The 248,939-nt window shown below is 43.3% G+C and overlaps 1 protein-coding gene, 1 long non-coding RNA gene and 1 pseudogene across 2 annotated transcripts; 1 reads left to right on the top strand and 2 right to left on the bottom strand.

The window, feature by feature from the left end:
• Positions 1-72,888: 72,888 nt before the first annotated feature.
• Positions 72,889-141,336, bottom strand: LOC106573112 (protein O-mannosyl-transferase TMTC3). Its single transcript, XR_006759660.1, has 13 exons — positions 141,144-141,336; positions 131,461-131,560; positions 120,174-120,289; positions 118,139-118,313; positions 115,717-115,938; positions 100,418-100,601; positions 99,193-99,278; positions 91,904-91,943; positions 90,008-90,031; positions 85,894-86,090; positions 80,317-80,472; positions 76,783-77,009; positions 72,889-74,112 (listed from the first exon to the last, which is right to left on the bottom strand). It is a non-coding gene; the product is annotated as a protein O-mannosyl-transferase TMTC3 (long non-coding RNA).
• A 470-nt stretch (positions 141,337-141,806) lies between these two features.
• Positions 141,807-191,268, top strand: LOC106573142 (centrosomal protein of 290 kDa-like; annotated as a pseudogene).
• A 30,035-nt stretch (positions 191,269-221,303) lies between these two features.
• Positions 221,304-246,157, bottom strand: LOC106573141 (eukaryotic translation initiation factor 4 gamma 2; the record flags this gene model as incomplete). Its single annotated transcript, XM_014147856.2, has 21 exons — positions 221,304-222,777; positions 223,052-223,173; positions 223,407-223,633; positions 224,356-224,560; positions 224,825-225,083; positions 225,206-225,421; positions 225,553-225,657; positions 225,899-226,027; positions 231,073-231,186; positions 231,406-231,581; positions 231,831-231,966; positions 232,506-232,688; positions 232,791-232,901; positions 233,090-233,241; positions 233,354-233,420; positions 233,608-233,739; positions 233,886-233,988; positions 234,247-234,372; positions 234,654-234,719; positions 244,752-244,861; positions 246,053-246,157. Coding segments are annotated over 21 exons (2,910 nt in total), but the record flags the coding sequence as incomplete, so codon positions are not given.
• Between the last annotated feature and the right edge of the window lie 2,782 nt (positions 246,158-248,939).

The following is a 248,939-nucleotide window of genomic DNA, read 5'->3' as shown; positions in this document are numbered from 1 at the left end:
CGATCGGGTTCAAGTCCGGGTTCCGGCTGGGCCACTCAAGGTCATTCAGAGACTTGTCCCGAATCCACTCCTGTGTTGTCTTGGCTGTGCGCTTAGGGTCATTGTCCTGTTGGAAGGTGAACTTTCGTGAGCAATCTGGAGCAGGTTTTCCTGACTAGGCTCCCAGTCCCTGCCGCTGAAAAACATCCCCACAGCATGATGCTGCCAACACCATGCCTCACTGTAGAGATGGTGCCAGGCTTCTTCCAGACGTGACCCTTGGCATTAAGGCCAAAGAGTTCAATCTTGCTTTCATCAGACCAGATAATCTTGTTTCTCATGGTCAGAGTCCTTTAGGTACCTTTCAGAAAACTCCAAGCGGCCTGTCATGTGCCTTTAACTGAGAAGTGGCTTCCATCTGGCCACTCTACCATAAAGGCCTGATTGGTGGAGTGCTGTAGAGATGGTTGTCCTTCTGGAAGGTTCACCCATCTACACAGATGAACTCTGGAGCTCTGTCAGAGTGACCATCGGGTTCTTGGTCACCTCCCTGACCAAGGCCTTTCTCCCCCGATTGCTCAGTTTGGCTCTAGGAAGAGTCTTGGTGGTTCCAAGCTTCTTCCATTTAAAAATGATGGAGGCCACTGTGTTCTTGGGGACCTTCAAGCTGCAGAAATGTTTTGATACCCTTCCCCAGATCTGGACACAATCCTATCTCGGAGCTCTACGGACAATTCCTTCGACCCGATTGCTTTTCTTTTGCTCTGACATGCTGTGAGACCTTATATAGACAAGTGTGTGCCTTTCCAAATCATGTCCAATCAATTGAATTTACCACAGGTGGACTCCCATCAAGTTGTAGAAACATCTCATGGATGGTCAATGGAAACAGGATTCACCTGAACTCAATTTCAAGTCTCTTGGCAAATATAAAAGAAAATGTTTATACATTTGCTAACATTTCTTAAATGCTGTTTTCACTTTGTCATTATGGGGTATTGTGTGTAGATTGTTGGTGGGAGAAAAAAATCAGCCATTTTAGAGTAAGACTGTAATGTAACAAAATGTCAAAGTCAAGGGGTCTGAATACACTGTAGTTCACTATATAGGGAATAGGGTGCTATTTTGGATGTCTTTCCATGGAGCCTCAACAGCCCTGCAGTCCATAGAGAATAGAGCAAGAGTGAGCAGCATACCTCCATGCATCCCACTGCTGGCTTGCCTCTTAAACTAAGCAGAGTTGATCCTGGGTGTGAGACCAGATGCTGCTGGAAGTGGTGGTGGAGAGGCTAGTAGGAGATCAAATCAAAGTTTATTTGTCACTTGCGCTGAATACAACAGGTGTAGACCTTAGAGTGACATGCTTACTTACAGGCTCTAACCAATAGTGCAAAAAAGGTGTTAGGTGAGGAAAGGGACTCTTTCCTCTGGTCTAAAAAAATATCTCAATGCCCCAGTGGGGCAGTGATTGGCGACATTGCCCTGTGTAGGGTGCCGTCTTTCGGATGGGATGTTAAATGAGTGTCCTGACTCTCTGTGGTCACTAAAGATCCCATGGCACTTATCGTAAGAGTAGAGGTGTTAATCCCGGTGTCCTGGCTAAATTCCCAATCTGGTCCTCATACCATCATCCCCAGCTTCCAATTGGCTCATTCCTCTCCCTTGTAACCATTCTCCAGGTCGTTGCTCTAAATGAGAATGTGTTCTCTAAAATAACGGTTAAATAAAAGAGCCCTAAATATGTTATGGTATCAGTTCTGATATGTTCTTTAGCTTATTTTGGTTGAAAGTAGCTGTGCCCTGAACAGTGGTGTTTAGCTTAGTCTCCCAACATCGAAATAGAATTCCATATTTCTAATGTTAGAATTTGAATTGGTGAATTCTGTGTTTATGTGTTCCAGGAAGTAAGTCTGGGTGCCAAAAGAAAACGGAATTGTGACCCAGGCAAAAGCTGGGCAACACTCTGTTTACTGTATTATTGTATAAATGAAAACAGACATATATATGATGATATGAATAAAGTACACTTATCCAAATATGCAGTGTTGCTGAGTTGTATTTGCTGATCATTATATAAAAGTTGATAGAAAGAAATACAGTATACCTTGTAGAGCAAAGGAAATATATATATAGTACCAGTCAAAAGTTTGGACACACCTACTCATTCAAGGGTTTTTCTTTATTTTTACTATTTTCTACATTGTAGAATAATAGTCAAGACATCAAAACTATGAAATAACACATCTCCCCTGACTTCACTCCTTCTAAAGATGTGTTCAAATAAACAACTACTCATTTTAGGGGTGGCGCCATCATCTAAATAATAGCATCTGATCTCATATCATTGTTTTCGTCATGAGTAAATAAAGAGCCAAAAAACATATCAGATGAATATTTTGTGTAGATCGTTGACAAAAAAATGAAAATGAAATCCATTTGAATCTCACTTTGTAACACAAAAAAGTGGGAAACGTCAAGGGTTGTGAATACTTTCTGAAAGCACTGTAGTTATTTATTAGCCCATGTCAGTCCATGCTACGAAACGGCTACGACCACAACCAACATTGTGTTAGGCCTTTTGTGTACCTTGTAGATATAAGCAGGATATGTACAGTACATCCTTGTAGCTTTAGCTACTGCTATGAAGCATATGTGACTCAGGCATGTGTGGGTAACAGGGCCGTGCACAGACCTTTCAGGGGGTAGGCGTTCAAAATATAATTAATTTCTCAAAATTCATTACATACCAAATACTTTTGTAGCTATTTATTTTTTCATTTTGAGCATAGGCATATTTATTTATATACACACACACACAACATTGTGGATAGTTAGTATTTGGACATCTATAGTGTTTTCAGTAATAACTAGTACCGATCATGAACTTTTTAAACCCAACAGTCTGCTACGCTCGGCCCATCCCCACCTATCTCCGTATACACCCTTTGATTTTCACGTGCCATACATTTTTCAACTGTGCTGTGATGTCTCACATGAACTTTGAACTTCTCTAATCGCAGACTAGCCACCGATTGTACGTTAAAGATACAAGATAATTATTATATTGTTGATTGATGGCTTTCCAAATCGCCCAACATTGCTATTTGAAGGGTTCATTTTAAATGAATGTTGTGATTTTTTTGCCATTCCTGAACCTGTGACCAAAAACAAGCTATTTATCAGAATAAATGATCTAATGCTCTAAGGCTGTAATGTCTTGTCTGTGGTGTGGCGGAAAGAAGCGCAGGAAGCAGCGAACACTGTGTGGTAATTTTAATCAAGAACCACCCGTACAAAATAAGAGGTCTCCCAACAACAGGGAAAAATACACTGGACAAGCACAGTCAACAAACGCAGTTGACATACAGAAAAACAATCCCGCACAATAGGGTGCGGGCCAGCTGAACTAAATAGCCCTCTTAATTACCTAACTCAGGGCAGGTGAGAAAACATAAAAAAAAGGGAAAAACAAAAAGGGAATCGGTGGTAGCTAATAGGCCGGTGACGACGACCGCCGAGCGCCACCCGAGCAGGAGGGGGCGCCACCGTCGGTAGGAATCGTGACAGTACCCCCCCTCCTGACGCGCGGCCCCTGCAGCGCGCCGACACCGGCCTCGAGGCCGACCCGGAGGACGAGGCGCAGGGCGATCCGGACGGAGGCGGTGGAACTCCTTCAACATGGATGGGTCCAAGACGTCCTCCGCCGGCACCCAGCACCTCTCCTCCGGACCGTACCCCTCCCAGTCCACAAGGTACTGCAGGCCCCCCGCCCGGCGTCTCGAGTCCAGAATGGCCCTTACGCTGTACGCCGGGGACCCCCCGATGTCCAGGGGGGTGGAGGGACCTCCGGCACCTCATCTTCTTGTAGGGGACCAGCCACCACCGGCCTGAGGAGAGACACATGAAACGAGGGGTTAATACGGTAATAGGAAGGGAGTTGCAACCGATAACACACCTCGTTTATCCTCCTCAGGACTTTGAAGGGCCCCACACACTGCGGCCCCAGCTTCCGGCAGGGCACGCGGAGAGACAGGTTCCGGGTCGAGAGCCAGACCCTGTCACCCGGTGCGAACACCGGCGCCTCACTGCGGTGGCGGTCAGCACTCCTTTTCTGCCTAGCACTGGCCTCCTTCAGTGAGTCCTGTACTGCTTTCCAGGTCTCCTTGGAGTGCTGAACCCAGTCCTCCACCGCAGGAGCCTCGGTCTGGCTCTGGTGCCATGGGGCCAGGACCGGCTGGTACCCTAGCACACACTGGAAGGGTGACATGTTAGTAGAGGAGTGGCGAAGTGAGTTCTGGGCTAACTCTGCCCAAGGAATATACCTCGCCCACTCCCCTGGCCGGTCCCGGCAATACGACCTCAGGAACCTGCCCACCTCCTGGTTCACCCTCTCCGCCTGCCCATTGCTCTCGGGGTGATAACCGGAGGTTAAACTGACCGAGACCCCCAGCCGCTCCATAAACGCCTTCCAGACCCTGGATGTGAACTGGGAACCCCGATCAGAGACAATATCCTCCGGCACCCCGTAGTGCCGGAAGACGTGGGTAAATAGGGCCTCCGCAGTCTGCAGGGCCGTAGGGAGACCGGGCAAGGGGAGGAGACGGCAGGACTTAGAAAACCGATCCACAACCACCAGAATCGCAGTGTTCCCCTGAGAGGGGGGAAGATCTGTCAGGAAGTCAATAGACAGGTGCGACCATGGCCGTTGCGGAACGGGGAGGGGCTGTAACTTCCCTCTCGGTAAATGCCTAGGAGCCTTACTCTGGGCACAGACCGAACAGGAAGAGACATATGACCTCACGTCCTTAGCCAAGGTGGGCCACCAATACTTCCCCCTTAGACTCCGCCCTGTCCTCTCTACACCAGGATGACCCGCCGCAGGTAGCGTGTGCGCCCACCGAATCAACCGATCGCGAACATCGAGCGGCACATACATGCGCCCCACGGGCACCTGCGCAGGCGCAGGATCCAACACCAGTGCCCGCTCGATGTCCGCGTCCACCTCCCACACCACTGGTGCCACCAGCCTAGACGCTGGAATGATGGGAGTTGGATCGATGGGGCGGTCATCCGTGTCATACAGACGGGACAGCGCGTCGGCTTTAGTATTAAGGGAACCCGGTCTATATGAGATGGTAAACCTAAACCGGGCGAAGAACATGGCCCACCTTGCCTGACGTGGATTCAGTCTCCTCGCTGCCCGGATGTACTCCAGGTTTCGGTGGTCGGTCCAGATGAGAAAGGGGTGCTTAGCCCCCTCAAGCCAGTGTCGCCACACCCTCAAGGCTTTGACTACCGCTAGCAACTCCCTGTCCCCCACATCGTAGTTACGCTCCGCCGAACTGAGCTTCCCTGAGAAGAAAGCGCAGGGGCGGAGTTTCGGTGGCGCACCCGAGCGCTGTGATAGCACAGCACCCACCCCAGCCTCGGATGCGTCCACCTCTACCACGAACGCTAAAGATGGGTCCGGGTGCGCCAACACGGGCGCGTCGGTGAACAGGGTCTTCAACTTCTTGAAGGCTCCGTCCGCCTCCGTCGACCATCTCAAACGCGCCGGCCCCCCTTCAGCAGTGAGGTAATGGGAGCCGCTACCTGGCCAAACCCCGGATAAACCTCCGGTAGTAGTTGGCAAAGCCCAAGAACCGCTGCACCTCCTTCACCGTGGTTGGAGTCGGCCAATTACGCACGGCCTTAACGCGGTCACACTCCATCACCACCCCCGTGGTGGAAATGCGATAACCCAGAAAGGAGACGGCTCGTTTGAAAAACTCACACTTCTCAGCCTTAACGTATAGGTCATGCTCCAGCAGTCTACCAAGCACCCTGCGCACCAGGGACACATGCGCGGAGCGGGTGGCGGAATATATCAGAATGTCATCGATATAGACAATCACGCCCTGCCCGTGCAGGTCCCTGAGAATCTCGTCAACAAAGGATTGAAAGACGGCTGGAGCATTTTTCAACCCATACGGCATGACGAGGTACTCATAATGGCCTGATGTGGTACTAAAGGCGGTTTTCCACTCGTCTCCCTTCTTGATACGCACCAGGTTATACGCGCTCCTGAGATCCAATTTTGTGAAGAACTGTGCTCCGTGAAATGATTCCACCGCCGTAGCGATAAGAGGTAGTGGGTAACTAAACCCCACCGTGATCGCGTTTAGACCTCTATAATCAATGCACGGACACAGACCTCCCTCCTTTTTCTTCACAAAAAAGAAACTCGAGGAAGCGGGTGAGATGGAGGGCCAAATGTACCCCTGTCCCAAGGATTCCGTGACGTATGTCTCCATAGCCGCCGTCTCCTCTTGTGACAAGGGGTACACGTGACTCCTGGGAAGCGCAGCGTTAACCTGGAGATCTATCGCACAATCCCCCTGTCGATGAGGTGGTAATTTAGTCGCTCTCTTTTTACAAAAAGCGATCGCCAAATCGGCGTATTCAGGGGGAATGCGCACGGTGGACACCTGGTCTGGACTCTCCACCGACGTGGCACCTATGGAAACTCCTAGACATTTCCCTGAACACTCCTCCGACCACCCCTGGAGAACCCCCTGTTTCCATGAAATGAGGGGATTGTGACCAGCCAGCCAGGGGACCCCCAGCACCACTGGAAACGCAGGTGAATCAATAAGGAAAAAGTTAATGCTTTCCCTATGATTCCCCAGCGTTACCATGTCCAGCGGCACCGTAGACTCCCTGACTAGCCCTGACCCTAATGGTCGGCTATCTAAGGAGTGCACGGGGAAGGGGGAATCTATCGGCACCCGTGGAATGCCCAGCTTAATGGCAAGTCCACGGTCCATAAAGTTCCCAGCTGCGCCTGAATCGACTAGCGCCCTATGCTGGGAAGAGGGAAAAAATTTAGAAAATGAAACAGGCAAAAACACATGACCAACAGGGGGTTCTGGGCGAATCTGGTGCTGACTCACCTGAGGTGACCGAGAAGTGTTCTGCCTGCCTTCTCGACTCCCAGACTGGCTCCTCCAGCACCGGTCGGCCGTGTGTCCTCTCCGACCACAGCTGGTGCAGGAGGAGCCACCTCCTCCGGTGCCCCTTGGCACGGCCCCCCCTACCTCCATAGGGGTAGGGGCGGGGTGCACGGGGGTGGAACGGGCAGGACCCTCTCCGAACGCCCGCGGGCAGCCAGCAAATTGTCCAACCGTATGGACATGTCAATGAGTTCGTCCAGGGATAGATTGGTGTCCCTACAGGCCAGCTCCCTGCGGACGTCCGCCCGGAGACTACACCGGTAGTGGTCTATGAGGGCCCTGTCATTCCACCCCGCTCCAGCAGCCAAGGTCCTAAACTCCAGCGTGAAGTCTTGAGCGCTCCTCGTCTCCTGCCTGAGGTGGAACAGCCGTTCACCCGCCGCTTTACCTTCGGGGGGGTGGTCGAAAACAGCCCGAAAGCGGCGGGTGAACTCTGGGTAGTGGTCCCTCGCCGAGTCTGGAGCGTTCCAGACCGCATTAGCCCACTCCAGAGCTCGGCCCGTCAGGCAGGAAATGAGGGCACTTACGCTCTCCTCTCCTGTAGGAGCAGGTCTGACGGTGGCCAGGTACAACTCTAGCTGGAGAAGAAACCCCTTGCACCCAGCCGCCGTCCCATCGTACTCCCTCGGGAGTGCCAGGCGAAGCGCGCCAGAGCCAGACGTCGTAGGAGGAGGAGATGGTTGTATCGGGGGGGGGTGTAGGTGGAGAGAGGATACCACTCCTCTCCCATCGTTCCATCCTCTCCATCATCTGGTCCATGGCGGATCCGATGCGATGCAGGACCGATGTATTGTGCTGGACACGTTCCTCCATTGAGGGTAGTGGAGTGCCCGCTGCTCCCGCTGATTCCATGCTCCTTCTGGTGGTGCGGGATTCTGTAATGTCTTGTCTGTGGTGTGGCGGAAAGAAGCGCAGGAAGCAGCGAACACTGTGTGGTAATTTTAATCAAGAACCACCCGTACAAAATAAGAGGTCTCCCAACAACAGGGAAAAATACACTGGACAAGCACAGTCAACAAACGCAGTTGACATACAGAAAAACAATCCCGCACAATAGGGTGCGGGCCAGCTGAACTAAATAGCCCTCTTAATTACCTAACTCAGGGCAGGTGAGAAAACATAAAAAAAAGGGAAAAACAAAAAGGGAATCGGTGGTAGCTAATAGGCCGGTGACGACGACCGCCGAGCGCCACCCGAGCAGGAGGGGGCGCCACCGTCGGTAGGAATCGTGACAAAGGCTGAGATTGTTGTATGCCCCATATAATATTATGTTGGTGGTAAGAATTTTGTTTAATAATTTAAATTGAAAACTCAGTGTTGAATCAAGCGCTGTTTTTTATGTATCAGTTCATACACCATGTGCCATGGAATTTGAATTTGTACATCAAACATTTCTTCCAAGCTATTTTACAACCTGCATGGCACAGCTGCAAACATTTTTGTCCTCAAATGAAACTGGTAAATTTGTCTAGTAATGCCAATCTTTTTCAGGCAATTTTGGTCTTTATTATATAGCAGACAAACAAGTTTCCTACCTTCACCCCCTTCCACTTGCCTACTCCATTTTCACAGTAATGCTGCAGTCAGTTGGTTATAACTTGGATTCAGCAAACATTGTCACACTCGGATCTGTTGTGCTTGTCTCCACCCCCTCCAGGTGTCACCCATTTTCCCCATTATCCCCTGTGCATTTATACCTGTGTTTTCTGTTTGTCTGTTGCCAGTTCGTCTTGTCTCATCAAGCCTACCGGCATGTTTTTCCCCATACTCCTGTTCTGTCCAGTGCCTGTTTTCTAGTTCGTCTAGTTTTGACCATTCTGCATGCCCTGAGCCTGCCTGCCATTCGCTAACTTTCTGACTCTGCCCTGGATTACTAACCTCTGCCTGCCCTGACCCTGCCTGCTGTTCTGTACCTTACTGACTCTGCTCTGCATTACTGACCTCTGCCTGCCCCTAACCTGTCGTTTGCCTGCCTCCTGTTTTGTCAATAAACATCTGTGATTCGAACTGTCTGCATCTGGGTCTTATCCTAAGTCGTGATATTACAAACTGGCCATGACTGACCCAGCAGACTCGAACCAGCTCCTCAACGCCGTCTCCTCCCAAGGAGCCACCATTGGGAGATGCCAGGAGTTACTTTTAGGTCTTTTGGAAGGATTCCAGACCTTGGCAGAACGCCACGACCGTGCTTTCCATACATTGCTGGAGCAAGTCCGTGGATTGTGTATTAGACAGCCAGCCACTACCGTAACCTCCCAGCCTCTCAGTAACCCCACTGTCAGCAACACGTCCCCCCCAGGCCTCCTGGCTTCCCGAGAACCCAGCTTACCTCATCCAGAACGCTTCGCTGGAGATTCAGGGACCTTCCGGGCGTTTCTCGCCCAGTGCTCCCTCATCTTTGAGCTATAGCCCTCTTCTTTTCCAACGGACTGCTCGATGGTAGCGTGTCTTATAACACTAATGTCCAGGAGGGCTCTTGCCAGGGCTACAGTCTAGACGAGTTCATGGTATAGGTGAAGAAAGGTTTTGATTCTCTGTTGTCAGAGATGAGCTGCTCAGAAGCTATGCCAAGACTCCCGTAGTGTGGCAGACTATGCAATCGATTTCCACACGTTGGCCGCCGAGAGTGCCAGGAACCGAGAAGCCCTGTTCGACACATTCCTTCACAGAGGAGGTGAAAGATGAACTCGCAGCCCAGAAGCTGCCCATCGATCTCCTCCCTCTCATTGCCTTAACCATCTGGATCGATGGCCGACTACGGGAACGTAGGAGGGAGTGGAGGTCTGTTAGCACTCCCCCTCGCTCGTCCATAGATTCCACTTCGCCTCCGAGGAATCCCGGAAGTCTTCGACATCTACATAGCCGAGAGAATCCGAGGTTACACGAGTTCCCTCGGGAATCACTGATGTATGGCAGCTCGCCTCCTCCGGAATCTATGCAACTTGGCAGAGCTAGATTGTCTCCTGCCGAACGGTTACACAGACTGAACACCAAGAGCTGTCTGTATTGTGGGACTACAGGACATTACATTTCTACCTGTCCTGTAAAAAGACACGGCTCATCAGGAGGTAAGTATGTTGGTGGGCATTACGGAGAATGTCCAGTCTCCCCTTACTCACACTCCTCTCCATGCCATCCTGCTGTGGGGTAACCGGTCCAAATCTCTCCGGGTACTCATTGACTCTGGGGCCGACAAGAGTTTTTTGGACTCTGAGCTGGGAATCCCCACTCAACCCCACTACGCGGTTCCTATCAACCTGCGAGTGTCAGGCAACCATATCGAGTCAATCCAGTTTCTACTTCAAATCCTCTCAGGTATCCATGGTGTTGGGGTTTTCATGGCTCCAGAGACACAATCCCCTTTGTGGGTTTGATCAAGGGTTGAAGCCCGTTCTGCCATGCTCATTGCTTGAAGTCGGCGCAGCCTGCCCTGGGACGTCTTCCTGTGGGCTTGGGAAAAGCCCCGGACCGTTCCAGCGGACTACCAGGACCTCTGGGAGGTTTTCAGCCAAGGCCCGTGCCACCTCGCTTCCTCTACATCGGCCCTATGGCTACGCCATCAACCTTCTCCCGGGCGCTACACCGCCTCAGGGGCAGCTTTATTCCCTGTCAGGTCCGGAGACCAAGGTGATGGAGACGTAAATTGAGGACTCCCTGGCTGCAGGGGGTATCCACCCTACTGCCTCCCCTGCCGGTGCAGGGTTCTTCTTTGTGGAGAAGAAGGACAAAACCCTGCGGCCGTGTATTGACTACCAGGGCCTGAATGACATCACAACAGGTTAAAACCTGTTGGAGATAGGGGGCAGTATTTGCACGGCCGGATAAAAAAACGTACCCAATTTAATCTGGTTATTACACCTGCCCAGAAACTAGAATATGCATATAATTAGTAGCTTTGGATAGAAAACACTCCAAAGTTTCTAAAACTGTTTGAATGGTGTCTGTGAGTATAACAGAACTCAAATGGCAGGCCAAAACCTGAGAAGATTCCAAACAGGAAGTACCCTGTCTGACCATTTCTTGGCCTTCTTTGTCATCTCTATCCAAAACAAAGGATCTCTGCTGTAACGTGACATTTTCTAAGGCTCCCATAGGCTCTCAGAAGGCGCCAGAATGTTGAATGATGACTTTGCAGCCCATGGCTGAAAAACAGTAGCGCATTTGGATAGTGGTGGATCTGAGAACAATGAGACTGGTGCGCGCGTGAAGAGTCCATTTTAGATTATCAGTCTTTGAACGAAAACAACGACTCCCGGTCGGAATATTATCGCTATTTTACGGGAAAAATCGCATAAAGCGAAAGCGGTTGACATGCTTCGAAGTACGGTAATGGAATATTTTTTATTTTTTGGTCACGATACGCGTCTGCGCGTCACCCTTCGTTAACATTCGGATAGTGTCTTGAACGCACGAACAAAACGCCGCTATTTGGATATAACTATGGATTATTTGGAACCAAACCAACATTTGTTGTTGAAGTAGAAGTCCTGGGAGTGCATTCTGACGAAGAACAGCAAAGGTAATCCAATTTTTCTCATAGTAAATCTGAGTTTGGTGAGTACCAAACTTGGTGGGCGTCAAAATAGCTAGCCCATGATGGCGAGCCATCTACTCAGAATATTGCAAAATGTGCTTTCACCGAAAAGCTATTTTAAAATCGGACACCGCGATTGCATAAAGGAGTTCTGTATCTATAATTCTTAAAATAATTATGTTTTTTGTTAACGTTTATCGTGAGTAATTTAGTAAATTCACCGGAAGTGTTCGGTGGGAATGCTAGTGACATGCTAGTCACATGCTAATGTAAAAAGCTGGTTTTTGATATAAATATGAACTTCATTGAACAAAACATGTATGTATTGTATAACATAATGTCCTAGGAGTGTCATCTGATGAAGATCATCAAAGGTTAGTGCTGCATTTAGCTGTGGTTTTGTTTTTTGTGACATTATATGCTAGCTTGAAAAATGGGTGTCTGATTATTTCTGGCTGGGTACTCTCCTGACATAATCTAATGTTTTGCTTTCGTTGTAAAGCCTTTTTGAAATCGGACAGTGTGGTTAGATAAAGGAGAGTCTTGTCTTTAAAATGCTGTAAAATTGTTATAAGTTTGAAAAATGGAAGTTTTCGGATTTTCGAGGAGTTTGTATTTCGCGCCACGCCCAATCATTGGATATTGGAGCGGTGTTCCGCTAGCGGAACGTCTGGATGTAAGAGGTTAATCGTTTAGCACTTCCTAAGGCTTCCACTAGATGTCGACAGTCTTTACAAAGTGGTTTGAGTCTTCTATGGTACAAACTGACCCAAATTGAGGCTGTGGAACTTGGTCACAGGGAGAGGGCCATTTACTACTATGACGCGGCCGCCCATGGCTACCCTCCCCTTTCGAAATGTTTAGTAAGACAATGCAATCGTCCGTCTTGAATATTATTGAAGCTCTGGTTGAAAAAGGCCCTAAAGATTTATGTTATACAACGTTTGACATGTTTGAACGAACTTAAATATATATTTTTTGCACATTCGTGATGAGAATTCCCGCGCACTACGGTACATTTTGAGTAGCCTTCGGAACGCGCTAACAAGAAGGAACTATTGGGACATAAATTATTAACTTTTTCGATCAAAACTACATTTGTTGTGGACCTGGGATTCCTGGCAGTGACATCTGATGAAGATAATCAAAGGTAAGGGAATATTTACAATAGTATTTTTGATGGCTGATGGTTCCAAGATGGCGCTAACATGAATCGCCTAGCCTTTTTTTCTGAGCATACCACGTCGTTTATTGCAAAGTGTGATTTCCTAGTAAAGTTATTTTTAAATCTGGCAAAGCGGTGGCATTCACGAGATGTTAATCTATAATTCTTTGAATGACAATATTACATTTTAACAATGTTTTCGAATAGTAATTTTGTAAATTGTAGCGCTGATTCACCGGAAGTATTTGAGGGAAAAGATTTTCTGAACGTCATGCGCCGATGTAAAATGCTGTTTTTATATATAAATATGAACTTTATCGAACAAAAAATGCATGTCTTGTGTAACATGATGTCCTAGGAGTGTCATCTGATGAAGATTGTCAAAGGTTAGTGCTGCATTTAGCTGTGTTTTGGGTATTTGTGATGCATCTAGTTGCTTTGAAAATGGCTGTGTGATTATTTCTGGCTGGTTACTCTCCTAATCTGTTAGGGCTAGGGGGCAGTATTGACACGGCCGGATAAAAAACGTACCCGATTTAACCTGTTAGGGCTAGGGGGCAGCATTTGCACGTCTGGATAAAAAAAATGTACCCGATTTAATCTGATTACCACTCCTACCCAGTAACTAGAATATGCATATACTTATTATATATGGATAGAAAACACTCTAAAGTTTCTAAAACTGTTTGAATGGTGTCTGTGAGTATAACAGAACTCATTTGGCAGGCAAAACCCTGAGACATTTTCTGACAGGAAGTGGATACCTGATGTGTTGTATTACCTTTAAACCTATCCCATTGAAAAACACAGGGGCTGAGGAATATTTTGGCACTTCCTATTGCTTCCACTAGATGTCACCAGCCTTTACAAAGTGTTTTGAGTCTTCTGGAGGGAGATCTGACCGAACAAGAGCCATGGAACGATGATGTCCCATTAGACACCTGGCGCGCGAGTTCATGTTGGGTACCCTCGTTCCAATACGTTATAAAAGAGTATGCATTCGTCCACCTTGAATATTATTCATGTTCTGGTTAAAAAAGGCCCTAATGATTTATGCTATACAACGTTTGACATGTTTGAACGAACGGAAATATATTTTTTCCCCTCGTTCATGACGAGAAGTCCGGCTGGCTTAGATCATGTGCTAACAAGACGGAGATTTTTGGACATAAATGATGAGCTTTTTTGAACAAAACTACATTCGTTATGGACCTGTGATACCTGGAAGTGACATCTGATGAAGAGAATCAAAGGTAATGGATTATTTACATAGTATTTTCGATTTTAGATCTCCCCAACATGCCGTCTAGTCTGTATCGCAACGCGTATTTTTCTGGGCGCAGTGCTCAGATTATTGCAAAGTGTGATTTCCCAGTAAGGTTATTTTTAAATCTGGCAAGTTGATTGCGTTCAAGAGATGTAAATCTATAATTCTTTAAATGACAATATAATATTTTACCAATGTTTTCTAATTTTAATTATTTAATTTGTGACGCTGACTTGACTGCCGGTTATTGGAGGGAAACGATTTCCTCAACATCAATGCCATAGTAAAACGCTGTTTTTGGATATAAATATGAACTTGATAGAACTAAAAATGCATGCATTGTCTAACATAATGTCCTAGGAGTGTCATCTGATGGAGATTGTAAAAGGTTAGTGCATCATTTTAGCTGGTTTTATGGTTTTGGTGACCCGGTCATTGAATTGACAAAACATTACACACAACTCTTGTAAATGTACTGTCCTAACATACTCTAAATTTATGCTTTCGCCGTAAAACCTTTTTGAAATCGTAAAACGTGGTTAGATTAAGGAGATGTTTATCTTTCAAAGGGTGTAAAATAGTTGTATGTTTGAAAAATGTGAATTTTGACATTTATTTGGATTCAAATTTGCCGCTCTTGAAATGCACCTGCTGTTGATGGAGTGCACCACGGGTGGCACGCTAGCGTCCCACCTAGCCCATAGAGGTTAATCTGGTTACTACTCCTGCCCAGTAACCAAAATATGGATATAATTATTGGCTTTGGATAGAAAACACCCTAAAGTTTCTAAAACTGTTTGAATGGTGTCTGTGAGTATAACAGAACACATATGGCAGGCCAAAACCTGAGAAGATTCCATGCAGGAAGTGGCCTGTCTGACAGGTTATGTTTCATCTTGGCTCTTTTTATTGAAGACTGAGGATCTTTGCTATAATGTGACACTTCCTACGGCTCCCATAGGCTCTCAGAGCCCGGGAAAAAGCTGAACGATATCGAGGCAGCCACTGGCTGAAACACTTTATTGCGTTTGGCAAGTGGCCGATCAGAGTACTATGGGCTTAGGCGCGTGCCCGAGTCGACCCCATGCTTTATTTTCTTTCGTCTGTTTACCTAAACGCAGATTCCCGGTCGGAATATTATCGTTTTTTTATGAGAAAAATGGCATAAAAATTGATTTTAAACAGCGGTTGACATGCTTCGAAGTACGGTAATGGAATATTTACAATTTTTTTGTCATGAATTGCGCCATGCTCGTCACCCTTATTTACCCTTTCGGATAGTGTCTTGAACGCACAAACAAAACGCCGCTATTTGGATATAACTATGGATTATTTGGGACCAAACCAACATTTGTTATTGAAGTAGAAGTCCTGGGAGTGCATTCTGACGAAGACAGCAAAGGTAATAACATTTTTCTTATAGTAAATCTGACTTTGGTGAGTGCTAAACTTGCTGGGTGTCTAAATAGCTAGCCCTGTGATGCCGGGCTATCTACTGAGAATATTGCAAAATGTGCTTTCACCGAAAAGCTATTTTAAAATCGGACATATCGAGTGCATAGAGGAGTTCTGTATCTATAATTCTTAAAATAATTATGCTTTTTGTGAACGTTTATCGTGAGTAATTTAGTAAATTCTCCGGCAGTGTTCGGTGGGAATGCTAGTCACATGCTAATGTAAAAAGCTGGTTTTTGATATAAATATGAACTTGATTGAACAAAACATGCATGTATTGTATAACATAATGTCCTAGGGTTGTCATCTGATGAAGATCATCAAAGGTTAGTGCTACATTTAGCTGTGGTTTGGGTTTATGTGACATTATATGCTAGCTTGAAAAATGGGTGTCTGATTATTTCTGGCTGGGTACTCTGCTGACATAATCTAATGTTTTGCTTTCGTTGTAATGCCTTTTTGAAATCGGACAGTGTGGTTAGATTAACGAGAGTCTTGTCTTTAAAATGGTGTAAAATAGTCATATGTTTGAAAAATTGAAGTTTTTGCATTTTTGAGGAATTTGAATAACGCGCCACGGGATTACACTGGCTGTTGAGTTGAAGCGTCCCACATAGCCCATAGAGGTTAACATAATCTAATGTTTTGCTTTTGTTGTAAAGCCTTGTTGAAATCGGACAACGTGGTTCGATTCAGGGGAGGTGCATCTATAAAACGGTCATATGTTTGAGAAATTTAAGTTATAGCATTTATGAGGTTTTGTATTTCGCGCGACGCGATTCCACTGGCTGTTGACTAGGGTGGGACGGAAGCGTCCCACCTTGCCTAGAGAGGTTAAAAAACGTTACCCGCTTCCAGTCATCACCTCGGCTTTCGAGCCTCACCATGGGGCTACCATCTTCTCCAAGTTGGACCTCCGGAATGCCTATTATCGGAAGGGGACGAGTGGAAGACCGCCTTTAACACGACTAGTGGGCACTACAAATACCTGGTGATGCCATTTGGACTAACCAACGCTCCTGCTGTGTTCCAGGCCCTGGTTAACGACATTCTCAATGACATGTTGAACCGGTTCGTGTTCGTTTACCTTGATGACATCCTAGTTTTTTCCCGCTCAGCTCAAGAACATGTCCGGCAAGTCCTCCAGTGTCTTCTGGAGAACCAGATGTTCGTCAAAGCAGAAAAATTCTGATTCCATCACGCCACCATCTCCTTCCTTGGATACATCGTAGCTGCAGGCAAGTGGATCCTGGAAAGGTGAGATCGGTGTTGGACTGGCCACAACCTACCTCCAGAGTGCAGCTGCAATGGTTCCTGGGGTTCGCCAATTTTTACCGCCGGGTTCATCTGTGGTTACAGCACCCTGGCTTCCCCCTTTTCAGCACTCACCTCTCCAAGGTCCTGTTCACGTCTCCAGCTGCAGACCGGGCGTTCTTGGACCTCAAGCATCAGTTCACTACCGCCCCCATCCTAATCAATCCGGATCTGACCCGGCAGTTCATGGTGGAGGTCGACGCTTCGGACGTCGGAGTGGGATCTGTACTGTCCCGGCGTCCGGCCCAAGACCAAAAGCTGCATCCCTGCATTTTCCTCTCCCAACGTGTCCAAAAAAATCTGGAAGGACTTACGACATGGATAACTGAGAACTACTCGTGGTGAAGATGATGTTGGAGAAGTGGAGGCACTGGTTAGAGGGGGCGGAACACCCATTCATAGTATGGACAGATCACAAGAACCTGGAATATATCCGCACCGCCAAGCGCCTCAACTCCAAGCAAGCTCAATGGGCTCTGCTATTCACTCGATTCAACTTCACCATCTCTTACCACCGGGTCCAAGAATGTGAAGCCGGATGTGCCGTCATGCCTCTATAGCACCTCTGCTACACCATCGGACCCCAAGACCCTCCTTCCTAGACGGGGGCTCGGCTAACCGGATGTTTGTCCCAGACTCTGCCAGTTCCCTGGCTCTGGAAGGGGCTCATTCCTCTGGAAGGGGCTCATTCCTCTCGACTGGCCTGCCATCCTGGCTTCCATCGGACCCTGGCCTTTGTACGACAACATTTTTGGTGGCCCACCTTGTTTCCTGACATGTCCACGTTCGTCGCCACCTGCACTGTGTTTACCCAGAATAAAACTCCTCAGCAAGCTCTGGCTGGCCTCCTTCAACCACTTCCTGTCCCTCACCGTCCCTGGTCACATATATCCCTGGACTTCGTCACTGGTCTCCCAACACCACTATCCTTACGGTGGTGGACAGGTTTTCCAAAGCCGCCCATTTCATTCCCCTCCCCAAGCTACTCTCAGCCAAGCAGATGGCCCAGCTCATGCTGCAGCACATCTTCCAGATCCATGGACTTCCAGTGGACATGGTCTCCGACCTTGGTCCTCAGTTTTCATCCCCATTATGGAAGGTGTTCTGTACGCTCATTGGGTCGTCGGCCAGCCTGTCATCCGGGTTTCACCCCAAGTCTAACAGCCAGTCAGAGCGAGCCAATCAGGACCTGAGACAACTCTTCATTGCCTCGTCTCCACCAACCCCACCACCTGGAGCCAGCAACTTGTGTGGGTGGAATGTGCCTGCAACACCCTCCCCTGCTCAGCCAATGGTCTCGCGCCTTTTGCGTGTTCGATGGGTTATCAGCCCCCGCTCTTTCCTGAGCAAGAGGTCAGCATTGGGCTGGCCATGACAGGGTCTTGATCTGGTGGTCCTTCATTCACATCTTGTTTGACCTGGCTGTATGGCATGGGACATTGTCCTGCTGGAAAAACCAATCCTCAGAGTTGGGGAACATTGTCAGAGCAGAAGTAAGCAAGTTTTCTACCAGGACAACCTTGTAAGTGGCTTGATTCATACGTCCTTCGCAAAGACAAATCTGCCTGAATCCAGCCTTGTTGAAGCACCCCCAGATCATCACCAATCTTCCACCAAAACATGTGAACTTTCATGTGCCTTAATAACAGAATTGTATGCCATCTGTAAATACGATTAAAATGGTTAAATTACGAGCCTTGTTGGTTAATCCACAGACAAAAAGCTAGCAAACCTTCCCACTAGCCATGATTTGCTGAGATAATGAGTGGGCTGGACATGCTGAGAGAGGAGTTCGGATTGGTCTGCCATAGAAGCTCATTAGTCTGTGTTGGTAATCCTGTCAAACGCAGATAAAAAAAAAAAAATGTATTGTGTAGTGGAGCTGCATAAGTGTGGCTCTCCACTTTCTGGAGGATCAAGTTTTGAAATCTGTGGAATTAGAGTATGATAGCTAAAGAGATGGATGAAACAACTGTCTCCGGATTATATCTTCAAACTAAGGGACACCATGGCATGGCATTCCTGACAGGGAGACACGTCCGTGCACGATGATGTATACAGGTGAGATAGTCTAGCATTAGCTAGTTACATTTTCAGATAATACACGTCTAATTTTGACAGAAAGTGGTTTCATTTCAAGCTAAAGTGTACTGTTAGCTGTCTGGCTCCCAAGCTGATGTTATTTGTTTCCCAGAGCCATTTGCTGTTCCAGTTAGAGCCTAATGTTAGCTAGCTAACATTGAACATGGTTGGTTAGCTCCCAGCACTGTGGCATTGTTGGCACTGTTCATTGTTGTTTAAGTAGCTAACGTGACGTGTGTGAACTTACACTTTGTTTACCTAGTGTTAGCAGTTTATGTTATTCTTTAATAACACAAACCCCGTAGCAAATCAGGGGGAGAAAAATATATTTATCTGAACAGGACAAATCATAGATGTTATGCTGGGAGGTAGATGTTCAGTCTCCCCTGTCCTCAACTTTTCTCCACATAACAAAGAAACAGGATGTCATTTATAACCCCCCACCCTAGCCTGGGGTTGAGCAATCAGAAGTCCTTGCAGTACAACTGGGCCAATGACCAAAGAACAAGTATCCTGCTCCAGACTCAATATACACAACATAGCACACGAAGTTCATGCTGACATTCCACAGATTCTAAACAGCTGTTGAACTGAAAACCAACTCCTATTTACATTGACCATTAATACTCTATTTAGTATTCTCATCCTCTGTGTTGTGTATTTATCTTCAAAATATTCTTATACTCCTCCCTAGACCCTTTAAATATACTTAAAATAAATGTTTAGAAAACATGAAAAAAATAGACAGAATAAAAAACATTAGCAGTAAGCATAAAATCATTCACATTAAACACCTTGCATTTCTATAACACAAACAGCATATTTTACTTGCCGTTGCAATAAGAAATAGATTTCACACAAAGTTATAGAAAAGGTGTCTTAACAGGTGATACAACACACCTGAGAAAGCATGGTTCGTTACAGCCCCAAAGACAGTTACCACGGGCACATTGACCACAATCATGAGGCTTGGTGTGATGATGAAGACCCTTATGATCCCAACCACATTCTGTGAACACCACTGACACCCATCTCAAAAAGGACACGGTTGATGAGTCTTATATCCCCTATCACGTAACAGTTGGATTTTAGCAGACGAACATCGGGCAATAGCACACTTGATAACCTGGATGAGGATAAGAAAAATAACCACAACTCCCACTATTGGAAGTATCATGCCCTCCAAAACTCTTCCCCATGTACCAAATGTGGAAGACAACCACATGACTAAACCTAAATCATCTGGATATCATAATCTTGATATTTAGCGCCCTCAGTCCTGATCTTTTGGATTAGGTCAGTTATTTCATCAGAATTATCAGGAATGTAAGTACAGCATTCAGCACCAATAACAGCACATGTAACCCCTCTTGCGGACAGAAGATAGTCAAGGGCCAAACGATTTTGCATCGCCACAGTCCGAATGGCAACCATCTCAGCGTTAATTAACTCAAGACTCTCAGCTGTACTATTAGCTAGGATTTCCAAAGAGTTAGCCTTATTAATAAGTTCCCATGCTATTTTAGAAATACCATAAGATGGAAAAGCAATCGCAAAGAATCTGTTTCCTTAATCACATGTTTATCACGGTGTGAAAAAGGAGAATTCACAGAATATCTACAACATATCCCAAATAACACGACCCTTGTCACAACTTTGGTAACCAGGAATAGGCATAGGATCCACATATAAAGTAAGTCTGAGTGTCCCTCATTCTTCTCTGTGTTAGAAATGGAAACACAATCCACATCCTGTATTAGGAGGAAACTCACAAGGAAAATAATTTCAAACATCTTTCACTTGTCTGCAAGACAATAATATTCAATCGACCTATTGTCAATGTAATCATTCACCAAGTCCTTTAAAAGTGACCAGCTCTTCCACACTGGTATCAGTCCCACATAGGTAACTATTCTGACAGTCTGACGGTATTGAGGAATTCTTCTTCTGTTCCACTGGTTGCACTTCACCGGTGATCTTGTCTCGTTTCAGGTACAGTCAAGGGATATTGCTGCAACCTCAGACGATTGATTCTCATAACCTGTAACGAAGTAAACAAACATGTCCTGGTTTCAAGAGATATTGATATTTCACATAGATTTCCCTAAGTAAGCATCTCCCAATTTTCAGGAAAAAGGTGTACATTTCACCTGCAGTTGAAGTCGGAAGTTTACATACACTTAGGTTAGAGTCATTAAAACTTGTTTTTCAACCACTCCACAAATGTAATGCTAACAAACTATAGTTTTGACAATCGGATAGGACATCTACTTTGTGCATGACACAGGTAATTGTTTACAGACAGATTATTTCACTTTTAATTCACTGTATCACAATTCCAGTGGGTCAGAAGTTTGCTTCATCCTTGGGAGCAATTTACAAACGCCTGAAGGTACCACGTTCATCTGTACAAACAATAGTACGCAAGTATAAACACCATGGGACCACACAGCTGTCATACCGCTCAAGAAGGAGACGCGTTCTGTCTCCTAGAGATGAACGTACTTTGGTGCGTCTTTTAGTTTACCTCCACAGAATCCAGCAAAATCTGAGGCTGAGCCGGAGAGAGCTTCTTAAATTTCTGCATCAGCATTGTGTCGTTGGGGCTGTCGTCTTGATTCCATTTCCCCCCTGCTTCTCCTGGCCACTTCTCATTAAATAAGTTTTCTTTTCCGACATTCTCGTTGCCAATGACCAGAAATCCCGCAATAATGACATACACATGGTTTCTTTTTTGATGAATGAATAATGTTGTTGGTTTCACTCAGAACCTGCTCAACTCTGATACCCACGTCTCGTGGATGCTTAAAAGTTTTTGATCATTTATCCAACTGTTTTGGAGATGCTGATTTGTGTGATTACTGTCACTAGAAGTTTATCTTCACTTCCTTTTACAGCCTGTGTTCTGTTTGGCCTAAGACATGTTTGTGACTGCTGTCAGAATCTGTTGACTCAAGGCCAGGCAGTACTGACCAGATGCTTGAAACCTGATCTGCCTTGCACAATTCAGTGTGAGGATAGATAGAGGGAACAGAGAGGTGGAGGTCATGTCTGACTTTTTCACCCGTGTCTCCTCCTCTACTTTGAAGTGGTTCTTTATATCAATAAACAGTGAATTTAAAATCTCTTTCATTCTCACATCCGGAAGAGCTGTTCCGCCCTTTTCCAGAGTGGTTTTCTCACTTAACAATGACATTACATTAACGTCAAAAGTTGTATATTTATTTAACTCAGCCAAGAAATAAACATCTTCTCAATGTCAACTGAGTTTATTTTCAGCAAACTTAACATGTGTTAATATTTGTATGAACATAAGATTCAACAACTGAGACATAAACTGAACAAGTTCCACAGACATGTGACTTAAAGAAATGTAATAATGTTTCCCTGAACAAAAGTAAAAGTCAGTATCTGGTGTGGCCACCAGCTGCATTAAGTACTGCAGTGCATCCCCTCCTCAAAGACTGCACCAGATTTGGCAGTTCTTGCTGTGAGATGTTGCCCCACTCTTCCACCAAGGCACCTGCAAGTTCCCGGACATTTCTGGGGGGAATGGCCCTAGCCCTCAAACTCCGATCCAACAGGTCCCAGACATGCTCAATGGGATAGAGATCCGGTCACTTCGCTGGCCATGGCAGAACGCTGATATTCCTGTCTTGCAGGAAATCACAAACAGAACGAGCAGTATGGCTGGTGGCATTGTCATGCTGGAGGGTCATGTCAGGATGATCCTGCAGGAAGAGTACCACATGAGGAAGGAGGATGTCTTCCCTGTAACACACAGCACTGAGATTGCCTGCAATGACAACAAGCTCAGTCCGATGATGCTGTGACACACCACCCCAGACCATGACGGACCCTCCAAATCGATCCCGCTCCAGAGTACAGGCCTCGGTGTAACGCTCATTCCGTCGATGATAAACGCGAATCCGACCATCACCCCTGGTGAGACAAAACCGCGACTCATCAGTGAAGAGCTCTATTTGCCAGTCCTGTCTGGTCCAGTGACAGTGTGTTTGTGCCCATAGGCGACATTGTTGCCGGTGATGTCTGGTGAGGACCTGCCTTACAACAGGCCTACAAGCCCTCAGTCCAGCCTCTCTCAGCCTATTGCAGACAGTCTGAGCACTGATGGAGGGATTATGCGTTCCTGGTGTAACTCGGGCAGTTGTTGTTGCCATGCTGTACCTGTCCCGCACGTGTGATGCTCGGATGTACCGATCCTGTGCAGGTGTTGTTACACGTGGTCTGCCACTGCGAGGACGATCAGCTGTCCATCCTGTCTCCCTGTAGCGCTGTCTTAGGCGTCTCACAGTACGGACATTGCAATTTATTGCCCTGGCCTCATCTTCAGTCCTCATGCCTCCTTGCAGCATGCCTAAGGCACGTTCACACAGATGAGCAGGGACCCTGGGCATCGTTCTTTTGATGTTTTTCAGAGTCAGTGGAAAGGCCTCTTTAGGGTCCTGAGTTTTCACAACTGTGACCTTAATTGCCTACCTTCTGTAAGCGTCTTAACGACTCTTCCACAGGTGCATGTTCATTAATCATTGAACAAGCATGGGAATAGTGACGCTTGCGTCCCACCCTAGTCAACAGCCAGTGCAATCACGTGGCGCGAAATACAAATACCTCAAAAATGCTATAACTTAAATTTCTCAAACATATGACTATTTTACACCATTTTAAAGACAAGACTCTCGTTAATCTAACCACATTGTCCGATTTCAAAAAGGCTTAACCTCTCTAGGGTCGGCGGGACGAAATCGTCCCACCTACGTAACAGCCAGTGGAATCCTGTGGCGCGTTATTCAAATACCTTAGAAATGCTATTACTTCAATTTCTCAAACATATGACTATTTTACACCATTTTAAAGACAAGACTCTCGTTAATCTAACCACACTGTCCGATTTCAAAAAGGCTTTACAACGAAAGCAAAACATTAGATTATGTCAGCAGAGTACCCAGCCAGAAATAATCAGACACCCATTTTTCAAGCTAGCATATAATGTCACAAAAACCCAGAAGACAGCTAAATGCAGCACTAACCTTTGATGATCTTCATCAGATGACACACCTAGGACATTATGTTATACAATACATGCATGTTTTGTTCAATCAAGTTCATATTTATATCAAAAACCAGCTTTTTACATTAGCATGTGACGTTCAGAACTAGCATACCCCCCGCAAACTTCCGGTGAATTTACAAAAAAATGTACTAAATTACTCACGATAAACGTTCACAAAAAGCATAATTTTGCATTTTGCAATATTCTAAGTAGATAGCCCGGCATCACAGGGCTAGCTATTTAGACACCCAGCAAGTTTAGCACTCACCAAACTCAGATTTACTATAAGAGAAATGTTATTACCTTTGGTGTTCTTCGTCAGAATGCACTCCCAGGACTTCTACTTCAATAACAAATGTTGGTTTGGTCCCAAATAATCCATAGTTATATCCAAACAGCGGCGTTTTGTTCGTGCGTTCAAGACACTATCCGAAAGGGTAAAGAAGGGTGACGAGCACGACGCATTTCGTGACAAAAAAATTCTAAATATTCCATTACCATACTTCGAAGCATGTCAACTGCTGTTTAAAATCAATTTTTATGCTATTTTTCTCGTAAAAAAAGCGATAATATTCCGACCGGGAATCTGCGTTTAGGTAAAAAGACGAAAGAAAATAAAGCATGGGGTCGACTCGTGCACGCGCCTAAGCCCATTGTCCTCTGATCGGCCACTTGCCAAAAGCGCAAATGTGTTTCAGCCTGGGGCTGCCTCGATATCATTCAGCTTTTTCCCGGGCTCTGAGAGCCTATGGGAGCCGTAGGAAGTGTCACGTTACAGCAAAGATCCTCAGTCTTCAATAAACAGAGACAAGAAGAACAAGATCTTGTCAGAGAGGGCACTTCCTGTAAGGAATCTTCTCAGGTTTTGGCCTGCCATATGAGTTCTGTTATACTCACAGACACCATTCAAACAGTTTTAGAAACTTTAGGGTGTTTTCTATCCAAAGCCAATAATTATATGCATATTCTAGTTACTGGGCAGGAGTAGTAACCAGATTAAATCGGGTACGTTTTTTATCCGGCCGTGCAAATACTGCCCCCTATCCCCAACAGGTTAATCTTCAATAACACAAACCCCAATGCAAATCAGGGGGAGAAAAATGTATTTATTTGAAAACGACCAATCATAGGTGTTATGCTGGGAGGTAGATGTTCAGTCTCCCCTCTCCACAGAATAAAGGAACAGGATGTCATTTATAACCCCCCCACCCCACCCTAGCCTGGGGTTGACCAATCAGAAGTCCTTGCAGTACAACTGGGCCAATGGCCAAATAAGAAGTATCCTGCTCCAGACTCAATGTACAGAAAGTAGCACACGTAGTTCAGGACTGATATTCCACAGATTCTAAACAGCTGTTGAACTGAAAACCAACTTCTATTTACATTGACAATTCCCTATTGACCATTAGTACTCTATTTAGTTTTTAGTACTCTCGTCCTCTCATACTCTACATTGTGTCTTTATCTTCAAAATATTCTTATACTAGCTAGGTACATTGTTTACCTAGCTAGCTATATGTCTTAAGCTAAAGTGTACTGTTAGCTAGCTAGCTAAAGTTAGCTGGCTGGCTCCCATGCAGACTTTATTATTTGTTTCCCAGAGCCGTATGCTGTTCTAGTTAGAGCCTAATGTAAGCTAGCTAACATTGACCATGGTTGGTTAGCTCCCACCACTGTGGCATTGTTGTTTAACTAGAGAACGTTGGCTGTCTGGCTCGTTAGCTAACGTTACGTGACGTGTGTCAGTAAACGTCTGCAAAAAAGCGTAATGAAATTGTTGCCAGCAGAACTGGTTAGGTTGTTTTCATGTTATCCAGGGGTAAACAAATCATCAGCCAGAGCGCGTCAAGTGTGCACAAAAGTGAGTTTACAAGTTGATCAACTTTCAAAGCAGAATTACTTTCTCATTGTTCCTCAAATGCAGTGGATGATATACCATTTTGTAGCTCTCTACTTTTATCTAATGTAAAAAAACACAATTTCTAATTTTGCTACAGAATCTAGGTGGTGAGTCACATATTTGAGAAGCGTTTGACTGTTTTTAAGAAATGTATCTTAATTAATTTGAGTGTTTCTATTACAAAGAAAAACACAAAATTATACATCTGACAGACAGCGCCTGATTCAGTAACACTAAACAAGGATTAGATGGAGGCAAAAAAAGTAGGTTATAAAAATCCATGCCTTCTGGGAATGTTTAAAAGTCCAAAAGTTCTGTCATTAGTATTAAAATCAACCAATGTCAGCTTTTAAATGCTTTATTATCCAAATGTTTAAAGTGTGTGGGTGACGTAGAGAATGCATTTAACTGTTTTTAATATTAGGGCTTTCAGGAGGAACGGTAAAATTGCGTGTCAATTCATAAACCATGTGCCATGGAATCGGTACATCAAAAATCTCTTCCCAACTAGTTTGCAATCTATATGGCACAGCTCTCAATTTGTTGGTCCTTAAAGAGCAACTGCCTTTAAAAAGCACCGAATCCCTTTGAAAACAGCCTGTGGCATCGATATGAGTCAGGAACAGTTATTCTAGTGTCAAAATTGACTACAAAGTGTAAATAGGATAATTTAGTCATTAAATCTTTCTCCTCTAAACATTCCCAGAAGGCATGGATTTGTATAACCTACTACAGGCCAAAAACCTATAGGTGTAAACAACTCTTCAACCGTTACAAAATGATATTTCGGGCCATGTGTGGAAAAAAAACCTCTGGGGGGCAAACATCATTAACCAAATGCGGATTTGGTCAGGAAACACCTCCAAGACTAAAATCTAGTTTTTTTTAATGAGCAACAGAAAAACAAACGTGCCAATCGGCATTTTCAGTGGTTCTTTAAATACTTTTTTGGTTAAGCTTAACCAGATTTGTTTATATTTTTTGCTTGGTGCAGGGAATCCGAACGTATCCACTTGTCATCCAGGCCAATCGAGATAAACTGCAGGAATCACTTTCATTAATCCCTAAATGAGGGGTCTGCTTGCAGCCCATTTTTATAGGCATTCATAATTAATTGCAGATTCTGTTGAGCTCATTAAAGATTATTAAAAGATGAGTTTCTCGATTTGTATTTATAACGCAGAACACTGTGGGTAAAAAGAGACACACAAGGACAGCGGAGTCCCACAAGACCCACTTCAGAGAGGAAGAGCCATGCATGGGGATGTTATTTATTTTTTTAATCTGTGAAAAAGGGAAAAATAAGGATGTGCTGATAAATGCATTTGCTGAACTAATTTGAATCAATCTTCATGTGATGTTATTTAAAAAGTAACAGTCCAGTGTTTCCAGATTTCTATGAAATATGACCTATAATTAATTACAATACCAGTGAAATAGTTATTTCCCAAAAAGGATAATTAAGTATGTTAAAAAGCAGCTTTTCTGTGTTGGAATGGTGTGGGTGTACCCCAACAACAGAATGGTGTGGGCGTATACCAGTCATAAAAAATATGAATGCGAGTAGACAGCTGATTGGCCATCTCATCATCCTCTGAGGAAATAGCAAGCATTTTTTAAATGGTCTGTTTCAGATACAAGTTTGATTTTAAGTGTTTTTTAGAAACAAATACTACAGTATATAGGATGAGTCAATAACATTATTTGTTTATGATTTAACAGAATATAGTCTTTTAAAAGTGAGATATTCACTGGACAGTTAATCTAACGCAACCTTGAATTCTGAAATTGAATCATAGTTACAAATAATTCCACATCAACTTGTAGCATGTGATAAGTGCTACAGTTTTAACAGCTTCTCCTTGTAAAAATGTGCACTCTTCATACTTTATCTTATCCTCTCTAGGGGGTGTGGGACGGTAGCTTCCCACTTGGCCAACATTCAGTGAAATTGCAGAGCGCCAAATTCAAAAACAGAAATACTCATTATAAAAATTCATAAAACATACAAGTGTTACACATCGGTTTATAGATTAACTTCTTGTTAATCCAACCACGGCGTCAGATTTCAAAAAGGCTTTACGGTGAAAGCATACCATGCAATTATCTGAGAACAGTGCCCAGCAGACAAATCATTACAAACAGTTACCAGCCAAGTAAAGGAGTTACAAAAGTCAGAAATAGCAATAAAATTAATCACTTACCTTTGATGATCTTCATACGGTTGCACTCACAAGACTCCCATTTACTCAATAAATGTTCATTTTGTTTGATAAAGTCCCTCTTTATATCCAAAAACCTCCATTTTGTTTGCGCGATTTGTTCAGTAATCCACAGGCTCAAAGGCAGTCACAACAGGCAGACAAAAAATCCGAAAAGTATCAGTAAATTTCATAGAAACATGTCAAATGATGCTTATAATCAATCCTCAGGTTGTTTTTAGTCATAATAATCAATAATATTTCAACCGGACAAAAGCATTGTCAATATAAAAGGAAAACAAGAAAGGCGCACTCTTGGTCGTGCGCATGGAAAACCTCTGGGACACTGCAGTGTCCACTCATTCAGAGTGGTCTTACTCCCTCATTTTTCAGAATACTAGCCTGAAACAATTTCTAAAGACTGTTGACATCTAGTGGAAGCCATAGGAAGTGCAATTTGAGTCCTAAATCAATGGATACTGTAATGGCATTCAATAGAAAACTACAAACATAAAAAAATCCCACTTCCTGGATGGATTTTTCTCAGGTTTTTGCCTGCCATATCAGTACTGTTATGCTCAGACATTATTTTAACAGTTTTGGAAACTTTAGAGTGTTTTCTATCCAAATCTACTGTCACGGTTGTCGTTGGTAATGGAGGACCAAAACGCAGCAGGTATGTGTAAGCTCATCTTGACGTTTATTAACTTCCAAAATGAACACCAAAATAACAAAACAAGAGAACGAACGAACAACAAACAGTCTGGCAAGGCACAAGGCTAAACACAGAACAATCTCCCACAATTAAACAGACAAACACACCCAACTAATATAGGACTTCCAATCAAAGGCAACACCACACAGCTGCCTTCAATTGGAAGTCCACCCCAATTAACCAAACATAGACATACAACTAACTACATCAACATAGAAATACGTAAACAAGGAACAGTGCCCAAAAACCCCGGAATAATAAATCAAACGCCCTCCTAACTAACACACCACCCTGAACCACATAAAACAAATACCCTCTGCCACGTCCTGACCAAACTAAAATGACAGTTAACCCTTATACTGGCCAGGACGTGACATCTACCTATCTATTATATGCATATCCTAGCTTCTGGGCCTGAGTAGCAGGCAGTTTACTTTGGGCGCGCTTTTCATCCGGAGGTGAAAATAGTGCCCCCTACCCTAGTGAAGTTAACGGAGAACCAAATTACCTTTTTTCATATCTTTTTTGATTTTTAAAGAGGTACAAGGTCTATTGAGACAGATCTTGCATGCTTTATACAGTGCTTTCAGAAAGTATTCAGACCCCTTGACTTTAACCATATTTTGTTTTACATTGCAGCCTTACTCTAAAATGTATTAAACATAATTTTTTTCTCAGGAATCTACACACAATAATGACAAAGCGAAAACAGGTCTTTATACATTTTTACAAATAAAAACTGAAATACCTTATTTACATAAGTATTCAGACTCCAAATTGAGCTCAGGTGCATCCTGTTTCCATTGATCATCCTTGAGATGTTTCTGCAACTTGGAGTTCAACTATGATAAATTCAATTGATTGGACATGATTTGGGAAAACACAAACTTGTCTATATAAGGTCCCACAGTTGAAAGTGCATGTCAGAGCAAAAACCAAGCCATGAGGTCAAAGGAGTTGTCCACAGAGTTCCGGGACAAGATTGTGTCAAGGCACAGATCTGGAGAAGGGTACTAAAACATTTCTGCAGCATTGAAGATCGCCAAGAACACAGTGACCTCCATCATTCTTTAATGGAAGAAGTTTGGAACCACCAAGACTCTTTCTAGAGCTGGCCGCCCGGCCAAACTGAGCAATCGGGGAAGAAGGACCTTGGTTAGGGAGGTGACCAAGTACCCAATGGTCACTCTGACAGAGCTCCTCTGTGGAGATGGAAGAACCTTCCAAAAGGCCAACCATATCTGCAGCACTCCACCAATCAGGCCTTTATGGTACTAGTGGCCAGACAGAAGGCATTCCTCAGTAAAGGGCACATGACAGCCTGCGTGGAGTTTGCCAAAAGCCACCTAAAGGACACAGACCATGAGAAACAAGATTCTCTGGTCTGATGAAACCAAGATTGAACTCTTTGGCCTGAATGCCAAACGTCATATCTGGAGGAAACCTGGCACCATCCCTAAATTGAAGCATGGTGGTGGCAGCATCATGCTGTGGGGATGTTTTTCAGCGGCAGGGACTGGGAGACTAGTCAGGATCAAGGGAAAGATGAACGGAGCAAAGTACAGAGAGATCCTTGATGAAAACCTGCTACAGAGCGCTCAGGACCTCAGACTGGGGTGAAGCTTCACCTTCCAACAGGACAACAACCCTAAGCACACAGCCAAGACAACGCAGGAGTGGCTCCAGGACAAGTCTCTGAATGTCCTTGATTGGCCCAGCTAGAGCCCGGACTTGAAACCGATCGAACAACAGACCTGAAAATTGCTGTGCAGCAACACTGCCCATCTAACCTGACAGAACTTGAGAGGATCTGCAGAGAAGAATGGGAGAAACTTTCCAAATACAGGTGTGCCAAGCTTGAAGTGTCATACCCAAGAAGACTCGATGCTGTAATCGCTGCGAAAGGTGCTTCAACAAAGTACTGAGTAAAGGGTCTGGATACTTATGTAAATGTGTTATTTTTTTTGGTTTGTTTTTTCATAAATTAGCAAAACAAATCGAAAAACCTGTTTTTGCTTTGTCATTGTGGGTTATTGTGTGTAGATTGATGAGGAAAATTTTTATTTAGACAGATGAGAGGGACGAATTGTTAGAAGTGGCGGATACTCTTTATACAGATTTAGATTACATTTCTCCCACCCTCTCTCAAATCTGCATGCAGCTCTTACTGTACTGTATATACCAGACTGCTTATCTATCTAACATGAGCACAACGCTCAAATACATTTCCCAGTTTCCTTCCTTGACTGTAGACTCCCACTTGGGTGGCTTATTGCTGCACAATGCATACATGCATACATCAACAATGAATATACATAAAACAGGTTAAAAGTACTCAATTGTCAAGTAAAGATACCTTAACAGAAAATGACTCAAGTAAAAGTGAAAGTTACCCAGTAAAATACTACTTAAGAAAAAGTCTAAAAGTATCTGGTTTTAAATGTACTTAAGTACAGTGGTAGAAAAAGTACTAAATTGTCATACTTTACTCAAGTATTATTATTAATTACGGACAGAAAGGGGGCACACGCCAACACTCAGACATAATTTACAAACACAGTAGTTGTGTTTTGTGAGTCCACCAGATCAGAGGCATTAGGGATGACAAAGGGTTATATTGATAGGTGCCATAATTCTGTCCTGCTTAAGCATTCTAAATGTAACGAGTACTTTTGTTCGTCAGGGAAAATGTAAAGAGTAAAAAGTAGATTATTTTCTTCAGGAATGTAGTGGAGTAAAAATACAAGTTGTCAAAAATATAAATAGTAAAGTAAAGTACAGATACTTTTAAGTAGTTTTTTGGGGTATTTTTACTTAAGTACTTTACTTTAGTCAAATAGTATTGTATTTTCCTGTAGAACTGTAATTTCAGGAAAGATACTGAGCTAATGTATGTACCGTATGCAAAGACGTAGTCGTAAGATCTATGCACTGCAGTGTCATGGGAGATAGCTGAATGTTGTCCAGTCCACCATCCTTCTCTTTGCCTCCACACTCTTTTGGTCTTGGCCGCACATACAAATGGCTGTTAATAGTCATGAAGAAGCTATAAACGTCAATCAGTAAACACCTTTGACTACTTGGTGTCTGATTGGTGATCTGGCCGAGATGAGAGGGTCCCTGTGGATGGTAATTGAAGGAATTATCTGCGGACTGTTACATTCCCCAGCAAGAAAACCAAATATTGTTGCTCAAACAAAAGGGGTAACTAACAACGAGTCACCGAAAAGAACCAAAATAGGTGGGGTTTTAGGAGGGGTTCTGAAAGACCCTCATGGGGGTGCCCACTGAAAGTTGACTACCAACAACAACTGGAACATAAAAAAACACCCACCATGAGCACCAACTAAATTTGCCCAAGAAGAGGCAAACAAAAGTAAAACCCACACAAAACTTAAAGACAGGAAGAAAACCAAAAAGGTGGAGCAAAACAAAAACAGGGAAGATTAGATAAAGAACTGTTTGTCTGGAAATCAAAATAGGGAGAGCTAACTAAAGGTGTTAACCCTCCACATCTCAAGGGCCAGATGGATTAGCAGGACGTGTACTCCGAGCATGTGCTGACCAACTGGCGAGTGTCTTCAATTACCTTTTCAACCTTTCCCTGGCCAAGTCTGTAAAACCTACATGTTTCAAGGAGACCACCTGTGCCCAAGAACAGCAAGTCAACCTGCCTAAATGACTACTGACCCATAGCACTCACATCTGTAGCCATGAAGTGCTTTGAAAGGCTGGTCATGGCTCACATCAACATCATCCCAGAAACCCTAGACCTAATCCAATTTGCATTCCGCCCCAACAGATCCACAGATGACTATCTCTATTGCACTTAACACTGCCCTTTCCCACCTGGACAAAAAGAGCATCTAGTTGAGAATGCTGTTCATTGACTACAGCTCAGCGTTCAACACCATAGGGCTCTCCAAGCTCAAATCAAATCACATTTTATTAGTCACATACACATCGTTAGCAGAGGTTAATGCGAGAGTAGCAAAATGATTTTGCTTCTAGTTCCGACAGTGCAGTAATATCTAACAAGCAATCTAACAGTTCCACAACAACTACCTTACACACAAATGTAAAGGGATGGAATAGGAATATGTAAATATAAATATATGGATGAGTGATGGCCGAGCGGCATAAGCAAGATGCAACAAATGATATAAAATATATTATATACATATGAGATGAGTAAAGTAAGATATGTAAACATTATTAAGTGGCATTATTTAAAGTGACTAGTGAACCATTTATTAAAGTGGCCAATGATTTGAGTCTGTATGTAGGCAGCAGCCTCAGTGTGTTAGTGATGGCTGTTTAACAGTCTGACGGCATTGAGATAGAAGCTGTTTTTCCAGTCTCTTGGACCCGGCTTTGATGCACCTGTACTGACCTCACCTTCTGGATGGTAGCGGGGTGAACAGGCAGTGGCTCGGGTGGTTGTTGTCCTTGATGATCTTTTTGGACTTCCTGTGACATCGGGTGGTGTAGGTGTCCTGGAGGGCAGGTAGTTTGCCCCCGGTGATGCGTTGTGCAGACCGCACCACCCTCTGGAGAGCCTTGTGTTTGAGGGCGGTGGAGTTGCCGTACCAGGCGATGATACAGCCGACAGGATGCTCTCAATGGTGCATCTGTAAAAGTTTGTGAGGGTTTTAGGTGACAAGCCAAATTTCTTCAGCCTCCTGAGGTTGAAAAGGCGCTGTTGCACCTTTTTCACTAGACTGTCTGTGTGGGTGGACCATTTCAGTTTGTCTGTGATGTGTATGCCGAGGAACTTAAAACTTTCCACCTTCTCCACTACTGTCCCGTCAATGTGGATAGGTGGGTGCTCCCTCTGCTGTTTCCTGAAGTCCACAATCATCTCCTTTGTTTTGTTGACATTGTGCGAGAGGTTGTTTTCCTGACACCACACTCAGAGTGCCCTCACCTCCTCCCTGTAGGCTGTCTCGTTGTTGTTCGTAATCATGCCCACTACCGTTGTGTCGTCTGCAAACTTGATGATTGAGCTAAGGACCCTGGGACTTAACACCTCCCTCTGCAACTGGATCCTGGACAGCTACAGATGGTAGTGAGTACAGCCCAATACATCACTGGGGCCAAGCTTCCTGCCATCCAGGACCTCTATACCAGACACTCCCGCCACCCTAGTCATAGACTGTTCTCTCTGCTACCGCATGGCAAGCGGAGCGCCAAGTCTATGTCCAAAAGGCTTCTTAACAGCTTCTACTCCCAAGCCATAAGACTGCTGAACAGCTCATCAAATGGCTCCCCGGACTATTTGCATTGACTCCCCCCCTTTTTTTATGCTGCTGCTACTCACTGTTTTATCTATGCATAGTCACTTTACCCCTACCTACATATTACCTCAATTACCTTGACTAACCTGTACCCCTGCACATTGACTCGGTACCGGTGCCCCCATATATAGCCTTGTTATTGTTATTTTATTGTTTACTTTAGTTGATTTAGTAAATATTTTTATTAAAACTGCAATGTTGGTGAAGGGCTTGTAAGTAAGCATTTCACGGTATGGTCTACATCTGTTGTATTCGTTGCATGTGACAAATCACATTTGATTTGATGACAACTGGAGTAATGGGCCAGCCACTCTAAAATAACACCTGGGCCAGCACATGTGAAACACCTTCCCACTAATGAGATGGCAACCAGCACAGGTGTAACACAAATTGACTAACAGGGTGACACCAATCAGTGCGCACAACATGCTAATGAGCTATACGTGCTAAAGTCCAACCTCAAAACATAAATAGAAAAACCAAAGCCTGTCACACCTTCCCCCTTAAGACAACAATATCTTATATTTTTGATGGACAAGTTTGCTCACCTGCAACAGAAAACTTGAATTTTACAACTTAATCAACTTAAATGTGTCGCTACTTATGTGTCGACTTCTCCAATATAAACATGGCGTCTATTGGCTGTCAACAATTAAATATAAGACAATATACAAACTTTTTTCCCTTCTTTTCTATAGTTGCCAAAAAACTCACAAGTTTCGAAAAACTCTTGTCCCCTTGGAATGAGCGCAAACAAAACAAAACTCATCACCAATAGGAAAAACATTAAGTCAGAGCAACACACTGGCTAAATGCAAAACAAAAGGTATTGATTGCCCACCCGAGAGACAATGAGCAACCAAGTTGTCCTTACCACAGACATGTCAGATTTCAAGAGGAAACTCTTGCAATATACATAGTAACTTTCCTCTCATGAGTCCCAAACGTCAATGTCACGCTCTAGTACATTTGTCTAAGTTGGCACATCTGAGAAGAAGCTCTGATATTCTAAAAGCAATGCAATAATCTCGCTTTTTTCCTACAGAGACAAGTGTGCCAAAAAGACATCAAGGTTTTCTAGAATCTCGGAGTTACTCAAACGTCTAACCAGCACAGGGTGTATTGGGTTTTCCTCGTACTCTTGAGGAAGACTATAGTCAGCAGAGACAGCAGTGGCCACAAGCACAACATCACTACCGGTTTCCACTGATTTCGTCGCACCCGATCCTAGCAGGTGAAGTATGATTTCAACATGTTGACATGATATAGCCAGGTTTTTTTCCCCTGTGCTCCGGTCTGGCGATGATATAATCCAGATTACCATTTTTTTTTCATTATGATGTAAGGGCCTGAACTGCGAGCCTGCAACGGTGACCCCAGTGCAACGGTGACCCCAGTGCAACGGTAACCCCAGTGCGGTTTCGGGCCTTCCTATCGTACCAAACTTTCATTTTCGTTTGCACCCTCTTCAGATTCTCACTGGCAAACTCACAGGCGTGGGGCAATGTGTATCGAAAAAGACTAACGTTCTTCAACAGACTTGGTCCTGATTTTAAGATATCGCCCTGCAGCAACCTCTCTCTCAGCAAACTCAAAGGACCTCTGACATGATGTCCAAACACAAGTTCATTTGGACTAAAAGTGAGAGATTTCTGAACAACCGTCCGTGCAGCATACAGCACAAGAGGGACCCCTTCATCCCAGTTTTTCTCAAACTCAAAGCAGTAAGCTCTCAACAGACTTCAAAGTCTGATGAAATCTCTCAAGGCACCTTGAGACACTGGGTGGTTGATGCTAGAGGGGCAATGGGTTATACTGACTGCACCTGCGGAAGTCCAAACGTTGAAAATAATTTCACCAGGGCCTTAACAATAGTCGGAGCTGTGATTTTCCTCCGTGGAATGGCCTCAGGGAAGCAAATGGCAACACACATGATGGTTAAGAGAAACTGGTTACCACTCTTGGCTTTGGACAAACACAGTCCACCAGAACCCTGCTGAAAGGTTTGTCAAAAGCAGGAATATGCTGCAAAGGTGCAACCGATACAGCTTGATTCACTTTCATGGCAAACGCGACAGGATTTACAGTAAGCCACATCATCCTGTTTCAGACCAGGCCAGAAGAAGTTACGCAAAATACGGTCATACGTTTTGTTGACTCCAAGATCGCCTGCCATACTACCATTGTGAGCCAACCTCAATATCTCTTTTCGAAGTGTAACTGGAATGACAATTTAAGATACACTGGACCAATAGTCTTGCCCAGAAGGGAGCGAGAACGCCATTTCCTCATTAGAACACTATCTCTTATAAAACCCACACAAACTTCATAAACTCCTCTGGATGTATCTCAGCAAAAAGAGGGGAGGGGGAATCATCTTTACACTTTTCAGCAATTAGCTGCTTCCTAGACATCGCTCACCTTTGGGGTTTTCAAAGGAGAGGTCATCTCAGGAGGTTTAGCGAAATCAGGATCGCCCACAAACATCTCGGACAGATCGACCATGGTGGGATCACTCTCATCCTCCTCAACACAAGACTTGCTCCCAGCACCTTTCTTAGACATAGCACGTGTAACGGCACACACTGGGAACGCTCTAGGGTACTTTTCTGATGACCCATCAGGTTCCTCTACTCTGGGTTCCTAGCCAAATTTTTCCCCAAAATGAATGAGACCCCCTTTACCTGTAGACTTGGCCTCACTCCAACAACAACGGTACCAGAAATAAGACCAGACTCTAGTTCCACATTATGCAAAGGAACTTCCATGCACCCATCTCCACACCTTGTTCGGACACACTGTAACCAGTTGCTGAAGTGTCAGACAAAATAAATCCTCCAAAATGAAGGACTTGGCTGCCCCAGTGTCTCGCAGTATGTTCACCGGCTGTTTAACAACATCGCCACTCTGCAGAGACATTAATCTGTCTGACACAAAGGGTTCATACACATCTGATCCAAAATCTTGTTTAGGAAATACCTCAATCTCAACCGCAGACTTGACAGGCTGGAGTGCTCCCACAAGAAGAAACCGATCTCTAATTTTTTTGTTTCAATTTAGGACACAGAGATAACGTGTCCTTTCTCACAGCAGTAATAATAATCTGGTAGATATGAAAAAACAGTTTTCTGCAGATCTCTTTGGGCACTTTAGAAATTGACTTAAATCTTGCAGGAGGAGGTGATTTCTCTGGATTGTTTTTTGCATATGGATAACTACTGGGTGCTTGTTCTCTTGCGAACTCAACATGGCTTTGTGATTCGGGTCTTTCGTAATTTAAGGAACTGTTGTCTGTATGCCTCTGGGACCAACTCATAAGCCTGAAGGATAGAAGCTTAACAGTATCATAATCTGAACTCTGGTCAAGCGAAAGTGGTGCACACTTTCTGAGCGTTTCCCACAATAACACTTTGGAGGAACACTGACCAAATACACTAATTTGGTCAAAAGTATGTGGACATCCCTTCAAATTAGTGGATTCTGCTATTTCAGCAACATAAAATCGAGTACACAGGCATGCAATCTCCATAGACAAACATTGGCAGTAGAATGGCCTGTACTGGGGTGGCAGGTAGCCTAGTGGTTAGAGCGTTGGACTAGTAACCGAAAGGTTGTAAGATTGAATCCCTGAGCTGACAAGGTAAAAATCAGTCGTTCTGCCCCTGAACAAGGCAGTTAATCCACAAGGTAAAAATCTAGGCCATCATTGAAATAAGAATTTGTTCTTAACTGACTTGCCTAGTTAAATAAAGGTAAAATAAAAAAATAAAAATAAATAAACTGAAGAGCTTTCAATGTGGCACCGTCATAGGATGCCACCTTTCCAACAAGTCAGTTTGTCAAATTTCTGCTCTGCTAGAGCTGTCCCAGTCAACTGTAAGTGCTGTTATTGTGAAGTGGAAATGTCTAGGAAGCAGCAACGGCTCAGCCACGAAGTGGTAGGCCACACAAGCTCACCGAAAGGGACCTGCAAGTGCTGAAGCACGTAGCTCGCTAAAATCGTCTGTCCTCGGTTGCAACACTCACTACCGAAATGCTCGTGGCTGAAAAGAAGCAAGTCCCTGCAGCAATGTTCCAACGTCTAGCAGAAAGCCTTCTCAGAAGAGTTGAGGCTTTTACAGCAGCTAAGGGGGAACCAATTCCATATTAATGCTCATGATTTTGGAGTGAGATATTCGATGAGCAGGTGTCCACATACACTACATGACCAAAAGTATCTCGCGGCCATTTTAGGGATGTGGCAATCCGCTCAAACAGAGTAAAATATACATCCACCTCCTTTTCGTTGAAAGGCGGTACAAGTCAGCTTCGACCAAGATCCAGTGTGCAGGATGCCCTGACTGGATTCGGAGTGCTTAAAGATGTCCCTTTGTAGCGCTTCCAGCTCCATATTTTTTAATTGAATGGCATGCGCAAGTTCTTGTTGTTTGGCTGCACGCTCATGTTATCTTTCCCTGTGCTCCAACTCTAATTTATGTTGTCCGCATCTCTCCTTGCGATCTCTTTCCTTGTGCTTGAGCCCTAATTTCTGTTGTTCAAGCACACATTTTTGTTGCTCCAACTTTGCCCTTAGTTGCACGTTTACGAGATGTACTCTACTACCCGTATCACCCTTTTCACAAACCTCCCACTCCGGGAAGGATTTCCTCCTCCACCAAAGCAGTACCGATGAACTCTGACTACTGCTTTTGCATCACCAGATGTCACCTTGATGTCATAATGCTTTGAAATGACGAGCAGATTCGCCTTTCTACATTTATACAACGTCTCCCATGTAGGGTTTTCCACAAATGCTTCCAACAAGTACATGGCTTTATTTTATTAGCCTGTGTGCATATACAACTTTCAAAACGATTCCACCAATCTTATAACCCCTCAAGGTGGATGTCAGTGACAAACTACTGAAACGTGTATTTATATCTAGGCACAACAAAGCTTCAGAGTAGATTACTAGAGCGACTACCATACGCATGGGAAACAATATCCCAGATGAGCCCCAGTTTTGTTATGGTCTCCAGCAAGAAAACCAAATAATGTCGCTCAAACAGAAGGTGGAACTAACAAAGAGTCACTAACAACAACCAAAACAGGTGGGGTTTAAGGATGGATTCTGAAAGACAGTCATGGGGGTGTCCACTAAAAGTTGACGAGCAACTTTGCTCAAGAAAAGAAAACACAAGAAAAACCAACACCAAACTTAGACAGGAAGCAAACCGAAAAGGCAGAGCGAAGCAAAAACAGGGAAAATCAAATAAAGGATTGTTTGTCTAGAACTCAAAATAGGGAGCATCAACTAAAGACGTTAACCCGCCAGATCTCTCAAAAAAACTGGAGCACTGGGCCAGCCACTCTTAAAAAGCTATTGGGCCAGCACAGGTGAAACACCTTCCCACTAAAGAGACGGTAACCAGCACAGGTGTAACACATACTGATTAACGAGGGGACACCAATCTGTGCGCCCCCACATGCTAACGAGCTAAAGTCCACCCTCAAAACATAAATGGAAAAACCAAACCCTGTAACAGGACATCTTGTAAATTCTGAGGTGTATTGAACACGAACAATAAAATAAATTGTATGACCACTGAAATCATATGTTCAAGTTACTGAAAATGAGACTTACTACAGTGTACCCACAATTTCTTTTTTTTTAAGCACAGTCTAAGATTTCCTGCTGTTCAATGGTCAGTCAATTCATAAAATTGATAAGTTAAAAAAATAATAATAAATACATTCCTTATGAACAAGGAACAATTTACCCCTCTCGTCACCACAGATCTATTTTGAGAAGTTTCTGACTAGTCAGGTTTAGATTTTGAGCCATGCTTTTGTGCACCCACCACTTTTTTAAGTTAAGAATGTGAGAAATCACATTTTGTTTTACATTTTGTTTCCTATTCAATGACTTTTGGGTCTTGATGCCCTAGTCAAGAAAACAAGCAGCTCAATATAAATCTACGATTAAAGGGATAATAAAATCCACAATTTGGGTTAAATTATTCTTACCTTGAGTTGTGTCTGTAGGCCAGTAGTGACAGTATCCACAATAATCTGTTGTTTACTTTTGCCACAGCCAAGAGTTAGCATGATTAGCATTGTCCCCAAAAAATCTGTAATCCATGGTTCCAGTGTTAGCATAGCTGCACTGCAAGCCTAAAGACACAACTCAAGATAAGAGGAATTTGACCCAAACATCAATTTTGGCTGAACTATCCCTTTAACTTGCTGGAAAAATATTTTTGTATAAATCCCCTATGCATTCCAAAACAGTGTCTGTATCCTCATGGTGTGTGCACAGCAGGGTTGTGCTCAAAGATTATTTTGAAATTCAAATTTAATTGGCCACATCACACAGAACATGAAGTTTCATTGAATCTGACAGGTCACACTTCCAGATACCAATGAATATTGCTTTTCTCTGGATTTTTTTTTTAATATACTCTTTTTAAGCTTAGTCATTGGAATAGCAATTTATTTCAACCAACCATTTCATTTGTTTGGCTTCTTTGTGAAGGCTTTAGGGCCAAATTGAGGGTTAAACTAATGCATTCTGCAAAATGTACTATTTCCCCATATTGAACCAAATTTATTGTGTAACTGACAGCATTTAATCAACATGAAATCTTAATAAAATCTGTTTATATACACCCCCAGGAAGAACATGACCCTTTTTGTAACATTTTCTGACAAGCGAGCACATAGATATGGTCATTTTCGCATTTTCATACAGTTTTTGAATGTTTGGGAATTACGTATACTAAGGCATTTGTGAAAATTCTACAGCAATATAGTGGGAAACAGCCGTGCATTATGACGATTAATAGACAACCTAATAAAAACATATGTCTTGTTATTTTTTATTAATTTATTTTATTTCACCTTTATTTAACCAGGTAGGCAAGTTGAGAACAAGTTCTCATTTACAATTGTGACCTGGCCAAGATAAAGCAAGCAGTTTGACACATACAACAACACAAAGTTACACATGGAGTAAAACAAACATACAGTCAATAATATAGTAGAAAAATAAGTCTATATACAAAGTGGGCAAATGAGGTGAGAGAAGGGGGGTAAAGGCAAAAAAGGCCATGGTGGCGAAGTAAATACAATATGGACCGGAGTCTACGCAGACCGGTGAGCCATAGCCAATCAGAGCTACAGTAGGCATATATGCAAACCAGCCATTTGCCATTAATCACTTTGAACTGGACTGTGTGTTTACAGGCAGTTGCAACAACGCGACTTTAGATCATTAGAACACATTCGGCAAAAGCCACAAAATACACTTTAATGGATTTCTGAAAATGTGTAGCTAAATACCACAGGAGTCCTATTACATTTGGGAACTTTCCAGTCCTATTGATCAAACAACTAAAATAAGGTAGACTATATTTCCCTATATGCACATCAACAACAAAAAGATCAACAACTAATGCGATCCAGGGCAAGATGAGCTAAAATCTAACATTAGATAAACCCTCTCTAACTTTTTCAGCTAGTCAAAATTGCACTGAAAGCCTGCTCGCCCTTCTGCAGCTTGCTGCCAATGTCCCAACCAAGCACCCAAGCTAACTTTCCAGACACAAATGAGAGAACACCTCACTGACCATTTTACTCGCCCTAGCAAAGCTGGTTAGGTTGTTTACATGTCACTATATCACCAAAGCCCCATATACTACCCACCACCCCATATACTACCCACCACTACCCACTTATTGCCTACCTCCCTACTCTTCTACATTTGCACACACTGTATGTAGATCTTTCTATTTTTATTTTCTTTTGTGTTATTGACTGTACGTTTGTTTATGTGTAACTATGTGTTGTTGTTTTTGTCGCACTGCTATGCTTTATCTTGGCCAGGTCGCAGCTGTAAATGAGAACTTGTTCTCAACTGGCCTACCTGGTTAAATAAAGGTGAAATAAAATCAACAAAAAATACTATATATTGAGCATTCGTGACTAACTCTGACTTTTTTTGCCTACGTTTACTGACATCTGTCATATTCAGTGGGTGTTGGGTATTCATAAATTCATCAGTAATTCTGTGCTCTGGCACATTCAGACAGGACTGTGCTCTGAAATTGGAGTAGATAACCAGAGTGAATTTGTGAACGCAAGAGATATGCTATCTAGATAACAATCGTTCATCATATTTAGCTAGCAAAGCGATTCACATTTGTTGCTAGCTAACCAAATGACATCTGCATCGCTAGCTGTGTAGCCACCAAACAACAATACAAGGTGAAAATTTCAGTCACATCCACTTCTCCAATGACATGACATCTTCCTAGCAGCTAGTTTTTAGCTTGCTACATCAATATATACACTAGCATATTAGCGAAGTTATGACTGACTTGTGATCATTGCCCTTGCTAGTTTGATTGTATTGACATTCCCAGCCTAAGTTACATTTGTCTGTTTTTGCCCAAAATATTTAGTCATTATAAGTGAATGAATGGAGGCAGCAAACATTGTACCAGGCAAGCTGTGATTAACAACCTGATAGGAATATGTTTTGGACCGCCAAGAATGCCTTAGTGTATGTCATGGAATTTTGAGGCAAATAAAACTTCTTATAAGGTTTTGTAGCATAAACTTGAATTTTATATTTTGTACTGATATTATGATTGTTTGTTTGTTTCATATCTGCAAAGTCGTTAGAATGCTGTCACCCTTTAGTAAGGGATAATCAACAAGGGGCTATGACGTGGAAGATGTGAATTGGCCTTCCACAGAGTTGCATTATTTTCCAGAGAATTCATAGAGCCCCTCATTGATTATCCCTTTTATACCATTTCTATAATTTAACACGTGTTCATTTGTGTTCATTTGCAGGAAGAAATGTGTTCAACATCCACTGAAGTAGCTAGCAAGTTTACTATACTGAACAAAAATATAAACGCAACATGCAACAATTTCAACGATATCGTATAAGGAAATCATTTAATTGAAATAAATTAATTAGGCCCTAATCTATGGAGTTCACATGATTGGGCAGGGGTGCAGCCATGGGTGGGCCTTGGAGGGCATAGGCCCACCCACTTGGCAGCCAGGCCCACCCACTGGAGAGCCAGGCCCAGCCAATCAGATTGAGTTTTTCCCCACCAAATGGCTTTATTACAGTCAGAAATACTCCTCAGCGCCCCCTTTGTTCAGTGTAGATAGCTACAGTACTGACATTAGTTGCCTTGGTAACTAAACAAACAGATTTGTTTGTTTAGCTAACCAAACAATCAGTCCTAGCTTGCTGTTGTGAAAATCAAATTCAATAATGCCACTGTTTTCAATTCGACTTTTGCTTTCAAAAGCAGCTCAAACATAGAACATGCAAGAATTAAGTATAGCTATTGAATTCTGTCGTGCTGATATACCATGCGTTATAGGAAAATAATGTATGCTCTAGAATGCTCTTCAAGCCAATCAGAAACGAGTATTCAACAATTCCATGGTATAATTAATCAATAAGGCCTGAGGGGGTGTGGTATATGGACAATATACCACAGCTAAGAGCTGTTCTTATGCACAATGCAACACGGAGTGCCTGGACACAGCCGTTAGCTGTGGTATATTGTCCATATATCACAAGCCCCCAAGGTGCCTTAATGAACTTATAAACTGGTTACGAACGTAATTAGAGCAGTAAAAATAAATGTTTTGACATACTCGTGGTATACGTCCGATATATCACGGCTATCAGACAATCAGCATTCAGGGCTCGAAACACCCAGTTTATAATCAAATAATAACTTAGAATATTTGCATAAAGATTATGTTTTCCTTGATCATTCATTATAAGTTTGTCCAGAGAATCTATTGTTGCAACAATATTTTAGATGTATATATATTTGATGTTTTATGTACAAGATGCATATTTGAATAGATTACTCTTAATATAGAATATCAGAGTATTCTTCGGAAGATGGCGCCGGAGGGAATGGCTGCCGATTTATTGTCTCTTAACCAACCGTGATATTTTGTTTGTGTCACAGGGGTCATTGAAAGGAGACCAAGGTGCAGTGTGTGTAGTGCTAATTATTTTCCTTTAATGAATACACTTTGACAAAAAACAACAAATGACCGTAAACTGTCCCGTCAGGTCCACTCGACTAAACGGAAACAACTACCCACAAACCCCAAAGGAAAACAGGTTGCCTAAGTATGGCTTCCAATCAGAGACAACGAAAGACACCTGCCTCTGATTGGAAACCATACCTGGCCAAACATGGAAAAACAACACATAGAAATAGAAAACTAGAACACTCCCACATAGAAACAGAAAACCCAAATACCCACACAAAACAACCCCCTGCCACGCCCTGACCATTTTACTATGGCAAATGACCTCTTTACCTGGTCAGGACATGACAGTTTGTAACTTATTTTGTACATAATGTTGCTGCTACTGTCTCTTATGACCGAAAAGAGCTTCATCAGAACAGTGATTACTCACCTCGAATTGGACAAATCATTCTTCTTTAATGAATTGGACAGAAAGGATATACCCCAAACACACAAACAGGCCCTCATCCCCGTCATTCACTGGAGAAAGAAACAGAGATTTTGCGGAAAGAGATCGGGATGCCTTGTGAGGATCATGTGACGAGTGGCTAAGAGCCGATTGCCTGGTCAGGACCCGGAAAAGGCAAGTGGGAAAGCTGCCGTTACCGTCAGTACTACTCGCCAATGTGCAATCATTGGACAATAAACTAGACAAGGTACGATCACAAATATCCTACCAACAGGACATCAAAAACTGTATGTTTCACGGAATCGTGGCTGAATGACGACATGGATATTCTGCTAGCGGGATACACGCTGCACCGGCAAGATAGAACAGCACACTCCGGTAAGACGAGGGGGGGGCGGTCTGTGCATATTTGTAAACAACAGCTGGTGCACGAAATCTAAGGAAGTCTCTAGATTTTGCTCGCCTGAAGCAGAGTATATTGCGATAAATTGCAGGACACACTACTTGTCTAGAGAGTTTTCAGCTATACTTTTCGTGGCTGTTTACTTACCACCACAGACAGATGCTGGCACTAAGACCGCACTCAGTCAGCTGTATAAGGAAATAAGCAAACAGGAAACCAGTCATCCAGAGGTAGTGCTCCTAGTGGCCGGAGACTTCAATGCAGGGAAACTTAAATCAGTTCTACCAAATTTCCATCAACATGTTAAATGTGCAACCAGAGGGAAAAGAATTCTACATCACCTGTACTCCACACACAGAGACGCGTACAAAGCTCTCCCTCGCCCTCCATTTGGTAAATCCGACCACAACTCTATCCTCCTGATTCCTGCTTACAAGCAAAAATGAAAGCAGGAAGCATCAGTGACTCGGTCTATAAAAAAGTGGTCATATGAAGCAGATGCTAAACTACAGGACTGTTTTGCTATAACAGACTGGAATATGTTCCAGGATTCTTCCGATGGCATTGAGGAGTGCACCACATCAGTCACTGGCTTTATCAATAAGTGCATTGAGGACGTCGTCCCCACAGTGACTGTACGTAATACCCCAACCAGAAGCCATGGATTAAAGGCAACATTCGCACTGAGCTAAAGGGTAGAGCTGCTACTTTCAAGGTGTGGGACTCTAACCCGGAAGCTTACAAGAAATTCTGCTATGCCCTAAGACGAACCATCAAACAGGCAAAGCGTCAATACAGGGCTAAGATTGAATCGTACTACATAGGCTCCGATGCTCGTCTTCTGTGGCAGGGCTTACAAAGGGAAGCACAGCCGCAAGCTGCCCAGTGACACGAGCCTACCAGACGAGCTAAATCACTTCTATGTTTGCTTCGAGGCAAGCAACACTGAGGCATGCATGAGAGCATCAGCTGTTCCGGACGACTGTGTGATCATGCTCCCCGTAGCCGACGTGTAAGAACTTTAAACAGGTCAACATACACAAGGCTGCGGGGCCAGACGGATTACCAGGATGTGTGCTCCGGGCATGTGCTGACCAACTGGCAGGTGTCGTCACTGACATTTTCAACATGTCCCTGTCAACACCATTATCTGTATATAGCCCCACTATTGTTATTACAATAGAGACTGCATCATCTGTGGATCTGTTGGGGTGGTATGCAAATTGGAGTGGGTCTAGGGTTTCTGGGATGATGGTGTTTGGTGCAGTATTTCTCAAGTAGAAAAATGTGCATTGAGTTGTCTTGTGTAAGCAAATGTGTTGTGTGAACAAAGTTGGAGCTGCTGGGCAGGTCTGTTTCAACCTTCAATTACCCATTGCGACGCACGGATGTTCCAAACTCTGTTTTAGACGAGACTGACCAAAATTATCCTATTTACACTTCGTGGTGAATTTTGACACTATGCCATCTGGGGAAGCAAGTCAAAATAATCACACACACACACAGTCACACACACCGGTGTGGAAGGCCCTCCGAGAATGTCATTTTCATTCTCTCTCTTATTCTGTCCTCTCCCTTGACATTCTCCATCCCATCCCATCCCATCCTTCAATACTCCACATCTTTTAAGACTTAAGTCTCCCATCAACTCAAGGTAAATGCAGTTCCATCCATGTATTGTAATATATCATAGAACATGTACCATTAACTTATCCTGTCAGCTATGTAGTGAGAGTGCTCAGGATGAAGTTTGGGAAACCCTGGGTTACATATTGAACTGGCATCTGACTTTATACTTTTTTTTGTTAAGGGAAAACGTTGAAATTAGGTTTCATCTGAAGTAATTTGTTGGTCCCACACCGTCTGATCCTAACTGATCTAACTGCTCTATTTCTACACTGATACAAGGCTGTAAAAAATATGATTTGTTGGTATTTCTTTTTTATCTTTGAGGACTTTTAGAGGGTAAGATTCCTACTCTCTAACTTTAGAATTTATTTATTTTTTAACCTTTATTTAACTAGGTAAGTCAGTTAAGAACAAATTCTTATTTTCAATGACAGCCTAGGAACAGGCTGTCAGGGGCAGAAACAATAGAAACAACAGATTTTGACCTTGTCAGCTCGGGGATTCAATCTAGCAACCTTTCGGTTACTAGTCCAGCGCTCTAACCACTAGGCTACCTGCCACCCTGAATTTAGGCATACTGATGTCACAGATGTATTAGGAATAAATCCTGCTGAGTATCCAATCTGCTCTGAGCTGGAGATGTCTGAGTAATACACCACGATTTTGTTTTTCACTTTGATTACAGTCCAAAATGCACCATGCAGCAATACAAAATCCGCAATTTTCTGTTAATTCCACAAATCATTTAATTTGCAATGATATCCAGCTAAACAGATTTATAAACTTACTGTAACCCTATATCTAACATATGGAAACATAAGCATTTTCAGACTGTTTTTATCCTGATTGGTGCAGCTGTAAAATTTGTAATGAGAAGAAAGAAGCAGCATAGCGTACATTTGCCTCCAAACCATCAGCTTGCCAGTTAGTGCAGTAATAATTACATTATAACAGATGTAAAAAAAATGGCAACTAAGTGCCCTGGGTGGGAGAGATTAACAAACACATTCAAAACTGTTAGGAGACTTAAACTTTATTAAACCATAAAAATGGGAAGACTTTAACACAATTTACACAAGCAAGCATAAAGCATATTAATGTTACGACTGATTCAGTAAGGTTATAAAATGCATAGTATTGATTTTTTATATACTCTACCAGTACCATTGTCTTGTTATGGACAGCACATATTTTACATCTTGTTGCATGTAATTATACAGATTATCATCCCGTGATATCAGAATTACCATATCCCACATTAGAGTTGAGGTGTGTTCTAAAGTTACAGTAGCCTACACAAGTGTGTAGTCTGGAAAGTTAGAGTCCAGAGTCTACACACTGGCTAAAAGTGTGAGTGTGTAACGTTAAGTACACAAAAGGCTTGTAGTGTGTAAAGTTAAGAGTGCATAAAGACCACATACACAACAGAGAACTCTTATGTGGGATCAGCACTATTCCCTATAGCGGGACACTTGGGACCAGGGATGTGTATTTTGTGATGAACCACATTGTGTGGTTATTTACTTTGTCACAGTGCTTCAAGAGTAAGTTGAGTGTAACATTTTCAGCTCAATTAAGAGTTTGAATAATCATCTTTGTTATTACATTGCAAATCCCCTCCTTTACACGATTCTTCCTTTTAGCCACAGATCTTTATCAAGAATGGATCTGCTTATAATTGTATTCCCTTGTGGGAATGTTTCATTATATTTCTTTCACATAATTACCGCTACTCAGAACCTAGTTTTTTAGTTTGGCCTTAATAAGTCTAGAATATTCAGAGAGTGTGGTTCGGTGCGGTTGATCTGAGGGGTTTGCGTTTTCTGACATGTTGAAATCTTCTTAGTGGATAGAGGGGCAACAGATTGGGAGAGGGTGCTCTTGATGTGAGGGAAGACAGTAATTTGGCTTGCAGGGGTTACAGGATAGAGATGGACATAACCCCCTCTTTTAATAATGCAGTGGTGCCGTGCCAATCTCTCTTAAAGCAGATAAATCCCATGGGGGTTAGATTAGATCTGTATCTCCACAAAAACTGGTGGTCTGTGTGTGGAAATCAGGTCAAAGATAATGGACCTTGCAGCTGATAGCTGTCAATAACATAGACTAGTGTACTGTCACTTTTTGCAAAGAAATATCCAAGCTCATATCTGCCCATAACATAGACCAGTGTACCGTTATATGTTTATATAGAAGCATGGTGAAAATATGACTAGGTGGAAAAGGTCAACTTTGGAATTGTCTGTAAATTGGTATATGGTAAGCAAGAAACAATCTATGACCTAAATAACTTATAGAGTTCTCTAGCTAACTGTGTCCATCAGGTGTCAATTAGAATGCAATCTACACAACAATGCAAAACCTACAGCCAGGCTGGAAGTGTGGTGAGGTCTTTTCCTCCCACCCACCTAGGTTGAAGATACCCAGGTCAGGACAACCAAATAATTCCATGCGCAAGCTTTTGAAAATAAACAGATTCATGGGACCAGCTCCGTTGCTTAGTAGCATAGCTGGTCCCTTGGTTTAGAATTCCTCCTTACTTATGCAACGAGTTATGGTATATTATAATCGTCTTGTCTTAGCATTTTATCTTCAACTTAGCCACGCACCGAACCTTTGGAACTCCCTTCCTGACAATATCAGGGCAGCTCAAACTGTTGTGTCTTTTATAGCAGGCATTAAGACTTATCTCTATCAGCTGAGCTACTTTTTCTCCTAGACTTTGCTTGTTGTTGTTTATGATAGTCTTTTACTTGCTTGAACAGCCTTAGGCCAATATAACTTCAGACAAATTATTTCTGTAGCCATCACTAGGCTTGCTGCACCTTTTTACTAGCAACTTGGCCCACTCTTCAGCAGAAGGACAACGACTCCAAACACACATAAAAAACACCCAGGAATGGTTCAAGAAGAGATGCTGGCTGTTCTGGAGTGGCCAGCAATGTACAGATCTGAATCCGATCAAAAACCTATGGCAAGATTTGAAAACAGCAGTTGGTCAAAGGCACCCCTCAAACATTGAAGAATTGGAGCAGTTTGCAGCTGAAGAGTGGGCCGACTTGCCAGTAGAAAGGTGTAGTATGCCCATTGATGGCTAAAGCTTCTATCTCAAGGCCATGAGACTGTTAACCAGCCATCACTAACATAGAGAGGCTGCTGCCAACATACAGACTCAAATCTCTGGCCACTTAAATAAATGGACTTAATAAAGGTATCACTAGTCACTTTAAATAACTCCACTTTAATAATGTTTACATATCCTACATTACTCATCTCATATGTACAGTCGTGGCCAAAGGTTTTGAGAATGACACAAATATTAATTTTCACAAAGTCTGCTGCCTCAGTTTGTATGATGGTAATTTGCATATACTCCAGAATGTTATGAAGAGTGATCAGATGAATTGTAATTAATTGCAAAGTCCCTCTTTGTCATGCAAATGAACTGAATCCCCCAAAAACATTTCCATTGCATTTCTGCCCTGCCACAAAAGGACCAGCTGACATCATGTCAGTGACTCTCTCGTTAACACAGGTGTGAGTGTTGATGAGGACAAGGCTGGAGATCACTCTGTCATGCTGATTGAGTTAAATTATCAGACTGGAAGCTTCAAAATGAGGGTGGTGCTTGGAATCATTGTTCTTCCTCTGTCAACCACGGTTACCTGCAAGGAAACACGTGCGGTCATCATTGCTTTGCACAAAAAGGGCTTCACAGGCAAGGATATTGCTGCCAGTAAGATTACACCTAAATCAACCATTTATCGGATCATCAAGAACTTCAAGGAGAGCGGTTCAATTGTTGTGAAGAAGGCTTCAGGGCGCCCAAGAAAGTCAAGCAAGCGCCAGGACCGTCTCCTAAAGTTGATTCAGCTGCAGGATCGGGGCACCACCAGTACAGAGCTTGCTCTGGCAGCAGGCAGGTGTGAGTGCATCTGCACGCACAGTGAGGCGAAGACTTTTGGAGGATGGCCTGGTGTCAAGAAGGGCAGCAAAGAAGCCACATCTCTCCAGTAAAATCATCAGGGACAGACTGATATTCTGCAAAAGGTACAGAGATGGGACTGCTGAGGACTGGGGTAAAGTCATTTTCTCTGATGAATCCCCTTTCCGATTGTTTGGGGCATCCAGAAAAAAGCTTGTCCGGAGAAGACAAGGTGAGCGCCACCATCAGTCCTGTGTCGTGCCAACAGTAAAGCATCATGAGGCCATTCATGTGTGCGGTTGCTTCTCAGCCAAGGGAGTGGGCTCACTCACAATTTTGCCTAAGAACACAGCCATGAATAAAGAATGGTCCCAACACATCCTCCGAGTGCAACTTCTCCCAACCATCCAGGAATAGTTTGGTGACGAACAATGCCTTTTCCAGCATGATGGAGCACCTTGCCATAAGGCAAAAGTGATACCTAAGTGGCTCGGGGAACAAAACATCGATATTTTGGGTCCATGGCCAGGAAACTCCCCAGACCTTAATCCCATTGAGAACTTGTGGTCAATCCTCAAGAGGCGGATGGACAAACAAAACCCCACAAATTATGACAAACTCCAATCATTGATAATGCAAGAATGGGCTGCCATCAGTCAGGATGTGGCCCAGAAGTTAATTAACAGCATGCCAGGGCGGATTGCACAGGTCTTGAAAAAGAAGAGTCAACACTGCAAATATTGACTCTGCATCAACTTCATGTAATTGTCAATAAAAGCCTTTGACACTTCTGAAATGCTTGTAATTATACTTCAGTATTCCATAGTAACATCTGACAAAAATATCTAAAGACACTGAGGCAGCAGACTTTGTGAAAATTTATATTTGTGTAATTCTCAAAACTTTTGGCCACGACTGTATGTACTGTATTCTATACCATCTACTGCATCTTGCCTATTCTGCATGCCATCGCTCATCCATATATTTATATGTACATATTCTATTCATCCCTTTACATTTGTGTGTATTTGTGTGTATAAGGTAGTTGTTGTGAATTTGTTAGATTACTTGTTAGATAGTACTGCATAGTCGGAACTAGAAGCACAAGCATTTCTCTACACTCGCATTAACATCTGCTAACCATGTGTATGTGACCAATACAATTTGATTTGAAGAAGCATTGGTCTGCAGCAATCTTGACCTTAGATTGTACTAAGTACTAGCTCTGTGTTGCCAATAATTTTGCTTTTAAGTTTCGCCAATAACAATTGGTTCTGCAATGTTGAAAATCCAATAACAAGAGAAATAGGGAATTATTTAAGAAAAGTGCAAGGGTGCTAATATATTTGGCTGTATATTAAACACATTTTCTTGTTTATCTTTTATTTTATGCACTTTGAGATTATTCTTTTAAAATTAAAAGCACTTTACAAATGTAAAAAAAATATATATTATTAGTGTCCTCACAAACTTCCTGTCCTCAACTCAATGTCCTAAAAAAACAGCCACCAATATTTTCAACTCACTGACTCTCCTCAAAAACAGCAGCCACCCATATGATCACTGGAACTCCTCACAGAACTAAGTGCTCAGGGCAGGCCCACGTCATTCCCAAGAGCTTCAATGTTTGAAACCATTGTTCGTGAAAAAGATATCAAAGTGGAAGAGGAATTTTCTAGGTCATGGCCGATCAGACAAACAGCAGCCCAGTTAAGGGTCGTCCTCAATTGAGATTTGAGCAAAATCATAGATTTGATCACAACAAGTGGTGGGTTGCTTCCTATTGACGTTCACATGCAGCATCACTGTGGGGTTCCACTTGACCGAGGAAGCAAACCAACCTTGTGTTTGATCCATGCAAGAGGGAAAGGGTGTGGAAGGAGAGGGAGGGAGTGGCAGAGTTTGAGAGGGAGAGGTTGAAATGGGAGGAGGGAAAAGGGATTTGTGAGGACATGTATACAGTGTGCAAGCATGAGAGAAAAAGAGAGACTGAGCACAAGAGAGAGAAAGGGAGAGAGGGAAAATGAGAGAGAGCGTGAGAGCACAAACGAGAGAGAGGGAGAGAGAGAGACACCCTGGGGGATTACTACAGTACACTCTAATTTCTCTTCCAGATGTTAGTAGCCTATGAGAAACATTCCAGTGTCAAGTGAGGGTCTCAGTACTGCACATTTGACCAAGCCAAGCATAAATCTTGTTTCTAACCATAACGTTTGGGCTGAATATTGCCCTAGCCTAGAGCAGTGGTTGTCACACATACAAAGACTTATGGCAGTTCTAAATGGGGCATTTCAACCAGTAGCCTTTGAGATAACTTGCCTGCCCCAGTTGGCACCCTATTCCCTATGTAGTGCACTACCTTTGACCACGACCCATAGGGGGACTATATAGACAATAGGGGGGCATTTGGGACACAGCATTTATTCGGTGTCCTAAACACTTGAACCAAGGGCAGGCCTCTGACTTCAAGAACCGCGAATTCCCACAATTGTTCTGCTGCCAAGGACTTTTATTTTTCTGTTTACTGAACAAGGCCAGAGACCACTTGGCTAAATATACCCTTTCCCATGCAACACGGGGGAATTAGTGCCCATGGCCAGCACACAGTGCTCTAATTCAAGAACACAGCAACATTAAGCTTCCTCCACACCTCTTTTGTTATTGTTTTGATATTTCCAAAAGGACTCTGTTTACGAGTCATGGGTTTTGTGAGCCAAACGATCCATACAAAATAAAATCAAATAGGCTAATAAAAATGCAATAGGCTTGAGTTCTAAGGCTTGAGTTTTTTCTATTCTAATTGAAGAACTCCAGAAAAAAAAAGTTTAAAAAAAGTTGCCTATTAGCATTAAGTTGGTTAAATAGGTGATAAATAATCATTATAACTGTGAGACTGAGAGACCGGTTGAACCTGCAGACTCATGCCAAGCCCGACTAAGCACGTTTACAGACATGAAATGGGTGGCTGTTTTGATAGATGGGACCCAATGGAAACTCATTATAATGAACTCTGTTACTGAAAATAAAATGTCATGATAAAGCTCAACATCAAAGTTGTTTCCAAACATATTCAGTTTTCAATACAAAACATCTACATCCAAAACCAAAACGTACATTCAAAATAAATTGTTAAAATGGTGGGAAAAGATTGTTCAATATCTTGCACTCATTCAAGACAAAACCATCGTCTATTATATCCTGAGACATTGATGAAAACATCATGTGATAAATGATGTTTAAACATCTACATTAATTTTCTGTGACCCAGGGGTCAAAACATATATCTGTGATTCCAAAGAAACATCAAAAACTAAAGCAGAAAATTTGAAATTCAAGTCAATGAACATAACTTGAAATTAAATAGATCATCCTTTATTGTGATGCCTGAAATAAAAAAAAATCCAAATGTATTTCATTCTCTATGTTTATGACCTCAATGCAGCAAAGTAAGTAATGTTTTGACAAATAAACGCAGCAAAAAAAGAAACGTCCCTTTTTCAGGACTCTGTCTTTCAAAGATAATTTGCAAAAATCCAAAAAACTTCACAGATCTTCATTGAACCATAAACAATTAATGAACATGCACCTGGGGAACGGTCGTTAAGACACTAACAGCTTACAGATGGTAGGCAATTAAGGTCACAGTTAAGAAAACTCAGGACAGGTATAGGATGGCAACAACAACTGTCCGAGTTACACCAGGAACGCATAATCCCTCCATCAGTGCTCAGACTGTCTGCAATAGGCTGAGAGAGGTTGGACTGAGGGCTTGTAGGCCTGTTGTAAGGCAGGTCGTCACCAGACATCACCGGCAACAACGTCGCCTATGGGCACAAACCCACTGTCGCTGGACCAGACAGGACTGGCAAAAAGTGCTCATCACTGGCGAGTCACGGTTTTGTCTCACCAGGGGTGATGGCCGGATTTGCGTTTATCGTCGAAGGAATGATCATTACACCGAGGCCTGTACTCTGGAGCGGGATCGATTTTGAGATGGAGGGTCCGTCATGGTCTGGGGCGGTGTGTCACAGCATCATCGGACTGAGCTTGTTGTCATTACAGGCAATCTCAACTCTGTGCGTTACAGGGAAGTCATCCTCCTCCCTCATGTGGTACTCTTCCTGCAGGCTCATCCTGACTGTGTTCTGCCATGGCCAGCGGAGAGTCCGGATCTCAATCCCATTGCACACGTCTGGGACCTGTTGGATCGGAAGGTGAGGGCTAGGGCCATTCCCCTCAGACAGTTCTGGAAACTTGCAGGTGCCTTGGTGGAAGAGTGGGGTAACATCTCACAGCAAGAACTGGCAAATCTGGTGCAGTCCATGAGGAGGAGATGCACTGCAGTACTTAATACAGCTGGTGGCCACACCAGATACTGACTGTTACTTTTGATTTTGACCCCCCCTTTGTTCATCGACACATTATTCCATTTCTGGAATAATGTCTGTGGAACTTGTTCAGTTTTTGAATCTTGTTATGTTCATACAAATATTTACACATGTTAAGTTTGCTGAAAATAAACGCAGTTGATAGTGAGAGGACGTTTCTTTTTTTGCTGAGTTTATTTTGGAATTTCTTCATTATTTGAATCTACAGCAAGTATGAAACCATTCTATTATTTACCATCGGGATAGCAAAAGAGCAAAGGCTATTTTTAGTTAAATAGATTTTAGTTTGAACTGAAATGCACCGGAGATGAAATCAAGCGTTGCTTATGTTTATCTTTGCAAAAGAAGTTGTGTGCTTTTCAAAAGTTCAGATTCTACTCACAGTGAACTATAATGTGTTTTTGATTTTCCCAAGAGGCTTACAACAAGCACACATGAAACAGTACAATGTAGAGAGATTGATTTTCTCCTATCATTTCACTTGAGTTGTACCGTGATGCTATCAGGTAGCTGGTCATGTATATACTTATACCAGCTGCATTCAAATATATTCATTTACTTGTGCATCACTGGGGAGCAAGTGAAATTAATCAGAACTATGCTTGGGATTTGCAACCACTCACTGCGGGTTGCCACAAACCTGGTGTATCCCAAGTGGCACTCTATGCCCTACATAGTGCACTACATTTGACCAGAGCACTTATGGGCCCTGGTTGAATGTGGTGCCATATGAAACTCACCAACTAACTTATGTATTTCTGTACAATATCCGGGCTTATAAAGGAAGAGTTCACAGCAAGGGCAGAGGCAAAGGCAGCGTCATTCTGTCTCATAGTGAGCCAAACAAATTGGATCAATTTGTCTCTAATAACTCTAAAAAGTCAGGTTGAAATATTACGTCTTAAAGGAGGAAGTACAGTATGTAAGAAAGAGCCACAGCAGACAGTACAGTCTTCCATTATATGTATTATCATAGGTCTGTATCTTATCATGGACTGGCTCAAGAATGTGCAGACGGGCATTTAAAAGCTAATAAGGTAGGATGACAACAAGAGACTCATTGAGCCTATAATTCAATAATAATATAGATGGTCCGCTCACATGAATGTAATCACATTATAGTGCTGTGATCAAATGTCAGAACGATGACAATCTCTCCTCGGCATCTTAGCATTATTTTAGGCCATCCAGACTGTTGCTCCTTTGGCAGTCAGCTATACACACGCACACTTAGGCTACGTACGGCTGTAAACACACTATTGGTGACACACACACACAGACGTAAACATAGATACACACACTCAGGAAAGCACACACATGCACAAGGGAGAACGCACATGCACAAGGAAGCACACGCATGCATGCACACACATGCACACAAACACTAATGATACATCATCCCATTGCATGCTGGGCTCATTTCCTTTAAAATTCTGATCAGAATGTCTGACATTCATACAAATCTGGTCTACTTGAAATAACAGTAGAACATAAGTAAGAGAAAATTCAACAAAGAACCATTACCCATGACATCACAGTTGAGCACAAGTAAATAGAATGAAATCGTAGAGACCATTAGCCATCTATGAAATCAGAACAGTCTTTTAACCACGTCCTTCAAGCATGCAAACAACTTCCTTCACACGAGGAGAGAAAAGAAAATGTTGAAACGGTTACAGGGTGTTTGACTTTCAAAGAAAATCTAATGTTATTTGCGACATGCTTTGTAAATAAGAGGTTTGGACTAACAGTGAAAGGCTTACTTATGTGCCCTTCCCAACAATGCAGAGAGACATTTTTTGCTAAAATAAAAAAATATAGAAAATAATAACAAGGAATAAATACATAATGAGTAACGATAACATGGCTATATACACGGGGTACGAGTACTGGGTCTATGTGCAGGGCTACGAGATAATTGAGTTAGATATGTACAGTACATATATTGTAGGTAGGGATAAAGTGACTATAGGCAACAGGATAGATAATAAACAGCAGCAGCAGCGTACAGTATGTGATAAGTCAAAATAGTTAGTGCAAACAGGGTCAATGCAGCTATTCCGGGTAGCTATTTGGTTAACTATTTAACAATCTTATGGTTTGGGGGTAGAAGCTGTTCGGGGTCCTGTTGATTCAAGATTTACCCCAGAAACCAGAACCTGTATTTATAAAAGGTTTCAAAGTATGAGTGCTGATCTAAGATCAGGTCCTCCCTGTCAGTACAGTGTTATTCACTGTGATCTGTGTTCTGCAGATCACAGTGATCAGAACAACCTCAATTCCTCGGGTCATGGGCAAGGTGTCGAATGCGTTCCACAGGGATGCTGTCCCATTTTTGATTCCAATGCTTCCCATGCTTGTGTCAAGTTGGCTGGTTGGTGGAAACAAACCAGTTCTTGACACAAAAACATTTCCCCTGCACCCAAAAGTACTCGTTCCATTTTGAATGGCTATCAGGACAGGAAAATGGTCCAATTCACACATGTTCTCAAGAGAACATCTCGGGTCATCCTTATCTGATCTGGTGGACTCACTAAACACAAATGCTTCGTTTGTAAATTATGTCTGAGTGTTGGAGTGTGCTCCTGGCTCTCCGACAATAAAAAACAAGAAAATGGCCCCGTCTGGTTTTCTTAATATAGAGAATTTGAAATGATTTATACATTTACTTTCGATAAATTCAGTATATTTAAAACCAAATACTTTTAGACTTTTACTCAAGTAGCATTTTAATGGGTGACTCACTTTTAAATTAGTAATTTTCTATTAAGGTATCTTTACTTTTACTCAAGTATGACAATTGGGTACTCTTTCCACCACTGCAAACTGGTGAACCCAGCACCTACTACCATACCCCGTTAAAAGGCACTGAAAAATGTTGTCTTGCCCATTCACCCTCTGAATGGCACACATACACAATCAATGTCTCAATTGTCTCAAGGCTTACAAATCCTTCTTTAATCTGTCTCCCCCTTCATCTACACTGACTGAAGTGGATTGAACAAGTGACATCAATAAGGGATCATAGCTTTCACCTGGATTCACCTGGTCAGTCTATGTCATGGAAAGAGCAGGTCTTCATAATGGTTTGCAAACTCAGTGTATATGTATATATATACTGCTCAAAAAATAAAGGGAACACTTAAACAACACATCCTAGATCTGAATGAAAGAAATATTCTTATTAAATACTTTTTTCTTTACATAGTTGAATGTGCTGACAACAAAATCACACAAAAATAATCAATGGAAATCCAATTTATCAACCCATGGAGGTCTGGATTTGGAGTCACACTCAAAATTAAAGTGGAAAATCACACTACAGGCTGATCCAACTTTGATGTAATGTCCTTAAAACAAGTCAAAATGAGGCTCAGTAGTGTGTGTGGCCTCCACGTGCCTGTATGACCTCCCTACAACGCCTGGGCATGCTCCTGATGAGGTGGCGGATGGTCTCCTGAGGGATCTCCTCCCAGACCTGGACTAAAGCATCCGCCAACTCCTGGACAGTCTGTGGTGCAACGTGGCGTTGGTGGATGGAGCGAGACATGATGTCCCAGATGTGCTCAATTGGATTCAGGTCTGGGGAACGGGCGGGCCAGTCCATAGCATCAATGCCTTCCTCTTGCAGGAACTGCTGACACACTCCAGCCACATGAGGTCTAGCATTGTCTTGCATTAGGAGGAACCCAGGGCCAACCGCACCAGCATATGGTCTCACAAGGGGTCTGAGGATCTCATCTCGGTACCTAATGGCAGTCAGGCTACCTCTGGCGAGCACATGGAGGGCTGTGTGGCCCCCCAAAGAAATGCCACCCCACACCATGACTGACCCACCGCCGAACCGGTCATGCTGGAGGATGTTGCAGGCAGCAGAACGTTTTCCACGGCGTCTCCAGACTCTGTCACATCTGTCACGTGCTCAGTGTGAACCTGCTTTCATCTGTGAAGAGCACAGGGCGCCAGTGGCGAAATTGCCAATCTTAGTGTTCTCTGGCAAATGCCAAACGTCCTGCACGGTGTTGGGCTGTAAGCACAACCCCCACCTGTGGACGTCGGGCCCTCATACCACCCTCATGGAGTCTGTTTCTGACCGTTTGAGCAGACACATTTGTGGCCTGCTGGAGGTCATTTTGCAGGGCTCTGGCAGTGCTTCTCCTGCTCCTCCTTGCACAAAGAAGGAGGTAGCGGTCCTGCTGCTGGGTTGTTGCCCTCCTACGGCCTCCTCCACGTCTCCTGATGTACTGGCCTGTCTCCTGGTAGCGCCTCCATGCTCTGGACACTACGCTGACAGACACAGCAAACCTTCTTGCCACAGCTCGCATTGATGTGCCATCATGGATGAGCTGCACTACCTGAGCCACTTGTGTGGGTTGTAGACTCCGTCTCATGCTACCACTAGAGTGAAAGCACCGCCAGCATTCAAAAGTGACCAAAACATCAGCCAGGAAGCATAGGAACTGAGAAGTGGTCTGTGGTCCCCACCTGCAGAACCACTCCTTTATTGGGGGTGTCTTGCTAATTGCCTATAATTTCCACCTGTTGTCTATTCCATTTGCACAACAGCAGTTGGATTTTATTGTCAATCAGTGTTGCTTCCTAAGTGGACAGTTTGATTTCACAGAAGTGTGATTGACTTGGAGTTACATTGTGTTGTTTAAGTGTTCCCTTTATTTTTTTGAGCAGTGTATATTCTGAGAACACAATATACAAAGAGAAAACGACAGCCAAACAGTTCTGTCAGGTCTACAAAACACTAAACAAAAATTAACCACCCACAAAACCCAAAGGAAAACAGGCTACCTAACTATGGCTCCCAATCAGCGACAACAATGTACAGCTGTCCCTGATTGAGAGCCATACCAGGCCAAAACAAAGATATACAAACACATAGAAAAAAGGACATAGAATGCCCAAAACCCCAAAACACACAGAAAAACACCCCCTGCCATGCCCTGACCAAACTACAATAACAAATAACCCCTTATACTGGTCAGGTCGTGACAGTACCCCCCCCCCAAAGGTGCAGACCCCGAATGCACCTGAAACAAAAACAATAACCCCAAACTAAAGGGAGGGAAGGGAGGGAGGGTGGCCACCGTCCCTTCTTGTGCTACACCACCCCCTTCCCAATCCTCCCCCCTACGGAGGTGGCTAAGGAGCGGGACGCAGACCGCGCTCCACCACTGGCTCACCCCACTTAAGTGGCGCCTCTAGAGCGGGTGACTTTGGCTGCGAGGCTGCGCAGGACAGGCAGTCGGCTCTGGCTGCGCCGGACAGGCGGGCGGCTCTGGCTGCGCCGGACAGGCGGGCGGCTCTGGCAGCGCCGGACTGGCGGGCGGCTCTGGCGCAGGATGCACCAGGCTGGGGAGACTTGCAGGAGACCTGGCTCTGGGAGCAGGCACAGGACTCACCAGGCTGGGGAGACTTGCAGGAGATCCTGGCTCTGGGAGCAGGCACAGGACTCACCAGGCTGGGGAGACATGCAGGAGCCCTGGCTCTGGGCGCCGGCACAGGATTCACCAGGCTGGGGAAACATGCAGGAGGCCTGGCTCTAGGAGCAGGCACAGGACTCACCAGGCTGGGGAGACATGCAGGAGGCCTGGCTCTGGGCGCACGCACAGGATTCACCAGGCTGGGGAGACATGCAGGAGGCCTGGCTCTGGGAGCAGGCACAGGACTCACCAGGCTGGGAAGACATGCAGGAGGTCTGGCTCTGGGAGCAGGCACAAGACGTGCAGGGCTGGGGAGGCGCACAGGAGGCCTGGTGCGTGGGGCTGGCACAGTCTTCACCAGACGGTTAGCACGCACCTCAGGACGAGTATGGAGAGCTTACTCAGGTGACATCAATTCGAGGACACGCTCCATAGGGCGAATGTCGTGCCTCATGCACCAACACAGCAGCTCTCTCATATCTCTCTCCTCCAATCTCCCCATCAACTCCTTCACTGTCTTTGCTTCGCTCCCGTCGCTCACCGCCATCTTCACCCTGACTGGCTCTGGTTCCATCCTCGGCACCGCCGACCATCTTGGGGATGCCTCTCCTCCTCTTGCCATGCCAGCCGATCCTCCCAGAAATGGCGTTCTGCCTTCGCTGCCTCTATCTCCTCCGGCGGGCGGCAGTATTCTCCAGCCTGTCCCCAGAGTCCCTTTCCGTCCAGTATCTCTTCCCAAGTCAAGGAGTCCTGAACCCTCTGCTCCTCCATACCACTCTGCTTGGTCAGTTGAAGGTGGGTAGTTCTGTAATGGTTGTCTTTGGAAGAAGAGGACCAAGGCGCAGCGTGGTGAGTGCTCATCATTTAATAAATATTCTGAGAACACAATATACAAAGAGAAAACGACAGCCAAACAGTTCTGTCAGGTCTACAAAACACTAAACAGAAATTAACCACCCACAAAACCCAAAAGAAAACAGGCTACCTAAGTATGGCTCCCAATCAGCGACAACGATGTACAGCTGTCCCTGATTGAGAGCCATACCAGGCCAAAACAAAGAAATACAAACACATAGAAAAAAGGACATAGAATGCCCAAAACCCCAAAGCACACAGAAAAACACCCCCTTCCACGCCCTGACCAAACTACAGTAACAAATAACCCCTTATACTGGTCAGGATGCGACAGGGTTTCAGGTGTCTCCGGAAGGTGGTGATTGACTCCGCTGTCCTGGCATCGTGAGGGAGCTTGTTCCACCATTGGGGTGCCAGAACAGCGAACAGTTTTGACTGGGCTGAGCGGGAACTGTGCTTCCACAGAGGTAGGGGGGGGCCAGAGGTGGATGAACGCAGTGCCCTTGTTTGGGTGTAGGGACTGATCAGAGCCTGAAGGTACGGAGGTGCCGTTCCCCTCACAGCTCTGTAGGCAAGCACCATGGTCTTGTAGAAGATGCGAGCTTCAACTGGAAGCCAGTGGAGTGTGCGGAGGAGCGGGGTGACGTGAGAGAACTTGGGAAGGTTGAACACCAGATGGGCTGCGGCATTCTGGATGAGTTGTAGGGGTTTAATGGCACAGGCAGGGAGCCCAGCCAACAGCGAGTTGCAGTAATCCAGACAGGAGATGACAAGTGCCTGGATTAGGACCTGTGCCGCTTCCTGTGTAAGGCAGGGTCGTACTCTGCGAATGTTGTAGAGCATGAACCTACAGGATCGGGTCACCGTCTTGATGTTAGCGGAGAACGACAGGGTGTTGTCCAGGGTCACGCCAAGGCTCTTAGCACTCTGGGAGGAGGACACAATGGAGTTGTCAACCGTGATGGCGAGATCATGGAACGGGCAGTCCTTCCCCGGGAGGAAGAGCAGCTCCATCTTGCCGAGGTTCAGCTTGAGGTGGTGATCTGTCATCCACACTGATATGTCTGCCAGACATGCAGAGATGCGATTCACCACCTGGTTATCAGAAGGGGGAAAGGAGAAGATTAATTGTGTGTCGTCTGCGTAGCAATGATAGGAGAGACCATGTGAGGATATGACAGAGCCAAGTGACTTGGTGTATAGCGAGAATAGGAGAGGGCCTACAACTGAGCCCCGGGGGACACCAGTGGTGAGAGCACGTGGTGCGGAGACAGATTGTCACCACACCACCTGGTAGGAGCGACCTGTCAGGTAGGACTTAATCCAAGAGTGAGCCGTGCCGGAGATGCCCAACTCGGAGAGGGTGGAGAGGAGGATCTGATGGTTCACAGTATCAAAGGCAGCAGATAGGTCTAGAAGGATGAGAGCAGAGGCGAGAGAGTTAGCTTTAGCAGTTTGGAGGGCCTCCGTGACACAGAGAAGAGCAGTCTCAGTTGAATGACCAGTCTTGAAACGTGACTGATTTGGATCAAGAAGGTCATTTTGAGAGAGATAGCAAGAGAGCTGGCCAAGGACGGCACGCTCAAGAGTTTGAGAGAAAAGAAAGAAGGGATACTGGTCTGTAGTTGTTGACATCGGAGGGATCGAGTGTAGGTTTTTTGAGAAGGGGTGCAACTCTCGCTCTCTTGAAGATGGAAGGGACGTAGCCAGCGGTCAAGGATGAGTTGATTAGCGAGGTGAGGTAAGGGAGAAGGTCTCCGGAAATGGTCTGGAGAAGAGAGGAGGGGATAGGGTCAAGCGGGCAGGTTGTTGGGCGGCTGGCCGTCACAAGTCGCAAGATTTCATCTGCAGAGAGAGGGGAGAAAGAGGCCAAAGCATAGGGTAGGGCAATGTGAGCAGGACCAGCGGTGTCATTTGACTTAACAAACGAGGATCGGATTTACATTTTACATTTACATTTAAGTCATTTAGCAGACGCTCTTATCCAGAGCGACTTACAAATTGGTGCATTCACCTTATAATATCCAGTGGAACAACCACTTACAATAGTGCATCTAAATCTTTTAAGGGGGGGGGGTTAGAAGGATAACTTTATCCTATCCCAGGTATTCCTTGAAGAGGTGGGGTTTCAGGTGTCTCCGGAAGGTGGTGATTGACTCCGCTGTCCTGGCGTCGTGAGGGAGCTTGTTCCACCATTGGGGTCAACCTTCTTTTTAAAATGGTTGACGAAGTTATCCGCAGAGAGGGAGAAGGGGGGGAGGGGGAGGAGGATTCAGGAGGGAGGAGAAGGTAGCAAAGAGCTTCCTAGGGTTAGAGGCAGATGCTTGGAATTTAGAGTGGTAGAAAGTGGCTTTAGCAGCAGAAGCAGAGGAAGAAAATGTAGAGAGGAGGGAGTGAAAAGATGCCAGGTCCGCAGGGAGGCTAGTTTTCCTCCATTTCCGCTTGGTTGCCCGGAGCCCTGTTCTGTGAGCTCGCAATGAGTAGTCAAGCCATGGAGCAGGAGGGGAGGACCGAGCCGGCCGGGAGGATAGGGGACATAGAGAGTCAAAGGATGCAGAAAGGGAGGAGAGGAGGGTTGAGGAGGCAGAATCAGGAGATTTGTTGGAGAAGGATTGAGCAGAGGGAAGAGATGATAGGATGGAATAGGAGAGAGTAGCGGGAGAGAGAGAGCGAAGGTTGCGACGGCGCAATACCATCTGAGTAGGGGCAGAGTGAGTAGTGTTGGAGGAGAGCGAGAGGGAAAAGGATACAAGGTAGTGGTCGGAGACTTGGAGGGGAGTTGCAGTGAGATTAGTAGAAGAACAGCATCTAGTAAATATGAGGTCAAGCGTATTGCCTGCCTTGTGAGTAGGGGGGGACGGTGAGAGGGTGAGGTCAAAAGAAGGAGGCAGAGAGAAATTAGTCAAAGGTAGATGTAGGGAGGTTGAAGTCACCCAGAACTGTGAGGGGTGAGCCATCCTCAGGAAAGGAACTTATCAAGGCATCAAGCTCATTGATGAACTCTCCAAGGGAACCTGGAGGGCGATAAATGATAAGGATGTTAAGCCTGAATGGGCTAGTGACTGCGACAGCATGGAATTCAAAGGAGGAGATAGACAGATGGGTCAGGGGAGAAAGAGAGAATGTCCACTTGGGAGAGATGAGGATTCCAGTGCCACCACCCCGCTGACCAGATGCTCTCGGGGTATGCGAGAACACGTGGTCAGACGAGGAGAGAGCAGTAGGAGTAGCAGTGTTTTCTGTGGTAATCCATGTTTCCGTCAGCGCCAAGAAGTCGAGGGACTGGAGGGTAGCATAGGCTGAGATGAACTCTGCCGTGTTGGCCGCAGACCGGCAGTTCTAGAGGCTGCCGGAGACCTGGAACTCCACGTGGGTCGTGCGCGCCGGGACCAATTTATTGCCCTGGCCTCATCTGCAGTCCTCATGCCTCCTTGCAGCATAACTAAGGCACGTTCACGCAGATGAGCAGGGATCCTGGGCATCTCTCTTTCAGTGTTTTTCAGAGTCAGTAGAAAGGCCTCTTTAGCCTGTTGGGGCTCGGGGGCAGTATTGAGACATTTTGAAAAAAATATGTGCCCATTTTTAACTGCCTCCTACACCAACTCAGAAGCTAGGATATGCATATTATTAACACATTCGGATAGAAAACACTCTGAATTTTCTAAAACAGTTTGAATGGTGTCTGTAAATATAACAAAACTCATATTGCAGGCAAAAACCTGTGAAAAATAGATCAAAAAAAATGTGGATTTTGTGACTGTACTATTTAGTGTCATTGTTTTATAGATACCATAGTGAGAAAGGATTCATTTCGCAACACCTACGGCTTCCACTAGATGTCAACGATCTTTATAAAGTTGTTTGAAGCGTCTATGATAAACAGAGAGCAAATTAGAATCCAAGGAAGTTGACATGTCATCACTTCATTTTTTTGCGCCTGCGCATAAATCTGAGAGACGTGAGTTTGTCATAATTTTTTATCTAGACATAGGATAGGTTGTGTGAAAATATTACTGATGTTTAACATTAAAAATGGACCAAAAGATTAATGCTAAACAACATTTGACATGTTTGAACGAACATAAATAGATTATTTACTAGGTTTTTTTTACCTTTTCGGCGTGATTTTACCAGCCCCACACCACGTTTTATGGGAGCATAATGAACGCTAAGTACTTGGTGTTATTTGGACATAAATTATGAACTTTGTCAAAAGAAACCACATTTGTTCCGGACCTGGAATGCTTTCCGGACCTGGGATCCTGCCTTCTGATGGAGATAATCAAAGGTAAGGGGGTATTTACAATGTTATTATCGATTTTAGATGATGCTAACTGTATAGCATAGCCTGTTGTTCTTAGCATAGCACCCCGTTTATTGCAAAATGTGATTTCCCAGTAAAGTTATTTTGAGATCTGGCCATTCGGTAGCAATTACGAGATGATAATATATTATTCTTTGAATGACAATATTATAATTTACCAATGTTTTCGAATAGTAATTTTGTTATGTTCACCGGAAGCATTTCAGAGAAGAAAAAATCTGAATTTCACGCTACTGTAAAATGCTGTTTTTGGATATAAATATGAACTTGATGGAACAAAAAATGCATGTATTGTATAACATAATGTCCTAGGAGTGTCATCTGATGGAGATTGACAAAAGTTAGTGCATAATTCAAGCTGGTTTCTGCTTTTGGTGATGCCTGACCTTGAATTGAAAATGGATGTTTGTACTTTTGTGGCTATGTACTGTCCTAACATAATCTAACTTTATGCTTTTGCCGTAAAGCCTCTTTGAAAATCGAACAATGTGGTTAGATTAAGGAGATGTTTATCATTTAAATTGTGTAAAATAGTTGATTGTTTGAGAAATTGAAATTATTAGATTTTTGATGTTTTGAATTTCCAGCCTTGTTAGCAATCCCGGCTCGGGGTTCATTGCTAACCTGTAGCCCCAACAGGTTAGTGTCCTAAGTTTTCATAACTGTGACCTTAATTGCCCACGCTGTTAGTGTCTTAACGACCGTTTCACAGGTGCATGTTCATTAATTGTTTATGGTTCATTGAACAATCATGGGAAACAGTGTTTAAACCCTTTACAATGAAGATCTGTGAAGTTATTTAGATTTTTATGAATTATCTTTGAAAGACAGGGTCCTGAAAAAGCTGAGTTTATATACAGTACCAGTCAAAAGTTTTGACACACCTACTCATTCCAGGGTTTTTCTTAATTGTGTCAGTGTCACCAGCAAAGCATCCCCACACCATCACACCTCCTCCTCAATGCTTTACGGTGGGAAATACACATGCAGAGATCATCTGTTCACCTACTCTGTCTCACAAAGATACAGTGGATTGAACCAAAAATCTCCAATTTGTACTCATCAGACCAAAGGACAGATTTCCACCAGTCTAATGTCCATTGATCATGTTTCTTGGCCCAAGCAAGTCTCTTATTATTATTGGTGTCCTTAGAAGTGGTTTCTTTGCAGCAATTTGACCATGAAGGCCTGATTCACACAGTCTCCTCTGAACAGTTGATGTTGAGATGTGTCTGTTACTTGAACTGAGGCTGGTAACTTGTCCTCTGCAGCAGAGGTAACTCTTGGTCTTCCTTTTCTGTGGTGGTCCTCATGAGAGCCAGTTTCATTAAAGTGCTTGATGGTTTTTGCGACTGAATTTGAAGAAACTTTCAAAGTTCTTGACATTTTCCGCATTGACTGACCTTCATATCTTTAAGTAATGATGGATTGTCATTACTCTTTGCTTATTTGAGCTGTTCTCGCCAATAATATGGACTTGGTCTTTTACCAAATAGGGCTATCTTCTGTATACCACCCCTACCTTGTCACAACACAATTGATTGGCTCAAATGCATTAAGATGGAAACAAATTCCACAAATTAACTTTAACAAGGCACACCTGTTAATTGAAATGAATTCCAGGTGACTACAACGTTTTGGTTACTACATGATACCATGTGTTATTTCATAGTTTTAATGTCTTCTACAATGTAGAACCCTTGAATGAGTAGGTGTGTCCAAACTTTTGACTGGTTCTGTATATACACACACAGTGAGCTCCAAAAGTATTGGGACAGTGACATTTTTTGTTGTTTTGACTTTGTGTCATTTCAAATCCAAAGTACTGGAGTACAATGACTATGTGTTTAAAGTGCAGACTGTTACCTATTAATTTTATTTTGCAATATTTATTATTCGTTAATAATGATGTGTGAGAAAGTTGCAGACGCATAAATATCATACCCCCGAAAAATGCTAACTGCCCCTTTTATTGTAATGGTGAGAGGTTACCATGTCTGGTGGGGTATGATATTTGTGAGTCTAACTTTTTCATTATCCGTAATCATGGCAGCATCCACATTAATGTAGAAGTGTTTAGAAACATATTCTATTCTTATTTACAACAAAAGCTACTCCAAAATAACCCTATTTACTATTCAATTCTATCAGGCAGAAAATAATCTGAAACACAACCATGTATTCAGTTACAAGTAATCTGACTACAAAAAAAAAAAACGTATCAGTTACATTACCAGCAAGGTTAGATACTTTTGAAAAACTAGATGAATACTTCTTGGATTACTTTTAAATTAAGAAAGGGTGTTTGCGGAAAAAATACATTGACACCTATGTTTTCTCAATGACATTGAAAAAAGGCACACCACAAGTCCGAGACCACTATGATGACACACCAAATGCATTTGATGGATCCTTTTTTGTCTTCTTCTTATGCTCTTAAGGGGAAAGTAATCAAAAAGTAACTGAAAGTAATCAGATTAAGCTAAAAGTTACGTAATTGATTACAATTTGACAGGTAACTAGTAACTAATGGATTACATTTAGAAAGTAACCTACCCAACCCTGCCAGGAATGCATCTTATGGAGTGAGTAGGGGTGACTAGACTCAAGAGAAAGTGGGTTTGAAACTGAGCCAAACAGTAAGGATCAAGAGTACAGCAATGTGCTGTGTTACCTCACTGCTGCCATCCTAATCAAGTCGGAGCCAGAGCATGTAATCAAGTTTTATCTAACCTTCCTTAATATCTTACAAAATATTGATTTAATTTGATCTTTAATCCTAGTAATCTTTTTGTGTACTTTCCCCTTAAAGAATATCAGTTTATACCAAAACTTCTGTTAATAATTAGGTAGCATTGTGTGGTTGTTGTTAGATGACAGATGTAGCAAGTCTGAATTCACTGTATCAGATTGCTATCACTTTTTCATAGTCAGTTTTTCCCCTTATGAAAGCAGTGCTTAGATCAGAGGGCAACGTTGAGCTGATACCATATCACTTATACCTATTCAATTCTTTCAGATCTACATTAAGTACCTAAGGGCTTGTGCTAGGAGTGAGGGCTAGGAGTAGTTTCTGGACCAGGCCTGTGTAATGCATGGGCGACTTCAGAGAGACTTGCTAGGTGCTGAAGCTCCATCAAGAATGTTTAGCACACCCAAGAAATAATGTATTAATAGATGCATGCTTAATACACCATAGATTGCAACCACCCCTACTCAACGACCAAGCCACCCCTTAGCTAGCCCAGTGAAAATTCCCTGGTGTTACCACTGGTGTAATGTGGCCATCAAAACAAACACCTACCATTTATAGGACCTCTGACCATACAGTTGAAGTCAGAAGTTGACACACACTCAGGTTGGGGTCATTAAAATGTGTTTTTCAACCACTCCACAAATTTCTTGTTATGAAACTTTGTGCATGACACAATAATTTTTCCAACAATTGTTAACAGACAGATTATATCACAATTCCAGTGGGTCAGAAGATTAAATAGACTGAGTTGACTGTGCCTTTAAACATCATGGAAAATTACAGAAAATTATGTCATGGCTTTAGAAGCTTCTGATAGGCTAATTGACATCATTTGAGTCAATTGGAGGTGTACCTGTGGATGTATTTCAAGGCCTACCTTCAAACTCAGTGCCTCTTTGCTTGACATAATGGGAAAATCAAAAAGAAATCTGAAAAAACATTGTAGACGTCCACAAGTCTGGTTCATCCTTGGGAGCAATTTCCAAACGCCTGAAGGTACCACGTTCATCTGTACAAACAATAGTACGCAAGTATAAACACAATGGGACCACACAGCCGTCATACTGCTCAAGAAGGAGACGCGTTCTGTCTCCTAGAGATGAACGTACTTTGGTGTGAAAAGTGCAAATCAATCCCAGAACAAAGGCAAAGTACCTTGTTTCCTCCAGCATCTTCACAGGTACAAAAGTATCTATATCCACAGTTAAACGAGTCCAATATCGACATAACCTGAAAGGCCGCTTGGCAAGGAAGAACCCACTGCTGCAAAACCGCCATAAAAAAGCCAAACTCCGGTTTGCAACTGCACATGGGGACAAAGATCGTACTTTTTGGAGAAGTGTCCTCTGGTCTGATTAAACAAAAATAGAACTGTTTGGCCATAATGACCATCGTTATATTTGGAGGAAAAAGGGGGACGCTTGCAAGCCGAAGAACACCCTCCCAACCGTGAAGCACGGGGGTGGCAGCATCATGTTGTGGGGGTGCTTTGCTGCAGGAGGGACTGGTGCATTTCACAAAATAGATGGCATCATGAGGTGGGAAAATTATGTGTATATATTGAAGCAACATCTCAAGACATCAGTCAGGAAGTTAAAGCTTGGTCACAAATGTGTCTTCCAAATGAACAATCACCCCAAGCATACTTCCAAAGTTGTGGCAAAATGGCTTAATTTTAATAAGGACAACGAACTCAAGGTGTTGGAGTGGCCATCACAAAGCCCTGACTTCAATCCCATAGAAAATTTGTGGGCAGAACTGAAAAAGTGTGTGCGAGCAAGGTGGCCTACAAACCTGACAGTTACACCAGCTCTGTCACGTGGAATGAGCCACAATTCACCCAACTTATTGTGGGAAGCTTGTGGAAGGCTACCTGAAATGTTTGACCGAAGTTAAACAATTTAAAGGCAATGCTACCAAATACTAATTGACTGTATGTAAACTTCTCACCCACTGGGAATGTGATGGAAGAAATATAAGCTGAAATAAATCATTCTCTCTACTATTATTCTGACATTTCACATTCTTAAAATAAAGTGTTGATCCTAACTGACCTAAGGCAGGGAATTTTTACTAGGATTAAAAGTCAGGAATTGTGAAAAACTGAGTTTAAATGTATTTGGCTAAGGTGTATGTAAACTTCTGACTTCAAATGTATATCGCCCCTACTGTTGGGAGCTAGTCTCAGAAATCCCAGACCTAGGGAGACTAGATGTTAGCTGTAAGACATACAGAAAAATAACATGTACAAGTGAAAAGCAGTCATAAAGTAAACAGACTTTATTTGGAAACCACAACCCGGAATCCCCACCACCATCAAGCACCCAGGAGCAGAGTCAATACCAGGGCTCATATTAGAAAAAAGGGATATCGTTTTAAAAATACATTAAAAAAACTGTGTTTTTTGGTCACCAAACAAAAGCGATTAAAATAAAATAATTTATCAATTACATTGCAGTTGAACATATTTGCCTATGACAAAAGTGATAGATATAGTCTTGAATAGAATTTAAATATTAATTTCAATATTCTTGATTGATTACAATTGTAAGACTTTCAGAGCACTCGTCTTGCATGATAAAAGATAGCTATGCTAAACAACGTACCATATATTTTAAGTGGCAAACAATGACAGTACTGAGAGCTCACAGTGCAAGTAATAAATAAACAAATAAATAAGCATCTGTACATGCACAATATGTAGTGTTTTAGGAGCTCAATGATAAAGTAATGCATGATCATGTTGAGACTGCTAGGAGAGTCATGTTTCATATGAGGCCTCAGGCCAACCATCATATCACACTGACAATGTTTTTTAATTTAATATCAGCAGATTTTCCATTAGCGTAATCATGACTGACAGTGAGTGCGAACAGATGGACACACCAACTTTCAGTGAGTGCAAAGAGGAAAAGGGAACAGACTGACACTGCACAGTAGTGGTCTACAACTAATCACCAGGATACAAAACAATCATGGAACACTGAGGGGTTAAATAAGGGGTTAAAGAGAGGCAAAACAATGACAGGCGAGTTTTTGTTTCACTTAGCTAATCAGGTTTCTGACAAGTCATATTATCTCTTTCATCACGCATCATCAAACAAAAACAGTTCCATTCCAGATAACTCGAACTCAACGACAACATTAGTGTTTTAAGAGAATGACAGTTGAAAAAAATCAAGATAGCATCAAACAGCATGTTAATTACATAAAGAGAGAGAGAGAGAAGGAAGACAGACAGAGAAACGCCGATAGAGAGAAAGAAAGAAAGAAAAAGAGAACAAGGTCAATGAGCTGAGCTGCAGTGGGAGAAAAAAAAAAAAAAGAGGAACTGTTCTGCCAAATAACTGTGCTGTGAAATCCTCCCTCAAGAGAGAGGAAGCATCTTGTGTAAATGATAAAAAAACACATGGCACAGCCTGAGGGAGAACATGGGAGGGAGAGGGGTGAGGAGCATGTGTCACAATCCTCACGCCAAAACTGCCTGGTATTGTTGCAATCAAAGATGTTATGATACGTGAAGAGTGAAGACTAACAGCAGAAAACAATATATCTGTCTGGTGGTGGGTCAGGTTGTATGTGCGTGCGTGTGTGTGTGTGTGTGTGGGGGGGGGTTGGACAGACATGAACTGAATATGAGACAAACAGCTCCATGGAAGCACTATGAGACAAGGGCTGTGCTATGAGGAGAGTAACACTGACGACGTGGCAAACAGGAAGTAAAGGGTGAGATCAATAAGTGAAAATAGGGGTGAAATGTAGTGTAATATGCTGGTGCAGCAACTGTAGTAATGGGTTATTTGGAGATGCATACAACATACAGAGATCCTGTCTGCCTGAAGTGGGCCTTGTAGTGTCCATTACATCATTTCCTTTCATTGTTCGTGATACAATCATTCCTTTTTTAAAAACAATACCTGGCTACGCACAGAGTGAGTCACACACAAAAAAAATCCAGTGATCAACAACTTATCTAGTAAACATATCAAAATCAAAACAAACCAGCATAAATTAGGATATGATAAAATGACATTCAGAAGAAGCAACACAAAGGGTTATGCATCTGTAGTGGAGATTAAATAGACTATGACTAATCGCGTTGTGCTTTTCCTCTCTCGTGCTGTTCAGAGAACAAACAAACCACAATTTCCCTTTTTTAATTCTCACAATGGTGTTAAAATTATGGGACACAGTAGGTAGGGTAGCCCCTAAACATGATAAAAAAATCGAAAAGGAGTTAAGCCATGCATGATGAAGTGGGGAGGGGTTTTATTTCTTAAAACCAACCGAGTTTGTGGCAGTGTCCGAAATGCCACCCTATTGACTATGCACTACTATGGGCTTCTAACCTATGGGTCCTGGTCAAAAGTAGTGCACTATATACACTGAGTGTACAAAACATTATTAATTTTATTTTACCTTTATTTAACTAGGCAAGTCAGTTAAGAACAAATTCTTATTTTCAATGATGGCGTAGGAACAGTGGGTTAACTGCCTTGTTCAGGGGCAGAACAACAGATTTTTACCTTGCCAGCTCAGGGATTCGATCGTGCAACCTTTCGGTTACGGTCCCAACACTCTAACCACTAGGCTACCCGCCGCCCGATTAAGGACAACTTCCTAATATTGAGATCCACCCCTCCTTTAGTCCTTTCGGTGGTGGACCATTCTTAATACACACGGGAAACTGTTGAGCATGAAAAACCCAGCAGCGTTGCAGTTCTTGACACAAACCAGTGTGCCTGGCACCTACTACCATACCCTGTTCAAAGGCACTTAAATATTTTGTCTTGCCCATTCACCCTCAATTGGCTCAAGGCTTAAAAAATATTTTCACCTCTCTCCTCCCATTCATTTAGACTGACTGAAGTGGATTTAATAAGTGCCATCAATAAGGGCGCATAGCTTTCAACTGGATTCACCTGGCCAGTCTATGTCATGGAAAGAGCAGGTGTTCTTAATGTTTTGTATATGTTATTATAGGGTGCAATTTAGGACGCATCACACCTGTGATTCAGGAGCTGTTAATAGCTCTACAAAAATGTGTCCTGCACTGCGGTAAATAACAACAAGGTTAATCACCGCATAATATGAAGTCAATCTCCTCCAGTTTCTTCAAGGCGGTTGCCCGTTTCTTCTCTATATCTTTAATCTCTTTTGTGGATTTGCTCTTAGTCCTCAGCTGTTTGTCAGCCTGGCTGCCGTTCAGATGCTCTGATTGGCTGTCGCCGCCACCTCGAAAGCTTTCTGCCGAGGAGGATTTCCGTGCATTCTTCTTATTCCCGGCACCCTCCCCAACCCTATCGCTGTCGGTGGCTCCACTCCCTTCCTCCTCCTTACCCAGCTTATTTACCTCCGCCTTCGCTAGCGTAGCAGCGCCCTCTGCTGAAGCTGGGCTCAGCGGCTGCCCCGCTGCAGACATGGCTGCCGCCATCTTGCCGCGCACGATGCCCGGGTGGCGGCATACGTACTCCTCGTTGGGTGCCATGGCAAGCATTTCCTCCAGGCAGCGCTTCGCTCTCGGCAGGTCTTGCTCCTCGAAGTAGACCACACACAGGTTGTGTTTCCCTTGCATGTTGGTGGGGTCCATACGGAGGATCCTCTAGAAGCAGATCTTGGCACCCTCGATGTCCTTCTTGTGGTTCATCAGGATATCCCCCATGAGAATCAAACCTTTAACATGCTCTGGGTGGTGGTGCAGTAGCTCGTCTTATACAGGCTGGGCATCCACCTCCTGTTGAGACTGCGAGTAGAGCAGGGCCAGGTTGAAGAGGGCGCTGCGGAAGCCCGTCTGTAGACGGATGGCCTCCCTCATCTAGCGCTCGGTTGCAGCATTCTCGTTGGCGTCCATGGCAAGCATCCCCAGGTTGAAGTAGCCGTTGGCATTATCTGGCTCCTCCTGGATGTAGGTCAGGAAATGACAGTTGGCCTCCTGAAAGAACCTGGGCTCACCTGGAAAACACACACAGACAGAGAAAAATGCACACACACATGCACACACACACATAATGGTTAGGGCATAACAACAACAAGTCATTGTTTATTTAGTTGGAGATGAGTGTGATTTGTTAAAAAACATGTTCTCATGGCACAATCACTATACTGGTTAGTGGGTAAAGGTGGGGCACGCACACTCAGAAAGTCACAGGGGCAGATTGTATAGCAGGAACTGTATGATAAGATAGGAATGGCATTCAGTAAAATCTACACACAATTTATACTGCCCAATGTTTCACCATGACGTTTTATTACATCTATCGGTGCTTGCATCTAAAGAGTGTGCCAAGAGTTTTCAATTTTTTTATTAACTTATTGTATGTGCACTGTGCCTGTAAACTATGCTGGGTGTACGTGCAGCCGCGCACTGCCTCTGACCGACAACCCCGTAGGGTGCCAGCAAGAGTCCCTGGGCACTAAGTCAAAAACCCACACCTACAATTGAATCAACAGTTGGGCCTCTGTGAACAGAACGAGAGTAATACCAAAAGAGAGAAAGAACACAAAGAATACAGGGAGTCGGAACAAAAACATTGGTGGTGACAGCATTATTAGAACACCGATATTAACAATAACACCTAGAGCCTAAATTAATCTGTCATTTTACAGCTGCAGCGAACCGTGAGTGATCCGGGCAGAGCCAGGGGAGTGCTGACACACACACATACACCACGCCACACACACACACCTAGTGGGTAGGGTGAAGGTGCATTTATAATAATTGTAATAATATTTTTTGGGTCCAATTCCCAAATCTGAAATCTTTGTCGACCCAACCTGCTATCATGGTACATTTGCTTGCACCATGGGGGACCATTAATCACACTGGTATAACTTGTGAGTCTGCAAATGTGAGGAAAATGTTGATGTGTCGCGTGCTGGGACTTTTGTTTAAATTCAACTTCAGGGTTAGGGAGCACTGCTCAGGTTCTTAAAAAGAGGATAAGTTACGCTGAAAACGAGCGTGGGTAAAGTGAGTGGCCCAGGAGGGGGGGAAGGGGGTGCAGGAAAAGTCAGCACCAGGAAGAGGAGGAGGAGAGGGAGGGGGAGGGAGGGAGGAGGTACCAAGGCAGCACCAGGACTGTGAACTTGGCCTTGAACTCACATGGCTGTCTGGGTAAACAATCTAGTCAACAGAGCTACAGATGGCACACATTCCAATGAAACCAAGTCTCTTCAGTAGAATAATTAAAGACGTTAGGTTTGTTAAAATAGAGCCCTAGTACTCTAACGCAATGGTAAATCTTACGCTATAGGTTCGGGGGTGTCAGGAATATTTTTGCTATTTTCACAGCAATTATTATGAGCAAAATAGCTGCCGGTGGCATGAAAGGCTTGGGTTTAAATGAATAAATAAGTTGTAGGTGTGACGAAGGCTTGGGCACTCACTGGTCCAACAAGGCGTTCCATAGCTTAATACCGCATGCGTTTGTCTCAAGTTCTGTAGGTTATTGACGGTCTTTGCGTTGTCATCAACTCCAATTCGGCTGGGGGCACGAAATATTCTCCACCTAGTCCATTGTGGAATAATACTACAGTTTATTAAATAGCATAGGCTACTGCGTGATAGCAACAGTAAAAAAGAAAAATTAATCAGTTATTGCTCAATATGTTTGGAGTCAACATTGTTGTAATTGGCTTCAATGAGTATAGGCCTTTACACATTGCACTTCTCCTCAAATAAAAAATACAAGGCTCCTGTAAACTGTATTGTATGTGTGAGGCATGTTCTCAATAAGCTAGATATAGCCTAGGCCTATCTTTGATATGGCGTTATAGACTGAATAGCCTACGTTTGGAGGACTGTGTCTTTGGTAACAGGACAAGAGGCGCTCTTTGGAAATAGGGATGGATACAAGCCTAATGGAGTATGCACTGCAGGTAGGCCTATGTGAATTGTGAATAATGCAAAAGCATGTCGGCAAAAGCCTCACGAGTAGACCATTTAGAAACCTTTTATGCATAGGCTACTTGGCTAATGCATGCCCAGGATAAGAAAGACACCAGATACATTGTTGTGGAACCAAGGGTAGCCTATTAAGGACTTTGTTTTTTTAATCAAACAAAAAAGGAACAGAATTTAAATGTTTCTAAATAGGAGTGTCACTGGATTATCTCATCTCTCATTCTATGATGGGCAAATAGCCGACATGGAGTTTTTTTTATGCACAACCAAAATAATACCCCTCCCGCCTCAACGCAAGCGAGCTCATATAAGAAAGGTAAACTACCAATCCTGACACTAGAGTTTGAAAATAGAAGAGAGACGGCTTTAACAGGTCGAAATTGCAACCAAGCGTGCGTTTGACCAATGCGCTGGCTTGATGCCAGCCAAAAATAGACCCCCTAATCTCTTATCTGTTAATGTTTATTAATGACAAGATGAGTGATTCATTGTTGATTGATAATCTACATTTCAAATGGGACAAAAGGTTAACTAAACAAAACAACTGCTACGTGCTCTGGTTGAGCCTGAGTTGTATTCAGTAGGAGCGAAACGGAAGCAAATGGGCCGATACAGGAAGTGTCCTAACAAATGCTTATTTTCGTTTTCCATTGCAAAACGTTTTGCTACGATGTGCACTAATGAATACAACCCTGGGTTGCTCAGCCTCAGTCAAATACTGGATTCCTTTATGAGCAGGGCAGAGTTGAAGAGGGACAGTTTGTGGTGTGGTTTGAGCTCCTGGGCGTAGTTGAAGTTCTTCAGGGCCCCTGAAGGCTCCTTTATCTCAATGTTGACGATGGCCAGGTTGTACCAGAGGTCAGCGTTGGTTCTGTCCAGCTCCAGGGCCCGCAGGTAGGCACCCCGGGCCTCGGATGGCTTGTTCATCTTCAGCAGCAGCTCCCCTCTGGGTTTGTACAGAAAGAAAAGTGAAATCAAGCCAAATCTAAAGCTCACCTTCACAACTGGCTATGAAAAAATGATCATAACTCTCATCTTATCTACATCAATTCTCTATTGTTGTTTGTTAAAGGTCCAATGCGGCCATTTTGATCTAAGATATCAAATAATTTCTGGGAAACAATTGTGATTGTTTTCAAAAAGAAACAAAAATAGCCTCATAGAAAAGAGCAATTTCTCATGCAAGAATTTAGCTAGGACGTGGGGAGGGGGGAAATCGAAAACTAGCTGTTATTGGCAGAGAGGTTTAGAACTCTCTTTCTTATTGGTCTAACTCATTTCTTAAACTAAAATGGCATCATCATAATTTTCAGAATATCACAGTAGTATTACAACCTCAGTGTGGAAATATATATAAAACACAGGGAAATCATGTTTTTGACCCCACTGGGCCTTTAATGATAATCTGTTTCTCGCTTCCTTTCTCCTTTACGTACATGCTATGATGTAGAGCAGACTGTATAGTGAATCATTTTAATTTTATTTAACATTTATTTAACTAGGCAAGTCAGTCAAGAACAAATTCTTATTTACAATGACGGCCTACACCGGCCAAACCCGGACGATGCTGGGCCAATTGTGCGCCGCCATAAGGGACTCCCAATCACGGCCAGGTGTCTAACAGACTGGATTCAAACCAGGGTGTCTGTAGTGATGCCTCTTGCACTGAGATGCAGTGTCTTAGACCGCTGTGACACTCGGGAGCCCAAGCAGTCTGCTTGGTCAGCTGTGTTAGAGCAGAGTCAATAACTGGCTTTTGATGAACACACTGTCACTGTGATATAGTAGACTGTACAGTTGACAGGTAGTCTGACCAGACAAGTAGTCTGACCAGCCAACTGTGTTACAGAGCCAATTAATGGCTTTGATGAAGGATGTAAACAAAATACCTTATGTTGGTGTAGAATTAGGGCTGTTGCGGTGACCATATATATTACCATGACTGCAGTCAAATTCCATGTTAGTCGTCACAGTAATCTCCTTTTATGCACTCTGGACATGTATTGGTAGTACCTAACTTGCTAACGACGTCAGGTCGCTACTGCCCTGACACTCAATGCTCTATTGTCCCTCTAATCACTCTGACATCAACGCAAATGCAATCGAAACGTACATCAGACACGTATCATTAAAACAGTATTATGCCTTTAAAACTCAGCGTTAGGCAAAAATGTTTGACCTCAATGTGATGATCAATACGAAGAAAGAAGTTCAACAACAGGTTGAAACTGAGTGGAAAACTTGGTCATTGTGGATGTTGTTTGAAAGCCAAACAAGAAAATGGACAGAGTTTTCTAAGGTGATGATTTATTCAAAGCATTTAAGACGTTGCATGTAGAACAACCCTATGCATATTAGAGCGTATGTATACGTATAGGCGTATATATGAGCCCAAGCCCCCCAAAACCTGAATTCAAATAATGATTGTTCCATTATACAATACATAGCCTAATAGCCTACCGCACGGAAGGCTATTACGCACGGCATTAAAAAAAAGAAAAGATTTAAGTAATTGCCTTTGAGTGTGGACTGTTATGTATTGTTACTTTCTATCCACGAGTCTGGGAGAGAACGTATAGGCTTAGGCAATACAGGGAGGCTTACAGAGTTCACCTACAATTATAGTGAATTTGTATTTGATTTGGAATAGCATAGAATTAGGGCATTTAAAAAAAAAACATAATTAATAAGCTTTATAATAACATTACATTACATTTAGCTACATAATATCGCACCACTGTGCGTTTCCATCTCCTCCTCTCTCTCCTTCATCCCTTTCTCAAGCGCGCAGAGATAGGGGCTGTCAACAGTTTAATTAAATAGGTTTTGTCGTGAAAACATGATACTATCGATGTTCCCGAAAAGATTTCACTTGGTTTCCCAAATTAAGCACTGGGTAGCTGCAGGAACAGGGTTGAAGAGCCCATAGCATACAGAGTTTGGGCGGAAAATCACCTGTCGCGAAGCGAGTGGCAGCATACTCCTCTAACAGTGGTTGATGCGTGAAGTGGAAGTATTCTTATAAGCCCAGACATTTCTATATGTAAACGCTATAAAACCGGAGTAGCCTAGCCGGCATGATTTAAACTGTGGGAAAGCGGTCTCCATTCACTATTTGAGTGCATAGGGATGATTCCCCTGCTCCTTTTCCTACCCGTTTGATAATTTTTTTTGACATATTAGTAAAGATTAAATTGGGAATAGTCTGATGGTTGAAAATATGATCACTTGATTAGAGAACAGTGTGTGTCGCCTGAGGCAAGTAACAGAATGCAAGCTTTTGTTTGGCTACTTTTCAAATAGTCAATAGCCTATAGTCGCATCATGCAGCCCATAAATGTTTTGATTTTGAAGACATTCTAGGGTTTGTATCATTCACAACAAAATTTGCCAAATAACTCTAAATCTAGCGTATAGGACCTGTTTCAAATTATCACTTTTACACTCAACATAGCCACTTCATATTCACACGCTCCGGAATGGGAAAAAGATCCTTTCCATTTTAGTTCAATAATATAATTCTTTACAATAAAATCATATAATATAATATAAAATAATGGCATGGGACTCATAAGCATATCTTGTCTGATAAATGAAGTAGCCTTAAGTCTATGGCTCCTATTCGGTTCTTCTGAAATACATTTTCTTCATATCATAATGTTTGTTCGGACCTGCCTAAAATAAATTGATTTATTGTGATGGTGTATATTAAATGGATTTATTATACTTTTTTAAATGTAGATGTTCCAAAGGCACGCATCAGCGGCTTGTAAGTGTGGAGGCCTGGAGATGCTAACCATGTTTATGTTCATCAATGGTCAATTACCATGAGACCGGCAGTCAATTGCATAACAATAACTGGCTGACAAAATGTCATGACCTCCGAAGTCCAACATAGAATCTAGAATGACTGCTTTGTAATTGATTCATTTAAGTCTAATTAGTTATTTACAACCTACGTAAGCAGTCAATTGACCCTTCGCTAAGCTGAATTAATGTAATTGACTGCTTACGTATGTTGTAAATTCATTCATTCAGCTTCTGATGAAGGAGTGCCTACTGACGTATATGGTATCCATTCAAATATCAGTATGCTCAAGGTTGTTAGTAAACAGTTATGGTGTAGATTGTACATCAACCTGATGGAGGTAGTAAATACACTAAATAGACTTCTGATGAAGGATGTTAAGAGAAAGTCAACAGCCTTGTTCAACATCATTATTCTGATATTTGGTGTAAACTAACCACCTTGCCTGCTGATGTAGGCTTGCTTGAAGTCAGGCCTCATGCTGATGGCCTGTCTGTAGAGTTGGTCAGCCTCCTCCAGGCGTGAGTCATTGGTACGAATCAGGTTCGCCAGGTTAATGTACACGTTCAGGTGGTTGGGCCACTCGGGTGGCGTACTTCTTCTCTGGAAGGGCAACATAATAAACTAGTCCTTATCTCTAATTTGTTGACGATTGATCAGTAACTGATCCATGACGCTTATTCCACATGAAAGATATTAGATCACACTATATTATATGCTTGCAGTTGTTTTGGTTTGTTATTAACTTCGTTCTGACAGGTTAGGGGTACTGGACACTAGTTTGCTATTCCAGGTGAACTATAACTACCGGAGAACGTAGAGCAGGACTTCTCAAAGTGGGGTCCGCAGACCTCTGGGTCTGTGGCCAGACCTAAAATGTATTTATTTTCTTACATTGCATTTTTTTTAACGAACATTACTAACAGATTAAACACATTTTGGCTGAGGGATCCATGGAATACATTTAGAGGGTGTTAAATAATACAATGTAATAAATTAATAAATATATGTAATTCATTCATTAAAGCGATCATTCAGAATTTTGGCAATGAGGTAATTTATCTTCCTTCATGCTGGACACGGATATACAAATGGTATTGACGTGTTCATCTGACTCTGGGGAAATAGATAAAGGGCCTCATTGCCAAAATCCCGAAGTATCCCTTTAAAGGAGCTATATGTCATATTTTTGCATTGTAATTTCAGACAATGTCCTTAATATATCTGCAGTAATAGTGTAATGACGTTTCACAATATGTTATCCCACCCAAAGAATATTGGGCACACACAAAAATGCACTTGAATGGTGCGGCCTTCTTATATTGTCAACAAAAGGCATCTCTTGTTGTCAAATTGACTGGGGCCAGCAAGGGGCAAGCGTCAAACATATATAAATTGCCCCAGTCAGTTTGACAACAGAAGATGTTCCTTCCCAGTGCCCAATACTTGGTTTGTCTGGCCATGCACTGCCAGTCATAGTAAAACTCATTGTATGCTATTTCTATCTCACTCAAGTTGTGGGGTCCTTGATTAACTTGCCATCACAAAAGGGGGTCCCCGGGCCCCAAAAGGTTTGAGAACCCATGACGTAGAGAATGTAGTGAGCTTATGGTACGTTCTTAACTCTGTAACACTCGCCCCCTTTAAACTCACTACACAGAGATCCAAGCCGTCAAGCTGAGCACAACTGCGCATCCGGGTCATGGCACCACTGTTACCCGGGTCAGTGTGCTGCTAACAGCTTAGCTTCCTCCACTGTCCCGACTGCGCAATCCTGGGCTCGAACCAGTGATCCTCTGCTTCGCAATGCATGTGACCTCCCTCGTTGATAACAGTCTAACTTGTTGAGCCAAATGGTACTAATTGGATGGCTCCATCCTTGACTTTTCAAGCTAGCTGTGGAGTGAGCTTACGGTACGTTCTTAACTGTTACACTAACATCCCTTTTCATGAGAGTTAGGATCTTAATTTGAGAGCTAGCATAGCAGGAAATGCAAACTTGTAGTGTATTCAAGGCTTAAAAAGGTTTATAAAGTTTGTAATTTCCACTTTAAAATGTCAGACTTGATTTGCCCTAACGAAAAATGTCCATTAATTATAATCCACATAATTATTCACATTTCCTGTTGCTGCAGAATTATTTTCCTGCTGTAGCAAACTGGCTCAAATTAAGATCCTACATCTGTACCGACGTTTCGGCATGGCCTTAAAATTACAAAGCAATCAACAGAAGAGACAACAAGTCACTTTCTTGGAGGCCTAATAATGACTGAGCAGGAAAACTAGCATATCAATATAATTTCAAAGCCACCGACAGCCTCTGATGTGGGCAATATGCTTCTGCCATGGCCAACATGAGAGTGGGATTTTTTCACAGTGGGATTTTCTTGAAAGAAAAAGCGCAAATTTGTATATATAATCCCACAGTCATACATTTCTATACTAGCCACACATACAGCCAGAGGGAGAGAAGATCTGTTTCTTTTATGTTTTCTAAACTGATTTATCGAATCAGAGTTTACGCAGTTTTTCAAATAAATTATGAGAACATGAGACTGAGGCAGGGACTTCCTCCATCGACAGCCTCACAGAACCGTATAAAACACGTACTAAAGCACCATGTAGTCCGTTTCATGTCATGGGGTTGTCAGTCGTTGGATTCCTGGACATAAGCGGAAATCTGGATATAGAGAGTTAACTCGTTTGGAAAACCAATGAATAAAAGAGGCATGATCAAAATAAGTGTAGTGTATCAAAGCGATTATCATTGGGCCCCACGCGGAAATCCTGTTCAGTCCTTTCAGCATCGGTCGTCGATACATGATGGCCATAGCCGCTTGCATGCTTCAGCTGAAAAATCTCTTTAAAGCTCAGACAAGGCCTCGCCTGTTCCATTTCGTGATGATAAAATTGAAGAAATCAGCCCCGCTGCTTATTCACAAAATCGTCATTTGTTTCAAAGCTGACCCCTCGCATGGGAAGTACAGTCAGGCCCTTCAAATTATTATTATCAAATAGGCCATAGTCCAGAAGTTGTTTTTCTTGGAAGTTTGGGGTGGATGAATTGAGTGAACTGTCACTCATGAATGACAAAGAAACACCACATCAACGCTTACCTACAATAATGACCAAAGGGCTTTCACATGCCAGTCATGTTTGTAGGGATTTCAAATGCTATTTCATTATGTTTTTAACAAGGAGATTGGATCCCAGAACTCGGTTTGTATTTTATGAACAATAGAATAGTGAGAACTGGGCAGTTACAGAGAGACCGACAGTGGAGATGTAGAGTCTGCAGTGCAACCACCAGGCCAGGCTGAGGCACTACCATTTCCTTGATTCCTGAGATAAACCAACTTTGAGGGAATGGGGTAGGAAATCAGGCCGGCCTCCCATTGGCTTCTAAAAACATAACCTCATCAGAACTGAGGCGACGCAGCTGTATTTCTAAGCATTAGACAGCTGAGCATCACCTCAGACTATTAAACTGACTATTAAATGATCAATTAATGCCAAAGGTTTTTACAAAGACAAGTCTTCAGGAGACCTTTAACATTTAAATGATGATCAATGATCTGTCAAGCGTGAAGAAGTGCCCCTTTAGTTGACGTAATTCCTGAGAGATTATAGGTAATTGAAGCTGCACTTAACGTTGTAGAAAATTGGCCTGTTGGAAACTACAACTCCCTACTTACATTGCACAGTTTGGGCATGATCTGATTTATCTCAAGAGAAACTGTGCATCTAGCCCATGCTATTTTGTGGGTTTTCTTTCATTCACTAATCTTAACTTTTTTTGTACATAATGTTTCCACCATCGTTTCCTACCAAAAAGAGCTTCTGGACATCAGAACTGCGATCACTAACCTTAATTAGAAATGTTCTGATAAAGCGGATGCTAAGCTACAGGAATGTTTCGCTAGCACTGACTGGGATATGTTCTGGGATTCATCAGATGGCATTGAGGAGTTCACCACATCAGTCACTGGCTTCATTAATAAGTGCAGACAACGACAACGCCCCCACAGTGACTGTATGTACATATCCTAACTAGAAGCCATGGATTACAAGCAACATGCGCACTGAGCTCAAGGCTAGAGCTGCTGCTTTCATGGAGCTGGCACTAACCCGGACGCTGATGAGAAATCGCTCCATGCCCTCCAACAAACCAACAAACAGGCAAAACGTCAATACAGGACTAAGAAGGAATTCTACTACGCCCTGTAGCACTCACATCTGTAGCCATGAAATACTTTAAACGGCTGTTCATGGCTCACTCACATCAACACCATCATCCCAGATCCCGCTCCAACAGATCCACAGATGACGCAGTCTCTATTGCAATCCACACTGCCCTTTCCCACTTGGACAAAACTAACATCTATGTGAGAATACTGTTCATTGACCACAGCTCAGCATTCAACACCATAGTGCCCTCCAAGCTCATCACTAAGCTAAAGACCCTGGCACTGAACACCTCCCTCTGCAACTGGATCATGGACTTCCTGATGCTACGCCCCCAGGTGGTGAGGGTAGGCAACAACACATCCACCGCGCTGACCCTCAACATGGGGGCCCCTCAGGGGTGTGTGATTAGTCCCCTCCTGTACTCCCTGTTCACGAATCCAACACCATCAATACATTTCCCGACGACACAATAGTGGTAGGCCTGATCACCAACAACAATGAGATAGCCTATAGGGAGGAGGTCAAAGACCTGGCAGTGTGGTGCCAGGACAACAACTTGTCCCTCAATGTCAGTAAGACAAAGGAGCTGATCATGGACTACAGGAAATGGAGGACCGAGCAGGCCCCCATTTACATCGAAGGGGCTGTAGCGGAGAAGGTCGAGAGTTTCAAGTTCCTTGGTGTCCGCATCACTAAGGATCTATCATGGTCCAAACACACCAACACAGTCATGAAGAGGGCAGGACAGTGCCTCTTCCCCCTCAGGAGGCTGAAATGATTCGGTATGGGCCCTCAGATCCTCAAAAAGTTCAACAGCTGCACCACTGAGAGCATCTTGACTGTCTGCATCACGGCTTGATTTGGCAAGTACTTGGCATCTGACCGCAAGCCCCTACAGATGGTCGTGCGGACGGCATACTACATCACTGGGGCCAAGCTCCCTACCATCCAGGACCTCTATACCAGGCGATGTCAGAGGAAGGCCCTAAAAATTGTCAAAGACTTCAGTGCCCCAAGTCATAGACTGCTCTCTCTGCTACCACACGGCAAGTGGTGCCGATGCACCAAGTCTGGAACCAACAGGATCCTGAACAGCTTCTACCCCCAAGCCATAAGACCGCTAAATAGTTAAATACTGTAGTTAACCAAATAGCTACCCAGACTATCGGCATTGACCCTTTTTGCACTAACTTTTTTGACTCATCACATATGCTGCTGCTACTGTTTACTATCTGTCACTTTATTCATAGTTATATGTACATATCTACCTAATTACCTCATACCCCTGCACATCGACTCGGTATTGGTACCCCTTGTATATTGTGTATCTATTATTACGTGTTTTACTTTTCTATTATTTCTCTATTTACTTTCTCTCTGCATTGTTGGGAAAGTCCCGTAAGTAACCAATTCACTGTTAGTTCACACCTGTTGTTTACGAAGCATGTGACCAATTATTTTTAATTACAGTTGATTTCAAAAGGCAGGGGACCTCCTTTAAATTGTCTTGTTGATCCATGATCTGTCATGTGTAGAGATTAAACCAGGTGCCAGGACATCATTGTAAAAAATACCTTGTTCATACTTGACTGCCTGGATAAATAAAAGGTTAAAAAAAATGTGTGAATGCAGCTGACAACACATAGAAAACACAACTTAACACGTAGAGGGATTTTGTCTAAAAGCCTGGTACAATGAACAATGAGACACTATTCTTCCCACTCGCTGCTGTTACCTCCCAGCTACTGAGTCCTCTCGTTGTCATGTCCCTCAAAGGATGATGAAGGTGAAACATTGTGAAAAACAAACAACTGATGTTTTCCCTCTTAAATACACCTGGGCGCTGAGGCGTTGTTGGCCTTGTGACATACAGTACCTGTGGCATGAGGGATTTGGCAACCAGGTTGGCTTCCTCAGCCTCCTTGGACTTGTTCAGGTTTTTGTAGGTTCTTCCCACATTCATATGGGCTCCGATGTCATCTGCAGGGACATGCCACATGAGAATGCACATGGGTAAGCACATGGGTTTAGCTATGACAACAACTTGCCAGGGATATCAAGACTGAATGGGGTTAGGGATTAGTAGTACTGTACATGCCCATGCAGTCAGGTCAGGTGGCGGTTTTTCAGTATATATGAACTGGGCTAATCTGAAGGAGTTTAGAGGAACATTGTATGTGTGCCAATTGCCACCCTATTTCCAATATAGGGCACTACTTTTGGGACGCACCATTTCAATAGGACCACACAATACATAGCTCTACAACGGTGTAGTGATGGAGAAACAAATCTATACAGTTAAGTATCACAACATCATTCTTAGACATTATTTTGATATTTGACTCCAAATATATATATATATATATATATATATATATATATATATATATATATATATACACACACAGTTGAAGTCGGAAGTTTACATACACCTTAGCCAAATACATTTAGACTCAGTTTTTCACAATTCCTGACATGTATTCCTAGTAAAACCTCCCTGTCTTAGGTAAGTTAGGATCACCAAGAATGTGAAATGTCAGAATAATAGTGGAAAGAATTATTTATTTATATTGTTTTAGGGTTAGGGTTATTTTATTTTTTACTTTTATTTCTTTCATCACATTCCCAGTGGGTCAGAAGCTTACATACACTCAATTAGTATTTGGTAGCATTGCCTTTAAAATGTTTAACTTGCGTCAAACGTTTCGGGTAGCCTTCCACAAGCTTGGATATAGACTGTGGATGTAGATACTTTGTACCCGTTTACTCCAGCATCTTCACAAGGTCCTTTGCTATTGTTCTGGGATCAATTTGTACAGAACGCGTCTCCTTCCTGAGCGGTATGACGGCTGCGTGGTCCCATGGTGTTTATACTTGTGTACTATTGTTTGTACAGATGAATGTGGTACCTTCAGGCATTTGGAAATTGCTCCCAAGGAGGAACCAGACTTGTGGAGGTCTACAGTTTTTTATCTGAGATCTTGGCTGATTTCTTTTGATTTTCCAATGATGTCAAGCAAAGAGGCACTGAGTTTGAAGGTAGGCCGTGAAATACATTGTCACAGGCGTCGATGAAAGGTGACCAAAATGCAGCGGGTATAGTGCTCATCTTTCTTCTTTATTTAGAAAGAACACTCAAAACAAAATAAACAGACGACGAAACAGTTCCATAAGGCACACAGACTATACAGAAAACAACCACCCACAAACCCAAAGGAAAAAACAGGCTGCCTAAGTATGGCTTCCAATCAGAGACAACGAAAAACACCTGCCTCTGATTGGAAACCATACTCGGCCAAACAAGCTGGTTGAGAGAATGCCAAGAGTGTGCAAAGCTGTCATCAAGGCAAAGGGTGGCTGAAGAAAATCTAATATATATTTTGATTTGTTAAACACTTGTTTGGTTACTACATGATTCTCTATGTGTAATTTCATAGTTTGATGTCTTCACTACTGTACTAAAATGTAGAAAAAAATAGATGTACTATTGTAAAGTGGTGTTTTGCAAGCACAGACCGTAATATGTTCAGGAATTCATCCGATGGCATTGAGGAGTACACCACAGCAGTCATTGGCTTCATCAATAAGTGCATCAATGACGTCATCCCCACAGTGACCGTACGTACATACCCCAACCAGAAGCAATGGATTACAGGCAACATCCGCATTGAGCTAAAGGCTAGAGCAGCCGCTTTCAAGGAGCGGGACTCTAACCCGGACGCTTATAAAAAAAATCCTGCTATGCCCTCCGACGAACCATCAAACAGGCAAAGCATCAATACTGGACTAAGATCGAATCATACTACACCGGCTAACGCTCGTCGGATGTCAAAGGGCTTGCAAACCATTACAGAGGGAAACACAGCCGAGAGCTGCCCAGTGACACGAGCCTACCAGACGAGCTAAACTACTTCTATGCTCGCTTTGAGGAAAATAACACTGAAACATGCATGAGAGCACCAGCTGTTCCGGACGACTGTGTGATCACGCACTCCGCAGCCGATGTAAGACCTTTAAACAGGTCAACATTCACAAGGCCGCAGTGCCAGACGGATTACCAGGATGTGTACTGCGAGCATGCGCTGACCAACTGGCAAGTGTCTACACTGACATTTTCAACCTCTCCCTGTCCGACTCTGTAATACCAACATGTTTAAAGCAGACCACCATAGTCCCTGTGCCCAAGAACACTAAGGTAACCTGCCTAATTGACTACCGACCCGTAGCACTCACGTCTGTAGCGACGTTTGAAAGGCTGGTCATGGCTCACATCAACACCATTATCCCAGAAACTCTAGACCCACTGCAATTTGCATACCGCTTTAACAGAACCACAGATGATGCAATCTCTATTGCACTCCACACTGCCCTTTCCCACCTTGACAAAAGGAACACCTATGTGAGAATGCTATTCATTGGCTACAGCTCAGCGTTCAACACCATAGTGCCCTCAAAGCTCATCAATAAGCTAAGGACCCTGGGACTAAACATCTCCCTCTGCAATTGGATCCTGGACTTCCTGACAGGCTGCCCCCAGGTGGTACGGGTAGGTAACATCCGGCATGTTGATCCTCAACGTAGGGGCCCCTCAGGGGTGCGTGCTTAGTCCCGTCCTGTACTCCCTGTTCAGTCATGAAGGTGTAGTGGAGCAGGTTGAGAGCTTCATGTTCCTTGGTGTCCACATCACCAACAAACGAACACACCAAGACAGTCGTGAAGAGGGCACGACAAAACCTATTCTACAGCTGCACCATCGAGAGCATCCTTACTGGTTGCATCATTGCCTGGTATGGCAACTGCTCGGCCTTCGACCGCAAGGCACTGCAGAGGGTAGTGCGTACGGCCCAGTACATCACCGGGGCCAAGCTTCCTGCCATCCAGGACCTTTATACCAGTGTCAGAGGAAGGCCCTAAAAATTGTCAAAGACTCCAGCCACACTAGTCATACACTGTTCTCTCTGCTACCGCACGACAAGAGGTACCAGTGCCAAGTCTAGGTCCAAGAGGCTTCTAAACAGCTTCTACCCCCAAGCCATAAGACTCCTGAACATCTAATCAAATGGCTACCTAGACTATTTGCATTGCCCCCCCCCCCCCATCTTTTACACTGATGCTACTCTCTGTTGTTATCTACAGTATGCATCGTCACATTAATAACTCAACCTACATGTACATATTACCTCAACTAACCGGTGCCCCCGCACATTGACTCTGTACCAGTACCCCACTGTGTATAGTCTCGCTGTTGTTATTTTACTGCTGCTCTTTAATTACTTGTTACTTTTATTTCTTATTCTTACTCATACTTTTAACTGCATTGTTGATTAGGGGCTTGTAAGTAAGTATTTCACTGTAAGGTCTACACCTGTTGTATTCGGCGCATGTGACTAATACAATTTGATTTGATTCATGCTTGAAAACCCACAAACGTTGCTGAGTTAAAGCAGTTCTGCATGGAAGAGTGGGCCAAAATTTCTCCACAGTGACGTGAGAGACTTATCAACAACTACAGTAAGTGTTTGGTTGGAGTCATTGCTGCTAAATGTGACACAACCAGCTGAGTGTAAGGTGGCAATTACTTTTTTCACCAAGGGACATTGGGTGTTGCATAACTTTGTTAATTAAATAAGTATGTAATTGATGTGTTATTTGTTCACTCAGGTTCCCTTAATCTAATATTAGGTTTTGGTTGAAAATCTGGTAACATTCAGTAGAAAACAATACGCAAAAGTAGAAAAAATTTGAAAAGGTACAAAAACACAATCAAGGCATCTTTATTACTATTAATTTTTTTATTGTTTGAAAATGTATTTAATTTTTCTTTCACTTTAAAAATGTGGAGTATGTTGTGTAGATCAGTAGGGGAAAAATCTAATTTAATCCAATTTCAAGGCAAGTAAATGTGAAGACTGTGCAAGGGGTGTGTATACTTTCACTAGCGACTGTACATGTTTCCTTCTCCATGACATGACCTGTATGCACAAGCCATGTTGGTAGAGGACAGGCATATCTGGAGGGTTACATAGTACTATACTTTAGATTAGCCTACCAGTATATTAATTTGCTTCCCCTGCCTGCAGTCACAAAATTTCTATGAGGACAGGCAGAAATGTTAAGTTCTACAAGTCAACCATGTCACACGCTAACTTGTATGAGTCAGCTCCGTTACCCTGTATGTCCTATACATAGTCACACGTGTTGAGTTCCATGAAAGGCATTGTCACTAAATGCTGAGTTCTATGAGAGTCAGCCCAGTCACACATGTTAACTTGCATGACACACATGTTAACTTGCATGACAGTTAATCCCCACTTTAAATTAGATTGTATGACATTCAGCCCTAATTTGAGTTTTATAAATTGGTTGAGATAAGGTCAATCACACATGTTAAGGTTGAACCTTTCCCTGTGAACATTTAAGCATTGTGTTTTTGTTGTGTAGATACACCAACAGCTCTCTCCACACTCCAACTGACCGGAGGAGTCTGGAATATCTTTACTCAGCCAGCAATAATATCTGGGAGACATGGATTTATTTGAATGGCTTTACTGAACAATAATTCTTGGGTCCGTCCCAAGAGCCCTGGACTATATCAAAAGTAGTGCACGATATAGGGAATAGGGTGCCATATGGGACACAGCCCTCATTTCCATGGTCAATGCAACTTCTGTCTGTAGCAGTATAATCGATTAGTAAAGTTTTACGTGATTCAATTGAAAACAGACAGTTTGAGAAGGAGCTCAGCCAATAGGGCCTGTTTCACACAATATCAAATCAAATTTCAAATCAAATCAAATGTATTTATATAGCCCTTCTTACATCAGCTGATATCTCAAAGTGCTGTACAGAAACCCAGCCTAAAACCCCAAACAGCAAGCAATGCAGGTGTAGAAGCACGGTGGCTAGGAAAAACTCCCTAGAAAGGCCAAAACCTAGGAAGAAACCTAGAGAGGAACCAGGCTATGAGGGGTGGCCAGTCCTCTTCTGGCTGTGCCGGGAGGAGATTATAACAGAACATGGCCAAGATGTTCCATGTTCATAAATGACCAGCATGGTCAAATAATAATAATCATAGTAGTTGTCGAGGGTGCAACAAGTCAGCACCTCAAGAGTAAATGTCAGTTGGCTTTTCATAGCCGATCATTGAGAGTATCTCTACCGCTCCTGCTGTCTCTAGAGAGTTGAAAACAGCAGGTCTGGGACAGGTAGCACGTCCGGTGAACAGGTCAGGGTTCCATAGCCGCAGGCAGAACAGGGGACAGCAAGGAGTCATCATGTCAGGTAGTCCTGAGGCATTGTCCTAGGGCTCAGGTCCTCCGAGAGAAAGAAAGAAAGAGAGAATTAGAGAGAGCATACTTAAATTCACACAGGACACCGGATAAGACAGGAGAAATACTCCAGATATAACAGACTGACCCTAGCCCCTTGACACATAAACTACTGCAGCATAAATACTGGAGGCTGAGACAGGAGGGGTCATGAGACACTGTGGCCCCATCCGATGATACCCCCGGACAGGGCCAAACAGGAAGGATATAACCCGACCCACTTTGCCAAAGCACAGCCCCCACACCACTAGAGGGATATCTTCAACCACCAACTTACCATCAATGTATACTGTATACTGTGTATTTATGTTGTAATTATATTGTATTACAAAGAAGATTGATGAACTCTAGTCTAGGGCTGTGGCGGTCATTACATTTTGTCAGCCAGTTATTGTCATGCAAAACACTGATGGTCTCAAATAATGTCTCTGTACTCTAGCATGGGTAGGATGGTCATCTGAATCATGGTTAGTTTGGCAGTTGGGGTGAAAGAGGAGCGATTACGATAGAGGAAACCAAGTCTAGATTTAACTTTAGCCTGCAGCTTTGATACGTGCTGAGAGAAGGACAGTGCTCCCAAGTACTAAACCCTCAGAGGTAGTAATAACACCTGTGGGAAGAGGGGCATTCTTCTTACCAAACTACATGACCTTTGTTTTGGAGGTGTTCAGAACAAGGTTAAGGGTAGAGAAAGCTTGTTGGACACTAAGAAAGCTTTGTTGTAGAGCATTTAACACAAAATTCAGGGAGGGGCCAGCTGAGTATAAGACTGTATCATCTGCATATAAATAGATGAGAGAGCTTCCTACTGCCTGAGCTATGTTGTTGATGTAAATTGAGAAGAGCATGGGGCCTAGGATTGAGCCTTGGGGTACTCTCTTGGTGACAGGCAGTGGCTGAGACAGCAGATTTTCTGACTTTATACACTGCAATCTTTGAGAGAGGTAGTTAGCAAACCAGGCCGAAGACCCCTCAGAGACACCAATACTCCTTAGCCGGCCCACAAGAATGGAATTGTCTACCGTATCAAAAGCTTTGAACAAGTCAATCAAATTAGTAGCACAATATTGCTTAGAATCAAGGACAATGGTGACATCATTGAGGACCTTTAAGGTTGCAGTGACACATCCATAACCTGAGCGGAAACCAGATTGCATACCAGGGAGTATACTATAGACACCAAGAAAGCCAGTCAGTTGATTATTGACAAGTTTTTCCAACATTTTTCATAAAAAGGGCAAAATAGAAATATAACATTTAGGATCAGCTTGATCTCCCCCTTTAAATAAAGGATGAACAGTGGCTGCCTTCCAAGCAATGGGAACCTCCCCAGAAAGGAGAGACAGGTTAAAACGTTTGGAGATAGGCTTGGCGATGATAGGGGCAGCAACCTTAAACAAGAAAGGGTCTAAACATCTGACCCAGATGTTTTTTGGGGGTCAAGTTTAAGGAGCTCCTTTAGCACCTCGGACTCAGTGACTGCCTGGAGGGAGAAACTTTGTAGCGGGGCAAGAGGGAAAAAAGGGAGAAGCATCGGGGATAGTCGCATTAGAAGGGGTGGGAGATGAGGAAATGTTGGGCGGGCAGGGAGGCATGGCTGAGTCAAATAGGAATCCTGATTTAATGAAGTGGTGATTAAAGAGCTCAGCCATGTGCTTCTTACATTTACATTTAAGTCATTTAGCAGACGCTCTTATCCAGAGCGACTTACAAATCGGTGCATTCACCTTATGATATCCAGTGGAACAACCACTTTACAATAGTACATCTATATTTTTTTGGGGGGGGTAGGGGGGAGGGTTAGAAGGATTACTTTATCCTATCCCAGGTATTCCATAAAGAGGTGGGGTTTCAGGTGTCTCCGGAAGGTGGTGATTGACTCCGCTGTCCTGGCGTCGTGAGGGAGCTTGTTCCACCATTGGGGTGCCAGAGCAGCGAACAGTTTTGACTGGGGTGAGCGGGAACTGTGCTTCCGCAGAGGTAGGGAGGCGAGCAGGCCAGAGGTGGATGAACGCAGTGCCCTTCTTTGGGTGTAGGGACTGATCAGAGCCTGAAGGTACGGCGGTGCCATTCCCCTCACAGCTCCGTAGGCAAGCACCATGGTCTTGTAGTAATAACCATATCATCAACATTAAGGGACATGGGCAGCTGTGAGGAGGAGGGTTTATTCTCCAGGTCTTTAACCGTTTTCCAGAACATCCTGGGGTTAGACCCACAGAGAGAGAACGGCTCCTTAAAGTAACTAACTTTGGCCTTCCGGATAGCCTGAGTGCACTTATTTATAATTTGCCTGAACGAGAGCCAGTCAGCCTGAGTATGCGTGTGCCGAGCCTTTCGCCAAATGCAATTCTTGAGGGGAAGTAACTCTGCAAGATCACGGTCGAACCAGAGGCTGAACTTGTTTTTAATTCTCATTTTCTTTATGGGGGCATGTTTGTTAACAATACCATTGAAAATATAAAAAAAGAAGGTCCAAGCGTCTTTGACAGAGGGATAAAGCTGATTCTATACCATTTTACAGATTAAAATATTACGATTAAAGATGACAGATTAACAGAACATGAGTTGGCCTATTACTCTGTTATCTGGCATGCCATAGGCTGTAGGCTTGTTCATTTAGCAGACAAGATATGCTTATAAGTCCCGTGTCATTATTTTATATTATATGATTTTATATTAAGAAGAATATAATTGAATTTATCTGAATAAAAAAGAAAGGATATTTATCCCACTCCGGACCAAATGAGCATGTGAATTCTATGTTGAGCGTAAAAGTGATCATTTGAAACAGGTCCTATATACTACGCTAGTGTTACTTACGGCCGTCGTTGAAGAGAGAAGACCAAGGCGCAGCGTGGTTAGTGCTCATCATGAATTTATTAAAGACAGAACACTTTAAACAAAAAAACAAGAAACCGACAGCCAAACAGTTCTGTCAGGTGCAAAACACTAAACAGAAATTAACTACCCACAAACCCCAAAGGAAAACAGGCTACCTAAGTATGACTCCCAATCAGCGACAATGATGTGCAGCTGTCCCTGATTGAGAGCCATACCAGGCCAAAACAAAGAAATACAAAGCATAGAAAAAAGGACATAGAATGCCCACCCAAATCACACCTTGACCAAACCTAAATAGAGACATAAAAAAGGCTCTCTCAGGTCAGGGCGTGACAGTCCCCCCCCCCAAAGGTGCGGACTCCGGCCGCAAAACCTGAACCTATAGGGGAGGGTCTGGGTGGGCATTTCTCCGCAGTGGCGGCTCTGGAGCGGGACGCAGACCACGCTCCACCACTGGCTCACCCCACTTTGGTGGCGCCTCTAGAGCGGGGTCCCTCGCCGCGGGCCCCGGACTGGAGGGCGACTCTGGCTGTGCCAGAGGACAGGCGGGCGACTCTGGCTACGCCGGAGGACAGGCGGGCGACTCTGGCTACGCCGGAGGACAGGCGGGCGACTCTGGCTACGCCGGAGGACAGGCGGGCGACTCTGGCTACGCCGGAGGACAGGCGGGCGACTCTGGCTACGCCGGAGGACAGGCGGGCGACTCTGCCTGCCCTGGAGGACGAACCAGGCTGGGGAGACATGCAGAAGGCCCAGCTCTGGGCGCCGGCACAGGACTCACCAGGCTGGGGAGACATGCAGGAAGCCTGGCTCTGGGCGCAGGCACAGGACTCACCAGGCTGGGGAGACATGCAGGAGGCCTGGCTTTGGGAGCAGGCACAGGACGTGCAGGGCCGGGGAGGCGCACAGGAGGCCTGGTGCGTGGGGCTGGCACAGTCTTCACCAGACGGCTAGCACGCACCTCAGGACGAGTATGGAGAGCTGACTCAGGTGACATCAATTCGAGGACATGCTCCGTAGGGCGAATGTCGTGCCTCATGCACCAACAGAGCAGCTCTCTCATATCTCTCTCCTCCAATCTCCCCATCAATTCCTTCACTGTCTCTGCTTCGCTCCCTTCGCTCACCTCCAACTTCACCCCGACTGGCTCTGGTTCCATCCTCGGCACCGCCGACCGTCCCGTGTGCCCCCCCCCCAAAAAAAACTTGGGGCTGCCTCTCCTCCTCTTGCCGTGCCAGCCGATCCTCCCAGAAACGCCGTTCTGCCTTCGCTGCCTCTATCTCCTCCGGCGGGCGGCGGTGTTCTCCAGCCTGTCTCCAGGGTCCCTTTCCATCCAGTATCTCTTCCCAAGTCCAGGAGTCCTGAACCCTCTGCTCCTCCTTACCACGCTGCTTGGTCCATTGTAGGTGGGTAGTTCTGTAACGGCCGTCGTTGAAGAGAGTAGACCAAGGCGCAGCGTGGTTAGTGCTCATCATGAATTTATTAAAGATAGAACACTTTAAACAAAAAAACAAGAAACCGACAGCCAAACAGTTCTGTCAGGCGCAAAACACCTGGCCGTGCTGCTGCTCCAGTTTCAACTGTTCTGCCTGCGGCTATGGAACCCTGACCTGTTCACCGGACGTGCTTGTTGCACCCTCGACAACTACTATGATTATTATTATTTGACCATGCTGGTCATTTATGAACATTTTAACATCTTGATCATGTTCTGTTATAATATCCACCCGGCACAGCCAGAAGAGGACTGGCCACCCCCCATAGCCTGGTTCCTCTCTAGGTTTCTTCCTAGGTTTTGGCCTTTCTAGGGAGGTTTTCCTAGGGAGTTTTTCCTAGCCACCGTGCTTCTTTCACATGCATTGCTTGCTGTTTGGGGTTTTAGGCTGGGTTTGTGTACAGCACTTTGAGATATCAGCTGATGTACGAAGGGCTATATAAATAAATTTGATTTGATTTAAACAGAAATTAACTACCCACAAACCCCAAAGGAAAAGAGGCTGCCTAAGTATGACTCCCAATCAGCGACAACGATGTACAGCTGTCCCTGATTGAGAGCCATACCAGGCCAAAACAAAGAAATACAAAGCATAGAAAAAAGGACATAGAATGCCCACCCAAATCACACCCGGACCAAACCTACATAGAGACATAAAAAAGGCTCTCTCAGGTCATGTAACGCCCTGGCCATAGAGAGGTTTTTTTTGTTCTCTATTTTGGTTAGGCCAGGGTGTTACATGGGTGGGCGTTCTATGTTTGTTTGTTTCTTTGGTTTGATCGTGTGTGGCTCTCAATCAGGAACAGCTGTAGATCGTTGTTGCTGATTGAGAGTCATACATAGGCAGCCTGTTTTTCCTTTGGGGTTTGTGGGTGATTGTTTTCTGTTTAGTGTGTTCCTGACAGAACTGTTGCTAGTCGTTTTTTTGGTTTATTTTGTATAGTGTTCATTCAATCATTAAATCCTTTCATGATGAACACACCCTCCGCTGCACCTTGGTCTCATTTAGATGACGGCCGTTACAGAATCACCCACCAGAAAAGGACCAAGCAGCGGAGGAAGGAGCAGCACCAGGAGAAGAGCATTCAGGATTCCTGGAAGTGGGAGGAATTACTGGACGGAAAAGGACTATGGGCTCAAGCTGGGGAGTATCGCCGCCCGCAGTGGGAGATCGAGGCAGCGAAAGCTGAGAGGCGCTGGTATGAGGCAAGGGAGCGCAACAGGCACGAGAGGCAGCCCCCAAAAAATGTTGGGGGGGGCACACGGGGAGTGTGACAGAGTCAGGTTGGAGACCTGAGCCAACTCCCCGTGCTTACCGGAAGCAGTGTGGTACTGGTCAGGCACTGTGTTATGCTATGAAGCGCACAGTGTCTCCAGTGCGCACTCATAGCCCGGTGCGCTATAAGCCAGCCCCCCGCAAGTGCCATGCGAGTGTGGGCATCGAGCCAGGGCGGATTGTGCCAGCTCAGCGCGTCTGGTCTCCAGTGCACTGTTTCGGTCCAGGTTATCCTGCGCTGGCTCTGCGCACTGTGTCTCCGGGGCGCTGGGAGGGCTCAGTTCGCCCTATGCCTGCGCGCCGCCTGTGCCGGGCAAGAGTGGGCATTCAGCCTGGAGAATGGGTGGCAAGCCTACGCACCAGAACTCCAGTGCTCCCCCACAACCCGGTTTCTCCTGTGCCTCCTCCTCGGACCAGGCCTCCAGTGGGTCTCTCCAGCCTGGCCTATCCTGTGCCTCCTCCCAGGACCAGGCCTCCAGGGGGTCTCTCCAGCCTGGTCTATCCTGTGCCTCCTCCCAGGACCAGGCCTCCTGTGGGTCTCCCCAGCCTGGTGAATCCTGGGCCAGAGCCGCCAGAGCCGCCCGCCTGTCCGGTGCCGCCAGAGCCACCCTCCTGTCCGGAGCCGCCAGAGCCGCCCGCCTGTCCGGAGCCGCCAGGGTCGCCCGCCAGCCGGGCGCAGCCAGGCGCAGCCAGGGTCGCCCGCCAGCCGGGCGCAGCCAGGGTCGCCCGCCGCCAGGGTCGCCCGCCAGTCCTCCGGCGCAGCCAGGGGCGCCACCTAAGTGGGCCAAGCTGAGGGTGGAGTGGGGTCCACGTCCCGCACCAGAGCCGCCGTAGGAAGGCCCACCCGGACCCTCCCCTTTAGAGTCAGGTTTTGCGGCCGGAGTCCGCACCTTTGGGAGGGGGGTACTGTAACGCCCTGGCCATAGAGAGGGTTTTTTTGTTCTCTATTTTGGTTAGGCCAGGGTGTTACATGGGTTGGCGTTCTATGTTTATTTTTCTATGTTGGTTTGTTTCTTTGGTTTGGCCGTATGTGGCTCTCAATCAGGAACAGCTGTAGATCGTTGTTGCTGATTGAGAGTCATACATAGGCAGCCTGTTTTTCCTTTGGGGTTTGTGAGTGATTGTTTTCTGCTTAGTGTGTTCCTGACAGAACTGTTGCTAGTCGTTTTTTTGGTTTCTTTTGTATAGTGTTCATTCGATCATTAAATCCTTTCATGATGAACACACCCTCCGCTGCACCTTGGTCTCATTTAGACGACAGCCGTTACAGGTCAGGGCGTGACAGCTAGATTTATAGTTATTTGGCAACTTCAGTTGTTAATGATACAAACCTTAGAATGTCTTCGAAATTAAAACATATATGGGCTGCATGATGCGACTATGGGCTATTGATGATTTGAGAAAGTCGTAAATAAAAAGCTTGGCTCCGTTCCTTCCCTCAGGCGACACAGAGTTCTCTCATCAAGTGATCGTATTATCACCCATCAGACTATTCTCAATGTAAAATTATCTTTACTAATATGTTAAAAAGAGATGGTCTGCCTATGCACTTCAATAGCGAATGGAAGCCGCTTTCCCGCATGTTGTTTTTTCAGGTAGGCTACTCCGGTTATTTCACTCCATGCTCAACCACTGTTTGAGGAGCATGCAGCCTCTCGCTGATCGACAGGTGATATACCGCCCAAACTGTATCCTATGGGCTTCCCAACGCTGTTCCTGCAGCTACCCACTGCTTAATTTAGGAAACCAAGTGAAATCTGTTCGTGAACATTGAAAGTAACATGTTTTCACTACAATACCTTTCATTCAACTGCATGCTTAAGAAAGGGGAAGAGATGGAAATACACAGTGGTGAGATATTATGCAACTAAATGTAGCCTAATGTGTCACCTTATTAATTATGCAATTATTTTAAAAAAATCCCTATTACTAGGCTATTCAAAATCAAATACAAATTCACTATAGTAGTCTAACTCTGTAAGCTGTCCTGCACAATCAATGAACCAACAGCATCGCCTAGGACTATTCGTTCTCTCCCAGACTCATGAATATAAAGAAAGAAAAAAAACTGAATGGGTTTAGCTTAAAATAAATTATTAAAATATTTATTTGGGAGGAACAACGGATGAAAATAACAATCGTGGAGAGTTTATTGTAAATTAGGCCAAGAATGAGGAGATCTAGATGGCATACTTTCAGGGCAGAGGTGAAAAGCGTGTATTCAGATTCCCAGTCCCAGTTTCTGTTGAAGGTCTTGACTGCGTGTGTGGTGAGGAGCACTCCGATCATCAAAAGGATATTTTCTTCATGTGTCTGGTCAATAAAAGGGAAAAAGTAAAAAGACTATATATCACCCAAATAATACCCCCCAAATTGATAATGATGTCTAGTTCGTACAATTTGGTTTGAAATTGTGGCTGAAGAGAGACACTGAGGGCTCGTTTCCTGGACACAGAATAAAAGGTCAGTTTTTCGTGTGTTTTGTATCATATTGTACAACAGCTGATGAAACTAACACTGTAAACATGTGACAAAATTTGACAGGGGTCGCGTGAGTTTCAAAAACCTGCCGAGCAGAAATTACAATAAGAAGCATTTTAGAGCTGTGTTTACAAAACGCAGCAAGATATTTCATATGAATTAGATTTTATTCGGTGTGAAAAATGCAAAATTCTGCATTATCGCGGCCACCGTTTGATCAGTGTTATTTCCTGATAGTTGCTGGAATCTACAAAGGACCTTATAATCAGCCTGTTTGCATGGGTGGGAGTTTCGGCTTGCCTGGTGTAATCACCAGGCAGAAAATTGGTTAATACACTGAAAATACCTTCTTTAACTTGTCTCCTTCCCTTCATCTACACTGATTAAAGTGGATTTAACAAATAACATCAATTAGGTATCATAGCTTTCACCTGATTCACCTGGTCAGTCTATGTCATGGAAAGAGCAGGGGTTCTTAATGTTTTGTATACTCAGTGTAGACGAATAACAAAGTAAGGTTCCAAACATTTCTGCCAATTCAGACCACTCCCAGACAGTTGCAGCTAAATTCTTGGTTGAGACTTTCTTTTTTTGCTAAAAAGTTATTTTTGTCCATTTTGATGGACAACTATTACAGTAACTTCATTGTTACCCAGAAATGATTTGATATTGATATAAAAACGTCTGCATTGGGAGTTTAAGCCTAGTCTTGGATAATTGAAAGTGCTTCTTAGTCCAAGACTAGGTTTATTATCAGAGTCCGGTATACCGCCCCTGAGAGTGGTCCATTGTTAAAGTGCATATTTTATGCTTTGGAGACATTTAATACCCCATTACACCCCATCAGAGTTTGTGTTGGAAGGGTACTACTCACTCCAAATGGTCCCCGATCTGTTTGTGTTGTCTTGCCAACTCCTTTGGTCATTGTTGTAAAGACAACACAAACAGATCTGGGACCAAGCTAACTACTGTACTACTCACCCTTTGTGGGAGACAATCCTATAGCCGTGTGCCACGAGAACACAGAATCCCATACTGGGGACCCTCTCTGCCACCACGAAGCCCACGGGGAAGAAGAGGTTGGAGGCTGGGATGAAGGGGAGCACGATCAAAGAGAGAGACTGGAGAAAAAGGGGAAGGAAGAGGGGGGGAGGAGTAGGGAACAAAATACAAATAAGAACATAATGAAAGGCATGATGAACATAAGCCTCCTTGAATACACTTATCCTGTGAATTAATGAAATGCTCATTTTGAATGGCAGAGTGCATTGGCACAGAGGCATGGGTTCACATACACAATGTACAAAACATTAGGAACACCATCCTAATATTGAGTTGCACCCCCCTGTGACCTGAGAACAATTCATCATGGGATGGACTCTACAAGGTGTCAAAAGTGTTCCACAGGGATGCTGGACCATGTTGACTCCAATGCTTCCCACACTTGTGTCAAGATTGCTGGATGTCCTTTGGTTGGTGGACCATTCTTGATACACACGGGAAACTGTTGAGCGTGAAAAACCCAGCAGCGTTGCAGTTCTTGACACACTCAGACCGGTGCGCCTGACACCTACTACCATAGCCCGTTCAAAGGCACTTAAATATTTTGTCTTGCCCATTCACCCTCTGAATGACACATGTTACAATTGTCTCATGTCTTAAAAATAATTATTTAACCTGCTTCCTTCATCTACACTGATTGAAGTGGATTTAACAGGTGGCATAGCATAAGGGATCATAGCTTTCACCTGGATTCACCTGGTCAGTCTATGTTATGGAAAGAGTTTTGAACACTCAGGATAGATTTAGCTGTTTGGACTCTCATATACTCAGTACACACACACAATATCAGTTGAACACTTTACATTTCATGTAAGCATATCGACATCATAGATAAGGCAAGATAGAGTTTTCCCAACTATATGTTATAGTTCGTTATAAGTGACCATTTCAGGTTGATCAGAGGACACCAAGACAAGCATGTTAGAGGAGTTACTTATCAGTTTGCACACCATATCAGTAGAGCACTCTCCCTTGCATTACCAGTAAGCATATCTACATGATAGATTAAAGAGATCCTCCGGGATCTCTTTCGTATACTTTTTAGACAGTCATTCTGAAAGTAGCGCTCCCAAGCCAAAAGTGGTCTCTGAAAATTGAGTACCATGTTACATATGTGCAGATACAGTATGTGCACCACGGCATTGCTCTCTCTCGCTCTGCTGTGTGTGCCTCTTGCTAGATATCACTCAAATGGTGAGGGGCTGAAGCTCATTGGTACAACTCGAATTGATATGGGGCTGGCACACACGGAGGAAAATTAAGGAGAAATGGCGCAGCACGGCTTCCAGAAAAACAGTCGCCTTCAAACTAGGGATTTCGTGGCTAATTGAGGTAAGACTAATTCTGCTTATAGATGATGCATGTATGAACTTCATTGACACATTCAGCCCAAAGCAGAAGGATTAACAAATCATTAGTAGTCACCAAAGTTCCCGGAGTATGTCTTTAAGCAAGGTAAAATTTGCCTGGCATGCATGTCACTCTCACTTCCTTATCTCTTATTTGTTACGAGTACAGAATCATTTTCATTGGAAACCTAGGAGGAGATGTTTTAAAGCTTTTTACTGGTTGTGAACTCGAGGGGCAAACAAGGGCACGGAGAAACACTTGGCAGGGAATGCAATGCATGTTATATTACTTTAATTGCCTCACACCCTCAAGAAAGGAATAGAAAATGTGGTCCTCTGTAACTCAGTTGGTAGAGCATGGTGCTTGCAATGCCAGGATAGGGGGTTCGGTTCCCGGGACCACCCATACGTAAAATGTATGCACGCATGAATGTAAGTTGTTTTGGATAAAAGCGTCTGCAAAATGGCATATATAAGAAATGCAAATCAGACATAACATAATGAGTTGTTAGCTGTAGCATTTACTACAAATGCCTAAGCCTAGAGGTACCGGGGGAATAGGTGTGCAATATGGAATTCAATGACTGACTGTCAAGTTTGAATGTCACTTGCATAAGTACATGCCTTTCTTGCAAGGTCTTAACCCAACAATGCAGTAATCCAATGACTGAATGTCATATTGAGTTCAGCAGTTTAAAAGTGAGATTGTGTGACTGTGAAATTTAGCAGTGAGCTATATTAAATGCTTAGCTAACCACAAAATATCCAGGGGTGTCAAACATAATGTCCGCAGGCAGTTCGCCTGCCTGCTTTCTGATTTAACGTGGCCCCCACTTGAGCTCTCAATAACTAGCTTGACAGAGTAACTAGCTTGACAGACCAAGCAGCGGGGTAAGGAGCTGCAGAGGAGTTAATTCGAGTCATGGACTTGGGAGGAGATTGTGGACAGACAGGGACCCTGGAGACAAGCTGGGCGATATGAGGCAAGGCTACAAAGCAGGCACGAGAGGCAGCCCCCCCAAAAAATGTGTGGGGGGCACACGGGGAGATTGGCGGAGTCAGGCGCTGGACCTGAGCCAACTCCCTGTGCTTACCGGAGGCAGCGTGGTACTGGTCAGGCACCATGTTATGCGGTAAAGCGCACAGGGTCTCCAGTACGCGCTCATAGCCTGGTACGTTACATCCCAGCCCCCTGCAAGTGCCATGCGAGAGTGGGCATCCAGTCAGGGCGGAGTGTGCCAGCCCAGCGCGTATGATCTCCAGCACGCAATTTCGGCCCAGGGTATCCTGCGCCGGCTCTGCGTGCTGTGTCTTCGGGGCGCTGGGAGGGCTCAGTTCGTCCTATGCCTGCGCTCCGCTCATGCCGGGCGAAAGTGGGCATTCAGCCTGGAAGAGTGGTGGCAAGCCTACGCACCAGATCTCCAGTGCTCCCCCACAGCCCGGTCTATCCTGTGCCTCCTCCACGGACCAGCCCTCCAGTACGTCCTGTTCCTGCTCTCCGCACTAGCCTGGGGGTGCGTGTTACTAGTCTGGCGCCTCCAAAGCCAGTCCCACGCATCAGGCCTCCAGTGCGCCTGTCCAGTCCAGTACGTCCTGTTCCTGCTCCTCGCACTAGCCCTGTGGTGTGTGTTACTAGTCTGGCGCCTCCAAAGCCAGCCCCACGCATCAGGCTTCCAGTGCGCATTCCCCGTCCAGAACTTCCGGTGACAGTTCCCCGTCCAGAGCTTCTGGCGACAGTTCCCTGTCCAAAGCTTCCGGCGACAGTTCCCCGTCCAGAGCTTCTGGTGACAGTTCCCCGTCCGGAGCGTTCCGGCGACAGTTTACAGTCCGGAGCCTGCTGAGATGCCCTCCAGTCCGGAACCGACAGAGACGCCCTCCAGTCCGGAACCGACAGAGACGCCCTCCAGTCCGGAGCCCCCAGAGTCGCCCTCCGGTCCGGAGCCCCCAGAGTCGCCCTCCGGTCCGGAGCCCCCAGAGTCGCCCTCCGGTCCGGAGCCCCCAGAGTCGCCCTCCGGTCCGGAGCCCCCAGAGTCGCCCTCCGGTCCGGAGCCCCCAGAGTCGCCCTCCGGTCCGGAGCTCCCAGAGTCGCCCTCCGGTCCGGAGCTCCCAGAGTCGCCCTCCGGTCCGGAGCTCCCAGAGTCGCCCTCCGGTCCGGAGCTCCCAGAGTCGCCCTCCGGTCCGGAGCTTCCAGAGTCGCCCTCCGGTCCGGAGCCCCCAGAGTCGCCCTCCGGTCCGGAGCCCCCAGAGTCGCCCTCCGGTCCGGAGCTTCCAGAGTCGCCCTCCGGTCCGGAGCTTCCCAGAGTCGCCCTCCGGTCCGGAGCTTCCAGAGTCGCCCTCCGGTCCGGAGCTTCCAGAGTCGCCCTCCGGTCCGGGGCCCGCTGAGAGGGTCCCCAGTCTGGGATCGGCGGCGAGGGACCCCGCTCTAGAGGCGCCACCAAAGTGGGGTGAGCCAGTGGTGGAGCAGGGTCTGCGTCCCGCCCCTGAGCCGCCACCGGATAGATGCCCACCCGGACCCTCCCCTATAGGTTTAGGTTTTGCGGCCGGAGTCCACACCTTTGTGGGGGGGGTACTGTCACGCCCTGACCTTAGAGTTCCTTTTTATGTCTCTATTTTAGTTTGGTCAGGGCGTGAGTTGGGGTGGGCATTCTATGTTCCTTATCTATGTTTTGTATTTCTTTGGTTTTTGGCCTGGTATGGTTCTCAATCAGGGACAGCTGTCTATCGTTGTCTCTGATTGGGAGCCATACTTAGGTAGCCCTTTTTCCACCTGTCTTTTGTGGGAAGTTGTCTTTGCGTTGCATGTGTTTGCACGCATAGCTTTTCATTCGTTGTATTGTTTTTTGTTTTGCTGGTTCACGTTTAAAATAAAGTAAGATGAACCCAACTCACGCTGCGCCTTGGTCTACCTTTAACGACGGACGTTACAGCGTCTTTAGTGTGTCTGTCTACCAAAACATTCAACTGCCATACATCACTATCCCATCAAAACCCCTTTGACCTAATGGAGAAAAAACCTAAACACTTTTGTAATTTCAATAAAAACCTTAAACCCACCGGTTTAGCAGTACTTTCAGACAAAAACTTTGAGCATTTCATCCTCAAAAGCGTCATGACGGTCAAAACTACCATATGCATGTTTAACAGTAGAATAGCCAGGCCTTGAGGAGTATCAATTGGCACCAGTCTAATAAATCCATTTAACTAGAAAAGCCTGGCCTCATTGCCAATGTCATTTGGTTGTGTTTATGAAGTTGTTAGGTAACATTACCAAATGTAAGTATTTGGAAGAACATAACATTTTCATTAGTTTGTTACTGTGGGCTATATGTAAAAATGAAAAACCAACTATGAAACAAAAAGCATGTGTATTGAAACACAGTAAAAGCTTATGTTTATAATGACAAAACGAATGAAAATACCCAAACCGCAAGACACGCGGTCAATGAGGAAAATATCAGTAGACTAAATATCAGTATAGCGTGCTTGTGAACGGTGAAAATCAGCACAAAAGCAATAATGGTATTATAATGAATATAAGTGTCTATGACAGCGGTCAAAAATAGTCTTATTGTCAGTTATTAGACACATTATTTGTGGCCTCGCTCCTGCTTACAGTATTGTGTGCATCTTCGCGAAATAGTTGGATCTCATTTAGTTGTTATCCTTTAACTTACTTAAATGCAACACTTCCCACAAACAAGTCACTTGCAGCTGAATTAGGTGTCCGGTTCTGTTCCAAGTGCATCTGCCTACCTTGCAGCTTCTCCCCGAGAGCAGTGCACAATTTGGCACGCAAGGAATCTTTGCTTGGACCACATGTGTCTCTCACGCTGCCTGTGTGCCAGACTCATGATGAAGTCTCTTCTGGTCTCATGGGTGTTGTTCATGCGCTGCTTGAACAACACGTGTGCGATGATAGCAGCAAAGTCAGGCATGTTGTAAAACACAGCAGCAGGCCAGCGGCAAGTTCCTCCTTTCAGCTAGTACAGCTGTGCCATCTGATCCGAAACATTACCCGAAACCTGCTCACCCACTGCCCGATATGGCTCCTTTCCCAGATATGGAAAGCCGTTCAGTATGAATCAGAATAATAATCATCATAGATGTCATGATGTATTTCTTCCCCGCCATCTGAGTCGTTGTTATTCAGATCTTGTAGCAACGCTAACACAGCATGTGCATCCATTCGTCTTGGTCCCATTGTAAATTATGCACGCTCTCACTGTGTATCTTACTCCAAGTAGGCCTAGAGTAGACTAATGAAACTGCTTGGATTTGTTGGACTGGTATAGGGTACAACGTTTTGAGATTATAATTAGAATAGATTAATACATTAGCCCTGAATACAATGGCCGCCCTGTTCTTCATTCACAATTGGTGATTACATAATTATGCATCGTCCATTTCCCCTCATCGTTCATTTCAACTATCGGAGAAAGAGCGGAGCAGGCTGGGGAAGATCATTCAAAAAATGACATGCCCTCCTAAAATTGGTTATAACTCCAGTTCTGTTTGCGATATTAAGATTCTAACAATGACAATGTGTTGTATAGACTTATTTAGGAAAACTGACGGACAAGGGGGACATTACTTTAAAAATGGCAGAGTAATTAAACATTTAAATTCGTTTTGAGACATGATACACTCTGCCTTTCTAGTGTTAGTATACACAATCACAAATAAACCCATTCATATTTCGTTCAGGAAGGTCATATAAAAAAAACATAATACATGGCAATTTATTTAAAGCCAACAGATTGGCATATTGTGAGTTGTATTTATCTGAGCTTAGTAGCTGCGCCATGCCAATGAAATCAACTTGTTCGTTTAGCAGACATCAGTCCTACCACAGTCAACACACATATTTTACAGTAAGAACATAATGAAATATCCCAAATGGCTATTGCTGATAGTCACCAGAAGCCTACTCCCATGAGGAATACATGGAGCCATGGTTATTCAAGGAAAAAGTAATATTTTGAAACAGAGACCATCCACACAATTTGTACAGTTTTTTTGGCCAAAAATAGGTTTATTCAAAATGTTGGAATCTGCTCTTTCTGATAGGGTATAGCAATCAAAACATCTGGAATGCACGCTGCACAGGCCATCAGTCTCGTCATTTTCTATTTGACAATTGATAATATTGTCACCCATCAGACTATGATCAATTTAATCTAGTCTTTAAGCCATATCTACAGTATTATTATTATTATTATTATTATTACTACGTGAAATTAGTTTTAATATAGTTTAGGTGTTGTTTGGATGGGCCAGCTGGGTAGGCAACTGTTGTCTCACAGTCAGAAAATACACTATCACCTTATTTTAGTATTTACAGTCTATGTGCTTCTGGATCAATCGATATGCATTTGGTGTCCTGAGGTTTCTTATTACCTATTTAAACATAATAAATGCATTAATTTAGTATTTATTATTTATTATGGAATATTTATACAATTGAAATATCAACGGTCAGAATGAATGTCATGGCAATTCTAGTAGTTATTGAATTCCAGCGCTCTGAGTGTTAAGGGAGAAAAGTGTAAACCCTCTCATCAGCTATCAAACTAAATCACTCACTCTACGCTATAGGTGGTCCTTGTCGTGAATTATCCAGAGTTATCCCCCCTCCCTATGTATTAACACCATAATATGATATTTACAATGAACAGCATGATTGCGTTTGGCAGTCGCTTCAGAGGGCCCGGTGACGGGCGAATAGTGCTTTTTGATGTCGATTTTAGTTTGATTATTGAAAAAATAATCACGGAATTCGACTTTTAAACATTAAATGCAATATGAAATAATGATATACCAATGATTTTAGAGCTTTGCAATGAAAATTCCACAGCCAAAAATGGTAAACATTCAATTGCCAAAAATATTCCACTGTCTCTTTCATGTCACATTGGGTAGGTAGCCTAGACATCAATAGAAAAATAGGAAATTACTATGAAATAACAAAATATTTCAGATGTGTATATTGCCTAGTTTTTTGTTGTTGATTCGTTTATCATCATCTCTGCTCAGGCAGTAGCAGCCAGCCAGCCAGCCATAACTTTAACTCTGTAACTCTCCCCATAATGTACATTTACGTAATTTAGCAGACGCTCTTATCCAGAGTGACTTACTGTGTTTGTTCATCCTATTTAGCTAGGCTAGCCTGCCTAAAGATGCTGAAAGCTGTCTGACGAAATAATTGACTAGTTCTTCAACGTAGATAAGGCATATTTTCACAAACTGTCTCTATCCCTCTCATCATTGTGTTGTGTACATTCCTCTCTCATGCAGTCTATGTGGTCTGTGTGTATCTAACCTAACATTGCAGGCGTAAAAGTGTATCCGACCCGGAAAAACACTCTTTTCACTGTCCGAGCCGGAAAGAACAGGCGCAATGGATTATGGTCATTGTAGTTAATTAAAACAGACAGTTGTCACATCCCAAAATATACAGGCCCCGGTGCACACCTGAGCAAGAGAACAAGTACATTAGAGTGTCTAGTTTGAGAAACAGGCACTTCACAAGTCCTCAACTGGCAGCTTCATTAAATAGCACCCTTCAAAACACCAGTCTCAGCGTCAACAGTGAAGAGGCGACTCTGGGATGTTTGCCTTCTAGGCAGAGTTCCTCTGTCCAGGAGGACTTGTGAGGCGTCTGTTTCTCAAACTAGACACTCTAATGTACTTGTCCTCTTGCTCAGTTGTGCACCAGGGCCTCCCACTGCTCTTTCTATTCTGGTTAGAGCCAGTTTTCGCGGTTCTGCGAAGGGAGTAGTACACAGCGTTGTACGAGATCTTCAGCTTCTTGCCAATTTCTCGCATGGAATAGCCCTCATTTCTCAGAACAACAATAGAATGATGAGTTTCAGAAGAAAGTTATTTGTTTCTAGCCATTTTGATCCTGTAATGAAACCCACAAATGCTGATGCTCCAGATACTCAACTAGTCTAAAGAAGGACAGTTTTATTGCTTCTTTAATCAGAACAACAGTTTTCAGCTGTGCTAACATAATTGCAAAGGGTTTTCTAATGATCAATTAGCCTTTTAAAATGATAAACTTGGATTAGCTAACACAACGTGCCATTGGAACACAGAAGTGATGGTTGCTGATAATGGGTCTCTGTATGCCTATGTCGATATTCCATAAAACAAATCTGCCGTTTCCAGCTACAATGGTCATTTATAACATTAACAATGTCTACACTGTATTTATGATCAATTTGTGTTATTTTAAATGGACAAAAAAAAGTGCTTTTCTTTCAAAAAACAAGGACATTTCTAAGTGACCCCAAACTTTTGAACAGTAGTGTACGTACAGTGGGGGGAAAAAGTATTTGATCCCCTGCTGATTTTGTACGTTTGCCCACTGATAAAGAAAGGCTCAGTCTATAATTGTAATGGTAGGTTTATTTGAACAGTGAGAGACAGAATAACAACAAAAATATCCAGAAAAACGCATGTCAAAAATGTTAAAAATTGATTTGCATTTTAATGAGGGAAATAAGTATTTGACCCCTCTGCAAAACATGACTTAGTGGTAAAACCAATTGGTAACAAAATTATAGACTGATCATTTCTTTGTAAGTGGGCAAACGTACAAAATCAGCAGGGGATCAAATACTTTTTTCCCCTCACTGTATCTACACACACACACACAAATATATATATATATATATATATATATATATATATATATATATATATACACACACATTTTTTTATTTAACCTTCATTTTACTAGGCGAGTCAGTTAAGAACACATTCTTATTTACAATGACGACCTACACCGGCCAAAACTGGACGATGCTGGGCCAATAGTGCGCCGCCCTATAGTCCCAATCATGAACTGTAACTCAGTAAAATCTTTGAAATTGTTGCATGTTGAGTTTATATATTTGTACAGTGTATATGATTTGTCTAGCCAAAACACTAGACCTGATGCATGTTAAATAAAGAATACAATTCACCAATTTACACACAATTAAAAACATTCAATATAATTTTGGTAAACAACTCCAGCATATATTTGGCCTTGTGTTTTAGGTTATTTTCCTTTTGAAAGGTGAATTTGTATCCCAGTATATGTTGGAAAGCAGACTGAACAAGATTTTCCTCTAGGATTTTGCCTGTGCTTAGCTCTATTCGGTTTATTTTTATATAAAAAAGTGAGTCCTTGCTGATGACAAGCATACCCATAACATGATGCAGCCACAACCATGCTTGAAAATATGAAGAGTGGTACTCCGTGATGTGTTGTGTTGGATTTTTCCCAAACATAACGCTTTGTGTTAAGGACATTTCTTTTTTCAGTTTTACTTTAGTGCCTTATTGCAAACAGGATGCATGCTTTGGAATATTTTTTATTTTGTACAGGCTTCCTTCTTTTCACTCTGTCAATTAGGTTAGTATTGTGGAGAAACTACAATGTTGTTAATCCATCCTCTGTTTCTCCTATCAAAGCCATTCAACTCTGTAACTGTTTTAAAGTCACCATTGGCCTCATGGTGAAATCCCGGAGCGGTTTCCTTCCTCTCCGGCAATGGAGTTAGGAAGGATGCCTGTATCTTTGTAGTGACTTGGTGTACTGATACACCATCCAAAGTGTAATTAATAACTTCACCATACTCAAAGGGATATTCAACGTATGTGTTTTACCCATGCACCAATAGGGGCCCTTCTTTGAAAGGCATTGGAAAACCTCCCTGATCTTTGTGGTAGACTCTGTGTTTGAAATTCACTACTCGACTGAGAAACCTTACAGATCATTTTTATGGACATTTCTAGTCCTGAACTTATTTAGGCCTACCATAAGAAAGGGGTTGAATACTTATTGACTAAAGACATTTCAGCTTTTAATTTTTAATTAATTTGTAAACTTTTCAAAAAACATAATTCCACTTGAGAAGATTGCCATCCTCCTGCATCTCACAACTACCTTCTGGACCCATGGGTTAAGGCAAACTCTTTCATATCCAGGATGAAGTGTCATGCACTCCACCCCTCCTGCCACTTGACAGCCACTTTCCATAACCTGTAATACATTATATATATGGAAGGGACTTCATCACCCACTGGAGGCTTGAAGACAGAACCTTACCCAGAGAGCTGTGCATGTCAGCGTGGTTAGACAGCCAAATCCTTAGATTTGACCAAACAGACAGCCATTCTAGTTCTGGTTAGACAGCTAAAGTTGTACTGTTAATTGTATTTGCTAGGTAAGAGTAGGCATACTGTCTTTATAAGCACATCAATATATTTACAGCATTAAATGTTTTGTCTTTGTAGCACCAATAGACTCATCAATCTTTTTGTTGATAAATGTATGCATCTACACTCAAGCTGGGTGACGTTTGTGCAATGTCCACATGTAGCCTACACCTGTTGTAGGGATATTAGTACACTGAACAAAAAAAATAAAACGCAATATGCAACAATTTCAAAGATTTTACTGAGTAACAGTTCATATAAGAAAATCAGTCAATTGAAATAAATTCATTAGGCCCTAATCTATTGATTTCACATGACTGGGCATGGGTGAAGCCACGGGTGGGCCTTGGAGGGCATAGACCACCCACTTGGCAGCCAGACCCATCCACTGTGTAGCCAGGCCCAGTCAAATCAGAATGAGTTTTTCATAAAACAAACTGTAGTAAAGCCCACAAAAGGGCTTTACTACAGAGAGAAATACCCCCCCAAGACAATCCTGCAGGTGAAGCCGCCAGATGTGGATGTCAAGGGCTGGCGTGGTTATACATGGTTGTTTGACAAAACTGCACATGTTAGAGTGGCCTTTTATTGTCCCCAGCACAAGGTGCACCTGTGTAATAACCATGCTGTCTAATCAGCTTCTTGATATGCCACAGCTGTCAGGTGGATGGATTATCTTGGCAAAGGAGAAATGCTCACTAACAGGGATGTAAACAAATATGTGAACTACATTTTAGAGAAATAAGCTTTTTGTGCATATGAAACATTTCTGATATGTTTTATTTCAACTCGTGAAACAAGGGACCAACACTTTACATGTTACGTTCATATTTTTGTACAATATACAGTGGCTTGCGAAAGTACTCACCCCCTTCTGAATTTTTGCTATTTTATTGCCTTACAACCTGGAATTAAAATAGATTTTTGGGGGGGTTGTATCATTTGATTTACACAACATGCCTACCACTTTGAAGATGCAAAATATTTTTTATTGTGAAGCAAACAAGAAATAAGACACAAAAAAAAACTTCAGCGTGCATAACTATTCACCTCCCCAAAGTCAATACTTTGTAGAGCCACCTTCTGCAGCAATTACAGCTACAAGTCTCTTGAGGTATGTCTCTATAAGCTTGGCACATCTAGCCATTGGGAATTTTTGCCCATTCTTCAAGACAAAATTGCACAAGCTCCTTCAAGTTGGATGGCTTCCGCTGGTGTACAGCAATCTTTAAGTCATACCACAGATTCTTTATTGGATTGAGTTCTGGGCTTTGACTAGGCCATTCCAAGACATGTAAATGGTTCCCCTTAAACCACTCGAGTATTGCTTTAGCAGTATACTTAGGGTCATTGTCCTGCTGGAAGGTGAACCTCCGTCCCAGTCTCAAATCTCTGGAAGACTGAAACAGGTTTCCCTCATGAATTTCCCTGTATTTAGCACCATCCATCATTCCTTCAATTCTTACTAGTTTCCCAGTCCCTGCCGATGAAAAACTTCCCCACAGCATGATGCTGCCACCATCATGCTTCACTGTGGGGATGGTTGTCTCGGGGTGATGAGAAGTGTTGGGTTTGCGCCAGACATAGCGTTTTCCTTGAAGACCAAAAAGCTACATTTTTGTCACAAATTTCTAGGAGTGGTGGTAGGAGTCAGGCGCAGAGAGCAAAGCTAAGGAAAAAATGAATTTATTTTTCCCGGTACAGAAAACGGTCAACGCCAACACAACAGGCGCGTGAACAAAATGACCAACCCAGAAACAACGGGCACACAGTCCGGAAAGATAAATTACGGCGAATAGCCAGCACATCCAAAACAAGCACACTGACAGAAAATAATCCCGCACAAACCTGGGCGGGCTAAGCAGGTTTAAATAAACACAAATCAAGACACTCAATAAGGAACAGGTGCAACCAATTAGACATTACAAACAGAAAAGGAAAAAGGGATTAGCGGCGGCTAGTAGGCCGGCGACAACGACCGCCGAGCACCGCCCGAGCAGGCAGGGGAGCCACCTTCGGTGGGATTCGTGACAATTTTAGTCTCATCTGACCAGAGTACCTTCTTCCATATGTTTGGGGAGTCTCCCACATGCCTTTTGGCGAACACCAAACGTGTTTGCTTATTCTTTTCTTTAAGCAATGGCTTTTTTTCTGGCCACTCTTCCGTAAAGCCCAGCTCTGTGGAGTGGACGGCTTAAAGTGGCCCTATGGACAGATTCTCTGATCTCTGCTGTGGAGCTTTGCAGTTCCTTCAGGGTTGTCTTTGGTCTCTTTGATGCCTCTCTGATTAATACCCTCCTTGCCTAGTCCATGAGTTTTGGTGGGCAGCCCTCTCTTGGCAGGTTTGTTATGGTGCCATATTCTTTCCATTTTTTAATAATGGATTTAATGGTGCTCCGTGGGATGTTCAACGTTTCTGATATTTTTTTATAACCCAAGCCTGATATGTACTTCTCCGCAACTTTGTCCCTGACCTGTTTGGAGAGCTCCTTTGTCTTCATGGTGCCACTTGCTTGGTGGTGCGCCTTGCTTAGTGGTGTTGCAGACTCTGGGGCCTTTCAGAACTGGTGTATATATACTGAGATCATGTGACAGATCATTTGACAGATTGCAGACAGGTGGACTTTATTTAACAAATTGTGACTTCTGAAGGCAATTGGTTGCACCAGATCAGATCCTTTTCTGTTAGTTCTTTTTTTTTTTTTTTTAACAAGTAATTTTTTTCATTTCACTTCACCAATTTTTACTATTTTGTGTATGTCCATTACATGAAATCCAAATAAAAATCCATTTAAACTACAGGTTGTAATGCAACAAAATAGGGAAAATTCCAAGGTGGATAAAGTTCTGGGATTTGTCCCCTGGGAAAGATCGAACAGCGGACATATGGAGAGAGGAGGCGAAACAGAATATTGTGTTGTAGGACAGCTGAGCTGACTCAAGAGCGGGCATTCAACTCGCAGTTGATACCGTTTCCACAGTAACATGACATGACGTGATGAAACGTTGAAACTAAGTTGCAAGCTACTTTCGTAGCAAGGTGTTGTTGAACAAGTTTCTTATGAAACACATTCCAGACACTGGAATCTTGCTATCTTGACATAACTGATATGACAGAGAAATATCAGCTAGATAGGATAGCCAACTGCAGCTATCATCAAGTTATGCTAGCTTGCTGTTGTCAGCTTGGCTAAGTACAAGGTCAGTGCAGGAATCATCAAGAAAATGATGAGCACGCTTCAATGGAGCGTTTTGACTGATGTCACGTCTATGCTAATATGGCAAAACATTTCCTACCTAGCAAACCAACAACTGTAACAATGTATTTGAGAGAAAGGAGCTCATTGTGCAAATGTATTTATGTTTTTAAATAAAAATTGGAGACGAAATGTAGTTTATATGTGGTCAACAATCTAAGTTAACCCTGTCTGTTTGCCAGATAGTTGCGCACACGTCAATTTTGTTGCTAAACAGTCAACCAATCTAAAGAACTGAATTAGCTGACCATCCTGAGATGGCAAGTCAATCAGGAGGGGAGAAAGTCATCAACTTCAAAACTTTGTTCTCTCCATAGCAAAACTAGCTTAGCTTACCTCACTGTACTCATTTCTGGCCTTGTTTGTCGTGATTGAATGGCAAAGACAAACCCAAGAAACACCAACATCAAACCACACCCCCAAGACAATTGTAGTTTGCCTTCAGTCATAGCCGCTAGCATTTCTTAATGATCATTGATGAAAAATAAGGCCAAATCAGGAAGTGCAGTCGACCCCTTTAACATTATAAATGATCATTTGTGGTGGTCTTTGTCTCATAGGGAGGGTAAAAGCAACATTGTGAGGAAGTTCACTGACCCATATTGAGTCACAGAGAGAAAACAGTGAGGAGAAAGAAGTCATGGGTCTGTTACTCTGTTACACAATATACACTCCTCCCATCCATTTCTCTTCCTCTATCTATGGGCAGGCAGAGGATACAGTAGTAGATTCAGGGCAGGCATCCACACTGCTGAACTTTCCAATGCACAAAATCTGCCAAACAGGGTCATTCAGAAGAGAACATTAGTTGTGCTGAGCCAGGCTGAGGATACGGAGAAAAGCTATCTGTTTGGGACAAAAGATTAAAACAACATCCCAGGTTTCTAGTTGTATGTTGGACAGAATTTGAATCGTCTTGAAACAGGGCCATATCTTGACTTTATAAACACAGCAGGGTTGTGTGTTAAGCAGAGGCGAGTGAAACCCAACAGCAAGAGGTCATCATTCAACTTACAAGCAGAGTTAGTCAAACGTTTGGCTTCAATATGGGAATTCCACACTGATGGTTTGATGTCTTTGGCGTGCCTATAGTTATGAGGTTTACAAACAATTAAGGTCACAACTGGCAAACTTCAGGTCAGACACAACAAACCATACTAGTGCAGACAAAACAAACAACACACACAGAAATTCCACAACTTTCCGCACCACATAAGAATATCCATGAAATGTGGATAAGTAATATAAAAATACATGTAATCTGATCTGGCAAAACCACAACAACTAATCAAAAAGGCAGCCAGATCCACTAAAGCACTGACACGTTTTTACAAACCACAAACTCCCACTACACTCACCATGAGGACGGTCTTGGCGGAGGAGTTTGAGTGGCGCAGGCTGTGATAGGCCAGCAGGCCAGGTTCCTCAGGTCAGAGGGCTCTCCACCAGAGGAATGGTCCCCATTGTCCAGTCACAGCACAGCTCTGATGGGTTGAGAAGGAGCCAGGTGTTCACTGGCAACAGGTAGTTGAAAGTCAGTTGCCTGGCCAAAGTGGGGTTGAGAGAGAGAGAGAGAGAGAGAGAGAGAGAGAGAGAGAGAGAGAGAGAGAGAGAGAGTATTTGACAAGTTTGGTTAATAAAACTTGGATAGTAAATGGAAGAGAGCAAAAGAGGGGAAGAGAGAAAGACAAATGGCAGGTGAATAGAAATGAGAGTTCCTGCCTGGAAAGGGAGTAGAGTGAAACAGGCACAAAGAGGGTGAGTGGAGGCATACGCTTGACTAGACCAGGAGGGTGTGGACAAGAGGAGTAACTGAGAAGATATCCTTTTTTTATCCTGAGAACCAATTTGTGCCAATTTAGCACTCAAGAAACATCCTTGCACAAATACTGTATGCTACTGTCATCTTTGTGGAGCCTCCACTACCTCCTGTTTATCCTTTTCCCTTATAACTTTGTGAATGGACTGGCATTCATGACTCACATTCTTCGGAAGCCATGAGCGTTATAGGGTGTGTCACAAATGGCTCCCTATTCCCAATGTAGTGCACTACTTTTCACCAGGGCCCATAGGGTGCCATTTGTGCCATTTGTGATGGGGCCTTAGTGTCCATGGCTCTGAGGAGCACCATTCAGACGTAATCTGTAAGGGTTAAACCAATTACTGCTAGCTCCCACACATAAATATAGTGATTATCCAAATATGCACCATTGTTATGTCTGGGAACTGGTTATTTTTCTGATAACACTAATTATGCGATACAATCTGGAGACTGCCAGTGGATTAATTGATGAAGAATTTTAATATAAACTAATCTTTAGGAATGTTATCTGCATGATGCCATCAGGTTGTTTATGTCTGTGATTGGAGATTAATAAAAAATGTAATGTTAAAATCTTCCCGAGCTCTTCTGACTCCCTGACCTTGTTTAGGTTAACACCTGGAACCCAAAACAATATTTCACATTCTATTGGGGAATTATAGAATATGATCATGGACTTAATTTCTAGTCCTGGATTTCCAAAATATGTCTGCAACATATCCATCAATGCGGGTTCTATTTCCCAATACTTTTAACAACCGCTGCGCCTCCCTACAAATACCCCAGTCACAGGGCCACAGTGACTGCCTCTCAAGAACCTCTCAAGCTGTGAAATACAAGACATATTTCACTGCATAGATGACCAATTAGATAGGATAGGTCCCCAACCCCATACCTGGTTTAATGTACACTGGACGGCTGTAACCTTTACATTATGCAAGACATGTTTCATGTACAGTCGACCACTGACATAGGGTAAGGTCCAATCCCCACGCATATTAACATTAAATACTGCAAGGATACAATTTATGTCTCTGCATTTGAAGTTTGAAGATAATTGACATCAGGTTATTGTTAGCTTAGTGCAATTGCTTGGAGTTTCCAGGTACAGTAGCTAGCTCCTCTCAAATACAGGGAAATAGACCTAACTACTCAAAAGCTGGGTGGTTAGCACTTCGTACTCAGTATCCTTTTAAAATACACTGGACAGTTGTAAATCGCTTGTAACCAATACATGGGAAAAGTGAAAACCAGGCCAGGCCTGTTCTATGGTAATGGTGTTCTGGAATGGGGTCCTGGTAACTTTTCCAGATGTGGAGAACAATGTTTTAGCTAATGTCGTCACATTGGCGCCATGACATAGGAATGTTTTCCACCACCACAAAGCAGAGCTCAAACCTGTTAGGTCTGGTGTAATTAATATAATCACCAAAAAGATGCGGGTGAAATTATGTTCACACTGCAATGCAATTTATTTTGTTTTTAAAACAAATTGCGCAATCAAATGATGGATAATAGATCTGATATAAATGAGTTTATGTCCTCTAGCCATGTGTGAATTATGCCTTTGTTCGTGTTCCATTTCCACTTGATTTGTGGCTGTTGGTTTCACCACTTTGAAGCTGTGATCCGAAGAGCCTGTATGTCTGCTTCATGCTATCACGGGAACTGCAACAACAGCCCTTCAAACCCCAAAGAAAACATTTCGCTGCCTTGAAAATGCAGGTCCAATATGTATTTGGTTTCTCAATCGGTCTTGTAAACGAGATCTGTTTCTCACTGTATCTAGGCCTACACTTTTAAGGTCGAACAATGTTCATTGATTGGGTAACAGACAATGTACTGTTCCAAGTGGCAGGGCTATCATGAGCAGAACAGACAATCTAGATTTCCCGGGTCATGGCTTCAATAGAAAAAATATTTTATGTTGCCACGGAAACACATCCACGGCTCCACCTACCTGGTAAAGACGGGAAGCTGTGATTGGATGACCTGTACCCTGATGATGACCAGCAGCAAGGTGCTGATGATGAGGATTACGAGCTTGAGGAGTGTCTGCAGGACGACGTAGGGGAAACCATCTTTACCCCTCAGCACCTGGAGGAGGGTGTCCAGCAGCATGGGTAGTGTGAACTGAGAAAGAGGAGAGGGAGGGGGGAGAGAGGAGAGAAAGAGAGAGAGAAATAATTAACTGACTGATCTGTAAAATGGGAATCATGATGGGGTGAGGCCAGTTTTGTGTACTTTAGCTTTCATTCCAGTCTAGTTGACCTCCAGTTGAGAAACACTGATCATTTACAGTGCATTCAGAAAGTATTCAGACCCCTTGACTTTTTCCACATTTTGATACGTTACAGCCTTATTCTCAAATGGATTAGATAGTTTTTGTTCCTATCAATCTACACACAACACCCCATTACGACAAAGCAAAAACAGGATTTTAGAAATACTGAAATATCACATTTACATAAGTAATCATACCCTTTACTCAGTACTTTGTTGAAGCACCTTTGACAGCAATTACAGCCTCTAATCTTCTTGGGTATGGCGCTACAAGCTTGGCACACCTGTATTTGGGGAGTTTCTCACATTATTCTCTGCAGATCCTCTCAAGCTCTGTCAGGTTGGATGAGGGAGCGTCGCAGCACAGGTATTTTAAGGTCTCTCCAGAGTTGTTAGATCGGGTTCTAGTCCGGGCTCTGGCTGGACCACTCAAGGACATTCAGAGACTTGTCCCAAAGCCACTCCTGCGTTGTCTTGGCTGTGTGCTTAGGGTCATTGTCCTGTTGGAAGGTGAACCTTCGCCCAAGTCTGGGGTCCTGAGCTCTCTGGAGCAGGTTTTCATCAAGGATCTCTCTCTGTACTTTGCTCCGTTCAGCTTTCAGCATGACGCTGCCACCACCATGCTTCACTGTAGGGATGGTGCCAGGTTTTCGCCACACGTGACGCTTGGCATTCAGGCCAAATATTTCAATCCTGGTTTCATCAGACCAGAGAATATTGTTTCTCATGATCAGAGTCCTTCAGGTGCCTTTTTGGTCACCTCCCTGACCAAGGCCCTTCTCCCCAGATTGCTCAGTTTGGCCGGGCAGCCAGCTCTAGGAAGAGTCTTGGTGGTTCCAAACTCCTTCTATTTAAGAATGATGGAGGCCACTGTGTTCTTGGGGACCTTCAATGCTGCAGACATTTTTTGGGACCCTTTCCCAGATCTGTGCCTCGACACAACTCTGTGTCGGAGGTCTACGGACAATTCTTTCGAACTCATGGCTTGGTTTTTGCTCTGACATGCACTGTTGGATCTTATATAGACAGGTGTGTGCCTTTCCAAATCATGTCCAATCAATTGAATTTACAACAGGTGGACTCCAATCAAGTTGTAGAAACATCTCAAGGATGATCAATGAAAACAGGACGCACCTGAGCTCAATTTTGAGTCTCATAGCAAAGGGTCAGAATAATTATGTAAAGAAGTTATCCGTTTAGTTTTTTTATACATTTGTAAAAAATAAAAATAAAACTGTTTTGCTGTGTCAATCAATTGTGTGTAGATTGATGAAGAAAAACATTAATTTAATTAATTTCAGAATAAGGCTGTAACGTAACAAAATGTGGAAAAGGTCATGGGTCTGAATACTTTCCGAATGCACTGTATACCCAGATGAATCAAGAATCTTTAATATTTAGGACACTTTATCAAAATGAAGGCCTCTGGCTTTGGCTCTCTGACGATTTTGTGTCATGTAACTAATTTGTCTATTTTTAAACTAGGGGAAAGATAGCCGACAAAACAGCTGCTCACCATCATTCCATCTCAAGTACCCCTTTTGTGGTAAAAATGGGAGCTAGCCAGTTCAACAACAAAAAATGGTCTCATAACTCAAATCTATTACTGGGGTTTTGTCAGGGAGGGCGTGACCGTGCAGTGTGTTGGTTGGAGCAACAGCATGTTGCAGTGTGGAGTGAGGTTACCGGCGCTGGCCTGCGGTGTCTTACCCCTTGTGAAACAAACACCTCATGGACACAGCAGATGCCAATGACTGTGATCCCCTGCTCTTTGCATAATGTGGCTGCAGCCACCAAAACCACGGTCACAGCAATGGGCGTCCACACTAGAGAGAAAGTCAAAAAAGGAGAAACAAAGAATGGGATGTTGCCAGAGGTCATAGTCATACGCACAATCATATCCTAATAAAACTTAGGTGCTGTGTTAATGAGTACCCACGAACAGGACAGAAAGACCCGGTATACAGTCTGCAGGACATTCTGTCCTTTTCATGTGGCCAGAACCTCCACTCAAGAACAAAACTAAAGAGCCTTGGAAACCATTCTAAATCGGTCAGTTGGATTTATAGTGGACTTTATAGTGAAATTAGCCACAGTGTGTTCATCTAAAGGCCCCTGGAATTAATCCCCATCAAAACCCATCAAAATATTAAGTATTAAATGGTTGAGATGATACTCTAGGTCAGGGGGAGACAACCCTGTTCCTGGAAAGTAGCAGGTACTGCAGGATTTTGTTCCAACTAGGCACCACACCTGACAAACTGAGCTCATTGATCAGTTCAGTGTGCCTAAATTCAACACACCTGGTCTTCCTGCTCTGTTAAATCAAAAACATGGAGTGCCGCAGGAGCAGGTTTGCCTACCTTTGCTCTAGGTCGAGGCCCTCAGGAGCCGCACGAAGGGAAGGTTGTTTCACACATTCATCTGGTAACCATACATACCAGTTACAAGATTCAGAGTGGAAAAGGCACTTCGAAGTGAATGTACTAAATGAAACATATACAGTTGAAGTCGGAAGTTTACATAAACTGAGTTTAAATGTATTTGACTGAGGTGTTTCACAATTCCTGACATTTAATCCTACAAAAAATTCCCTGTCTTTGGTCAGTTAGGATCAACACTTTATTTTAAGAATGTGAAATGTCAGAATAATAGTAGAGAATGCCATTATTTCAGCTTTTATTTATTTCGTCACATTCCCAGTGGTTCAGAAGTTTACATACACTCAATTAGTATTTGGTAGCATTGCCTTTAAATTGTTTAACTTGGGTCTAACGTTTCGGGTAGCCTTCCACAAGCTTCCCACAATAAATTGGGTGAATTTTGGCCCATTCCTCCTGACAGAGCTGGTGTAACGGAGTCAGGTTTGTAGGCCTCCTTGTTCGCACACGCTTCTCAGTTCTGCCCCCAAAAATTCTATGGGATTGAGGTCAGGGCTTTGTGACGGCCACTCCAATACCTTGACTTTGTTGTCCTTAAGCCATTTTGCCACAGCTTTGGAAGTATGCTTGGGGTCATTGTCCATTTGGAAGACCCATTTGCGACCAAGCTTTAACTTCCTGACTGATGTCTTGAGATGTTGCTTCAATCTATCCACATAATTTTACTTCCTCATGATGCCATCTATTTTGTGAAGTGCACCAGTCCCTCCTGCAGCAAAGCACCCCCACAACATGATGCTGCCACTCCCGTGCTTCACGGTTGGGATGGTGTTCTTCGGCTTGCAAGCCTCCCCCTTTTTCCTCCAAACATAACGATGGTCATTAAGGCCAAACAGTTATATTTTTGTTTCATCAGACCAGAGAACATTTCTCCAAAAAGTATGATCTTTGTCCCCATGTGCAGTTGCAAACCACCGTCTGGCATTTTTATGGCGGTTTTGGAGCAGTGGCTTCTTTCTTGCTGAGCGGCCTTTCAGGTTATGTCGATATAGGACTCGTTTTACTGTGGATATAGATACTTTTGAACCTGTATCATTTCTGGAATTTTCCAAGCTGTTTAAAGGCACAGTCAACTTAGTGTAAACTTCTGACCCACTGGAATTGTGATACAGTGAATTATAAGTGAAATAATCTGTCTGTAAACAATTGTTGGAAAAATTACTTGTCATGCACAAAGTAGATGTCCTAACCGACTTGCCAAAACTATAGTTTGTTAACAATAAATTTGTGGAGTGGTTGAAAAACGAGTTTTAATGACTACAACCTAAGTGTATGTAAACTTCCGACTTCAAATGTATTGCATTATTTGATGGCCGGTTATGCACCTATATGAACCTGTCAAAACCCACAAACCCTACTACATGGCAAAACATTTCATTACACCATAAACATACTGTTGACATGTAGGCTATGTTGTATAAATATATTTTTTTAATTGACCATATTTAATGATCATTGCAATTGCGCACACATTGATGTCGGACATGCACCTACCCAAATGCTCTGTTTCTGATGACTGGGATGAATGCAGGAGCAGATTTCAGGAGCAGGACAAGACACCCTCTTTTTGACTGATAAGGCCATGTATGTGACAGGCCTACCTGACTTATATAACTATGATGGTCATAATGCTTCTTGACAGTGTCTTAAAGTGTATCTTCGTAGTCCAAGTAACACAGGACGCCCATAACACTTCATGACAGTGTCATAAAGCATATTTTCTACAAGTTATTTAAAATATGATGAAAAAAACATGACTGTAAAGAATTCATTACAACAACAAGAAGAAAGATTTAAGAAACACACTTTCAAACGAAAGGAAACTTGTCAGGGGGAGAATTTTTTTTGTGAATAATTGTGGGTTGAAACTTATGTAGGTGTCATAACCAGCCATAAAATAACACAATATATGTCAAATAGGTGTAAATATATGGGTCATGACAGGTTATGTCAGCTGTAACGTTTTATGACAATGCGTGTCAAGTAAAGTGTTACCCAATATTACTAAATTTGCCCAAGTTTGTCATAAGACACGAACAGAATGCATCAGTGATTCGTATTTCCTGCTACTTTCTGAGGAAACAACAAGAATGCCCGTCTGTGTGTGTGCGTGGGTCTAACACCTTGTCTAGCCGTTAGCAATGTTGCTAATGAAAACAGTTTTCTGGTAGAAGGCAAGGCTTTCCCAAATACCTTCTCAATTAAATGTTAACTACAAAGTAGCCTATGCTTATCTGTTTTAATAAAATACATTATTTGAAGGACAAACATTAGTGGCAATTCATATCTTGCAGTAAAACTGTAAGACCTTAATCCAGAAAAGACCGGTTAAATCTTAAAAAGGGTTTAATGTTCTATTACTTCCCCTAATAGTCCTGATCATAAAGACCTAGACAATATTCAAAACTACTAACAATACACTGAATTCATACATTTTCAGTAATTCAAATTGTAAAGTCATGTCACAATACCACAACAAAAAAAAATCTAATCTGGGAGGTAAACTCGATAAAGTATTCAATAATTTTGCTGTCTGTTTCAGACGTAATCAAGGCAGTAGATGTACCAGAGGCCACCAAAACAGAGCTAATTTGGCAAAAGCCCCCCGAACAGCTACTTTTTCTATTTGGCTGGCTACTCTATGTACTTGTGGAAAACACTGGTAATTACTTACATTTTCATTCCTTGCATGCAAATTCACTTGACAGATTGACTGTTTGACATACACTTCTGCAATTATTTGCATTTATTATGTTCCAGACTGTTTGAAGAGCCAAGGGACACAACAGACACAATGAGAGCTTGATGGAAGGTAAAACCTAAGAACTAGTTTGTCTGGTATAAGAATAACAACATCTAGGTCATCTAGGTAAAGTCCCCCCTTATCTCCGCTCACTGGTCACCATAGCAGCACCCACCTGTAGCACGCGCTCCAGCAGGTATATCTCTCTGGTCACCCCCAAAGCCAATTCCTCCTTTGGCCGTCTCTCCTTCCAGTTCTCTGCTGCCAATGACTGGAACGAACTACAAAAATCTCTGAAACTGGAGACACTTACCTCCCTCACTAGCATTAGGCACCAGCTGTCAGAGCAGCTCACAGATCACTGCACCTGTACATAGCCCATCTATAATTTAGCCCAAACAACTACCTCTTCCCCTACTGTATTTATTTACGTAAGATTTTGCGCTACACGTGCAACACAGCATTCCTAACCTAGCCCACAATGTCTGCTGTGTGGATCGAGCAGTCAACAAGTCGAGCAGTCATTTGAAAGAGTAAGGACATTTCAGCAAGACAAATCAAAGGCAAAATCCATTAATGCCAAGATAATGGAATTCATTGCCCTTGACAATCAACCGTTCTCTGTTGTGGGTGATGTTGGCTTTCGCCAACTGGTCGAGCACCAGCACACTTTTACGTTTAATTTTTTTAACTATTTTTTCAGATGTTGCCCTACCGGAGTTACACAGTAATAGCGTCACTGTTATTAGCTTAACGACTGACATTTGGACCAGCGATATCTCCCCATGAGCATGCTGAGTCTGACAGCACAGTGGGTCATCGAGGATTTCGTACTGAGGAAAGTTGTATTGCATGCTCATGAATATGCTGGTTGTCATACCGCTGCTGCCAATTCAATGGCATTTGAGAACGTTTGAAACTTGGAAACATGAACACACTAGCTAGCGCCATTCGAACAAATGACTTGAGAAATAAGCTCGTCAGCAGACGTGATACCCCCCGTCATGGCACTGAAACGCCTGCTCAACAAAACTGGCAGGGATGTAAACAAATGTGCACAAAATTTGAAATAAGGTTCATGCATATGGAACATTTTGTGCGTATGGAACATTTCTGGGATTTTTTTTTCAGCTCATGAAACATGGGACAAACACTTTACATATTGCGTTTACATTTTTGTTCAGTGTAGTATTTTTATTCTAATTCCTAATTCTAACACCACTCAAATCAAAATCAAATCAAATTTATTTATATAGCCCTTCGTACATCAGCTGATATCTCAAAGTGCTGTACAGAAACCCAGCCTAAAACCCCAAACAGCAAGCAATGCATGTGAAAGAAGCACGGTGGCTAGGAAAAACTCCCTAGGAAAAACTCCCTAGAAAGGCCAAAAACCTAGGAAGAAACCTAGAGAGGAACCAGGCTATGAGGGGTGGCCAGTCCTCTTCTGGCTGTGCAGGGTGGATATTATAACAGAACATGGTCAAGATGTTAAAATGTTCATAAATGACCAGCATGGTCAAATAATAATAATCATAGTAGTTGTCGAGGGTGCAACAAGCACGTCCGGTGAACAGGTCAGGGTTCCATAGCCGCAGGCAGAACAGTTGAAACTGGAGCAGCATCACGGCCAGGTGGACTGGGGACAGCAAGGAGTCATCATACCAGGTAGTACTGAGGCATGGTCCTAGGGCTCAGGTCCTCCGAGAGAAAGAGAGAAAGAGAGAATTAGAGAGAGCATATTCAAATTCACACAGGACACCGGATAAGACAAGAGAAATACTCCAGATGTAACAGACTGACCCTAGCCCCCCGACACATAAACTACTGCAGCATAAATACTGGAGGCTGAGACAGGAGGGATCAGAAGACACTGTGGCCCCATCCGATGATACCCCCGGACAGGGCCAAACAGGCAGGATTTAACCCCACCCACTTTGCCAAAGCACAGCCCCCACACCACTAGAGGGATGTCTCCAACCACCAACTTACCGTCCTAAGACAAGGCCGAGTATAGCCCACAACGATCTCTGCCATGGCACAACCCAAGGGGGGGCGCCAACCCAGACAGGAAGACCACGTCAGTGACTCAACCCACTCAAGTGACGCACCCCTCCCATGGACGGCATGGAAGAACACCAGTAAGCCAGTGACTCAGCCCCTGTAATAGGGTTAGAGGCAGAGAATCCCAGTGGAAAGAGTGGAACCGGCAAGGCAGAGACAGCAAGGGTTATTCGTTGCTCCAGCCTTTCCGTTCACCTTCACACTCCTGGGCCAGACTATACTTAATCATAGGACCTACTGAAGAGATAAGTCTTCAGTAAAGACTTAAAGGTTGAGACTGAGTCTGCGTCTCTCACATTGGTAGGCAGACCATTCCATAAAAATTGAGCTCTATAGGATAAAGCCCTACCTCCAGCCGTTTGCTTAGAAATTCTAGGGACAATTAGGAGGCCTGCGTCTTGTGACCGTAGCGTACGTGTAGGTATGTACGGCAGGACCAAATCGGAAAGATAGGTAGGAGCAAGCCCATGTAATGCTTTGTAGGTTAGCAGTAAAACCTTGAAATCAGCCCTTGCCTTAACGGGAAGCCAGTGTAGGGAGGCTAGCACTGGAGTAATATGATCAAATTTTTTGGTTCTAGTCAGGATTCTAGCAGCCGTATTTAGCACTAACTGAAGTTTGTTTAGTGCTTTAGCCGGAAAGTAGAGCATTGCAGTAGTCCAGCCTAGAAGTAACAAAAGCATGGATTAATTTTTCTGCGTCATTTTTGGACAGAACGTTTCTGATTTTTGCAATGTTACGTAGATGGGAAAAAGCTGTCCTTGAAACAGTCTTGATATGTTCTTCAAAAGAGAGATCAGGGTCCTTCACAGTTTTATTTGAGACGACTGTACAACCATCCAGATTAATTGTCAGATTCAACAGAAGATCTCTATGTTTCTTGGGACCTAGAACAAGCATCTCTGTTTTGTCCGAGTTTAAAAGTAGAAAGTTTGCAGCCATCCACTTCTTTATGTCTGAAACACAGGCTTCTAGCGAGGGCAATTTTGGGGCTTCACCATGTTTCATTGAAATGTACAGCTGTGTGTCGTCCGCATAGCAGTGAAATTTAACATTATGTTTTCGAATGACATCCCCAAGAGGTAAAATATATAGTGAAAACAATAGTGGTCCTAAAACGGAACCTTGAGGAACACCGAAATTTACAATTGATTTGTCAGAGGACAAACCATTCACAGAGACAAACTGATATCTTTCCGACAGATAAGATCTAAACCAGGCCAGAACTTGTCCATGTAGACCAATTTGGGTTTCCAATCTCTCCAAAAGAATGTGGTGATCGATGGTATCAAAAGCGGCACTAAGATCTAGGAGCACGAGGACAGATGCAGAGCCTCGGTCTGACGTCATTAACCTCTATGGGCTAGGTGGAAAAGCAAAACATTAGATTATGTTAACCTTTCTGGGCTAGGCGGGACGAATTCGTCCCACCTACGTAACAGCCAGTTGAATCCTGTGGCGCGATTTTCAAAACCTTTGAAATGCTATTACTTCAATTTCTCAAACATATGACTATTTTACAGCTATTTAAAGACAAGACTCTCGTTAATCTAACCACACTGTCCGATTTCAAAAATGCTTTACAACGAAAGCAAAACATTAGATTATGTCAGCAGAGTACCAAGCCAGAAATAATCAGACACCCATTTTTCAAGCTAGCATATAATGTCACAAAAACCCAGAAGACAGCTAAATGCAGCACTAACCTTTGATGATCTTCATCAGATGACAACCCTAGGACATTATGTTATACAATACATGCATGTTTTGTTCAATCAAGTTCATATTTATATCAAAAACCAGCTTTTTACATTAGCATGTGACGTTCAGAACTAGCATACCCCCCGCAAACTTCCGGGGAATTTGCTAACATTTTACTAAATTACTCACGATAAACGTTCACAAAAAGCATAACAATTATTTTAAGAATTATAGATACAGACCTCCTCTATGCACTCGATATGTCCGATTTTAAAATAGCTTTTTGGTGAAAGCACATTTTGCAATATTCTAAGTACATAGCCCAGGCATCACGGGCTCGTTATTTAGACACCCGGCAAGTTTAGCACTCACCATAATCATATTTACTATTATAAAAGTTTGATTACCTTTTGTTGTCTTCGTCAGAATGCACTCCCAGGACGTCTACTTCAATAACAAATGTTGGTTTGGTCCAAAATAATCCATCGTTATATCCGAATAGCGGCGTTTTGTTCGTGCGTTCCAGACACTATCCGAAATGGTAAAGAAGTGTCGCGCGCATGGCGCAATTCGTGACAATAAAATTCTAAATATTCCATTACCGTACTTTCGAAGCATGTCAACCGCTGTTTAAAATCAATTTTTACGCCATTTTTCTCGTAGAAAAGCGATAATATTCCAACAGGGAATCTCCTTTTCGGCAAACAGAGGAAAAAAATCACAAAGGCGGGGGCGGTCGGGTCACGCGCATAAGCCCAGAGTCCCTTGATCGGCCACTTGAGAAAGGCGATAATGTGTTTCAGCCTGGGGCTGGAATGACGACATTCTGTTTTTTCCCGGGCTCTGAGAGCCTATGGAAGACGTGGGAAGTGTCACGTTAGAGCAAAGATCCTTAGTAAAAGATAGAGATGGAAAAGAAGTTCAAGAAATGGTCAGACAGGCCACTTCCTGTAAAGGAATCTCTCAGGTTTTGACCTGCCATTTGAGTTCTGTTATACTCACAGACACCATTCAAACAGTTTTAGAAACTTTAGGGTGTTTTCTATCCATATGTAATAAGTATATGCATATTCTAGTTACTGGGTAGGAGTGGTAACCAGATTAAATCGGGTATGTTTTTTATCCAGCCGTGTCAATACTGCCCCCTAGCCCTAACAGGTTAAAAGGTCATTTACCACCTTCACAAGTGCAGTCTCAGTGCTATGATGGGGTCTAAAACCAGACTGAAGCGTTTCGTATACATTGTTTGTCTTCAGGAAGGCAGTGAGTTGCTGTGCAACAGCTTTTTCAATTTTTTTTGAGAGGAATGGAAGATTCGATATAGGCCGATAGTTTTTAATATTTTCTGGATCAAGATTCGGCTTTTTCAAGAGAGGCTTTATTACTGCCACTTTTAGTGAGCTTGGTACACATCCGGTGGATAGAGAACCGTTTATTATGTTCAACATAGGAGGGCCAAGCACAGGAAGCAGCTCTTTCAGTAGTTATTTTGGAATAGGGTCCAGTATGCAGCTTGAGGGTTTGGAGGCCATGATTATTTTCATCATTGTGTCAAGAGATATAGTACTAAAACACTTTAGTATCTCCCTTGATCCTAGGTCCTGGCAGAGTTGTGTAGACTCAGGACAATGGAGCTTTGGAGGAATACCCAGATTTAAAGAGGAGTCTGTAATTTGCTTTCTAATGATCATGATCTTTTCCTCAAAGAAGTTCATAAATGTATTACTGCTGAAGTGAAAGCCATCCTCCATTTGCGAAGGCTGCTTTTTAGTTAGCTTTGCGACAGTATCAAAAAGACATTTTGGATTGTTCTTATTTTCCTCAATTAAGTTGGAAAAATAGGATGATCAAGCAGCAGTGAGGGCTCTTCGATACTGCACGGTACTGTCTTTCCAAGCTAGTCGGAAGACTTCCAGTTTGGTGTGGCGCCATTTCCGTTCCAAATCTTTTCAGTCTCCTGAGGGGGAAAAGGTTTTGTCGTGCCCTCTTCACAACTGTCTTGGTATGTTTAGACCATGATAGTTCGTTGGTGATGTGGACACCAAGGAACTTCAAACTCTTGACCCGCTCCACTACCGCTCCGTTAATGTCAATGGGGGCCTGTTTGCCCGCCTTTTCCTGTAGTCCATGATCAGCTCCTTTGTGTTGCTCACATTGAGGGAGAGGTTGTTGTCCTGGCACCACACTTCCAGATATCTGACCTCCTCCCTATAGACCGTCTCATCATTGTCGGTGATCAGGCCTACCACTGTTGTGTCGTCAGCAAACTCAATGATGGTGTTAGAGTCGTGTTGGCCACGCAGTCGTGGGTGAACAGGGAATACAGGAGGGGACTAAATACACACCCCTGAGGGGCCCCAGTGTTAAGGATCAGCGTGGCAGACGTGTTGTTGCCTACCCTTACCAACTGGGGGCGGCCCGTCAGGAAGTCCAGGATCCAGTTGCAGAGGGAGATGTTTAGTCCAAGAGTCCTTAGCTTAGTGATGAGCTTCGTGGGCACTATGGTGTTGAACGCTGAGCTGTAGTCAATGAACAGCATTCTCACATAGGTGTTCCTTTCGTCCAGGTGAGAAAGGGCAGTGTGGAGTGTGATTGAGATTGCGTCATCTCTGGATCTGTTGGGGCGGTATGCGAATTGGAGTACGTCTAGGGTGTCCGGAAGGATGCTGTTGATGTGAGCCATGACCAGCCTTTCAAAGCACTTCATGGCTACCGACGTGAGTGCCACGGGGCGGTAATCATTTAGGCAGGTTACCTTTACTTCATTGGGCACAGGGACTATGGTGGTCTGCTTGAAACATGTAGGTATTACAGACTCGGTCAGGGACAGGTTGAAAATGTCAGTGAAGACACTTGACAGTTGGTCCGCGCATTCTTTTGAGTACAAGTCCTGGTAGTCCATCTGGCCCAGCGGCTTTGTGAATGTTGACCTGTTTGAAGGTTTTGTTCATGTCGGCTACTGAGAGCGTTACAATACAGTCATCCAGAACAGCTGGTGCTCTTGTGCATGCTTCAGTGTTGCTTGCCTTGAAGCGAGCATAAAAGGCATTTAGGTCGTCTGGTACGCTAGCGTCACTAGGCAGCTCGCGTCTGGGTTTCCATTTGTAATCCGTAATAGTTTTCAGGCCCTGCCACATCCGACGAGCGTCAGAGCCGGTGTAGTAGGATTCAATCTTAATCCTGTATTGACACTTTGCTTGTTTGATGGTTCGTCTGAGGGCATAGCGGATGTCTTGTAAGCATCTGGATTAGTCTCCCGCTCCTTGAAAGTGGCAGCTCTAGCCTTTAGCTCGAAGCGGATGTTGCCTGTTATCAATGGCTTCTGGTTGGGATATGTACATACAGTCACTGTGGGGATGACGTCATTCATGCACTTACTGATGAAGCCGATGACTGAGGTTGTGTACTCCTCAAAGCCATTCGATGAATCCCGGAACATATTCCAGTCTGTGCTAGCAAAACAGTCCTGTAGTATAGCATCCGTCATCTGACCACTTCCGTATTGAGCGAGTCACTGGCACTTCCTGCTTTAGTTTTTGCTTGTAAGCAGGAATCAGGAAAATATAATTATGGTCAGATTTGCTAAACGGTAGGGTGGGGGAGAGCTTTGTATGCATCTCTGTGTGTGGAGTAAAGGTGGCCTAGGATTTTTTTTTCTCTTGTTGCACATGTGCCATGATGGTAAAAATTTGGTAAAACTGTAACTAGTAAGATAAGATAGTGACAATGAGTTGTTACATGTTCATTTCCTTGAAATCAGGAGGGGGAAAACACTTCCCCATTCATCCCTCTCTCGTGATAACCATCATCGCTCAGAAATCAAACCCCTGAGTCATTATCTTCCTTCTGACTTTCCTTAGAATCAGGCATCAACTGTTATTTTCCTCAGCGCAATGCATCCATTTCTCAACATGACCGCCCGCAGACTTTAACAAGCTTCTCTTTCCAGTGAATTGATGGAGCTGACCGGACACTCAGAATGCTCAAACCTGTGTATGTACACAACAAACAGGGGGACAATATTGGTGGAGGGCTACAGTAGACTCACCGATGGAGTGGTCGGCTCCTTTAGATCTGGTGTAGGCCAGGAACGCTGCCAGGAGAAAGATGGAGGACAGGAGCTCCGCTCTTCCTACAACACCAGTCACCTACCAGAGGAACCAAAAATAAAAATAAATAAAAGTCAACATTTCTGGCACAAATATGTTCTTCTTTCATAAATTAAATGAAGAGTTCCACTTTCCCCATGACAGCCATTACCTGTCATAGGCACAAAGTTGAAAGTAAACGGTCAAAGTTAACGTTTCTGGCACAAAGATGTTCCCTCGTCAATCAATCATCCTTTAAACACTTCCTGCTCAGTCTCTCTGGAGTTCACGCTTCTCAACATGTCTCCCAGGCATGCCTGAAATCAGCTGAAACCTGATTCTCCATGACAAAGGCTAACCTAAACCAACAATATGCAATACCCAACCGAAAGCAACAAGACCGTAAATGAAAAGTATACCCGTCACATAGCGTAGAACTAAATCATGGAGGCAGACAACAGAGGTAACCCACACTGGCTCCTGCCGGCCAGGGTATTTTATAGAAATATATGGAGGATGATTGCCACCTTATGGAACTACTTGGAACTGCACATGTCCTGTTTTCACAAATGCAGCTGGGGCTGGTAAATCCTGGACTAAGAGGAGAGCAAGTCTGTATCATGTTCAGTAGGGAGAAAATGTTTTGAAACACAGTGAGGTATTAACTGAACTTGACCAGTAAGAATAAGAACCTTACTGAACATGACCCAGGTGAGGTTGACTCACCTAACCTCTACCGCATAGATGTCCTAAGAACAACACATAGACTGATACACAATTGCTAAACACTAGACTGTGACAGTCTTGCCTGACGACTCAAACTTAATTCTTCCGCTGCGCTATCGTTCACTACATACAGTACTTCAGTCTGAGACTGCAAGTGTTTCGTGGTGACGTCAAAATGAGGGTGTTGTACAAAACAAAGTCATCAGCAATTGGATCATCTCTAACCAATCTGAGTATAAAAGCCAATGACGAATTTTCAAAATGTTGCTTTACCCGTGTGTTTTGGCTCTGGCCCAACCCATCGATTTCTGGGACCAATCAGACGCACTAGAACGTAATTCTAATCTAGAAAGCGTAGGGCATTTACTCAGATCCAGACTCATTGCGGAGAATAAACTAACGTCTGTGGGTGTGGTGTAGCATTTGGCCAAAGCAAGGAGTTTGTGTAGCCAGGCAGGTGACAGTCAGCCTCTTAACAACATAGGTTGACAGACAAACACTGTTATGCAGCATTTTCATCTCTCAACCACTTGCAACTATTGAATCGAATGAAACTACTCAAAGCATGCATCTTTCAGTTCCATCTTTAGGATTATCAATGTCATACAAACAAAGTTCTAGTTGAATATGTTCACTATGAATATGTTCAGATACCAGACACAGATGCACACAAACTCTGAACTACACATTCAGAAAGAAAGCCATTCTAAGATGCTAACAAAGACAGAGGCATGCACAATGGTCTCTTTGTCCATGTTTATCATGAAGGGGAGCTTCATTGCTCAGTGTATCAAATGAAAAACAAATGATCTGTTGGGAGAGAGATTCCAGACCAAGATAATGTGAAGGCCATTGGCCGGGCCAAGGGCTACTTTGTGAATTGTGAAATGGGTCCTTTCAAGCGATTGAGAGGCTGCACTCAGCTGAAGGAGAACGACATGAGGAAGATGAGAGGGAGTGAGGGAGCACTAGAGCTGTGTAACATTACAACTCCCTTTCCCAGAGTGGCAGAATGTTGTCTTTGTTTTACTATTCTGTTTTAGTTTTCAATTCTTCTATTCAGTTTTTCTAAGGCCTGTCTGGTTGCCGGTGCAACTCGGTTGAATGTGGTGAAATACAAGTACAACTTGTGAGTAAGGGGGTTAGCAAATAGGCAAGATGAGAGACGTTGTTGAGGTAGACAGTAATGACTGAGATTAGTTCAATTTAGTTAATTTCCAAACAATTCAGGCATTGAAAGGGACATTAACCAACTCAATGTCCAACTTGTATTGAATTCCATTCTTTCCATGTCACCAATGCATGCAGGTCCGTATAACTATTTTAGCAGCAATGTTGAACGTTCAAGCTGCTGTACAGACACTATGGGATCGCTAGTCTAGAGCACTCGGTTAAATTGTGTTTGAAAGCATTGTTTAACTCTAAACAGTTAAATGAGTGAGAAATAGATGTAATTGTTGCAATAACTTGTAAGTGGGCAACAGGGTTGCGGAAATTTACCCCAAAATGTCCATGGGAAGTTAAGGGAATTTTGCTTAAATTTGTCCAAAAAGTTAGCTTATAACAGTGAACCTTTTTTGGGGGATACACATAAGGCAATTCTTGGTCTTGTGGCATATTGAGCGTCTCGTCCCGTATGCGGGATCAAAATCCAGCGAAAACTCCTAGCGACATTAGCATAACGAAATTTAATAAAAAAATGTTTTTCAAATATAGGACTGTCTCATATCGTTTTATAGATACACCTCTCCTGAATCGACCCACGTCGTCCGATTTCAAAAAGGTTTTACAGGAAAAGCAAAACATTAGATTATGTTAACCTTTCTGGGCTAGGCGGGACGAATTTGTCCCACCTACGTAACAGCCAGTTGAATCCTGTGGCGCGATTTTCAAAACCTTTGAAATGCTATTACTTCAATTTCTCAAACATATGACTATTTTACAGCTATTTAAAGACAAGACTCTCGTTAATCTAACCACACTGTCCGATTTCAAAAAGGCTTTACAACGAAAGCAAAACATTAGATTATGTCAGCAGAGTACCAAGCCAGAAATAATCAGACACCCATTTTTCAAGCTAGCATATAATGTCACAAAAACCCAGAAGACAGCTAAATGCAGCACTAACCTTTGATGATCTTCATCAGATGACAACCCTAGGACATTATGTTATACAATACATGCATGTTTTGTTCAATCAAGTTCATATTTATATCAAAAACCAGCTTTTTACATTAGCATGTGACGTTCAGAACTAGCATACCCCCCGCAAACTTCCGGCGAATTCACTAACATTTTACTAAATTACTCACGATAAACGTTCACAAAAAGCATAAGAATTATTTTAAGAATTATAGATACAGAACTCCTCTATGCACTCGATATGTCCGATTTTAAAATAGCTTTTTGGTGAAAGCACATTTTGCAATATTCTAAGTACATAGCCCAGGCATCACGGGCTAGCTATTTAGACACCCGGCAAGTTTAGCACTCACCAATATCAGGTTTACTATTATAAAAGTTTGATTACCTTTTGTTGTCTTCGTCAGAATGCACTCCCAGGACTGCTACTTCAATAACAAATGTTGGTTTGGTCCAAAATAATCCATCGTTATATCCGAATAGCGGCGTTTTGTTCGTGCGTCCCAGACACTATCTGAAATGGTAAATCAGGGTCGCGCGCATGGCGCAATTCGTGACAAAAAAAATCTAAATATTCTATTACCGTACTTCGAAGCATGTCAACCGCTGTTTAAAGGAGTCCATCGTAAAAGCAGCAACATAGCCATTTTCCGACCAACCACATGCATCACAAATAACCAAAAAACAGCTAAATGCAGCACTAACCTTTTACAAACTTCATCAGATGACACACCTAGGACATCATGTTACACAATGCATGCATTCTTTTGTTCAATAAAGTTCATATTTATATATGAAAACAGCATTTTACATCGGCGTCTGACGTTGACTAACTATTTTCCCGTCAAATGCATCCCGGGAAACAGTGCTACAATTTACTGAATTACTATTCGAAAACATTTTTCAAATGTAATATTGTCATTCTAAGATTTATAGATGAATATCTCTTGAAAGCACCTGTCATACCAGATTTAAAAATAACTTTACTGGGTAATCACACTTAGCGATAAAAGGGGATGCGATACTCAGAAAATGAGCTAGTAAACCTAGCTCGGCGCCATCTTGGAACAATCGCATATCACATCTAATCTTGTATAATATTGTCAATAATCGCTTACCTTTAGTTGTCTTCATCAGAAAGCACTTCCAGGAATCCCAGGTCCACAACAGATGTATTTTCGGTCTGAAAAGTCCATCCTTTATGTTCCATTAGCTTGCTGTTGTTAGCGCGCCTGAAGGCTGTATCCAAATGCTCTGCCGTGCGCGGGACAGCCGTTTCGAAAAAAACAACATTTTTCTCCCATTTAGGTTCGTTCAAACATGTCAAACGTTGTATAACATAAATCTTCAGGGCCTGTTTCAACAAGAGAGCCAATAAGATTCGAGGGGGACGATTGTATTGTGTTTCAAAACGTTTCGAAAGGAGGGGGTAGTCAGGGGCGCCGGCGTCATAATGGTGATGGCCCTCCCCCTGTGACCAATTTCCAATGAGTCTCATTCACTGAGTTTCGACAGTAGAAGGCTCAAAACACTTTGTAAAGACTGGGGACATCTTGTGGAAGCAATAGGAAGTGCTCAATGAACGATAGCTCACGGTGTGAATAATAGGCAACGACGTGAAGTTGAGTCCACAATTCAGAATTCCACTTCCTGTTTCAATCGGTCTCGGGGTTTTGACTGCCATATGAGTTCTGTTATACTCACAGACACCATTCAAACAGTTTTAGAAACTTTAGGGTGTTTTCTATCCACAGGTATTAATTATATGCATATCCTAGCTTCTGAGTTTGATTAGTAGGCCGTTGAAAATGGGCACGAATTTTTTTCAAAATGCGCTGTGGCGCCCCCTATCCTAGGGTAACGTCAAGAGGTTAAACTATCCCCAATTCAATGGAATTGCAACCCTCCGCATGCACAGTGCATTCTTCCACCACATACAGTGGGGGAAAAAAGTATTTGATCCCCTGCTGATTTTGTACGTTTGCCCACTTACAAAGAAATTATCAGTCTATAATTTTAATAGTAGGTTTATTTGAACAGTGAGAGACAGAATAACAACAAAAAAATCCAGAAAAACGCATGTCAAAAATGTTATAAAATGATTTGCATTTTAATGAGGGAAATAAGTATTTGACCCCTCTGCAAAACATGACTTAGTACTTGGTGGCAAAACCCTTGTTGGCAATCACAGAGGTCAGACGTTTCTTGTAGTTGGCCACCAGGTTTGCACACATCTCAGGAGGGATTTTGTCCCACTCCTCTTTGCAGATCTTCTCCAAGTCATTAAGGTTTCGAGGCTGACGTTTGGCAACTCGAACCTTCAGCTCCCTCCACAGATTTTCTATGGGATTAAGGTCTGGAGACTGGCTAGGCCACTCCAGGACCTTAATGTGCGTCTTCTTGAGCCACTCCTTTGTTGCCTTGGGTCATTGTCATGCTGGAATACCCATCCACGACCCATTTTCAATGCCCTGGCTGAGGGAAGGAGGTTCTCACCCATGATTTGACGGTACATGGCCCCGTCCATCTTCCCTTTGATGCGGTGAAATTTTCCTGTCCCCTTAGCAGAAAAACACCCCCAAAGCATAATGTTTCCACCTCCATGTTTGACGGTGGAGATGGTGTTCTTGGAGTCATAGGCAGCATTCCTCCTCCTCCAAACACGGAAAGTTGAGTTGATGTCAAAGAGCTCCATTTTGGTCTCATCTGACCACAACACTTTCACCAGTTGTCCTCTGAGTCATTCAGATGTTCATTGGCAAACTTCAGATGGGCATGTATATGTATTCTTGAGCAGGGTGACCTTGCGGGCGCTGCAGGACTTCAGTCCTTCATGGCGTAGTGTGTTACCAATTGTTTTCTTGGTGACTATGGTCCCAGCTGTCTTGAGACCATTGACAAGATCCTCCCGTGTAGTTCTGGGCTGATTCCTCACCGTTTTCATGATCATTGCAACTCCACGAGGTGAGATCTTGCATGGAGCCCCAGGCCGAGGGATATTGACAGTTATTTTGTTTCTTCCATTTGCGAATAATCGCACCAAATGTTGTCACCTTCTCACCAAGCTGCTTGGCGATGGTCTTGTAGCCCATTCCAGCCTTGTGTAGGTCTACAATCTTGTCCCTGACATCCTTGGAGAGCTCTTTGGTCTTGGCCATGGTGGAGAGTTTGGAATCTGATTGATTGATTGCTTCTGTGGACAGGTGTCTTTTTTACAGGTAACAAGCTGCGGTTAGGAGCACTCCCTTTAAGAGTGTGCTCCTAATCTCAGCTCGTTACCTGTATAAAAGACACCTGGGAGCCAGAAATCTTTCTGATTGAGAGGGGGTCAAATACTTATTTCCCTCATTAAAATGCAAATAATTTATAACATTTCTGACATGAGTTTTTCTGGATATTGTTGTTGTTATTCTGTCTCTCACTGTGCAAATAAACCTACCATTAAAATTATAGACTGATCCTTTCTTTGTCGGTGGGCAAACGTACAAAATCAGCAGGGGATCAAATACCTTTTTCCCCCACTGCATGCAGTGCACTCTTCCATCACATGTACAGCTGATTCTCAAGATCTTGCACACTAATGTGATGCTATTGAGCCCACACTACTACACTGTCTGAGCCAAGGACTACATGCTTTCTGTTAAGTTTTGATTACAATACTGTGTGTGCTGAATATATTTTATATGAGATACATGATTGTTTGTTAACTAGTAAATAGTAGCCTACAGCAAAGTGTGTTTTAAATAATCTCTAACTTAACAATTTCTGCTTGTTTGTTTTTGCTACCATGTGGGTTTTAGCTTGCTTGAACTTGCTAACTGAGGAGTGTTAATTCACCTGTTTCCATACATGTTTCATTTTAAAACATTTATCCTACAAAGGAGTTGTTTAATCTAACTGCTTAACTATTTATCTGTACATGGAATTGTATTATTTATTTATTTTACTCATGTTTTTCTAATCTTTACAGGAAAATGCCACGGGCACTATCTGATGTGTAGAGACATTTCACTGCAGCTAATGTAGAAGGAAAAGCTGTGTACATTTGCAAATTCTGTGCCAAATCATATGTGAAGAATGCAACAAAGATGCAGAATCGTCTGGCCAAGTGCATAAAGTTCCCTCAGCGCTCACAACAAGCAACCTCTGACAAAAGTCCCTCTACTTCTATTCGAGGTGAAAATGATGAATCAGACACCTTATCGATAGCAACAGCTCATGGTCCTCCTGGAATCAGAAGTCGTTTGACTCAATGGAGGAATGTTGTCAGAAATGCTGGTGAATGTCTTGCTCAAGCTGTGTATGCAACTGATTCACCTCTGATGCTCACAGGCAATGTGTATTGGAAGAGATTTCTGAATGTTCTTCGCCCAGCATACACCCCTCCAACCAGACATGCTTTATCTACTAATTTATTGGAATCAGAGTTCAACAGAGTTCAAGTGAAGGTCAAGCAAATCATAGAGAAAGCAGACTGTATTGCAGTCATCTCTGATAGGTGGTTGAATGTTCGTGGGCAAGGAATAATTAACTACATCATCTCCACCCCTCAACCAGTATTCTACAAGAGCACAGACACAAGGGACAACAGACACACCGGTCTCTAAATTGCAGATGAGCTGAAGGCAGTCATCAATGACCTTGGACCACAGAAGGTATTTGCATTGGTGAAAGACAATGCTGCAAACATGAAGGTTGCTTGGTCTAAAGTGGAGAAGTCCTACCCTCACATCACACCCAAGGCTGTGCTGCTCATGCATTGAATCTGCTCCTCAAGGACATCATGACACTGAAAACAATGGATACACTCTACAAGAGAGCCAAGGAAATTGTTAGGTATGTGAAGGGTCATCAAGTTATAGCAGCAATCTACCTCACCAAGCAAAGTGAGAAGAATAAGAGCAGCACATTGAAGCTGCCCAGCAACACCCGTTGGGGTGGTGTTGTCATCATGTTTGACAGTCTCCTGGAGGGGAAGGAGTCTCTCCAAGAAATGGCCATATCACAGTCTGCCGATATAGACAGCCCCATCAAGAGGATCCTCCTGGATCATGTATTCTGGGAGAGAGTGGTAAGCAGCCTGAAACTCCTGAAACCTGTAGCAGTAGCCATTGCACCGATTGAGGGAGACAATGCCATCATTTCTGATGTTCAGATTCTTCTTACAGATGTAAGAGAAGAAATCCGTACTGCCCTGCCCACTTCACTGTTGCTCCAAGCAGAGGAAACTGCAGTTCTGAAATACATCAAAGAGCGTGAAGACTTCTGCCTGAAGCCCATACACACCGCAGCGTACATGTTGGACCCCAAGTATGCTGGCAAGAGCATCCTGTCTGGTGCAGAGATCAACAAGGCCTATGGTCCATCACCCTACAAATCCAGCCGCCTCAGAGCGCAACTGGTCCTTGTTTGGGAAAACACACACCAAAGCACGCAACAGGCTGACCAATACAAGGGTTGAAAAATTGGTGGCCATCCAGGGAAATGTTTGGCTTTTAGAGCCTGACAACAAGCTATCCTCAACAAGGTTGGAAAGTGACAGTGAATATGAGGCCTCAGAGTCTGATGTTCAAGAGGTGGACATTGAGGAGGTCCAGGGAGAAGACATGGAAGCCTGAGAGGAAGACAACCAAAGCTTTAGTTTCTAGACTATCATTTTACAGATGTATGTTGAACACATTTTTGAGAGATGCGATGGATCATTGGGGATCATTCAATTTTCCCTTTCTTTTGTTGTTCAGTGAAATCATCCCATGTGAAGAGTCAACTCATTTAATTAAAGTTCAATACATAATTAAATTGTTTTCTTTATAATGGAAGGATTTAATCATTTGCAATTATGTCTACTTATGATAAGGTAAAAGGTAAATGTTTGTCTCCATATGATATGGTAAATATATACAATGCAAAAAACATCTACATTTAAATGGTATTAAAATTAATTTGCATATATTTCCGTTAATTCCCATATATTACCGTTAATTCTCACAGAATGTTTCCAACTCCAAATATTCCCCAAAATGTGCAACCCTAGTGGGCAACATATACAATCATCCTAAAATGACATTTAAACATTTAGATATAAACTCAGCAAAAAAGGAAACATCCTCTCACTGTCAACTGTGTTTATTTTCAGCAAACTTAACATGTGTAAATATTTGTATGAACATAACAAGATTCAACAACTGAGACATAAACTGTGACTAACAGAAATGGAATAACGTGTCCCTGAACAAAGGGGGGGTCATAATCAAAAGTAACAGTTATGGTGTGGCCACCAGCTGCATTAAGTACGGCAGTGCATCTCCTTCTCATGGACTGCACCAGATTTGCCAGTTCTTAATGTGAGATGTTACCCCACTCTTCCACCAAGGCACCTGCAAGTTCCCGGAAACGGCACATTATAGTGGCCTTTTGTCCCTAGTACAAGGTGCACCTGTGTAATGGTCCTGCTGTTTAATCAGCTTCTTGATATGCCACACCTGTCAGGTGGATGGATTATCTTGGCAAAGGAGAAATTCTCACAAACAGGGATGTAAACACATTTGTGCAAAATATTTTAAAGAAATAAGCTTTTAGTGCATATGAAACATTTCTGGGATCTTTTATTTCAGCTCATGAAACCAACACTGTACCCTTTTCACTTGATCATCTGCATGTTTTGCAAGGGGAGCATAAACAAAGTAAGACATGGTGCATGACATGTCATATGTAATCTCGTGCACCAAACACTTCCCTCCCCAAGCTCGAGGATATTTCATGATAGATTCATCACCTAAGACATGGGCATGCCCCAGAAGTCATTGAAGAACAGGTTGCAGAGTGGGGTGGCGGGCCACAGGTCCTTGTTGTCCAGAATGGCTGAGACATTATCAAACACAAAGCCACAGGATAGGCTGTTCCAGTAGCATCCCAACACCAGTCTGGTCAAAATCTCCTTCCACAACACAACAGCCATCGCTGACCAAAGGCTTCATTGATCATTGTGATGGATGAAGTAACAGCAGGACAGGAGAAATTAGAGTAGAGAGGTTATCTTTATTCATTATCATATCATGGTTCACACAATACAATGTGCCCAGCCCAGATTTGCTAGGATGCCACTGACACAGCTTGGTGCTGCCGGTGACAAGACTGGCATCATAACAATGTATGCCTTCAGGTACACTGAGTAGGTCTATGATCAATTCCCATACAATGCAGAAATATTATATTAGCAAAACAAACTATGACAATGACATTGAGGATGTCGTATTAAAACTTGAAAGGCACCAATGTAGCTAGCTAGCTAGGTAATCTATATCAACCGAGAACAAGATCCTGTAGTTGCAGTCACGCTAGCTAGTCACTGTAACTTTAAAAACATAGCCATCCAGCTAGGCGGCATTGGGGATACGTCAGGATTTTTACTTTATCTACTTCCCCAGAATCAGATGAACTTGTGGATACCATTTGCAAATCTCTGCGTGCAGTAAGAAGGAAGCTGCTAACTAGCGTTAGCGCAATGACTGGAAGTCTATGGGTCTCTGCTAGGTAACAAATACCCATACTCTTACTTCTAGACATTGTGTTAACGCTAGTTAGCATTGGCTAGCGACACTGCCTATAACGTCCTTCTAACTTGACACAGATGCATACAAATGGTATCCAAGAGTTCACCCGACTCTGGGGAAGTAGATAAAATCCCGAAGTATGCCTTTTACAAACACACGAACGTTAACTTAGTTAGCTAACTGTTGTTGAAGATAACCTAATCGCCGCTGCATTTCCACTTGATTGTTCACGATTCATGGTCTGGTTTATCCACTGCTGATGAAAATAGTTTACAGTAACATGTCCTAACATATATAACATTGTTAGAAGAAATTAGAACATTTAGAAACATACGTTAAAGTATTCGGCGATTGACATTCCAATTTGAACGCTAGCAAGCCAATAAATCCCCAAACTTCCGGAGCAAAGTTTAAGCTAAAAAGGGGCACTGAGTTCAGAAACAGCGGTGGCTGTAACGTGTTGTCCCATGTGTACTGACACTATCAAGAAGAGAACACACTTAGCTTGGTAGAAATCATGAACATTTTTTTGTTGAAAATCTCTCTAACTAGCTATGTATCTGGCTAAATGACTGGCTAGCCTTTTGCGACGGTGAAACGACTTTATCAGCCATAGTAGCATGTTGCGCAAATCAATTTACGATTGTTGTCAGTGGTAACCTAGCAACTGGAGTAGCTGTTTGGTCAAATACGTTCTCATTGTTCCAGCTGTGGTATGCTTAGCTAAAATACCAAGTAAGCTCGCCAAATACGTTGTGGCAGGTATATGAAAAAAGGTAAGATACACACGAATATTGATTTAAATGAAAATAACCCAGGTGTATGCATACGTCATTTCTATACATTTACATTTACGTCATTTAGCAGACGCTCTCATCCAGAGCGACTTACAGTAGTGAATGCATACATTTCATACATTTTTTATCTGTGCTGGCCCCCCGTGGGAATCGAACCCACAACCCTGGTGTTGCAAACACCATGCAAACACCATGCTCTACCAACTGAGCTACATGTAGAATGCAATGTTTAGCATGTCTGGAAGCAAGTAGCTAGCAGCAGCTAACAAGCTAAACATGTTGTTAGGTGCAGTAGTCAGCTAACTTAGTTAACTAGCTAGTTACAACTAAAATGCATCTTGCAAGGATAATAGCTACAGCTCTGTGTTGTCCCTTTACAGCATTACCCAAGCTTACAATGTGTGTCTGTCCTGTCCATCTATTTGTTCCCCAGTTCCTGTTAGCTAGCTGTAACTATACAATTGTTAAGATGCCTCCTCATCTTGACTGGAGTAGGGTAATTGATTCTGACCTAGAACAAATGCAGGAAAGTGGAGATGCATATATAATTAACCAAATGTTTCTACAGGTAACATTACAGTACTGTTCCAAAATGCACATACCTGCACCCCAAATCCTCTTCTAATCTAATACTGTATCAATCAAATAGTCCAATCTAGTTTTTCGTGTTGATATGGATGTATGACCATTGAAATGAGTGGTTCTGCTACTGATTTGTCTGTAAACAAACAAAGGACTACCCTGCCTTCCGCCAAAGCACATACTGCCTGTGTCTGCAAAATGCCTAAACAGACTAATCCTCTTCTGTGCACCTCATTTTCATCCCCCTACCATTTCCCCTGGCCATGATCAAGCACCTGGCTTGTAGACTAAACAAACGTGTAAGCAATGTTGTTCTCTGCTACTACCAATGAGACAGGAACATATATAAAAGACCAAGCAGTACAAGTTACTTGATCTCTAGACACTGCTGGTCACAGGGTTTCACTTCATTTTGCACCAAGCATTACTGTTGATGTGTTTCTGCCTGATGTCAAATTCACTGTGTGTTTCACTGAACAGCTGTGGTGCCCTATTTCTCTGCAGGTCAAACAATGGGAGTGGGAGCTGAAAGATGGAAGCCCAGAGAAAATAGTTCAGCTCTTGCGAGTCACTCAGGGCCTTCTAAAGGTGTCCCATGCTATTATTACCCATTCATATCCAGAGCTGCGTTATTCAAACTCACTACAACTCTTTGATCTATTCACATTGCTGTGCTGAAATGCATTCCTAATATTATTAGATCCAGTGTTATTATCAGTAGAATACATTACATAGTTGCTTTGAAGGATAAGCTCTACACAGTGTGGTTTAAGTAATGTAGTAGAGTTTGATTATATTTGCATCACATAGTGTACATGACCTGCTTGTGTGTGGATTTACAACATGCATGTGTTCAAATCAAGTAACAGCATAGATAATAAACAGTGAGTAGCAACAGTGTACAAAAGGGGGGGTGTCAATGTAAATAGTCCGGTGGCGATTTTATTAATTGTTCAGTCTGTTATAGTCGGTTTCATGTTATTTATTACTGGTGGTACTGATACGGACCCAAAATCTTTATATTTTTCTGTAGTGGAAGAAAGTGGAGGTTACCATGGCATTTGAACTCATTGATAATGTTGGCACAGAAGCATTGTTGTTAATTAAGCGTTGTTAAGTGTATTGTTAGAAATGAATTGCCCACAGTAGATACTTTAACACTATCTCTTTTGTATCTTACAGAAAATAGGTGGAAGGCCAAGGAGTTAAAGTGGGAACAAGAGTTTGAGGTAAGGCTTGGTGTGAATGTGGTCATTAAATGAAATGGTGAAGCATTAGAGTCCATATTCAATTGAAACTGCCGGTTCTGGGTAGCAGTTTTGTTTGAATTGGACCACAGGTTATTTTACCTCATGCTGCTCAGTTTCCTTCAACTGGCTTAGTATACCTCTCAGCCAATTGTAAAGTCACTCATAGCACTTAACGAGATTAGAGTGCGCTAGCTAATTCTTCTCTGCTACGCTGCTGTATGTTGTGGTTTTATCTCTCTGTGTTTTCTGAACAACAAATTTGCCCCGGTCTGTGATTTCTTAAGCACTTTCACATAAGCAAATGGAGACATAATATTGTGTTAGGATCCTGGTAGTTCAAGTGGGTAGATTTATAAATGTTCTAAATAGATGGAGTCTTAGAGTTGGTTGTCCGCGTGGTTTCCTGTCCAGATGGCTAAGAAGTCGGGCAGTGGCAGGGGGCAGGACACGTGCTTCATGCGGGATGAGATCCGCACACTGGAGGCTCAACTGGACCGCAGAGAGGACATCTAACAGTTAAAGAAAGAGATGAGCAATGAGAAGAAAATCAACAAAAGTATATATATCCACAGTAAAACGAGTCCAATATCGACATAACCTGAAAGGCCGCTCAGCAAGGAAGAAGCCACCGCTCCAAAACCGCCATAAAAAGCCAGACTACGGTTTGCAACTGCACATGGGGACACAGATCGTACTTTTTGGAGAAATGTCCTCTGGTCTGATGAAACTGAAATAGAACTGTTTGGCCATAAAAACCATCGTTATGTTTGGAGGAAAATGGAGACGCTTGCAAGCCGAAGAACATCCCAACCGTGAAGCACGGGGGTGGCAGCATCATGTTGTGGGGTTGCTTTGCTGCCGGAGGGACTGGTGCACTTCACAAAATAGATGGCATCATAACGAAGGAAATGTATGTGGATATATTGAAGCAATATCTCAAGACATCAGTCAGGAAGTTAAAGCTTGGTCGCAAATGGGTCTTCCAAATGGACAATGACCCCAAGCATACTTCCAAAGTTGTGGCAAAATGGCTTAAGGACAACAAAGTCAAGGTATTGGAGTGGCCATCACAAAGCCCTTACCTCAATCCTATAGAAAATGCGTGAGTGAGCAAGGAGGCCTACAAACCTGACTCAGTTACACCTGCTCTGTCAGGAGGAATGGGCCAAAATTCACCCAACTTATTGTGGGAAGCTTGTGGAAGGCTACTGGAAACGTTTGACCCAAGTTAAACAATTTAAAGGCAATGCTACCAAATACAAATTGACTGTATGTAAACTTCTGACCTACTGGGAATGTGATGAAATAAATAAAATCTGAAATAAATCATTCTCTCTACTATTATTCTGACATTTCACATTCTTAAAATAAAGTGGTGATCCTAACTGACCAAAGACAGGGAATTTTTACTCTGATTAAATGTCAGGAATTGTGAAAAACTGTGTTTAAATGTATTTGGCTAAGGTGTATGTAAACTTCCAACTTCAACTATTTCACACTTTTTTTCAAACAATGTGGTTTTTGTTTAAAGGAAGATAATCTTTGAAATGTGTGTTGAATTACTGTATTTACACCACCTCCATCTGTGATTTCCACTGCAGATTCTCTTCTTCCTTTGTTACTGTTCAATCTGTTCTTTTCTCCTGTCCTTACTTGAACTTCTCTTCCATCACCGACTTGTGGCCAGGTCATATATGAGCTATGTGTTGTAAGTTACTCAGTCCTCCATATTTCTTGCCTATTTTGCATACCTCTCCCTGCTTTCTTTTAATCTCCTTTCACAATATCTCATGTATTTTATTACACAATATTGTTCACAAATCAGAACCTGCTGTGATCTTCTGTGGTTGTCCTTGTATTAACGTTGGCTCTGCTCTGCCTGTTCATCCTACTCGATCCAAACAAATAAAATGTTTTTGAATGTCTTCAAGGCTGTGCAAGAGTGGGACAATCAAATCAAGATGCTGACAGAGCAAGTGGAGTAGTATACAGGGGAGATGGAGAGAAATGCCCTGCTCATAGAGGAACTCAAGAATCCACTGAAGAAAGACAGAGGTGCTTGTCAAATTCTCTTGTTGTAAAAGCACAGCCATTTAGCACATTAGCTCTTTAGTATAAGTATAGCCATAGACTCTGATGTAGCATTGTTAGCAATAGCTCATAGGTTAAAAAAAATTCCCCCAGGCTTGCCATCCAGCAGAGGAAGCTGGACAAGCTAAATGCTAAGCTGCAGGCCACAGAGACAAGAGCACAGACGCCAGGGATACCCTAAACCACATGAGAATCAACGAGTCTGTAAATCTGCCCAGCATGCCCAGTTTCACACACGCCCAGTCGCTTAAGGGTTCTCCAACAAACCCAAGTTCCTATAAACTAATCAAAAACCAATTCTCCCGACCCCTGTGGATATTCTCATGACTCATGCAACAGACTTTGTTTTCGAGATGTCTGGTCTGTCAAAGCTTGTATCCTAGATTAAACAAAGTTCGAAAGCCATGGCTGATCTTTCTAGGCTCTCTTTACTGTCCTGCAGGGCTCTGATGGTCTGCAGGTGGCCATCGCTGAGATCAAAGAATGTAAGAATCAGATGAGTGTGAGAGACCGCGAGACAGAGGCCATAACTACAGATATCAACCAGCTGGAAATGAGAATCAACGAAGATCTTAAGGAAAGTCTCGGTAAGTCACAAAACGAATTAAATTAACAAACGTTAAGTCACATTTAAAGGTAATTTCACATTATCTCAACACACTTTACAGACAGAATTTTGTTATGTAAAATAAGAACAAGAAACAACAAAAAATCAAAAACAGAGAGAGAGCAGATATTTCATAAAGTTAGTTAATGACCTTAGTAGCTAGACAGTTCAGTTTCTGTTTTTCATCCATCATCCTCTTTCATAAGGTCTGGAGCCCCAAGAGGAAGTAGATCTGACGGAATTCAGAAGAACCAAATCCCTGAAACAGCGGCAGTTCAAAGCAGAGAACCAGGTTCTCACCAAAGAGGTAAATTGGGACGGGAGGGATCCTCATGATGTCAATTTGACTGTGTCCCAATTGGCACCCTATTCCCTACATAGTGCACTACCTTTGACCCGAGCCCTATGGACACTGGTCAAAAGTAGTGCACTATACTATGGGCACTGGTCAAAAGTTGTACACTGTCTAGGGAAAAGGGTGACATTTGGAACAAAACCTTTAGCTCTGCCAGTGGCCCTGTTTCCTTCATGACCCCATTTGACCCCACAGATCGAACGACTGGAAGAGGAGATACTTGAACTGAAGAAACAAATCAGAGGAATGGTAAAGGACAAAGGTAAATACCAGAGGTGGGACCAAGTCACTATCATTCGAGTCACAAGCAAGACTCAAGTCACAAGGTCCGAGTTTCAAGTCAAGTCCCAAGTAGAACTTGTCAAGACTCGAGTAAAGTCCAAGTTGTGCATTCTAAGAGCAAGTAGAATCGAGTTACAAGTTTAAGTCAAGTCTCAAGTCAAGTAAAAAAAAAACATCTATACATGCAATGACTTGTTCAACTACAAATCAATCAAACAAATGTATTTATAAAGCCCTTTTTACATCAGCAAATGTCACAAAGTGCTAAATCTTTGTCTATTTATCGAGTCTACCAGACAGCCCTTTTCATTAATTTGTCTACAACACATTTTGATTAGCCTATGTAATTGTAAAATAGGGACCTTGTAGCAGTCGTAAGGGCATGAAATCAGCAGAAGGCAGGTTGATGTGCTCAAGAGTGTAGATTTATCTACAGGTTTAGTTGATACAATGGTGAAAGTGCCATGTCATACAAAATACACAAGTAGATTTACCAAAGATATATGGGCAATAGCCCAAAAGGAATAGCCTATATCAGGCTTAACCTGCCCTATCTGACCGGACACAGGTGAGAGGGCAAGGCTGTAAAGCGGCCCCTTGAGAAACCAAATTGAATCTGTTTAACAGCTCAAACAGGTAGACCTACATAATATAAACACTTGGCCCCCAGAACCATACAATTACCCAATTGGCAAATACAATCAATAAACTGGTTCTACAATGTAAAAGGTAATTTCCACATCCTTTGTTACATTGGTACATTCGTCTTAATCAGACTTAATACATCTTAATGATATTTCAGCACCATGCATACATGGAAACAGAATGAAAAAGACATAGGACACAGAACTCCGACATAACCCGGGACATATGAACAACGAAACCATACATTTAATTAAATAAACAGAACTTACACCTCAGTCTTGTTAACATTCATGTGCACAATAAACATCGCGCCCACTCAGAGGGTAAGAAATGGTTGGCTAAATGAACATGTATCGTAGGCCTATGAAACAGAAATGTTTACATGTTGCAATAAACGCTACGGGGATGGATTGATGAAACGGAAGCAATTATTGTAGTATTAGATGGAATATAGATTTACCACATAGGACCTATGCATTTAAACGTGTGAACACAAGAGCAAACATTTCAGCAAGATAAAAAAAAAAACACTCTCCACTGGCGGGTGTTTGGAGAGCGCAACTGTAGAGCCCCGCGTTTGGTGCGTCTTTGCCACAGTAATAATTAATTTTAAACAAATTCAAAATGCAAGCTTCATGAGTAAATTCTACATTTGAAGCAGTTGTTATATATTCAAATACCAGTAGGCCTATGCTAGTAAGTGTTGCCCCATTGGTGATGAGCTTGCAAAGTAAACTGTTAATATTAATGATCACCAAACAATTTTGGAGCTACATATTTATTTATTATGCCAATCCTCTTCCTATAATTTGACGTTTGCGCTATCCTATCTGAAGCTATACAGCAAATCAGCAATCTGTTCGCCAGTTTACCACCCGACCTGTTTTGATTGCTGGTCCAGTCAGAGTGCTGAGAATGCGTTTATACTAGCCAATCTGCTGCAGGTTTGCAAGAGCAATGCTGTGGCTACTGCGTGTAGAGTAATCCACAAAGACTCTGTGCCACAAAATGATTGACAAAACATTACAAAACCTGGCCAGATAAGTTCAAGACGAGTCTTGAGGCTCCAAGTAAAGTCTCACGTTATATTATTTGATATATAGAGTCGAGTCCCGACTCATCAAATGTGTGACTGGAGTCAGACTCGAGTCCAAGTCATGTGACTCGAGTCCACAACTCTGGTAAATACCCTCTACCCGCTCCCTGCTACAAAACTATAGGAGGGAGATATGAGTTGGTTAGCAAGCATGCCTTGCAAGTATTGATAACAAGTACTAGTTGTTAGTAGTTATTTGTTTTTTTTATCCCCCATTTAACTAAGTCTATCTGTGTTTTTGTGCTGATAAAACCACTTTTCTCTATCATAGGGATCCCAATGATCAGCTTATTGCTAGAGGAAGATGCCAAGCCCGCCAGATCCATCAAACCGATACCAACACCAACCTTAAGTTCTGCAGATGAGGAGGAGGATGACAGAAGGAGACATCAGAATTCTGGTCCCTAACCCTTAAAACACGGGTTCCCAAACCTTTTGGGGCCGGGGACCCCTTTTGTGACAGCAAATTCATCAGGGACGCCTTCAAAATCCGAACACAACTCTGACTTTAGAGTGCGTTAAATAAAGAAAGAACAGTTTGCCGTTTTAAAGCAAATTTCCTACAATTATACACATTTCCCATTGGGCGGAGAGACATTTTTGCAGTTTTAAATTACATTCGAAACAACATTTTTAGGGAATACAAGAAGTATTGAGTTGAAAATTGGATCATTGATGGAGTACTGTGGATCCCTGTGAGCTTCACAGGCACTGTTGTAGCCTATATTGGAGATGAATACTATTACATTGTATTGTAAAGAACCCTCTACACTTGTTCCACAGACCCCTTGGCCAAATCTGTTTAATCTGTTGTTGCTAGCAATATATATATATATATATGATAAAAATAATGTTTATTTTTTGGGGGCCGCAGGCTACAGTGCATTAGGAAAGTATTCAGACCCCTTGACGTTTTCCACATTTGGTTACGTTACAGCCTTATTCTAAAATTGATTAAAATGTTATTTTTTCCCCTATCAATCTACACACAATACCCCTAATGACATCTTAAAGTTTTTTTTTTGGTTGAAATGTTTGCTAATTTATAAAAAATGTAAACTGAAATATCACATTTACATAAGTATTCAGACACTTTACTCAGTACTTTGTTGAAGCAGCTTTGACAGCAATTACAGTCTTGAGTCTTCTTGGGTTTGATACTCAAGCTTGGCACACCTGTATTTGGAGAGTTTCTCCCATTCTTCTCTGCAGCACCTCTCGAGCTGTGACAGGTTGGATGGGGAACGTCGCTGCACAGCTATTTTCAGGTCTCTCCAGAGATGTTCGATCGGGTTCAAGTGAGTGGGCCACTCAAGGACATTCAGAGACTTGTCCCAAAGCTATCCTGCGTTGTCTTGGCTGTGTGCTTAGGGTTGTTGTCCGGTTGGAAGATGAACATTCGCCCCAGTCTGAGGTCCTGAGCGCTCTGAAGCAAGTTTTCATTAATCTCTCTGTACTTTGCTCCATTAAACTTTCCCAGGATCCTGACTGGTCTTCCAGTCCCTGCTGCTGAAAAACATCCCCACAGCATGATGCTGCCACCACCACGCTTCACCTTAGGGATGGTGCTAGGATTCCTCCAGACGTGACACTTGGCATTCAGGCCAAAGAGTTCAATTTTGGTTTTATCAGACCAGCGAATCTTGTTTCTCATGGTCTGAGAGTCCTTTAGGTGCCTTTTGGCAAACTTCAAGTGGGCTGTCATGTGCCTTTTTACTGAGGAGTGGCTTCCGTCTGGCCACTCTACCATAAATGCCTGATTGGTTGTGCTGCAGAGATGGTTGTCCTTCTGGAAGGTTCTCCCATCTCCACAGAGGAACTCTAGAGCACTGTCAGAGTGACCATCGGGTTCTTAGTTCCTCTCTGATCAAGGCCCTTTTCCCCCCGACTGCTCCGTCTTGGTGGTTCCAAACTTCTTTCATTCAAGAATGATGGAGGCCACTGTGTTCTTGGGGACCTTCAATGCTGCAGACATTTTATGGTACCCTTCCCCAGATCTGTGCATCAACACAATCCTGTCTAGGAGCTCTACGGACATTTCCTTCGACCTCATTGCTTTGTTTTTGCTCTGACGTGCACTGTCAACTGTGGGACCTTATATAGACAGGTGTGTGCCTTTCCAAATCATGTCCAATCAATGGAAAATACCACAGGTGGACTCCAATGAAGTTGTAGAAACATTTCAAGGATGATCAATGGAAACAGGATGCCGCAGAGCTCAATTTTGAGTCGCATAGCAAAGGGTCAGAATACTTACAGTTGAAGTCGGAAGTTTACATACACCTTAGCCAAATACGTTTAAACTCAGTATTTCACAATTCCTGACATTTAATCAGAGTAAACATTCAAAATAATAGTAAAAATGTCAGAATAATAGTAGAGAGAATGATTTATTTCAGCTTTTATTTCTTTCATCACATTCCCAGTGGGTCAGACGTTTACATACAGTCAATTAGTATTTGGTAGCATTGCCTTTAAATTGTTTAACTTTGGTCAAACGTTTTGTGTAGCCTTCCACAAGCTTCCCACAATAAGTTGGGTGAATTTGTAGGCCTCTTTGCTCGCACACGCTTTTTCAGTTCTGCCCACAAATTTTCTATGGGATTGAGGTCAGTGCTTTGTGATGGCCACTCCAATACCTTGACTTTGTTGTCCTTTAGCCATTGTGCCACAACTTTGGGGTCATTGTCCATTTGGAAGACCCATTTGTGACCAAGCTTTAACTTCCTGACTGATGTCTTGAGATGTTGCTTCAATATATGCACATAAGTTTCCTTCCTCATGACGCCATCTATTTTGTGAAGTGCACCAGTCCCTGTTGCAGCAAAGCACCCCCACAACATGATGCTGCCACCCCCGTGCTTCACGGCTGGGATGGTGTTCTTCGGCTTGCGAGCTTCCCCCTTTTTCCTCCAAACATAACGATGGTCATTGTGGCCAAACAGTTCTATTTTAGTTTCATCAGACCAGGGGACATTTCTCCAAAAGTACAATCTTTGTCCCCATGTGCAACCCATGTGCGGTTCTGGAGCAGTGACTTCTTCCTTGCTGAGCGGCCTTTCAGGTTATGTCGATATAGGACTCGTTTTACTGTGGATATAGATACTTTTGTACCCGTTTCCTCCAGCATCTTCACAAGGTCCTTTGCTGTTGTTCTGGGATTGATTTGCACTTTTCGCACCAAAGTACGTTCATCTCTATGAGACAGAACGCATCTCCATCCTGAGTGGTATGACGGCTGCGTGGTCCCATGGTATTTATACTTGCGTACTATTGGTTGTACAGATGAACGTGGTACCTTCAGGCATTTGGAAATTGCTCCCAAGGATGAACCAGACTTGTGGAGGTCTACAATTTTATTTCTTAGGTCTTGGCTGATTTCTTTTGATTTTCCCATGATGTCAAGGAAAGAGGCACTGAGTTTGAAGTTTGGCCTTGAAATACATCCACAGGTACACCTCCAATTGACTCAAATGATGTCAATTAGCCTATCAGAAGCTTCTAAAACCATCAAATCATTTTCTGGAATTTTCCAAGCTGTTTAAAGGCACAGTCAACTTAGTGTATGTAAACCTCTGACCAACTGAAATTGTGATTAAGTGAAATGATCTGTCTGTAAACAATTGTTGGACAACTTACTTGTGTCAACCACGAAGTAGATGTCCTAACCGACTTGCCAAAACTATAATTTGTTAACAAGAAATTTGTGTAGTGGTAGAAAAACGAGTTTTAATGACTCCAACATAAGTGTATGTAATCTTCTGACTTCAACTGTAAATAAGGTATGTGTTTTTTTTAATACATATGCTAAAATGTCTAAAAACCAGTTTTCCCTTTGTCATTATGGGGTATTGTGTTTAGATTGGTGAGGAATAAAATCTATTTAATCCAATAAGGCTGTAACGTAACAAAATGTGGAAAAAGTTAAGGGGTCTGAATACTTTCCAAATGCACTGTACATAATTTCCTACATGTTTTATAGTACGAGCATCTGAGGAGAGAGCTCAACCATAAGGAGAGAGAGCGAGAGATGGAGCATCAAAGGACCCAGTCGTCTCAGTTTAAATCCAAATGTAGGTACAAACTGGGGTATATTGTACAGTAGGATAGGTTGAAGTACGCGGATAGTTCTATGGCTACTCTGCATTTCACAGTATACACTGTCAGAATTGTACACTATATCTTCCTCTATACTATTTCATAGTAAAGGACTAGGTTCTGTCAATGCATTGAGCGAGAAACAGATTCTGTGGGTGTCCAAAGGAATCCCTGAACACAGTTAGATAAGCTCTGCTGTCTTCTCCCATGTGTCCCTTAGTGGAATTATTGTTTATGGAGAACAAGCAGCTGGAACAAGTTATGACGGAGATCCTTCAGGCAATCCAGGACGCTCAACAGAAAACCCCCTCTTCACATGTTGCTGTCACTATCTTCAGTCAGGAGAGGCTGGTTCATTTAAGTGTAGCCAGTCGCACCATCACTGCTGTCGATATTTGATATGTTCTCACTTTATTATTCACATTTTTGTCAATGAGGAGAATTGGAATTTCAGTTTACGCCTGCCTTCACCTGAAGGCCCAGGTAGACCAGCTGATAGGAAGCAATGATGAGATCAGATAGGAAATGAGGTCGGCTCGGGAGGAAGCTGCCAGCGACATAAGTCAACTGGTCAAAGCCCCCGAAAAGGTATCCTGCTGGCTGGTTGCACTTGCTGTACAGTATGTAGGGCTTGTAATAAGAAAGCCACATAATTTTCTTTCACTGATTCATGAGTGTAGATCAGTGGTCACCAAACGGTCGATCTCAATCGACTGGTCAATCTCCTAAGCATTCCTAGTCGATCGCAAAACAACATTTATAGTAAACAGCCAACGATAAAGCCTTGCATTCCTACTGTTTTCTGTCTCGTGCTGTTGGAGGTAAGTGTACTTGTTTCAGCTACCCTGTGCACCGGGTAAGTGAAGTATTTCCATTTTGAACCATTTCATGTGTCTGAAGATACAAACTCCTCCTTGGAAGAGTTAAAAAATTAAACCAGCTTCCCTTTTACTTCTGTTGTTCAGGTGACCCGACTGGAGGGCAAGGTGGTTGCGCTGAGAAAGTCTGGAGAGGGTGGGGTGGTCTTTAGGACCCTGAATCTCCCCGACGACATGGCCCCATCCAGCACTGAGGTCATCAGCTCTCTGAATGGGTTTGCCGTTTGACTGTTACAGGTAAATCTCACCCAACTCACCCGCCTACCGCTGTTTGCCTAATTGGTTGTGTTTGAGATTGACAAGCTTGCAGTGGGCGACTCCAATGTAGTCGATCTCAATCACGCACAATTTGTTTTTCTCTCAGTAACATTTCTCCCAAATGATCTGAGAGACATTTTCACACACAATGTTATTTTATAGGAGATTAAAAACAAGGAGGAGTCAAGCCAGAAGCTGGTGGCAGCCTTTGAGGAGTACAAGGAGAAGTTTGCTGTGATTCGCCATCAGCAGGGACTCCTGCTGGAGCACCAAAGGTATGTAGAGCAGTTGGTTGAGATGGTCTGCAGATAAAGGACCAAACTTACTATCAATCAATCAATCAATCAAATGTATTTAAAGCCCTTTTTACATCAGCATATGTCACAAAGTGCTATACAGAAACCCAGCCTAAAACCCCAAACAGCAAGCAATGCAGATGTAGAAGCACTGTAAATGTATTACAGTGGTGCTGGGCACCTAACTAATCAGAACACAACCATAAGCTTAAACAGATCAACATGGACATCCCCCATTATCGTTCAGAATAATAGCGTTGGGCCAGCCCCCTATTTTTAGGGCACCAGAAAAGTCAATGTGTTATTTGAACGTGGTCCTCATGACACACCTACTACGTACACCAAAACTGATACCCACAAAACTGAAAAGAACACAACACTTTATCTCTGTGTATTATGATGATTGTAGTGAGAAGGAGGCCTGGCAGAAGGAGAGACAGACTTTCACAGAGATGAAGAACAAGGTAGAGGAGCAGAAGGAGGTGGATGCAGTGAAAATCAAAGAGTTCAATGTGAGTGACAGAGCCAAACATTATGCATTCACACAAGTGGCTCAAACACTGTATTTCTAAACTTTAGGCATTATGTATTTCTAATCCCCTCTGTGTCCAGTAGCACTGGCTGGAGGCACTGCAGAAGGATCCAGAGGAGCTGTGGGGGCAGATGGCGGATGACGGTGCTGCATGTGAACGAAAAGTCCCTGACACGTCATTACACCACCCTGCTGGAGCAGGAGCAGCACCTCCGCAAGAACAACAAGCTGAAGGATGACTTCAGCACCATGCAGGCCTACGTCATACAGAGAATGATACAAGGTACACATGCCCTCTGATTGGCTGAAATGTCGCCATATTGCATACACCTATCCAGGAACTATAAAAGTAGGGTCAAGCGTAGATGGTTTCACTTGACTGACATATATATGCCAATAAATAACTGTGTAGTGTATATTTTTTATGACTGGTATAGAATATCAATTTAAACCGTTTTAAAGCTGCAAGATGTCATTTTTTGGGCAACCTGACAAAATTCACTTAAATGTGACTTACAGATCTGTAATTTTCATTGAAAGTGAATCTAAGAAGCAATATATCTGTTCTGTATGCGTTATTTCTATGCTTCCCATTCTTAAGTTTAGGTTTTGCATTTTTTGCTTTTGGTTTTGTACACCAGCTTCAAACAGCTAAAAATACAATATTTTTGGTTATGGAAAATATATTTCACATTAGTTTAGATGGTACAATGATTCTCTACACTATGCTTGCTTGTTTTGTCACATAAACTGAAATTAGGCAAATTATTAGAATTTTTGCAACCAGGAAATGGTGGAGAGATTTCTGCATTGTGTACCTTTTAAGGAGGAATCAATAGTTTTCTTTACAAGACTTGATATAGCATTTTCTTACTTTCCACTTTTGTAGGAAATGGCTGCTTATAAGATGTCAGGGCTGCAGATAGCGTTGGATGACTGCGTCACCTCTTTAGAGCTGGAGAGGGCCAACAAACAGTACACAGAGCTGGGGACAAGGGTGATGAGGTGTCAAATTAATGCTATTAGTGGGTAATTATTGTTACTAACAGTACATTCTGGTTACCTTTTTTAACCACATCACTCAGGTGAAGATAGCCAGCTAATTAGCTAGCATCCATGTTAGCTCTACTTTCACTACACCGAAAGTATAAAGACTGCATTTAGTTCACACCACCCTGGTAAATAAAGCTTTCTGTTTCTGATTATCTGGCTCAAGCTCACGTTACCCGTGTCTCTCCCGACTTCACGTCATAGTAGCAGCGCGTGGAGTAGCTAGCTAGCTAGCCCCCCGGTAATTCCATTTGCTTTCATCTGAGATGTTGACAGGCTTACCGGCCAAGTCATCAGGGAAGGGGGAGAAAAAGCAGTGCAAGTCTAGCAAAGCTTGCCCTGTGCAATTGCGGACAATACATGTCCAGGACGGATTTCAATCTGCTCTTTACTACTTTCCTCAGTGTTGAACACTGGAGGCTCTCGTCGACCCCGCTAGTTGTGTGCATTGCGCTCAGCTGGGCTCTGGTGTCCCTTGGCAGTATCCAGAGAAGGGAGAAGCTACTCAGGCATCCCCTCGCCTGCGCTTCAGGCTGATTCGGAGAACCCCCATCTTTCCTGGGGGGCGGACCTTCATTCCAATAAATACGGAAGTGAGGATGACAGCATGTCTCTTGCCGCATCAGGCAGCACACTCTCTGACCAGGAGATGGATTACACCCTGAAGAAGAATTTCTCCCTTCTGCTCAGTTTGTGCTACCCAGCCAGACTGAAGAGGTAGGGCAGGAGTCAATAACTGACCTCCCCTTTTTTGAGGCAATCAGACGCGCTGCCACCAAACTTGATGTTGAGCATCTCACACCTCCCCCACCTTCCAAGAAGACTAGGATGGATGGAATCTCTTCCCAGACTGTCTTGAGTTGTTGGCGTCTTCCTGGGTTGAGCCACTCAAGTCACCTTCTCCTGTGACTGGCTACCCCCACGTGGATATTCATGGTATGGAGTCGTCGGGATGACTCAGCCCGCTTCCCGTGGTGCCTTCCCTGGCTGAGCACCTCGACACGAAGACTTGAGCTCCTGTTACTCTGCCCCCAAGCTCATTCATCCCAATGATCGCTTCACTGCGTCCGTATGTGAGAGGATCTACTGATCTGCAGCTCAGGCGGGGCACGGTCAGCATGTCAAGTGTACCGCTGAAGCTTCTGGGAGGGTCATGGTGCATGCGACTGTCAGCCAGAGAGCCCTCGGGCTGAACAACGCAAGGGTGTCTGAGAGGGAGAAGGGAAAGATCCTGAATGGACAGATCGATACCCCCAGACTGTTTGGACCAGCCATATCGGAGATACAGGCCAGGTTCGAGTCTAAGAAAAAGGAGACTGCTCCAGCAGGGAAACTCCTTCCCCTCCCAGTGCCTCAGCGGACTTGGTCCCATCTGTCCATAGATTTTGTTACTGATCTTCCCCTGTCTGATTCTCCAAATCCTGCCGTTTTATCCCCCTCTCTGGTGTCCCTACCGCTCTCCAGGTCTCTGAAGCACTGTTCCAGCAGGTCTTCCGACACGATGGCCTTCCAGGAAGACATCATCTCTGACTGTGGTCCCCAATTCACGTCGCGGGTATGGAGAGCCTTCATAGAGAAGCTGGGGGTCACGGTCAGCCTCACATCCGGGTACCGTCCTCAGTCCAACGGGCAAGTGGAGAGGACCAACCAGGAGCTGGGGAGGTTCCTGAGGAGTCACTGTCAGAACCAGCAGGGGTAGAGATGGCCCGGTTCCTTCCCTGGGCGGAGTACGCCCAGAACTCACTTTGTCACTCCTCCACTGGCCTGTCTCCGTTTCAGTGTGTCCTGGGGTACCAGCCGGCCTTGGCCCCGTGGACCTATTTCACGTTTCCCACCTCAGGCAGTGGTTCCTGATCCACTGCCTGGACATTGAGGGAAGCCCTGCCTATGCCGTCAGATCCCTCACGTCGTGGGGGTTGGCTACAGTACCTGGTGGACTAGGAGGGGTATGGTCCAGAGGAGCGGTGTTGGGTTCCGGTACATGACATTCTAGATCCCAACATCATCCGATATTTCCACCTTTGCCGTCCGGACCGGCCCACTCTTTGCCCTCAGCTGGTGTGGTGTAGCGAGGGGGGGGGGTACTGTCACATGTACTCCCGCTCTCCCTCGCTGGGCTACTAACCACCGGTCCTGGCAACTCATCATTATGCACATCTGGCAACCTTCATTATGCACACCTGCGCCTCATCATTAGGCACCACCCCCTTTCTCTAGGACTCCGTTGTTATCACCTATAATTGTTTATGTTCAGATGCTACTCTTATTCGTGTAGTCACTATGTTCGTTCTTATTAAACTCACCGACAGCACCTATTTCCTAACTTCCTGCTTCTTTGTTACAAGTGCAACACATTCCGCAGAAAAGCTTCCTTTTCATCAGATGACAACAGAAATGCAACACTACTTGGATGGCAGCCACACAAGTAAATGAGCTTACAATAAAAAAGCAAGGTATTTTTTGCAAAAATGATGCATGGCCATCATATTTCTAATGTTTAGGCCTATCATGGAAAGAATGTAGCCAGAATGTAGCCAGCTAATGTTTTGCTTTAAGTTCATCTTTTATTTTACTGGAGAAAAATAGGCTGGCTTACACCAAGAAAAGTATCTAGACATCAGACAGAGCGCTGTCTGCTGATAGAATGCGCGTTCATGAATTGTCATCTGAGTTTAGAACAGCAACTGAGCACAAAATGTGTCTGATGCCGAGCAGAACAAGCATTTTAGATCTGCTTTTACAAAACGCAGGAAGATATTTCTTATGCATTGTCTATTTTTTTTTCTTAATGAAAAACACAAAATTCTGCGTTAACACAACACTTAAGTTTAACTTGCTATGGTTCCTCCTTTAAAAGTTGCGAGCTTACACTGAGGGACTTAAAGCTTCCCAGTGTCACGGCTTCATTGCTCCAGACCACCACAAGGGGGAGTTAAAGCACTCATGCATTGGTGTCACAAGGTTTTTATATGACCAATCATATCGAGTGGTTCAAATGACGAATTTGATGCGAGCCACCCGTCCCTGGTGACTTTCTTCAGCAAAGATGGCTGACAAAACAGTACGGGGGAAGCAAATGTAAGTAGTTATAACGTCATAACGAGTCAAGCTAAAAATGTACAATTGAGAGGAATGTGTTAGTTAATGTAGAGACAAACAATTGTGCATATTTTTTGGTCATAAAGTTAATTTACGAAAATCGCTTTTTAGCAAGTTAGCTGATTAGCTAACATTAGCCAGCTAGCTAGCTTATGTAATGATATGAGTATGACATTGTAATTCGTGTTTAATGTTTTAGGGATTCCTGAGAAAACCAGGCAGTCATCTTGGGAAACAGTGTATGTAAAGAATCTAGCTAGCTAAAGCATTTACTGCAAATTGAATATTCAATTGTGTAAGCTTGCCGTGCAATGCAGCTGAAGTAACATAGCTAGCTAACTATTTACTTGCTTATTGTGTAGTGGAGGATAAAAATAACTGTATGCCTATGGATGTGTAGCTAGCTACAGTATGTAGCCGATCTGTGTATGGATCCTAAAATGTTAGGTTCTGAACAAAAATTCATACCAATCTATGAACCTCCGCTATCATAGTTGTTGAATCAACTTCAAGTCTGAATGGCATTAATGAAGCCTATGGATTGAGTAGAATATACTAACTTTATTGTGCCAAGTCCTGTATGCATGTACTGTAGTTATTACCACGCATGAGATCCCCACATTGTAGCCTGTACATTGAATATATTCACTGATCATGTACTCTTCCTTGGCAAATAAAGGTGCGGTTCAGGGATGAATCTCTGTGAGACATTCTTTTTCAGTCATATCCAATACCAGGTGTATCAAACTCCATTCTTTGAATGATGCTGTGTCTGCATGTATGTATTACAATTATACACTTCAACAGTGTTTACCACTCCTGCTCCTGGGACATCAATGATTACACATTGTAACTATGCAATAGACTAGAAACATGATTTAAGTAAAGGCTGATTTGTAATTCATATATATACAGAAGAAAAAAACGATGCATATCTAACTCCCTTCATCTGCATTAATCTGAGGACACAGGATAGTATTTCAATGAGATACTTAATTTCAACCAGTGGAGAATGTGAAATGCTTTATTGAAATAAGTTCATTATCCAGGTGTTATTAATACATGTATTATAATTGTCATAATTGTAGAAGTTCAATCTGTACTTCAATGCACATATGGTGTGTATTATAAGACAAGGTGGGGAGTGAGGTGTAGAAGACAGAAAGGGAAAGCGTAAGAACAGAGGCAGACAGCATATGATTAATGAATTACAGTGCTACCCTAATATTCTCTCAGTTCATCAAAATTACAGTGTCTCTAGCGGTGTCTCCTAACCAGCCTTGGGCCCCCAGTTGGCCCGAAGGTTAAGGTGGCGATGACAGGACTGGCTTCCTCTTTCACATCAAAACATACCTGCAGACGAGAGACAGATGGATAGAGAGCATGATTAAGCCTTGTTTTTTTTAAATTCTAACACGCTCAGTTATCATAATCATCAGGGGGTGAAATGCAAAACTGACCTTGGATCATTAACTCTGGGACTACTACATCTCTATCTGTATTTCAATGATAAAGCATCTCTTTAATAACACTTCCTGTTGACCCGACCAAGTGACCTCTCACCTATGATCATGCTGTGCCCTCTGTGTCAGCCAGTTCAGATGAGGGAGGTGTTCACCAACAGAGCTGATATAACCTAGAGGATTTAGGGAGAAGGGGGAGAGGGATGAAGTGAAGGAGAGAGACTGTTATTGTGTGTGTGTGTGTAGTCTCACCTGGTGTCCACACTGTGGCTACAGAGTACTTTATGCTGAAAAACAGACACGAGGACAAACAATGTCATTATTAGAGATAAATACCACTTGAAGCTTGATGATGACTTGATCATTTGAATCAGCTGGGTAGTGCTAAGGCAAAAACAAAAATGTGCACTGGTGTTTGAGCATTCCGATATGCCACAGCTGGTGAGGTGTCAGGTTTGCCTCTGTACTTAAAGAGTGATTATTCCAACTCTCTGTGAAATGTTGCTGATCTGCCCGCAGACGAGGTAGGAACACATATCCCACACAGAATATGTGGATAGAATTCGACAGGTCAAGGTAGCTTTCTTCCTACAAACTGTGCATGTGAGACAGGTTCCATGTACAACAAGACAGGCAGAGAAGAAGAGAGAAAAGAACACAGAACAGTTTAATTACCTCTGGTTGGACACTTTTGCCAGCAATAAAGCTTCCACGGCCTGTTCCTCGGACAGTGAATATCTGGCAATATCTACATTTGACCCCTTGATCAGCTCGCACTCTGAAAGTAAAGAAAATAGCTTATTTTTTGTAGATATGAAAACAATAACTGAGATATGACCATTCGATCTAAAACTGCTGTAGTGTCTTGTCTGTGGTGTGGCGGAAAGAAGCGCAGGAAGCAGCGAACACTGTGTGGTAATTTTAATCAAGAACCACCCGTACAAAAATAAGAGGTCTCCCAACAACAGGGAAAAATACAATGAACAAGCACAGTCAACAAACGCAGTTGACATACAGAAAAACAATCCCGCACAATAGGGTGCGGGCCAGCTGAACTAAATAGCCCTCTTAATTACCTAACTCAGGGCAGGTGAGAAAACATTAAAAAAAGGGAAAAACAAAAAGGGAATCGGTGGTAGCTAATAGGCCGGTGACGACGACCGCCGAGCGCCACCCGAGCAGGAGGGGGCGCCACCGTCGGTAGGAATCGTGACAGTACCCCCCTCCTGACGCGCGGCCCCTGCAGCGCGCCGACACCGGCCTCGAGGCCGACCCGGAGGACGAGGCGCAGAGCGATCCGGACGGAGGCGGTGGAACTCCTTCAACATGGATGGGTCCAAGACGTCCTCCGCCGGCACCCAGCACCTCTCCTCCGGACCGTACCCCTCCCAGTCCACAAGGTACTGCAGGCCCCCCGCCCGGCGTCTCGAGTCCAGAATGGCCCCTTACGCTGTACGCCGGGGACCCCCCGATGTCCAGGGGGGTGGAGGGACCTCCGGCACCTCATCTTCTTGTAGGGGACCAGCCACCACCGGCCTGAGGAGAGACACATGAAACGAGGGGTTAATACGGTAATAGGAAGGGAGTTGCAACCGATAACACACCTCGTTTATCCTCCTCAGGACTTTGAAGGGCCCCACACACTGCGGCCCCAGCTTCCGGCAGGGCACGCGGAGAGACAGGTTCCGGGTCGAGAGCCAGACCCTGTCACCCGGTGCGAACACGGGCGCCTCACTGCGGTGGCGGTCAGCACTCCTTTTCTGCCTAGCACTGGCCTCCTTCAGTGAGTCCTGTACTGCTTTCCAGGTCTCCTTGGAGTGCTGAACCCAGTCCTCCACCGCAGGAGCCTTGGTCTGGCTCTGGTGCCATGGGGCCAGGACCGGCTGGTACCCTAGCACACACTGGAAGGGTGACATGTTAGTAGAGGAGTGGCGAAGTGAGTTCTGGGCTAACTCTGCCCAAGGAATATACCTCGCCCACTCCCCTGGCCGGTCCCGGCAATACGACCTCAGGAACCTGCCCACCTCCTGGTTCACCCTCTCCGCCTGCCCATTGCTCTCGGGGTGATAACCGGAGGTTAAACTGACCGAGACCCCCAGCCGCTCCATAAACGCCTTCCAGACCCTGGATGTGAACTGGGAACCCCGATCAGAGACAATATCCTCCGGCACCCCGTAGTGCCGGAAGACGTGGGTAAATAGGGCCTCCGCAGTCTGCAGGGCCGTAGGGAGACCGGGCAAGGGGAGGAGACGGCAGGACTTAGAAAACCGATCCACAACCACCAGAATCGCAGTGTTCCCCTGAGAGGGGGAAGATCTGTCAGGAAGTCGATAGACAGGTGCGACCATGGCCGTTGCGGAACGGGGAGGGGCTGTAACTTCCCTCTCGGTAAATGCCTAGGAGCCTTACTCTGGGCACAGACCGAACAGGAAGAGACATATGACCTCACGTCCTTAGCCAAGGTGGGCCACCAATACTTCCCCCTTAGACTCCGCCCTGTCCTCTCTACACCAGGATGACCCGCCGCAGGTAGCGTGTGCGCCCACCGAATCAACCGATCGCGAACATCGAGCGGCACATACATGCGCCCCACGGGCACCTGCGCAGGCGCAGGATCCAACACCAGTGCCCGCTCGATGTCCGCGTCCACCTCCCACACCACTGGTGCCACCAGCCTAGACGCTGGAATGATGGGAGTTGGATCGATGGGGCGGTCATCCGTGTCATACAGACGGGACAGCGCGTCGGCTTTAGTATTAAGGGAACCCGGTCTATATGAGATGGTAAACCTAAACCGGGCGAAGAACATGGCCCACCTTGCCTGACGTGGATTCAGTCTCCTCGCTGCCCGGATGTACTCCAGGTTTCTGTGGTCGGTCCAGATGAGAAAGGGGTGCTTAGCCCCCTCAAGCCAGTGTCGCCACACCCTCAAGGCTTTGACTACCGCTAGCAACTCCCTGTCCCCCACATCGTAGTTACGCTCCGCCGAACTGAGCTTCCCTGAGAAGAAAGCGCAGGGGCGGAGTTTCAGTGGCGCACCCAAGCGCTGTGATAGCACGGCACCCACCCCAGCCTCGGATGCGTCCACCTCTACCACGAACGCTAAAGATGGGTCCGGGTGCGCCAACACGGGCGCGTCGGTGAACAGGGTCTTCAACTTCTTGAAGGCTCCGTCCGCCTCCGTCGACCATCTCAAACGCGCCGGCCCCCCTTCAGCAGTGAGGTAATGGGAGCCGCTACCTGGCCAAACCCCGGATAAACCTCCGGTAGTAGTTGGCAAAGCCCAAGAACCGCTGCACCTCCTTCACCGTGGTTGGAGTCGGCCAATTACGCACGGCCTTAACGCGGTCACACTCCATCACCACCCCCGTGGTGGAAATGCGATAACCCAGAAAGGAGACGGCTCGTTTGAAAAACTCACACTTCTCAGCCTTAACGTATAGGTCATGCTCCAGCAGTCTACCAAGCACCCTGCGCACCAGGGACACATGCGCGGAGCGGGTGGCGGAATATATCAGAATGTCATCGATATAGACAATCACGCCCTGCCCGTGCAGGTCCCTGAGAATCTCGTCAACAAAGGATTGAAAGACGGCTGGAGCATTTTTTCAACCCATACGGCATGACGAGGTACTCATAATGGCCTGATGTGGTACTAAAGGCGGTTTTCCACTCGTCTCCCTTCTTGATACGCACCAGGTTATACGCGCTCCTGAGATCCAATTTTGTGAAGAACTGTGCTCCGTGAAATGATTCCACCGCCGTAGCGATAAGAGGTAGTGGGTAACTAAACCCCACCGTGATCGCGTTTAGACCTCTATAATCAATGCACGGACGCAGACCTCCCTCCTTTTTCTTCACAAAAAGAAACTCGAGGAAGCGGGTGAGATGGAGGGCCGAATGTACCCCTGTCCCAAGGATTCCGTGACGTATGTCTCCATAGCCGCCGTCTCCTCTTGTGACAAGGGGTACACGTGACTCCTGGGAAGCGCAGCGTTAACCTGGAGATCTATCGCACAATCCCCCTGTCGATGAGGTGGTAATTTAGTCGCTCTCTTTTTTACAAAAAGCGATCGCCAAATCGGCGTATTCAGGGGGAATGCGCACGGTGGACACCTGGTCTGGACTCTCCACCGACGTGGCACCTATGGAAACTCCTAGACATCTCCCTGAACACTCCTCCGACCACCCCTGGAGAACCCCCTGTTTCCATGAAATGAGGGGATTGTGACCAGCCAGCCAGGGGACCCCCAGCACCACTGGAAACGCAGGTGAATCAATAAGGAAAAAGTTAATGCTTTCCCTATGATTCCCCAGCGTTACCATGTCCAGCGGCACCGTAGACTCCCTGACTAGCCCTGACCCTAATGGTCGGCTATCTAAGGAGTGCACGGGGAAGGGGGAATCTATCGGCACCCGTGGAATGCCCAGCTTAATGGCAAGTCCACGGTCCATAAAGTTCCCAGCTGCGCCTGAATCGACTAGCGCCCTATGCTGGGAAGAGGGAAAAATTTTTGAAAATGAAACAGGCAAAAACACATGACCAACAGGGGGTTCTGGGCGAATCTGGTGCTGACTCACCTGAGGTGACCGAGAAGTGTTCTGCCTGCCTTCTCGACTCCCAGACTGGCTCCTCCAGCACCGGTCGGCCGTGTGTCCTCTCCGACCACAGCTGGTGCAGGAGGAGCCACCTCCTCCGGTGCCCCTTGGCACGGCCCCCCTACCTCCATAGGGGTAGGGGCGGGGTGCACGGGGGTGGAACGGGCAGGACCCTCTCCGAACGCCCGCGGGCAGCCAGCAAATTGTCCAACCGTATGGACATGTCAATGAGTTCGTCCAGGGATAGATTGGTGTCCCTACAGGCCAGCTCCCTGCGGACGTCCGCCCGGAGACTACACCAGTAGTGGTCTATGAGGGCCCTGTCATTCCACCCCGCTCCAGCAGCCAAGGTCCTAAACTCCAGCGCGAAGTCTTGAGCGCTCCTCGTCTCCTGCCTGAGGTGGAACAGCCGTTCACCCGCCGCTTTACCTTCGGGGGGTGGTCGAAAACAGCCCGAAAGCGGCGGGTGAACTCTGGGTAGTGGTCCCTCGCCGAGTCTGGAGCGTTCCAGACCGCATTAGCCCACTCCAGAGCTCGGCCCGTCAGGCAGGAAACGAGGGCACTTACGCTCTCCTCTCCTGTAGGAGCAGGTCTGACGGTGGCCAGGTACAACTCTAGCTGGAGAAGAAACCCCTTGCACCCAGCCGCCGTCCCATCGTACTCCCTCGGGAGTGCCAGGCGAAGCGCGCCAGAGCCAGACGTCGTAGGAGGAGGAGATGGTTGTATCGGGGGGGGGTGTAGGTGGAGAGAGGATACCACTCCTCTCCCATCGTTCCATCCTCTCCATCATCTGGTCCATGGCGGATCCGATGCGATGCAGGACCGATGTATTGTGCTGGACACGTTCCTCCATTGAGGGTAGTGGAGTGCCCGCTGCTCCCGCTGATTCCATGCTCCTTCTGGTGGTGCGGGATTCTGTAGTGTCTTGTCTGTGGTGTGGCGGAAAGAAGCGCAGGAAGCAGCGAACACTGTGTGGTAATTTTAATCAAGAACCACCCGTACAAAAATAAGAGGTCTCCCAACAACAGGGAAAAATACAATGAACAAGCACAGTCAACAAACGCAGTTGACATACAGAAAAACAATCCCGCACAATAGGGTGCGGGCCAGCTGAACTAAATAGCCCTCTTAATTACCTAACTCAGGGCAGGTGAGAAAACATAAAAAAAAGGGAAAAACAAAAAGGGAATCGGTGGTAGCTAATAGGCCGGTGACGACGACCGCCGAGCGCCACCCGAGCAGGAGGGGGCGCCACCGTCGGTAGGAATCGTGACAACTGCAGATGTCATTTTCAGGATATGTCAATACAGCACAGAAAGCTTAACACCAGACTGGTATTGTGGTTGTTCATTGGGTGATGGGAAATATGCAATATGTATACAAAATAATATACTTACCTGTTGTATCTTGAAAGAAAGCAGTGGAATTAAAAGTGAAATGTTTAACCACTTAACCTGCTTCATTATTTATGTATTACCAGTTGATGAAGAACAACTCCAATTTCATACATCATAGAACATTTGTCTATGAATAAGTAAGAATAAAAAAGTTAAAATAACTTCTTAGATTTGATGGGGACATTATACATCTTAGTACCTTATCAATTTATGATTTGTATCAATGTGGACAAGAGACGGCAGCAGGAACAGAGTATTTTTGCTGAGCAATGCAACGAAGCTGGATCATTCTGGCAATGATACCTGCACCGTCTGCACACTGCAAAGACTCCCTAACTCTTTGCATTGTACACGATGGCCCATTGCTCTGAGACTTCCTTTGACCATTCTAAAGCCCGCATGGGGCATCCTTGCCTTAACGGCGCTGACTTTCTGGTCTACCTCTTCATCTGACATATCAGAATAACATTCCCTGGCAGACATATTGTGTTCTTTCATCCTCCTGTAAAAAAACGAACCATTACACTGTCATGAAATATGATTATAGATCCAATATGAAACAATTAGGATATGGCATGCTTATGAGTTGCCATGAAAGAAAGTTAGACTAATTCAACTGAAATTGGTGAGTACAGGCATTTGTAGCTAAATGCTTTTGGTTAGCTTGAAAATAATAATTGCATGATTTATCCTTTTACTGTATGTATGTATGTATGTATGTATGTATGTATGTATGTATGTATGTATGTATGTATGTATGTATGTATGTATGTATGTATGTATGTATGTATGATATAGTGCAACGTTATGAACCGACACTGAAACGTAGGAGGACGGAAGAATGCCCAATGCTGCTTACCTGAGATGCCATCATCCTTCTTTGTAGGTGTCCGCTATGACATCCTTTGTTTCGGAAAGAAAGGCTGAACAGAATTGTACAGTTGTAGCCAAACTGACACTCAAAAAATGGCCAAAATGGAGGGTGGTTGATAGTTTTGTTTTCAAATACATTTTTTTGTTCTCTAAATATTTTTGGGGAATAAAATGCATAAAGTTTTGTGCTCTATTACAAAATATTTGATTGCAAGCATTTTTCTTTTTTTACTTTGAAGCCTCTTTTTTGCTTTCAGAACAATTATTTTTGATTGAAAATAAAAAGGTTTTGCTCTTGACAAAAAGACATTCATTTGTTGCAGGTTGGGGAGGGGGGCTAATAGCTGAACAATAGACTATTCAACCTTTACCTAAGAATAGTCTAACAGCTGAGCTTGGTGTGAAAAAACCCTGTCCTATCACAGACCAGGTTTTCCCTAACGACCAAGGAAGAGTTATGCGTTTGGGTCCCAATGCACTACTGTGTCTCTAACTTGCAATATAAACCAAATAATAAACTGATAATTGTGCACGACTTCAAATGAAACAAGCAGGGAGCAGGTTTTGAACACTCAGCGCGCTGGACTTCGGGCAAGGTTATCAACTGCAGCAAAACCATGCTCAAGCTGCAGAGTCGATAGAGCGTGTACTCGCGGTAGCTTGCTACTCACCGTAATAAAGTAAGGACTTTTCAAATAAGTTACCTTACACATTATGTTGGCTGACAATTTGTTAGCTACGCTGTCCTTACGAATCACATAGCATATCATTACAGCAGTATGTACCGGTATGTTAGCTATCTACACATCAAACTTGACAGTATATTAACTATAGGCTATCTAACTACCCAACGTTTATTGACTTGATTATTCCCGTCATTCTTAGCTTAGCTAAATGGTATAGTCGTGCGTTCTCAATGGACATTTGGGTGCTTTCGTAAATTTGCTCTGGCTATCTACACCGATTTCAGAGCACTCTCGTCTTAGAACCAGAGTGCAGAATAATGAATTTATGAGCGCTTAACACCCGTTGAATATGGCTGGTGTCAGTAAACGTCGGCAAAAAAGCATAATTAAATTGTTTCCAGCAGCAGTCACCAACGCTCTGGTTAACACGAAAACTGCCTAACCATCTTTGCTAAGGCGAGTAAAATGGTCAGAATGGTCTCATTTGTGTCTGGAAGTTTCTAGCAAGCTAGCCAACGTTAGCTTGGGAGCCTGACTGCCGTTGTAAGGCCAGAACGCTCAAATCAACCCTACAACGTGAGAGCGAAACAGTCTGAATTTACAAACTGACAATCTGACAACGCTCTGAATTTATGAGCGTCACGTTGTACAGCGCCATATTTTCCGTTCCATCCTAACAGACACCCAGAGTTTTTTTTTTTTTTTTATGGAATAAAAACATCATCACATTAATCAAATTAATTAAGCAAGTACCAGTCAAAAGTTTGAACACACCTACTCATTTCAGAATTTTTCTTTATTTGTACTATTTTCTACATTGTAGAATAATAGTGAAGACATCACAACTATGAAATAACACATATGGAATCAGTTAAGGACAAATTCTTATTGACAAGGACAGCCTACTCATTCCTCCCCATCTGGGAATTGAACCCCGGTCTCCCACATGCCCTCCCTGTCTCTGGTAATGCCAATATGGAAGACTATCAAATGCTTCTCAAATATGCCCTCTGGTGGTCAAACTAGCACTAACTTGCAGTAACAGAAAAAATGTCTGACAATTAAATGACGTGCCACAGAATGCTGCGGCAGCCTGCAAGGTGTGCCGCAGTATGACGCAACTTTTAAAGGAGGAACCACTGTCTAGATTTAACTTTAGCCTGCAGCTTTGATATGTGCTGAGAGAAGGACAGTACACCGTCTAGCCATACTCCCAAGTACTTGTATGAGGTGACTACCTCAAGCTCTAAACCCTCAGAGGTAGTAATAACATCTGTGGGAGGAGGGGCATACTTCTTACCACATGACCTTTGTTTTGGAGGTGTTCAGAACAAGGTTAAGGGTTGAGAAAGCTTGTTGGACACCAAGAAAGTTTTGTTGTAGAGCATTTAACACAATATTGTTAGGTTCTTATTTTTCAGAGTAAATAACTCACGGACACTATAGAAGCTTTAACCAAGTTGAATCATTCCCCAAAGGTTCTGTACAGCTGAAAACAGACAGCTAAAGATTTCAGACTTCACAGTTTATATGCATCCTACTTAAGACACTCCCCTTTCTCTCCAATCCTTACATTTTATGGCTCTACAGGAAGCTAATAAAGAGGGTAACAGGATTCCAAACATTTATTACTCTCTTAAGAGAATCTGTCCTCACCTCCTGACCTCAACCCCTCTTTCATCTAATACACATTCCAAAGCCGCCTTCTTTCTTCTGAGAACCATTAACTTCTAACATAACCCAGTCTCTTTCATTTCCTATCATTCATTTAATATCTCAATGTTCAAAGTTTAGCACATCCCAACAGTCCTTCCTCTTGAACAATAGCGTCCTAATGTTCACTTTACATAAACTTGGGAATTACTTAAATGAATAAAGAATAATAATAAAACATGAATAATAAAAAAAAGAACAAATTATTATAAAACATGAATTAAACAAACAAATGAACAACCAGTCGCCGCGAGGTGTACAAATTCATAGACTTATGGCCTCTATACTGTGATCACACAATTTTATTCCCATCTATCATCACATAACAAAATGTCATTCCAGCTGAATCTGCGGTCTTATTATATGTCAGATGGAGCGGCTTTGGCTTCTCCACTTTCCCTTCTCCACTTTCCTAAGAGAGTGATGGCACAAGACTTGGAAAGCAACAAACAAACATAAAACATAACAGTATTAACAATGTGATTATCTATGCATATACACTGCTCAAAAAAATAAAGGGAACACTTAAACAACACAATGTAACTCCAAGTCAATCACACTTCTTTGAAATCAAACTGTCCACTTAGGAAGCAACACTGATTGACAATAAATTTCACATGCTGTTGTGCAAATGGAATAGACAACAGGTGGAAATTATAGGCAATTAGCAAGACACCCCCAATAAAGGAGTGGTTCTACAGGTGGGGACCACAGACCACTTCTCAGTTCCTATGCTTCCTGGCTGATGTTTTGGTCACTTTTGAATGCTGGCGGTGCTTTCACTCTAGTGGTAGCATGAGACGGAGTCTACAACCCACACAAGTGGCTCAGGTAGTGCAGCTCATCCAGGATGGCACATCAATGCGAGCTGTGGCAAGAAGGTTTGCTGTGTCTGTCAGCGTAGTGTCCAGAGCATGGAGGCACTACCAGGAGACAAGCCAGTACATCAGGGGACGTGGAGGAGGCCAACAACCCAGCAGCAGGACCGCTACCTCCGCCTTTGTGCAAGGAGGAGCAGGAGAAGCACTGCCAGAGCCCTGCAAAATGATCTCCAGCAGGCCACAAATGTGCATGTGTCTGCTCAAACGGTCAGAAACAGACTCCATGAGGGTGGTATGAGGGCCCGACGTCCACAGGTGGGGGTTGTGCTTACAGCCCAACACCGTGCAGGACGTTTGGCATTTGCCAGAGAACACCAAGATTGGCAAATTCGCCACTGGCGCCCTGTGCTCTTCACAGAATAAAGCAAGTTCACACAGAGCACGTGACAGACGTGACAGAGTCTGGAGACGCCGTGGAGAACGTTCTGCTGCCTGCAACATCCTCCAGCATGACCGGTTTGGCGGTGGGTCAGTCATTGTGTGGGGTGGCATTTCTTTGGGGGGCCGCACAGCCCTCCATGTGCTCGCCAGAGGTAGCCTGACTGCCATTAGGTACCGAGATGAGATCCTCAGACCCCTTGTGAGACCATATGCTGGTGCGGTTGGCCCTGGGTTCCTCCTAATGCAAGACAATGCTAGACCTCATGTGGCTGGAGTGTGTCAGCAGTTCCTGCAAGAGGAATGCATTGATGCTATAGACTGGCCCGCCCGTTCCCCAGACCTGAATCCAATTGAGCACATCTGGGACATCATGTCTCGCTCCATCCACCAACGCCACGTTGCACCACAGACTGTCCAGGAGTTGGCGGATGCTTTAGTCCAGGTCTGGGAGGAGATCCCTCAGGAGTCCATCCGCCACCTCATCAGGAGCATGCCCAGGCATTGTAGGGAGGTCATACAGGCACGTGGAGGCCACACACACTACTGAGCCTCATTTTGACTTGTTTTAAGGACATTACATCAAAGTTGGATCAGCCTGTAGTGTGGTTTTCCACTTTAATTTTGAGTGTGACTCCAAATCCAGACCTCCATGGGTTGATAAATTGGATTTCCATAGATTATTTTTGTGTGATTTTGTTGACAGCACATTCAACTATGTAAAGAAAAAATTATTTAATAAGATTATTTGTTTCATTCAGATCTAGGATGTGTTGTTTAAGTGTTCCCTTTATTTTTTTGAGCAGTATATATACACGTCTGAAACCATGACAATTCCCACTCTCTCTTCACCTGACTCTATGCCTCCAAGATAGTTTCCTGCTGGGTTCCACAAAAATTAAAGCTCTAAAAAGCTTCCTCATGCTTTCACCCAGTCTTCCCCTTTAGGCCCCAGGTTCCGAGAAGTGTTCCCAAGTCATGTCATTTTCACTTTGTTCCCCATCTTCTCCATTTCACATGATAGGCACGACACCTGATATGCAAGTACGTATCCCTAATCCACGTTCCATCCTCTTGAGGGAACTCAGCACTGTATCTGCTTTTACATCAATGCCTTCAACACATTGTTCACAGTACCATTACCCCTCTATTCTCTATCATATGATGCATTAACCCATAAAGCAGCTAAACCCCTGTAATGGATTTCTTAGAGAAGTAGAGGAGTCAGGCGCAGGACACAGGGATAAATGTAAACAAACATGTTTACTCAAAATATCAACAAATCTTCTCATAGAAAAAATACATTGTTTGGAGAAACACCTCCAACAACACAAAACAGGAAACAATCACCAACAAGACAAACAGGAAATGCAGAGGGTTAAATAGGGAAATCAAAAACAGGTGTACACAATAAAGACAAAACCAAACGAACAGTGAAACATCGATCGGTGGCAACTAGTTAGCCGGTGACGTCGACCGCCGAACGCCGCCCGAACAAGGAGAGGGGCCGACTTCGGCGGGAGTCGTGACAACCCCAAACCAACTATGAGGTTTATAGTAATTTCTAGACCCAACCATCTGTATGTCTTACAGTGGAATCTAGTCTCTCTCTCGCTCCGCTTCCTGTGTCATGGTGTCTTCACTCACCCATTATGCAGTTGGACCTCAGTTCACGTGAAAACTATGCACCCCCCAAGGAGTGACATGACGATCTTAACCACTGCAGGTACTGTTCGAAGTAGTGTGTCTCTCAAAGCAATGCTGTTCCAACACCCCTGCCTGGTGTCTCTTGATTTACACTCAATCTCCAGAATTCAGCCCGTGCCCTTGGTTATATCTTGGTTCTACCTGAGGATATGCACACTGCAACACATGGGTTATTTCCTGACAACATCATTTGTGATATTTGAATAACAGCATCCTCTGTCCTCCCATCGGTCCCCCAGTTACCACTAACCAATCCATGTGACATGAGTCGTCATTACTGATATACCGACAATTTTACAAAAGTAACCATTGCTACTTCCAACACGGCCCATTACTATAGTCTCACAATACCCCTCATTTGCGCAGTAGTCCAATTTCATGCTATTTATATAGCATTCTACGTTTCTACTACTGATCCTTCTGTCACTGCACAGCTATTTTCAGGTCTCTCCAGAGATGTTCGATCGGGTTCAAGTCCGGGCTCTAGCTGGGCCACTCAAGGACATTGTCCCGAAGCAACTCCTGCGTTGGCTTGGCTGTGTGCTTAGGGTCGTTGTCCTGTTAGAAGGTGAACCTTCGCCCCAATCTGAGGTCCTCAGTGCTCTGGAGCAGGTTTTCATCAAGGATCTCTCTGTACTTTGCTCTGTTCATCTTTCCCTCGATCCTGACTAGTCTCCCTGTCCCTGCCGCTGAAAAACATCCCCACAGCAGCCACCACCATGCTTCACCGTAGGGATGGTGCCAGGTTTCCTCCAGACGTGACGCTTGACATTCAGGACATTTAGGTGCCTTTTGAGTCATTTAGGTGCCTTTTATCAAACTCCAAGCAGGCTGTCGTGCCTTTTACTGAGGAGTGGCTTCCATCTGGCCACTCTACGACAAAGGCCTGATTGGTGGAGTGCTGCAGAGATGGTTGTCCTTCTGGAAGGTTCTCCTATCTCCACAGAGGAACTCTGGAGCTCTGTCAGAGTTACCATTTGGTTCTTGGTCACCTCCCTGACCAAGGCCCTTCTCCCCCTATTGCTCAGTTTGGACAGGCAGCCAGCTCTAGGAAGAGTCTTGGTGGTTCAAAACTTATTCCGTTTAAGAATGATGGAGGCCAATGTGTTCTTGGAGACCTTCAATGCTGCAGACATTTTTGGTACCCTTCTCCAGATCTGTGACACGACACAATCCTGTCTCGGAGCTCTCAGACAATTCCTTCGACCTCATGGCTTGGTTTTTGCTCTGACATGCACTGTCAACCGTGGGACCTTATATAGACAGGTGTGTGCCTTTCCAAATCATGTCCAATCAATTAAAACATCTCAAGGATGATCAATGGAAACAGCACCTGAGCCCAATTTCGAGTCTCATGGTAAAGGGTCTGAATACTTATGTAATTAAGGTATTTCAGTTTTATTTTTTTTATACATTTGCTTTGTCATTATGGGGTATTGTGAGTAGATTGATGAGGAAAAAAACAATACATTTTAGAATAAGGCTGTAACATAACAAAATGTGTAAAATGTCAAGGTGTCTGAATACTTTCAAATGCACAATTACAAGCTTGCGTTTGCTTTATGTAGGCCTAGTTATCCTGTTTCGCCTGTATTGGTCAAAGGTAATGCAGTAGCATGGGAGTGTGCAGTGGTTCTCAAGTGCACATTTTTATTTTGTCTCCACACTCTCGTCCTCACAAGAACATACTCAAGAGAACTTCCTCGGCGAACGAACTCGGAGCATGAGAGTGTGGAGCATGGTAGAATGCATTTTAAGAAACACCCTTTGTCTCTCCCCCACCCCCAGGTTCAGGAGGAGCTACAATTGTCTTGGGATCAGAGAGTGGTGGAGTTGGAGCGCCAGCTTTACCTCTATGAGAAACAGCAGAACCAAATCATCGGCTCTACCCAGAAGGTCCTGTCTAACACCAGACACACACACACTGGTTGTACCCCAAATGGCATCCTATTCTTCTTTTTTTGTAGTATAATGGCGGTCTGCAAACAAGCGTTTAAGGTGCATGCCACCTCCTACTGTACTGGTGTGTGGTCATTCACGGTCTATATAGCTCTACATTGCTATGAAACAAACCCATAATCCTAAATCCTCCTACCTAATTCTGTACTACTAAGAAAGTAAAAAAGATCCCTACTAACTTCTAACAGACCCTCCTCATCCCCAACTCCATCCAACGTCATTGACCCTACACCTCAATCTGTCCCTCTCTTTAACATACTTACAACAATACAACAACACATGCTCCACTGTTTCATCGACCATACACTACATACACAAACCATTCTCATGCTTGCCAACCAGATGTAATGACGAGTTCAATGTAAAATGTCCTAGGCCCAACCAAGCAAACACCACCTCTTCCTTCCTTCCAACTTTCTGCCAATAGGAATGACTGTACTTGAATGCTCAATTCATGTTCAATAAATCATTTAGCCATGCATGATAAATTAATCATAAGTAACACTGTCTCAAACCATTTGCTGCCAAGTCAACCAATTTTGAGTCTTAGTCTCACTTAACCCTGGTGTGTTTGAAGAGGCTACTGGTGCTCTGCCAGACCCCAGCCTGCCCCTAGTCCACCAGCTGGACTTTGCCTTGGGGAAAATCAAAGATAACGTCCGCACCATGCTGAAGACCTAGTTCACCTGCAGAACTCTGGATGAGGTACAGTATTACTTTCAGCTCCTTAGTATACACATTACAGCGGACTTCCAATACCACTGACGCGCGCTTCAAGGCAACAGCTTGGAATCAGGTTGAGAAGTACCTCTGTGACAAGGGCATTGTATAAGTCTATTAGCCTTGCATTCTAAGGGGTATGCTAGTATGGATATTGGAACATAGCCATCATCTCTGAGCCTGTCTTTCTTTTTGTTCTCCCTGTGCAGAAGCTGAAAGAAGGAGTCAGCCCTGTGGAAGGCAGAGCAGAATGTCCTTTCTATGGACAGGGATATCAACGAGCTGCGTCTGCGGCTCCCTACGGCTGCAGAAAGGGAGAGACTCCTGGCAAACCTGGCCAAGCACCAGCAGGACCAGGCAGAGAGCCAACCAGCCCTCAAAGTGGCACACCAGACCATCAACAACCTGCAGGGCCTCCTGGATCACATGGAAGAGGTCCTTAAGAAGTACCAGAACCTATTGTATTTACCTACAGGTAAATACAATAGATATAGAACTATAAGAGAGCTACAAGACATTATGTACACATCTTTCTTGTATACCAACCAATTTGGAGTGAAAGTCCAACTAATGTTTTGATGGGGCGGCAGGTATCCTAACGGTCAAGAGCGTTGGGCCAGTAACCGAAAGGTCGTTTGTTTGAATCTGTCTGTGCCCTTGAGCAAGGCCCTTTACCCTAATTTGCTCCTGTAAGTCGCTCTGGATAAGAGCATCTGCTAAATTCCTAAAATGTAAATGTATGTAGAGAGTATGTGCGAAAGAGAGGGTGCAAGATGCTATTTTGCCGTGTCTCTGTTATGTGCATACACTTGTTTGTCTGTCTGTGTGTGATTTTGATGTGTACTGGGATGGTTCTGACATCTTTGGCCTTCCTCTGTTACCCCAGGAGCAGGAGGACATCACCAGGAGATATGAGGAGGTGAGGACACTGCACCAGAAACTGGACCTGCACACTGACACCTCCCTGGACCGCTTCAAACAAACTGCGCTGGTATGTAACATAGTCCCACACTCTCTAATGTGTCTCTCTTGGTCTTGGTTCAGAAATCCCAGGTGGAAGTTCCCAGAATTTTGTAAGTCTGGATCAATGATCTCTACCTCAAATACAGCATTGCTATGGACTTTTATGATGTCACTCATTGTTCTTTATTTGGGGACACCTTTTCACTCCTCCCTGACTGACCGGCTGAAAGGCCTCACTAAAGAGCTGGACAGGCAGAGGAACTTCACAGCCATGCAGGCCAAGGCACACACCTCAGAGAAAGGAAGTCACTGGCTTGATCGCATCCCAGGCCTGGAAATGGATTACATTATAATATAATAGATTTTCTGATAGAAATGGTCAAGGATAAAGTGAAAGTATTAGCCATTTTAAATATATAAAACAGTTTTTTCTTAAATTGTCTTTGTTAATATAATTTCATCCCATTGATCACTAGTCACTTTAATCATGTTTACATATCTTGCATTACTCGTCTCATATGTATATACTATATTTTATACCATCTATTGCATCTTGCCTATGCCGCTCGGTCATTGCTCATCCGTATATTTATATGTATATATTCTTATTCCATTCCTTTACGTAAATTTGTGTGTATTAGGTAGTTGTTGTGGAATTGTTAGACTACTTTTTAGATATTGCTGCACTGTCGGAATTAGAAGCACAAGCATTTCGCTACACTCGCAATAACATCTGCTAACCATGTGTATGTGACCAATAAAATTTGATTTGATACAAACAGTGTTTAACCAAGTTGGCCTGTGCCCTGGGTTTAGCTTAGCCTAACCCCACTGTGTGTGTTCCAGGCTGGAGGAGCATCATGCAGCCTAGGCTAAGGCCCTGTCAGGGGAGGCTGAGGAGCAGCGGGCTTAGCTGGGTCAGATGGAGAAGGAGCTGCACTACCTCCGCACAGAGCTGGAGGCCCAGAAACGTCCGCTCGACCCAGCAATACCATGAATAACCTGGTGGAGAGACTCAAATCACAGCTCAACCAGAAAGAGAAACAACTGAAGGTGAAGACTAGAGAGATACCTATTGGCCTTGTCTTTTGGTCTTATCTCTCTACAACTGACCCTGTGTACAGTAGTGTCTTATGACTCTCGTTTTTCCCTTTCTCCCCCTTTGTCTATGTCTCAGGCTCTGAGTAAGGCCCTGTTGAAGCTGAGGGCAGAGATGACATCCCATGCTAAGCAGCATATCATATCCATCGCAACTCACAGAGAGGAGAACCTCGATGTGCTGGTAGACAAGCACACCAAGGAACTCAAGGTTGGTTATCACACACTCTCTCATAGCATATTCGCTACTAGGCTAATAGCTACTTTGCTCATAAACACTAACACTTACATCATTTCAAACTATAAACACAAAGGACTAACATTCTCCTGATTAAATGTTTTCATTCCCAGCCAGACATGTCACGGAATCTATCTGCATTTACACTGGAAGTATAGAAACATATCATGAAGCAGCACAATACATCCATTGCATACACAAGAGATGTTAATCGCAAGGTTATTCCCAATTCCCATCAGGCTCGTGTTCAGGAGCTAAACGAGGAGCTCCAAGGAGCGAAGGAGGCTGTGAAGGTGGGGTGTAGGAGGGAGAACACCCTGAAGGAGGAGGTGAAGGGCCTTAACAGGGACCTCCAGAAGAGCCTGAAGACCCAGAGCAAGCTGCAGGGGGAGAAGGAGGAGAGAGATGAGATCCAGGAGCTCAAACAGAGAATCAAGAGGCTCAATAGCGGCCTGCAGGTGTGTGTCACACTCATACTGATTTCTGTGTTCAATTAGTAAACTAGGGTGTAGGGACAGTCTTATTATTACGGACGTCAAATGTCCAAGCTGCTACACAGACACTATGGAGGCTCTAATCTAGACCGTCCAGTTAAATTGTGTTTGAGAGGATTTTTTTACTCTCTAAATGTTTAAATGAGTGAGAAATATATGTCATTGTTGCAATGGTTTGTGAGTGGGCAACATATACTATAGGGATGTGCATCTCTCCTTTCATGAAGGATTCGATACGCATCCAGATGCATGGCCTCCGATAAGATATAGGAACTATCTGTTTTAGTTTAAGAACTATTCGGTGGGATTCAGTTTGATTAGGGGAACGAATTGTTGCGATATGATTTGATGCACCAATTTATTTTACATGTGTGTGATGTCAGGTGTATGTAAGTACGTGATTTGAGCCATAGGGCAGACTGAGTATCTACCACCCTACTATCAGATTAGGGGTGGGGGCAATTTATGCTTTTTGTCCCCCCACTTTTTATCAGAAATCAACATCACCCACTGATAAACTTGTCATTTTTGCAGATTAAAAATGTTGTGAGCTAGTACTATGACAATATTTATCTTTAGACATAAGCATGGCATTTAGCCAATTAATATAATGCAGCTTTATTCAGAATAAAACAATGAGTTAAAAACATTAGTGAACCACGTAATGTTTGAATCGGTTTGTGCTCCTGCCGACCGATGCATTCCTATTTTAGGTGTTTTCACATATAATCCTCTTTAAAATAACCAATCTCAGTGCTCTTTAAAGTGAACTCTGCAACAAAGAAAAAAATAAGCTAAATAACTCCGTTCTCTTTGGATTCACATGCTGCCCTTGTTTTTGAATGAGGACTCAACTCTCTTGCCAGTTCACTTCACCTATTTTGTGGTCCAAGTCCTCTTTGCATTCACATTGCTATGTTTAGGAACATTGACTCAATGCACTCCAAGCCATTTTCATCAGACTGTATTATCAGACAGCTAGATATACCTACTTACATTTTGGTAGCTCATAGATTGCATTTAGTTAAGATGAGATATAATAATTGTAAACTTTATCATGGAAATAGTATTGGTAACAGAATAAATAGCAGAAGAATAACTGCAGATTAAATAATGGTGTAATTGACAGTTGTACACCCAATACAGTGGCGATTTTAGCATGTAAATCTTGCCAGCAAACCACTACAGAACACAACACTAAACAATACATTAATTGCACTATAATGGTGACACACCTGTGCCCTCAAACTGTTAGGTCCTACATAAAGTTGGCGCAACAGCGGAGTCCCAACAGCAGTCCCAACACCTTACCACTTAAACTTACTGTACACCTGGATATCAGCAGAGCCTTGCCTGGCAGCGATTGCCATTCATTGTCAATGAAGCAGTCCACAACGCTACTTTGGCAGTGCCGCACTAGGTTGCGGTGTGTTCTGTGTACCGCATGCGTTCAATATTATTCAACTTGTGCGTTGCTTTAACATGTGGTGGTACAAACTAGCTTTTAGCTAGTTCAAAAGCGAAGCATATGTGCATTAGGTATGTAAAATGCGGGCTAGATATCGGCAAAACCAAATGCATATTAATCTGGTGGACATCGGGCATAACGGTCGTCTCGCACCAAACTGCGCATGTGCAGGCCATCAAATCAAAGGCACTCCTTCGATATAAAGTTGTTTTTGACAAAAATGAAAACGTGTCAGTTTGTGACATTCACAAGGTTGGAATAATAACATGTTCAACTACTTAAAACATTGACTCAAATCTAGGTTGCACCTTTAGATTTTGAGTAAATTAACAACGTAAGGAAGAATTTTTCACTTCTTTCATTGACTTCTCAAACCCCAAATCCCGGTCTTGTCTGTTTGGTCTGTTTTGCAAGCCTTCTGTGGTTACACTTACCACATTGGTGACCCACTTAAATGAAAATGCAACACTTCAAAATGTAGCTACTGTCGCTGTCCTCTAACCGGTGATCTACAAATTATTATCAGATTTTGTGTGGTTTTTGAGCTGTGTTAGTTTTAACAGGATGTGCAACCTCATCTGCCACCTCTCGTGCAATTTATTTCAATGTGATAATCGATATGAGTGATTGACAAAACAGTGTTGCATTTGTCTTTGTTTGGTTGGTGCCCCTCATTTCAAAATGCAACATTCAAAAATGTAGCTGACTGTGTTTTGCAGGTTGTCCTCTAACTAGTGATGTACAAATATCTCCAGTGTCCATGTGGTTTTTGAGTTGTGGTAGTTTCAACAGTGTATATCCCCCCTCCTAATCGTTAAGTGATTCATTGCCACTTGACAAAACAACAGGGTTTCTGGTGCGTGTGCAGTTTATAATGTGCATGTTTTAAAAAAGACCTTTAATTGACCATTCATTTCCAATGGTATTGTGTTTAATCAGGTAAATACTGCTGAATGAGTCCAAAAACGTGCTGTGATTGATTTATTTGTATGATATACCAGAATTAACCAAAACGTGCTTGCTCTGCCTATTATTATACTATTGCATCACCTCCAGTATACTGAACAAAAATAAAAACTCAAATTGTAAAGTGTTGATCCCATGCTTCATGAGCTGAAATAAAAGGTCCCAGAAACTTTCCATATGCACAAAAATTGAATTAATCTCCTATCCATCTACCTGACAGGTGTGGCATATGAAGAAGCTGATTAAACAGCATGATCATTACACAGGTGCACCTTGTGCTGGGGACAATCAAAGGCCACTCTAAAATGGGAAGTTTTATCACACAACACAATGCCACAGATGTCTACACTGAGTGTACAAAACATTAATAACACCTTCCTAATATTAAGTTGCACCCCTCCTCTTTTGCCCTCAGAACAGCCTCAATTCATCGGGGCATGGACTCTACAAGGTGTCAAGCGTTCCACATGGATGCTGGCCCATGTTGATTCCAATGCTTCCCACAGTTGTGTCAAGTTGGCTGGATGTCCTTTGGGTGGTGGACCATTATTGATACACACGGGAAACTGTTGAGCATGAAAAACCCAGCAGCATTGCAGTTCTTGACACAAACCGGTATGCCTGAACCTACTACAATACCCAGTTCAAAAGCACTTAAATATTTTGTCTTGCCCATTCACCCTCTGAATTTCACACATACATAATCTGTCTCAATTGTCTCCTGCCCTTCATCTACACTGATTGATTAAAGTGGATTTAACAAGTGACATCAATAAGGGATCATAGCATTCACCTGGTCAGCCTATGTCTATAGAAAGAGCATGTGTTCTTAATGATTTGTACACTCAGTGTATACCTGTGTTATAGCTAGCTAACGTGTGTCTGTAAGATTCTGCATCGTGCTGCTACAGTAGGAATACAGACAGTACACAATGATTGCCCATGAAAGTCTAATAGTGTTTTTGTCATTCTCTTACAGACATCACCGCTTGGTAGCCTACAGATTATTTGGGGAGTTTGTTCTATGTGGTGAGAAGCTAGGCACAAGACACGGAATCCCCTTGCCTGTGTGTGTTGTTGGGGCCATTTGAGCAATTCAAGGGATGTGAAAGGTCCGTAACAACAATCTCTATCAAAGTATTTTATTTTTTTATTTAACCAGGTAGGCTAGTTGAGAACAAGTTCTCATTTGCAACTGCAAAAGTAGCTCTAAACACCTCACTGCACCCCCCAAACACACCATATGCAAGTATTCCATTTGTATAACTGTAGTATTTATAGGCGTTAGTAGTATATTTTTCTTCTACTGTTTTTGTCATACATTGCCATAACTGTTCCTGCACGCTGCTATGTAAACTCATCTTGGTCTCCAGAGCAAATAACATTTGTCTCGAATACAAGCCATGTCTACTTAATAGCTACATTGACAGACTAATCTACTGTTTTATTGAAACAAGTTTACTTGACAACAAATTAAAGGTGAACTGATTCACCAACTCCCTACATAATTTGTTTTAGCAGTAAGATTGTAGCTAGTTACTTCCAAATACATTTTATGAATATCACAATGAATTGTGATATTCATTGTGAAGTTGAAGTCAACACTTTATTGGTTTCTGATGCAGCTGGAAACATTTAGTTACTTGTCACTTTATCAAACTCGATTATACACATATGTACAAGAGATATAAATATCTACACCGTAATGCAGTTATGAGCATACTAGGCATTCCATATTATACTTCAACATCAGTCTACTGTGTTGGCTGAATGTTTCAGGCAGGGTCCTGAATGTGCTTCAGCTTGGTGAACCTAGTCTTGTGTTGGGCAATGGCAGCTGGTCTAGCAGAAAATCATGATCTCGATGACCTTGGACTCATAGACACTTTGGCTCTTGCCAGCCCCGTGCAGTCTTTTCCTCTTCCGAGTCAGATGATTTTGAGCTTGACCTTGTTCCCGGCTGAAAGCTTTCGTCCAATGGGTCTACCGGATCTGTACTACTAAAGCTGGTGTCAGGGTCATCATCAGGAGCAGCAGCAGGATTAGTCTGTAGGATATACAATAGTCAGTGATTAGCCAACATTTTACTACTTTGTCCCCATCACACTAAAACAAGGTACTATATCCACCCATCTACCTCCTGTCAATAGATCATGCATACTAACCTTCACACACAATACCAAACCCCAAACAGACACCAGTCAGTCACCCACACCCTCCTTACTTTTAACTCTGCTTTTCTCCAATTTAGACTTCAAGCTTTGCATAAACAATCAACTATGTGTCCATAATCCAGAGAACTACAGTACAAGTTTTAGCCTACTTAAACACACTAACTATGATAACAAGACACGGACCATGTTCATGCCTAGCTCCAGTATATTTATTCACTCATCATGGAGTCATGGAAAGATTGATGTTGATGCCGCTGCAATGTTGATGGTATCAGACTCTGTAAATAGAACACATAGGCCAGTCACGTTAGCCTCTGTGGTAGTTAGTTACCTAGCTATCGGTTAGATACGGTAGGCCAGGGGTTCCCAAACTTTTTCTCTCATGCCCCCCCTTCCAGCATTGGGTAACATCCCGTGCACGCCATGTCTATTTCTTTGGGCACAAGCACGGTTCGTGACACAAACTGTTCACGCTCCTCCAGTTGGCGGAGACAACATTTTGCAGGTTTAAAGCTTGTTTCCTGCAATTCTACACATTTTGTCATGTTGTGCAGATTACATTTTGCAGTTTTAAAGCTCATTTTCTTGCAATTGTATACATTTTGCCATATCTAATGTGTATTCATGTGATATTTGAGTGACTCAAACATTACAACAAAACCTATGGGTTAAAAAAACCTCGCTACAAAACGTTAGCTGATATGGGTTAGTTGCTCTGGACATTTCTTACAAGTTATAAATAGCTCTCTAAGGTATGCAACAACTGACATGACAAAAGGAAAACTGATGATGCACTACCCAATTTTGAAATTGCACATTGTGCATGCTACTATTAGAGTTCCTTAGAAAACAACCATTCGGTGCGCCCCACAGTTTGGGAACCACTGCAGTAGGCTGTAGCTAACGTAACCTACTGTAGATAAAGTTAGCTTGCAAAGTTACAAATCCCATTGCCAGATAGCATAGCAGCTGGATAATTACATTGATTTGCTTTGGAATGTCTAGTCACCGTATTATGAAAGCTAGCTATAGCAAGATTTTAGGTTAGATAAACAGATGTATTTCGCTAGCTAGTTAACTAAGTTAGCTACGTTACCTCTACTCAACTTCTTAGTAAGGTAACTGATTAAATGTTTCCCCAGCAGTCTTTGCTTGCAGTTTGCACATCCAGGTACTGAGCATCACACCATGACTAAACTGTATAGTTGTTGTAGACATACAAAGAAAAATAAATAGTTATTCGCAAGCTATGTTCAATGAACGAGTGGCTGGTCCAGTGAGTAAAGTTAGCTACCTGTTGACACCCATTCTCAAACAGATCAACCTTGACAGGGTTGGTAATACGTCCTAAAATCGCTATGAATTCTGTATATTGTGGTTTGCTTACAACCAGGAAATGTAGCAGTGAAATTTACCTTTAAGCTGAAAGGTCACAAAGATGATGGGAGAACATAAGCCTAGATTGTGAAATGTTTGTATACACCTAAGATGATGGTGCCATATCAACAGTGGTGGTATCAATCTTGGTGCTTGGAGAACTTGTGCTTGCAGTATAAGCTAACCAACCCAGACCAACACTTCCCTTACCTTTCCTTTATTCCAGGCAGCAGTAAGCCCTACCCAGAGATGCTGCCATGGAGGACATGAACCTGAGGAACCTCTACCTAAAGGACAGGCTTCACTCCCTGGAGAGCCAGATGTCAAAGGAGCCCCCCTCCAGGCCCTCTGTATGTCTCCTTTTACACTTGTTATTTACATTTGTGCTTTTATTATCCGGTCGTTAACGTTAATTTGCTACCCTTTCTTCTTTGTGCATCTTTACTTCATCTTCACTTACTCTTATTCTTTCCTTTTTTTCTCTTGCATCCGCTCCTCAATCCCATTCATAGTCCATGTCCTTAAAAAGTCTTTGTTCTCTGACGTTTGATGTTGGTGATGGCCATGAGAAAGACACTGTCATGACACCTTTAGCCAATGACAGCATAGCCTCTCAGATAGACAGCACGTCAGCCCACAAGGAGGCTGCTGACAGCTTAGGCCAGGAGGGGGAGCTAAACCCAAACCAAGAGCAGAAAGAAACCCAGGCAGACTTGGATGAAACAAATGATGGCGTACCTGAGGCAGAGCCGACAGAGAAACCAAGCAGGGCTGAGAGTGGAGAACAGGAAAGAACAGATGTGACTGGAGAGGGAGGAGATGAAGAACAGACCGAAAATGAAGCAGCAGAGAGAGATGCAGAAAAAGGGGAAACAGAAGAGGCTGACAGAGAGTCCAAGCAGGAGAACGTCAATGAGGTGGCTGTTTATGAACTAGTGGACAAAAGCATAAAGGAGAATATCATTGCCAGACAGGATTCCACAAGTAATACTGTGCTGTATTTGAATGTAACCAAATCCCAGAGTCCAGAGGGAAGTGAGCCAGTGGCTGGTGAGCCATCAACCTCTGAGAGGCCTGAGTCAGCTAAACCTGCATCTGAGCAAGAAGGGGTAACAGCAGGTAGTGTGATGGGGACAGATGATGCAGGGGGTGACGGAGATGGAGAAACAGAGGGAGGTGGAAATGAGGTGAAAGTGGGAAGTGGGACAGTGGCGAAAACGGTCGGGAAAGAAGAGGATAATGGAGCCGAACGCTGACCCCAGCGCTGACCTCAGTGACGGCGAATCTGACAGTTGTATCATCAAGGAACTCGACACTGAGGATGTCAGCGAAAGCGAGCTTGAGTTTACTTCAGAGAGTATCCATGGCGCCAAGCTGGATTCAGAGGTCATTACTGATGACAGTGAGAAAAGAAGTGAAAAGCTGAAATCTAAGTCTCCCAAAACTCATAAGGTACAAAAGGCAGCCCCTGGCTTCTGACCTGCCAAGATGCTAGTGTAATTTTTGAGTTAGCAGAAAGTGCCCGCAGTGTTTGTCTTAATAGCATATTAGGCTCCCAGTCTGTGTACTGTACCTCATTCTAGTCCTATGCGCTAAGTTTGTATGTTTATCCATGTGGTCACCTACAGTGCCTTGCAAAAGTATTCATAACCCTTGGCGTTTTTGCGTTTTTCCTATTTTGTTGCATTACAACCTGTAATTTAAGTGTATTTTCATTTGGATTTCATGTAATGGACATACATAAAATAGTCAAAATTGGTGAAGTGAAATGAAAAAAATAACTTATTTCAAAAAATTAGAAAAAATAAAAAACAGAAAAGTGGTGCGTACATATGTATTCACCCCCTTTGCTATGAAGCCCCTAAATAAGATCTGGTGCAACCAATTACCTTCAGAAGTCACATAATTAGTCAAATAAAGTTCACCTGTGTGCAATCTAAGTGTCACATGATCTCAGTATATATACACACACACACCTGTTCTGAAAGGCCCCAGAGTCTGCAACACCACTAAGCAAGGGGCACCACGAAGACCAATGAGCTCTCCAAACAGGTCAGAGACAAAATTGTGGGGAAGTACAGATGAGGGTTGGGTTATTAAAAAATATCTGAAACTTTGAACATCCCACGGAGCACCATTAAATCCATTATTAAAAAATGGAAAGAATATGGCACCACTAACCTGCCAAGAGAGGGCCGCCCACCAAAACTCATGAACTAGGCAAAGAGGGCATTAATCAGAGAGGCAACAAAGAGACCAAAGATAACCCTGAAGGAGCTGCAAAGCTCCAGAGCGGAGATTGGAGTATCTGTCCATAGGACCACTTTAAGCCATACACTCCACAGAGCTTGGCTTTACAGAAGAGTGGCCAGAAAAAAAAGCCATTGCTTAAAGAAAAAAATTATCCAACGCGTTTTGTGTTCGCCAAAAGGCATGTGGGAGACTCCCCAAACATATGGAAGAAGGTACTCTTGTCAGATTAGACTAAAATTGAGCTTTTTGGCCATCAATGAAAACACTATGTCTACGCAAACCCAACAGAGAACACCATCCTTCAATTCTGTCCAGTTTCCCAGTCCCTGCCAATGAAAAACATCCCCACAGCATGATGCTGCCACTACCATGCTTCACTGTGGGGATGTTTTTCATTGGCAGGGACTGGGAAACTGGCCAGAATTGAAGGAATGTTGGATGGTGATAAATACAGGGAAATTTGAGGGAAACCTGTTTCAGTCTTCCAGAGATTTGAGACTGGGACGGAGGTTCACCTTTCAGCGGGACAATGACCTTAAGCATACTTCTAAAGCAACACTCGAGTGGTTTAAGGGGAAACATTTAAATGTCTTGGAATGGCCTAGTCAAAGCCCAGACCTCAGTTCAACTGAGAATCTGTGGTATGACTTGAACAATGGGCAAAAATCCCAGTGGCTAGATGATTGAGACATACCCCAAGAGACTTGCAGCTGTAATTGCTGCAAAAGTTGTCTCTACAAAGTATTGACTTTGGGGGCATGAATAGTTATACACGCTCAAGTTTTCTTTCTTTTTTGTCTTTATTTCTTGTTTGTTCACAAAATATTTTGCATCTTCAAAGTGGTAGGCATGTTGTGTAAATCAAATGATACAAACCCCCCAAAAATACATTTTAATTCCAGGTTGTAAGCCAACAAAATAGGGAAAATGCCATGGGGTGAATACTTTCGCCAGCCACTGTACTTACACTTCCTTTCTTTCCTCCCTTAATCTCTCCCTCCTCTCCTCCTAAAACATATTGTTCCTTTTTTGATTCGTCGCATTCTGATTGCGTAAGCATGATGGCTGATGTTTCTCTTTTTCCAGACCTCAGGGAGAGGTTCAGGCATCCCCTCGCAGAATGAGCATGAGCTGCAGACAAAGAACCTGAAGCTTTCCTAAGAGAACCTGGAGCTCCAATTTAAACTTAAGCAGGCCAACAAGGACCTGCCCAGACTAAAGGTATGGAATATAAGAAATGGCTTTGACTTAAAACAAGACTCAAGATCATTAGCCACCTTTTATTTCGACTGGGGCCTTGAAGCCCAAGAACTTAAGCACTGGAACTAAGTTCATGCACCAGGTTAAGACCTTTGGTCTGTCAAGACCTGCCAGAGATGTTTGTATACCAGCTCATCCAATTATTCTCTCTCCTTTACTGATAGGACCACATTTCAGACCTCAAAGAGATGTACAATGTTCTGAAGAAGGAAAAGGCGAAGGTGGAGAAAAAACTGGGCCATGTTTGTGGGGTAGGTCTATCCTATTTTTGTGTATACAGATGTTGTATTCCTATGTCGTCAGGCTATAGGTCTCCACTATCTGTAACACCTGTCTGTGTTCACGCTTGTTTTACAGTCATGACTCGTAGAGACATTCTCACTTTACAATTTAACCATCTAGTAAATGTGTATGATGAAAGAAATGGATCAAAAAGCTGAATCAAACTCTTTCCTGTCCACTCTAGGCAGGTCGCAGCGGTAAAACAGTGCCAGAGTTGGAAAAGACCATCGGGCTGATGAAGAGTGTGGTGCAGAGGGAGAATGAGACACTGAAGAAAAAAACTCCAGCAGCACTGAGTCAGGAACAGCTCACAACTCTGGAGCGCGAGCATTAAAAACTCAAAGTGAACTCTTGACTGATGATTGACTTGTGTAATAGGACATTAAATGTCCTATAACATTTTGAACGACCAGTGGATCTCTTATAGCCTTTCAACACTGCTCGAAGTCTATGATGTTCAAATATATTTGATCCTCTTGTTCTCTCTTCTCTAGAATGACTATGAGAAGCTCAAAGGAAACACTGAAGCACTGCTGAGCTCCAGACTGGAGACCAAAACCAAAGGAGTGGAGAAAATTGTGATGGAAAACAAGCATTTATGCAAAGAGATTAAAAGGGCATGTGTCCCATCCCCTTTTCATTTAATTTGGCATGGCATGCATAGTTAGAAAATTTAGGCAAGTCTCAGGGCAAATGTTTGTTGCAGGACAGAGGCTGCAATGAGAAGCTGGGGACTGTGCTGGAGGAGGCCAGACAACGGCTAGTGGTAGCCCAGTCCAGGGTCATCCCTGAGGGGGTTGACAGTAAGACCTGGAAGGCCACTGTGGTAACAAGGTGAGAGATCTGTTGAAATGAACCAAGTTAACCATTGATTCTCCATGGGAATAATCCCATTCAGTTCTCATGTAACCCAAAAAAACAAGCAAACCTGATGAACCCAGTCTTTTTACTACTGTAACTCTTTAATGCTAAAATAAAACGTGCTATGGATAAGAATGTCTGCTAAGTGACTAAAATGTTCATGTAAAAAAAGCATTAACATTTTCTAGCTATAGAATGCCATTCATGTACAGATGGCTGACTGAAGAGCGGTTAGTTTCCTTCCCTCCCTTTAGGATGTTTGATAGTAAGATGAAAGAGCTGGAGCGGGACATCATCCAGAAGAACTCCAGTCTCTCAGAGGTCAGGCTGCAGATGCGAGAAGCCAATGGAAAGACGAGAGGGCACAGTGAGTCACCAGCCAACTACAGGACCAGGTTAGAGTCTGATAAGGCACCCTATTCCTTATATAGTGCACTACATAGGGAATAGGGTGTGGGCACCTCGTCAAAAGTAGTACATTATATAGGGAATACGGTGCCGTATGGGGGGCACAAATTGTCATTCTGGGCCAATCAAACCAGATGGTTTGTAGAACTAAAATGAAGAATTCCAGTACTATGCTACATTATGTTAATGGTGACACAAACATTTGTTTTTATTCTCAAGGTGGAGCTGTTGAAAAACTTTCCCACCACAGCAAAGATGGCGTCGAGTTTCAGTCAATGAGGTGAATACATCCCATATGTGTATTCGCCAGCTCTTCAATGTGGACAAACTTGTGAGGCATCCATCTTGATTGCCTTTGTATAGCATTACAAGCATATGGCTCACATATAGTTAATATGGGAATGGTTGTCCATCACTGAGTCACGAGAATGTCCCATTTGTCATAGATTTACCAATAATCAGCTGGAGAGTGAGAAGGCAGAGCTGGTACAGAAGCTCAGAGTACAGTGAGAAGTATGGGACATCCTTTGCTGGGCCAGGTGAGACCTATAAAGACAATGTGGTCCTGTTTAACAACTTTCCACTTCATTCAAAGTAAAGCAGGAAGATCTTTATTATATATGCATTGTCAAACAAAACTTGTATTGTTCAATAAACTCCGGAATGATACAGAACCTGAATAGGTGCAATAACTAACTAGCACAATACATCCACATCAACAAGTGTCTCATGTTTTTGTCGTCAGGGTATGAGGAGCTGCAAGCCCTGATGAAGGCCACAAAAAGGCAGTTGCAGGTATTGTGATGTCTGCTCTATATCTCATCTGAGTTGTTTTGATTGTAGAAAAATAATGGCTTATTCTAATTTATTCCTCTGTGAACATATTTTTTTATACCTTCCTGAATCCAGGACGAAGTGAAAAAGATGAAGTAACTGGAGAACTTTGACCCGATATTCTTTGAGGAGATCGAGGATCGTTACGGCCGTATTCTAAAATTGATTAAATAGTTTTTTCCCCCTCATCAATCTAGACTCACTTCTTATTGGTGTCCTTTAGTAGTTTCTTTGCAGCAATTTGACCATGAAGGCCTGATTCAGTTGATGTGTCTGTTACTTGAACTGTGTGAATCATTTATTTGGACTGCAATTTGAGGCTGTTAACTCTAATGAACTTATCCTCTGCAGCAGATTTAACTTGGGTCTTCCTTTCCTGTGGCGGTCCTCATGAGAGCCAGTTTCATCATAGCTCTTGATGGTTTTTGTGACTACACTTGAAGAAACGTTCTTGAAATTTTCTGGATTGACTGAACTTCATGTCTTTAAGTAATGATGGACTGTCGTTTCTCTTTGTTATTTGAGCTGTTCTTGCCATATTATGGACTTGGTATTTTACAAAATAGAGCTATCTTCTGTATACCACCCCTACCTTGTCACAACACATCTGATTGGCTTAAACGCATTAAGAAGGAAAGTAATGCCACAAATTAACTTTTAATAAGGCACACCTGTTAATTGAAATGCATTCCAGGTGACTACCTCATGAAGGTATTCAAAAAGGCAAAGGGTGGCTACTTTGAAGAATCTCAAATATAAAATATATTTAGTTTAACCCTTTTTTTTGTTACTACATGATTACATGTTATTTCATAGTTTTTGCTGTAATTCGACAAAAAAAAAAAACCTGGAATGAGTAGGTGTGTCCAAACCTTTGACTAGTACTGTAAGTACAATTTTTTAAAATATTTTTTATTATTGACTGTGTTTGTTTATTCCATGTGTAACTAACTCTGTGTTGTATGTGTCGAACTGCTTTGCTTTATCTTGGCCAGGTCGCAGTTGTAAATGAGAACTTGTTCTCAACTGGCCTACCTGGTGAAATAAAAAGTTTCAGACCCTTTACTCAGTACTTTGTTGAAGCACCTTCAGCAGCGATTACAGCCTTGAGTCTTCTTGGGTATGACGCTACAAGCTTGACACTTCTGTATTGATCAGATGATGCGGATGCTACACTACAGGACTGTTTTGCTAGCACCGACTGGAATATGTTCCGGGATTCATCCAATGGCATTGAGGAGTATACCACCTCAGTCATCGGCGTCATTAATAATTGCATCGGCGATGTCGTCCCCACAGTGACTGTACATGTATATATCCCAACCAGAAGCCATGACTTACGGGCAACATCCGCATTGAGCTAAAGACTAGAGCTGCCGCTTTCAAGGAGTTGGACACTAATCCGGAAGCTTATAACAAATCCCGCTATGCCCTCAGACAAACCATGAAACAAGCAAAACGTCAATACAGGATTAAGATTGAATCCTACTACACCAGATCTGACGCTCGTCAGATGTGGCAGGACTTGAAAACTATTACGGAATACAAAGGAAACCCAGACGCGAGCTGCCCAGTGACGCGAGCCTACCAGACAAGCCAAATGCCTTTTATGCTCGCTTCGTGGTAAGCAACACTGAAGCATGCATGAGAGCACCAGCTGTTCTGGATGACAGTGTGATAACGCTCTCGGTAGCCGATGTGAGCAAGACCTTTAAACAGGGCAACATTCACAAAGCCGCTGGGCCAGACGGATTACCAGGACGTGTACTCAAAAGCATGCACGGACCAACTGGCAAGTTTCTTCACTGACATTTTCAACCTCTCCCTGACCGAGTCTGTAATACCTACATGTTTCAAGCAGACCACCATAGTCCCTGTGCCCAAGGAAGCGAAGGTAACCTGCCTAAATGATTACCGCCCCGTAGCAGTCACGTTGGTAGCCATGAAGTGCTTTGAAAGGCTGGTCATGGCTCACATCAACAGCATCCTCTCAGATACCCTAGACCCACTCCAATTCGCATACGGCCCTAACAGATCCACATATGACGCAATCTCAATCGCACTCCACACTGCCCTTTCCCACTTAGACAAAAGGAGCACGTATGTGAGAATGCTCTTCCTTGACTACAGCTTAGCGTTCAACACCATAGGGCCCACGAAGCTCATCACTAAGCTAAGGACCCTGGGACTAAACACCTCCCTCTGCAACTGGATCCTGGACTTCCTGACGGGCCGCCCCCAGGTGGTAAGGGTAGGCAACAACACGTCTGCCACGCTGATCCTCAACACTGGGCCCACTCAGGGGTGTGTACTTAGTCCCCTCCTGTACTCCCTGTTCACTCATGACTGCGTGGCCAGGCACGACTCCAACACCATCAAGTTTGCCGATGACACAACAGTGGTAGGCCTGATCAACGATGAGACAGCCTGTAGGGAGGAGGTCAGAGACCTGGCTGTGTGGTGCCAGAACAAAAACCTCTTCCTCAACGTGATCAAGCACCAAGCACGCCCCCATTCTCATCGACGGGGCTGCAGTGAAGCAGGTTGAGAGCTTCGGTGTCCACATCACTAACTAACTATCATGGTCAAAACACACTAAGACATTTGTGAAGAGGGCACGATAATGGACATGGAATTTCTGTCATACATTATAACAAGCAGTAAAAAGCAAGATACTCTTCAACAGGCACTACACAAACTACACCCTTTGTTTCCTATCCCACCAATGAATTACATCCATAGAATAACGTTGTTTTTAAATTCTTAATGTTATGTTAATTCCAAAACTATGTAAGAAGCAAAAAACCTGCAGTCACTTAAAATATTTGTTGATTATTTAATTCATACTGTAGCAGTTTACATTTTACATTTTAGTCATTTAGCAGACGCTCTTATCCAGAGCGACTTACAGTAGTGAATGCATACATTTCATTTCATGCATTTTGTTTATTTTTATTATTTTTTTGTACTGGCCCCCCGTGGGAATCGAACCCACAACCCTGGCATTGCAAACACCATGCTCTACCAACTGAGCCACAGGGAGACTTGTTTCAAGTCGTTTCTAGAGTAATATATTTGATATCAGTATAGTTTCCAATTTAGTAGTGTTGACAACACTGACAAAGGGGAGTGTTGGTTTTTCCTCGATATACGCTACGTGTTAATTTAACCCTGCGCCCAAAGACTTTAGAACGATTGAGTTCATTATGCCATTCTGAAACTAGTAACTCCAAAGCATTGTCCAGTCGAGTGCACATTTAGGGTATTTCACTGGATTGTACTATAAGCAATACATTAGCTCCGTTTATACCTGGTTCTAACTTTTGTCCTGATCTTGTCCACATTCTGATTGTGTCCACATTTTTAGACAGGTGTAGACAATCAAAAGACACACTGTGATCTGATTGTGATCAGATCTTCCTGTCCACCTCCGGAAGTAGTCAGGCATGCATTGTGTCAGTATATCTTACAAGTATAGACGGATCTGGACAGCGAAACCATTTAAATCATAATTATTCCGCCCTCTAAAATCATTGGCAGGTGGCGCCGTTTACTTATGGCATCGTTATGTTAAAATAAATATTATATTTAAAAAATCTGTCTAATAACTTACATACATACAGAGAGGGACCAGGAAATCTGGTCACAATGTGGACACAGTGGACTGATAAGAGACACATTTTAGCTTATTTATTGCTGCAGTCAGAGAAATAGGCTGTCGCTCTGTCGTCGTCACTGACATTTGACCATTGTTAATAAACAAAAGGTAATGATTTAGATTTTTCACCCTCTGTAGATTCTTTCATCGACTGAAATATCCGTTTTTGTCTGGCATCAGGAACCGTTGACTGGATGACCTTATTGATATGCTGCTTCTCAAGACAGAGAAATACTTAAGTATTCAGGTTTGAATTGAAATCCGAGGAAGTTTTAACATCTGCTGCTGGAATACTGACCAACGGTTGGATAGGCATGATAGATTTAAGGATTCCGCACAGTCATCCTATTTCCCAAGTAAAATAGCTTTTCAATAACCAACATATCACCCATAATATTTTTGCTCTATTAAAATACTCAGAATTAAAGAAATTGTACCTTTTCTCTATCAGGAAGCCATGAAAGAACAGGCTGAGTGGGCAGGGAGCTTATACAGTATTCATGAGCTCGCCTTGACTGACAGCTCTTTGAAACTACCTTGTGGTCATTGCCAGGTAACAAGGTAAACAATGGGCCAACAAATGCCGTCATGGTCAAGAGAGCTGATCATGGACTCTTGGATATCAGACAAACAGCAGCAATACACAATTGCATTTCTATTGTTTTGTAACTAATTACAGAAGACAATTCACTGATACATTCCTGAGTCACCTTAGACGCTTAGACATAAGGGAATGTACACCGTCATTGTAAATAAGAATGTGTTCTTCACTGACTTGCCTAGTTAAATAAAGGTTAAATAAAACAAATAATAATAATAGACACAAAACAAATAAAAAGAAGTGTACTGGTTAATTTATTGGTGCCTCTGCATTAGCATTAAACATGTTCAGACATTTATTTGATCATTTACAATAGGCCAGCATTGGAGAAATATTGATCAACATGAACATTCATGAGAAATAAAGGTGAGAGATAATGCTGAGACATCATTCAACATAAAAAAATATATTAGAGCCATAAGCCTAATAAAGGCACCCGGCCGCCCTACAGCGTGCAGCACCCATTGAGTCGTAGAATTTGTAACACTCATCTCCCGTCCGAATGTTTAAAAAAAACAGTGCAAAGTAACAAAATGTGATATATCATGTAAAAGTGAATTACTTAGGCTTTAGGATATGCAAGCAACTTCAGAGATTGATGGGGAGTGGGAGAGGAGGGGGACCCATGTACCCCGCTTCAATCAAGCAAACTTCAGTCAGCCCCAAGATTGAAGCGGGAGAGAAATCCAGCTATGGCCTCCTTGTCAGGCCTCTCACACTGGACAGACAGGAATCCTGGGATGGACAGCTCGCACAGCTTCCCCACATATAGCGCATTTGGAAAGTATTCTGACTCCTTCCTTTTTTCCACATTTTGTTACAACACAGCCTTCTTCTAAAATGTATTACTTTTTTCCCTCATCAATCTACACTCAATACCTAATAATGACAAAGTGAAAACAGGTTTTTAGACATTTTTGAAAATGTATATAGAAAAAAAATGAGAGAACCTTCCAGAAGGACAACCATTTCTGCAGCACTCCACCAATCAGGCCTTTAGGGTAGAGTGGCCAGATGAATGCCACTCCTCAGTAAAAGGCACATGACAGCCCGCTTAGAGTTTGCCAAAAGGCACCTAAAGGACTCTCAGACCATGAGAAACAAGATTCTGGTCTGATGAACCCAAGATTGAACTCTTTGGCCTGAATGCCAAGCGTCACGTCTGGAAGAAACCTGGCACCATCCTTACGGTGAAGCATGGTGGTGGCAGCATCATGCTGTGGGGATGTTTTTCAGTGGCAGGGACTTGAAGACTAGTCAGGATCGAGGGAAAGATGAACGGAGTAAAGCACAGAGAGATCCGTGATGAAAACCTGCTCTCAGGACCTCAGACTGGGGCGAAGGTTCACCTTCCAACAGGACAACAACCCTAAGCACACAGCCAAGACGACGCAGGAGTGCAGAGGCGCTCCCCATCCAACCTTACAGAGCTTGAGAGGATATGCAGAGAAGAATGGGAGAAACTCCCCAAGTACAGGTGTGCCAAGCTTGTAGCGTCATACCCAAGAAGACATGAGGCTGTAATCGCTGCCAAAGGTGCTTCAACAAAGTACTGAGTAAAGGGTCTGAATATTTTTGTAAATGTGGTATTTCCGTTTTTTATGGAAGAACAAAAAACATATAGTGAATATCAGGTGTGTTACAGAAAATATTCAGTTTATAAGTCAAAGCAGCCACAGCCATAGTTGCATTATCTAACGTTAGCCCACTGATCCCCCCCCCCCCCCAAAAAAAAAAAATGTTGGCTACAATGTCAGACTCATCAAACTCTGATATTTACATTATGGTCAGCGCTTACAAGATCAACTGTCAATGATGTTACAGCATCCGTCTTCAGGATTATCTTTCTGTGTCACGCCCTGACCGTAGAGAGCCTTTTTATTTCTCTATTTGGTTAGGTCAGGGTGTGATTTGGGTGGGCATTCTAGATTATGTATTTCTATGTTGGCCTGATATGGTTCCCAATCAGAGGCAGCTGTATTCCGTTGTCTCTGATTGGGGATCATATTTAGGCAGCTTTTTCCCACTGGGTTTTTGTGGGATCTTGTTTTTTGGTTAGTTGCCTGTGAGCACGCCATTTGCTTCATGTTTCTATGGGCTTTATTGTTTTGTTTGGTGAGTTTCATTTATTAACTGTCTGGGCTAGGGGGGCAGTATTTTCACAGACGGATGAAAAACGTACCCAATTTAAACAGGTTACTACTCTGGCCCAGAAACTAGAATATGCATATTATTAGTAGATTTGGATAGAAAACACTCGGACGTTTCTAAAACTGTTCGAATGGTGTCTGTGAGTATAACAGAATTCATATGGCAGGCAAAAACCTGAGAAAAATACAACCAGAAAATGACAAATCTGGTGCCTGTAGTTTTTTCAAGTCATTGCCAATCGAACACACAGTGACTAAGCATTCATTTTGCACTTCCTAAGGCTTCCACTAGATGTCAACAGTCATTAGAAAGTTGTTTGAGGTGTCTATGATGAACAGAGACCGAATGAGAAGGCTGGGAAGTTGGTGACCCAGGGAAGGATGTCAGTTCATTGGCGCGCATTCACGCGAGAGGTAGCTCTGTTCCAAAACGTTTTTCAAGACAATGCATGGGTCCGGTTGGAATATTACTGAAGTTTCACGTTATAAAGGCCCTAAAGATTGATGCTATACAACGTTTGACATGTTTGAATGAACGTAAATAGATTTTTTTTTTACTTTTCGTCGTGACATTTTCCTTGCGCGTCCTATATTTTGAGTAGCTTACTGAACGTGCAAACAACATGGAGTTATTTTGACATAAATTATGAACTTTATCGAACAAAACAACGTGTTGTGGACCTGGGATTCCTGGAAGTGCCTTCTGATGAAGATTATTAACCTCTTACATCTAGACGTTCCGCTAGCGGAACACCTGCTCCAATATCCAATGATAGGCGTGGCGTGAGTTACAAATTCCTAAAAAAAACCCAAACTTCAATTTTTCAAACATATGACTATTTTACACCATTTTAAAGATAAGACTCTCGTTAATCTAACCACACTGTCCGATTTCAAAAAGGCTTTACAGCGAAAGCAAAACATTAGATTATGTCAGCAGAGTACCCAGCCAGAAATAATCAGACACCCATTTTTCAAGCTTGCATATAATGTCACAAAAAACAAAACCACAGCTAAATGCAGCACTAACCTTTGATGATCTTCATCAGATGACACACCTAGGACATTGTTATACAATACATGCATGTTTTGTTCAATCAAGTTCATATTTATATTAAAAACCAGCTTTTTACATTAGCATGTGACGTTCAGAACTAGCATTCCCACCGAACACTTCCGGTGAATTTACTAAATTACTCACGATAAATGTTCACAAAAAACATAACAATTATTTTAAGAATTATAGATACAGAACTTTTTTGTGCAATCGAGGTGTCCGATTTTAAAAAAGCTTTTCGGTGAAAGCACATTTTGCAATATTCTGAGTAGATAGCCCAGCCATCAAGGCTAGCTATTTTGACACCCACCAAGCTTGACCCTCACCAAACTCCGATTTACTATTAGAAAAGTTTGATTACCTTTTGGTGTTCTTCGTTAGAATGCACTCCCAGGACTGCTACTTCAATAACAAATGTTAGTTTGGTTCAAAATAATCCATAGTTATATCCAAATAGCGGCGTTTTGTTCGTATATGCATATTCTAGTTTCTGGGCAGGAGTAATAATCAGATTAAATCGGGTACGTTTTTTATCCGGCCGTGAAAATACTGCCCCCTATCCATAACAGGTTAAAGGTAAGTGAATATTTCTAATGCTATTTATGCATTTAGATGACTCCAAAATGGCGGATATCTGTATTGCGTAGTGTATTTTTCTGAGCACAGTACTCAGATTATTGCAAAGTGTGCTTTCCCAGTAAAGTTATTTTGAAATCTGTCAATGCGGTTGCATTCAGGAGATGTTAATCTATAATTCTTTGAATAACAGTTTAATATTTTATCAACGTTTATTATGAGTATTTTTGTAAATTGTAGTGCTGATTCACCGGGAGTTTTGGGGGAAATACATTCTCTGAACATCATGTGCCAATGTAAAATGCTGTTTTTGGATATAAATATGAACTTGATAGAACAAAAAATTCATGTATTGTCTAACATAATGTCCTAGGAGTGTCATCTGATGAAGATTGTCAAAGGTTAGTGCATAATATTAGCTGGTTTTCTGCTTTTGGTGACGCCTGTCCTTGCATTGAAAATGGCTGTGTGTAATATCTTGTCTATGTACTGTCCTAACATAATCTAACTTTATGCTTTCGCCGTAAAGCCTCTTTGAAATCGGACAATGTGGTTGGATTAAGGAGATGTTTATCTTTCAAATGGTGTAAAATAGTTGATTGTTTGAGAAATTGAAATTATTACATTTTTGCTATCTTGTCAAGCAATCCCGTTACCGGGATGAGAACGGGAAGGGGTCCCATAGAGGTTAAACTATGTGGAATTCTACGCACGCTGCGCCTTGGTCTCCTTCTTACGACGAACGTGACAAGATCCCACCAAAAACGGACCAAGCCGCGTGGCCAGGATGAGTGGACATGGGAGGAGATCATGAGTGGAGCAGGGCCCTGGACGTGAATTGGGGAGTATCGCCGTTCAAGGGAGCAGATGGAGGCAGCAAGAGAGGAACGGGGACAATACGAGGAGTTAGAACGACAACGGAACCCCGAGAGGCAGCTCCCCCCCAAAAAAGGAGGGGGGGCACATGGGGATATTGGCAGAGTCAGGGTTTAGACCTGAGCCAACTCCCCGTGCTTACCGTGGGCATCGTGTGACTGGTCAGGCACCGTGTTATGCGGCGATACGCACTGTATCTCCAGTGCGCATTCACAGCCCGGTGCGCTCATTGCCGGCTCCCTGCATTTGCCGGGCTAGAGTGGGCATTCAGCCAGGACGGGTTGTGTCGGCTCAGCGCTACTGGTCTCCAGTACATCTCCTCGGTCCAGGATATCCTGCGCCGGCTCTACGCACTGTGTCGCCAGTGCGCCTCCACAGCCCAGTGCATCCTGTGCCAGCGCCCCGCACTTGCCGGGCTAAAGGGAGTATCCAGCCAGGACGGGTTGTGCCAGCTCTACGCTCCAGACCTCCAGTGCGCCTCCATGGTCCAGTATATCCTGCACCGGTTCAACGCACCAGGTCTCCAGTGCGCCTCCACAGCCCAGTACGTCCTGTGCCTGCTCCCCACACTCGCCCTGAGGTGCGTGTCACCAGTCTGGTGCCACCTGTTCCGACAACAGTTCCGAGTCCAGAGCGTCCGGCAATAGTTCCCAGTCCGGAGCTTCCGGCGACGGTCCCCAGTCCGGAGCTTCCGGCGACCGACGGTCCCCAGTCCGGAGCTTCCGGCGACGGTCCCCAGTCCGGAGCTTCTGGCGACGGACGGGAGTCCAGAGCCTCCGGTGACGATCTACGGTCCGGTCCCTCCGGCGACAATCCACGGTCCAGAGCCTCCGGCAACGATCCACGCTCTGGTTCCTCCGCCGACGATCCACAGTCCGGAGCTTCCGGCTACGATCCACAGTCCGGGTCCTCCGGCAACGATCCACGGTCCGGAGCTTTCAGCAACGACCCCCACAATAGAGTCGCCACCGAGGATGGCGGATCCGCGAGCAGAGCGGGGTCTACGTCCCGCACCGGAGCCGCCACCGAGGCTAGATGCCCACCCGGACCCTCCCCTATTGAGTCAGGTTTTGCGGCCGGAGTCCGCACCTTTGGGGGGGGGGGTACTGTCACGCCCTGACCGTAGAGAGCCTTTTTATTTCTCTATTTGGTTAGGTCAGGGTGGGATTTGGGTGGACATTCTACATTCTAGATTATGCCGGCTCCCTGCATTTGCCGGGCTAGAGTGGGCATTCAGCCAGGACGGGTTGTGTCGGCTCAGCGCTACTGGTCTCCAGTACATCTCCTCGGTCCAGGATATCCTGCGCCAGCTCTACGCACTGTGTCGCCAGTGCGCCTCCACAGCCCAGTGCATCCTGTGCCAGCGCCCCGCACTTGCCGGGCTAAAGGGAGTATCCAGCCAGGACGGGTTGTGCCAGCTCTACGCTCCAGACCTCCAGTGCGCCTCCATGGTCCAGTATATCCTGCACCGGTTCAACGCACCAGGTCTCCAGTGCGCCTCCACAGCCCAGTACGTCCTGTGCCTGCTCCCCACACTCGCCCTGAGGTGCGTGTCACCAGTCTGGTGCCACCTGTTCTGACAACAGTTCCCAGTCCAGAGCGTCCGGCAATAGTTCCCAGTCCGGAGCTTCCGGCGACGGTCCCCAGTCCGGAGCTTCCGGCGACGGTCCCCAGTCCGGAGCTTCCGGCGACGGTCCCCAGTCCGGAGCTTCCGGCGACGGTCCCCAGTCCGGAGCTTCCGGCGACGGTCCCCAGTCCGGAGCTTCCGGCGACGGACGGGAGTCCAGAGCCTCCGGTGACGATCTACGGTCCGGTCCCTCCGGCGACAATCCACGGTCCAGAGCCTCCGGCAACGATCCACGCTCTGGTTCCTCCGCCGACGATCCACAGTCCGGAGCTTCCGGCTACGATCCACAGTCCGGGTCCTCCGGCAACGATCCACGGTCCGGAGCTTTCAGCAATGACCCCCACAATAGAGTCGCCACCGAGGATGGCGGATCCGCGAGCAGAGCGGGGTCTACGTCCTGCACCGGAGCCGCCACCGAGGCTAGATGCCCACCCGGACCCTCCCCTATTGAGTCAGGTTTTGCGGCCGGAGTCCGCACCTTTGGGGGGGGGTACTTTCACGCCCTGACCGTAGAGAGCCTTTTTATTTCTCTATTTGGTTAGGTCAGGGTGGGATTTGGGTGGACATTCTAGATTATGTTTTCTATGTTGGCCTGATATGGTTCCCAATCAGAGGCAGCTGTCTTTTGTTGTCTCTGATTGGGGATCATATTTACGCAGCTTTTTCCCACTGGGTTTTATTGGGGGATCTTGTTTTTTGGTCAGTTGCCTGTGAGCACACCGTTTGTGCTTTATTGTTTTGTTTGATGAGTTTCATTTATTAAACTATGTGGAACTCTACGCACGCTGCGCCTTGGTCTCCTTCTTACGACGAACGTGACATTCTGGCAAGACCCATCGAATGTTCTCCTCAATCAACCTGGTCTCAGAGCATTTCATGTTATTCTGTTCATAAATCCGTGTCACTCCATTTAGTATGATATGTTACATTTTGTACGGTTACATAAGATAGATGGTTAGTTAGGGTGCTCGACATTCACAAATGAATACGTACCATATGAAACGTAACATATCATACTAAATAGTGTTTTTTGAGTACAGGTTAATACGACATGCTCTGAGACCAGGTTGCCCCAATTGATAAAGCAACTTAGCTTGAAATGTGCACTGCACACGCGTGACATGATCGTAATTTTCAGTGCAGCCTGTCCACCCGAAATGAAAAGCAGCCCCTGCTGTCGGATGTCTTCATTCTTCAGAAAATACTGTAACGTTAAATTTACAATATGGCATCCAGTCACAACACCGTGTGCTTTTGCCAGCACGCTGGTAAGTAGCTTGCTGGCTAACAGTCACACCCCAGATGAAAGGTTCTCATTATCTTTGGTCGAACGTTCCGCTTGAGCTACGGATTGTAAACAAAGTCAAAGCAATATATAGGCAGGCGCATGTGATGGCGGTTTTAAGGGGGTACATATTTAAATTAGTAAATATCATCCAATTTCATTATAAAACTGATTTTTACTGTTTGGGAACTTTAACATCACATGATGTGTACATGTATGATGTCACATCAATGCACCACTCTAGTGTTGGTGTAAAATGACCTGTTTGCAAACATTTAACATTGCTTAGTTTGCTGACTCAACATGACCCTAAGAAGTACCCAAGTATTATTGTCTGTCAAATACAGGCCTATGTATGTGCTGTTAAAAGGAATCAGCAGTTCTCTATGGTCTGCCAGGACACACAGGAAGTGGATGTCCAACGCCAGCGGCAGGGGAACATATCCAGCATCAGCAGCTACCTGTTGCACATGTGCTTGCCTCGTCCGTATTTTTTAAACCTCCGGTTTTGGGCTCGAAATGGAGCTATGGCCTGTACGTGTATAGTACATAATATTGATCACTCATCTGGCATGGCGGTGAAATCATCCACTGTAGTTAATTACTTTTCCTAAAGCAATTTCCTAGTTGAAGATTTTTTCTCATAAATGAGTCGTGTTAGAAATGGCCATTTGAAACTCAGTCATCTTTTAAAAAGCTTTGCGTCCTTCCTTTTCACAATTTCAGTAAATACCTTATATTGATAGTATGACTGTTTAGTATCGTATATATTAGTACCTCGTTTCGATATTCTACATTCAAATATCAGTGAAATAGTGGGGGGCACTTTCTTTTTTGCACATTGTCCTTTTCAGGGTATGCCAATGACTCCAAACAAATGTTTTTTTAGTGTTTCCCATGGGCATTTTAGACAAACTAATGTTGTATTAACAATGTTTTTTGGTTGTACTGTTATTTATCTGTCATTATGGAAAATGGTATGGTGCAGCAATGTCTAAATCCAAACATTGTATAAACATAAAAGGATATTGACTCACTGACTTGTGCCAAGGACATGTTGAACAATTAAAAAAGCAAAGGTTTTTATTGTTGTAATAGCCTTTTCAGCATGGTCTGAACTTTATGTCTTGTACTACTTTTTTAATCTTATGAGCATAGAGTGTCGAGCTTCATTACATTGTCCCATTATTAATAAGTATCATGTTCATTTGAAATGTATTAACATTTGTGAGCCTAACCCATTGAACACAATACGTAACCGCTACTTTGAAGTTACATTGTGGTGAAGTTGGTGCCAATGTAACATAATCATTACCCTCTGTTAACATAGCCTTGTGGTGGCATAAAGTTTGGTGCCATCCTTGTGACAAAACAATAGCAACTTGTAACACCAAATCACACACCTGAATCAAGCTGATACTAATTGGACTCACTGAGCACTAGTAGCCTCTCGACTTGACCCACGTTGGGCATTCAGTGATGGGCTGCAGCTGTCAGGTCTCACAGAATGTGATGGTGTGGCAAACAGCAAGCGAAAAAAAGGTCAGATCTGAAATAGCAACTATTTTCAATTAAACATTTAATTATTCTACAAAATACGTTGTTCTCGCTGTCTGTTAGATTAAGCAGGTAGATTTACCAAATATATCCTTTTGTGTTAAAATGCTAGTTGTCTCCTGGTAGGCTAAAGGCTGCATACTTACATTTTCACAACCCTTAAAAGTATTTCATTGGTATGTAATGGCACAATTGGCCCAGTGTTGTCCGGGTTAGGGGAAGGTTTGGCCGGGGTAGGATGTCATTGTAAAATAAGAATTTGTTCTTAACTGACTTGCTTGGTTAATTAAAAAACTGAAACACAAGAGGGTTAGGGTTAAGCCTTGTAAGTAAGTATCCTTGCACAAGTGACCGGAATGGCTCATATGGCAGGAGCCTATTTCCTGTTTCTATAGCGTGTGACAGCTTGATGTACAAGTACACCCCCTGGACAGGACACTAGTTTATCACATGGCTTTAGCCCAAATCTATCTCGTTAATGCTGAGTGCCAAGCACAGACTCATCAGGTCCCATGTTTCTTTTTACAGTCTTTGGTATAACTCGGCCGGGGATCAAACTCTCACCCTTCCAATCTCAGGGCAGACACTAACCACAAGGCCACTGAGTTGGGCAAGGTTCTATCGAACTGAGTTTGTGTTTGCTGTGAGTTCCCGCTAAGTAATATTTACCATACCCTCCTTGTACATGAATGCATCCATGATCTATTAGGTGACTAATTATTTTATTTAGATTATTCTGAGTTTCATGTGGGTTTCATGTAATACTGGAAAATACTTGAATGGCTATTAAGACAGACTTTACCTGGTCAGTTTCATGGTTTGGGCCATGGAGGGACATTAAATCCCCCAAAGTGAAGGATAACGGCCCAACAGTTTCCAAAAAAGGGTCCCGTGGTAGGATTGTAGCTCTGTTTTAAAGAAAGAAAAATGACATATATTTATTTGGGTGCTTCCCAACAGCCACATTACATGTAACATTGAAAAATCAAAATAATCCTTAAAAGGCATTTGTAACATACTTTACATGACCAAAAGTATGTGAAAACCTGATCGTCGAACATATTATTCCAAAATCATGGGCATTAATATGGAGTTGGTCCACCCTTTGCTGCTATAACAGTCTCCACTCTTCTGTGAAGGCTTCCGCTAAATGATGGAACATTGCTGTGAGGAATTGCTTCAAGAGAACACGTTTCCACTGCTCCAGAGTCAGTAATGTGTTTATAAAATAAAACAAAAAAAACACAATGATGTATAAAAAAAAAAAAGCATTTTGACACAGATTCCAGAGTCCAATGGCGGTGAGCTTTACACCACTCCAGCCGACACTTGGCATTGCGCATCCTGAGCTTGTGTGCATGCTGAGCTAGGCTTGTGTGCAGCTGCTCAGCCATGGAAACCCATTTCATGAAGCTCCCGACGAACAGTTCTAGTGCCGAGGTTGCTTCCAGAAGCAGTTTGGAATTCGGTAATTAGTGTTGCAACCGGGGACATACAATTTTTACACGCTATGCGCTTCAGCACTCGGCGGATCCATTCTGTGAGCTTGTGGCCTACCACTTTGCGGCTGAGCCGTTGTTGCTCCTAGACGTTTCCACTTCACAATAACCACACTTATAATTGACCGGGGCAGCTCTAGCAGGGCAGACATTTGACAAACTGGCTTGTTGGAAAGGTGGCATCCTATGACGGTGCCACGTGAAAGTCACTGAGCTCTTCAGTAAGGCCATTCTACTGGCAATGTTTGTCTATGGATATTAAATGGCTGTGTGCTTGATTTTATACACCTGTCAGCAACGTGTGTGGCTGAAATAGCAGAATCCACTAATTTGAAGGGGTGTCCACATACTTTTTTACAATATGGTCGGCAAACAACTAAATGTCTTATTGGATCAATTTCACATCACCATATATGTATGAAATATAATTGTAGTATGCCCAATGTTAGGGCCAGGTGAATGCCTTACAACAAACAAGATTGACTTTGACCACTTGCTCACATTTTTCTTGTAATCATGATATGATTAGCCTTCTTAATGTCTTACGCATTACTTAAAATGGTCTGAAGTAAAGGTCTACAAGTGTTTTCCATTTATCTATGTATCAGATGTCAGGACACAGAATTATAGGCCTCAGGAACTGACAATCCAATCTTGAACTTGGTAAACTGCTGAATTTCACTCTGTACACAAAGTAGCAGATGTCTCACAGTTCTCATTGTTCAATAGAAAGTTGTATCAGGTTCTTATCAATCAACGTCTGTAATGATGCATGTATACGTCATTCAGAATGACTATATAATGTTGAGAAGGATTTTCCCTTTGAGCCATACTTATTAGCTATGCTCTACCACCTTGCTGTTGACCTTTTCTTTTTTAGCCTCTGGTGCTGTTAGTCTTTGCATTTTCACATGACGACTTGTATCCCAAACCTCTGTATTAAAACTTTTCCTTCAACTGGATCCTGGAAGCCAAGTCTGCTCTTTTCTGACCGCTTATACCCATAATATCTTCAAATGTTCATAGATGTAAGAGAGATTAAAGTAGACGGCATCGGTCAAAATCGTGATTTATGACCCTATGACCGGATGGCGCGTTCATGCCCAAATAAGGAAGGTGTCATGTGGTTAGGGTCATATAGTTTCATCCTGTTCTATCACGTGTTAGAGTGTGTGTTATTTTATATCTATATTGCATCTCTTTGAAGTGGTCATGATGATTGATGTGTAGGGACCTCGTTGAGCTGGGGGGGTTGTGTTTGAACATTTCAAAGAGGATGGCCCCCACACCCCCCCCCCCCCCTATTTTATTGCTCTTAGGGTTGTTGTCTATGAATTAGGAATGTCCGGGGGGCTATGTGTTGGAGGCAGATGTCTTATAAATACTCCCCAGACACACATGCGGCCCCAGAACACTAAACAAGATTTAAAAAATAAAACCCTGAACATTAAACAGAAAATGATGTCTCCTAGACCAATTCTCGGGGTACTATGCGCCTCTTGTCGCGAACCCAATGATAAAAGCATCGAGGATCTTTGGGGTGAGGCCCCAGAATGTTTTAAAGCGTTTTTGGATACTAGTGATGGCCATATGACTTATATGTTCAAACCTGAGGATTCAACGGTGAAGATTTTCACAGACAGCGGCCCCAGACCCCTTTATCATGCAAAACCCGGGAGTTTTTCTCCTGCACTGCGTATGAGAGACTGGCTTAAGATACGGCTAGCGCTCTGTCAAATTGAACAGGCCCTAAGTGCTACAAAAGTACCAGGCTATGCATTGGAAGAACTTGTGGGAGGTCGCCATGATTTGAAAGCCATCCGGATCTGTTCAATGGCTTATAGCCCCGACTCCAAAGTGACAATTTTAGCATGTGAACAATTTGATAGTACAAATGCGACGAAGTCTGTCAGTTCATATGTATTTTCCAAAGCCTGCAAGGATGTGAATTTTTTTATGCCTGTGTTTAGCTTTAAATGGAGGGATTACCCTATATTCATAACCCTGATTAATAAGCTGGACAGTCTTTTCCAAAATCATGAACAATTACGTCGATGGCCGCTTCTATCCTTAAGACACACGGGCGAATGTCTACAGGCCAGACGTATGATCTATCCCTGGAGTGAAAACTTACTGAGTCCTGACGCTGGGGAATTGGACACAGACAGCGGGTGGGGTTCAGTGACAACCCTATAGCCAGGCCCGTTATCTGTAAGAAAGGAACAGTAAAAAATGTTTTGTATTAATTATTCAAAGGTCTGTACTAAATATTATGAATTAAATAAATGTTTTTAAAGCTACCCCTTAACGAACGGGAATTTGTCAGTTCTTCAAGCATTGTTTATACATAACAAACATTAATGCATGTTACAATATTGCACAGTAAAACATTTTAAGTGATTATTGCATGTTTTAAAAGGTCTGTACTAAATATTATGAATTAAATAAAATGGTTTTAAAGCTGTATCTCACCTTTAACGGAGGGGCTATGCATTTTTGAGCCATCCCCAGGCATGGCCCTGAGAAAAAAGGATTCCGGAACAACATGTGCGTGCACTGGGGGTGTGTGCGGGAGGGTAATTGTGTGTGTGTGTGTTTCAAAACAAAAAGGGGGCTGTGTCTCTGCATGGGTGGCTTTTGAAACCAGAAAAAGTGTGTGTGAGTTTGTTTAGGATTGGGTGCGTCTCTTCAATTGGGCTAGGCACTTTCAATTTTATTACCACACAAGCCTTTCAAATACGTATTTATCTCACCCCCAAGGATGTGGGGGGGGGGTAAAAAGTCAAAAAGCCCAGGCATAAGATATCTTGACTAGACGACCTCCTAAGGGTTTAAAACATATGTTATTTTCTAATCAGCGCCCCCCAAAGCTGTGCTTTGAAGCATAAATGCAATATCGGCAGACCGAATATGTCGAGACACCCGCTTGTGGTTTTTGGGTCTCTAGACATTCGGGAGTACTTTATATGACCCTTTTATGCATACAGGATGTCGCCCGAAAAAACGGCACCCCCCCCCCAGCTCTGTAAACTCATTGCAGAATAGTGAAACTAGCCAGTCGGTATGACAGCCTAAAGCGCAACTCAAAAGACTCCCGGCCAACAGACAGAAGAGTTATCAGGCCAACAGATAATCGCGGAATCGGTCCTAATGGAGCTTTCTGAAGGTGAGTTAGTGAAAACAATATATTAGATTTGGAGAGGTATTTTCAGGGAATTGTATGGATATTAAAAATTTGATATCGCTATTCTAAAACGGATGGACAATGATTTTTAGTTAATATGTCAAATGCACGTATTTTTATATTTTAAAAATGTGTATATTTCGTATAAATATATGTTAATATTATCTAACATCTGTAGGGTCTCAATCCTTTACACAGCTGCTCCGGGGGATAGATGATTTGGAACAGCATTCGTTAGAGGGGGATTCTCAGAATCAAACCGCGTGCAGCCCTTTAACCTGTTAGGGCTAGGGGGCAGTATTGACACGGCCGGATAAAAAACGTACCCGATTTAATCTGGTTACTACTCCTGCCCAGTAACTAGAATATGCATATAATTATTGGCTTTGGATAGAAAACACCCTAAAGTTTCTAAAACTGATTGAATGGTGTCTGTGAGTATAACAGAACTCATATGGCAGGCAAAAACCTGAGAAGATTCTGTACAGGAAGTACCCTGTCTGACAAGATCTTGTTCTTCTTGTCTCTGTTTATTGAAGACTGAGGATCTTTGCTGTAACGTGACACTTCCTACGGCTCCCATAGGCTCTCAGAGCCCGGGAAAAAGCTGAACGATATCGAGGCAGGCTCTGGCTGAAACACTTTATCGCGTTTGGATAGTGGCCGATCAGAGTACTATGGGCTTAGGCGCGTGCCCGAGTCGACCGAATGCTTTATTTTCTTTTGTCTGTTTACCTAAACGCAATTCCTGGTCGGAATATTATCGCTTTTTTATGAGAAAAATGGCATAAAAATTGATTTTAAACAGCGGTTGACATGCTTCGAAGTACGGTAATGGAATATTTAGAATTTTTTTGTCACGAATTGTGCCATGCTCGTCACCCTTATTTACCCTTTCGGATAGTGTCTTGAACGCACGAACAAAACGCCGCTGTTTGGATATAACTATGGATTATTTTGAACCAAACCAACATTTGTTATTGAAGTAGAAGTCCTGGGAGTGCATTCTGACGAAGACAGCAAAGGTAATAACATTTTTCTTATAGTAAATGTGACTTTTCTCAGTGCTAAACTTGCTGGGTGTCTAAATAGCTAGCCCTGTGATGCCGGGCTATCTACTGAGAATATTGCAAAATGTGCTTTCACCGAAAAGCTATTTTAAAATCGTACATATCGAGTGCATAGAGGAGTTCTCTATCTATAATTCTTAAAATAATTGTAATGCTTTTTGTGAACGTTTATCGTGAGTAATTTAGTAAATAAACCGGCAGTGTTCGGTGGGAATGCTAGTCATATGCTAATGTAAAAAGCTGGTTTTTGATATAAATATGAACTTGATTGAACAAAACATGCATGTATTGTATAACATAATGTCCTAGGGTTGTCATCTGATGAAGATCATCAAAGGTTAGTGCTGCATTTAGCTGTGGTTTGGGTTTATGTGACATTATATGCTAGCTTGAAAAATGGGTGTCTGATTATTTCTGGCTGGGTACTCTGCTGACATAATCTAATGTTTTGCTTTCGTTGTAAAGCCTTTTTGAAATCGGACAGTGTGGTTAGATTAACGAGAGTCTTGTCTTTAAAATGGTGTAAAATAGTCATATGTTTGAAAAATTGAAGTTTTTGCATTTTTGAGGTTTTTGAATAACGCGCCACGGGATTACACTGGCTGTTACGTAGGTGGGACGATTTGGTGCCACCTATCCTAGAGAGGTTAAGTAGCCAATCCCCATCCCACTATTGTCGACATAAGTTCAATAATAAAAATCCCTAAGAAAATGTATACATTAAAAACAAAAAGTGTGAACCCTATATTAAAAGCTATTTTTTGTGTTTACAGCGGACAGACCCAAAAGAAGGATCCTGGGTGCTTCATGTACTCTGAGCGATGACATCGATGCTATTCTACCGTTCTGTTCGAACGGTTTTACCCTAACTCCCCTCAGGAACCAAGCTACATATTTCCGAACCAAACATGGCACAACATGTGCACAAGTGCATTGTGCAAAATCCCCCCGGCCCGAAAAGTTACTGCTTCAAGAAACGGCCCTACATGGACAAGGTATGAAGCCATTATATAAGTTATTAGTAATACATAGTTTATTATAATTTATACATTTTTTATGATTGAATATGTTAAAACAATGACAAATAATGTTTTTTTCAGACTCCAAACGAGACATGCCTTGCAGAATCTGCAAGGCCTGGTGAAAAAAGTCTAAAGCCCACGGTTTCCGCAATTCGTCAGAACAGCCCGCGTCAAAAAAGCGGAGGTAATTTAATTATGCATTGTTAATATATAGTATTATATCTGAAATGTATTTGACATTTTAACCTAATATATTACTGTTTAACAATCTATTTTATGTGCATATTATTTTCTTTCAGACTCCTCCCCGGCATATAACGGCACCGAAGACCATGCACACCGAGAACACGCGGAGGATTTCGGCGCGCCGGACATTCACAATAAAACAATGAAACTGGATGATTTCAACGTTTTAAATGACATTCCAGAGGTAGACGACTGGATATTCTGTAATGCAGCCAGTCTTCTTGATTCCTCCAATTCTTATGTAGAAACACCCAAACCTGAAATAGACCAAGCTGGGTTTATCAATGCCTTTTCAAAGACTCTAAATCCAGAAATGTCTTGCTACACAAACGAATGGTTGATTTACTCGAGCGGCAATACAGTCAGGATCTATCCTTCTGGCGTAGAACAATGATGTAACGACTGTCTGAAGAAGTAGACCAAGGCGCAGCGTGTTGAGTGCTCATATTTAATTTTAATTGAGACAATTTGAACAAAACAAGAAAATGACAGCCAAACAGTTCTGTCAGGTATAACAAAAACAGTAAACAGAAATTAACTACCCACAAACCCCAAAGGAAAACAGGCTGCCTAAGTATGACTCCCAATCAGCGACAACGATGTACAGCTGTCCCTGATTGAGAGCCATACCAGGCCAAAACAAAGAAATGCAAAGCATAGAAAAAAGGACATAGAATGCCCACCCAAATCACACCCTGACCAAACCTAAATAGAGACATAAAAAAGGCTCTCTCAGGTCAGGGACAGTACCCCCCCCCCCAAAGGTGCGGACACTGGCCGCAAAACCTGAACCTATAGGGGAGGGTCTGGGTGGGCATTTCTCAGACAGCAAAGCTATGGCTGCTCCAGTGTCCACTTGCATCCGTACTGCGTTTCCATCCAGTAGCGGCGTCACCCAGTATCCGTGTCCATTGTCTGAAATGGACAAAACATGCAAAGATTCTTCCCCTTCAGACAGGGTATCACTTTTTTTATCCTCTGTGTGCTCCATTTTATGCACTTTCTTTTTGTACTCCCTTTTCTCCCTTTTCCTTTTTTCAGTACTTTTGTTTGATTGTCTCTTTGTTTTTACATGCACGTTTGATGTGACCCTTTTTTCCACAACTTCTACAGTCTAAGAATTTGCACCAACACTACTCTGCTTGGTGACCTGGTTTCCCACAGCAATAGCATGGCTTGCCACCTCCTGCCTTGTTTTTTAACTCCGTAGACACCTTATGCACTTGGGTCGATGCACTTAGCTGTTGTGCGTATTTATTTGCCATTTCCATTGACGTACTCACTTCTATTGTTGTCTGCAATGTTAAAACCTCTCTAGGGTAGGTGGGACGAAATCGTCCCACACTATTCAACAGCCAGCGAAAAATCAGAGCGTCAGATTTAAAACCACAAAAGTTCTCAAACATAGGACTATTTTACATCATTTTATAGATACACTTCTCCTGAATCGAACCACGTTGTCCGATTTCCAAAAGGCTTTACAGCGAAAGCAAAACATTAGATTATGTTAGGAGAGTACATCGACACAATAACCACACAGCCATTTTATAAGCAACTAGCATGCATCACAAATACCCAAAACACAGCTAAATGCAGCACTAACCTTTGACGATCTTCATCAGATGACACTCCTAGGACATTATGTTATACAATACATGCATTTTTTGTTCGATAAAGTTCATATTTATGTGCCCTAAAGGGACAAATATAGAATATCAATACACAACAAAGACTGCTGCCTCAGTTTGTATGATGGCAATATGCAGAATCTCCAGAATGTTATGAACATTTTACATTTACATTTTAGTCATTTAGCAGATGCTCTTATCCAGAGCGACTTACAGTAGTGAATGCATACATTTCATACATTTTTTTTTCCGTACTGAAGTGATCAGATGAATTGCAATTAATTGCAAAGTCCCTCTTTGCCATGCAAATGAACTGAATCCCCCAAAAACATTTACACTGCATTTCAGCCCTGCCACAAAAGGACCAGCTGACATCATGTCAGTGATTCTCTCATTAACACCGGTGTGAGTGTTGACGAGGACAAGGCTGGAGATCACTCTGTCATGCTGATTGAGTTCGAATAACAGACTGGGTGCTTGGAATCATTGTTCTTCCTCTGTCAACCATGGTTACCTGCATGGAAACACATGCCGTCATCATTGCTTTGCACAAAAAGGTCTTCACAGGCAAGGATATTGCTGCCAGTAAGATTGCACCTAAATCAACCACTTATCAGATCATCAAGAACTTCAAGGAGAGCGGTTCAATTGTTGTGAAGGCTTCAGGGCGCCCAAGAAAGTCCAGCAAGCGCGAGGACCGTCTCCTAAAGCTGATTCAGCTGCGGGATCGGGGCACCACCAGTACAGAGTTTACAGAGCTTGCTCAGGAATGGCAGCAGGCAGGTGTGAGTGCATCTGCATGCACAGTGAGGGAAGACTTTTGGAGGATGGCTTGGTGTCAAGAAGGGCAGCAAAGAAGCCACTTCTCTCCAGGAAAAACATCAGGGACAGACTGATATTCTGCAAAAGGTACAGAGATTGGACTGCAGAGGACTGGGGTAAAGTCATTTTCTCTGATGAATCCCCTTTCCGATTGTTTGGGGCATCCGGAAAAAAGCTTGTCCGGAGAAGACAAGGTGAGCGCTACCATCAGTCCTCTGTCATGCCAACAGTAAAGCATCCTGAGACCATTCATGTGTGGGGTTGCTTCTCGGCCAAGGGAGTGGGCTCACACCTAAGAACACAGCCATGAATAAAGAATGGCACCAACACATCCTCCGAGAGCAACTTCTCCCAACCATCCAGAAACAGTTTGGTGACGAACAATGCCTTTTCCAGCATGATGGAGCACCTTGCCATAAGGCAAAAGTGATAACTAAGTGGCTCGGGGAACAAAACATCGATATTTTGGGTCCATGACCAGGAAACTCCCCAGACCTTAATCCCATTGAGAACTTGTGGTCAATCCTCAAGAGGCGGGTGGACAAACAAAAACCTACAAATTCTGACAAACTCCAAGCATTGATTATGCAAGAATGGGCTGCCAACAGTCAGGATGTGGCCCAGAAGTTAATTGACAGCATACCAGGGCGGATTGTAGAGGTCTTGAAAAAGAAGGGTCAAGACTGCAAATATTGACTCTTTGCATCAACTTCATGTAATTGTCAATAAAAGCCTTTGACACTTATGAAATGCTTGTAATTATACTTCAGTATTCCATAGTAACATCTGACAAAAATATCTAAAGACTCTGAAGCAGCAAACTTTGTGGAAATTCATATTTGTGTCATTCTCAAAACTTTGGGCCACGACTGTAATTTACACCATCCCAGCAGCTGTCTTAGAAATATAACTTTGCTCTGTGCTTCTCCGAGCATGCACTTAGTGCTAGGCTATGGATCGTTTGATTGAGACCACACTAAATAGCCTATAAGCACACTTGATATTGTTCGCCCAGAAGAGAATCAGAGATGAGGCGCGGCACTGAGCACACGTCGATATATACAGATGAAGTCGGAAGTTTACATACACTTAGGTTGGAGTCATTAAAACTAGTTTTTCAACCACTCCACAAATTTCTTGTTAACAAACTATAGTTTTGGAAAGTCGGTTAGGACATCTACTTTGTGACTGATACAAGTAATTTTTCCACCAATTGTTTACAGACAGATTATTTCACTTATACACTGTGATACACTGTATCACAATTCCAGTGGGTCAGAAGTTTACATACACTAAGTTGACTGTGCCTCTCAACAGCTTGGAAAATTCCAGAAAATTATGTCATGGCTTTAGAAGCTTCTGATAGGCTAATTGACATAATTTGAGTCAATTACAGGTGTACCTGTGGATGTATTTCAAGGCCTACCTTCAAACTCAGTGCCTCTTTGCTTGACATAATGGGAAAATCAAAATAAGTCAGCCAAGATCTCGGAAAAGAATTGTAGACCTCCACACGTCTGGTTCATCCTTGGGAGCAATTTCCAAATGCCTGAAGGTACCACGTTCATCTGTACAAACAATACTATGCAAGTATAAACACCATGGGACCACTCAGCCGTCATACCGCTCAGGAAGGAGACGGGTTCTGTCTCCTAGAGATGAACATACTTTGCTGCGAAAAGTGCAAATCAATCGCAGAACAACAGCAAAGGACCTTGTGAAGATGCTGGAGGAAACAGGTACAAAAGTATCTATAACCACAGTAAATCGAGTCCTATATCGACATAACTTGAAAGGCCACTCAGCAAGGAAGAAGCCACTGCTCCAAAACCGCCATAAAAAAAAGCCAACTGCACATGGGGACAAAGATCATACTTTTTGGAGAAATGTCCTCTGGTCTGATGAAACAAAAATAGAACTGTTTGGCCATAATGACCATCGTTATGTTTGGAGGAAAAAGAGGGAGGCTTGCAAGTCGAAGAACACCATCCCAACCGTGAAGCACGGGGGTGGCAGCATCATGTTGTGGGGGTGCTTTGCTGCAGAAGGGACTGGTGCACTTCACAAAATAGATGATTTCATGAGGCAGGAAAGTTCTGTGGATATATTGAAGCAACATCTCAAGACATCAGTCAGGAAGTTAAAGCTTGGTCGCAAATGGGTCTTCCAAATGAACAATGACCCCAAGCATACTTCCAAAGTTGTGGCAAAATGGCTTAAGGACAACAAAGTCACGGTATTGGAGTGGCCATCACAAAGCCCTGACCTCAATCCTATAGAAAATTTGTGGGCGGAACTGAAAAAGCGTGTGTGAGCAAGGAGGCCTACAAACCTGACTCCGTTACACCAGCTCTGTCAGAAGGAATGGGCCAAAATTCACCCAAATTATTGTGGGGAGCTCGTGGAAGGCTACCCGAAACGTTTGACCCAAGTTAAACAATTTAAAGGCAAAGCTACTAAATACTAATTGAGTCTATGTAAACTTCTGACCCACTGGGAATGTGATGAAAGAAAAAAAAGCTGAAATAAATCATTCTCTCTGCTATTATTCTGACATTTCACATTCTTAAAATAAAGTGGTGATCCTAACTGACCTGAGACAGGGAATTTTTACTAGGATTAAATGTCAGGAATTGTGTAAAACTGAGTTTAAATGTAGTTGACTAAGGTGTATGCAAACTTCCGACTTCAACTGTATATAGCCTAATAAGCAACTATTCTAAAACACTTAGAAATATTGACATGTTCTCAATTACAAATTATATGACCCTTCCCTGGTCTAGATTGAAAAAATACTAAACCCTCCCCTTGACTGAAATTGGAAAATCATGACCCTCCCCCATTTACCTCCAGGTAACCAATCTGTATCCACCCCTAAGCTCCAAATGGTTCAAAACTCTGCAGCCCGTCTCCTCACCCACACTATGTCCTGGCAGTACATCTCCCCTGTCCTCCGTGAACTCCACTGGCTCCCTGTCTTCATACTCATTGATTACAAGATCCTCCTTCTGACCTACAAAGCCCTTTCCCACCTTGCCCCACCCCCTTACCTCTCAGACCTTCTTCTCAATCTCCCTTACAAACCCACATGAGTGCTCTGTTCCACCACAGCAGACCACATTGTCATCCCCAGGTCAAAGCTCCAGAGCTTCGATGACAGGGCCTTCTCCAGGGTTGCTCCTAGGCTCTGGAACAACCTTGCTCCAGCCATCCATGACTCTGAGTCCATCATCATCTTTCAGTCCCTCCTAAAGCTCCACCTTTTTTACCATGCCTACCCTTAATAACATTTCATGTTCAAAATTGTGCACTCTCCTCAAACAATAGCATGGTATTATTTCACTGTAATAGCTACAGTAAATTGGACAGTGCAGTGAAATTAACAAGAATTTAAGCTTTCTGCCAATATCAGATATGTCTATGTCCTGGAAAATGTTCTTACTTACAACCTCATGCTAATCGCAGTAGCCTACATTAGCTCAACCGTCCCGTGGAAGGGACACCGATCCCGAAGATGTTTTAAACCCCCACACACGCAAAGCAATACACTACAAAGACACTCCTCGCTCCCCCATACTGAGCACCACCTAACTGAAACCCTTACCCTACACCTTACCCTAAACCAGGTTTGAATCCTAACTCCAGTCGCACCCCTTACCTTAAACCGGGTTCATATCCAAACCCCTGCCCATACACTAATATACATCCCTTCCTTGAGCCCATCCTTCTCTTGTTTTGTCTGATGTTGTTTTGTTTGACTCCTGTTTTTGGGGGGTTTCATTTCTGCAATTGTAAAGTAAAGACTTTGGGTTTGTGCTATATAAGTCCCATGTATTATTATTTTTATTATAATTATTATGCAGATCTGAAAGACTTGGATAGGTTTAATCAATATGGTAGTAGCCACAATTTGTCAACTATCCAGTCCTCTCAGATCTAGGGATTAGAGGCTAGGTAATGTTTTGGGACAGGTCATATCTGTCTTCTAGCTAGTCTCTCGTCCCTGACTCCTAACCCTGGAGCAGTTTGATCTCATGTTCACAGCAAAGGGAGACCGGAGCAGTCTGCTTCCTTTAACAACAATAAAAAAAGCTTTTTTAATTTAAATCAGAAAATCTGTATTTTGCAAAGATTAAATGTTTTATTTGTCTGTTCATATTTTATTCTTAATTATGACGGGACAAAAACAAGATGTTTGAAGACAGCCTTTGGATGTACTTGGGTTGCTGCAAGTCATCTCTCTCTGTCTGAATACTGCAAGCATAGTTTTTTTTTTATTTAAAGAGAATTTCTTAGCAATTAATAGTTTGTATGAAGAGAATGGCTTTACAATGTTGGAGTGTATACGGACTCTCCCGACAAGGTTGTTAAAAATATAAATATATTTTGAACCTTTGTATCTATGTTTCAAACATTTATTTGAGTATTGTTTCAGATGAAAAAATGCCCTCTTTATTATATATGTAAATATTGTACTTTAATGATTTACGGGTGAAATTGTCATTATTACACTAGTTGGAAGTTCTTAATTTCTGAAAATATTGATATTTCTAATGCAGAACAATATAAAAAATGTATAATAATCTTGAATATGCAAGTTAATGTTTTTTATTTTCTATTGTAAATAAAGGGAATTCAGGTGTATTTTTCTTAATGGAACATTTGGTATAGGAAATGTCTCTATGGAAGCCTCTTTATCTAATAAGTAATCCTGAAAGACAGCCTGTCGCTGCAGACCCTTCTATGTAGATAGGTATGCCCAGTCCCAAACCTACCCCTAGCCTCTACACCCAATGCATTTTCGGAGAATCAAGAGGATTAGTTAAGTATGGGCAATGTAGAAAATGCTCCACCTTTCCCTGAAACACTAGATATAATTTTCACCACATTGCTTATAGACTGTCATGACTTTCCCTCTTGGGTGAGGATCATAGGCGCCAGATCAGCTCGACACAGGGCTGACAGATTCCACCCCAACCAAATTTCTATGACTTAACAGCCGGGTCGTAAATACCTTGCAGGAACTCTCTCTCCCAATCTGCCGAAATGGAAGTTAAAAATCCCTTTGTTACCACAGAGAGAGGCTTTGCAAAAGGTTGGACATTGACACAATATTCCCAACACAACGAATTTTGGGAATTGGTCAGGAGGGACTTAAAGAACAATTATGTCAGATCAGTTGTTGTTTTGTGATATCATTATGAGCGGTATAACCAAATAACGTTAACTCTACAAATGTGTACGTCCCAGTTATCAAATGTACATCTAAATGTTGTGGAACTTACCTGATTAAATATGAAACTATTTGTGAGAAAATGAAAGGTGATTTTAGCCTTCTAAATGAGAATTGTCTTTCATGTAAAGTTTTACCCAGTCATTAACCACGCCCACGTGAGCACAGACATTATTACAAAAGAAGAGAATGCCCTTTTCCCCCAATTGTTTATAAAATGACTCCTAACTAAATTTACATCAGACCAGCGTGACTGACAGCGTGAGATAAAATGTACGAAATGGTTAGAAACTCTCAAACTTTCAACAGAGAAAAAGAAAATCTCTACCAGACCAGAAAATGTGGAGACCCTCTGGACAGGAACATTCAGTCTGCAGCTGTTTATGCACTGTTAGCCTAGGAAACTCAACCGAAGACGAGAGACAAATAACAATTTCCTCTCACCTCTATAGGTATCTCTAGGGTATCTATTCTAATCAAACAGAGACAAGGACCGCTGAACACCACTTGGTACACCTCCGGAAGATTCGTTCTAACAGATACTCCGAGACCAACCTACTACAACTACAAAGGATATGGTGACCTCTGGTGGACAACCAGAGACTTTTACTCTCCACAGACTGATCGGGCGATTTCACCAGAGAGCGACAACAAAGACATACAAGCGTAAATATGTAGTTTGCATTTCTAAATCTGAATGAGCAGTTGTTAGGTTGCTAAATATCCACATTTACGATGAGCATATAATTCAACTGTATGTACGATAGTTGAATTCCTTTGTCTCTCCTTCTACCGCTCTTTCGTTCCCCACCCCCTTTCATTGTGTAACCAAGCCGTCATATCAGGTTAGTCCACTAGGGACTTTTCATTGCATCATGTTAGTAACCAATGTATAATCTATCCTGTGTGTGCTTATGTAATTCTGTGATTATTTAGTTAATCAGTAAATAAATAATGAAGGCAATTTTGTATCGCTGATTCATCATGGAGACTAGGGTTGGTGCTAATTTGAAGTCAACGACGTTCAGAATGAGACTGAGGTAATAATGATAAATAATGGTTGACTGGTATAACGATATATTTATATCTGTAGAGTTAATTCCGGAAACGGTAACTCACTAAAAAACTTTTCCCGTGGTGCCCCAAGATTGCTAATGAGTTAATTGTTACATGATTAATTCATCATCGTAATAATTAAACATAGTTAATTGATTTGATAAAATAATCATCATCACATTAATGGTACTAACGTTACGACGGCACCTATGTAATCCTCTCAGATTAGAGCACATGGTTTAGATGCTAGTGGTTGATTTGGGACTGGGCTGTAGGCTAAAGTAGAAGCAGTCTAAATTCAGCCATCACTCAGAGCTTAGGTAAACCAGGGAAGACTAACACTGACATAGTTCTCTCACCTATTAATAGACACATAAAACATCTGTGTGAATTCACTTACCTACCTAGTACATAAATATGACTGAACCAGTGATATGGGTGTGTGTGGACTATGGCCGCTTCATGAGTTATGACAACTGGAATGATGATGAAAATGTGGTTGAACCACTGACAGTGTTGATAATCGTCAATATTTGATGGGTGATAGGAGTGCCTTTCAGGGATTGCGACGTCACAAAATGTTCACGTGTAGAACATATGGGAATATCTGTCATGTAGAATAGGGTATTGTTTTGGCTCAATTCACTACATTTCTACATGCAGTTTTCCTGAAAGTTACATTTTGTATTTATTTAACTAGTCTGTCAACAAATAAAAATAAATTGGACATCATTTGATACACATGCAGGACCTCAAAGTCTCAGAACAAAGCAGTGAGCCAGACGCCGATCCCCTCTGCAGCACCCGATGTATCAGCAATTATACTACTTTTCTCAGGAAGCTGTGATCAGAATGACAGACAATAGCGCCATCTAGCTGTTGACCAGCTAATGGTTGTCAGGCCATGGGTAAATTTGGCACTCACAGGATGCTTAGAACATTTTTTCCCCTTCTGGAATCCCAGTGAGGTCGTTTTTCCATCCCTTGATATATTTTTGTTCCAAGTCAGGTTCAGTTTACATGGAATGTGCAGATGTACAGTACTAAAATGTAACTTTTGTGACTGCTTCCTTTCCCCAATAGTATCTGCCCCCGCAAGTGGGAAAGGACCTGTCTCCTTTTCTTTTTATAAAGGGAAAAATGTGAAGTCAACTTTCATCATACAAAATTATACCACAATTAATCATAATCAGCATGAGAAAATGTACCATTTGTAAAGAAACGTGTAATAGTTTGAATTAAAATAATGCAAAGGACAACAAAAATGTGTCAGTGCTCAAGTATTGGACTTTATTGACAGTTAAGCAATATCAGTGCACAATACCAATCACTTGAATACAACATGATCAAAATCCATTGCTTTCTACATACACATGGTTTGTGAGCACATTGGCTAATCTTGTTGGGCAAAGTGAAGATTATATTTCATGATTTCATTGAGATTTAAGTTCAGTATGGTAAGCCTTTATACGCTATACAAGGGGACGATCAAAGCTAGATTACCTTCTCACGTAAACTTTTATTCGCCAATTAAAAGACAGTATAAAATTCACTTAAACATATCGGTATAAACTCAATATGCTGGGGAAAATATATTTCTGTACCCCCACCTTCGACAAACGTTACAGGCAAAAGGGATGCGGAGGTAAGAAGTTATCCAATTAATTTAAAAAGGTGACTTTTGTTACGTTCTTAGACGTTCACACCAGTAAACCAGATCAAGCTTCATTGGAAGTCCAATCCAGGGGTTGTATTGTGTTAGTAGACCAGGATATTTATATCAACATTTCTGCATTGGGCTGGGCTTTCTTGTATAGGCATTTCTCCAAAAAAATAAGGATATTCTGTATCCCAACATGAAACACAAAGCCCATCTAAGAAGTAAAAACAAAGGCAACTTTTGAAACGTTACGGCAGCACACCAATGATTAACTTACAGTTTATGATTTTATGTAACAATTGAAGAATGAGTATTGCAACCACTACAGCCTTGCGTGGGAAGAATAGAATTCCCATAAACAAAATGCAACATGCTCCTTATCAGCAACAGGGCATTGAAGAGAACTTTGGTTTAAAACAAAGATTTCAGACAAGCTTCAGTTGACCAAGCACACAAAGACCATGGTTTTGTTGACTTACTCTCTAGATTGGACATCTTTTGCATGCCCTTTAGGGAAAAGACCCTAAGGCTAAAAAAGGTGTCAAATAAACATTTTCTTCAAAGGGGATAACAAATCAAATAGTGTTAACGCAATACTTGTCACTCAGTTAATGTGGCAAAACTAACTACGTGGTTACAGTAGGAGCAAAACAAAAAAAGCACAGATGTGGTTTGAGACAGTCCATCGGCTACATTAAATTCATATTGCAAAAACAGGACAGGGACCCAAAACAAATCAACCATTAAAATGAAGGTGAAAGGGAACGTATTTCTCAGTCTATAATACAGGGGAGGCTTCAGTGCCTATACAGAGCACAGAGATCGATGGTTATCTACTATGCCATGATAACATGCTTGGCTAATTATTGCAGGACATAAGCAGTCTCTGGCAGTGGTTAGTTTAAGGGCAGATTAGGGTGGTAATAGATCGATAGCTGTACTGCATGTCAAGGTATGTTTCTCTACTCTATGGTTCCTTGACAGTGGGACTCTATGGTGCCTTCTGGTTGGTTTCTCAGTCAGCCTCTTCTTCTGACTCCTCTTCCTCAGCTGTTTCCAGCCAGGTTAGCCACTGGTTGACCTAACAGGGGAGAGAGTTAGCAACTGGTTGACATAACAGGGGAGAGTGTTATACAGGGTCATGTTAAATAGGGCAGAATGTTAAGCAAAAAGATGTGTTGTTATTGACCAAGTTCAGGTAGGAGGCTACCTCCCCGTTTCACTCAGTTTCCAAATGCTTTCCACATACTGAGCGCAACCCTGTTGTGGTTGCAAGAATAAAGGACTGGGTACACATGTTTAAGTGTATAAGCTACCAGTTGGTCAACTGTGACAGATTTCTCAACAAAAAATACCTGGAATAAAGCTTTTCCCTTTCCAGGGAATTCTTGGGTAATATCTTCTTTCCATGCAAGGAAGGCCTCTTCTTCAATGATCTCCATGTCGTAGAAGTGGACATAGTAGCGCAGCAGCATACCTGAAATAAACACACACACACACACAACACTATGACAACTACACACAGTATGCAGCAGCAGAGACACAGTTGCAATGAAGTCGACATAGAATATCCTACTCGCATGTCCAAAAACGAGCAAATAGATTCAAATCTTGATCACTGAAGCAAAAGTGAATAGGTTTCCACCACGTTTCCACCAAATTATTAGTTTCAATGACAGCCTGGCAAGTGGCGTGGGACAGTAAACCTACCTTTGGGAAAGTGGCTGGCGTGGCAGTGCACCTGCAGGGCGTACAGGGCTGAGACCTGCAGCTGGGGCTGGTCGTGTAGGAACTTCTGCATGACGGGTTTGAAGGCCAGCAGCAGCTGCTTCTCTTGGTCCAGCTGCTCTTTGGAGGGCCCCGCCGCCTGCTCCTCTCCACCACTGCCCTCCTCCTCCTCCACACAACACAGCTCCCCTGAGATGTACTGCAAGAAACTGGGAGGAGAGGGGAAGTGTGGGTAGCAACAGTTAGAGCATGGTAAAATGGATACACTAATGTATGGTCCCAAAAGTGTATTTTACACATTCCATTAGTTTGTGTCTTCACCCACCCCAGTGTGCATGAAATATTGTGCAAAAATAGACTGAAAGGCTGATTCTATATTGTGACAAGTACAGTCTAGACTCCACTGTCATATTGGTCTCAAGCCTTGAATGAATACCTTTATTCAACCATAAGCAGTCTAAATAAGATTTCAAAAGTAGTCTCCGGGCCTCCCGCAGCAGTCTAAGGCACTGCATCGCTACAGATCCAGGTCCAAACCCGGGCTGTGAAGCAGCCGACCGAGACCGGGAGACCCATGAGTCGGCGCACAATTGGCCCAGTGTCGTCTGGGTTAGGGGAGGGTTTGGCCAGCAGTAATGTTCTTGTCCCATCGCGCTCTAGCGACTCGTGGCGGTCGGGCGCATGCACGCGGACTTCGGCTCGCCAGCTGTACGGTGTTTCCTCTGACACATTGGTGCGGCTGGCTCACAGTTTAAGCAAGCAGTGTGTCAAGAAGCATTGCTCTCGACCTTCGCCTCTCCCGAATCCGTACGGGAGTTGCAGTGATGGGACAAGACTAACTACTAACTGGATATCACGAAATTGGAGAAAAAGGAGCAACATTTTTTTTTTTTACAAAAAGTAGTCTCCATCCTGGAGGTTCAGTACCTACCTGGTCATGAGGATGTTGACAAAACCCTTGTCAGTGTGGAGCTTGGGGGAGATGTTGTCTTTGATCCACTTGTAGATGGCCTGCGGTGAGGGGTCTGCCTTGATCTGCAGCAGCAGGTCCTTCTCAAGCTTCAACAGGGGGAACAGGAAGCTCAGGCCCTTACCCTCCAGGATCTCCAACATGCGGTCCTTGTTCTGGTCAATCTCTGGAGGACCAGAACGGACAGACAGGTCAGATTAGCCATAGCATCACTGACATGGAAGATGAATGTGCTGCAGTCTCTGCTGATACTGTTCAGATATTGTAATCATTAGTCTCTTTCGTTGGTCATCCGTGATATCAAGTGCCTTTAGTCTAATGATTATTAGATGCCATCACATGAGAAATTTAACATCACAGTGAAATCATTCCATTTCAGTCACTAAAGCGCCTTTAGAGGGAGTATGTGGAGAGAGGGTTGTCAACCTACCGGGTAGCATCTTTTGCATGTTGACCTTGCTCTGTTGGAAGAGGTCAGTGAGCCACTCCTTGTCCGTGAGCTTGGCAGTCTGCTGCAGACAGAGCAGGAAGAGGGGGAAGTGGGTTCCATTCTCCAAAGGGTGGGCCAGCTCAGACACGCTCACCAGCTCAGATATGAGGGCCAGGGCTGCAAACTGGGCCAGGTAGGATTTCACTAGCGGCACGTCCACCTCAATCTTAGGGCACTGGTCAAGCACGTTGAGGAAAGCCTTGGAAGCGAGGATGGAGGGAGAGAGACAAAGACATTAGTGAGACGAAAACAAAGCTTTACCAAGCGCTTCAAAAGTATTTGACATGAATGTCAAAAACATTGCGTGGAAGAGACACATACCTGCATGAAGTTATCCCCGGTGACGAGGCCTTCTGTGCGAAGCGTGTGTATGAGGGTGCTGGCATGCTCCTTATCCTCATCTGACCGGTCCAGCGACACCACAATGATCTTACTCAGCATCTCCGGCAGGAAGTGCTTGGGAGCCTTCATCTCTCTGACACCGTTCACAGCATCATCAATGTTTTTGCTGTTCAGGTATTCCGTTACAACAGTCTCCTAAAGGGGGGAGAGTGAAAAGTGAGCCTTGTTTAGTGTTGCACGGTGTATTGGTGCCAATAATATATATTGTGATAACAAAGAGTTGTGATACCAGAATTCAGTCACATCGGTACTAAATGGTTGCCTACCGTCATTTTCAGCAGCTCCTCCCTAGCCGGTGGTGGTTTCTTGCTGGTCTTATGAGGTTTCTCATGAATGGGAGGAGGGTTGCTTTTGAGGCCGAGCTGTGGAGACTGGGGGAGAAGACTAGGTGAACTACACTGGAACAACAAACTTGGCAAGCCCTCAAAAGCCCAGTTGGAATCGGAGTTGGGGTCGATTCCATTTTAAGAAGTTAACTGACATTCCAATTTTCTTCATTGAACAGCAATGGGAAGAATTTGAATGTCAGTTTTTTTCCAGAATTGAAATCGACCCCAACCCTGGTTGGGGGGTTAAAAAGGTGAAGTGGGGTGTGCTCTGCTGATCCCTTACCTGTCCCAATGGAGGGGTGTTGGTGCGGGGGGGCTGGGCACTGGGGGGGATCATGGTGGGGATTTGGGGCTGCAGCTTGGGAACCTGGTTCTTATTCAGGAGGAACGACTGAGCTGGTCTCAGGCTGATCTACAACATGGGGGGAGAACAGTAGCAGAATGGTTAGCATGGTGTCTTGGAAAGGAAGATACTGAGATCAGCAGAATATCATTCCCTCAATCAGTCAACAGACCAGATACCAGTTTTAGAGAGAAGAGGTGTAGCATAGGAGAGCAGGAAGTAGGAGACAAGACTGGCAGTAGGTTTTTCCCCCTCAGAATTGTTATCGTCACAGGGCATGATCATACAGGGATGCAAACTGGTGAGGGCCCCAGAAAAGTGACAAAAACAAATGTTAGAATGGAAACACGTGAACATTTTAATAACGATGTGATACCACGTCAAGTATCACGATACCGAGTAGTATCGTCACACCACAGGATTTGCCCCGGCCAACCCTCCCCAGGATGCCTGTTACCGTTTTCTATACGTGCTGCACAAAAACAGTGTCCCTGATATTCACACCTCTACTCAATACAAGACATTGAATTTAACTTCAAACTTTTTACTGTATAATAGAAAAGGCAGGACTTGACATTAACTCCTTTTTTTGGACAAGTAGGACAGACTTCTTTTGTTGTCCAAAAGATCAAGAGACTTGTAACATCATTTTATTGTCATTGTATGATGCAAGGAACCACTTTACAAAATTAAATGTATTACTATATTTTTTACCATAGAGAATCAGACAAAAATGTAGCATATAAAATAGTGCAACATTACAATTACAACCAAATACTTTTTATGGCTTAATAAAATGAATTCCCTCCAGGGCTCGAAATTAAGGGCGTCCGGTCGTCCATGACCATTAAAAAAAATATGTCCACGGTTCAAAACAGAATCTGGAACAGTTCTGGGACCACTGCACATAAAAACATTTTAAAAAGCAAGTGAGGCTGATGCAACAAATCAAACCCTTTAGCTTAAACCGTTTATAAAGTTATATTTCTAAATATTATAAACTCAACAATGCGCACATGGCTGTAGGCTGTGTGAGAGAATGTCCCAAAATGCAATTAGCAGGAAAACACTTCTCAAAAGTGCACAGCACGCCGAGCGGTTATGTGACAGATGAAAATATTTTTTAGAAATAAAGTGGAGATCTAAAGATGCATCAACTAGCATGGGTTACTACTGCAATATGACTAAGATTATGCCTTTGGCTGCTGAACAATAGAAAAGGAACATTGATTTGAAAACCAGTAGCACATGAAAAATTCTGGTTTCAATGGCATATTAAGTGTTTCTAAAATAATTCCCTCAACATTTCTATGGTTGTATTTTGGCTAGGCTACTTGACATAAAATGACAAACTTAATTGTTAAAACCTGGACGTTTTATGGTTAAAGTGAAGGTTGCACGATATAATTTCTACAAATCTGACAGCGTAGATTGATTATTTTCCATATAAAACTGTCTTCATGGAAAGTGTAAACTACTATTTTCGAAATTAATTATGTTTATCAAACACCAAAAACACATTGCGGCTTTGACGTCAAGAAAGGAACAGCATGCTGGTGGTTTCGGTGAGTTCTTATATCTCAGTGATGAAGGCGAATCAGGTAAGTAGGTACTAAAGTGCCCAAAGAGTTGTAATGTCATGTTGCTAGCAGATAAAAAAATAAATAAAAAAGACTAAAAAAAGATAGCAGGCTAATAAGTGCACCAGGATATGCAAAACGAACTGGCCCACTCGGATCTAGCATGGTGTTTGGGGATGAAATAAGCTTGCAAGCTACAACAACTTCAACACGGCATGTTTTGCATAAATGAATGGTGAAATACTAAATTAAGATTAACATCATTATTTATTTCAAGGTATGTCTTTATTTTTGCTGAACTGCCTGCTCTTTATTAGCCGATATAGCTTGCAGGATATCATGGTAGCCAATGTCTGTTAGCCATTATACCTGGATTTACGTTTACTGCTGCTAGTAACATTAGTACTCAGGTGGCTAGCTATAGCTACCATCGGACAATAACAGTTTTAGCCGGTTTGGTTATAGACGTTCAATGTCTACTATGACAGTAAAGGTTTATCTTGCTTTTGTGTAACAGTACGAGAAATGCTGAGTCGCTTAACTGCTAATAAGTGATGCGTTTCAGGCTGCTATATGATAGATGGTAGGGGTAAGCCAGCAGGGGTGTAAAAGGGGATATACTAGATTTTTAGCTGATACAGAATAAAGAAATCACAGGATATGGTCTGATGATAAGTTGTCTTTATTCAGTGACAAAATATATTTTTCAACAATGAGGACTTTGTATGACTTGGGTCTTCACCGTCTTTTGTGGAGAGTGGCTTCACTCCTGCTGTGCATTCACTCGTGTTCTTCTCAATGTCGCTTTTCCGTCATGACTTTGCCCAAATTTGGATTCAAAAAAAGAATTGCCCAAAATACTAATGTAAAGGGGATATGTCAAATCGGGTGCTTTTAGTTGGAAGGATGAAACCAATCAGAATGTTTGGGGGAGAAGGTAGTTGGTGGTTTGGGCTAGAAACTTGAAACTAATGAAAAGGTGCAAGCATGACTGTCACTGTGCTCCGTTTTTCCTCTATGGCAGCGGCACTCAGCCTAGTCAGACTGGCTTGCCTGTTCTTACCGGCGAAATGAAAAAATACGTATCCACTTCGCTCGCGCTGAGTGCCGCTCCAATAATTAAAGAAATGTAGGAAACCACATCACGGTCTGCAAACCCCAGCTCGCCATCATGGCTAAATAACATTTTAAAACTGATGGGAGATGCACAGAAAGAACAAAGGGAGAGAAGCAGCAGAGTATGCTAATGGCTGGTTAGAGGATGTGGCTGGCTGCTCACAGTTGTCAGACATGATTTTGGATGAAGCACTCATTCTGATGTGACATATCTGACATCACACTCTGAACTCTGATATTCTGTGTGTAGCGATGCATTCTGTGCTCAGTCATCAATTTCAATATGAGAAACATACAACACTATTTAACGATCATACAAGATCCTTTCGCTTCTCTTTTATAGCCCAATGGGTGATACACTGCGGACTTTGTCAGGTTATTTTTCGGTGTTTAAAACAACTAATTGACAAAGGTCGGTTCAATTATTTGAATTCTATTTCGTTCAGTTTTTTGTTTGTTCTGCAGTTTCTCTAGAGATAAATCAGATCATGCCCGAACTGTGCGATGTAGTACTTGTCCGGTCTGTGTTTCTTTTACGCCTGCTATGTAAGAGAGAAGAATGCGCAATCAAGAGGGGATAAATAGAAAGCAGTTGCTTCGTGAGGTATTGGTATTCAGCAGTCATAAAAGTATTCCATTTTTACTTTGAAGACCTACTAAAATTGTTATTTTGTCAGACAACATAGGTAGCAGCTCTAGAGATTATACACAATGACCAAAATATTTTATTAAATTAAAGTGAATAACTGATGGTTAGTAAGTGATAAACAGCCATGGGCAGTCACTACCATCATGGGACTTGTATTAATTGTTTTATTTGGTGTTACAGCACTCAACTGACACGATGCATAGCGCAGCTAAGTTTTTTTTATTATCGAACCTGAAATTGTGATTATTATTTTTGGTATAATCGAACAAACCTCAAAAAGCACTAACCGCTCAGCACTAGTGGCCAGACTGGTGGGGAGTGGGTTAACCTCTTGGGGCTAGGTGGGACGCTAGCGTGCCACCTGTGGTGCACTCCATCAACAGCAGGTGCATTTCAAGAGCGGCAAATTTGAATCCAAATAAATGTCAAAATTCAAATTTTTCAAAAATACAACTATGTTACACCATTTGAAAGATAAACATCTCCTTAATCTAACCACGTTTTACGATTTCAAAAAGGTTTTACGGCGAAAGCATAAATTTAGAGTATGTTAGGACAGTACATTTACAAGAGTTGTGTGTAATGTTTTGTCAAGTCAAAGACAGGGTCACCAAAACCATAAAACCAGCTAAAATGATACACTAACCTTTTACAATCTCCATCAGATGACACTCCTAGGACATTATGTTAGACAATGCATGCATTTTTAGTTCTATCAAGTTCATATTTATATACAAAAACAGCGTTTTACTATGGCATTGATGTTGAGGAAATCGTTTCCCTCCAATAACCGGCAGTGAAGTCAGCGTCACAAATTAAATAATTAAAATTAGAAAACATTGGTAAAATATTATATTGTCATTTAAAGAATTATAGATTTACATCTTTTGAACGCAATCAACTTGCCAGATTTAAAAATAACCTTACTGGGAAATCACACTTTGCAATAATCTGAGCACTGTGCCCAGAAAAATACGCGTTGCGATACAGACTAGACGTCATGTTGGGGAGATCTAAAATCGAAAATACTATGTAAATAATCCATTACCTTTGATTCTCTTCATCAGATGTCACTTCCAGGTATCACAGGTCCATAACGAATGTAGTTTTGTTCAAAAAAGCTCATCATTTATGTCCAAAAATCTCCGTCTCGTTAGCACATGATGTAAGCCAGCCGGACTTCTCGTCATGAACGAGGGGAAAAAATATATTTCCGTTCGTTCAAACATGTCAAACGTTGTATAGCATAAATCATTAGGGCCTTTTTAACCAGAACATGAATAATATTCAAGGTGGACAAATGCATAGCCTTTTATAACGTATTGGAACGAGGGTACCCAACATGAAGTAGCGCGCCAGGTGTCTAATGGGACATCACCGTTCCATGGCTCTTGTTCGGTCAGATCTCCCTCCAGAAGACTCAAAACACTTTGTAAAGGCTGGTGACATCTAGTGGAAGCAATAGGAAGTGCCAAAATATTCCTAAACCCCTGTGTTTTTCAATGGGATAGGTTTAAAATCAATACAACACATCAGGTATCCACTTCCTGTCAGAAAATGTCTCAGGGTTTTGCCTGCCAAATGAGTTCTGTTATACTCACAGACACCATTCAAACAGTTTTGGAAACTTTAGAGTGTTTTCTATCCATATATAATAAGTATATGCATATTCTAGTTACTGGGTAGGATTAGTAACCAGATTAAATCGGGTACATTTTTTTTATCCAGACGTGCAAATGCTGCCCCCTAGACCCAACAGGTTAATGTACCTCTTCTAGGTTGAGTTGTCCCTTCTTGCTGAAACGTGGAGGCATGTCCTTGTTGGACTGGACCTGCTGTTGCTGGCTCTGGTGGTTCTGGTTCTGGAAATGCTGATTCTGCACCTTTAAAACAGACCAGACAAGAAACATAAATTGGTGGCACTAGCGGGAAGAGAGACGTTTCCTTTCCACAAGCAGGAAGAAAGGACAGCTCATCTCTGTTGCGCACACATGCTGCAAGTTTACTAAACCATTAATCTGGTTTAAAAATAAAAAATTGCATTGACTCAAATCAAATCCAGTTATTTACTGCTAGTTTGATAATCAAAGCTGCTAGATTACCTGGTTGGACTTGATAAAAGACTTGTTGGCTCCAATTTCGAACGAAGACTGTGGTTGGGGGGCGGTGTTGTGGCCGTTATGTCCGTTGACGTTGAAGAGCGGGTTGGAGCGATGACGTCCCAGAGTGGGAGAGAACCTGTCCTGAATGACCCCCGGGCCCGTCCCTATCCCACCACCTGAGGAGACAGGTTAGAGAGGAGTGCGAATTTACATCTGGCTGTCACATTTTCTAAGTCACAGAGCATGTTTGAAGTAGACTTCATTAGTCAGACTGGGTAGAATCACTGGTCTACAAAATCATGTTACATCCCAAATAACTACTCATTTTGTGATTAAATGTTCCCCTCAAACACGCTGGCAGACAATAAAGTGGTTAATGGACGAGACCTAGACAGGCACATGGACAAACCTACGCCCATGCCTACCTGGCATTTGTCCAAACATGTCAGCCAATCCCCCGAGAGTCTCCATTTTCATCCGGTTTGGCATAAAAGGGCCTTCCAGGAAGAAGTCCATCCTCATTCCCTGAGCCATGGTCGCTGGGATGAAAACACCCAAATCCTGGGGAGGAGGCAAAAACACACTGTGAATAGTGCTCAAAATGGCCCTAAAAATACATCCTATTTGTTGGTTCTTGATGTTGTAGTTATATAGCCATGTGCATTCTCTGCCACTCATAACTCTTAGATACACTGAGCAACTCCTGAATAATCACATGCTTCCATTAGTAGATGTGTGAAGGCATTTTCTCTGTTGTGTAATAAGTGAGAGTTGCTTTGGAGAAAAAAAGAGAGACCTGGAGGGGTTGTCAGGAAGCTCCAGTTATAAACAAGCATAGGGTTGCTGTACCAATAAGCTTGGCCTAAGAAGCCACAGGTAGGGCATCACATGTTCAAAGATGCTACTTTGACTTAAGATAGTGATATGCACAGGCTCGTTCTCAATTGGTCTTTCCTCAATTCCTCGTGTCCTCTTTCCTCGCCTCCTCAACAGTATTGGAAGAGATGAGAAAGTCCAAGGTCTCTCCTCCTTTAGAGGATGCGGCAATGAGAGAGGATGAGATGAACAGGCAATAATTCCGGTTCTCTCCACTAACTCACTTTCACTGCCTCCTGACGGATCTGGTTGATGGTCTTTGGTCCGTTGTCGATGAAAGCTTTGCGGGGGACCCAGTTGTTGTCTCGCAGCTCTACCGTGTCTTGCAGCAGGAAGCGGATCCTGGCGGGCAATTCCTTGTTGTTCATTAAGGATAACATACGGCCAAAGTACTGGTCCATTAAAGACTGTAGGGCAGAGATGGACAGTGGTGTCATGACAGCGAGAGAGACAGACATACAGGCCGTAGGGATGACAGCAGACAGACTGCTAGGAACAAGAGAATGTACCTTAGCTTTTTCATGGTCGAGTCTAGGCCCCACGGTTCTCATTATCTGACAGAGGCACTCCAGATCCTCCCCCATATCCTTGAGTTGGACTCTCTTCTTCTTTTCCAAAAGCTAGGGAGAGGGGGATGATGGTGTTATACAAGTGGCATATTAGGGACCTGTGCCAGTAGAAAAGTAAAAACTATGAAGATTGCAAAGCAGAACTCAACTAGACAAAGTTGTATCTTAAGTTGCAAACAATGATAAAAAGTTATACAAAACTAAATCCAAAAGAACTACACTGAAATGGTAGAACATACTGTTTTGATGCACTTATGAAGGATAGATTCATGGATGAGGTCGAGTTTGCCAAGTTCCGAGATGAATTTAATGTTGCCAAGCATCTTGATCTTGGCAATGGCACGCTGCTCCTCCTCCTCAGAAGTAAGAGGGTTGTCATGTTTGTCATAGACTGGTAGAAGGAGAACATCAAGTTAGTACAAGTACAATAGGGAGTCAAGGAGCGGACTTGTGGTGGGTCTTGTCCCAAAACAGCCGTGTAGGGGAGTAGTAGTAGTACTCACTTTCAACATTTCTGCTGCGGTTTTCAAATTCATCTTGAAGCTTGGAAATTAAAAGTCTTCTGAAGGTCTGCAAAATCAGGACAACATTTGAGATTGAACATCAGAACCAGTGACATTCTATACAGGCACTTGGGACATAAAGAGAAGACCAAAGTAGGTTCTACACTATCGTACAGCACATATAGATTACCACACAACTAGATTAAAAGACATAACCGTGCAGAAAATAAAAACTATCTAAACATGATGCTTACAGTGCTCTGCTTTTGGGATGTTTGGATCTCGGGCGAAGGGCCATCAAAGTTTGGTGCGTCCTCTGCCAAACGCAGACATAGCTGCGCATAGAGTGAGCTATACTTCGGCTCTTCTAGGGCTTTGTCTACAATCTAGATGGGAGGGAGGAGAGAGGAAAATATATATTTTTTAAATCCATTAAAGCATCAGTTATACATGGAGGATGCCAGGAAATTATAGATTACATTTGCAAAGAGCAGACACGGTTAACAGGAAAAAAAACAAGAGGCTTACTTACCAGCAAGATGATTGCTTTAAGGACGAGTTTTGTATCTACGCCCACATTCAGGAGCTCAAGGCATAGCTTGTCAAACTTCTCAGGCGTGAGCTTGTTGAGTATGCTAAAGAGGAAAAGGAGGAGCGGGGAGAGAGGATAGAGAACAGGGAAAGTCAGGGGTACATGCATAATCAAGAGGGGTTGAGAAATCAACAAGCTTTGCTTGTTAGCCATATAAAGTTGCAGTGGTCTGCTCTTGTAAACATCTGACAGAGAAGCATGTGCTCATGCAGGCGGCAAGGGCACAGAGCATAAAACCAAACACATTGAGAAAATAAAGCTTAAACCAATTTGTGGCCAAATTGTGTTTCTTGACACTTACCCTCTCACTTTCCTGAAGATTGCATCGTGTCGCTCTTTTTCGTTGCTGGAGTTGGCATCTCGTCTAGTGCTTCGTGAAGGAACCCATTTCGGAGCGCTGTGCCCGGGGGTTTTCCCCAGGAACTCGCTGGAGTAACAGAAAGGAGACTTTGTTGAGCTACGGCACTAAGTGATCATACACCACCAGTACTACATACAGGTGACAGCAAATCACATCTGCAATGCTGGAGAGCAAATACACTGAGGATGACGTTTATCATTCTAGAGAGCATCAATTCCATTCAGATACAGTTCGCATACAAAAAAATGCCTTTTAGCTGAAAGGCAGATGGCTCCAGTTCCCAGTATTTATTATTTGTGGATCCCTTAGGATGATTTCTGGGAATCATGCCTGTGTGGTAGGCCTACCTGTTGCCGACAGTCTTGGGATAGTGCTGAGGTGCACCCCTACCAACACCTCCCCCCGAAGAAGCACTGTTAGGGTAAACGGAGAACAACATTGAATATGCAAGAGCATTGCACAGGAATTTAACATGTTTAACTAATTGAAAGAGTTGATCAGTTTCACACTCCCCTCCATAGGTCATTCATGTCCTGTAAGTGAGAGCTAAAAAGTGTTGATTGATTTAAGCAACATATGGTTGGTTCCATAAGATTAGTCAATACATTGTCACCCAGAGCCGTATAGCTTGCATGCAAGGCTCTGTTGGCATCTATTCATCTAGGACTATAGCCTACTTCAAGCTAAAGTTACTGTCAAGACAAATCTGGATATACACTGAACAAAAATAAACATCCAACAATTTTGAAAGATTTACAGTTCATATAAGGACATCAGTTAATTGAAATAAATTAGGCACTAATCTACGGATTTCACATGATTGTGAATATAGATATGCATCTATGGTCACAGATATAAAAATAAAAAAAGGTTGGGGCGAGGATCAGAAAACCTGTCAGTATCTGGTGACTACCATTTGCCTCATGCAGCGCGGCATCTACTTCACAGAGTTGATCAGGCTATTGATTGTGGCCTGTGGAATGTTGTCCCACTCCTCTTCAATGGCTGTACGAAGATGCTGGATTTTGGCGGGAACTGTCGCCCATGTTGATCCAGAGCATCCCAAACATGCTCAATTAGTCACATGTCTGGTGAGTATGCAGGCCATGGTAGAACTGGGACATTTTCAGCTTCCAGAAATTGTGTACAGATCCTTGTGACATTGGGGCTGTGCAGTATCATGCTGAAGAAAAAGTGGCGATGGTGGCAAATGTGCCTTAGGATCCTGTCACGGTATCTCTGCATTTTATTGATGGCAATTTGAATGCACAATGGGTTCCTTGTCCGTAGCTTATGCCTGCCCATACCATAACCCCACCATGGGGCACTCTGTTCACAAAGTTGACATCAGCAAAACGTTGGCCCACACGACGCCATGTCTGCTCGGAACAGTTGAAACCGGGATTCATCCATGGAGACCACACATATCCAGCGTGCCAGTCACCATCGAAGGTTAGCTTCTGCCTACTGAAGTTGGTTACGATGCTGAACTGCAGTCAGGTAAAATCCTGATGAGGACGACGAGCACGCAGATGAGCTTCCCTGATACGGTTTCTGAAATTCTTTGGTTGTGCAAACCCACAATATCATCAGCTGTCCTGGTGGCTGGTATCAGATGATCCCGCAGGTGAAGAAACCGGATGTGGAGGTCCTGGGCTGGCGTAGTTACATGTGGTCTGCGGTTGTGTGGACATTTTTAAAACGGAGGCAGCTTATGGTAGAAAAATGAACATTCAAGTCTCTGGCAACAGCTTTGGTGGACATTCCTGCAATCAACATGCCAATTGCACGCTCCCTCAAAACATGAGACATCTGTGGCATTGTGTTGTTTGACAAAACGGCACATTGACTGGCCTTTTGTCCCCAGTACAAGGCGCACTTGTGTAATGATCATGCTGTTTAATCCGCTTCTTGATATGACACACCTATCAGGTGGATGGATTATCTTGGCAAAGGATAAATGTTCACCAACAGAGAAGTAAACAAATTTGTGCACAACATTTGAGAGAAATATGCTTCGAGCGTATGGACAATTTCAGGGAACTTTTATTTCAGCTCATGAAACCAACACCTTCTATGATGCGTTTATATTTTTGTTCTGTATAAAAAAGGCCTGTCAGCCATAAAGACATGACAAATCACAATGGACTGACATCGGACCGTGTTACCATCACCATAGTGATATCGCCACTGTGGACCTGAACAATGGCAGTTATTCACATTCAACATCTGGAGCATAAAGAGTAACCTACTTTTCCTTGTTTTTGCTTTGCTGAAGCCATTCGTGTTGCATAATATCCACGGTCTTATCTTCATGGAAAGCATGTACATACTTTATTACTAATTATTAAATTAGGCAGATCATATTCTTTGGATAACATAATCTACTCCTGGGTGGGTAAGGAACTGAGTCCAAATAAATGTTGCCATGTCATAACGATTCATTGCAATATTGACTGTGAAACAACGGTGGAAATTGGGAAAAATTAAGTCTTGCCATCACTGGTCTCACCGTTATCCAAAAAGCTCAGGCTCTGGTGCAGAATTAAAAATGAGTACATCCAAAATGGTAGTGGCAGGGGAAAGAGTGACCACTGAAATCTTTATTGATAAACATTGCTGATTACCATCTCCAAAATATAGAGGAGAAAAAAATGTGTCACTGTCTGGTATGACATTGTGCACATTCAGAGTAGGAGTAGGCCTACTCATTGCAGCAGTACATTTACCAAACCTAATAGTGTAGCTAAAACCCCTTACTAAATCAATGGTGCCTGGTACATTGTTGGTGCTCAGGACATTAAAGTGGCACCCACCCACATACCATTGATTGCACCATTCTTAACAAAGAGCCCATTGAACACAAATATGCTTCATATTTGCCCAAATCACAGTTGATGCTACACTATTTTATGTTACACAGTGTCAGCTTTAGCAATTTTTTGAGCCACGGCTATCAATGTGAATGTGGTTTGACTGCATCCTGACCTGACCCTAAAGCCTCTGGATAACATCAATGTCAAGTGACATGTCCTAGTTTCTTAGATTCACTATATACTCACACAGAAGTACATGGAAACCCCTTCAAATTTGTGGATATGGCTATTTGTTGTGGACAGGTGTATAAAAATCGAGCAAACTGCAAAAGATGGCGCCGAAGAACATGGCTGACGTTTTACATTCTCCCAACCAATTGTGCTATTTTGTTAGTTTTTTTGCGTAACTTATTTTGTACATAATGTTGCTGCTACTGTCACTCATGACCGAAAATAACTTCGGGACTTCAGAACAGCGATTACTCACCGCGGACTGGAATAAACTTTTTCCTTTAACGAGTCCAACGAGAAGGATATACTGCTTTCACTGGAAAAGGCCCAGAACAGGACCCGTAATTTGCTTGAAGAAAAGACGCAGGAAAAGGGGCCGCAGATGGGGCTGCCTTTGAGAATCTGTAGGCGAGCGAGTAAACTCCCACTACTACTCGTTCTTCTTGCTAACGTTCACTCATTGGAAAATTGAAATTGATGACCTACGATTAAGATCATCCTACCACTGGGATATTAAAAACTAACATCTTATGTTTCACCGAGACGTGGCTGAAAGACGTTACGGATAATATAGAGCTGGCGGGATTTTCCATGCACCGGTAGAACAGAGAAGTTATGTCTGGTAAGACGAGGGGTGGGGGTGTGCGTCTATTTGTAAATAACAGCTGGTGCGCAATGTCTAATATTAAAAGGAGTCTCGAGATATTGCTCGCCTGAGGTAGAGTACCTTATGATAAGCTGTATACCACACTATCTATATTATTCGTAGCCGTCTATTTACCACCACAGAACGAAGCTGGCACTAAGACCGCTCTTAACCAACTCTGTAAGGCCATATGCAAAGAAGAAAATGCTCACCCTGAAGAGAAGCTCCTAGTGGCCAGGGACTTTAATGCAGGCGAACTTAAATCAGTTTTAACACATTTTTACCAGCATGTCACATGTGCTACCAGAGAAGGAAAAAAAATTCCTACACCACCTTTACTCCACACACAGAGATGCATACAAAGCTCTCCCCTGCCCTCCATTTGGCAAATCTAACCACAATTCTATCCTCTTGATTCCTGCTTACAAGCAAAAACTAAACCAGGAAGTACCAGTGACTCGCTCAATACGGAAGTGGTCAGATGACAGATGCTACACTAAAGGACTGCTTTGCTAGCACAGACTGGAATAGGTTCTGGGATTCATTCAATGGCATTGAGGAGTATACCACCTCAGTCATCGGCTTCATCAATAACTGCATCGACGACGTCGTCCCCACAGTGACCGTACGTAGATATCCCAACCAGAAGCCATGGATTACAGGCAACATCCGCATCGAGCTAAAGGCTAGAGCTGCCGCTTTCAAGGAGCGGGAGACTAATCCGGATGCTTATAAGAAATACCACTATGCCCTCAGACAAACCATCAAACAAGCAAAGTGTCAATACAGGATTAGGATTGAATCCTACTACACCGGCTCTGACGCTCATCGGATGTGGCAGGGCTTAAACTACTATGGATTATAAAGGGAAACCCAGACGCGAGCTGCCCAGTGACGCGAGCCTACCAGACGAGCTAAATGCCTTTTATGCTCGCTTCAAGGCAAGCAACACTGAAGCATGCACAAGAACACCAGCTGTTCCAGATGACTGTGTGATAACGATCTCAGTAGCCAATTTGAACAAAACCTTTAAAAAAGGTCAACATTCACAAAGACTGTGGGCCAGATGGATTACCAGGACGTGTACTCAAAGCATGCGCGGACCAACTGTCAAGTGTCTTCACTGACAATTTCAACCTCTCCCTGACTGAGTCTGTAATACCTACATGTTTCAAGCAGACCACCATAGTCCCTGTGCCCAAGGAAGCGAAGGTAACCTGCCTAACTGATTACAGCCCCGTAGCACTCACGTTGGTTGCCATGAAGTGCTTTGAAAGGCTGGTCATGGCTCACATCAACAGCATCCTCCCGGACACCCTAGACCCACACCAATTCGCATACCGCCCCAAAAGATCCACAGATGAATCAATCTCAATTCACACTGCCCTTTCCCACCTGGACAAGAGGAACACCGATGTGAGAATGCTGTTCATTGACTACAGCTCAGCGTTCAACACCATAGCACCCACGAAGCTCATGACTAAGCTAAGGACTCTGGGACAAAACACCTCCCTCTGCAACTGGATCCTGGACTTCCTGTCGGGCCGCCCCAGGTGGTAAGAGTAGGCAACAACACGTCTGCCACGCTGATCCTTAACACTTGAGCCCCTCAGGGGTGTGTACTTAGTCCTCTCCTGTACTCCCTGTTCACCAATGATTGTGTGGCCAAACACAACTCCAACACCACCATTAAGTTTGCTGACAACGACGAGACGGCCTATAGGGAGGAGGTCAGAGAACTGGCAGTGTGGTGCCAGGGCAACAATCTCTCCCTCAATGTGAGCAGGACAAAGGTGCTGATCGTGGACTACAGGAAAAGGTGTGCCGAACAGGCCCCCATTGACATCGACAGGGCTGTAGTGGAGCGGGGTGAAAGTTTCAAGTTCCTTGGTGTCCACATCAACGAACTATCATGGTCCAAACATACCAAGACAGCCGTGAAGAGGGGACGACAAAACCTTTTCCCACTCAGGAGACTGAAAAGATTTGGCATAGGTCCCCAGATCCTCAAAAGGTTATACAGCTGCACCACCGAGAGCATCCTGAACGGTTGCATCGTCGCCTGGTAGGGCAACTGACGGCATCTGCCCGCAAGGCACTACAGAGGGTAGTGCATACAGCCCAGTACATCACTGGGGCCAAGCTTCCTGCCATCCAGGACCTATATAATAGGCAGTGTCAGAGGAAGGCCCTAAAGATTGTCAAACACCCCAGTCACCCAAGTTATAGTCTTTTCTCTGCTACCGCATGGCAAGCGGTACCGGAGTGCCAAGGCTAGGGCAAAAAGGCTCCTCAACAGCATCTACCCCCAAGCCATAAGACTGCTGAACAACTAATAAAATCGCCACCAGACTATTTACATTGACCGACCGACCCCCCCCCGTTTGTACACTGCTGCTACTCGCAGTTTATATTATCTATGGATAGTCACTTCACCCCAACCTACAAATTACCTCCTGTATTACTAACCTGTACCCCCGCACACTGACTCGGTACCCCCAGTATATAGCCTCGTTATTGTTAGTGTTACTTTTTATTATTATTTTTTACTTAGCCTGTTTAGGATAGGGGCAGTATTGACACGGCTGGATAAAAAACATACCCGATTTAATCTGGTTACCACTCCTACCCAGTAACTAGAATATGCATATACTTATTACATATGGATAGAAAACACCCTAAATTTTCTAAAACTGTTTGAATGGACTCTGTGAGTATAACAGAACTCAAATGGCAGGTCAAAACCTGAGAGATTCCTTTACAGGAAGTGGCCTGTCTGACCATTTCTTGAACTTCTTTTCCATCTCTATCATTTACTAAGGATCTCTGCTCTAACGTGACACTTCCCACGTCGTCCATAGGCGCTCAGAGCCCGGGAAAAAACAGAATGTCGTCATTCCAGCCCCAGGCTGAAACACATTATCGCCTTTCTCAAGTGGCCGATCAAGGGACACTGGGCTTATGCGCGTGACCCCGACCGCCCCCGCCTTTGGGATTTTTTCCTCTGTTTGCCGAAAAGGAGATTCCCTGTCGGAATATTATCGCTTTTATACGAGAAAAATGTCGTAAAAATTGATTTTAAACAGCGGTTGACATGCTTCGAAGTACGGTAATGGAATACTTAGAATTTTATTGTCACGAATTGCGCCATGCGCGCGACACTTCTTTACTATTTCGGATAGTGTCTGGAACGCATCGAACAAAACGCCGCTATTCGGATATAACGATGGATTATTTTGGACCAAACCAACATTTGTTATTGAAGTAGCAGTCCTGGGTGTGCATTCTGACGAAGACAACAAAAGGTAATCAAACTTTTATAATAGTATATATGATTATGGTGAGTGCTAAACTTGCCGGGTGTCTAAATAGCGAGCCCGTGATGCCTGGGCTATGTACTTAGAATATTGCAAAATGTGCTTTCACCAAAAAGCTATTTTAAAATCGGACATATCGAGTGCATAGAGGAGGTCTGTATCTATAATTCTTAAAATAATTGTTATGCTTTTTGTGAACGTTTATCGTGAGTAATTTAGTAAAATGTTAGCGAATTCCCCGGAAGTTTGCGGGGGTATGCTAGTTCTGAACGTCACATGCTAATGTAAAAAGCTGGTTTTTGATATAAATATGAACTTGATTGAACAAAACATGCATGTATTGTATAACATAATGTCCTAGGGTTGTCATCTGATGAAGATCATCAAAGGTGAGTGCTGCATTTAGCTGTCTTCTGGGTTTTGGTGACATTATATGCTGGCTTGAAAAATGGGTGTCTGATTATTTCTGGCTTGGTACTCTGCTGACATAATCTAATGTTTTGCTTTCGTTGTAAAGCCTTTTTGAAATCGGACAGTGTGGTTAGATTAACGAGAGTCTTGTCTTTAAATGGCTGTAAAATAGTCATAGGTTTGAGAAATTGAAGTAATAGGATTTTTAAGGTTTTGAAAATCGCGCCACAGGCTGGCAGTGGCTGTTACGTAGGTGGGACGAATTCGTCCCGCCTAGCCTAGAGAGGTTAAGAAAAGATTTGCCAAATAGACTAAACTCTTCTTGAACTGCACTGTTGGTTAAGGGCTTCTAAGTAAGCATTTCACGGTAAGGCCTACACTTGTATTCAGCGCATGTGACGAATAAAGTTTGATTTGCAATCTCCATAAACAAACATTGGCAGTATAATGACCTTACTGAAGAGCTCAACGGCTTAATGTGGCACCGTCACAGGAAGCCACCTTCCCAACAAGTCTGTTCGTACAATTTCTGCCCTGCTAGAGCTGCCCATGTCAACTCTAATACCCTGACTACACCGATCGCAACGCGTGCGTGAGCGTTGCAAAATACATTTAGGAATCTGTTATTCAATTATTGCACCCGCAATGCTCGCGAGCGTCTGCGTTGCCAAGGGCTAAAATAGAAGTCATTCCTATTTCTGAAGCAGATCACGCTGCAAGTCCTGCCTCTCCCATCTCTTCATTGGTTATACCCACATGAGTAATTGAAAGACGAACTGTGTTGCCGGTTGTCGTGGTAATACTATGAAGGTTTATATGTCAATCACCATATAAGTTCAAAGATGAAAAAGCCTGGAAGGAGGAGAGATGACCAGAAACGATTCGGTTCACCTTTTTATGTGTGGATTAATTGTCGGAGTAGAGGACCTTGTGCATTTCAGGTAAAATAACAACCTAATGTTTATACCCCAGGACAAATTAGCTAGCAACAGCAAGCTAGCTAAATAGGACAAATTAGCTAGCAAGTGCAAGCAAACTAGCTAAATTGCCAAAAATGTTTAATGCTTTTCGACCTGTCCCCAAATGAATGTCATTGGTTCAGAGTTTGTTTTGATATTTTAACCTGCGTGTCGTGATCGCATTTGGTGTAGGGGGACAAAATACATATTTTGGACGATGTCGCACGCGCACAGACGGTTTGGGTTCCTTGTAAGTGTTGTTATTGTGAAGTGGAAACGTATAGGAGCATCAACGGCTAAGCCGCAAAATGGTAGGCCACACAAACTCACAGAAAGGGACCGCCGTGTGCGTCTATCTTCGGATGCAACACTCACCACCGAGTTCCAAACTGCCTCTGGAAGCAACGTCAGCACAAGAACTGTTCGTCAGGAGCTTCATGAAATGGGTTTCCATGGCCAACCAGGAGCACACAAGCCTAAGAACACCATGCACAACGCCAAGCATCGGCTAGAGTGATGTAAAGCTTGCCGCCATTGGACTCTGGAGCGTTCTCGAGTGATGAATCACGCTTCACCATCTGGCAGCCCGATGGACGGACCTGGGTTTGGTGGATGCCAGGAGAACACTACCTGCCCCAAGGCATAGTGCCAACTGTAAAGTTTGGTGGAGGAGGAATTTTATTTTTTATTTCACCTTTATTTAACCAGGTAGGCAAGTTGAGAACAAGTTCTCATTTACAATTGCGACCTGGCCAAGATAAAGCAAAGCAGTTTGACAACATACAACAACACAGAGTTGCACATGGAGTAAAACAAACATACAGTAGAAAAATAAGTCTATATACAATGTGAGCAAATGAGGTGAGATAAGGGAGGTAGAGGCAAAAAGGTCATGGTGGCAAAGTAAATACAATATAGCAAGTAAAACACTGGAATGGTAGATTTGTAGTAGAAGCAAGTGCAAAATTAGAAATAAATAAATAAATAGAGTAGGGGAAGAGGTAGTTGTTTGGGCTAAATTATAGATTGGCTATGTACAGGTGCAGTGATCTGTGAGCTGCTCTGACAGCTGGTGCCTAATGCTAGTGAGGGAGATAAGTGTCTCCAGTTTGAGATTTTTGTAGTTCGTTCCAGTCATTGGCAGCAGAAAACTGGAAGGAGAGATGGCCAAAGGAGGAATTGGCTTTGGGGGTGACCAGAGAGACATACCTGCTGGAGCGCGTGCTACAGGTGGGTGCTGCTATGGTGACCAGTGAGCGGAGATAAGGGGGGACTTTACCTAGCAGGGTCTTGTAGATGGAATAATGGTATGGGGCTGTATTCCATGGTTTGGGCTAGGCCCCTTAGCTCCCTGTGAAGGGAAATCTTAATGCTGCAGCATACAATGACATTCTATACGATTCTGTGCTTCCAACTTCGGCAACAGTTTGGGGAAGGCCCTTTGCTATTTCAGCATGACAATGCGCCAGTGCACAAAGCAAGGTCCATCCATAAATGGTTTGTCGAGATCGGTGTGGAAGACCTTGACTGGCATGCACAGAGCCCTGACCTCAACCCCTAAAACATCTTTGTGATGAATGGACCAACATCAGTGCCCAATCTCACTGATGCTCTTGTGGATGAATGGAAGTAAATCCCTGCAGCAATGTTCCAACATCTAAAGGAAAGCCTACCCAGCAGAGTGGAGGCTGTTACAGCAGCAAAGGGGGGACCAACTCCATATTAATGCCTGTGATTTTGGAATGAGATGTTCGACAAGCAAGTGTCCACATACTTTTGGTCACGTAGTGTAGTTTGATAGTCAAGGCTGCTAGATTACCTGGTTGGTCATCTGTGGGACAGAGACTATGCTGTTGGATTGCTGTACTATGTTGTAATAGCAACAATATCAGACATAAGAAGTCAGGGCCTGATTTTCAGAAAAGCAGCATACTGATCCATGACGGGTGGGGTATGAGGTACAAATGACACAGCAAAGAGGATGCCGCTTGATGAAACCCCAGCGTGTGTGTTTGGAAATGTCCCCTCAATTTCTAAAAGGATTCCTATTGAGGGAAGAACATACCTGAAACGAGAAGCACCCCCTACTGCAATCACACTCTCCACTTTGGCGGCTTGACAAAGATGAATCTTTAAAAGAATAATAATAACAGGGGAGGGGTGGGGAAAACAGTGCTGTAGGAGAGAAAGATATGGATCATACATTAGTATCATGAGTTTCATTAGTTACCAAAAATGACGATCTATTCAACAAAGATGGATTCGAATGCTGACTTTGTCAAGTGCAACGACTAGCTAGCTAACTTCAATTATACGGAACAAAAATATATATATAACGCAACATGCAACAATTGCCTTGATTTTACTGAGTTACAGTTCATATGAGGAAATCTGTCAACTGAAATAAATTAATTTGGCCCTAATCTATGGAATAAAAATGACTGGGAAAAGAGATGCATCTGTTGGTTACAAATAGAAAATTAAAATTAAACGGGCCTCGATCTCGTCACGGTATTTCTAGTCATTCAAATTGCCATCGATAAAATGATATCGTGGTCGTTGTCTGTGGCTTATACCTGCCCATACCATAACCCCACCATGGGGCACTCTGTAAACAACGTTGACATCTGCAAACCGCTCGCTCGCCCACATGCCATACAAGCGGTCTGCGGTTGTGAGGTCGGTTGGACATAGTGCCTCATTTTCTAAAATGACATTGGAGACGGCTTATGGTAGAGACATCTATGTTCAATTCTATGGCAGCAGACATTCCTGCAGTCAGCATGCCAATTGCACACTCCTTTAAAACGTGAGACATCTGTGGCATTGTGTTGTGTGACTAAACTGCACATTTTAGAGTGGCCTTTTGTCCCCAACACAAGGTTTACTTGTGTAATGATTATGGTGTTTAATCAGCTTCTTGATATGCCACATCTGCCAGGTGGCTATATTATGTTGAAAACGTATCAAATGCTAAATAAAACAGGTATGTACTCGCTTTGGTAACGTGATATCAGAAATTTGTGATATTGGCCAGTTAGCTAACAATAGCTCATGCTACCTCAAACGTTAACTACCCAGGATACATTGAACGTAGCCGCGAGTTAGTTAGGAAGTGTCATGTTCTGTATATTGTGTTAAACTGCTGGTCATGTCATTAATTTGAGTATAACAAAGATGTTCGTAATGTTTCAATATTTGTCGATAAAACGCCGGTAACCGCATGGAGCCATTAAAATGACCATGTTATTCCATCACGACGCCATTTTATGCAGTAACGTTAATCAGCTAGCGAGGCTAGCTAGCTTGCATCGGGCAGCCATTTTGGATAAAATGATGCGAATTTGTAAGGAATTGCAAACTTACCTTCACTAAAAGAACTTCAGTTTTATTGGTTGGTTGGCCACCAAAGAAGAAATGTAAAATCTTGAAAATAAAAGCAAATTTGGAAGCGTGAAACAGCCAGCGATATCAGGTACGAAAAGTAGCTAGCTAGCTAGACGTACACTGTCTACTGCTTCGTGCTGGAGAATAATGGTGCGTTCGAGACAACTGGGAACTCGGAAATTTCCGACGTCAGTGCGTCGGAGAAAAAAACAGCTCCAAATCGGGTACTGTGGCTTTTTTCTAGAGCTCTGATTTGCCGACCATTAAGATCACTGACGTTATGGTTCGTCCTTTATTTTTTCGAGTTGTCGTGAACCGATTGAAGTCAGAAGTCGGAGATTTCTGAGATCCCAGTTGTTCTGAATGTGGCATTAGACTAAAAACTAGCCTATCTACGACGTCATTCTTAAAATGTCACAATATGCATTGTCAAATTTAAGAAATTGGGTGTTATTAAATTGTTGTGGAGTATGCAACTATTCTCCAGTAAAATGACCCATCAAACAGTCCAAATTTAGCCTCGAAACTTTTATGTCCACAGCTTCTCCCCACACAAAACACTCATGTAGAACAACAAATATTTTTGTTAAAACCAAGTGGTTTCCTAAGTGGTTAGAAAAATATTTGAAATTGATTTATTTGATAAAGGGAATATACGCTTTTATGGAACATTTTTAGAAACATAACTTCCCAATACATGATTCTATATACAGTTGAAGTCGGAAGTTTACATACACCTTAGCCAAATACATTTAAACTCAGTTTTTCACAATTCCTTACATTTAATCCAAGTAAAAATTCCCTGTCTTAGGTCAGTTAGGATCACCACTTTATTTTAAGATTGTGAAATGTCAGAATAATAGTAGAGAGAATTATTTATTTCAGCTTTTATTTCTTTCATCACATTCCCAGTGGGTCAGAAGTTTACATACAGTCAATTAGTATTTGGTAGCATTGCCTTTAAATTGTTTAACTTGGGTCAAACGTTTCAGGTAGCCTTCCATAAGCTCCCCACAATAATTTGGGTGAATTTTGGCCCATTCCTCCTGACAGAGCTGGTGTAACTGAGTCAGGTTTGTAGGCCACCTTGCTCGCACACACTTTTTCAGTTTGGCCCACAAATTTTCTATGGGATTGAGGCCAGGGCTTCGTGATGGCCATTCCAATACCTTGACTTTGTTGTCCTTAAGCCATTTTGCCGCAACTTTGGAAGTATGCTTGGGGTCATTGTCCATTTGGAAGACCCATTTGCAACCAAGCTTTAACTTCCTGATTGATGTCTTGAGATGTTGCTTCAATATATCCATATAACTTTACTTTTTCATGATGCCATCTATTTTGTGATGTGCACCAGTCCCTCCTGAAGCAAAGCACCCCCACAACGTAATGCTGCCAACCCCGTGCTTCACGGTTGGGATGGTTTTCTTCGGCTTGCAAGTGTCCCCCTTTTTCCTCCAAACATAACGATGGTCATTATGGCCAAACAGTTCTATTTTTGTTTCATCAGACCAGAGGACATTTCTCCAAAAAGTATGATCTTTGTCCCCATGTGCAGTTGCAAACCGTAGTCTGGCTTTTTTTATGGCGGTTTTGGAGCAGTGGCTTCTTTCTTGCTGAGCAGCCTTTCAGGTTATGTCGATATAGAACTTGTTTTACTGTGGATATAGATACTTTTGTACCTGTTTCCTCCAGCATCTTCAGGTCCTTTGCTGTTGTTTTGGGATTGATTTGCACTTTTCGCACCAAAGTAAGTTCATCTCTAGGAGACAGAACACGTCTTCTTCCTGAGCGATATGACGGCTGTGTGGTCCCATGGTGTTTAATACTTGCGCTATTGTTTGTACAGATGAACGTGGTACCTTCAGGCGTTTGGAAATTGATCCCAAGGATGAACCAGACTTGTGAAGGTCTACAATAATTTTCCTGAGGTCTTGGCTGATTTATTTTGATTTTCCCATGATGTCAAGCAAAGAGGCACTGAGTTTGAAGGTAGGCCTTGAAATACATCCACAGGTACACCTCCAATTGACTCAAATGATGTCAATTAGCCTACCAGAAGCTTCTAAAGCCATGACATAAGTTTCTGGAATTTTCCAAGCTGTTTAAAGGCACAGTCAAATTAGTGCATTTAAAGTTCTGACCCACTGGAATTGTGATACAGTGAATTATATGTGAAATAAGCTGTCTTTAAACTATTGTTGGAAAAATGACTTGTGTCATGCACAAAGTAGATGTCCTAACCGACTTGCCAAAACTATAGTTTGTTAACAAGAAATTTGTGGAGTGGTTGAAAAACGAGTTTTAATGACTCCAACCAAAATCAAATCAAATGTTATTGGTCACATACACATGTTTAGCAGATGTTCATGCTAGTGTAGCGAAATGCTTGTGCTTCTAGTTCCGACCATGCAGTAATATCTAACAATTAAGTAATCTAACAATTTCACAACAACTACATTATACACACACAAGTGTAAAGGAATGAATAAAAATATGTACATATAAATATATGGATGAGCGATGGCTGAACAACATAGGCAAGATGCAGTAGATATAGAGTACAGTATATACATAAAGTGAGGGAAAAAAGTATTTGATCCTCTGCTGATTTTGTACGTTTGCCCACTGACAAAGAAATGATCAGTCTATAATTTTAATGGTAGGTTTATTTGGTATGACTTCCGGGTTTGGAGCGAGTAGTCGTGCTGCACTTCGCTCCGCAGGTAATATTACATTTCATTACAACGGTTTGATCTGAGCAATTTTTTAGCTAGCTACATAGCTGTCTTTGTATCAAAGATAATTGTGTAGTTTAGAGTAATTATCGAGGTTAGCTAGCCAGCTATTTTCGTCCGCCGCGCCGCGA

The sequence above is a fragment of the Salmo salar genome, chromosome ssa16 (genome assembly GCF_905237065.1).
Source record: "Salmo salar chromosome ssa16, Ssal_v3.1, whole genome shotgun sequence".
Lineage (NCBI taxonomy): Eukaryota > Metazoa > Chordata > Actinopteri > Salmoniformes > Salmonidae > Salmo > Salmo salar.
Note: the sequence above shows the minus strand (reverse complement) of the source record. Positions and strands in the feature narration are given on the sequence as shown.